The sequence below is a fragment of the Ambystoma mexicanum genome, chromosome 9 (genome assembly GCF_040938575.1).
Source record: "Ambystoma mexicanum isolate Mex_15411 chromosome 9, UKY_AmexF1_1, whole genome shotgun sequence".
NCBI classification, from domain to species: domain Eukaryota; kingdom Metazoa; phylum Chordata; class Amphibia; order Caudata; family Ambystomatidae; genus Ambystoma; species Ambystoma mexicanum.
In genome coordinates this window covers 223902705-224119106 of record NC_090931.1, presented here as the reverse complement: position 1 = coordinate 224119106, position 216402 = coordinate 223902705, and the positions used below count along the sequence as shown (strand labels likewise).

The window sequence follows — 216402 nt, the reverse complement described above, 5'->3', positions numbered from 1 at the left end:
ACTGTTCACCAGCGTCAGTCAAGCCTATAGGTAGTTCAGCACTACCTTGAGCCAAACACACAGAGGTAATGTCAGTTTTACCTTGAGTCCAAGACATGGATGTCATGTCAGTCTTTCTTACTCCCAGGTAGGCAGATAATACTTTAGGTATAGAGCATTCCCCATGGGAATGGGAGGCCTTGTGCCCTGAAGGGGATTCACTCCCAGTGAGGTTGCACTTTCCCAACCCCCTAGTCAGGGTTTTTCTGAGCGTGCTAACCTCCCAAGCCTTAAAGGAGGGAAGAAGATCTAGAGTCTCCAGATTCATCACAATATGTATGTGTATGTTTATGTTTGTCTGTGGTGGCAGTGTGTAGGGTATCGTTGGTGCTAGGGAAGGAAGGGGGTAGACCCTCCATCAAAAAACTTGCTTTTCAACCAACGGTAGTCGAAATAAAATGTAGTTAAAGTAAATGTGTTTGATGAAACCACATCAAATCTTTATGATGTAATACCATTGCTAGTCCAGATTCAGGATAGGAGGGAAGCATTCGTCCCCTAATGATCTAAGACAACATGTACCCATGTTTCAGACATAAAAAAGAACCAGAAGTGCGGGTAAAAATGAGAACTCCTTGATTTGGAATTTTGACCCACCCTTTTTCTTATTTTGATGCATGCGGATGAGTACCACAGTGCTGTTCAAGTCCCAGCAACAGAACAACCAATATACATCTATGTTTGTAAATCATAGCTCAGTGTGATAAGTATTTGACCCCCCCTAGGCACCTGTGTCAAGCCTGTTGTACATACAGCAGTCCCTGATGGTCCAACACAGCCATTCATTCATCTGAGCTTGATATATTGAGCACCATTGAGCACCATTGCGTTGGGTACTATTAACTCTTATTATTAAAGCAATGAGAAGTATGAGGAATGTATTAAAATGTGAAACTATTACCATGAGTTGTTATAGGTATTGATCCAACTGCTGTATCTATTTGTCATGCTTTGTCTCGTTGCCATTGATTTGCGGCTGCTTCAAAGGTGCATTTTGTGCTATTCATCAAGTTAAAACCAAACCTAGCAAAGTTACATGTTATTTTATCAGAATGAGCAATAACACAAGTATTCACTATTTAAATTCAATCTTTTGAGATCTCCTATTTTAGGGATTTTCATGCAGCTTCTACTTCCAGACCCAGCATGAGTGAGACTGAGCTTGAAGTACTTGAGATGTTCAACCGAATAGACGCGCAAGTGACCAAAGTCACTTTCAATCATTTCAACCACACAACGAGCCCTGGAAATTGCCTGGCCACCATTACAGACCCAAAGAATGAGTACTGCATGGGGGATCAAATCATCGTTCGACTCGACATGTTCGATCATCTGGGCAATCGGAAGAAACATGGAGGCGACTTCTTGAGGGCCAGAATCTACTCACCCGAACATAGAGCAGGGGCTTCGGGAAGAATTGAGGATTTCAACAATAGAACTTACAATGTCAATTTTACTCTTTTTTGGGAGGGAAGTGTTAAAGTATCCTTGATGTTGTTTCATTCTAGCGAGGGAGCTTCAGCCCTGTGGAGAGCAAGGAATGAAAACTATCAATACATACAATTCACTGGAAGATTTAAAAATCTGACAGAGTATGTTCACATTGAGTGTGGTTTTCACATCAATACAACAGAACATGTGTGTGAGTACCTCGACCAGCGGGATGGAGAGTTTTTCTACTGCATCAAGCCTGAAAATGTGCTGTGTGAGGCTTTCATCGACTTGGTGGCCGGCTTCCGACAAAATACACATCTGAGTGATTTGGAAAAGGAGCTCTTTCACAGGTAAACACATCTATTAATATCTTATACTACAGAATATAACTGTAAAAGTAATAAAGATCAAAAAGTATATTGCAGGAAAAAAGCTATGCGCCAATGGAATCCAATGGTAATTGGTGGTGGTAACTTCACATTCCTTGGTAATCGCCTGCCGGCTCCAATGTGAAAATCAATCTTGGGCCTGCCTCCAAACAGAGCAGCGGAACCTGAAATGTATCCCGTAGTTCAGCAGTCATTACATATTATTGCTGAGCTCCTCTAGGTTCACAGTGCACTCTGATTCCTTGTGTAAGGTTCTACTTAATCATTACATTAAAGGACCCATAACAGACAATTTTCTGGTTTTGTATAGTGTGACGAATCCTGAGATGTCGTCACTTCTCCCCGAGGGGGATCCCCTTCCCATGAGGCCAGGGAGGTGAGGCTGGTGCCCGATAGTCCCCCTGGGGGTGGTACCAAGCAGGAGGATCTCATGGGGAGAACATCTACCTCTGGGAATCAGCAAGGACATTTCAGTAGAACTTGGTATTCCAGACCTCCGCCCAACTCCTTTTCACCCCCTTGCCCAATGCTACACACCTCCTATCTGCAAGGTTCATGAGACATCAGTCACTGAGACAAGGAAGAATAGGGATGACTTGACTATGACTTCAGTAAGAGGTACTGAGACAAGGAGGAGGTGCAGAGCCATAAAGAATCTCTATTGGAACTTAATGAGTGTTCAAGACGCCATCGACCGTTCAAAACAAAGACTGAGAAAGGACTTACTTTGTCGTCATAGCCTCCCAGAAGGAACCGCAAGCTGGGAGGACATCCAGAGTGGAGAGAAGAAGAGGTTTTTGTCTGGGAAGCAAGAAGGAGAGGTTGCTGCCCGGGACGTAAGAAGGGGAACTGAGGCATCCCTACCTGGTCCGTCGTGCACAGGCCGACTGGAAAGCTAGGGAAATGGGGGTTCTGATGCTGCAAGCAGCCGAATGATGTGGTCGTGGAGAGACGCGCAGCCTGTCCAGACTGAAATGCTACAAAGCCGCCGGAGGTGCTGTGGAAACAGCAGGAAAGCATGAGAAGCTAATGAGGACATCAGAAGTGCCTGAGACCGCCCAATGAGGAACAACAGAGACCCAGAATGTACATGGGCTGTCGAGGTAGGAAGAGGAGACAAGAGAAACCTCAAACCAAGGGTCTCAAACCTATATATGACACAGAGGAATACTCTACACAGTAGTAGTTGGCAGGAGAGTAAACCAGGTCTACGAGGAATAAAATATAGAGATGAAAATAGGGTCTGGGATCCACAACTTGAGAAGGAGAGCACCAGTAGTCATTCTCTTCGTGGCAGCACCGGGTAGGTAGTGGACCAGGTCTGCCAAAGCAAATCACTAAATGAACTGAGATTTGGATCTGGGACCCACATCGACCAGAGAAAGCTAAGAAAGGCCAGGGGAAGGTAGCCATTCCCCCGTGTCTTGGGAACTGTGAAAATAAAGTCAAGAAGTGTCATGCCAAAAATGCCAAACTTTGAGGTGAATTGGCTCAATTAGGAAACAATGCAAAAAAATGTGTGTGATCATTAGAAAATATTTACATTCCATTTTCTCTTTTTAATACGAAAACAATGAACCAGCATATTTTAACCTGAGCAAACTGCCCGACAGGCGTTGGACTGCTCATGGTAAGTTCCTTGTACATCGTGATCAGGCTGTTCTCGAATAATACGTGAGATCCTGGCCAGCACGTCCCTCCCATACCGTGAGATATGCAGACACTCCCATGCCTGAATTCACACCTGGCACACAAGTTCAGGGTGGATGGGAAGTGTCTGTGAAGTTTTGCCAGGGTATGATAAACCTGGTGTAAGAAGTTACAATGGATCAAATTAAATTTGGAATTCAAGGACACCTTTTAGGTTTGTCTCAACACATATTGCCAGTCGTCACTTGTGATCTCCTTGCCAAGATCTTTCTCCAACCACAACTTAGGCTTGTCCCCTTCAGGGGATGTCGACCATCAAGCTGTTGTATAGTCATGAGACCAGACGCTCCTCCCCCTGCGACTGTATCAGCCCATGCAGCATTGCTCACGTAGGGGGCTGTTGATGAAAACGAAGGGAGCGCAGCCTTAAAGACATTCTGCACCCGAAAGTACAAGATGTCCAGCAAGTTGGACCTACCCCTATCCTTTGCCTGTTTAAGCAAGAGAAACGTACCATCCACAAAAACATCACTAACAGTTGTAATATGCAGTTTTTCCACCAACTGTAAATATGCCCACTCCCCTGTGATCGCCATGCCGACAACATATTTAATGGAAGCAGTAGTGAATATAAAGTGTCGATGCGCAGCTTGACTGCCACCTTCTACCATACCGCACAGGTAACTTTCACTATGTGCAGTGATCCGGTAGCCACCTCAGAAGCCCCAAGGATCACTGAGCGCAGGAGGTTAGGGGCGACCAGCGCCCTTTCCATCTGGACATGAGGCCAGATGAAGTGGTTGGAATACCAATGCGCCAGGTAATGTGTCTGTGCCGCCCAATAGTAGTGCTCCAAGTCCGGCAGGACATAGCACAGGCTACCCTGGCCTGTTTCCCAGCCCAGATTAAGTCTAGGATGATTCCCCGTGAATGGAGAAAGCCAGAGGAAAGAAGCAAGGGAATGTTAAGGAATAGATGGAGGAATTTTGGCAGGATAATCATTTTGACAATAAAGATGTGGCTCAACAAGGTAAAATGAAGAGCGCATCATCTCTCCACTAGGTCCTGGAGAGATCCCATAGCTCTTCCATAATTATCTCAGAACAGGTTGGACTGGTCCCGTAAGATCTCCACCCCCAAATGCTGAATCCCTGCTGTGTCCCATTTGAACCCAAAACCATCTTCAAATGCCAATGTCCCATCAGTGAGTGTGAAGACCACTGATTTGCTCTGATTAACCCGCAGCCGTCAAAACTCCCCAAACTTGACTACCTGGAGCATCACAGGGGACAAATTATGAGTGGGATCTTTAATAAATAAAGCCACATCATCAGCATATGAAGAAAATTCAGTCTGTGTGGACCCAACTATACACCCATCTGCATGTGCCTCTGCTGCAGGGTGACCACCAAGGGCTTCATTGCAAGAGCAAAAAGGACAGCGACAATGAACAACCCTGCCCCCTCCTGCGTCCCATATGGATGGTCTTAGACCGATCGCGCCCCACCACTATCGTTGCAGTCGGGCCGGCATACAGAAGTGACACAAGGGAAGCAAAACAAGCCCCCAAGCCGAGTTTCTGCAAGACGGCGAACAAATAAGGCCTTTCGACAGAGTCAAATGTATTTTTGGCACCCAATAGCACTGCAACCTCCTGTGACTCCGGTGCCAGTGCAGCTAATAGACCCAAAAGATGGCATAGGCCTTATGACGTGTTTCTGGCGGGTATAAACCCCCGACTGGTCTGCCAGTACCAACCCAGGCATCATAGGAAGGAGTGGGTTGGCCAGCACCTTAGCAAAGATCTTATTATTCACATTAATTAAGGATATTGGCTGGTAGGAGGCACACTCCTCGGGCGGCTTCCCCTTTTGATGCAATTAAATAATATTGGCCTCACGTAGCGAAGGAGGTAGAGGCCCCAGCATGAGGGACTCAGCGTACACCCACAACAGCATATGAGCATGATGGATTCAATTTAAATCCCTCTGCATCATCCTCAAGGCAGTCTGTGCCCGGGGACAACACTATCTTCAACTTTATCTCACTAAATACTCTCCCTCTAAACCACTTTGCTCCTCTCGCACCAACTCTCTGTGTGTAAAGCGTTTTGCTAAGCAGAGGGCAGGGGGTCGCTCACTTTTCTCTGCGGGTTCCCTCCATTGGAACAGCCTCTCCCTGCTCCTTGAGCAGGATCTTCGGAAATTCCAGAAGCTCCTTAAGACTTTCCTCTTTTCCTCCTCCTTCCCTACTTTCCTCCTCTGCTAATCTCACAGTTGCTGAATCGGGTCCTCCTCCTTCTTCCCCCTCTGCTCTTAAATATTGAGTTGTAATGTTGTTATGTTTTTCCCTCACTCCCTCCCTCCCTGCACTGTGGGTGCTTTGAAACAGTATATCTTATTGTATAAGTGCCTAACAAGCAAACTATAAATAAATAAATAAATAAATAAATAAATAAATAAATAAACCTTGTAGAACTCCCCAGAGAGTCCGTCAGGACCAGGGGACTTAGAACCGGGAGCGCTTTCATAGCCGCCAAAATCTCCTCTACTGATACCTCACGGTTCAGAGCCTCCCATAGTGGGAAGTCCACCCAATACAGTTCTATGTCATCCAAATAATGCTGCCAACTCTCCATGCCCTGTGTATAACAGGCGGTGTAAAGGTCACTATAACACTCACAGAATGTCGCTGCAATACATATTTCAACATAGAGAGGAGTCCTCTGGGGAAACCGGATTAACTCAATATGCAAAGGTCTCCTGTCCGCTGCCAGCAACCAGGCTAGGAGGGTGCAGGCTTTTGCTCTTTGCCATATTGCCATCCGGAGTAGTCCCTGACCAAGGATTTTTAGTTTCCTGGCAGCATTCGCCTGGAACCCATCCAGTTCCTGCTGCAACACAGACAACATTTTGGGATCTGCCAGAGACTCATATTCTCCATCCAGGCCCTTCAAACACACCTCGCTAGCTGCTAGTTCTCCCCTTATGAATCGGGGAATCCCATTTTCTTTGGCCATGCAAACACACCCAATATAACATTTAAAGCAGTCCCGGAGCACCCCCTGCGATGAGACGGAGCTGTCGTTGTGTGTAAAATATGACACAATGGGCCTCATTACAACTATTGCGGAATGGGTTAATGGGCGCTGCTAATGGTGGCGGCGCCGTTAAACCCATTCCGCAATATTACGAAGTTCCCTCGCAGGACCCGATGTGGACGTCTGGTTTTACCAGACGTCCCTCGCGGGTCCCGCGAGGGGACCAGGGAGCTAACAACGGGCCGGTCGTAATCGTTCCGTTGTTAGCTCCCGCACCCATTCGCATTGAGCCCTATAGGGGCTCAAATGGGAATGGGTAAGGTCCGGGCCTCCAAACTCGGAATGGCCCGGTAATTCCCCATTCAGGGAACCCGGACCCGATTTTGGAGGCAGCCATGGCACCAATAGTGCCATGGCTACCTCCAAAGTCGTAATGAGGCCCAATCTCATCATGAAGTTCCTGGTGGAAAACTGTATCCGTCAGTGCATCAGGCTTAAAGTGGTAGGTGCCCCCACCCCCACGTCCCTCAGCAATCAGGCACTCTAAAACGACCGGCGAGTGGCCAGAGAGAGTCAGGGGAAGGATCTATCACCCAGAGAAACCCCACCACCGCGGGACACCAACCGGTAGTAGAGCATTCAACTAGAGCCATGTACCCTGGAATGAAAGGTATAATCACGGACATCCCAGTGCTGCATCCTCCATACTTCCACGAGATTATAGGTAGCACAAATAGCCATTATTTTCCTACTCGACTTGGATTGGCGACCCTTGTTAATCCCAGATTTTTCACCATCCCGATGCAGCACCGTATTCAGGTCCCAGCCCCACAGGTATGCAGTGATTATATCGAATCCAAAACAACTAATTCCAAAATAAATAATTTTGAAAAATGGGGATGTGAGAGGAATAGTGGTTTTGGCGGCGGGGAAAAGTATTATTTTTAAAAAGGTGTGGGTTTCGGTGGGGAACCCCCTCACCCCCAAAAAACAACGAAAAAATGAATTCGTTATTTTGGAATTCGTTATTATTTCATTAGTTATAATTCCATGTAACCGTGAAATTCTGGCAAATCTCGGTGGCGAGGGATGACGAGGGAGGGCCTTGTTGGTCTGCGGGGTCCCGGAGGGGGTGAGAGTGTCGCTGGTTAACAACCATGGGCCTAACACGGATAGTGCCAATTCCTTTGATTGGGTGATGGTGCAGCTAGCTGGGTGTCAAGATATTACCATTGTGTGGGGCAGGTTACATGTAATTATCGTTAGGCCCATGGGTGTTAACCAGGACTCCGCAGGCCCTCCCCTCATCATCCCTCGCCACCGAGATTAGCTGGAATTTCACAGCCTTATTGATCAGAATCGCCACACCCCTCTCATAAAATGAGAACAAGGAATAATCCCTATGGCAACCCAAGTGAGAGGAAGCAGTAAGATGAGTCTTCTGGATGAACGTCACATCCACCTTGTGTCTATGCAGATACTGAACTATTGTCCTGACCTTAGAGGGCTGATTCCCCCTGCCCCCTAATGTCCCATGTGGCTACCTTAAAGGCCACCCACCCTAGGTATTGGAATCTGTAGACATCGCCCCACAGCCAGACATTTCAGAAAAATGCCAAAAACATTATGCCAGTGAATCACTGTATGAGAAAACTCAGAGTTCAAAAACAACACCCCAGCAGCACTCCCCCACTCCCCGGGAGCAACCCCAATCCACCCGAAATGCACCACCCCTTCCATCCCAACCAGCTAACATTGAACTAGTGCTGCACTCAAGGCGTTAGTGCCCAGGCTACTATGAGCTGGCCCAAACCACCACAGGATAGACAAGAGGCGCAGGCTGAACCCCAGGGCGGTCCAGGCTAATGGATAACAACCACCTCCGCCAAACAGTGACCAGTGTACAGCGACGCAGGCAGACCCATGTCAGTCATATCCGGATGTTATTTCTGCCTCCCGACCCTCCAGTTCTTCGTTCTTGGCGGCGACCGACTTAAACTGCACCTCTAGTGCAGATACCTTGGCTGGGAGCATCACAGAGCTGTCCTGGATCCCAGACACTCTGAACTACCTCATCCAGTCGATCACCATGCTTGTCCAGTCGGTGTTGTAGCATATCCACCTTTGATGAGAGCGAGTCCAACTTGGAGTGCAGCCCTCCAATACCGGCCTTGAGATCCAAGAGCATCGGTCTGATGTCCACTTCCGGCTCCTTGGCCGCTACCTCAGGAACAGCCTCCATTGGCCCCGGATCCCCTTGCTGAGATAAGGCACGGGGCGTCCTGGAGGATGAACCTCCTCAAATGTACGTTTCTTCGAGAGTTTGCTGGTCTCGTGCCTTGAAACACTTGTGTATAGGCGCGTTATAAATGCCATATCATATCATATCTTCACCATTGTGGGGCTCGGGGAACATGGGCATCAGACACCACAAGCACCACATGGAGAAGGGGAGCAAAGCCGGGGGAATATGAGGCAAGCAGAGGGAGGTGGACAGCTGCAGCCCCAGATGGACACCCCACAGTTTCCAAAAGCTCTGCACCACGACCACCACGTGCAAGGCGCAGAATCGGGCCGAACAGCCTCAAGCCCCGACTGGACAAAGACCACAAGAAGAAGATAGCTGGGAGTCCTGGCTGCACCACCCGCTAGGCTGACAACATCCAACAGCCACAGACGACGTAGGTCTTGTATTTTTTGTGGCCCAGGTGGGCTGCCACACTGATGGAGCAGGTTGCCAATGCGAGCAAGTATGTGACCACGAGACCCCGGTCCAGGCTCTGCCAATCACAGGATGTAGGAGTAGGCAGCCAGCAACCCGCCACCCACCAGCAGCGTGGCACTGCTATGCATCGGGGGACCTGCCAGTTGCACGCGATAGCCCAGGAGGGGCTGCCACACCAGGGGGAGGGGCAGTCACCAAGGCCAGCTATTAAGGAGGCTCCAGCCACGGATAATCCACTCACTGTCAGGTCAATTTATCAGCAGGCGGGCTCTGAACTGCCACTGCCTGCCACCAACAGGTCCTTGCTGCGCAGCTGGCCGCCACCCGGCAAGCAACTCAAGGGTCTCAAACCCACCCGACCCATGCTCCACCAGCCTGATGAACATGAGACCTGTCTCCACCAGGCTGCAGCCCTCCGCCGGCCCAGCGGAGTCCAGCAATCCTGGAGGCCGACCCCTCGCCGCCCGCCAAGCGTGTCGGACACACAATCCAGCTGCCACCCCCTCTAGTCCTGGTCACCCTGGCTCTTGGATCCTCCTCAATGGGCACCCCGCAGCACCCAGGCCGCACCTTGTGTATAGGCGCATTATAAATGCCATATCATATCATATCATACCTCCAAGCACTGAGCAGCCTGGCTGAGTTCCGGGCCGTCAGCGTCCACCCTCAGCCGGAAAACATGGCAGCCCAGGAGATCGCCACTCTCCCGGTGCCAGCAGTTGTGAGCCAGGTAGCCGCTGTAAATTTAGCCTCAGCCCACTCCAGCAGCCCGCTGAATGGGCCCAACCTGTGCCTGGGGGCGTCACTCCGCAGGCCGATGAGCGCCACTTGGCTCCCTGCACCCAGAGATCCCTGCAGGCACCTTCTGCAATGAACAATCCGCCTGAGAGCAACTGTAATTCAAGATTTATGTGAGCCGGCTCACGGAGCTCATGAGGTGTCCACCGTTCCTGGTGGGCCTCTCTAGCGCCACCCCAGAAATAATGTAAATGAAACATAAATGCATTTTCAGAATATATTTTACATTATAGGAACCCCATGTTTTTTACTTGAATTGAGTTTCCCTAATGGCAGTCATAGTTTATTCACATTTTAAAAAAAAATACAAAAACAGAGATAATAAAAAATATCATAAAATAACATACACATCTACATTGAACCTAAAAGCAACCACCAAAAGCATTAACACCATTTGATTTCCCCTAATGCTGAACAGAGTTTCATGATGCACTCTGTTTGATCTACACTACATTGCTCTCAATTGGACGAATGACAGGCAACTGTGGTCCATCCAGTTCTGATTTTTTCTTTGCATTCTGAGACTTCTGTGTCTTGCATTTTTAATGGAAAACGGTAAATTATACACAACGCAAGGAACAAAGCAGTATTGAAGATGGCTCTTATTGAGAGCCCTGACACTGATTAATCAAACACATTTTGAAAAGCTTGTCCTAATCCAAACATTAAAATAAATGGTGATCCCCGAGGCTGAACACAATTTGAATAATGTACACAATTTGAAAACCCCACTACCTTTTGAAACAAACATATAGGGAAACTCTATTAGGAAACTATTAGGCAGGCTGTCTGCTTTGCTTTTGTAAATGTTTGGAATTGTTCTGAATATAGGAGTAGTGTGCCCTCTGTTGCACCTGGTTTATTTAATCACTGCTCTGTCCTGGTTCTCTTCTTTCTGCTTGATGTCAGGAAGCGAATAGAGAAATCTTCTGGAGACCTTCAAAGATTATGCTGGGAAGGAATGTTAAGTATTAATCCAATCAGGTTGTTCCTGGTGCTGCCATTCCTATGTCAGGCAATGCTAGAACAGGAAAGAAATGACATGATATGATAGGTTATTTATAACGCACTTAATACCGAGAGGTTCCTAAGCGCGGACCCGGGGATCGAACCTGTGTTGCTCGGTGTCGCTTTGAGCACGTTGCCCCTGAGCTATCCTCCAGAGAAATGGCAGGCTAAAATGCTGCATCTTTACAGTTCCAGAGAGCTGAAACTGCAGGATTATTTTGGCAGCAGATGGCTTTACCATCTTCCAGCCAAAATGAAAAATTATCCATTTTGTACTAGAATCTGTGCTCATTGTTTTCCTCCTCCCCATGCCGTAAAGCACTTGGCTCTACTTTTACATTCCTGCGATAGAAATCTATTCCCTGAGCAGTCAACATTGGGACAAGTGTTTGCATTATTAGGGCTCCTGCAGCCCAAGGTATCCTCACCCCAGATCTCCTTAAAGACAGCCTATCTGAGGCTCCTACATTGAGGGGGAATACATGTTCTACGGTTTCCTGTGTTGCCCGCTCGTATTGGCAAACACAACTCCTTAAAGTTTCCTTTCCACTTTGTCAGCTAATGTGGGACCCCTACTGTAAAAGAAGTTTTTCTGCATAGTTTTGGGTCTTGGTTCCAGGGAATAAACTCATAATCCAGTTGCTCACCTAAATAGCACTTGGCCAGAATCCTGTATGCCAGAATATCAACATGAGAGTATGCATGTGGTTGACAAACCTCTCCTTCACCTTTTTGAAGCGCTCTTTCAGTATTTTACCAGGGCTCCACCAGAAAGGCATAAGGGCCACAGGAATATCTTTAACATTCTCCAGTGGTTCTCCCTTTAATTGCAGCATGCGGGCTTGACCAACGCCAAAACCATCCAACAATTGGCTTAGGTGCCACCTACAATATTATGGAGACAATATCACATAGTCTATTGGTTTATATTTGCTTTTCTTTTTTGTAATTATTGGTTGTCTCTTTACATTGAGTAAGCATTTACAGTTTTTCTCTTTTTGTTTGTTGTTTTGAAGGTCCTCCATTGGTGCAGAAATAAAAAAACAGTTTGAAATTATTCAAGTCTCTCAGTGTAACAGTAAGTTTTGTTTTGGATTGGTGTGGGTGTGGCTTAAAGCAGTACCTGGCAGAGCAGGAACAGCAATGCATTAAAAAAGAGCAACCTCTTCACCGCCCAAGGCCTGCGGATAAGGAAAAGCCCATTTTAAGTTTGTTGCACAACACACAGTTGCTACATGACCAAGCTCACATGGAAAAGGGAGCATCGCTCATATTGACAAATACCAAAAATGAGGACACACCGCCTCCTCCTGGTGCCTCCAAGTCCAGCCTTTGAAAGCCAAATGAATGTCATGTTTTTATAATATTACATAAAATACATTTGAAAACTTTTTTTACTGAATCTCTTCATTAAGATTTGTTTTTGAAACATGGAGCAAACAAGCCCAGTGTTGATCTGAGCAATGAAGTAACATAATGTAGTCAACAAAACATATAAGTCCCTGTTTCACTACTTTTCCTTTCTTTTAAGAACATCCCTCTTTTCACCTTTCCTCTCTTCCCACCACCTCCCTCCCCCATCTTCTTCCACACACACAAAAACACAGTGTAAGGTTGACGGTTACAGAACATTGCCATGAGTTCAAGGGCACAAGAGCCCAGCTGGAGCACAACCATGTATATCCAACGTCCCGGTTCCATTACTTTTCCATTCAGCCCACTTGTCCGCCCATGTGTCTCTTTTATCTCTTCCATTAAACACCTCCCCTCTCCCTCCAGTCCAAAAAGCACCCTGTCCCGCACTCAGGGGGGCTTCAGGTCTGCCTAGGAGTGCAATTCATTTAACAGTTGGCTCCAGTCCACCACCACCCCATCTTCCAACATCGGATCCCGGGTCCGTTGCAGGATATCTAGCTCTGCCATCCCCCACCTACGGATATCTTCCATCCACTGCATCAAAGACGGACCCTGGGGTTTCTTCCATGCCATGGCCACCCTTCTTTTGGCCAGCACTAACATGCATTGATTGGGCTGGTCGCTTCCGCATTTTATGGCGTTTCCCGCCTGGCAATAATCCCCATGAACATACTCTTGGGACGCATTCAAAATTAGAACACAGTAATCCATAAATGTTTGATACTACGATTTGCCAGAAGTCCACAATCACTGAGCATCCCCATGTCATGTGCCAGATCCCTGTCAGCCCAGTCCCACATCTCGGACAATCACAAGGGGTTACATATACCCTATGCAGGAGATTGAACTATATCAATTGAATTCTGGCATTTTTCTAAGTTTTTAGGGTCTGTTCCCACATTATCCCCCTATCTGCTTCCGAGATCTGCTCTCCTGCGTCTCTTTCCCACTTGGCCTTAACTGCAAGCTCCTCCATGGGAATCAGCTATTGTCTGATAGATTGGAGAAATCCTGGCACTCCCCTCCCCCTGCGTCAGCAGCACTTGCATTAATGGATTTGTACCGGGTTCCTCCGGGATGTCCGCCCATATTCTTGCCAAGCGATTAACCATTGCTCCATAGGCTAGGAACTGCCCTCCCAAGATCCCATGTCGCTGTCTCCATTACTAAAACGGTATCACCTTCCAGCACCCCTGCCGTATCCCCCTACATTTGAAAACTTAACTTAAAATGCAGTTATTTGCATAGCCAACAATTGCCCTGAAAAGCTGGTGTGAGTGTTGCTCTCGGGGAGTGAAGATGGAGACCCCAGGCTCAGACTGGCCTATAGGGCAATAGGGCAATGCTTAAATCAAAAATGCAAATGCTAGTGTGGGAGTTTTTTTGGTTCAAGTGGTCCACTTCTGTGGCGAATGTGGGCCAGTTTGATGAGTTACTTCACAATGTGGCTAGTAGTTTTGACCATCGATGCTGAGCAAATATTATTTAAATTGCAGAATTTGCATCACATTTGATCAAAAAACTCCCCCTTGGGTACTATTCAGTCTGTCACAAACGGAATCAATTGCCATTTGCAACGTAGGGCCACTTTTCCATTGGTGTCAGAGACAATTTTATGCCCCAGTCCGACCCTGCCCGGGCCTAGTGATTGCAGAGGAATGCTTGGTTGCATACAGGAACCCACTGAGGAGGGACACAATGGGACACTGCTTCCAAAAAGGATAGCCGCAGGCTTCCAAGTTGTTCACTCCTGCACAGCGTTATGAAGACTCGTTTTGACATGTAACTGTTGAATGCAATATGTTTTCAAAGTTAGGTACAGGCAGCTTTATGGTGGGAATTAGAAAGCAGCGTCACTATTGTGTTTTCCTCCCACAGAGTCTAAAAGTGGATTTTGTAATATCTATATAGTGTCAGGATATTGTACTGATTTCAATGCAGCAGCTTAGGTTTCTTGGCTGGTCTACCTTGTGACACTACAAAATGTGCTCTCAAAGAAGCCTTCTTGTTTCAGTTGTGGGGAAATATTGTTCCAGAGCCGAGAGCTCCAGAGAGATAACATCTTGGCCCCTCTTTCTGCATTTTAGCATTTGCTTGTCAGATCTTTTTTCTTCTTGTCAATCAGAGTATCTTTGAAGCGGTATATGGCTTCAGTTGGCCAGATAGATCAGTAATTAAGTCCTGTTTCACCAAGAGGCTTGGCATGACCTACACATAGTCTTAGGTCTAATTATTTGCTCATTGGGAGTCAGTGCAGAACTAGAAGTTATGTTATGATATGTTATACTTTGCAGCTTTTGTAAAGCAATCGTCTCTCATTGTCATGGTCTCATAGCACACTATGGGCCTCATTATACGTTTGCCAGTATCCCGCCATTATTACTCTGTAATACCGTTTCCGCCACTCAGTCTGCCAGAATTACTTTTTCCAAGTGGCGGAAACTCAGGTAAATCGCCATTCCATAGGACTCCAGGGGGGGATTTACTGATACGTTTTTTGCTGGTAGGATGGCAGATATACCTCCAGCTCCGAGCTATCGATCAGGCAAGTCGTTATAAGCATACGTTAATCGATAAAAAAAAAAATCCTATGCACGTTACCTTAGTTTTCCTCACTTTTACACATGCGAAATCAGGCAGCGGGCGCGGCCATCTTGTGCTAATCTTATCCGTTGCTGCATCGCCCTAAGGTGAACTGTCCTGGCAGCACTAAATAATATCCCACGCCTCCGAAGCTGACATCACTATTCCTAGCGATGTTCTCCACCTATTTTCATGGAGTTAGCGTGTAGCGTAGCCAAACACGCCCAGCCATCACCTAAATCTTTACGTTACTTTACGCAGAACCTGGAATATCAACACACACATCCTCTCACAGCACAGCGCGTCCCAAATCGGAACAGAAAACACTATTTTTAAAGGAAACACCAATACTGTGCAATTTATAATGTGCTTTTATTTCACATTTAATGCTCCAAGAACATCTGCCAATTTCCATTTTCAACCAAATGTTTTAGTTTGTTCTGTTCGAACATCAAATCTTTATCATGAGGCACACAGAGTTCCTTTAGGTTGAAGAAGCGCATTGGACGCACCTTGAATCGCAAGGCTTCTGCATCAGCTGCTTGCTAGACCACCATAAATGATGTCAGGTTGCACCTAGTTTCTGGTACCGCCAAAGTGCATATCGGTCCTGGGCGATCGTCCCACAAAAGAGTAATTGCGATCCAGCCATTTAGGTTTATCTGCCACTGCCTGTTGAAGAACCCATCACTGGGTATCTGGAAACGATAACATTGGCAGAAAGGGAGTATGTAGCTGTGTAGAAAACATAACAGAAATATATTTCAGTAGCCGTTCCTTATTCAAATGTATCCATGTACCCTTTAATACAGCACCAGGTGAAACGTAATAATGAACACTAACCAGAAACAATGGAAACACAGAGAAAACATCATGGAAAGTTGGAGTTTACGATGTGCTTGAGAGGTTAGTGCTGTGGAGTATGTTTATCTTGCAATGGGATGCGGATGCGGAAGCTGATGGAAGAATTCGAACAACACGTAGACGGCATTATAAAGGAATATTTACAATGAACTTGGCGATGGTGGAACCTGGGGGAACTCATACGCATACCTCTCAACTCACACACTTTTGGCGGGTGTCACCGCCACTTTGGCAGCTCTCTCACCCGCCAATCTCCCTACATGCCCATAGGAACCAATGGGCGTTCACCTGCCAAATACAAAATCGGGTGTTTCCACCCACCCAGGGGCCATGAAATGTTGAGAGCTATGCCATACCTTGAGTGCATTTCATTGCTGGACTGCCCATGTGCCCGGGACAAAGACAAATACTTACAGGTTGTGTTTGCGTGTCGTCACAATATGCCCCAACCAATATGCCCCAACTTCAGTAACACTTACATCATATTTGGTATTTCCATTCTCTTGGCGTAACGCAGAGTGTCCGCTCAGTTCAACGGTTTTCATGAAATGAAATTACATGTTCCTTTGTCCAGTTTTAAAATGCTGAACCTTATCATGTTTGCAGGTATTAGACACCTCCTGTCCCTCAATCCATAGTGAATCCTCCCTTTCTTCCAAAGACGAAAAACAATTGAGCCTTCTTAGGAGAGCTTATGCTAAGTTTCGTTTTTGTGAATGAAAGCTACAAATCAAAAACATACCGTATAGGAAGCCTCAGTGTGAACAGCCCACAAGCAACATCAAACGCAGTGAGTGACCTTCACTCCATGGGAGCGATTAGCCCTGCCGTCCAATGTGGCATTCAAAATCTGTCCTCAACTGGTTCTCCTCCTATCTTTCTAACCGCACCTTTGCAGTTTCCTGGGGTGGCTGCACCTCCCCCACCTTGCCTCTCAACCACAGAGTCCCCCAAGGTTCTGTCCTTGGCCCCTTTCTTTTCTCTCTCTACACTCCCTTCTTAGCCCCTATCATCTCCTCCTTTGGTGTCTCACACCATTTCTATGCAGACGATACCCAGCTTTTCCTCTCCTTCTCCTCCTTCACCCCTGACATCCATCTTAAGCTGTCCTCTTGCCTTTCCGCTATTAAATCTTGGATGCACTCTCACTTCCTTACCCTAAATATGGACAAGACTGAAGTCCTATTCTTCACTGCCAATACTCTTCCTCCTCCCTCTCCTCCTCCTTTCATTCTCTTTTCCCCTTCCTAACTCCCCCTTTGACCCCATGTCCGTAACCTTGGTCTTCACATCGACCCTAATCTCTCTCTCTCTCTCACCACATTTCTCTTACTGCCAGATCCTTACACTTTCACCTTTACAACATCCATAAAATTTGACCCTTCCTAACTTTCCATGCAACTAAGCTTTTAATCACCTCCCTCATCTTCGCCAGACTCTTCTATTGCTCCACTCTCTTCTTCAGACTCCCCTCCTCTCACTTTAACTCCCTAAAATCTGTCTACCACTCTTTCATCCACTCTATCTGCCTCCTCTCACCTCATGATTCCATCTCCTCTTCCCTCTCTTCACTAGACTGGCTCCCCTTTCATTCCCAGCTCAAATCCAATTTCCTCTGTCTTGTCTTTAAATCCCTCTATGGTCTTGCTCCACCTTACCTCTCCTCCCTCCTCACTTTCTATGCTCCTTCTAAACCCACTCCGCTCTGCTGATCTCTTCCTACTCATTCTTCCCCCTCCACCCTGTGCCCAATCCCGCTTCCGCTCCTTTCAACTCCAACTCCTTGCTCCCTTCCACTGGAACTGCCTCTCTCTCCCCATTTGCTCTATTTCTTCCTATTCTGCCTTCCGCACTTCTCTAAAATCCTATCTTTTCCATTCAGCTCCCTAACATATTTACTTCCTCCCTCACCTTGATCTTTTCCACACATCATACAGCTTCTCTGACTGTGGTTCTTCTCCTTTCATGCTTAACCACATCACATATGTAAATTGTTCCTTAAACTGTTCTCTGGTACTTGATTCAAATGTTGTTATGTATTGCTCGTTGTAATTCTTGTTGCCCTTTTGTAAAGCACTTGAGCGTAAAGCGCTATATGAAACCGAATAAATACAAATACAAATGTTTCATATAAGTGTATTAACGCTGTGCTAATTTGTATACTTTGAACTCCATTTTGTGTCCTTCCAAACACCAACTTTTTCTAGGCCCTCTGCCCATCTTGCGAAATATTCACCCTCCTTCTTCCAGCGCCGCGCACAGCCAGCCCCCACCATCTTTGTCCACTGTCAGTTCAGCGCGTCGCCTGTTCTCACGGAAATGCAGCTATTCCTTTTTGCAAGTAGCGAGTATCGAGCTCTGACAAAATGTGCTCATCCAAGAATGTGAGACCAAGGCCTGCCCCAGCGTTAGTGCCCCATCCATCTCTGTTGACCGACTCATGCCGTCTCCACCACCTCCCTGCCAGGCCGTGGCCCCCTGAACCCATGCCCCCTATTCCCTTTGGACACATCTGGCCACCAGACCCTACCACCGCACCAGCTCCAATTCACCTACCATATAGATGACAAAGAGGATACATTTGAAAAGACAATTTGGACGCTTAATACTTGTTAGTACCTTTAATAGCTTTGAAATTCAAGTTAAATAGATTTCCCTTGGTCATGCACAATGTACAGACATTGTGGAACATACACACTGCTGCTAATCCTTTATACCGGGAAGTCAAATGTTCAATCAGGTCCGCTTTTGGTGGACAGGGCTCGCTTGCAATGTTTTGTGGCAATGTATGTGCCCTAGGAACAAAATCAGGACCGATTCCATCAGTATGCATGGCCAACACAGTCAAAGTGAGATCTTTCACAAAATCGAATTCCATTTCCCGGTATATCGGCTTGGCCACCCTTTTTTTGCTTCGTTTGGAAAAGGTCATTGTGCAACAAAGCATTCCAAAGTTTCCTGCAGTTCTCGATTGTTCTCTGCCCACATTCTCATTATGCACTAATACGGCTAGTAATGTTCGATATTGCATACCGTCTATGCCGAAATGCATCCTCTTGGGCCTGTACTTTAGGCAAATGTTGTGGAACACCTCCAAATCTCTGGTGTGACAGAACTCTGTGAGTCCCTTCAGGTCTCTTGAAAGAGTTTTATCAAATACGATCTTCTCAAGAGCTTTGTGTGGAGGTGAATATGAAACCAACCACTTCTTCTTGCGTTCCTGTTCTTCTGATAAAGGTGCATGTGCACATTGGTGAAAATGTTGGTTTTCTGTCCATGTGTGGACGTTGGAACTGTGGTGCTTCAATGAGCGTCATTTGTCCAGTAGAATTTCCACAGACCCATCACAAGTTTTGGAGCTCAACCAAAGATGGTTGCTGAAAGACTGGGACCACTGTAAAATATTTTCAGAATCCTTTTTTTTAACCAGCAGCTGTGATTTTTTTATTGAATGATTTGGCAACATGCCATACGTCAAATTGCTGGCAAATTTTTGGAAACTGCTCTCGCATGACCTCTGCTATTGAAACATGTCTGTCAGTGGCTATGAGATCTATTTGCATTCCCATTGATTGAAGATGTTCGAGGGATTTTATGAAACCAAGTTTCTCCATGGCCACTGAGGATTGACTTTGGGACACCTGCACGACCTCCGAACTCACATTTTTTTAGTTTCCATGTCCTGAAAGTGGTATGTACAGTACTTTGCTGAAAATCTGGGGCTGCATCACTGTCCATCGCCAGCTAGCCAGAACCGTTTGCCAGAGAATGTCCTTTCAATTGTCATTTGTTCAATTTTCCAGGCTTGACTAATAGCAGGGAATAAGAATTCTCTTTGATATTTTTAGTACTGCGTTGTAGCAAGGAATTGAAGTCCCACAAATTGACAGAAACTGGGCAACATACTAAAAGTCAAACCACTGAAAAGTAAACCTGCTGAACACAGTAGATTTCCTGCTGGCACTTTGCCCAGCATCGGTCCATCGGACCATAAAAATGTATCATGGAGGCGGGCACAGGTGGCTTGTATTTTCAGGTTAGTGCCTTGTAATAGATGAGTCACAATTACCAATGGCTCCCCGTACATTTTCCCCCTCACTGGATGGACACATTTCAGCATCAGTATAATCTCTTCGAGGCAGCTGTCGAATATAATGTATTTATGCTCCTTTATTAGCCACTTGTCCTGCATGATTGTGGTTTGTGACTCAACTGTGGTGGAGAAATCGCTTGAAGTAGAACAACTGTAGTCGAGATCTTTGGCAAGTTCCTCGGTCAATTGGGTTGAGGCTTCAGTCTCTGTTAGTTCAGCTTGTGTTATTTGCAAACAAATTGGAGAAACCATCAACGTCGATTGTTTATTGGGTGACCTTTTTTTGCGGGTGTAGATTGTGTCAAGTGGTCAGGGAGTTATTCAAAATCACCTTCATTATATTCCATTTCATCTTCATCTTGTCGAGTTCTCACATTGTAGCAATGGTCCATCAACACTTTGCTTGCTTCGCCGGTCACATTCAATTCATTTTCTGGCCATTGGGCATAAGCATCTCGAGTCTGCTTATTGACCGGACCACGCTGCGGCTCAAATAGTAGTTGCTCCATGGTGAAATCTGTTTGGCAAGCAGCATCTTCGGTTTCATTTGTTGTCTGTGTCTTTATACTTTTTTTCCTTCTGGGCCTCTAGGAGATGGGTTGTAAAAACATGTTCAATGTAAATCAAACATACAGTAGATATCACTAAAGATAAAAAAAAACATGCTATGAAGGCAACACCAGCCCAAAACACTTTTAGTAAATGAAATTGTTTTCTTGATTTTCTGTGAAACCGTGGTCTTTTCTGTAACGACCGCACCAGCAAGCTGTAACACCACCTCTGATCCATGTGCCTCCACTTCTAATTCACGACCTTGTATACATTCTGTGAATATAATATTCATTAAAAAAAACAAAAGTCAAAGATATTTTAAATTAAGATCTTTCATCGCACACATTACTTACATACATACCCCTGTAAACAGTGTACGTCATTTAGTCAAAATATAAATATCTAATTTCACCAGATTGATGGCAAGTGTACTTGATGAGAGATCACTGTGCAAAACATACTGATTGTAATGTTGCCCTCAAACATTTTGCAATGTATTCTGCATTAGGGTACAAATGTTAACGTTAGAACTGTAATGATAAATGTTTGAAACACTGCCCGTTTATATGAATGCCACTATCTAATAGTATCCTATGTAGGATTTACTTTGTTTCAGTCAAGGGGACTGTCAGTACGCATACCTCATACTCTGGACCAGCTCCAAAGGATGATGTCATTGTAGTTGAAGTACCAGCATCTCCCTGTAACAGAGAACTTGTTTTAGTATGGATGAAAACAGCGAAATGGAACATAGACAATAGGATGCAGACAAGAACACATATAAAGAGAAACCCATGAATGACACATAGTGTAAACAACTGATAGGATACATAAACAATTTCATATCATTTTAAATTCCAAGCATAATACGTTCTCGTAATTTAAAAATGAAATAAAATTTCCTGGTAGGCGCTCGAAGTTGTTCTTTAAGCCGGAAAAAAAATGGATGCAGAATCTTGCTCCTTCATTTTCACTGCATTGTCACAAAGTGGTAAAAGGCAAAATTAGATTTGCATTCCATATGTGGGAAGATCCAACTCTCGATAATATGAACTTCCGCAAGTCTGTAGGGCCCACCATTGGTATACTGGACGTGTCAGTGGTGTAATCTCTTGCGAGGGTCTGTGCTTCCGTCAGTATGCTCTCCTAAAAAAATGGACATGTCAAGCAAGCGATTATGAAGACAGTATGGTTCTTTTGAAGGGCACTATGGCATTGTTTTCTATGGTCATAATTACTTTCTATCATGCTCCATAAACCAGGGACAGATGTGTAGTAAAATGTGGTATAGTTAAAAAGGTAATACAATCTGGTAAATATGTAAACTTTAGTACGACACATTTACAGCGAAAGCACCAATCCGTTCATGTAGTTACCTGTTCAGTACCCCACTGCCCACAGCTAATTCATCATCCGGGACTCACCTGAGGCAGCGTGTGCATTAATAGAGTTGGAATTGCATTTGGAAGCAATTTATATGACGTTCTGAGTCTATGCTTTTTTGTGTACTGAGATTGGTCGTACATATCCGGGGTAAAGTGCAGGCTGCAGATGCGGAATCGATTGGCCCTCAAGTGTCCCAAGACATCCTGTGCTCTAATTTCAATCTCGTCCACCGCAAATCCACAATGTCGAACCCATTCTCTTATTAAATCAATATCCCTCGGGATTGTATGCATTATTGTGCCCTTACTGTTGTCATGGCTCTTAGAACGGCAACCAAAAACCATACAAGCAGGCATTCTTGAAAAATATGTATTAAAAAAGTACACATAATTACAAAAGAAATTCTACTGAATGCGTGAGATTGATGTCATTATATCAATGTGTTTTACGCAATGTTTTTTTTGGTCAAAGAAGCAAAACCTGTGTAGCGTAGTCAAATATACACTGGAATAACTTTTATACAGAATTGATTGATGTGATGGAAATCGTAACGTGTTACAAGTCCGTTGAATGTAATTTCATGCATCAAAAGGAAACATGCTTATAGACATGGTCTGAGAAAGATGCAATTCTATCACAATTGACACTGATGAAATTTGCTATATATCTAGATCCGAACACCTTAAACAGTAGACAATGGTAAAGTCAATGAGATGAATGAACATTACACTACTGGGTACATTCGAAAAAGATAGAAATTTTGAAATCAGAAAGAGATGATTAGGTGACCTGCCCTTACCTTGACTAACAAACAATTACATTCAGCAAGCAAAGGTAGCTAGTAGCAGGAGAACAGGTAGCGCGATCAAGAGTTGACTTCCAGTGCTCACAGATGTTCACAGGTAGCACAATCACGAATTGACTGGCAGTGCTCACATATGTTCTCAGGATAAATATCAAGGGGTTTATAAAGAATTAGAAAAGTGGGTGTGTATGTGAATGAGTGACATGTTTCTGGCGTGGACTGCTTCAGGGGAGCCTGCCTGGAGACACAGGGTCTGAGGAGGCCATGTGTACAATGGCCCCTGCGCATAAGATGCCTTTGAAGTGTACATGGTGTTTGGCACCTTGGCCGTTCCCACCCTGCCAGCCCCCTTGGGAGGGCACAACCACAGGTGCGAACTGCCATTGATACTGGAGGGGGGATGGATGGACAAGAGGTGTGCAGAAAAGGCCAGGAACACGCCTGGATGGAGACACACTTATGTGGATTGCAGGGGCGCGGTCTGCTTCAGGGGAGCCTGCCAGGAGAGGGTCCACATTGTTTCCCCCTTCTCTCTTTTCTCCCCCCTCCTCCCGATAAGTACAGCAACCAGTCCTGTATCCTGCTACGCCCAGTCGGGAGAGCCTGCACGACCAAGAGAGTGGCCACTAGGCGTCTGTGGTGAGACATTTTTTTCTATACGCCCACCACAGCCAATTAAAGATAGGAGTTCATATGTTTACTCTATCTCCTATATCAGGTCCTTCCCACTTTCTCTTTTTAGCATTTAACAATAGGCAACTGTTTTTCCTTTAGGTTCTGATTTATTCACCCCGTTTGGTACTAATTTACCGTGAAAAGTCCAGCAGGCAAACACAACTACACCAAGAGAACAACTGACCCATGTTTTTCTCTTGGTCTATTCACTACAGGGGTCTCTCAATTGCCCTGAAGAAGGCGGCTCTCACGTCCCTCTAATTTGGTTACAAGATGGACGCCATGGCCGCCGAAACGTCATTTTTCCAAGCAAGGGGGACCTACGAATCAAATTATTGTGGTTAAGTGAGACAATACTGCATATTGATTGTTTCTCCTTGATGTGGAACTTCCACCAAGATACCCCCTGCGACGTTGGCACACAACAAATTGGGATCATCTTGTCCCAATATAACTTACCAGAATAGACATTCAAAAGTTGGGAATTAGATAGAACCCACTTCATTAGACAGTTCCAAGATTACTGGAACCACCGAGGAATTTTCTTCGACACCAATATTCCCAGGAACCCAAGTTGTTGTTTAATATAGACATGTGTTATATGACTTGCACATTCCAAACACTTCTTTGCTTTTTTCTTGTTCTATGTTCAAATTTTGAATTTCTTTTCACAACACCATGTTTAAGTTGTATTATTGTGTTTGTTGGATCTTTTTGAAAATACTATGATTCTTTTCTATTTGTAATAAATGACAAAATTGCTTTGTACATATCTGTAAGTATACGTTTTCAATACAAGGTAATTATTTTTACAGCCCCTCATGTGCATGTGGGTTTTCCTTCTGGACATTTTCTTTGGGTTAATTAATTGTTTAGGATATATTCCATTAGTAAAACCAGCTAAGGTTCCTTGACTTCACAAATCAGTCTTGCTTTATTCATTGACAAATTATCAAGTTGAACCTTTCGCAGTAGCAGTACTACCTTCTTTGTATCAGTTCATTTTGTGCCCGAGTCTGCTACTTCTCACCACTGGTACACCGAACATTTGGGTGCAGAGCCTGCCAGGAGACAGAGGGTCTGGGGAGGCCATGGGTGCAATGGCTGCTGCACGGAAGATACCTTTGAAGTGCACATGGTGTTTGGCACCTTGGCCCTTCCCACCCTGCCAGCCCTGCCAGGGCAAGTGAGCATGTCCTTGATTCACTAAAAAATTGAAACAACTATTCATAAAAGTTGATTTGTTTTTTATTTTGTTGCTCCATGTGTAAAATGGCCCCTGTGCGGTAGATACCTTTGAAGTGTACACAGTGTTTGGCACCTCGGCCGATCCCACCCTGCCAGCCCTGCCAAGACAAGTGAGCGTGTCCTTGATGCACTGAAAAATTGAAACAACTATTCATAAAAGTTGATTTGCTTTCTATTTTGTTGCTGGTATTGATGGCACATATGTACTACACATTGTATACTTCGGGTTGCAGCACAGTGTGGGAAAATCCCCTGTACTGAGTGCTCTCACTGGGGAATTTGGCTCAAATGGCACCAACAACACAGGCCGGTATTCGGGTATTACTCGTCGAACGCGGTATCCAAGCCTCCTATGAAGCAGCATGTAAACGCACGATAGGCCACCAGCCTGTACCACCTGTGGCAGAGAAACATACAACCTGTAATTAAATGAACATGATAAAGAGTATCAAACCTTAGTTGGAATTGCAATCTTGTATCCTATGGCATAGTTGCAAGTACAAATGTTACTTCATGAATCATTCAACTTGGGCTTTAAAGTGTAGACACATTACAAACTCGAACACCCATGCATTCCATAACGTTTGGGGCACAGAGAAATATTGTTTCTTGGTTGTGCGTGAAAGAAGCATAAGATGAACACTATGATTTCCCCAAATCACGAGAGATGTATTGAATTGCCAGACTACATTCATTTGGCAGTGATAGATCAAAGTTACAACAATATAGGATACATATATAATACATCTAGAGTACACTTACTCGTTACTTGGATTGCGAGAGCAAACTGTTGCGCGAAGTTTGTGCATAAGCACCATCATGATCTTCTAAATGGACCTTGTGAGGCAGGCTGCCCTGAAGTCATGCAGCTCGGTAACGCATAGCGGTGGTGTTTCTTCTTCCGATATGTAGGCCAAGCATCCAGAGTTTTCTCTGCAGCAGCAGTTCTCTTCCTCGCTTGGCATGACCTTGCACCGATTGCAGGTACACCAGGTGGAAACGTCTTCCATGCGACTAGGCTTAGGCTCATGATCCGGTGATTCGTCCTCCCAACTGTCATCTGATGTCCCATCGTTTCCGCATCTTTCTCTTTCAAATAATTCCACCTCGGAATACTTTGGCTCGTACTGGTAGGGCTGTATTGTTGTCATTATACGACAAAATTCAAATCGATATTAATGCTAGTACTAGTATCTGTTTGCAAGGGCTACGAGCAATGAAGATAGCAGAACACAGCAGAAACGAGTCACAGGAGCACAAAAAAAGACAGTGAAATGATTGAAAATGCAACTCTGATGTTGTCTGATGAGAAGCGGTCTGTTTATACTTATTGAGGAAAGAGGTGTCCTGCCATTTCCATGGAGACACGTCATTAGCTGGTGCACAGAGAACGTTGACACGAGACTTGCATTCGCATTGTGAAATGGGCCGTACGCGTCTAGTGATGTCAGCTTCAGGGGCAGGGGAAATGATTTAGTGCCGCGACGGCAGTTCACCTTAGGGCGATGCAGCAACAGATAAGATTAGCACAAGATGGCTGCGCCCGCTGCCAGATTTTGCATGTGTAAAAGTGAGGAAAACTAAGGTAACGTCCATAGGATTTTTTTTTAAATCATTCAACGTATGCTTTTAACGACTTACCTGATCGATAGGGACAATAACATTTTTGAGCGCACTATTCCTTTAAGAACCCTTGTGAGAGGAGGCATTGAAAACCCCTGTGAGAGCGCAGGAGAGAAGGTGCTGAGAACACTTGTGAGAGTATTAGAGAGAGAGATGGTGCTGAGAAAACCTGTGCGACGCTAGAGAGACGGCGCTGAAAACCCTTGTGAGAAGTGCCATTGAAAATCCTTTTAAGAATGCAAGAGAGAAAGTGCTGGAAATTCTTATAAACTGTGTTAGAGAAGAGATGGTGAAATGTTATTGATGTGCTTAATCAAAGTTGCTGTTAACCATTTTTTGCTTTTATGGAAAAAATCATGCCTCCACGGATGACAATAATTTGTCCATGATTTGGATTATTGTTAACTACTGAAAACTATAGATGGTAAATAGCTCAGGGACAGACCGTGGAAAATCCTGGTCTAAAAGTGTCAATGGTACCATAGGCATACATGGCTGTCCCTGATCCTGAAGAGTTTGGAAGAACATAAATAATCACAGATTAACATTTTGGCATATGTGTTCATCCCTTGATCATTTAATCTGTACATTGAAACCGTACATGACCATGGGTGACTTTGGTTATCAATAGTCACCACAGAAACACACTGTTCCAGGAACTATTTCTGTGGTAGGAAACAGGTGACTCTCAGCAGTATCGATTATCCCTTTGAGATCAGCAAACACTGAGAAAGCAGGCCTCATGCAAAATCACAAGAGCCAGACTATTTATGGTAAATCAGATTTCCTTATTGAGTAACAAATGCCTGCCGAGTGCACACACCTCCAAAGAACCCTAACAATATTGGGACAAATTTAATGAACTGTACAGTGAAAAACTCTCAGCAGTTTTAGATGAAAAAAAGACTTAGTTATATGCGCAATATTAACTATTATAGCAAAGTGTTTGTTCACTCATGTGAGAATGAAAACATAACTCATTGTAATTGTACAAAGTATTGTGGTTATGCAAATAGGCTCATCCCCCAAACAAAATATACCGTTCTCGGCCACCCATAGTAAACTTCCCTGCTCTGCCCTGCATTGCATAAAAATGATGCAACCTGCTCACATTTCACACTGATTGTATTAAAACATAATTTATATCAACTAGAACTTTAGGGAAAGTAAGGAAAACGGAATAATGTGGGTGGAGTTTCTTTGGGAGCAGAAGGGGCTGAAAATGTGTAATTAAAATGTTATTGTTAACAGAAATACACCTTTTCTTCCCAAACATTAGCATCCCGCCACATAATATTTAACAGAAATGCAAAAAAGTGATAAGCAAAATCAAAACTTCATGACCATGGATCATGAACAAACAATGGTGAACGTACATTTAATACAATCAAGGCTAATGTGTATGGGAACACGACAGCTGTGCTTGACTGTGCTTGTATTCCCCTGTTGAATGGCCAGTGAACTTGGGCATAATGAACGTGATTCATTGACAGGCCATCGACAAAAATACCATGAACAAAATTCGGAGACAGAACAAGGATGACCGTGTTTACACATTAACACTCTATTTATCCATGATACCATGAACAAAGGAAGAACGGTGGAAGACGTGTAAGTAATGTCCCTGCTCCTCTAAAACTATCAAGGACAACATTGCTTCCTTCGCTCCCTTCGTGGCTGAGTTCTGCCACCACTCCTTTACCACTGGCTCCTTCCCACTACTCCTAAAGCACTCCCTTGTGCACCCCCTTCTAAAAAAGCTGTCTGGGGACCCTTCCTGCCCGGCTAACTACCACCCTATCTCCACTACCCACTTCTTGGGCAAACGCTTGGAGAATTTGGTCATCTCCCAACTAATCCATCAAACTGAATCTGTTGGCTGTCTCCACAACCAGCAGTCTGGCTTCAGAGCCGCCTTAAGCACAGAAACTGCTTTCCCGAACACCCGTGAAGACTTGCTCTCAAACCTCGACTCCAACTCTCCATCTGTTCTCATCCTCCTCGACCTGTCCTCTGCCTTTGACACAGTCAATCATGCCACCCTCATAAATCAGCTCTGTGATACCCTGGACATCATGGACTAGGCACTGGATTTGTTGACCTCTTTCCATTTTGATCGGCCCTGCCTGGTTTAACTGGGCCTATTTCTTTCCTCCACTTCACTCTCTACTTGCGGCATCCTTCAGGTCAGGGCTTTATCCCCTCGCCGTGGCTTTTCAACATCTACCTCGCCCCTCTTGCCCCCCTGATCTCCACCTTCTCCCCTCATGTCCAGTGTTATGCTGATGACACACAGCTCTCCTTTGAACCTCCCTCCTCTACCCCCTCTCCTTCCTCTCTCATTCCCGATTGTCTGACTGCTATTCAGTCATGGCGTGCTGCTAACGATCTCTGCCTTAATGCCAGTAAGACCGAGATCCTCCTCATTGGGGCTCCTGCCCCCTCCTTCCCACCTACTCTCTGGCCGCCCTGCTTCGGCTCCCTCCCCTCACCCTTGTGTGAGGTAAAAAACATGGGTGTCATCTTCGACTCCTCTCTCTCCTTCACACCTCATATTGCTGACCTTGCCAAGAAGGCCCATTTTCCACTTCACCTCCTTGGAGGCATTCTGTCACGCTCACCTGATTCCCACGGAGGCGCAGGTCTGGCTTCGAGTGCTGATGCTTCTTCAATGGTGAAGCGCAGGACTCTGATGATGGACAGGAAGGGCCCCTCTACTCTGGCTTTTCTGGCTCGCAGGAATATTCCCCTGTGCGTGAAAAGGGAGAATTACCTACTGATGGAATAATGCTCAAGCCTCCCACTCCCTTCCAACCCTCCACGATACCCTTCCACGATTCCCCGTGAAGTCTCACCTTAGGGTCTGGAAGGATGAGTTCTCCATCCTGCTTCTGATGCAGGGGCGCGTTGAAACCCAGTTACTTCACTGGATTGAGGTTTGATGGAAGTTCAAAATAAGCTTGACTATTCAGGTGAGGCGCTGTAAGAGTTCTGTTGCAAGTTCAAAAGTTCAAGCTTAATAATATTATTCATTGTCCTATTGCAGCAAGCGCTAATGCTTATGTCTTTTTCCCCTTAGGGGCCGGGGTTCGGAATGCCGGAGATATGGCGCCGACCCGAAGTGTAAGTTCTGGATGAGCGTTCAGGTAATGTCTTTGCATTTGCTCATTCAATGTCTTTGTCTTTTTTCCCCATAGGGGCCGGGGTCCGGAATGCCAGGAAGCGGCAGGACCCGAAATGAAATGGGAATGACCCAACAGGTAAGTCTTAGAAGGAAACTGAGCTTTTCCTATTTCCCTTCCTTCTCTCCCCTTGTTTTCTTGTCTTTTCTCTCTAGGCTCTGGGAAGTGGGTGCGGATCCGGATGATCGCTGCTGAAGATGGAGGCGCCCAGGAAAGGTGAGTGAAATGCAGCGCTGCAGCGATCGAAGCGAAATGCTTTTAAAAGGATGTCTTCCCTTTCAGGATCGTCGGTGTGATGTCTCCATGATGCAGCTTTAGCAGGTAAGGTCTTCTTTCTCACCAATTCTCTCTTATCTCCCTTTGCAGGCGACCCAGGATGCTGACAGGCGTGGCTGAAGTCCAGATGCAGGAGCTGACACGGTGAGCGTCCAGCTGCAAGGAGCAGAACAACGTGAAGCGTGAGTTGCTGATCGGGCGTGGTTTAAATAGCTTTGGAAGAAGTTCCAGGCATGTATCCTTCCACCGATCAGGTATGTATCCTTCCCCGACCACACCCAGGTGGAAAGTAGTCCCACAGGTAAAGTAGTTCCATTCAGGCCTCAAGAGGGCCTGGATGTAGCAGCATGGTCTGCATCAGGTAAGTGCACATTAAAACACTTGAACACATGTCTAGCTTTATGAGCCTGGCGCCTAAGGCGCCAGGACAGGGGTCCAACATGAGGCTGGCGCCTAAGGCGCCAGGACTGTGTCCAAAGGGCCCCAGCTTGGGCCCGCTGGCACTTCCCTGGGGGGAATGATGCCTGCCTCTGGGGTTGCTGGGTCGGACCTGGCTCCTTGGAGGTAGGCATCATGACACATTCTCCCTTTCCTCATCTTCCCCCAGAAATGCAGTGTCTCCAGAGCTCTGGTCCTCTCCAGGCTGGACTACTGCAACAGCCTCTTCGTGAATCTGCCTCTTTCCTCCCTCTGCGCTCTTCATCTAATCCAGAATAGGACTGCAAGACTTATCCTTTGTCCTCAAGCCCAGGGACTGCATCTCTCCAGCCCTAAAATCTCTCCACTGGCTCCCGGTGGCTGCATGGATCAAATTCAAGACACTCTGCATCATCCACAAGGCTTCCTGGGGTCTGGGTCCTCGCTACATCCAACTTCCGGAAGCTTCTCAAGACTTTCCTTTTCTCCTCCTCCTTCCCTCTCCCCCTTCCTTGCTAATGTCCCCCCTGCGACTGGTTGCCTGGTCCCTTATGAGTCTTACTGGGGCCAGCACCCTTATAACCAGTACTTTCCCTCAGGCACCCTTCCCTGACTAGCCACAGAGGCTGGTCCACTCCCATCCTCGGACTAGTTGACCCTTACCCCTGATTCCCCAGGCACTTGCCTTCCTGGGCTCCATTTAGCACTTGCCCAGCTCCTGGGACCCCCTCCCTCTTGCACCTTGCCCTCCAACACCTTTCCCTATACCATCCCTTCCACCCTGACCTGCCTTCTCCCCCGAATGTCACAAGGCCTAGTAGGACCGCTATTGTTGTTTCTCCTCTGTCAGCATCAGCTTTGCCACTGTACAACCCCTTCCTTTACCTTCAGGTTAGGAGCCGCCATAGGTGGATCGAAGCAGAGGGTATCCCTTACCTGCTACTCATCTGTTGGCCCGGGGCTGCCTCCTCCGCACCACTCCTCATCTACTGTATGCGGTGCTCTGGCAGGGCACCCAACGCAGCTCAAGGCAGGGTCTTTACCACATTGTCCATAAGTCTGTTCTTTGGCTGGGGATTGGCCCCTGTGTGGTGCTGAGGCTCCACAGCAAATCACATTTGTAGGGTACTACATCTGGGGTGCAGGGCAGGGACTTCAACTAGGTGTCCTGGGCCTCGATTTCATCACAGCACAAACCTCCATCACTATTGACTTTGATGCCAACTCATGAGAAATGCCAAGTTCTCTCAAAATGAGTCTTCTCAGTTTCGCTGAAAAACAGCCCTGAATCAGTTGCACTTTGACTTCATCATCTGCAATGAGAAGTGTGCATGTGAATGGCAATAATCTCAGACAAGCATGAAAACCATCAAGGAACTCCTGCTTCATCTGTTTAGCATCCCGAAGAATGCATCGCTCACAGTCCTCATTGACTAATGGGCTAATATATGTGGCCCTTACCTCCATGCAATGCAGAGCCTGGAATACTTTGTGGCCTTCCGTACTGGCAGTGTATAGCCAAGTAGATTTTCTGACAGCATTGTAAAGTACATTTCCAGTCTTTCAACCCAAAGGGTCCATTGTGGACCTTGGCTTGATGGCGCTTCATGGGCGCTATGTGGAGGTTTGATCATGGAAGTACTATTCGCCCTCCTCAGACAGCTTCGTCATCACTTATAGTATCAAGAGTAGCTGACATATGCCATATGCCTTTGCTTGTTGGGAAATTATGGTGTGCAGCAGTCTATCTGCAAGCCAAGTGTGCAGTCCATCTTGGACGTCATGGTGTGTATGAGCACTCTCTAGAGCCTCTCCCTTTAAGGATGTCATGTACTCCCGACCCCCATACACTCTAGGTTTGGGTTGCGGTTTATCAGCTACCTCCACTTGTCAGGAAATGGATGCCTTGATGAATAGTACCATGACAAGCTCCACGGCGTCTTGAAAATGATATCCACAAACTGACACCATTGCCGTGAAAGGAACCCTTGCGCTCTCCTCAACCTTACCCACCAGCACCTTGTGAGCTGGATCTCTCGGGGCTGCTGCCAGTTGTTTTGGTGCGTGTTCAGTCTTTTTTATTTTATTTACATTTTTATTAGATTTACAATCATAACAGATAAGATAAAACATATATCAGGAAAATAACAGTTCAACAAAACAAAAATGATACAAACATATATCACAAGATTCATCACATTAGGTTAAACCTCACTAAGTAAAAAGTGTGGAGGATAAAAAGAAATTCTTAGGTTATCAGTTCTAGGAACCTACCCCAAATCTGGTCAAATAAGTTCATTTTTTTGTCTCTGAAAAGGATAATTCTCTCCATTCTGGCCACATGTCTTAGGTCTGAAATCCATTCTGCAAACGTAGGTTTTTCCACATCTTTCCACTTCCTTAGAATAACTTTATTGGCAGAGTTAGATGGCCTATAGAACCAACATCTTTTAGAATATGTGAGTTCAGCCTCCAATTCATCTTACCCCATAATCAAACTTACATAGTCAAATTCCACATCAAGTATGTTCAGTCTTGATGGCACTTGATAGCACAACTGCTCCGGCGGTCAGGATATTCAAACAAGGGTGTAACCCAGCACGCCAATAAACAGACCTGGCACTGTATTTGTAAACCTCCATCTGCGCATGCCTGAACATGTGCATATCGTATTTATTGTCTCTGATTGGGTGTAAAGATGTGATGATCAGTCATGCAGCATCACATCTTTACACCCACACGTTAGGACGCAATGGGACGGAGAGAGTGAGATGGAGACAAGATCGAAGAAAAGGAGAAGAGAGGGAGAAGGGGGTTATGGAAAAAGGGGTTGGCGAGATGAAGAAAGGGCACAATAAGAGGGAGGGGTATCCAGGTTGGAGCACACAGTGACAGGAATGAAAGTGAGACATACAAGGGTTAGTGATAATTGAGTTTTTCTTCACAGTGAAACATTGCTTCAGGTGTTGCTTCTGTTCAGCCTTGCAAATCATTTGTTTTTTGACGAGGGCGCCCACCACAGCTGTATAAAGAAGAAGGAACAGATTAGGAGCAAAACAAAGGAAATATATTGCATGTGCCTGCTAGCTGTTAGAGTTGATGGAACGTCGCTGCACAGTGGTTGGCTATCTAAGGCATTTGATTGAAACACAGCATGTTGTGCAGAGTTGTCTGTTAAAATGTGTACATCTTAGAGCGTGTAGAGCATGTCTTGACAGCAGGACCCTGAAGAATGGAGTGCTCTTTAAGGCCTCTGCTTAATGTATGTTCATAGTCTCCAGTTTCTTGTATTTGTTTTTTAGGAACCACATCCCATGCAGACCAGAAATGCAAGATTGGGATGACTTCTCCATTGCCTAGTGGCTACTTCTTGCAAAATGTCTGGAAGCCGTCCTTTTGTACCCTCCCATCAACACCAATCCTGGAGCAGATGAACACGTGCCTGCAGAAGAAAATGATCTACCTCATGGGAGATTCGACCGTACGCCAGTGGTTTGATTACTTTGCAAACACCATGAAAAGTAGGTTACTCTTAAACCATCTTCATAGTGTATGGACTTCAGCCACTCAAGTTGGCTACACCAGTTCTTATCCAGATTTGTTTGTTCTTACCTATCACAGTGATGGAATTAAGCTCAGGTTAGGTAGGCAGTCAGGGGGATGGATTTGCAGTCAGGTTAGGTAGGCAGTCAGGGTAATGGATTTGCAGTCAGGTTAGGTAGGCAGTCAGGGTGATGGATTTGCAGTAAGGTTAGATGGGTAATCAGGGTGATGGATTTGCGGTCAGGTTGGGTAGGTAGTCACAGTGATGGGTTTGGAGTAAGGTTAGGTGGGTAATCAGGGTGATGGATTTAAGCTCAGGTTAGGTAGCCAGTCAGTGGGATGGATTTGCAGTCAGGGTAGGGAGGCAGCCAGGGTGATGGATTTGCAGTAAGGTTAGATGGGTAATCAGGGTGATGGATTTGCGGTCAGGTTAGGAGCCAGTCAGGGTGATGGATTTGCAGTAAGGTTAGGTAGGCAGTCAGGGTGATGGATTTGCAGTCAGGTTAGGTAGGCAATCAGGGTGATGGATTTGCAGTAAGGTTAGATGGGTAATCAGGGTGATGGATTTGCGGTCAGGTTAGGTAGGTAGTCACAGTGATGGATTTGCAGTAAGGTTAGGTGGGTAATCAGGGTGATGGATTTAAGCTCAGGTTAGGTAGTCAGTCAGGGTGATGGATTTAAGTTCAGGTTAGGTAGGCAGTCAGGTGATGGATTTAAGCTCAGGTTAGTTAGGCAGTCAGTGGGATGGATTTGTAGTCAGGTTAGGTAGGCAGTCAGGGTGATGGATTTGCAGTCAGGTTAGGTAGGCAGTCAGGGTGATGGATTTGCAGTAAGGTTAGATGGGTAATCAGGGTGATGGATTTACGGTCAGGTTAGGTAAGTAGTCAGAGTGATGGATTTGCAGTAAGGTTAGGTGGGTAATCAGGGTGATGGATTTAAGCTCAGGTTAGGTAGCCAGTCAGGGTGATGGATTTAAGTTCAGGTTAGGTAGGCAGTCAGGTGATGGATTTAAGCTCAGGTTAGGTAGGCAGTCAGTGGGATGGATTTGCAGTCAGGTTTCGTAGGTAGTCAGGGTGATGGATTTGCAGTCAGGTTAGGTAGGCAGTCAGGGTGATGGATTTGCAGTAAGGTTAGATGGGTAATCAGGGTGATGGATTTGCGGTCAGGTTAGGTAGGTAGTCACAGTGATGGATTTGGAGTAAGGTTAGGTGGGTAATCAGGGTGATGGATTTAAGCTCAGGTTAGGTAGCCAGTCAGGGTGATGGATTTAAGTTCAGGTTAGGTAGGCAGTCAGGTAATAGCTTTAAACTCAGGTTAGGTAGGCAGTCAGCATGATGGATTTGCAGTCAGATTAGGTGGTTAATTAGGGTGATGAATTAGGTAAGGTAGCTATCATGAGATCATATTAAAGGGAAACATATTAAACTATATGGGCGAGTTATATCCTGATCATGAGTTGGGCACCTCGAATACCACCTGTTTTTACATTCCGCTGGCTTGTGACCCAGGCAGCATTTACTGCATTCGGAATTCTAATGAATATAGCATGCAGTAAATACTGCCTAAATATGTGGTGAATTTCCTGATTAAAAACCCTCCCATTGATCCATCCATCCCAGAGGGGGAGGTAAAAATGGTAACCCCCGCAGTCCTGGAATGGAAAAAGTGCTTTCACCCAAAATTCAATTAATACGTGAGCACTTTAATTGAACTTAATTCTATAAGGGGAAAGCCTTCAGGGGGTGAAAATAGTAATCTCACATTCTCACCTACTCACCACATGTATAGTGTAATTCAGGGAAGGGTCAATGTTGACCCTTCTCTGCGTTACTTTATGCAGAAGCGGTATTTTCTGTGGAAGTATCCAATCAATTTCAATCATCAAAAGAAGAATAGAACTGTTTTATGAAAAAATACTGCATGCACCTTTTCTAAAATACCTCATGAAGTATTTAATTCGACACTGTTGCTGCCATGGTGCCAGTATTCTTACAATGGGGCTGAAATCCTTAATTGGGGAATGCAGAAATGGAAATTACATAGCATTCACATTGTATCATGGATGTCATTTGGGGGTCTTGCTACCTCTGTAGTCTCCCTTGCTACCGGTAAAAAAAAAGAATTTTTTTTTTTTTTCTTTTTTTTTTTACATTGATTCTCCTGTGCTGTGGCCAGTGCCATGTGGCTCTTTGATTCTGGAGTGGCTGGAATTTTTGTTGAGGCCTCTTATAAAACAGAGGGTTCCACCAGTGTAAAGAATAGGAATAACAAATAATTTGTCTTTCTTGAATTCTATACAATAATTGCTAGACTCATTGAAGGGGTGAAAGGTCATGTTCTATTGCTTCCCAAGATGTCACCTCGTGGTTGGGTCAAATGACTTCACTTCCTGTGATGCCATATGATGTCACTTCCGCTGTCCCAGCATTTTGGTGAAATGACGTCCCTGCATTGTATGTGCCCATATTGCATCATCCTGCATTTAGTGTCCACAACAATAAAACAATACGTGTCCTGTGTGCCATAAAAGCCCATTAATAGAAGACATGCACTCCATTCAGAAGAATAAGAGGGACATAAACTGCCCTCCTCGCTCCTGTACTGCAGATCTCCACAATCCATGTATTTAAAAAAGGTGAACATGTAAATAATCAACAAGAGGTTCATGGGATCTCCTCCGAGTGTAAATTGTGTGGGACCAAATCTCTCCTAACAGCCATCCCAAGCAAATAAACTTTCATGCACTGACGTTACCCAACAAGCAAGTCATATGGGTATCTTCATTTTGTATGGCAGATAAAAGGCTAGATTTGGATAGGCCATCTCTCCTTTTTGCAGCTCATAAGCCAATGGCCTCTCTCTTGCGGTCTTCCCCGTGACCATCAAAATTAACTATTGCGTTTCCCCAGAATCGTCACACAACTGGGCAATTCCGGACAAGATGGAACAAGGAGGATTTCACACTGGGGCATCTAGATCAGTTTTTGGTTTAGCTATATTGAAACTTGTGTATACTATGCAGTGTAAGGTACGTGTGATGCAAGTAATGTAGCTGTTTTATTTGAAATTCAAATTTCTAGTGACATTTTTCAACATTTTACACACTACCTCATTTCTTGCCCGTTGATTTCACCCCATAGTCCCTAAACTACTTAACTGTCTACTTCATTATCATTGGGGATATAACAGCTCAATTAATTTCATTCTGAAGGTGTATGGCCTTGTTCCACACATCTAGCAAAATCTAAAGAACCAAATTGGTTTTGCGTGTTTCTGGAAGCTGTCATAGTGCCGAAACGGGTCCAGAAAGAGGCCGAACACAATCTCAGGTTAAAAAGGATTGTATTCAACATACAAAGGTTTCTCTCCTCGGTCAAACACAAAACATGACGTGTCAGGACCGTCTTTTCTCAACAGTTTGAATAATGCAAGAGTTTCCTTATACAATTGATAGGGGTTATTGCTCCTGGATACGCAAGTCTCTAAGATACTCTCTCTCTGGGGTTCCGCCTGCTTTTCTCTGTTTGGTGGTGGGATACAATCTCCTCCAGTCCTTCTTCCACCTCCTGTAGATGCCGCTGGGTCTATGCCATGAGTCGTGGATACAAGTGGAGCTTCTTTTCAACTTTGAGAGCCACCTGAGTTTGCCTTTCCCAGTTTCCACAGGTGAGTTTAAGAAGGCCCTATCACCTCCCTCTTTTAGGATCCCGATGTCTTCCCTCTCCACAACCTCTCTAGTGTTGCTCTGGTCCTCCTCAACAACATGGTTTAGTCCCTTTCCTCCTCCTGCTTTGCGTTTAACCCTTCCGATGGTGTCTAAGCCCTGCCCCTAGCTTTTGCCCAAGAGTGTCCTCTTGTTCCTTTCTGATCTTGATAGCTGCCACCTTGTTAGCCACCTGCCCTTCCTCCTGAGTCTTCACTCAAGTGCCTTCTGTTGTTAAACTCCAACATCCTAGTCAAATCCTGTCCCACTCTCCTCCTGTTGTTCTAAGCTAGCCCTCTACTGATGTTTGGTGGTGCATATTTATTTTTTAATGTCTTTTTTTTTTAATTGTATTAGTTGAAACAAGTCAACTTTACAATTTTTTTAATACAATTTCTATACTTTAAAAGGAAAAACATTTCAAGGCTTAATTACAGAGTAAAAAAACGCAAAATTAAATACATTAATTTCAATCTAAACAGAATAAAATATTTTTTCTTGCACCAACAATAATTCTAAAAAAAGGAAAGCAATTTAAAATGTTTGTACGTCAAGGTGCATTATTACAGTTCATTCCGATTGGGTATTTAACAGAGTAATACTTTTCAGAAAACGGATAGTACCGATTCTCAAGGGTAAAGATAGGCCAGACATGATCATTAGCCACAAGGTTTCTGCATTTACATCACTATGTTCTTTTAGTGGTGGTTTTAAATATAGGTGTATTTCCTTAGATACAGCATTACAGTCAACTAATATATGTCGTAAGGTGGTGCATATTTAGATATGTTCTCAAAGTTGCATTCTAGATTATACTACTGTGCGTCCATGAACTTAGAAAATGCATATTTGGGGCTACCCGCTGGCATAATCGGTGTAATAACTGATTTGGGTTTAAGTTTGCTCACAAGGCTCTGATCTGTAGGAACATACAAAGGGAAACGTACCCCATGTAAAATCCTGAAGGCAGGTAAAACTAGATAAAACAAGAGAGAGAGAATGCACAGGAATAAAATCACATAAAAGCAAGGCAAGATTGAAAACAGTGTGACCACAAAGGTACTAGCAATAGCAGTAGATGTAGCACTGATCACTAAGGCTATGTGAAAAAAAGGGTTTTCATTTTTTCTTAAAACCACCAACGGTGGTCTCAAGGTCCTACAGAAGAGGGAAGGCATTCCACAATTTAGGGGCGAAATAGTCAAAAGAGCATTTTCCTGCTCACTCCAGGTTGACACGCGGTATCAGTAGCTAGTTACAATTGTTTGATCTAAGTACTCGCCCATTCTGATACATGTTTCAGATATGCGGGAGACTTGCCAAATAGACAGTTATAAACAATAGAAAGTAGCCTAAGTTGTGTGCGTTCCTTAACCCGGAGCCAATGTGATGCTTGCTTTGCAGCAGTGACATGCATGATTTTTGATTGTTTGTAGCTTACAGAGGTAACATTGTGCAATACCTGCCAAAAGGCTGCCACGGTAATCTATTTCTGCCCCAATTATGGCCCTAGCCAGTGTGGCACAGTTTTCAGCAGAGATAAGTGGGCGCATCTTGCCAAAAAGTCTGAGATAGTAAGTGGTCGAGGAGACTAGATAATTGACATGATCTTTCATGGATAGAGTTGAGTCAAGATAAACCCCCTGGCCCTCATTACGAGTTTGGCGGTAACCATGGAGCTATTAGCTTCATGGCTGCCACCAAACCGGGCTCATTTACCTGGTTCCTGCAATGAGGAATAACCGGGTCATTCCAACATTGGAGGACCCAGTAATTCCTTCTTGAAGGAACCATTCCCCATGCTCATTTGAGCCCCCATAGGGCTCAATGGGAATGGGGATGGAGGTAACAACGGGCAGATTACAACTGGCCCGTTATTACCTCCTTCTTCCACTCGCGGGACCCGGAAAGCATGCCTGGTTTTACCAGGCCTGCGATCCGGGTCCCGCGATGGGAAGCTTGTAATCGGCCCTGACGGAATGAAGGGGGCCGGTCCCGTACCGTCCCCCTTCATTCCGTCAGCGCCGGCCTCATAATGAGGCCCCCAGGGTTTTGACTTCAGAGGCAACATTAAATCTCACAGCCAACGATATTAAATGTTTTGTATCTGTCAACAGATGTGGCTCTAATGTCATTAATTCTCATTGCTGATTGATCGTTCAGTTACAGTCCTGATTCAAACTCATAAGAAGATTATCATTCTTTAAATTATTAATAGTGTTCCCAGCATGAAGCCACCTATATTGGATGTTAGGCTGTCTTGATGAATTCATTGCAAAAATCCTTTTAAGTTTTAATTTTCATTCAAACATGAGAGTGGCAATCTCCTATTCTAAAAGTCAATGTTGGAAAATACCCTTATTGTATAATTGAATGTCAGTGGGATGATAGTTTGATATGTTGAGAGACAACGCTCTTGTGATGACTGTTTTTATGATTTCCCTTGTGATCTGGTTCTCATTTGATCTCTTGAACTGAGTGTGACTTGCTCGCTTGGCCTGCTGCGTTTTCCACCAGCTTTTTGTCCTCTTTGTTCTAATTTGTTGTTCAAAATCAAACTGCATGCTTCTCCTCAAAAGGTAACTTTTTTAGCAGCTGATGTGTATTCAGAGCATTACCATTGGCATCCATATCTCACGAATAGGGCGTATAGTTGGGAGATGTTGTGGTTGTGATTATCAGTTTACTTAAACCTCATCAATTTGTTTAGAAAAAATCTAGATCTTACCCAGCTAATAATCTTGCTTGTCTCTCCCAAAGTGGCCTGTTTTTCATTGTTTCAGTTGTCGTTGGTGCCGATTCAAAATGTCATCAAATTTTCTGCATTAACTAAATTGACAATATCAATCTCTTTTCATGCTACGTCAACTTCCTTCTGTACCTTGTGTTGCGGGGGGTGGCCCTTGGCATCAGACCGGGCCCCCTTTGGGTGTTATTGGATACCAGCACCACGGAGGCCCAGTGTCTCAGGGGGTTGCCGGGGAATACCATGTCTTGGTTGTGGGCAGGGCAGACCTTTCCCAGCACATGCAGACCCTGGCCACCTTGCTGGCAAAAGGGCCCCATGGCATGGCAACATGGCCTGTAGGCCCGTGCTCACACAGTGTGGGCCTGCAGGCCTAAATGTGAGACAGACTCTGGCATTCCTCTTTGGGAGTTTGCAGCTGTTCTGTTGCATGTTCCTGCAGGGGCTCCGTTTATTAGCTTGTCATGGCCACAGTCATGGCCCATCTTAAAAGGGCAATACACATGGGAGGGACACATAATGTTAAAAGGGCAACACACGTGGGAGGTTCACAGCACAACACCCCTCCTTCTTCATAACAAACAAACAAATGTTACTACAAGATAAATTAATCCCTCCCCCATTTCAGAACAACAAATAGGATATGCCACTGCTACACACATGGGAGGGAAACATCACATTAATGGGGTAATTCATAGAATTTCGCGCACGAGTGGCGCACGTGGCTGGCGCACAGTGTGCGCGTGCGAATGTCTGCGGCAGCCGCATGCGCTAAAATCGATTTCCGCGCATAGCGTATTCATGGATTTTAGCCTCCAAAACCAGCCGTGGTGTAGAGTGGCGCAGGGACCCTGCAGCAGCGCCAGTGACGCCCCCAAGAACGCCCTCGCGCAAGGAAAAGCCATCAAAATCCCCAATCCAGCGCAAAGGGCTGCGCTAACCCTGGACCAGTTCACAGGGCTGCCAACCAGCAAACGGCAAGCAGGGAATGTGTATTACTGGGGTTCGCGTGAAGTTTCACACGCGAAAGGGCCTGTGCGAGTGGGGTACGTGTATAACTGGAGTTTGCGGGAAGTTTCACACGCGATTGGAGCAGGGTACGTGTATTTCGGGGTTCACAGGAAGTTTCACACGCGAAAGGGCCTGTGTGAGTGGGGTACGTGTATAACTGGGGTTCGCAGGAAGTTTCACACGGGATTGGAGCAGGGTACGTGTATTACGGGGGTTCGCGGGAAGTCTCACACGCGATTGGATCCGGGTACATGTATTTCGGGGGTGCGCGGGAAGTTTCACACACGAAAGGGCCTGTGCGAGTGGGGTACGTGTATAACTGGGGTTCGCGGTAAGTTTCACACGCGATTGGAGCAGGGTACGTGTATTACGGGGGTTTGTGGGAAGTTTCACATGCGAAAGGGCCTGTGCGAGTGGGGTACGTGTATAACTGGGGTTCGCGGAAAGTTTCACACGCGATTGGCCCTGTGCGAGTGGGGTACGTGTATAACTGGGGTCCGCGGGAAGTTTCACACGTGAAAGGGCCTGTGCGAGTGGGGTATGTGTATTACTGGGGTTCGCGGGAAGTTTCACACGCGAAAGGGCCTGTGTGAGTGGGGTACGTGTATTACTGGGGTTCGCGGGAAGTTTCACACGCGAAAGGGCCTATGCGAGTGGGGTACGTGTATTACTGGGGTTCGCGGGAAGTTTAACACGCGAAAGGGCCTGTGCGAGTGGGGTACGTGTATTACTGGGGTTCGCGTGAAGTTTCACATGCGTAAGGGCCTGTGCGAGTGGGGTACATGTATTACTGGGGTTCGCGGGAAGTTTCACACGCGATTGGCCCTGTGCGAGCAGGGTACGTGTATAACTGGGGTGCGCGGGAAGTTTCACACGCGATTTGAGCAGGGTACGTGTATTCCTGGGGTGCGCGGGAAGTTTCACACGAGATTTTGCTGTCAGAGTGGTGTACTGAATTTCGGTGGTGCGCTGTGAGTCCTACATGTGACTTGGCAGTGTGGGTCCTCCCAGGTGTTCCCTCTACACCCTCCATGGCCCCTGCAGGGAGCCCACACCACAGGGGACTACCCTGCCCCCCAGCCAAGCCACATGTCAGCTTGCACTACTGATCACCCACTCATGTCCCCCTGCACCCCCACCCCTCACCAGTCAGGGGCACCAGCCAGCGGGCCCCCACTCATGTCCCTCTGCACCCCTACCCCCCAGCAGTGCAGGGCACCTGCCAGCAGGCCCCCACTCATGTCCCACTCATGTCCCCCTGCCCCCAGGTCATGACGATCCTCAATCATGCCCCTTATGGCCAGCCTCCCCAGCCCAAAGACCCAACCAAGTATTGCATCCACCCACATAGAAAGGACAATTACATGATACAACCCCAATGGCAAGTATGTAAATGAACACATGTCCGTCACACACACACAATGGGTGCAAGTGAATGTGAAAACCCATATCATGACATGCATGAAACCAATGAGATAATACCACACATTGAAGTATGAAGAAAAAAATGTATTAAACACAACATGAATGTAATTAAAATCCAACACACAACAATGGGAATAATAAAAGAAAAGCTGCATGTCCGTAAAAGAATAAAAAACAAGAAATCATAATCCAAAGAAATCCAAAAGAAATGGTGTCCAAAGTCACAGTCCAACAAAGCAAATCCAAGGGAAAAAAGAAAGTGAAAACCATTGCTCCATGGTGAAAATAAAAAAAGAGAGAATAATCCAATGGTGAATTATGTACAGATGAACAATCCAGGGTCCATGAGCCCAACTGATGAAATTAAACCTATCAAAAATACTACCTAATAAAAAACTATATACAAAAACGTGGTGCATTGTCCAAGCGCAACCAAAACAAAGAAAAAACGAAAGGAAACCTAACACTATCTAACTGTATACAATGGCGGCGGGCAAGTCCAGCGGCTCACTCTGTGGTGTCCGGGGCCAGGGCATCATCGAACTCTGTCCTGGCCCCGAGTTCTTGCAGGGAGGCACTCATGGCCTGTTCCAACTCCCTGAAAGTTGCCTCGAGGCACTCTGCCCGCCTCAAAGCCCGACGCATGGAGAACTCTGCCCTGACCATGGTGAGTCGCGCCTCTTCTGCCCGCCGCCGCTCCGCACCTATCTGCTGGCCCAACGGGTGCCACATGGAAGACACTCCCATTCCTGGGTCCTCCTGGCCTCTGGCCGATGCCTGCCCCTCAGATGTTGATGGCCCTGAGTCATCATTGCTCCCACCTAGAGCCTGCTCCTGCTGCTGCTGTCCATGTGCCGTGTCTGATGGTGCCTGCACATCCTCCATCAGCTGGTCTCCAGTTGTGGTGTCCGCCCCTGCTGGGCCGCCGACTCCCGACTGTGGCAGGGAAGTGAGCTCCACCAAGCTGGCTGTGTCGGTCGGGCCAGGTCCACAGGGGGCCCTGGTGGAATCTGGGCCGGAAGACGCTGTGGAGAACGACTGGCGCATAGTCTCCACAGAGGAGGAGAGGTCCGCCAGAGTGCGCGACACATGTAGGAACCCACCAACCAGGGCCCCTCCCAGCAGTGCCACGTCACAATGCTGCTCTCTGTGATGGCGTGCGTTCTCCGCCCAGGAAGAATGCACGTCATTACGAATGACACGCGTGCGCAACTTGACACCAACCAGGACGGAGCCCATACGTTCGTGGGACCCCTCGTCCGCAGGTAGTGGAGAGGCAGATGACATGGCACTCTCCCCTACCTGCGGACGGGCCTGGGACGGGGCCTCCATGCTGGTGCATGGTGGTGCAGTCACAGGGTCAAGGACAGCGACATGCACAGGCCCCTCCGCGGTGACCTGTGCTGGCTCCTGACCCTGGCCCTGGACTGCACCACTTGCACCAGTGGTACTACCCCCACCAGGCCCCATGTGCGGCTCAGTAGCGGGCTTCTCCTCCTCTGTGGAGACCACCAACCTGGATGTCTCCACACCGTCTTCCGCCATTGGAAGCCCCTGTGGGGGCTCACCCGGCCCTTCCGCCACAGCCATTGTGGCAGACGCAGCACCAGCCCCCTCGCTCCCGAATGATGGTAATTCCTGGGAGGGTGGCTGGGCCTTGCGTCGCCGCCCAGTGGAGGCATCCCCGCCGCTTGGCTCCACAGCGCCGTCTCCGCCCTCTTCTTCACTTGACGCTGCCTAGAGGGAGACATAGAACACAAGCATCAGGGTACAGTACAAAATACCCTAGACAGGAAGCAATAAAACATGAGTGGCAATGTCAAATTTCACTTCCATCCTGTCATTACACAACACATGGGTGAATGCACACAACACACATGCAGTAACAGTCCCGGCGCCTGCAATCAACATCAACATCCATGTAGAAGGGCCCCTGTAAACCAAGATGTTGCCTTCAAAGTCACATGCATCCATGGTGTTTCAAAGTCACACACACACTTCTCAGGCACACACACACATATGTGCACCATACATGTACATGACATCAGCACCCATTCCTCACCCCCCCTCCATGTCCAGGAACAGAGACAGCCATGCTTTCATGTGTGCATTCCGCATAGAGTTCCCCATGTTGCATTAAAACACATGCACCAACCATGTGGTTCACACATAACTGGTCTCACATGCATGACCATGATGTGCCTGCATACACACATCCATACATGGCCTATGTCACACATACAGGCAAGCATCAGACTACCAGCACACTGCAACATGCCCTGTCTCACACAGCAATGCTTGGCCACTTACCGCTCAACCCCAGACGGGTCTGCCTCCGAAGGATCTGGGCGTGGAGCGCTGGGCCTACGCATTCCAGGACCCTCATCTGGATGTTACTCATGCATGCCCGGCCCCCCTCCGTGAGGCGCCGGGCCTTGTGGAGGGTCCTGGACCTGAAGTCCTCCCAGCGCTTCTTGACGTGCTTGATGTCGCGGGTTGCCACCCCCTCCGTGTTGATGGCAACCATTACGTCATCCCAGATCCTCTCCTGCCCTTCCTTGTTGGCGCGTGATGTTCCGAAGAGGGCATCATAATGCCCCAGGACATGCTCCACCAGGACACCAACTTCGGTGGCAGTGAAGCAGGTGGCCCTCTGCCTCTCTGGCTGGGGGTTGCCAGTGGTGCCAGGTGGAGATGTGCCCGACATGGCAACCCCAGAGGCAGGAGTGGGTGGGCAACTGGGTCCTGGGGCTGGGCTGTGGAGCGATGGTATCCCAGTCGGGAGTCTTCTGTTCCAGCAGGGGTGGACACAGCAACTGGACCCCTGCAGATGGCTGATGTGCAGGCACCAAATAGCAGGGCACGTGGGCAGCAGTCAGTCAGGCAGCAGCAGATGGCAGGTGGGAGCGTGCTCGGGGCTCTGGGTGGCAGGAAAATGGCCTTCAGGGCAGGAGCGTGGTCTTCCGTGTGTGTACGCGTGGCCAGCTTGATATGGAGTGATTTGGCACGTGAAAAAATTGCACGTCAGCGTGTAATTCGAGGAAAGGCCCTTAGCGCGTAAGCGCGTCAGCACACGTACGCGATTTCATTGGACCAAAGGCCCTTAGTGCGTAAGCGCGTCTGTGACGTATCGCGCACGGGCGTTGCCCTTTCGCGTGTAAAACTTCACGCGAACCCCAGGAATACACGTACCCCACTCGCACAGGGCCCTTTAGCGTGTAAAACTTCACGCGAACCCCAGGAATACACGTACCCCACTCGCACAGGGCCCTTTTGCGTGTAAAACCTCACGCGAACCCCAGGAATACACGTACCCCACTCGCACAGGGCCCTTTCACATGTAAAACTTCACGCGAACCCCAGGAATATTGGCCCTGTGCGAGTGTGGTACGTGTATCCCTGGGGTGCGCGGGAAGTTTCACACGCGATTTTGCTGTCAGAGTGGTGTACTGAATTTCGGGGGTGCGCGGGGCGTCCTACACGTGAATTGGCAGTGTGGGTCCTCCCAGGTGTTCCCTCTACACCCCCCACGGCCCCTGCCGGCAGCCCACACCACAGGGGACTACCCTGCACCCCTGGTCATGTACCGCAGGCAGCCCATCTACCATGGGCATGCCCCCATCCAAGCCACATGTCAGCTTGCACTACTGATCACCCACTCATGTCCCTTTGCACCCCCACACCCCTACAGTCAGGGGCACCTGCCAGCAGGCCCCCACTCATGTCCCACTCATGTCCCCCTGCACCCCCACCCCCAGGCAGTCAGGGGCACCTGCCAGCAGGCCCCCACTCATGTCCCACTCATGTCCCCCCTACACAAAATAAAGATGCACAGTCATGGCCCACTTCTACACCAAACAATACCACATCACGCCACCCCATTCTTGAGACGCAATGATTTCCCAATCCACCCCACACTGACATGCCTATCTCAAGACACAAACCAAAACTCAACTATGTACATCAACACATGTCCATCACACACATACACTGGTTGGCATTGCTTGTGTAAACCCACAATTTCACATGCATCTACCCAATGAGCAAACCCCACACATGGAACTAAAATATGAAAATGTATTATGTACATAAATAAATAAATGAAATGAAAGCATACCAAAATATCAAACATGAAATGAAAAGCATGTGAAAAAGATGAGTGAATGAAAATGATAAGCAATGCCAAAAAATGTGAAAGATAAACAGTCCAAACTCTCCCTCCACCAATGCAAATCCAAAAAAAGGTAAAAAAAAGATATCCATTGTTTCATGTTCATAATGATAAATAAAAATGCGAAATCAATCCATACTCCAACTATTGACAATACATTGTCCTGAAAAAAAAAACATTACTCCATGTCCATAATGAAAATAAAAATCCAAATGAATCCATGATGTAACTATACAATCCATTGTCCAAAATAAAAATCCATTAATCCATGTGCAAAAATCCCAAAAATTAATCAATCCATTGTCCAACGATGTAAAGGGTCCATGAGCCCAACTAAATGAATGAAACCTACCTAAGAAACTACCTAAAAATATAACTATATACAAATGTGTTTGGCATTGTCTATTGACCACAAATAAAAGGAAACCAAAAAGGAAACCTAACTCTAAAAACTATTTACAATGGCAGCGGGCTAGTCCGACGGCTCACTTTTGGATGTCGCGGGCCAGGGCATCATCGAACGCCTGCTCAATGTCCTGGAGGCGGTCCTCTTCCATGGCCCCGAGGGTTCGCAGGGACGACGACATGTTCTCCTCAAACTCCCTGCGAATTGCCTCGAGGCACTCGGCCCGCCTCATGGCCCTCCGCATGGAGTTCTTCGCCCTGACCATCTTGAGCCGTGCCTCTTCTGCCCGCTGCCGCTCCACATCTATGGCATGGCCTAACCGCTGCCACACGGAAGACACTTCCAGTTCTGGGTCCTCCTGCCCCTCTGATGACGAAGGCCCCGAGCCATCATGGCTCCCACCTTGTTGCTGCTGCTGCTGTGCCTCTGCCTGTGTCCTGGCTCTTGCTGCCTGCACATCCTCCTCCGGCTGGGGTGCAGTTGTTGATGTGGCCACCCCTGCTGGTCGTCCGACTCCCAACTGTGGCAGGGATGTGTCCTCCACCAGCTTGGCCGCAGGGTCAGAGGCAGCTCCACAGGGTAGCCAGGTGATACATGGGTGAGAAGATGGCATGGAGTACGACTGGCGCATAGGGGGTTCAGTTGAGGAGGGGGTCGGAACAAGGTCCAGCAAACGGAGGAATCCGGCCCTGGTGAGCTGTCCCAGTAGGTCAACGCGGTCAACGAGCCATTCAAGATGACGTGCTGTCTCCTCATGAAAAGACTGCAGGTCACCTCGCATGGCCCGTTGACGCAACGCCACCACACCCAGGACAGGCTCAACCCGGTCCCGGATAGCCACGTCCGCAGGGAGAGGAAGGCCAGTTGTTGTAAGCGGATCCCCTCCCTGAAAACGGGTCTGGACGTAGGCATCCCTGCTGGTGCGGGATGATGCAGTCACAGGATCGGGGACAGGATTACACACAGGCACCTCCGCGGTGGCCTGTGCTGCCTCCTGCCCCTGCACTGCACCAATAGCACCAGTGGAATCCCCACCTCCAGACCCCGTGTCTGTCCCTTGCACGGCCTCCTCCTCCACCAAACCCCCCACCAACCTGGATGACTCCGTGCCATCTTCCTCCGTCGGACCCTGTGGGGTCTCAGCTGCCCCTTCTGCTGCCGAGGAGTCCAACTCCGACCTCCGCCTCTTGGACCTTCCCTCGGCAGCTGCGGCCTGGGACGCGGCACCGGACTCCTTACTCCCCGACAAGATGACAACCTGGGAGGGGAGCCGGGCCATGCGTCTCCGGCTGGCGGGATGATCCCTGCCGCTGTGCTCCACAGCACCCTCTCCGCCCTCTTCTTCAGTTGACGCTGCAGACAGAAAGAGATAAAACACAGGCATCAGGGTACTGTACAATGGACTGATACACACATGACAGTTGCACATGAGTGGCATTGTTTAACTATAGACACGGCATCACACTCCATGACACACATGTCATTTTAACTCACACACATGAACATTTCAACAGCAATATTGCACCAGGCAGCACCATCCACACACATACAACAGCATGAACAGCCAAAGGTGAGCCTGACATCACATGAAACACAAGGAGTGCACTAGACATACACACAGACCACCAAACTTACATGCATGTCTACATCTCCTCCAACTGTTGCAGTGATGAGATCGCCATACATGTCACATCTGCCATTCATCCTTCTACATATCAGTGTCACGTGCATCCATGTTGCATCACAGTTGCACAATTGTCAGATACACATACATGCACATGTACACAGTGCAGATACATGCATTATGAACCACCATCCATGCCACAACCATGCCAATGTACATACACAGAAATTCAAACATGTGTGCTCCCACACCTGCATTTGCCCAGCATGCTTACCAACACATACACCATCAATGTGTCTCACAACTGAGAGGACTCACATGTGGCAGCCTCACGCCCATGTTCATACACATCCCTACATGGCCCTACATAAACACATGTGCAACCTGCACACTACTGGCACACCATGGTACGCACAGCGTACTATCAACATGCATGTACACTTACCGCTCGACTCCAGACGTTTCTGCCTCTCAAGGATCTGGACGTAGAGCGCTGGGCATATGCGTTCCAGGACCCTCATTTGATGTTTCGCCAGCTGGCCCCGGCGCCCCTTGACATCCGCTGCCTTAGCGAGGCGCCAGGCCTTGTTGAGGGTCCTGGACCTGAAGTCCTCCCAGCGCTTCTTGACATGATGTAAGTCACGGACTGCCACCCCCTCCGCGTTGATGGCAGTCACGATGTCCATCCAGATCCTGGTCCGTCCTTCATTGTCGGCGTGCACACTTCCAAAGAGGGCATCATAGTGCCCCAGGACTTGCTCCACCAGGACACCAACTTCGGTGGCAGTGAAGCTGGTGGCCCTCTACCTCTCTGGCTGGGGGTTGCCAGTGCTGCCAGATGGTGTTGTGCTGGACTTGGCAACCCCAGAGGCAGGAGTGGGTGGGCAACTGGGTCCTGGGGCTGGGCTGTGGAGCGATGGAATCCCAGTCTGGAGTCTTCGGTTCCAGCAGGGGTGGTCACAGCAACTACACCCCTGGCTGATGTGCAGGCAGCAAATGGCAGGGCACGTGGGCAGCAGGCAGTCAGGCAGCAGCAGATGGCAGGTGGGAGCGTGCTCGGGGCTCTGGGGGGCATTAATTCGGCCTTCTGGGCAGGAGCGTGGTCTTCTGTGTGTTTTTGCGTGGCCAGCTTGATACGGAGTGATTTGGCACGTGAAAAAATTGCACATCAGTGTGTAATTCGAGGAAATGGCCTTAGCGCGTAAGCACGTCAGCACACGCAAGCGATTTCATTGGACCAAAGGCCCTTAGCGCGTAAGCGCGTAAGTTACATTACGCGCACTGCCGTTTCCCTCATAGCACGTGATGACAGAGCACACGTGGAAAAACTGCACATCCGAGTGTCATCGCGTATAATTGGAGGAAAGAGCCCGCGTACACGCGTATCTGACGTGTACATGTGGCCCGGTTTAAAAGCTACGTGTAGGACGCCATTTCCTTGTACGTGCTTTTCGTGGAGAGCGAGTGGGTGAAATCTGTACTTCTTGTCGGTTCACACGCGATTACTTCACTGCGTTTCTAGTTCGTACTCCCTGTTACCTCTGACAGCTCTTTTCTGATTTTTTGTTGGGCCTGTTTCCTCAAACAGAGTTCACTTCTCCTTTTGTCCTCTCTCCTCAGACAGCGTACAATTCTTCTTTTGGCGGGGGTGATGCCAACGCACACACGCGCGTATTTTTCACGTTCTTTTCCAGGCAGACGGTGAGTTCCGCATGTACTTAGCAACTGTGCTTGCCCTGTGTGTCACGTTCCCCTTCAGAGGTCATTGTAGGCTGCGTGTATTACACGTACGCCTATTTTTGTGTTTCTGGGTGCCACAGCGTAGTGCGGGTTCATTTTTTCACACACGTGGTCTACGAGGGGTTGCGTGCACGTTAATTTTTGATTTTGGGCTGCCTGTGCGTTGCGTGACCCGTCATCTTCCCTCAGGGGTCACAGACAGCCTTGTTAGAGCACTAGGGTACGAATTCCGTCTAGTATCCTACCCCTTTGACCCCCAATTGCCCGGGACAATAGTTTACTGCAACTCCCATACGCACAACAACATCAGTGCCATGGTTGGGAGGTGACCAAGCGGTAAGGGAGGCAAAGGTGGCCGACCTTCAAAAGGTGGGCGTGGTGGGCGCGGTAGGGGACGTGGCCGGGATTTGCAGGGTGCCCCTATACCCCCATGTGTGGAGGAACAATCAAGGACACCCATGCCCCCCCATGGTTGAGGGAAACGTGGCTGACGCCACCCCAGCTCAGCCCCTGTTGGACCAGCCCATTGTGGCACCTGACCTGGCACAGGATGACTCCCAGGCCGACTTCCAGGTCAGCAAGTCTAGGCCACGTGTGGCGGTGCAAGTTGTTGTCACCAAGCCACGTGGATCTGGGGCAGCTATGTCATCTGCTGCCCCAAGTATGCAGGGTGGGGAGGCTGCAGGGGCAGCTGCAGCTCCATCCGCCCCAGCTCTGACTCTCCCAGCCAGGACAGTGTCTGTCCAGGTCCATCAAACTGACGTTCCCCCTGCCAACATTACCCTGCAACCAATGCCTGCATCAAGACCTACGGTCATTGTGCATTCCCACACTCCTTCTACCCAGTCCACTGGTGATTCTGCCCCTACTGACCAGAGCGGCGTAAGCCACTCTGGCTCCGCTCCACCTTTAAAGAAGAGGAAGAAGGGTGCTCTGGCACGACAGGCTGAGACCCCAGACATGGCTATACACTCCGGCACGTCAAGGAAGCCTTGCTTTAATGACGCGGAACTGGATGCACTTGTGTCCTATGTGTCGGCACATAGCCGCGAAATGTTGGTGACTGCAGGGTGCAAGACTACACCTGGTCAACGTAGGGCATTGCCGACCGCATAAGTGCCCTTGGATTTGTGAGGCGCACAGCTGATGATTGCTACAAGCGGTGGAATGACCTGAAATGCAGAGCAAAGAACAAGCTAGCCTCAAATCATGCCGCTACTCTGGTGACTGGCGGTGGGTCTGCACAAGAGGACAACGAACTCACTGAACATGAGTCTGTTGCTGGGACCTTCGTCACAGAGGAACAGATCCAAGGTGTGGGAGAACTACCTGATTATGATGCATTGTCCGGTGAGTGCCCATGCATGTGTGTGAAATGCATGTGTATGTTGTTTGGGTGACGGGTTCTGATTGAGTGCCAGGTGAGGGTGTGTGTGCCTGAGTGGTATGGGTCACCCATGTGCTTCATCCAAAACATTCACCAGCCTTGGATTTGGGTGTGACAGTATCACTTCTGCCCACAGTAGTAATTTAGCGCAACATTACGGCAGTTGCCCTTGAAGTGGCATCTTGCAACAACTTTGTTTGTATTTTTCAGTGTTCGTTCAGGATGATTGTTTCAATTCTCCCACTTTTGCTACGCATTCCTCAGCCCTATTGTCACATTTGTGACATGCTTCTGTCATTGATGAACCCCACATTGGCCCACATGTGTTACCTTCTTAGGTGAATGATTTGACCATTCAGGCTGATTGAGTATTGGCCTGATCACATACATTTTTGGGGCCTGTTTGAATGTGGAACATGATACTTGTTTCCTGTCATGTTGAAGTGCACAACCATTGATGTGTACATCGGCCTGCAATCACTGTATTTTTGTACACTGGATGTGTTGCAGTGTGTGGCACATGCGTATTTTGTCACACTATGTAGCATTTTTCATCTCATCATGTCCATCTCACATGGATGGCTGACAGTACTCATTCACTGACATATGGATGTACTTGTGGAATGTACCAAGGCTATGGTACATGCCACCTGTGTGATGGCATGTGTCATGATGTGTATTGGACATGCCACTCACAGGTCAATGTGTGATGGCAGTGCTACGCAGCATGCAGCAAATGTGTTGCTCTTCCATCTTGGTGTCATCAGTGTCTGCCTTTTGCCTCCCCTTCCAACTCAGTGACAGTGCATGCATGGGAGGGTTATAGTCATGTGGGACATGTGTAAATCATGTACTGGTTCTGTAGCTTGTCAGGCCTATTTGTGTGCTATGGTGCTATAGCCTGTTTCCATTTTTTTTGGCTTTCATGTTTTTGCAGGGGATGACACACTTGATGCTGTTGAGGTTGAGGAGATGGTGCAGACCCAGGAGGAATCTCAGGCACGACCGGGCACCAGTGGGGGATGTGGTGTGGTGGTGGGTGAGAACCCAATCTTGCTGCAGACCATTCTGTCCAGGGGTGTCTCTGGGTGCACCTCCCCAGACCTCTATTCAGGTGCTGATTAGGATGATGACACCTATGTGCCGTCGCAGGTAAGTGTTTCTAGCAGGGATTCTGTTCTGTCCAACCCACCTGCACCAGGGGTAGAACCCTCTATGGGGATGTCAGTGTTGGTAAGTCTGCCTTTGGCGATTACGGATGCAGGGTCACACTCCACAACATCTGATCCTGTTCCTGGGCCAGCAGATCAGAGGGGGAATGCAGTCCTGCAGCCTCAGGCAGTGCCAGCACAGCAAGGCGCAGATCGCCTTGCCCCAAACAGGTGTGGTGCCCGCCGATGCGGTGGCCGTATGCCACCAGGCAATACCGTATGGGAACAATCCATGTACGGTATGGCAACCCAACAGGCAGCATCAGTTGAGATGATGGCTCAAGCAATGGAGAGGGTGGCCACTTCCATTGTCCCCCCTGAAAGGCAGATGGAGCAACTACAGCAGGCAACAGACTCCATTTGCCAATCACACAGGGAAGACATGTTGGCGTCCAACAGGGACCGACGGGCGGCACTGGAGACTCTACGCCAATCGATATCAATAGAGTCCCAGGGCCACAGGGAAGCCCTGAGGGTAGAACTCCATCACCTCAGGGAGACTCTTGTTGACCTTGAGGCTTCCACTAACTTGAGGACAGAACAGCAGCTGGAGCGGCTCACATGTTCGCTCTCAGCTGAGATGCAGGCAACTTGGGAGGAGATCCGGGCATCACGTCAGGTGCTGCATGGGGATCTCCGCACTATAATCCTCCAGAACGAGACCTTCCACACCCGCATGCTTGCTGCCATGGAGGACCATACCAGGGCTTTGCGTGGGCTGCCTCCCATAGCACCACCACCCCCTGATGCAGCAGCAGAGGGTGATGAGAGCGACAGCAGCAGTTCTCCCACATTGGCATAGCCGTGCAGGCCATGAGCCCATGGAGGTGTTTTTTTTCCCAACATCCACACAGGTGGCTGTTGGTGCGCACCCTGTCCTCGGACCTCCAAGGTGTCCTCCCCCCCCCAGCCCCCACATGGCCATTTTTGATTTTTGATTTTTTTTTACAGTGTGGTGCCTTGTGTGGCTCCCGTGGGCATCCACTGTATTCCGGCTGGGCACATGCAGGCTTGTCCTGAGTTTGGGTTCGATGCTTGGGTTTGTGAGACACACACCCCTCCTGCTTCCCGTTTCCATGGGCTTGCAAAGGGTGTGCCCAAGTGACAGTGAATTACACAGTGACGTTGGACTCCCATGAGCTGTGTGGGCAGTCTGTAGTCAATAATGTGTATACATTCCTAGTGGATATTGTTGTTGTATTGTACACTGCATGGTGTATTGATATGTGCTTGTACATCCATGTCTTCCTCCTAATTTGCAGGTTCATTCCTCATGTCTTTACAAGGCCGTCTACTTTGGAGATGGAGTTCATGTTGTAAGCAGTGCACTTACACATTTGCGTGGCAGCAACACTGTACAGTTGGAAGGGGTCGATGTGCTGGCATAATCAGGTGGTAAGACTACCACTACTTTAACTTAGTACTGTCATGTTTTTGCTATGTTGGAGGTTGTGTAGCTGCATTGTATTGTTGGTAAGTATTTGGTCATGTGTGTTGTTAGTTCTACATTGCTGGGAGCATATTGTGTGTGGTTTCCATTAGGGACACTGTACTTTGTGACACTTGTGTCATGTTTTGGGGATTGCTTTGTTTGCTCTCACATAGCATGACATGCCATGGTGTGTTGGGTGGCGGTGCTGGGGAGGGGTTGGGTGACATGGCACTGTTGTCATGTTGTATTTTGCAAGGGGGTAATGAATTTAGCAGCATAGAAGTGTGTCTTTTGATGACACAGCATTGGTGGTGTTTGTGTAGGTAGGGATGCACACAATGTAACACTTCCAGGTGACCAATCTCAGGCTGGTATGGTTGTGACAGTTGACTGTCCCTTATGTCATCATCATTGATTGTCAGCTGGTATGTGCCAGGGCTATGTGCACTCCACAGGGGTGTGATTTTAGGTGAAGTAATTAGCCACCAGCTGCGTACGGGCTGCCTCACCCTGTGCCCTTTCCCCTCCCATGCGCAGTGGCCGTGCATGTGGTTGGGGATGTAAGGGCACCACCATGTCCACGGGCAGGCCCCGGCGTGTTGCAACGTTGTGCAGGACACATGCTGCCACTCTGATCCTGCACACTACTGGGGGAGCGTATAACAGCTGCCCGCCAGAACGGTCAAGGGAGCAAAAGCGTGACTTGAGCACTCCGAATGTGCGCTCCACTATGCCCCGGGTTGCAATGTGGGCTGTGTTGTATCTTACCTCGGGTGGCGTGGTGGGGTTCCGAATTGGCATCATCATGTGGGTGCTCAGAGGGTAGGCACTGTCCCCTGGGGAGGTGGTGATGGGTATCATTAGTGGGGTTGTGACATTACTCAGTATCTGACATGCATGCATGTGCTGTGGCATTTATACTCACCGAGCAGCCATGTATCGCCATGCCGCCCAGCTTCTAAGTCCCGGTTTAGGGTTGACATTCTGTAAATAAAACTGTCGTGGGTGGACCCTGGATAGTTGGCATATAGTGAGGTGATGATTCCCTTGGCATCACATACTACCTGCACGTTGATGGAATGCCAGTGCTTGCAGTTTCTATAGATGTGCTCTGATGCCCTGGGGGGACGTAGAGCCACATGGGTGCAATCAATGGCACCTAGGACTTTGGGGAATTGTGCCACCCCGTAGAAATCCTGGACGGCCGCCTGCCTTTCTGCAGGTGTTCTGGGCAGGTATATGTGCCTGCGGACTGATGGGCGTGCAGTCATGATGGCCAAGACCTGGTGTAGGCAGCGTGACTGCGTAGCCTGTGACAGCCCCCCCCACTATAGCACTTGTACGCTGAAATGATCCAGTGGCCAAGAAGTGCAGTACATTGAGGACCTTCTCCAGGGGGCTGAGTGCTTGGGAGCACAGGGTGGGTGATGTTAGGTCATCCTCGCACTCACTCACCAGGTCGAGTATTATGTGAGGTGGAAACCTGTACCTCCCATACACCTGGTCATCAGGCATCCCAAAAAGGCTGGTTCTGGGTGTGAAAATCCAGGGCCTGACTATCCTCCTGCTCCTCCTGCGGTATCCCACGACCACTGCTGCTAGGAACGGTATATTCATCCTGGCGTCTGAGCTTGTTTGTTGTTTGCGCGCACTTTTATGCTGCGCGGGTCCACGTACCCCTGCTTCCTGCTGGCGTACGTGTTTCCGGATTAGCGTGTCTTTTTTGGCGCATGCGTTAGCCCCGGTCGAATCCAGGAATACGTGTTTTGAACGTGCGTGTGGGCGTTCCGCGCATTTGCCTCCTCTACTTCCCCCGTGATGCCCACTTTTTCACGCGTTGTTCCCCATTCCGCGTGTCACGCCCCCTGTTCCTCCTACTTTTGTTGTGTGCGCCACGCTATGTGTGATTTCGCTGTGCGCGTAGCACACGCTGTTTGGAGACGTGTTCGCCAGCGTGCGCCACGCAGAATTTTGCCACACATCTGGGATTTACACGTGCACGGACTTCCATGAATCGCTGTGCGCGGGTTTCGGTGTGATTTTCGCACTGGCACTGCGATTCGCACACTTTCGCACGCTTGCGCCGAAAATTTCAGCGCACATTAATTCCATGAATCGGCATGTATAAGGGGAACACACGTGGGAGGGTCACAACACAGCACCTTGTACAAGCAGAATTCTGCTTATTAAAGCAGCACATTCAAAATTACATTAGTGGCTGGGGTTAGATGTTGTTCCCACTACTCCAAAAGTTGTGGTTCCAAGTCATCAAAGGAGAGAAATGTAAGGATTCACAAACCTCTTGGAAATCATACTACATCAGTGTATTTTAAAATGGTATAATTTCCCATCACTTGGAAAGTTCTCATTTGGGGAGCTTAATACAGTTTTCTCTGGTTGTTTCAGTTTTTATTTCTGGTGCACTTATCCCTTATGGGGATGCCTCCACATCACTGGCAACGCTCACTTCCTTAAACGCTGCCACTGCCAAAATTTGAATGTTATCTCGATAGCAGGCCATAAGTATGCCATGCTGGCCTAAGCATCCAGGCAATTAAATTGAAATGGCCCCAGAAAATGACAAATGATTGCATATAGGTCCCCAGAATATCAGGTCTCTGCAAATACAGTGATCAGTGAAAACCTGGTGGTGAGAGATCAATAAACACCCTCCAGTTCATGGATAATAATAATAATAATATTTAAATACACAGATAATCAATTAAACCTGGGTCTAACCACCCAAAATAGTCAGCCTCCCAATGCCATCAGTGAAATAGATCTGAACAGCCGAAAACCGTCAAGGCAAGCCCCTGCACGCTCACACCAGGAAAAATACACCATGCTAGGGAAAAAGGCCCAAGACACTGTTTAAAAGGATAACACGTTTTCATTCCTACAAAACAGAGGTGCATCCGTATAGAACTCTGCTGCTATCGAACGTTCTGCCAAATTAGGGGTGTGTAATAAGCTAAAAGGTCTTGTCATCATCTATGTCGTCATTACATACAGCAAAAACCTGCAGGGCTGGTTTGCGAGACCCTATACATGTATACATGGGCGGCCAACTCCCTACCAGATGCGAGGCCATTGGTCCCAGCCTTCTTGTCCATCTCCGTCCACGTGGGTGCTGCTGTGCTTGTCATCCACAGTAGAACAGGGCCTCAAAGCAATTAGTTACTTTGAAAACAATGCTACTCTATCAATGTAACGGTGCACCTGGCAGACACAGATATAGGCCCAGGGGGAGAGCCGAGGTCATACTTACTCACATACCGCACTCATTCCCACATGTGCCAGCAACCTCCCATGGTCTTCCAATCTCATTTTGGGCTGTAATGTCATCCCTCCTCTGGACCTCGCAGCACAAATTATGGGACCCAAATGTGAAGGTGAGATAGCCTTACTTTCTGATCTTTTTTATCGATCGTGGGTCTTACAGCTTTATAGTCGGTGGTCTAGGCGTGGCTGGCACTGTGGTATGTGGGGGTCTTAGGATAATGATAATGATGTGTTATTTATTTAGTGCCTTAATCCAAAGTGCTGTACAGAGCACATATTTACATACAATATCACCCAACCGAAATTGGTACTCATTTATCGACCTCGGAAGGATGAAAGGCTGAGTTGGCCGTGCCGGGATTCGAACCTGCCACCTGCAGATCACGCTCAGATCACAGCAGCAAGTGCTCAACCTGCTGAGCTATCTTCCCAGATCAAAGCATAGGAGGGCTGTAGCTCTGACGCAGAAGGTGTTGGGGCTGAGGGGCCATGCTGTCTCTTTCGTGGGATGGTAACTGCTAAGAGGCGCTCTGCCCCATGCTCGTGGCCTTGCAGAGCACATTCTTCCCAGGGCGCGAAGGCCTATTGCCTCTGAAACAATGAAAGCCTTGTAACTCCCTGAAGCTCACTCGTGGTGTAGGTTATGTCTTTGCTAATAATGCATGCCTAATACAAACACGTTTGGTGCTTTTGCTGTGCTTGGGCCTATGTTCCAAAATGGCTGCCAATAACTAAGATAGCGTTTACACTTGCCTCTATTATGTAGCTCCTAATGCATGCACTACGCGATCGCGCACTCTCCTGCGTGCACACACCCCTGCTCTCTCGAAGTGCGGTATATAGCTTGTTTCTCATTCGGAATCACCTAGGGGTGAAAACTGGGTTGGACTGGTCCATAAAACTGACTCGGGCAGCAATGAAAAAGTGGCCCACAGTTGCAAATGGCTGGCTATTCATTCCTTTTGTGACACTGTTTGAATACTACGATACCCAAGGGGTGGTTTTTTAAATAAAATGTGATGTAAAATGTGCATTTTAAAGAATATATATTCAGCAACACTGGTCAAAACTACTGACCGCACAGTGAAGTTGCTCATCAAACTGGACCACATTGACCAAAGTGGCACACTTTAACAACAACAAAAAACGAGCCCACACCAGCATTTTGCATTTCTAGTTTGGCCACGAGCCTATTGACCTATAGGCCAGTGCGAGCCTGGGTGGGTAGACCCTCTCTCCTTCCCAACAACCGGCCTGGATCGGAGCCATGAAGAATCAAAAGGGAAATAACTGTGAATCAGGCCAGTGCAGCCCTGAATTCTACTGTTGGTCAGGACGAGTTTTCCGTTGTCGACTTAGTAAATGAAGGCCTGACATGCAATGTAAAGCACTGCATAAGGTTCAGCAGCAAATCACAATGCGAACAATTCACAAACCCTTTCTTTAGGAATTGAACTGAATTACTCCTGCAAAACGTACCAACTAACCCATAAGTAAGTTACTCCAAAGCCAACAAAAGAACGTATGAGTGATTCACAAAGGTATTTTGAACTTTTCCAATTTCCACCAAGAGCAGCAAATGTGGAGCTATACACACATGAAATTGTAACTTTAAGTGTTGTGACAACGTCAAATGCTTAGTGAAGGAAAAAAAGAGCTGGTGAACCTTGGGTGTGGAGGTGAATTGTCGACCAGAGATAGTGAAGAAAAGCCCCGCAGCTGTGCCCTCTTCTCCTAGGGGTCTTACCTATTTTGGCAGTGTAGCAGGAGCTGAGGATAGGTGCTCTCTCCATGGTGTGTCATGTGACCATGGTGAAAAGGGCCGGCCACCACAGGGCATGCATTCTGGCAGAAGGGCCTCTGGAGTCGGGACAGCATGGGACCAGTCAGAGTTTTGATGGTGAGAGGCGAGGCTGAAGTGCATCATGGACATGGTAGGGCCACAGGGCCAAACGTGGGTGTCCTTCAGGGGAAAAATCCAGCAGCAGCAATGGTGGGTGTCCAAGCTCCTTTAATTGGCTAGTTGTTGAAACTCGCCAGAAGAAGGATCAGCAAATGACTAATTAGCCAATCCTACAGCCCGGTCCAAACTCACTTCTAGGACCTTCCCGGTAGTGACCCTGGGAAGCAACCAGAGTGGTGCCATACCTTTAAGAAGAGAGTGCCTAACGCAGAACGCTTATGACAGCCAAAAGAGGATGAGAGTCAAGTAACTCATTAGTGAGTAGAGCCAGCCAGAGAAAGGTGGTGAAGACTCGAGAAAAGAGACATACATGGAGACGGTGAGAAGAAGCCAGACGAAAAGGAGAAAAGTTGTTTGAGGGCAGAGGACAACCAAAGTTAGAACAAGAGAAGGGAGAGAAGGTTGAAAAGAAAGCAATAAAAGACCGGAATGAGAAAGCAGGCATGAAGATGCAAAACAGAGGAGTGGAGAGGATCAGGAAAGAACATTAAAAGTCAATGTGGGAGACATACGCGTTGAGAGGTCAGTGAGATGTAGGAAGGTAAACGCTGAAAAAGAGTGTTGCAGGATCACGAGAAAGCAATGAACAATACCCTGATATGGAAAGTGGAAAAGCAAGAAGAAGAAAAAAAAGCAGCTCATTCGGACCCAGCTTGGGAGGGAAGGCAGGAAATCAGAAACTTGTCTGCGGGTGAGAAAGCTAAGGAAAGTGGTAAGGAAATGCATGAAGGCAGGTGGAAGACAGGACGAGATGGAGTGGAAGAAAATGACAGGAAGCAGCATGGCTCCACCACAGAAAGTAGAAGAACAAAGAATATGAGAATAGAGCAAAAGAAACTAAGCTGAGACTGCAGGAGACCCACAGAGGAGAAGACCATCGATGATGAGGTGGAAAAGTCCTGATGCACTAGCCAAAGAGAGGTAGGAGAAAAAGCACAGATAAGGCAGACATTCTGCCCGAGGACAGGAAGCAAGACAGACAGCTGAAACTCTTGCTAGATAGTAGATTGATTCCAAGGAAAAGGTGAAGGAAGATAAGGCCCAAACCCAATAGGGCCCAGGGAGAAGACAGGCCAGACTAAGGGCCTGGGCACCAACACAGGGAGAATGCAAGCTAGAAGAAGGACCAAGACACTAACCCCAGGGAGACTATTTCATCATCACGCAAAACAAATAAATCACATTTAGCTAACCATCCCTGTGTGTCATTTCCTTGTGTATGTTCGCAAATGTCAACTTTGAAACTTTTTGAGAATATGCTTAAATGAGACCTGGTGTGTACAGGTGTATGTTCTGGATGTGAGGTATGAGATTGTCTTGGGATATGTGCAATAATAAGCAATATGTGGTTGTAAAATGAGGTTTAGTAACTTCAAAAAAGTCAGATTGACTTTTTTGTTTTTCCTACCTGGCATGGAGTATGCTGCTCCAGAGCAAGTTGCCATACGTCATACACCAATGTATGGTACCATTTGCACTTTTGATTGATTTGTGCAATTTACGCAGATTTAAATGACAGAAGTACATTACACCTAATTTCTTTTTTGATACTGTTTTTAGGTTTAAGTTGTGCACGGCCTTGAGTTGAAACTCTGCCTTCTGGTGTCAATGCCTACAAAAATATAAGCCCAGAGGGAAGGACGAAGAGGGATAGCTGGAGAATAGCAAGTGTGTGAGTGAAATCTGGTGGGCTGGTCCTCATGGGGCTTTCCCAAGGCACTTCTCCAAAATTTTAGGGGATTTGGACCGGAATAAGAGGGACATAAAAAGGCAGAAATAAGGACAATGAAGCACGAGCATGACAGCTTCCCTAAGGCCCCAACTTAGCAAGCATACTCGTTTTCCTTCCCCAAACCTTTGAATCTATTGAATGCAATGGTATTTTATGAAGCACAGACTCCATTTAGATGTCAAATGTAGTACACTGGTAGAGGCACTCACTCAGGCTCCAAGAAGCCACCCAGGGACCGGCCCTTCAAGCAGGACCTAAGTAGTTACAGAGGACGTGAGGTGTAAGGCAAGATGAGGCAACAGCAGTTTATCAGTGCCTTGTACACAAGACTGTGTAGGCCCAGTTTCACATGGAACAGAGGACTAAGGACAAACGTGAGACAAAGTCACCAAAAATGAACCTGAGAGTGTACTAGCATTTGGAGTTATAACAAATGAAGAGTTCAGTCATGAATTGAACAAGCCAAAGACAGAGCAGATCATAACATACCTCATTTATAAAGTGTCGCCAAGCTCCATAGATGGCAAGTACGGCAAAGTTTTAAAATGAAAAGAGAGTCAGTTGGAGGTGTGTATGATCACACCAAAGACAATTCTCCTAAAACCCAGTAAAGGGAAAATTACGATTTTGTTTTGAGCGGCCTCACAGAGGACTTCAAATATAAAGCATTCCTCTGGATCTGAGAGACGCAACAAGCAGGCAGGGTAAGGAAATGACACACTTTGCTCTTCCTCTCCGGCAGTGGACAGAAAAGGACTTGCTGGACTGCCTTTTACTACTAATGACCCGCCAAGATGGTCAAGTAAAAAATTCAAACTGCAAAGGCCAATCTCCATAGGTCTTTTTTGGACATCAAACAGGAGACGTTTCAACTAGGAGACTGTGGAGGAAAATTAAACATCAGTGCAGACTCTCCTCCAGGATTTGTTCCATAGTCATGCGGATCGGTCCGACACAAGGTAGATGCTTGACGTGATGCCATAGAACCCAGAGGATTTGCAGAAGCCCCATCAGCTAGACAACCTGTGGTTAAAGGGCCTAGTTGAAGTAAGTGAGGGTCCAGATTTGATTTTAAAGGACGAATGCATCAAATGTTTCACACCAGCTTCCCCTTTTGCACCCAGAATGGGATCACACAGGGACATCACCATGAAATTTCATTCATATACTGTGATGGTGAACCTCCAGAGAGCACCATGGAAGATGGGCACCATTACCTACCAGGGATAAACACTGCTCGGTTTTTCAAGACATTGCAATTCTGACAGCAAAAAAGGCAAACCTTCCACCCAGTGATAGACAAACTCAAATTTCCCAATGTAATATATGGATGAACATTCTCTTTGGTTTGATCTTCACATGCAAGTCAAAACTGGGGCACTATACGACTTTGGAAGAAGGAGCAGTACTTCTAGGAGTTGACTGCCAGGCTTCGACTGAACCTTTTGTCAAGCATTCCCTAGTAAGCAAAGAAGAAGGCAAAGAGAAGGACCTAAAGATGACACAACCACACATTTTGAGTCAGCAACCAATTATTGGGTTGTTTTTCTTCAACACCGGCCATGTATACTTGAGCTCTGTTGTTCGGTATATTAAGTCGAATCACATTTAGGAGATCCACAGCAGTGACAGGAGATTTGGATGCAAAGTGAAAGGCAAATTCTCTGATTTCAGAGAATACTAATCCCACATGTACACCACTGATGCAGCTATCAGATCCAGCATAACAGAAGCTATAAAAGATTGTCCTTTACACACTATAAGTGAAGAGGATAAACTGTCTTGCGTAACCCGATTACAAAAGCAAGTAGTTTCAGTAGCACTGAAAACCATCGAAATCAACAATCCTTCACACATGGATGCCTTTCCGATTTCATTTTAATAAACATTTACAAAGAAATGATGTATCCCCCTACACTAACTATTTAATTCCAAATTACCCGTAGGGTGTCTATGTGGTAAAAGCTTGTGGACCTTGCTGAGTGTCCCATTATCTTCGCCTCATTTAGTGCTCCCATGGCCAGCATGGCTTTCCATTCACGAGAGGCACAAGGCAGGGCTGCCCATAGTGTCTGTTGTCTTTGGCTTGTTCAAGTCAAGACTGAACTCTTTGTCATTTGTATTAACCCATTATGTCTATGTGGCAGCCAATCCCCTTGTGGTTAAATTTAGGCAAGCAAAGCATATTGGTGGATATGAATACATTTAACTACAACAAATTCCCTTGCATCAATTCTGAATCTTCTAGGACCGTTAGATCACTTTCAACAAGTGTTCGGGATTGAAATGTATCTTGATAAGAATGAAGCCCTTAATGGTTGGGAGCGAAATTGAATACTCTAAGAGAATGGTCAACGTTGTTAATAATTCTATTAGGCCTTCAGATAATTACGTACAGTCTGAGTGGGGAGGAGGTGTCAAAGGGGGAGGTTTGTTGAAGGTTTAGGGAGATGAGCAAACTCATATAGCAATGTTCTATCTGATGAGTTTTGTAACATCTGTCAACCTCAAAAAGGTTCTCAATAAAACAAGGAGATAAATGTGACAAAATCCAATTACAAGACAGAGCAACTGATATGCGATTGAGCTCTCGTCTGCACCCTACCCCCCACACCAGTAGAGTACACAAAGCTATCTACAGGGGCACTGTCCCACTGAGTGTAGTTTGGTGTCCTGGTCAAAGGGTCCTTAACACAGGCAAGCTTCAGAGTTCTTCCAGCTCTTATCTCTTTGCTACTCAGAGACCACTAAGGGGCAGGCTTATCTCTCTCCTTCCTCTAATCAATATCTTCATCCCTATGTATGGAGACTTTCATCTGTCAATAACTCCAACACAAATCAATGGAGTAGCGAGAGACTATGCATTTGAAAGTGAAACCCTACCAGGGGATTTGTGCATTTTCAAGCTCTCTGCTATATGCTAATAAGCAAGACTTCTTAAGAAGTGTCCACCCTCTGTTACCATAGTCCTCATTTGCCATAGTTCACGGGCCGTCACTTTCTCTTAGAGTAGGTCATTCAGTGTAATTTCCAAAATGGGAGGGATGGGTCTTCCTTTTCTAATGTTCCCAGGCTACTTTAGCTCCACCAATGTCATGTTACTGGTAGATTACAAAGCCTTTCCCTGTCAAAGCCTTCACTTGCAAGACCATTCCACCAGTCCCTTGATAGGTAATTTCAATCATTTAGCAACCACCGTATTTACCTGGTGGGGTGTGATCAAAACGTATTTTCTGGGCACACAACCATGACCTGGAGGATATGCCTTTTATATTTGGATGTCTGTAACCTTCACTTTGTAGGAGAATATCACTATGCACCTGGTTTAAGAGGATTGGAAAATCTGATATAAGTTAACAGACTGTTTAAAGAAAATAAAGATAACATTGTAGCTTAAATTAATGCTTAGGCACACTTTTCTAATTAATATCACATTTTATCCAACTCTATCTTATAGCACATGCAGAATTAGAAATGCCAATACACACCTGTATGCTATAAGACCATCTCGCTGTTGTCTGTGGGCTTCTTAGCGGAGGTTAACATGGAAACCGGCTTCATGGTTTTCCTTTGAACATGTAAACAGGGAAATGCAAAATGTGCAATACCCTTCTTTCTGTACATAGCACCGCAGAATCCTTTGGAGTGAAGCTTCTGTGTGTGGACCCCAGTCCAGCATTGTATTATGACCCTGCCAGGACACTGTCACGAGGCATGGCAAGCAAAAGAATATGCTGTTGCCCGGGATCGGGCCTGAATAAGGACACGCAAACCGGAGGAAAGGATCAAACCTTCTTTTATTCGTGTAAAACAGTAACTGGCTCGAAGCGTGCCTTTCCCAAACCCCCCCTACTCGCGTGTCACCGGTCCAGCCCCTTAGTGGGCGGGGCCAACTCTTAAAGGTGCTGTGGCCGGTAACACCACCCCCGGAAAAATGTCCGAACGTCAGGTTAACATTCTTCTACCAGTCGTGCTGGCCACTTAATTACCCTCTGTGGTCTCTCGTGTCGGGCCTCTGCTTCCCCTTCCCTTGGGGCATCCTCGCTGTGTTCTAATTTTCTGCCATCTCCCCCAGGTGGCACCCACACATCGTCGTGTGCTTCTCGTGGGAGTGGGCTGCAGGCCCTCTGTGGAGACTCACTTTCTTCTTTCTTGAGGTAGTGTTTGAATTGTTGACAGTTCCTCGTGACGGCCTTGTCATGATCCTGGGCTGTCACCATTGTCCCTTTTACAGCTGTGACTCTCATGGGGCTCGGAGCAAACCGTGGGTCTGTCTTTCTGATCATGGGCTTCGTCCCCAACCTGAAAGTCCTTAGGCACTGCCTTGCGCCTTGCTTCGGTGTCTTGCTTCGCTTTTTCTTTCGTTTCGGCATCACGTTGTGTTATTTCCACATCCGTGTCCTCCGTGGCCGATGGATTTTGTAGGATGCGGATATGCACTTCATACCGGACCATGAGTTCCGCCGGGGTTTTGTTTGTGGCATCGTGGAGTGTGTTTTGGTAGTCTCTCAGAAGCCGGCATAGTGCTTGGTGTGGGTTAAATGCCTCGATGCGGGCTCTCTGGATTGCTTTCTTTATTGATGCCATACATTGTTCCGCCATTCCATTTGCCTGTGGGTGGCGAGGTGTGATTTTCATGCGCTTGAACCCTAGATGTCTTGCCAGCGCTGCAAACTCATGTCCACAGAAAGGTGGACCGTTGTCAGATTTGATGACTCTGGGAATGCCCCATTCGCTGAGCACCTCATCTAGTACCGCGGCTACTTGGGGGAAGGCTGTGGTAGACAATTTCTTGACGATGGGGAAACATGAGTATTCGTCGATCAGGAGAAGGAGATAGTCACCTGATTCCATAGGTCCGTAAAAGTCCACGGCCACTCTTTCCCACAGGTGGTCTGGTATTTGTGTGTGTTGTAGAGGAGCGGGAGGTTCAGCTGGCGCCGTGCACTGGCAGGCATGACAGTTCTTTATCCATTTGTCTACTGCCGCGTCCAGGAATGGGAACCAGATGTGACATCGCAGCTGTTTTTTTGTGTTTTCTGCCCCCCGTTGTCCTTCATGTGTGGTGCGGACAACCTCAGCTCTGAGGGCGGCTGGGATGATGATGTGGCAGCCTCTGAGTAGTGTGTTGTGGTCTTTGACTGCCAGCTCGTTGTGTATTCTGGCTGGTCTTCCAATTTCTTCTTTGCACACTCCCGGGTGAGCTAGCATCGCTCGTCGGTGGTCTTTCCACTTGTTGGTCAACGTAATGCTGATGGCGAGTGAGGTCGTGGGATCTGCTGCTGAGGCCGCGGCGACCATCTCCATCGATAGTGCGGGTGGTAGTGAGTTTGCTATTACGTAGTTGATGTAAGCGATGTCGCCTCTTCGGGTCAGTGGGGCCCCTACCGGGTGTCGTGACAGGTAGTCGGCAGGATTTAGGTCGCCTCCAGGTCGGTGTATAATGTCATAATCATATTCTTGAAGGTGAATGCCCCAGCACTCTATCCTCGGTGGCATTTTGGTACGTGGATTGCCGAATAGTGAGAGCAGTGCCTGGTGGTCCGAGATCAAAGTGAACTTTTTATCTATTAGAAAGTTGTGAAAGTGTTCACAGGCCTAGACTGCGGCTAGGCTTTCCTTCTCGGCCTGCAAGTAAGCTGCTTCTGGGGTGGACAGTGCCCTGCTTGCGTATGCAACAACGTGTCTGGGGTTGATGTCTGCGCTGCTCGTCTGTGCTAGGATCGCTCCGAGGCCAACTGGACTGCGGTCCACTATTACTTCCGTGTGCCAGGTCGGGTTGAAGTAGGCTAGATGGTGGGCTTCCATGAGGGCCTGTTTGATTGCATGAAATGCGCGTTGGCACGCCGGGGACCAGTCAAATGCCGCTTCTTTCTGTAGTAGTTTCGGAAGTGGTTCTGTGAGCGAGGCATAGTGTGGTATGTACCTGGTGCAGTATACTGCAATTCCTAGGAAGGAGTGGACGTCCGCCGCCTGTTGTGGTTCTTTCAGCTTTGTAATAGTGTCCACCTTCTCGGGATCAGGCATCATCCCTTCACTCGAGAAGATGTGGCCGAAAAATGTGAGCTTTGACTTGCTGAACCGCCATTTTTCAATGTTCGGCGTGAGGCCAGCGGCTTGTATCACTTCGCACGTGGCAAGGAGGGCGGCGTCATGTGCTTCCTTCGATGAGCCAAAGATGAGAATATCGTCTCTGTAATTTAGGGATCCCCGGATTGGTCTGATGATCTGTCGCACTGCCTCCTGAAAGATTTTGGCGGCGGATGAAATGCCAAAGTTTAGTCTCCGGTATTTGAACAATCGTCGTGTGTTGCAAAGGTTGTTATTCCTCTGGACTGGGGGTGTAGCTCCAGTTGGTAGTATCCCTGCATTAGATCAAGTTTTGAGAACATGCAAGCGTTGTTTAGTTGTACTATCATGTCATCGATGCATGAGCCTGGGTGTCTTTCGCGTTGGATGGTGGTGTTGGCCATTCTCATGTTGATGCATAGGCGCAGCCTGCCCCCGTCTTAGGGTACGATGACTAGGGGGGAGACCCATGGTGTTGGTCCTGTTGCAGGCTCGATGCCATCAGAGAATAGTTGTTCAAGTTCTCTGGAGACCGCCTCCTGGAGGTGGAATCCAACCCTCCTTGGGTGTTGTGGTACGGGTCTCACAGTGGGGTCTATGTGTAACTTGATTGGGGGACCTTTGAGTTTACCCAGGCCCGTACACAATTTGGGGAATTTTTTCACAATCTCTGCTTTGGTGATGAGGGTTTGGGATTTTCCATGGGATACCGTCCTAATCTGCTCCTTTGAGTCCTGTCGGATCGTGGTTGAAGTGATAGTGTCTCCTGCTCTTACATGGATATCGATCAAGCCCAGGCATGAGGCAGTGTAATAGCTGAGAAGGCACCCCCTTTGGTGAGGGATCATATCACGTGTATGGTGCTGTCTACTTGTCGTCCATTTAAGAGGAGGCGGTGTGTAAAATATCCTATGGACTGTAAGGGTGTGGCAGCCCCCCACTGGAAAATTCTGGATTGCGATGGTTCGAGTGTTGGTGGATTTGTAATCCTTGAGTATTCCTGCTCGCCCATGATGTTCACGGTCGGGCCCGAGTCCACCATGAAGTGAAATAAAGTGTTTCCCATTTTGATCGGTATTTTTGGGGCTTCTCTGGCTTCTTCACTGTCGAGGACAAGGTTGACATATTCGTCTTGGTTATGCGGGTCATAGTACATTGTGGTTGCAGTGGTTGTGGGTTCGTGGTAGTATGTGTCTTCTCCGTATCCCTCCGGTGGGTAGTCATAGTCATCCGAGGGGTATTGTGGTTGTTCCGTGTAAGCCTGTGTCTGTGGGTATTCGTAACTCTGGTGTTCGTCGACAGCTCTCACATATAGCTGTTGGTTCGGTTGATAGTACCTTTGTGGTCCATACTGTGGAAATGGCGGGCGGAAAGGCATCCTGACGGGTGCGTGGGGTCGTAATGTGGGGAACAGTTTTCCTTCTCGACACATTGATTGGAAATGTCCTTCCCTTCCGCAATTCGTGCATCTTTGCGATAGTGCTGGGCAGGACCCAGAGTGTGGGAATGCCATGCCGCACTGGTAGCATTGTCTCTGTTGATGTGGTATTTGTGGGGCTTGTGACTTGTATGGGTATGGTCTTTTGTCGCTCTGTCGGGGTGGCTGGATTGCTGCGATGAGGTCAGTGGTATCTTGTTTTGGATTGCTGGTACCGGTCATGGATGTGGCTTGGGCATCAACTCTTTCAAAAATGCGGGCAAGTTCGCTGACTTCGGGGATAGTGAGGTTTTTTTTTTTTTCAGCTGCTTCTTGAGCGCAGGTGATAGGTGGCCTTTGATGACTCTTAGGCGTATTGCTTCACTAACGAGAATGCGTCGAATTGACAGTGGACGCCTTTCACTCTTAAGAGGGTTATGTATTCATCCACTGTCTCCTGTGGTTTTTGTGAGCATTAGTTGAAAAGATACCTTTCATTATCGCAATTAGGTTCGATTATGAGTATTTTGTCCAGGGCTTTAATTGGAGCTGCAAAGTAATTTTGTTTAGCTGCTGGAATGGTTTTCACAATAGTCTTTATCTCTCCCCCCCTACCATGTTGAGGAAGATGTCTCTGATTTGTGGAGAATCGCCGTCTCCTGAGCCCCTTACAAAGTGTTGGAAGTCTTCCATCCACTCAGTCCATCTCAGACCTTTCGTGGCTTGGGGCGTCGTGGTGAATGGTGGGGGCATCCTCAACTGTACAGATTTGGCCGCACGGGCCGGCTGGGGGAATGAAGGGTTGCTAATCTTGCGGAGATGGTGTGCTTTCTTGGCACTGGTAGCAGGCGTTAGAATGCGGGTGCTGAAAGTTTTCAGGCGAGGGAATGCTAATAAATGTTTCTTTTCCACTTCTTCTCCTTTGTTTGTGTGGACACAATTGGTAGTGTTGCTAGGTGGGTGTCCTGGTGCACCTTATGTGTCAGTTGTGTTAGAACACGCAGACCGATGCGTCCCTGCCACGTGGTTTACCGTCCTGGGCCTTAGCTGCAGGGCTGTACGTTGTTATAGGGATGCGGGTGTTCCCTGGTGGTTGGGTTGGGGTGCGGCGTGTGCAGGGGACAAGAAAAGGGGGCCGCTCACCGTTGGTTTCACCCGTGTCCTTTCTTGTCAGGTGGAGGCTTCGGGCCTCGCGTGTCGTGGAGGGGCTGGCCCCCTTTCTTGTAGGTGGCGCGTATGTCAGCGTGGCCACGTGAGCGGTGTGGAGTGTTTGGGCTCCGGAGTATTGAGGAGCGGAGCACCGTCGTGCTGGAGGGCCCCAACTGGTTCTGGAGGAGGAGACCTGGCGGGCAGCCAGGGGCTGGAATGTGTATGCAGTGAGATCGCCGACTGTAGCAGGAGGAGGAGGAGGCCTGGCGGACTGCCAGGAAGCTGGAGTGGAGGCACGGCAGGATCGCCGGCTGTAGCAGGAGGGGGAGGCCTGGTGGAGTGCCAGGGGCTTAGATGCGCGGCGGACTGCTGGCAGGAGGACTCTGGCGCGTGAGGGGAAAACCGGAGGAAAGTATCAACCTTCTTTTATTCGTGTAACACAGTAACTGGCACAAAGCGCGCCTTTCCCAAACTCCCCCCACTCGTGCGTCACCAGTCCAGCCCCTTAGTGGGCGGGACCACCCCTTAAAGGTAATGTGACCGGTAACATATGCCACTGTATTATTTCGTTGTGCCCTTTCTGCTTAGAACAGTTTTAGGCTTTACAGGCAATTGAAGTAATGATGTACTTTCTCTGGGTAGAGGTGTTGGTACTGAAATCATCTGCGGCGCCAATAGGCAACTGACCATTATTATTTCACGTATCCTAAAGACAACAGGAATTTTAAATTATAGTACATGTGCGTTGCTTTCAGAATAGCATGCGCTCAGTGTATGTGCTGTGTGCACATCCCTCGTAGATATCTATGCAGCCTAACAGTTTCTGCAATGTCAAGTAAAGGGTGCTCAGCAGAAAGTATGGACAGGTGTCTATATATGAACGTTAATCATTCAGTTATGTGTGCTATGGAAGCAGGACCAGAGGGTTGACGTCACTAATTCAACTTTTCCAGGTACAGAGCACTTTATGAAAGGGAAGCGGATTAGCCGACCTGAATTTCATACAGAATCCATTCACTTGAGCTCCTCATACAGAAGATGGACATGTGTTACATTATAAAACTACTTAAAATAGTTGCTGTCCTAAAATGGTTTAGCAATCTTCTGAGATGTTTAAATGCTAGCTCACCGCTATAGGCCATGTAATAGTGCCCCTCATTTTAAAACACCTCCACATGAAAGAAACGGTGCATGGTTTCAGCACCATTCTGAAACCGAAGTTCTAGAGCTGTCTCAGCTCCATTTTAATAGAGTAAGGAGGGAGGATTATTTTTGCCTGTGGCAGTTTGCACTGAATGTGAGGGGGTTGAGGCCTCTTATAGACAGAAGGATAGACTTCTGGGAGAAATGACCCGAGATTCCAGCTCCTGCCCGATCACCTGACAAATGCCGTTTGCTGCCCAATGGACATTGCACTGATGGAAAAAAAGCCCAAGCAGACTCCACTGACAACAGTACCTGTGCATGTTAGAGTGAAGTCTGATGCAGAGATCAACCAGCCAATCTTGACTAAGGTAGATGAAATGAACTTGCAGTGTTTTCATTTCTGAAGTGTATTCAGTCTCCTCCTTGTTAGCCAACTGCTAGACATTTCAAGCTGATCACTAGTTGGCCTGTGCAAAATGTCCCCTACCTGCTTTATCCATCAGGTTGTCATTTACAGAGAGCGCTCTTATGACTGCATAGCTTGCTGGTCTATTTCGGGCCCTTACAGAGGCAAGTCAGTATCCATGACTAAGCCTGAAATAAGCAACCCAGATTGCAGATATAACATATATTTCAAAATCGTCCTCTTGGCCGTCAATAAGTTTTTCACTCGCAGGGCCTGCAGGCTACAGAACGCTTCCGCATTCTCCTTCCCTCCCCTGCTCCCTCCCTCAGCCCGCTCTCCTCCCACAGCAATTGGCGGCTTGTACAGGGCCAGCTGACCCTCCCCTACTTCCGCTTTACTGGATTCTCCAGGGCACCTCCATCACCTGTTTGCCCTGGGCGCTTAGTCCTGCCGGGCTCAAACCACTATCTGCTGCGACACACATTTAAGGGACAATTACATTTTGCACCCTTGGGACTGCAGTGGTCCTTATTTTCGAATTTACCCATACTTGATTCTAGCAGCTGTTCTCTAGGCCTGTGATATGAAAGTTACCTGTGTTTTTAATCTAGCTACTGTTTCGTGCCACTTCCCTGCATCCTTTCACACAGGTGTAGTGCTATAGGCCTGTGATTTGAAAGTTACCTGTATTTTGATTCTAGCTACAGTAGTCAGTGTTTAGGAATCTTAAGAATTCTCGAGCACGCGGACCAGACATAGTGACAAATAGGTTAATGGAAAATAATCCCAGCCTATGGGGGGAGATAGTCTGTAACCTTTTCGATCAAAAAGCTAAAACCGGTATTTACCCCGGGTCATGATATAATACAATCATAATCCCAATATTGCCACTCTGATACTGTGAGAATTACAAAATTGGGCAGAAGTGTCAAACCGTTTGCACATGCTTCAAACTGGGTTTAAGAGGGGCGTAGGTACAATACAGAGCGGCATGACACTTCATGCCTGCCTCTCCGAAGTTGATGGCAGAGAACCAAAAAACTTGTATGTTGCAGCCACCGATCTATCTGCAGAGTTCGACAATGCTGATCTACCTTGCTTTTGACCAAAGTTAGAGAGATGGGGCATTGATAAAGGCTTGCTTGGAATGATTTGAATGCTATACTCAGATAATAACATGAAAGTGAGGTTAAGTACCAGGGGAGAGCTGTCTAGGAACATTCCCGTAACTAGGGTTGTACGACAGGGTTGCGTAATTGCAGTCAATCTCTTTAATGTGTACCTATCTGACTTGTGGGAGGAGGCAAGTAAGTGGGAAGGGTATGCACCACGATGGATGGACTTGTGAGTAGGGTGCATAGCATATGCTGATGATTTTGTTATGGTAGATTACACCCCGGCAGGTTTGCAACATTGCCTAAATGGCATGACAGAGTATTTGGCTCGCAACCATTTGACAGTCAATCCAGCAAAATCTTATATAATGACCTGTAGCAAGTACTTGTTTCTGAAGAGTCATTAAAGGGAAAGATAACAACAATGGGACATCATTGCTGATTTGCAAGATCTAAACAGGCAAAAATTATACAGAGGGAGAGAATTTGGATATGTAGCAAGTAGTGAAGTCAAATTGTATGTACAAAATTTCCCTCAGCCAAATATAGAGATTGGTATTTGAAATTCAAAGTTAACTGCCTACCAACGCTTGATGTGATAGGCCCCAAATTAGAGATCCCTGAAGACTTACGAAATTGTAGATTGTGCGGAGAAGAGTTTGAATCACTAAAACATTTGGTACTGTGCTGTCCCGAGATGATGACCGAAAGGATTACCCATTTTAGTCCCTTTATAAACTCCCTTTCTGCAATGATACCCTCAGAGTTTCGGCATAGGCTAATGACGGCCTCCCACCTGTCACTTATGGTGGCTTTAGTTACATTTTTGATGACAACCTGTGTTAATATTGAAGGGATAATGGGCCAGGCACAACTAGAGGTGCTAAATGGTTTCTAACAAAACTATGTTATTTTCTTTCATTTTGTTGGCTTGTTGTGTAGTTGTGTTGGCCGATTATATCGAAATACTGTTGTGAGGTGTAAATGTAACAAGGGTGGTACGAGTTGTAAGGAAGCATTGAAATACTTTTCTATTTATGTGATTTGCATATGTGAAGATGTTACTATGAAATAATGTAAACGTACTGTGTGTACTAAACACATTTTTATATAAAAATTCTAGCTACTGATCTGTAGGCCGTGATTTGAAAGCTACCTGTATTTGGATTCTAGCTACTGTTCTGTAGGCCTGTGATTTTAAAGTTACCTGTATTTTGAATCTAACTACTGTTTTGTGTCTCTACCCAGCATCCTTTCCCACTAGGATTTAATTGTTTTATTCATTTGTATAGCACTTAAACCTATCGCGTCAACGCTCTGTGACCTGAGACAAATACAATACAAGAGGCATACATGAGGGAGCAATGCCATAATATAAGAAGTAGGGAGACAGCCATCAAAGGTTAAGCCATCATCTACGTGATAAATTCAGAAAAGAGGAAGGTCTTCAGTTTCTAACTGAAGGGAGAGAGGTTGAGTCAGATTGCATGCTAATGGGTAACTTGTTACACAGTATAGGTGCAAAATATTGAATAGATCTGATACTTGCACTTGTGTGCTTGATACGTTTGCTAAGTAATAGCTGCTGAGAACTTGAGCACAATGCGTGAGTCGCTATGCGCGAATTGGCATGTGCCATTTAAGGCGTTCTTTAAGAAAGCCAGGTGCCTCACCATGTAGGAATTTATGGGTAATAGTTAAAGTTTAAAATGTGAGCCTCTGTGCAACTGGTAGTGTGAGACAGGCATGTTGTCAAGAGAGACACAGACTTAAAAGTAACAGTTTGAAAACCTTTATTTAATATCTAACTGCCCCTAACTCCATTTTTTTCATTATTGTGTTCTAGTCAAATGACTTTTCACAAATACAATACAAAAAATATGAAACAAATACACACTGTGCAAAGAAAAACACAAGAAACTAATCAATGCTACAGCTTTGAGAGAAAGAAAAACATAAAATAAAATAGAAGGGGAAAGTAAAAGAAATAAAAGAAACAGAAAACAAAAAAGATAATAATCAACCAACACATCAATTTAATTATCTCAAATTTGACCATTTGACCTAATTCATTGATTAAAAATTAACAAACATTAAAAATAGTTTTCCCCCTTACAATTGAATAAAACCTACAACCTTAAGAAATCTCAGTACCTCCAATACCACACTCAATTCATGCCACGATGATAATCTTTCCCAAAAAGGGGCAGATGTCAGCCATTCCTCAGAATGTGCAAAGCGAAGAAAGTGTTTTGTACAGAGGCTTTGGACTGCATTACATTCTATTAGAATGTGTTTCATAGTTTGAACTTGTTGAGCATTACACAGACAACACCCTAAGGATTTTTGGTCCCCTCACTTTCTTGCTCGAATCCCCCTTATCTCCCTGGTAGGTATCAGATTTAACTTTAATCTCAGGAACTCTGATCTCCACCTGGAGTCCGGGAGTCGGGAGGGATAGGCCGGGCGACTCCCTCTGGGCTTATCCTTTATTGAGTAAGAAACAGCTATACACGATGAGCGCATTGTATCTACAGTGCATACCCAATCATAATGCAGTATAGCCTTCTTAATACCCAGAGGGTTTGCCTTAACATTGTCCAGTGGTCTATTAATATAGGTTATAAAAAATATTAATAATAATCCACAATATCCCTCATTCGGGACAACACAGAGGAGGTGCCCATCTGTGAATGGAGAGCTGGAAGTAAGATGTGCCTGTAGTATAGGTCTACTATCCAGGTGGGCCGCCAATGATGTTATACCCAATTCATATCTCAGACTAGCCATGGGAAGAGATAGTGAGAGGTTCAATGCTCTCTTCCAAATTCTCCCTTCTATCCTCACCCAATCAATAGACCAGGAACGTGGGTCAATCTCCATCCCATACAGAATTTTAGGGATGAATTTACTACTGTAAAATCTAATCAAAGAGAGTATGGAAAACCTGCGGTATTGTCCGTTTATTCTCTTCATCTGGGAGCAAAATTGGTCAGCCATCTGATTCAATCTGTCCAAAAATGGTGCCATACTTGTGGATGAGGTAAGCATACATCCCAAATATTTAACCTCAGGGACAACATGGATAGATGTTGCATTGAGCCACCAGTGAAATCTCGGGACGCGTTTCCCCCAAGATGGAATCGGACTATGTTTGATTTATTGGAATGTATAGTGAGTTCATTTACCTCTGCGTAGTGTACAAAGGCATCAATCTGCCTTGGAGACCTACCGGAGTGTAGTCCAATAGAACCACATCATCCACATATGCCAACCACAATATATTCCTTAGCCCAATCCTGGGACTAACCAGGGCATTTGATGACATGGTCTGCCTGACATCCGACAGGTACGGGTTAAAGAGGCAGGGGGCCAATCTGCGTCCTTGCCATACTCCCTGCCTGTTGGGATGGGCCATGAGAGAGCTCCCTTGCCATTCAGGCAAATCTTGATTATAGAGTTATTATGTAGATGGATCAGTATGGTTAGTAGACCCTGTGGGATGCCCCAATTATGTAACTTACTCCAAAGATGACCCCGATTTATTGCATCAAAGGCGAGAAAGAGGTCCAGCCATGCACCATAGAGAATTGACTCCCCCTTCAACCATGATCGCCCTATGGCCATGTTCGTAACCAAGCCATTCAGAGATGTAGAGCGGTCCCTCCTAAAGCCTATTTGTTGTCTATGGGGGATGCCCTCATCTACTTCCCAAGCCTCTAGATCCCTTAACACTGCGGCTGCAACGATTTTACTGTCCACGTATAGCAGTGCTATAGGACGACAGTTGAGGGGGGAATTTCTATCCCCCTTTTTAAATATCGAGATAACTATTGCTGTCTCCCACGAATCTGGTAACTCTCCGAACTCAATAATGTTCTTAAATGATTCCCACAGAATCCCTGACCATAACCCAGGGTCTGCCCTCATGATGGAATTAGTCAGCCCATTAGGCCCAAATGCTCTGGAGGTAGACATCTGCCTAATCAGGATTTTGCCTTCCCTCGACAGATTACCCTCCCAAGGAACCGAATTGTCCCATTTAAAGTTATCACTATCAGATTTCTTGTACAGTTTAAGGGAGTGTGACCTATAGGCCTCTTCGGGAATCGCATTTGCCTGCATGGAGGAATGTCAATTCCCCTCCCGATTTACCAACTCCCAGAAATTCCTCGACAATTGACCACCCAAATATCTAAGCATAGCTTCGCTATCCCTCTGGAGGCATAGAAAACTATGTGACCTTGACCATCCTTTATATACATTCATGATGTTTTTGTGCTGTTGTACGAAACTCGCAATGGAGGATGTGGTTGTCTTGAGTAGTCTAATCTCCCTCCTTATGTCCCTTTTATGTTTGTTTGTGGCCTCATCAAAATCATGTTTGTGTCAGCTCCTCCTAGCCGACACTTAACATGGTTCGTACAGTGACTGCAAGAACTCCCGGAAGAGTTTTGGATCATGGAGTGCTTCCAACTCCCCCTCCTCTTCATCTTTCAAGACAGCATGCAATTTGTTATTTAGAATGTTCCCATTTTTCTTGAGAATTTTGTTAGACGGGACCCAGCCTGGTTTACAACTAACCTGGGATATAACATTTTATCCAAATGACAACTGTCTGCCCTTGAAATAAGGACTAGGATTTCATGGTAACTAATCGGCGAGGGAAGTACTTCAAAATGGCTGCATTGCCCAAATAGCTCAACAGAGATAATCGACCCTTGCAGGCCTGCTCTCCTAGTAGGAGCCGGCGGAATATCACCCAAAATGGAGCCATCAACCATTTTCAGATTCCAACCCGGCATAAAATCAGACCAGATCCTTCCATTTGCCATAGACCTACTACTCGTAGGACTGCTGTAGTCATCCTGGCTTAGACAATGGGAATTTAAGTCCCCTGCAATAATAAGTCCAGCACATAGTTTGAGCTAAAAGGATGGATGACTGGCCACCTCTGGGCATGAATATTTGTGGACCATTTAACTGTCTGACAGGGCAGATGATCCTTGCATTCTCCTCACAAGGAACTGAATCTAGCTCACTGGCCCTTAAGGTATCCCGGTATACTCCACTTCGGAGATTATACATTCTGCAGTCAGTCAATCGCAGGACACTCAACCAAGAATCAATCTTGCTGTAATAGTCCAGAACTTTATGACCCACAAGTAGCTGGTTTTCAAGATGAGGAGACAGATAAAACCATCCGTTCAATCCTGCATTCAAAACACAAAGTTCCCCTGGCGGTTATGAGGGATTCCAATCCACCTCGGAATTGAAAGTATAAACCCTCACTCTCCAAACACCTTTGACTCTGAGCAGAAAAAAACGCTGTAAAGTTCATTTCCACAGGCGTCCGCCATTGCTTTAATTTGTTTTTTCTTTGCAGTCAGACAGATCTTTGAATAAATGTCACAGGTGTCTCAGTTGTTCTGAACGAAAACTAACATAAGCCACTGGTCTAGGCGGGAGGACTGGGAGGCTCGCACTCCAGACAGCATACCATGTAGTTGCTAGGCACCCACCCCTCCGTTTCGTCTCCACTCGCCGCTTCGAAGTGACTAGAGGAAAGGATGTATCAACGTTCAAGAAAACGTCTGTCAAGCCGCATTACAAGTAGCTGCTTCCGACAGACCTCAACATCCTAGCTCTAAAGGGATTGTTCCCTCAACTGATGTTTCTAAGGGCCGTCGATGTCTGCAAGTCCAAAACAAATATCCGTCTGTGTCTAAACCTATGCTTGCCCTCACACTTTGACAATATGTGGTAGGAAGTCTTCTTAAAAGAAAAATAGTGGTTCCAAAAAGAAATATAGACCAAGGCTGGTTTCAGGTGGTTTTCCCACCAGGTATAGTTCTGCAAATGTCATAAAAATTAGCACAATCAAAAAGGGTTGTTCGTGAAACCTTCTGCACAGGGTTCTTGAAATTCTTTAAACAACTTTCAAGGTCTCTGGTTTCTTGGGATTCCCTTCTCCAAGATTCAATTCTTCCAAGTTTCAAACAGAATATAACACACTTGTAGGCTTCTCAGGGCTCCCTTCCCTAAGCGTATGCCTCTCTGTTTCAAAATAAGTATTCAACTTTATTGGGCCTCTCAGAGTTCCCTTCCCCAAGCTTAGGTCCATGTGATGCACCACATAAATTTCAGCTTCCAGTAACTCTGTAGGCCTCTCAGGGCTCCGTTCCCCAAGCGTAGGCCCCTTTTATGTAACACAAAGTTTCTGCTCGTCAAGACGCGCCCTTCGTTAATCACAATTCTTTCAGGGGCAGTATCAGAGACTTTTGAGAATGCCAGGCTCTTTGCTCCTCCTTAGCACGACCACTCTGATGAATAAACCCTCTCATTTTCTTCTACTTTCACAAGTCTCTTAACTTTCCTGTGTTGGGAGTTTCCTGCACCTCTTTTCACACTTTCCATGCCTTTTATACTTTCTTCTGGCTTTACCATGCAACTGTGCATACTCACACCTGTTTCTTGCTCCTTTTCACTTTACTGTGCCTCTTGCACACTTCTTACTTTGTTGTGCATACTTGCACCTTCCCTTTTTGCTTTCAGGTGTCTTGCATCCCTTTCTTGTTTTTGAGTCCCTTGCACCCTCTCTTGCTTTTGGGTCGCTTCCACCCTCTCTTTGCTTTCGGGTCACTTGCACCCTTTCCTTGCTTTCGGGTTGCTTGGACCCTTTCCTTGCTTTCGGGTCGCTTGCACCCTTTCCTTTCTTTGCGGTTGCTTGCACCCTTTCCTTGCTTTCACGTTGCTTGCACCCTTTCCTTGCTTTCGCGTCGCTTGCACCTTTTCCTTGCTTTTGGGTTGCTTGCACCCTCTCTGTGTCTCTTTTGCTTTACAATTACCGTCTTTTCTTGTCGCCGCACCTCTAGCGCTTTTCACTTTTAAAGTTCATTGCTCCTTTTAACTCTGCTCCTCTAACACATTAAACATTGCTTCCTTTCTGTCTTCTTTCCTTTTGCAACACTTGCAACACGCTTTCCTTGAAAACTTTCTTTAGTTTCATGCCTCTTGCAACACCATTTCAATTCCGCTCCAGCAGCCCACACGCTACTGAGTTTCTCTCTTCCTTTTCTCATGAAACTCACCGGTAAGTGCTGCGTGGCAAGCAGTCTCCCTCTAGCCGCTTGGATTGAGGTCAGGGTCGCACCAACTGCTCCTCTGACACACTTGGGAACGGCACATGTTCCAACGGAACAAGCAGTTCCTCAAACATGTCCAGCAGTTTGTAATCAAGTTCCTCACTCCGGCTCCTTGGAGACACAGCTCCCTAACCACGCTGCACCCCCTCTAGCATACCGGGTCAGCATCTCGGCACTGTGTTCTTAACCTGGTTCTCCCGGTCTTCCTCACTGCTTCCTTCTGCTGCTTGGCTCCCATGCACCACACTGCATCTCCAGCTCACTCATTCACCTGTGCAGAACCACACCTTGTATAGTCCTCAGTAGAGTCAAGTGGAGTCATGTGTGCACAATTGGGGAAACGTGCTTGTCATTGCCTGACTCTATTAGTGTGACAATTCAAAGGTGTTACATGGTAGGACTCATTTTGTATCCCTATGTTATTTCTATGGGTAATCCTCATTGCTCCTGATAGCCTCTTCATTGTCCCGGTACTTATTGGAAATGGGGTGGGAGGGTGCGATTGGAAATACTGCATTAAGGTTGAGGGAGATTGGGTTGGTGTATAATTGGGAAAGGGGGAATACCATGTCTTGCACTTGGGTATTCTCATCCCAATCCCCTGTGACCGTCCACTCAGGTGGTCCTCCGTTGCTTGTCCACCCTTGGGGCGGGATCCAAAAGCACTAGCCCTTTCCTGGCCACCTAAATGGAAAATCCTGGGGGAGTATGTGGGAGAATACTGTAGGGTTTTTTAAAGAAGCCGGTGAAGTTTTGTAAAACAGAAGATGAATGGACCAGCACTACCTTAGCTGATCTCCCCGGTAAGAAGGAGTTGATCCAATTTAAGGACTGCAGGCTCAAATTAAGATCATTGAGCAGTTAATTCATCAGTATATTATGATCCAGAACATCAAAGGTGGCAGAGAGATCTAGAAACATCAATTAATTTCTAGTGTATTAGATTGGATTGCTAAAACAGTTGTTTCAGTACTGTGCATAGGGCGAAATCTAGATTGGTATGTTCCAAGTAGATTTTGTGAGATAAAGTGCTGAAGTTGAGAATAAGCAATTGTATCTAGGATTTTCAAAAGGAAGCTTACATTTGTAATGGGACGATAGTTCACAGGATTGTTCGTATTAAGTGTAGCCCTTTTAATAATAGGTGTAATACATGTATCCTTTAAAGAATCTGGAATGATACCAACATAGAAGGTCTCATTGACAATTGTGGTGATAGTTTCAACCAGACACGGGGAACATTTTTTAATGATCTTCGCATGAAAAATGTTAGTTGCGCAGTTTGTTCCTTTCAGCCCTTGAATAATTTCCTCTACCTCAGTAGTCGAGACAGGTCGAAATGAAAAACTAGGGGTCAAGATCTGATCTTTTTTCATAACAAATATAACCTCTTTCGGTGATTGACTTGACAGAAGTTTAGTTTCAATCTAATCTCTTGAATTTTGAGCATAAAATGGTCCATTAGTCTATTACACCAATACGGATATGAAGGGGGGCCAGCAGAGGCAACATGCCCCTTCTTTAGATTGTGCAATAAGTTGAATAGTTCCCTTGAGGAGTGTGCTGCCGCTGACATTCTGGTCTTATAATATTGGAGGCTATTAGGACTGCTTTATATTCAGCCTGAGCAGAGGCCGATCCTTGCTTTTGTTTATTAAGGCCCGATTTACACCATTTTTTCTCTGTCTGATGCTTATACCTGCAAAGAGTTTTACATTGGGAGCATCAACAAACAGATTTTTGTGTTATCGGATTGTCTTTTGATAACAGTTTTTTTTATATAACATGCTCAATACCGAAGAGATTTCTAATCCCGGACCCAGGATTTGAACCTGTTTTGCTCTGCGTCACTTTGCTTCCAAGACGTGCGCGTTGCCACTGAGCTACACTACCGCGCCCTTTTGCTTAATAGGTGAAATGAGGTCCAACTCATATTTCGAGGATGTGTGATAGCAAATTACTTTTTGTTCCAGTGTTTTTGCTAGAAGGAATCTTCGTGTCATTTCTGAAAGCAGCGGTAGCATGGTCTCACAGGAGAGTTTGTCCGACACACAATTTTGGTTACACTAGCTATTGAGATCTTTATTTTACCCTGCACTATTATATCGAAGTTGATTACAAAGTGGTCAGACCGCGGACAATTGGACTGGTTAATATGGGAGATGACATCACAGTTTGCAAGATTCCAGTCAAAACTTCCCCCTTTTATATGTGTAGTTCCCCTCACTAATTGAGAGAAATTAAGTTCTCCCACAGTGACCAGACGATCTGATCCTTCTTTATCACTGAAGTCCAAATATTTCAGATTGAATTCTCCCAGTATAATATTTTTTGATTTAGTGGTCAGAAATGGTTTGACCACTTCAACAAGGGGGTTTTTGAAGTCTGGCCTCTGTTCGGGTGGACAATACAAAAACGGGAAATTATAAGAGAGAGTAGAATTAACTAGAAGTTTAAGATGAAGTATATCACTACCTGGAATATCCTGAGTTTGTAGTGAGTGCATAGTAAGGTGTTTAGAATAAATGACAGCAACCCCTCACCCGACACGTTCAAAATGATCTTGCCGGAAGATAAGATGGAAGTCAGGTATAGCAATAGAAAGAGAGGGGCTAGCCGCTGAGTGGAGCCAGGTTTCAGATACAAATAGGATATCAACCCTGGATTCAGTGATGAAGTCAGCGACCTCTGTGGCACGCTTTACCAGTGAGAGAGTATTTAAAAGAGCACATTTGATATTGGAGATCTAGCTTGATTGATTACTATAAGCTCACAGGGTAAGCATGATGGTTAGTGCAGGGACAGATCACTTTTATGTCTGCGTGAGTAGCAACACGCCATGGAATACTCAATGGAATGCTTTTGGCATTCCATGTCTGGATATTTGTCCTGATTATAAGTCCCTTGTCTATATGTGTGTTATATTTTGTTTCAATAGAGATGCTAAAGGGATTAGAATAATTTAGGCTGTTGGCCGACACAATTAAATCTGAGGGAGTAGTAACAGCAGATGCATTGTCCATGATCGTAACATGCATACTATCTGCAATTTGAAGAGTTGCTGATATTTCTACAGAGGTGTGAGCAGGAGTCATATCACAACCACTCTACTGCGTTCTATGATAAGTATGCACCTCAGTGGACCTAATAGCTTTTTCCATGGGCAGAAAGTCCACGGTCATATACCGTTTTAGTATGGCAGCAGCCAAGAAGATTTCGGTGGGGCAGAGGTTAATAAGGTTTCCACTGGGGTTGTGTTAATGACATTACAGACACAGGGAGCTTGAACGAGTGGTACTGCTATTATAAGGGATAGTGCAACAGGTCTGTAATCTCAAATCTAGCATAGTGTTTGCTACATTAGGTCGGTAATATTGAATCACTTTACTCCTCGGTCCCACCACCTTGGATCTCTTTCCATAGGGTTAATGGGGTAGGCTTGCTCACCCTCCACAGGAATTAGGCACTGCTCCTCGCATCTCTCATTCCTGCCTTTCTCCTGCCCAAGCGAGCCTACACTACATCACCACAGATCCTCCTGCACTCTCACACAGTTAACTCATCTGTCACACTCAACTAAGGCTGCTCGTGGTCCCCCTGCCATCTCTGTACCCTCTCATCCACCATGTCAAGCAGCTCCAAAGCTAGAGAAGCACTATGGTGCTCCAGAAACCTGGCAACCCCCAACCCAGACCAACTCCTTACTCACCTCTACTTCCTCCTCATGCTCGCCCCTCATGCGAAAAGCATCCTTCTCCCCAACCTTTCCAGATGAACACAGCTGCCCCTCCTACTCAGGCCTCCAACAAGACCATCCAGGTCCACCTGCACCACACCTGCCCCCCCAACTTCCGCCTTTTGACCTACTCCCTCTGACTCCCCCTCTCTGCCCCTACTCAGCCATGTCCCTTACAGTTTGCTTCCCTAAACACTACACAAACACACACAAACACACACACTACCCAAGCACTTCCATCTTTACATGCTTCACCGTATCTCACCCACAGATCCATAGCATCAACCCTCACTTACATCCTCACGACATCCCTTATTCACTCAGCCCAGTGAAATCGCTCTTCAGCCCTGTAGAAGTCAGCAACCTGATCCCATTTCCGACCATGGAAGACACCCTCCCTGACCTCTCCTTTACAACATCAATCACCCCTGACCACCCCAGTCGCCACCCGGCAACCTTTCACTCCCCATCCTAGCTTCCACACCCCTTTCCAAACCTCAAAACAGGGACTCCACCTCACTACCCTCTCTCACCCACAACCTCCTTCCACTGCCACACCGCCATCTCCCTAAGAACCCACACCTCATGAGCCCTCTTCTCACACACTTCATGAAAGCTCCCAGCATCATTCACCACCTCACGAAACAGGGAAACTACACCCGCCCTTAGTAACTCCTCACCTCCCAATAACCACCATACTCTACTGCACCCTGTCCGTTCAAACCATCCTCTACTTCACACCGCTGTCACCCGCGGGGCACACCCCAGGGGATCTCAACTCTAGCCCTCAGTCACCTCCTCAGCCAACCTACCTCTGCTCCTCCTTCCTGTAGCCAGCAACCACCATCTACCCTAGTCCCCCACTTATCCCTCCTACCCTCACAGCAAACGCCCATTTTAGTAGCAGACTTTCATCCGTCCTATGTAACGCCAAATTGGTTGCCAAAAATTGCCACAACATATTCGACTTAATATCCTCTCAATGCCCTGACATCTTTTTTCATCACAGAAACAAGGTTCTCGCAGGATTCCTGGCCCATTGTGCATGAGGCCTTTCCCTTGGGCTACACCCTTTTTGTGCCCAACAGAACCAGCAGGCATGCATACTCTTCATATCCCACCTCACCATTCCACACTCTGATGAACAAGCCTGCAATTCAGACTGCAAATCTCTCCTAGTGAAATTAAATTTCCCATCACCCCCACTCTTACTCAAACCTCCATCACCATGCTAGGAGATCTCAACATATGGTTCAACCCAATCCTGGACAAACTGGAAGCCCTCCACATGACTCAACTGGTATCAGGTGTCACACACTTCGCAGGCCACAACCTAGATGCAATCTACAGCTCTTCCAAACTCCATGCTTCCCCCCGACCACTAATCTGGATGGATAACACTGCCACATTCTTCACCCTCTCGACAGCAGACCCTCCTCCTCGCTTGACTAACCCTGGACTGCCCCCACCTGCTTCACACTATGTAAAAAGGTCAAAGTAAATCTGGACTTGGTTAACTCCCTACTTGCCTCTCTACCTTCCCTCCCACTCCATGAAGGTCAGGTCTCCATCAGCCTTTTTGACCAATGTCTCTCCAATGCTCTCAGACCTCCATTCCTATCAGATCCTCCTCCAACAGGCAAGCCCCCTCCCCAGATGGTTCACCCCAACCCCCAAATACCTCAAAACACAAAATCCTTTCCTGGAACACAGATGGCAGGCTGACCCCCTCACATCAGAATAGAACTACATAAGCCCAAAAGATCAAAGATTACAAGGCAGAAATTCGGAAGGCCAAAAAACCCTTCTATTGGAACAGAATCTCCAACACCCACAACAGCAGGGAACACCAGATGATCATCTCAGAATTGAAGGTCCTGCCTTGCACTTCCTCCCAAATCCCACTCCCAAGCACTCTGTCATGCTCTCTCTGACCACTTCCACAACATAGTTGTGGAAAGAAACCGCACCATGAGCTCTAAATTAGCTGCGCTCCAGCCTCACTCCCTTGCACCCACGTCGTCTTAACAGACCCTACCACCACAAGCTCACTCTTCTCTACCTACTTTCCCATCTCACATCCAGAATTCCTCACGCTACTTGCCAGCAGCCGTCCCTTAGGAACTCTTGGAGATCCCTGCCCTCCAATAAAATATCCTTTCCTCAACCTGTGCTGGCAGCATCGCAAGATCTATCATTAACTCATCCCTTACCTCAGGCACATTCCCAGCAGTTTCCAAAGCATCCCACATCACACCTCTGCTCAAAAAATCCTCCCTTGAGCCCCTTCTACTGGCCAACTACAGACCTAACTCAAACAACTGTTTCATAGCCAAACTAATTGACCGAACAGACTACCCCAAGCTATGCATTTTCACTGAATCCAACCTTCTCCTCCACCCCGCCCAGTCCAGCTTCAGACCCCTACAAAGAACTGACTCCTCCCTAGTCTCCATCTTGGATGATCTCGAAATAGAGTCAGAGAGTTGTGCCGCTATTATCCTCCTTGACCTCTCATTGGCCTTTGGCACCATCAACCACCACACCCTCACAGACAGACTCCACTCACTTGGCAAAAGGGATGCAGCATTGAAGTGGATATCCACCTTCTGCACTAACAGATCGCAAATTACTCACATGACCCCCTTCTCCTCGACTTCATGCCAAGTCACTAACAGAGTACCACAGAGCACTGCCCTTTCACCCCTGCTCTTTAACCTCTACTGAGGCCCCTTCCAGCACTTACCCGTGCACCTGGCCCGACTTGCTAGAACTATGCAGATGACACCCAGATCATCTTCAAAATCCCCAAGGGAACTACCAACCCCTGCCCCTGACCTTGCTTCATGTCTCACAGAAATCAACCACTGGATGACAGCTAACCACCTCTTTCTCAACCCCAGAAAACTGAAATCATGATCTGAAGGAACACTATCCACTTCCCCCAATCTACCCCCTGGCCGTTGTCCCCAAACCCTCCACCACCTACCTCCAACTCAGTAAAGAACCTTGGCTGCACCATGGATGCAGATCTGACACTTTCACATCACATCAACTCTGTGTCTAAATCATGCTATCTACACTTATGAATTCTGCGAAGCATCTTCCCCTACCTCTCCTACCCTCACAGAGTCACCAGAATAATGACTGTTGTCCTCTCTTGTTTAGACTACGTCAACTCCCTATGCCTGGGCACCCCTGCATCTGAACTCAGAAAATTCCAACGGGTCCAAAACGCTTCCATCAAGCTCTTCCAAGCCCAAGGCCCTAAGCAGCACATCACACCCACCCTCCGTGTCCTCCGCTGGCACCCTGTGGGACGACGGTCCACCTTCAAATTATGTGCATCACCCACCATGCTCTGCACAAGACAGGCCCAAAACATCTACAACACAAGTTCACCTCTTACAGACCCAACAGAAACTTGAGATCAGGCACCGCTCTCCTCCTTGTCATCCCTTCCACCAAATTTAACAGAATAGGGGAATCCTCCTTTTCTATCCAAACACCTACAATATGGAACTCCATCCCATTTAGCATCTGCTTCTGGAAGGCACTTTCATTTTGATTTTGAAGAATTTATAACACACTTGAAACAAACTAAACCATATAATGGCGCAGGTGACATCCAAAGAAATAAGTTACCAGAATTGTATAGATAATCTGCATCCCGTCCCAGGGGCCAAGCAGTTCCCAACAGGCCCGGAGAAGGCTAAAACTTTATTTAAACAAGAACGTTTTTAGGGTTTTACGGAGCTTGAAGAGTGAGTCAAGGGTCCTAATTTCTCTAGGTATACTATTCCAGAGTCTAGGGCCAAACACCATAAATCTTCTGTCCCCTCTTGATACGGATGTGGATGGAGGAATAACCAGCAAAGCTTGGTCCCTTGAGCGTAGACATCTGCAAGGCTGATATTGCTTGATCTTATCCTTCACATAGTTAGGTGCTAGGTTATTCAAACACTTAAACACCATGCATGCTACCTTAAACTTAATGCGATCCTCAACCGCTAACCAGTGGAGTAATTGACATGAGGGAGAGACATGAGAAGTTTTATTCAGTCCACAGACCAGCCTGACTACTGCATTCTGGGCCTTTCGGAGCTTATTAAGTTGTTTCTTTTTGGAATGCCCATCAATTGGCTGTTGCAGTAATCTAAATGAGCATTTGTGAGTGGTCCCACCACCAAAGCATGATCCTCTTCCGGAATATAATTATAATGATGTGTTATTTATATAGCACCTTAATACAAAGCGCTTTACAGAGCACATATTTACATACAATATCACCCAACCGAAATTGGTACGGAAGAGTCTGCCGAAGAAGTCCCAGGGAGTAGAAGATTGCTTTCACCTTAGCTCCAACCTGGCTTTCACAGCCCAGATTATCCTGCCAGCTGCAACCAAGGGTTTTTACTTTAGCACTTAAGACCTGGCTCTTCTCCCCTGCATCTTGATGGATCTAATCCATCTCTAAAATGAATTTCACTGAAAGACATGCAGGCTGGGGAACTGATGAGTCACTCCAAGTAAGCACTGAGCACGCTGACTTGATGCATGCCTCCAGGCTTCAGGGCCAGACCAGCCTTCCCCAGTTGCAGGCTTCCATTGGGACCTTTAAGGCCACAAAACCTTTTCAGAGGCCTTCCTGGAGCCAGTCCCGGCGGCTTTGGCGCCGGGCTCATATTATTTCATCATGTGGATGAGGATTCAGTGAACATCGAGGCACACATAGCCCAGTCCTGAGGAACTGAGCTATGCAGTCTAGTTTCCAGGGAGTGGCTGGGCTTGGGACTACTTTAGCTGGGTCTATTTGACCAGGGCTATATAAACCACACCCAAGGAACAGAACACACTTCGCGTTATTCTGCACTCCTGCAGCGTAACGCTCATCATGCCTGCTCAGCTACTGCTTACCTGGACTTCAGCCACGCATCGGGAACCACGGACCATCCGCACCTGTCGGAGAAAGGAAAGAGAAAACAAGAAGAAGAACAGCGGTTGAGTTCTTACCTGAGAGAAGCAGTCTTCCAACTCCATCCGAACGGCTTCTCTTCCGCCGCTCTTGGGAACCAGCGCTCCTGCAGAAACGACACAAGAAGGGAGAACTAATACTTACCAGGAGGCAACAGTAATCTCAGGATTCCATCAAAGCACTTCACTCGATCACAGCTCCGGAGCCTCACCGCACCTGCAGAGGAAGGGAAAAGAGATACCAGGTTAGCCGCGCAATAGAAATATCCATTTTAAAATACATCTCGACGTTGCATTTTCATGCTAACACTCACCTGCATAAATACTGCTCAGCGTCGCAGTGACGAGTCCATTCCTTCATTTGGCATCTCCAAAACCGCTCGTGCAAAAGAATAAGCACAATAGTGAAACTTTGGCAAAAAAAGAACACATTAAACAAAAACTGTTACCAAGAACCAATTGGTACAAGGTCTTACCTACAGAGTCACAGCTGCTCTGGATTCCTCTACAGGCCGCAGGATCAGTGTCGGAACTAGATCCAGTGAAAGTGCCTAAGAGCATTAAAGCGCCCCTGCATTTAGACGCAGGACAAAGAGCCCATCGTTAAAATACCTAAGGTGAGACATAAGCACAGAGGGAAGCAGTTGGAGGTTTAAGGGAGGTGGGAGTCTTGCCCACCTTGCGCAGCAAGTTAACATCTCAGTTCATCATTCTAGGGGAACGCCCAAGTGTGAGAGAAGTAGTGAGACAGGAAGAGACGCGTGCAGACGTTCATCGCTCAGCTTCGTGCGACGCCCCCGTGGAGACCAGGTGAGCGTAACACACACACAGGACTCCTCTATACCCACAGGACCTGCGCTCCATCAACTAAACAAGAAATCATCCATGACTCATGGGTACGATTCACACTCCATCTCGATGGAAGATAGCAGTATCCTTCCGATGGCACGGCCACCAACTCGCATGCATCTGCAATCATCCGCTACTTGAAGACACATCGCACAAAACATCTGCTCATAGAATCCAGCTAATTTCTATGATAAAAATGTGGTCTAGTTGGACATTTAATCAGTCTCCTTGACTTGTATACTCTCCCAAAAGCCTTCACAGCACCCATCCACAAGCTGTGGATCTACATGGGTCGCTAACAGGGATTTAGCCACCCCTACCTACCTTTGTACTGGCTAAAATGCACAAACACATTCTAAATGTTTCTGACCAATCTCTCTTATCTCTGACTTTGGTCATCCAAGGGCGTTCACCTACAGCGCTTTGAGGCCATACCAATGGGAATAGGTACTATATAAATGCCATATTACATAACATTACATTACTTGTTCCAATTTATTTAAATGCTTTTATCCAAGCCCCATAGTTCTGTTCGGTATATCACTGTACTACCAATCTAGGCTCAGGATTCTCTTCTATTTTAAGATTAACCACATTGTTATCCCTACTGACAAGTTTGTTTAAAGGATTTTGGCTACTTCTGCTTTCTTTATTGCTAATGAAATTACAAGGATCCATGATATGATTGCTGATAGGGTTATATCATGATACAGAAAAGTCTCTACCTGCTCAAGTAGCACTCCCTCCAATTTAAAGTTTGTGGGGTTTCCTTGCTTTGGGATGCTTAACACAATACATTATTTTGAACTTTACTTTGTTGATGGCCAGATGGTTTGTGCCACAGTAGTCCACTATAGCTGCTAATTGGGGTTGAAAGCATTCAGAGTTCTTGCAAATAAAATATATTCGTCTGCATACAACTGCATAGGTAATGGTGAACCTCCAATGTATTGGACATCCTGTGCTGCCCTTAGAACTTCACTGGTCATGTCTTTTATATATAGACAAAACAACACCAGAGACAGGATGCAGCGTGACTTCACCCCTTGGGTCTTCTCAAATGTCTAGGTAAGCTTGCCCAAACTTCTCTACCAGACTTGCAAAGCGGTTTTCGTTTATTTTAGTTTATTTATTTCTATAGCACACTTAACCCTGAGGTATCTAGGCACTTTTTAGCTTGGTTACAGAGTTACAGATAATCATATAGTTCAAAAAGTACATACAAGAATTTACACAGAAAGTTTACACAATTGAATAAGTACATATACAAGACATCTCAGAGTATAGTAAGGAATCCATACAAAAAAAGAATCTACAGAATATACAATTCACCACAGGTAATCTAGCAATCAGGCTAGATTATACAATTTCATTGTTAATATTACTGGGTAAAGAGCCAGGTGTTTACTCTAGATCTGAAGATCCAGAAGGACGGTTCAACTCTGATGGCAGAGGGAAGGAAATTCCAGCTTTTGGCTGCTCACACTAGTAATCTTGAACCCCCAGTCGCTTTTAGATTGTACTTAGGTATGTTGAGGCAGTGTAGGTAAAATGTTCTAATGGGTCTCGTGGAGGTATATCTTGAGAATTTATCAGTTAAGTATTGGAGGGCTAAATTAGCCAGGCATTTGTGCGTAATGACGAGTGTTAGTAGTTTGATTCTATCCCGTACTGGTAGCCAAAGTGATTATCATCTGAACAGTGGCGTAACACAAAATGTGGGGGCCCCCTGCGAGCCATGCTGAGGGGGGCCCCCCATCTCGGCAACAAATCACGGGTCACACCACACTCTGGGACGGCCTAGATTGTCATGCTTGCACAGTATACACAAACGTGCTTCTGAAGGGGTATGCCGCACACTGCACTAGGAGAAAAATATAAATATGTATTTTAATGCAATATACAGCTCACTTTCTGAGAAAAATTGGCTATAAAGCCACAGTGTTTTCAATTGTTTTGTAGGGTAACACCAATCAAATACATGTACGTCACCAACAGTGCACAGGAACATTAATGCTTTGCTATTAAAAATGCCATGCCACAATGAAAACATGTCCAACTGACTGCACAATGTAGACCAGTGTAGACACGTAATAACATTACAGTAAAGCATGCCAGGCCACATTTAGACATACCTAGACTGGTTGCACCAAAATGCCAGTGAAAGAAATAACACTCATCAAGAAGAGAGCACACATTAAAGCCTGTGTCTCTGCGGCCTCTACCAACACGGCCAAACTCTTTAAGATCTGCAAGGAACTGGTCAATCCTGTTGCAGTCTCTACCTCTCCTGTTCCCTTCAAGGCCCTCTGAATGGCTTTGGCCTCTTACTTCTCTGCTAAATCTCAGGACATCCTGTCCTCTATCTCTTCTTCCTCTCCCTCTTTTTCTATCAGCCCCCTTTGGCCATCTCTACCTCTCCCACTCCTTTTTCCTCTTTCTCTCTGACAACACCTGACAAGGTTTCTAGACAAGTCTGATCTATGGAAGCGTCGTCCAAACAGATGCTCCCCTGCTCCTCCAGAACCATCAAGGACCATATTGACACCCTCGCTCCAGCCTTGGCCAATTTTTGTAATTACTCTTTAGCCACTGGAACGTTCCCCTCTACCCTTAAGCACTCCCACTCCTCAAGAAGCCATCTGCTCATCCTACCTGCCCGGCAAACTATTGCCCAATATCCATCAACCCTTTCTTGGGCAAACTCTTGGAAAAGCTTGCCATCTCCCAGCTTACTCTCCACACTGAATCTGTTGGTTGTCTCCATGACCACAAGTCTTGCTTCAGAGCTGCCAGATTCATGGAAACTGCTCTCCTGAACACCCATGAAGATATGTTCACTAACCTTGTTTCCTGCATTCCTTTTGTCCTCACCCTCCTCCTTTCCTCTGCTTTCGACACAGTAAACAACGCCATTCTGATCAATCGACCTGGGCATCACGGATCGGGCCCTGGAGTGACTGACCTCCTTCCTCGTGGACCACCCCCCCAGGTCCAACCTGATCCCAATCTCTCTGCCACCTATGCTTACCTGTGGTGTTCCCCAGGGCTCTATACTCTCACCCTGGTTTTTCAACCTCTACTTGGCCCCTTTAGCCCACCTGATCTCTACCTTCTCTTCTAACTTTCAGTGTAATGCGGATGAGTCAGCTCTCCTTCAGGCTCCCCTCAGCCTCCTCTCCTCTCTCGCTCATTCCTGACTGTCTATCCACAATTCAGGATTGGTGAGCCTCCAACAATCTCTGCCTTAATGCCAATAAAACGGAGATCCTTCTCATTGGGACCCTGGCACTAGCTTTCCCTCTGTTACTCTGGCTGTCTGCCTTGGGTCCTCGTCCTTCACCTTCCTGCGAGGCAAAAAACCTTGGTGTCATCTTCTGTGCCACTCTCTCTTTCTCTCCTTACATCTCGGATTTCACCAAGAAGTTCCACTACCAGCTGCTCCTCATCAAAGGGACTCTTCCCTTTCTCACTTTCCACCAGAAGCTCACTCTCTCCAGATCCCTGGTTCTCTTTAGGCTGGACTACTGCAACAGCCTCCTTCTCTTTTTGCCTTCCTCTACTCTCCGTCATCTGCCACTAATCCAGAACAGGGCTGCCAGACTTATCCTTGGCCTCAAGCCCAGGGATCATATCTCTCCAGCCCTGAAATCTCTCTGCTGGTTCCCAGTGGCTGCAAGGATCAAGTTCAAGACCATTTGCATTGTCCACAAGGCTTTCTGGGGCAGGGGCCCACACTACATCCAACACTCTCTTCCAAAATACCTTCCTTCTCGAGCCCTTCGCTCAGCGACTTCCAACTCCCTAAGGGTTAAACACTTCTCCAGGCAGAGAGTGAGGGGTAGATCTCTCTCTTCTGCTGCTGCCTCCCTCCGGAATGGCCTCCCTGCCCCTTCAAACTTGAGCCGGACCATCTGAGGTTTCTGATGCAGCTCAAAACTTTCCTTTTCTCCTCTGCTTTCTCTCTCTCCCTCTCCTGCTGACCTACCTGTCTGCTGTACCGACCGGTTGCTTGGATACCCTCAGAGTCTCTCTGAGTCCAGGCTCTTTCTTGATCGGTCCTCCTTGCACTGTCTCCGTGCCTACCGTGCACTTAGAGGCTGTAACTGTAACCCTGCAGTCCCTTGTTCGCCTTGCACTACCCATAGACGTGCTGCCCTGGCTGCACTAACTCAGAGCATTGCAGCCCTGTTTTCCCCTCCCCTCTCCCTTGAACTTCCCCCCTTTGTTTCCTCTTGCACCTCTCGTTCTCACAATGACACAAGGTCTAGTGAGAAAGTTTGTCTTGTCCTCCCTCTATCTTCCCTCCCGTGTATTGTCACACATAGAAACATTTGTGTACAGGCACATTATAAATGACTTTTATCATATAATGTTATCACAAATGCCCAGAAAAATATACAATGCCGCAGTAAGAAATGGCTAGATTGGCAGCACTCAAATGCCAATTTAGCCAGCTAATTACACTTAGCAGGACTGCTTTATCGGAAATTCCCAGTCAAAAGAAAGTCATACAAAACTGAGGAATGACTAGACTGGCTTCACCAAAATGCCTCTCTAGCCACTCATACCACATATCATGCCTGCTTAGCCTGGACATTGACAGTATTACGATTCATCACACAACCCCGCGCCCCCACACAACCCCTCTCCCTCTTGCCCCCTACCCCAACCTCCAAAATCAGCTCCTTGGCCAAGAATTACCTCCACATCCCTCTTCCTTGTCCCTGAGCTTACGTATGAGGCTCCTTGTCTCATAGGTAAGCACTGGGATGAGGAAGAGTGGGACTAGGAGTAATGACAATTACAGGTAGCTAAGTCAGGCATTACCTCCATGTACTTCTACCTCATCCCAGTACTTGTGCATAAACACCATTGAGTTGACTGGGCCTCAGCATTCCCCCCCTCACATTTTGGGCTATGTTGACACGACCTGGCTGACCTTTAGAGCAGTTGCCGGACAGAACAGGACACAGATGTTAAACGGCACCTGGGTTTTGCTGTTAATAAGGGCCCAGCAATTACCAATTTAAAGCATTTCACATTTTTTAGGCAATTGAAATTGCGATGTGGGTCTAGTACTTACATGCCAGGGGAGTGATTGGAAGGGTAGAGAGGGAATAGGAGACTTAAAGGAGAGATTAACTGCTTATAGCATTAAAGCTGCACTAGAATAGTCTCATTAAAACGCGTAAAGAAGTTAGATGCCCCCACACAAATAGGTTTGACCCTCCCCAGCACCTGTGAAGTTAGCGCCTCTCCCAACATTTGAAGGGTTAGTCCCCCGAAATGTAGGTTTTGTTCTGCCCCTGTACACAAGCACACACACACCATTCACCATATACACACCCAGCAATCCATACATTTAAGTGTGCACACTTTCACCATACAGGCACTCTTAGGCAGCCACCCGTACATTTAAGTGTGCACCCTTTCACCGTACACGCACACACCCACACCCAGCGGCCCATACATTTGTGTGCACCCTTTCACCATACACTTGCACAGGCAGCCACCAATACATTTAAGTGTGCACCCTTTCACCATATACTCACACATGCACATGTTATGGGGTTGAGGGGAGCCCTATTACTTCAAAAAGAAATTGGGGCTCATTACAGGTCCGGCAATAACCGTGCCAATGCTACCGGTGGGTTGCCGCCGGACACATAAAAAAAAATTACTGGCGCCTGACTTCCCAGTGCCCCCGCGTTCTCCCAAGTCCAGCGGCCTGGAAGTAATGCCCGGTAATTTCGGCAATCCTCATTTTTAACGGTGCCAGTGTTTCTGTGACGGGTCTGCCTTCCATGGCCACTGTGCCCGGCAGGGACAGACCTGTCGGATACAACGTCCCCAGCAGGGGGCCTGTAATATGCCGGTCCAGAAACAACAGTGCCGGTAAGATTACCAGAACCATTGTTTCCGGCCCGGCATGGTCAGAATGAGCCCCATGGTTTCTTTTTGAAGTCACTAACTTCATTAAGAAATTATTCAGTTAAGGACCGAACCATACTGGAAATAATTTCTTTATGAAGGCAGAGTGACTTCAAAAATAAACTATTTATTTTTGAAGTCATAGGGCTCCCCCCACCTCATCACATGGAGCCCTCCAGCCTAGGGTCTTCCATGTAATGGGTTGGGGGGAGCCCTCAACCTTCAAAAAGAAAGTTTCTTTTTGTAGTCACTCTGTCTTCATAAAGAAATTATTTCTGTTACAGAGATCATTTCTTTAATAATGCAGAGTGAATTCAAAACAAAACTTTTTTTTAGTTGAGAACATAATTTTTTAAAAATGTTTTTATTTTTTAAGTGGAGCCCCCTACCAGGACATGTGCTGGCAGAGCCCCCTGCACTGCGGGGACTGCGGGGCCCCCCGTTATGCTAGTGCGTCTGAAGGACGAGATGTGACTAGAGCGTGGAATGTTCAAGGAACAGCGAAGGGCGTTGTTCTGGAGAATATGTAATCTATTCAAGTTATGCTCAGTAGAGCCTAGGAATAGGGTATTATAGTAATCCAGTTTGGACAAGATCAGGGCTCTCGCTAATGTGAGACGGCTGTTGGTGGATAAAAAAGGTTTGCAGGCATTGATTAGCTTGTTAGTATATGATGTTATAGAAGCTGTGGAGTTTACTTGTTTTTTTAAAGTGAGGGAGGAGTCTAGATAGACGACAAGGGTTTTCACTTCATTGGCAACTTTGATTATGTTGCCGTCAATGTCGAAGGAATTTTACCTGGGGTCGAGTTTATTTAGCCGGACTTGAGTGTCGACTACCAGAGGTTCAGTCTTATCGTCATTCTGGCAGAGGCTGTCTGGTCCAGTTAGGCGCTGCCCACAGCGGTTTACTTTGCTCCCCTGAGCAACCCAATCTTCCACGCCGATCCACACAGCCGGCCTAATTTTCTTTTGCCTAAGCCTGCCTGCCTTAAGTCTCTGCCATTTATGGTCGATGTGTATCATTTCTCCTTTCTCTTATTCCTTCCACTCCCTCCCCCTTCCCTCCCCTTTCCCCTCCTTTTTTGTTTGTCCCCGTTTTCTTCCGTTCTTTGTTTGTCCTCTGATTTTTCTTTTTATCCTCCCCCTCCCCTTCCCCAAAACACCCCCCCACACCTTCCTTCTCCTCTGTTTGGGGTCATTTGTTTATGTTTTTAGCCACCATTTAAATGGCAATGCTCTAACCCAATAAGTGGGCACATCACCCTCTAGACAGCATTTAATAGCTATGCAACAGTATCTCGAGCTGGTTCCTGGAAGCACCAGTTTGCAACATTGCGATTAGAGGTTCACTTATGCCCTCTTTGCAATGTTTTCGTGTGTCTCCTACTCCAGGATCCCCATGCAGCCTGCCATCGCTGCCCTACTAAGAGGACAGACATTATTAACTATCCAATGAAGATTCAGTATGTCCTGAAGAAGATGGTCCATAAACACTGAAAAACCATCGAAATCGGTCGACCTGACCTGTTGTGGCTCCACCACAACATTTTACGATATCCCCAAGACCAATAGGGTGTATTCCACAAAATTGAACTCTAAACCCAGAGAGCATGGGTTTCCAGTACATCCCATAGCCAGTGGGACTGTGTGTTTTTAGAAGAAAAACTCTATAAAACTTGATCTACTTTTTGGGCAACCACTCATTTGCAAAGAGCTCTTGAGTCACCAGGGTGAATAAATCATAAAGTAAAAAATCCTGATGCCTCCAATTTGCATATGTTAACGAAAGTTCCCTGGTTTTTGACTACGAGATCTAATCCCCCTCCCGTACTCATCTACTACCCTGTTGGTCCCCCCCCTCATTTTTTTAGGCTGTTGGTGACAACACTACATGCGGTATAAAGATCACCGCAGGCACAAAGTTGAACCCAGTTCCTTTCTCTCTCCCTCCCAGACAGGCACTACACCTACTGCTGTCTGTGGTTAGACAACCCACCACAAAAAATAAAACCCTTTTTCTACCTCCGGCAGGGTTCGGGTTTCTCACCAGAGGGCCAGACTAGCTTTCTATCCTATGTCCAATGATTAGGACCACCTCCTAATTACCACAACCACTCCTCTCGCCTTGCCTTGACCTGCAAGCAGACACATTTTCCCCAGTGAACAGTTTTTTGTGTATCAGTATGCCCTTATGGTTTGGGAAGGCATTTGCAACCCCGGCTTTTTAAGCCCTAACAGACCCTGTTGTTATATTCTGATTTTCGCACAACTGATTGCAGTTGTTGGGTTTGATTCATTCAAGAAGCAGAAAGGCAGGACCAACCTCCAGCCTTTCGACAATTTCCTCTCACCCATTGGCTTTAGACAAACCAACCCCTTTTTTGTTTCCTCCCCCCCCTTTTCTTCCCCTCCTCCCTGATCACAGAATCCACCCTTAGCACACAATGTCAGAAGGCCACTATCTAGCCTTTGCCGAAGAACTAGTTGTCAGCATTTTGGCCAATCCATCCCTGCTAGGGATCGACATAGCACCAAACATCAATGGCAACACAGATGAATGGAACGAGATAGAAATTCTTAGAAAGAAGATTATCCGTTCAGAGCTCCATGGTGCCCTCATGACAGAATATGTGAGGGCCCACGCCGCCCAAAACGGATTAATCATCTGCATAGAACCACGAATTTTCTTAGACAACCTCCAGTTCAGAAAAGATTGGTCATTCATCGCGAACAAGTGCACTCGAGATTGGCTAATCTTAATCATCAACACGGCCAAGTCAATCACTGACAAACTGATAGCAGAACTCACGCAAAAAAGCGACACTCTCAAGACCAAAATTGCAATAGATATCTATACAGCCAAACTGGCTCTATTAGAGACATCTCTGGAAGAATTTAAAGACACCAACCTAAACAGGAAAATTCTGAAACTAAAAAAGGATTTACAGAACTTCACGCATGTAAAAGTCTACCCATATGTCGCAGATGAATACTTCACCGATGAGGCGAGACAAGCAAGGAGAGACGCAGCACGACTCTGTTTCCAGAATTCCCAGAGAGGCCAAAACAGAACATGGTCCAATTCCAGCTCCAACTCTAGTAACAGCTCTGGCAGCTACGGGCGCCAAGGCCAAAGAGTTCAATTCAACACCCGCGCACAATGCAACACCCCTGCAGTACCTTTTTCAGGCCAGCGAGGCAGAGGACAACGCAGACCCAGATGACAAACACCAAAACAATCCATGGTTGTAACACGCAGTAGAGGACAGGCAATGATAGCTTTACCTCCCTGATTGTGAATCAATCATCACACAAACTGACACGACTAGAGGAAGAGATCCTACAAAAGGGTCTCTCGTTCATACCAACAGCCAGGTACGATCCATTCCAAACCCGGATCGAATGCACCCAACTCCTTCGGAAGATACATCTGCAGCAATTTTTTGAAGACAAAACCAACCCACAAAAGGACATCACTGGTTTGAGTCCTCCTTCACAGTTTTGCGTACCCTCAAGTGCCTACACGGCGGAATCCATCACCTTTGAGCAAGCCCTCATGAAAAAACTTTCGGAAATTGAAGCAGGCATCCCTTTTGTTCAGAACAACTGTACCAAAATCCAACTTGAAGCCCTCTCCGCTCTGGCCGAAAATCCATCAATATCAAACCGGTGGACAAAGGAGGCGCTATCGTCATCCAGAACACTGCTGACTATACCAAGATGGTAGAATCCCTGGTCAGTGACACCACAAGCTACCACCTCCTTCGCAGCGACCCGACAGCCTCGTTGCAGGCTTTCGTAGTACCCATCATTAAGAAGCTGAAGCAGAAGGCTATGTGAGCTCAAAGGAAGCATCTTTTCTGACGCCCACGCATCCGAGGACTCCGGCCCTATATGCCCTGCCAAAAATACACAAAGGTACCCTGCCTACGCCTGGCCATCCCATTGTCTCAGGGATCCAATCAGTCTTGGAACCCCTTCCTCAGTATGTAGACTTCTTCATCAAGGACGAAATTCCGAAAATGAAATCCTATATTAAGGACTCCACAGCAATGTTAATTGTACTTCACTCCTTGCTATTCAATCCAGAACTTGACTGGCTAGTCACCATCGATATCGAGTCACTGTACACGAAGATCCCGCAACAGGAAACTCTTGCGATGCTCAAAGATCTTCTAGATTCAGGAATTGACCTGCAGGAGGTACCATCCACCTTCATATCCTCTTTGGCTGAGATAGCCCTCACGAAAAACTATTTCATGTTTAATGATCAGTTCTACCAACAGGATTCTGGCACCGCTATGGGCGCCACCTTCGCACCTAGCCTGGCTAAGCTTTATGTCAACTCGTTCGAGCTCCAGCACATATACCCACCAACCAACCCTTTTCGCAACAAATTGCTCATCTGGCGTCGCTACATAGATGACATCTTTGTCATCTTCTGAGGCAATGAAGAACTCTTGGCATTCCAAGTATGGATCAATGCACAAAACATTCACCTGCATTTTACCATGGAACAAGATAGAAGACAAACCCACTTCCTTGATCTAGCAATCATGGCATCAGAAGGCAGACTAATCTCCAAAGTTTACCGCAAAGACACTGACAAGAACTCACTACTTACATACTCAAGTTACCATCCACAATCCCTCAAAGACAACCTACCGTTTGGACAATTTTTGCGCTATCGACGCCTCCGCAGCAGGACAGACGACTACACTGCCCAGGCTAAAATCCTTAAAAACAACTTGTCCAGCGTGGCTACCCGCAGAGGATTGTCCACAACACCTACAGAAGGGCCAGACACATTCCACGCCCGTGCACACTCGAGCAACATCAGAAGGAAACAGAGGACAAAACCATCACGGCAGTACTAAGCTACTCTCCTCTACTCAACCAAATTAAGAAGGAGATTAAGTCTTTATGGCCCATCCTCAACACTGGCACATCTGTCATACCTCTACCGCGATTTGCACTCAAAGGAAGATGCAACTTGAGGGACGCACTGGTTAACACGGTGCACCCAGATGCAGACATTGCAGTTGACACAAAGAGCACTCTATGGAACCACAGCCACCATCTGGGACATAGTCCCTGTGGGCTCTGCTCCATGTGCACACAGATGGCTCGTAGAACCACCGTGGACATCGGCTGGACGTCTCCATGGGTCCAGAAACTCTTCACAAATTGCAACACTAAAGGAGTAGTGTATATGATCACCTGTCCGTGTAATCTGTGTTACATTGGGATGACTGCCCGAGAAGTGAAGAAACGGATGATTGAACACAGATCTTGCATTCGAACCAAAAAACTGTGAGCACCCATGGTTCCCCATTTCCTGGCAGAAGGCCATACAGCAGAGTCTTTCCAATGGACCATCCTAGAAAAGATCAAGCGCCCAAAACGAGGCGGAAACTACCACGCAATGCTCTTCACCCAAGAACAAAAGTGGATTTTTCACCTGGACACGTGCAAGCAAGGTTTGAATGAAGCAATGCAGTGGCAGGAGCTCGCTGTCCTACAACATTGAAACTCGACATCTTCCTAAACACTTCTCCAGCTCTATGGACCTGAAAAATACATCCAGCAGCACAAGATGTGCTTTGTTGTTGTTTTTGTTTACTTTTTCAGTTGTTTCTCATCTTTTTTTTTTCTATTGCGTATTTCCCAAACAATAGCTCTCTGTGTTCTGTGTTTTTTCTTGTTTTTTGTTTTTGTTTTTGTTGTTCTTTGTTTTTTCTTCCCCTTCTTTCCTTTTTCTCTTTCCTTTTTCTCCCCTCCAGCATTCACTCTGGGGCCCGCTCCCCTTGGCACACATCCAGCTCCCTGTCATGATGCCTACCCCCGGGCATCCGGATCAAGCCCATCAGCCCCGGGAGCAGGCATCCAGACATTTACAAAAACCCCAGCAGCCCCAGCTAGGGGCTGTCTGGGTTCAGTCCTGGTGCCGTAGGCACCAGGCTCATAATAAGAATCAGTCCTGGCGCCATAGGCGCCAGGCTCATAGACATTACTTACCTCATGCAGACCATGCTGCAAATAAATCCAAGCCAACGTGAGGCCTGGATGGGACTATTTTACTACAGGGACTATTTTTTACTCGGGTGTGGTCCTGGGGAACTTCTTTCCTGGGACTACTTTGGAGGCTATTCAAACCACGCCCGAACAGCAGCACATGCTTCGTGTTATTCTGCATCCAGCAGCGTGACTCTCACCGTGCCTGCAGCCAGCATCCAGTCTTCTGCCACGCCCGCGTGCCTGCAGCCAGCATCCAGTCTTCTGCCACGCCCGCCTCGAATCCGGAGCTCCTAGAATAAAGAGGAAGAAAAGGACAAGGTTAGAAAACAAACTTATTTCAAATTCCTCACCTGATTCCGGATCCATTACATCTCCCGACCTTGAAAGTACATCAGCCCTGCACGCGTCGCTTCGCCAGCTCCAGCACGGCGCCATACTCACCAGTTCTCACAGCATCTTTCGATCCGGCACTGTCTCCATCATTTCTTCGCCGTACTCCGCCACCTAGGGGCACAAGAATAACAAGGTGAGCCAAGGGAATCAATAAACACCTCTTACCACCATAGACTTACCTGATTTACCACCGGCGGTATTATGCTCCATATCTTCATATGCCACATCTGTAAAGAGGGAGAAAAACAACACGTTAACGCATGCAATAGTTACCGGACAGCGTTGGGTAACACAGACTCTTACCTGAACGCCAGCAGCAGCTACGAGACCTTCTTCTCACAAACTCAGTTGCAACTTAAGGAAGGAAGGGGACAAGAGAGAACATTGGGCACATTGAACTCTTTGAACTTGATACTTACCAATCCCGCCTGGGACTTCAGAGTCAATGCTTACCGGAACTATCCCAACGCCTTCAAACCAGTGAAGTAACTAGTATCTACGTGCCCCTGCAAGACACGCAGGATGGAGAGCTCATCTTTTACAAACATAAGGTGAGGTTACTAAGGGGATATCGGAGGTGATTAGTGGGGGAGAGCGAGAACAGTTGGGAGGCCATCACTAAAACCCACAGGTGGCTAATCCCTGTCTCCACTTGCAGGAAAATACTCCTTCGGGTCCAGCAGACAAGACTAGGCGGGCCAGTCCAGACAGTCATCTCTGCACTACGCATCACGTTGACGGAGACCGCAGCTGTCCGGGTCCGATCGACACCCCTGTGGGGTCCAGGTGAGCGTAACAGAACACGAAGCCTTTCTAAAAATACCCACCCGGGTGTTATGGAAACCTCGGAAACCGACCAACTGGCCCAATTATTGGGGGAACTTGGGGCGGAAGTACATGCCGCTCACCAAGAGACTAATGCCCTCAGGAGAGAACTGATTGTCTCAAAGGAGCGCACTGATGATCTGGCTAGGCAACTACTGCAAAACCAAGCTGGGCAAACACCCCTACCTGCATATGGGGGAAACCCAACCCCCGTTTCATCAAGCAAACCTGTGCAAGTGGTTTTACCAGGAAATATTTTGTTAGCTCCACCCGAACGCTTTGCTGGGGACCCCAAAAGGTTTGCCGTGTTTATGAACTAATGCCGCTTGCACTTTTTATGCAGACCGGGAGCCTTTCAAAATGACCAAGCCAAAGTAGCCTTTGTATTGTCATATCTTAGTGGCAGCGCAGCGGATTGGTCCATTCCGTTAGTCAACCAAGATGATCCTCTTCTCCGGGATTTTCAGGGTTTTCAAAGGATCATGGAAAAACTATTCGCCAGACACTCACAGGGTCAAGCCCTGGACAATGAACTTTTATCCTTACGACAGGGTAACCCGGATCTGCTAACCTTTATTGCAACCTTCAATAGGTTGGTGGTGGAAACCGGGTGGCCGGAGGAAAAACGAATTACATTGTTTCATCGTGGACTTCGGGGAGAACTCAAAGACGTCTTGGCTCAAGTTGTGAACCCACCTCATGATTGCACAGAATTTATAGACGTAGTGGTCCAGCTAGACCACCGACTTCAGAACCGAAAGACTGATCGAGCTAAGTTCGAGAATCACGTATTGGTTAAACCCAACGTTGCCCCCAAAGGAACAGATGCATCTGAACCTATGCAGATCGGGGGGGGTTAAAGGACCCTTAACTCAAAAGGAAAGAGAAAGAAGACGACCGATGCAGTTGTGTCTGTACTGTGGAACCTCAGGACATTTTCTACGGGATTGCCCTACAAAACCACCCAAGAAGGTGGTAGGAGTTGCTGATAAAAGCCACATAGAGCCTGATTCGGGAAACGACCATGCCCGACAAGCCTAGAGGTCTGCTTGCCGAGCTTAAAGAAGGACACTGAGACCTTGCATCTGATCATCCCAATGGTCCTACTTGATCCCAGGCAGCCATCACGTATGCACGCAGTAAGGGCATACATAGATAGCGGGGCCGTAGGAAACTATATGGACCACGAATTGGTGTCAAGGATGAATCTACCTCTTTGCAAAAAGACCACTTCGGATCTCATCACCACAGTTGATGGAACTGAGATTGCCTCGGGGCCTGTAACTCATTCCACTACAGAGATGACACTGTTGAATCAAGATGGGCATCGAGAGACTATTGTGTTTGATCTAATCAAAGCCCCACAGTTCCAGATAATACTGGGGATGCCATGGTTGGAAACACATAATCCTTGTATAGAATGGCGAGAGAAGAGAATAACCTTCCCGGATTGTGCACACACCTGTTACCCGGAGAAAACTTTGAACAAAGGCCTGGCTACAGTCGTTAACCCAATCGTGCAGTTACCTCAGGAATACCAAGAATTTCAGGATGTTTTTCAAAAAGAACAGGCCAATTCATTACCTCCTCACAGATCATACGATTGTCAAATCGACCTCCTACCCGGTGCACAACCCCCATGCAGTAGAATCTACGCCCTCACGGAACCTGAAAATCTTCACCTACGGCAAAACTTGGACCAATACCTTGCTAATGGCTTTATTCGTCCTTCCAAGTCTCCTGCATCCTCAGCTTTATTCTTCGTGCCGAAAAAGGAAGGTGACTTTAGAACTTGCATAGATTACCGCGCATTAAATCAGATTACGGTAAAAAAACGATACCCATTGCCTCTGATCCCCGAATTACTAGACCAAGTAAAGGATGCTTGTATCTACACTAAGTTAGATCTCCGAGGGGCATATCATCTGGTACGTGTCAAGAAAGGCGACGAATGGAAGACTGCCTTTCGCACCAAGTACGGATTATTCGAATATCAGGTGATGCCCTTCGGGTTGTGCAATGCACCAGCAGCCTTCCAGTATTTTATGAACGATGTCCTTCGTGAACTCATTGACGTCTGTGTCGTCGTATACATAGATGATATTCTAGTGTACTCCTCCTCAGAATCAGACCATGTTAAGCACATGCGTGCAGTCCTTGAGAAACTACGCCAGCACAAGTTATATGCAAAATTGGAAAAATGTGTTTTTCATGCTACGGAAGTTGAATTTCTTGGATTTATGCTGACTCAAAAGGGAGTCCGAATGGACTCTCGAAAGGTGGACGCAATTCTCAAGTGGCCATCACCCACTTCAGTCAAAGGGGTACAAAGCATGCTCGGATTTGCTAATTTCTACCGCAGATTCATCACGGACTTCTCCCATGTTGTACACCCCATCACAGCACTTTTGCGAAAAAACAAACGCTTCTTGTGGACCGAAGAGGCTGAAAAGGCCTTCCAAGAGCTGAAAGCGAAATTCACATCAGCGCCTGTCTTAAAGCATCCACGCCCTGAGCTTTCATACATAGTAGAAATTGATGCATCCAGCTTAGCCATGGGAGCTGTCCTGCCCCAGAAGGATCCTGAAACCGGTCAACTTCACCCAGTAGCGTTTTTGTCCAGAAAGTTCTCAGCACCTGAGTTAAACTATGCGATTACCGATAAAGAGCTATTAGCTATCAAATCCGCCTTTAAGGCTTGGCGGCACTACCTTCTTGGTGCCAGGCATACCATTACCGTAATCACTGATCACCGGAACCTGCAGTATTTAAAAACAGCCAAAGCCCAATCATCGCGACAACTTCGATGGGCATTGTTCTTTGCCGAATTCGATTTCATGATCACTTATCGACCAGGCCGCAAAAATGGCAAAGCAGATGCCTTATCCCGAATAGGGATCGGAGAAGCATATGCAAACCCAGAACCGGTGCCAATAATTCCAGAGCAAAGAATTCTTGGCATAACTACTCTACAGACACTAGAAGATATTCATTCAAAAATCCAACTTCTCTTCGATCCAGCAACCCTGCAGGACTGGGTAAAGAAAGGCCCGGATTACTCAGTCGTCAATGACCTACCTTACTATCAAGGACGACTATTTCTACCACACAAGGAAATACAAGAACTAGTCATCTCTAATTATCATGACACCCTGATGGAAGGGCACCCAGGTATCGCAAAAACTGAAGCGAAAATTAAGAGACAGTTCTGGTGGCCCACTTGGCGAAAAGACGTAAAGTCATTTGTGATGTCTTGTGGCATTTGCACCCAAAACAAAAGCCAGAAGAAAAAACCCGCTGGCCTTTTACAACCTTTGGATATTCCACCTACACCATGGCACACCTACTCTTAAGACTTTATTACAGATCTACCTCCATGTAATGGATTTAACACCATCCTAGTTATTGTGGATCTTTTTTCCAAGATGGCCCACTTTATTCCTTTAAAAGGATTACCTTCTGCTTCAATTTTGGCCAAGGAGTTCCTCAAAAACATTGTTCGAATACACGGATTTCCTTCCGTGTTGGTCACTGACCGAGGCAGTCAATTCATTTCACAATTTTGGAAGAAATGTTGTCAATTGGCGCAAATCGACGTGAGGTTATCAACCAGTCACCATCCCCAGACCGATGGTCAGACGGAGAGGACCAACCAGACCCTTGAACAGTACCTACGTTGCATGCTGCACCAGACCGAAAGCAATTGGAAGGATATTTTATGGATTTCCGAATATGCATACAATAACTCAGTACATTCTGGAACCGGACAAAGCCCCATCTATACCATATACGGACATCACCCTCGAACCTCAGAACTCGTTTCGCCTCAGCACTTAGAAATGCCTGCAGTTAGTCATTTACACTCTACTATTACACAAGCCTTTAAGGAGGCAACAGAACATTTGAAACAAGCGAAAGAGAAATATAAGAAAAATGCTGATCAACATAGAAGCGATGCTCTACGATATCAGATTGGGGATCAAGTTTGGCTGGCTACAAAACACATACCTCTAAAAGGAACTCAGACTTTTAATCCTAGGTATTTGGGACCTTACACTATTAAGGCCATTATCAACCCGGTGGCCGTCAAGTTGGAATTACCCTCTAATATGCGGATCCATCCTGTCTTTCACTTTTCACTTCTGAAACCAGTTCAACCTGGGACAAGACTTGCCAAACCACCTGACCCCATCCTAATAGATGGAGAACCTGAATTCGAGTTAAAGAATATCCTGGACTCTAAGTTGGTTGAATCCAGACTTTTTTATTTAATCGACTGGAAAGGTTACGGACCACAGGAAAGGTCATGGGAGCCTAGTGACCACGTTCATGCACCTCGGTTGTTGAAGAAATTCCATCGGAACTTCCCAGACAAACCAGGGCCAAGAGGAAGAACAACTTTAGGAGGGGCCTTGGGGGGGAGTGTTGTCATAATGCCTACCCCCGGGCATCCGGATCAAGCCCATCAACCCCGGGAGCAGGCATCCAGACATTTACAAAAACCCCAGCAGCCCCAGCTAGGGGCTGTCTGGGTTCAGTCCTGGCGCTGTAGGCACCAGGCTCATAATAAAAATCAGTCCTGGCGCCATAGGCGCCAGGCTCATAGACATTACTTACCTCATGCAGACCATGCTGCAAAGAAATCCAAGCCAACGTGAGGCCTGGATAGGACTATTTTACTACAGGGACTATTTTTTACTCGGGTGTGGTCCTGGGGAACTTCTTTCCTGGGACTACTTTGGAGGCTATTTAAACCACGCCCGAACAGCAGCACATGCTTCGTGTTATTCTGCATCCAGCAGCGTGACTCTCACCGTGCCTGCAGCCAGCATCCAGTCTTCTGCCACGCCCGCGTGCCTGCAGCCAGCATCCAGTCTTCTGCCACGCCCGCCTCGAATCCGGAGCTCCTAGAATAAAGAGGAAGAAAAGGACAAGGTTAGAAAACGAACTTATTTCAAATTCCTCACCTGATTCCGGATCCATTTCATCACCCGACCTGGAAAGTACATCAGTCCTGCACGCGTCACTTCGCCAGCTCCAGCACGGCGCCATACTTACCAGTTCTCACAGCATCTTTCGATCTGGCACTGTCTCCATCATTTCTTCGCCGTACTCCGGCACCCAGAGGCACAAGAATAACAAGGTGAGCCAAGGGAATCAATAAATACCTCTTACCACCATAGACTTACCTGATTTACTACTGGCGGTATTATTCTCCATATCTTCATATGCCGCATCTGTAAAGAGGGAGAAAAACAACACGTTAACGCATACAATACTTACCGGACAGCGTTGGCTAACACAGACTCTTACCTGAACGCCAGCAGCAGCTACGAGACCTTATTCTCACAAACTCATTTGCAACTTAAGGAAGGAAGGGGACAAGAGTGAACATCGGGCACATTGAACTCTTTGAACTTGATACTTACCAATCCCGCCTGGGACTTCAGAGTCAATGCTTACCGGAACTCTCCCAACGCCTTCAAACCAGTGAAGTAACTAGTATCTACGCGCCCCTGCAAGACACGCAGGATGGATAGCTCATCTTTTACAAACATAAGGTGAGGTTACTAAGGGGATATCAGAGATGATTAGTGGGGGAGAGCGAGAACAGTTGGGAGGCCATCACTAAAACCCACAGGTGGCTAATCCCTGTCTCCACTTGCAGGAAAATACTTCTTCGGGTCCAGCAGACAAGACTAGGCGGGCCAATCCAGACAGTCATCTCTGCACTACGCATCACGTTGATGGAGACCGCAGCTGTCCGGGTCCGATCGACACCCCTGTGGGGTCCAGGTGAGCGTAACACTCCCTGCATCCACCTGAATTCCCTTCATTCTCTCTAGAGCTCTTCTGCTTTGCTTTTCTCTGATGGGCTGGCGTCCACATGATCCACCTCTGACCAGCCCCTGTCCAGCCTGCAGCGTGACAGTTCCCCACCTACACACCACCTGGCTGCCCTTTTCTCAGTTGCACACTCGCACAAGGTTTCTGCACTCGCAGGGGACTTGCCCCTTTTCCCCATTCTGCCTGGCCCCATGCACAGCATTTAGGGCTTTGCGCAGTATTGACAACAGACACATCCCAAACACCCCCCCCCCTTCCTCCCTTTTTCTTTGGCTCCCGGGCATGGCTTTTCCCTGCAGAATTCACACACCCACGAATGTGCGTGCCCTGATTTGATCAGCGCCGGCCTCACTCCCCTGAGGTGGCTCCTCCTGATTGGCCCACGCGCCAGTGACAGGGCGCAGCCACGCCCTCTCCAGCGCATCACATGCGGAAGCATACAACCGCTGCGGTTGCTCACAATGCCATCAGCGTTTGGACCGAGCAGGCTGCAGCGGTTGTGTCCGCAATACCCATCAAGGTATGTGCTCCTTCCACACAGCCTTTCTCTTACTGAGCAGGCATAGCCAGCTTTGCATCACTCTGCCCCCCTTGTTTTCACCTACAGGCATGGAGTTGCAGAGTGCCTCTTTCACCGCCTCCCCGCGGCTCCCCTGGATTCACAGCATTTCCATTCAGGTAGGCGCTGCCCACAGTGGTTCACTTTGCTCCCCTGAGCACCTTCATCTTCCACGCCGATCCACATGGCCAGCCTCATTTTCTTTTGCCTAAGCCAGCCTGCCTTAAGGCTCTGCCATTTATGGCCTACGTGTATCATTTCTCTTTTCTCTTCTTCCTTCTTCCTCCTTCCCCTCCCTTCCCCTTCCCTCCCCTTTCCCCTTCTTTGTTGTTTGTCCCCGTTTTCTTCCGTTCTTTCTTTGTCCTCTGCTTTTTCTTTTTTTCTTCCCCCTACCTTTTCCCTCCCCCAAAACACACCCCCCCCACATCTTCCTTCTCCTCCGTTTGGGGTCATTTGTCTAAGTTTTTAGCCACCATTTAAGTGGCAATGCTCTAACCAAATAAGTGGGCACATCACTCTCTAGACAGCATTTAATAGCTATGCAACAGGATCCAGAGCTGGTTCCTGGAAGCATCAGTTTGCAACATTGCGATTAGAGGTTCACTTATGCCCTCTTTGCAATTTTTTCTTCTCTCTCCTACTCCAGGTTCCCCATGCAGCCTGCCATCGCTGCCCTACTAAGAGGACAGACATTATTAACTATCATATGAGAATTCAGTGTGTCCTGAAGAAGATGGTCCATAACCACTGGAAAACCATCCAAACCGGTCGACCTGACCCGTTGTGGCTCCACCATAACATCTTACAATATCCCCAAGACCAATAGGGGGTATTGCACAAAATTTAACTCTAAACCTAGATAGCATGGGTTTCCAGCACATCCCATAGCCAGTGGGAGTGTGTGTTTTTAGAAGAAAAACTCTATAAAACTTGATCTACTTTTTGGGCAACCACCCATTTGCAAAGAGCTCTTGAGTCACCAGGGTGAATAAATCATAAAGTACAAAATCCTGATACCTCCAATTTGCATATGTTAACGAAACTTCCCTGGTTTATGACTACGAGATCTAATCCACCTCCCGTACTCATCTACTACACTGTTGGTTGCCCCCCCCCTTCATTTTTTGTAGGCTGTTGGTGACAACACTACACGCGGTATAAAGATCACTGCAGGCACACAGTTGAGCCCAGTTCCTTTCTCTCTCCCTCCCATACAGGAACTACACCTACTGCTGTCTGTGGTTAGACAACTCACCACAAACCCCCCCCTTTTTCTACCTCCGGCAGGGTTCGGGTGTCTCACCAGAGGGCCAGACCAGCTTTCTATCTTGTGTCCAATGATTAGGACCACCTCCTAATTACCACAACCACTCCTCTCACCTTGCCTTGACCTGCAAGCAGACACATTTTTCCCCAGTGAAACGTTTTTTTGTGTATCAGAGGCTGTGAGTGGCCATCCATGCCTAAATTTCGAGATAGATTTCATTTATTTTTTCTGAGTCTTTATCATAGCAACCGGTGACTGTGGTGAGGACCTGGGTGTCATCTGCATAATTAGTGTAGGTGACATCCAGGTTATCAAGACGATCAAAGCAGAGCTTTGTAAATATGTTGTAAAGTGTAGGTGAAACACAGGATCCTTGAGGGACTCCAGAGTGGATAGGAACTGGCTCAGCCGCAGCTGTGGGGGTGAACACTCTAGTCATTCTATTAGTGAGGAAAGACTGTATCCAGCTGGTGGCATTAGGGGAAAAAGCAGCAGTGGTAAAGAGGTGTTTGGTCAGAATTTGGTGCTCTACAAGGTCGAATGCTGCTGATAAATCCAAAAGGAGCAGAATGGCCAGATTGCCCTTGTATCTTGCTTCATCCATTTGAATTTCTAAATCTAAAAATGCAGTTTCTGTTCCATGGCTAGGTCTGACTGACACAGGCCTAGGAGGTTATTGACTTCGAGGTGTTGTTTGATTTGTAGATAAGCTACTCTATCTAGTATGTTTTTAGAGAAATGGGACCGTCATTATGGGATGGTAATTTGTTGGTATGCTAGGGTCTACATTTTTTGAGGAGCGGCATGACCCATTGCCTCTTTGAGGTTGTTGGGTAGTAGGCAGTTTTTAAAGGAGGCGTTAATCAAGTGGGTAATGAAGGGTGTTAATTATTTAGCACCTTCCTTGATGATTGGAGCTGGGCAGGTATCACCCTGGCAATTAGAAGGTTTAAGAGCTGCTATTATGTTTAGCACTTCTTCAGTAGTTACTGGTGAGAAGTGAAAGGGTGGGCAAGAAGGGGGAGGAACGGTGGGCATGTTGCATGAGTGTGCATTAGGGGCAAGGGTCTTCTTTTTTATCTCAATTTTGTTTTGAAGTAGGGCTATTTTGGCTGAGAGAGCTTTCTGGATGTTGGCACACCATGCTTTGTCTTTAGTGCAATCATCAGAGGGTGGTACAGGTGACTCCAGTTTTTAAGATAGTGAATAGCTTTTTGGTTCCAGATTCGGAATTCTGTATCCGGGGATTGTAGATCTCTCTTTTAGTATTGGAAATTGCGGCTTTGTATGATGCTGCAGCAATAGAGAAGATTTGCTTGTTAGGGGTTGAAGGGGATTTTCTCCAATTAGCTTCAGCAGATCTTTTAGAATTGCAAAGTACTCTTAGATCAGAGGAGAACCATTTATTTAAATGGGCAACTGGTTTAGCCTTTCTTAATTTTAGAGGTGCAATTTGGTTTAGGGCTTCCTCAATAGTGTCGTTGTAAAGATCTACCAGAGGCAGTGATCCAGATCTGGGTAGTGGGGAGGATCAGTGATGGGGTGTAGAAGAGAGAGAAGGTTGTCAAGAGATATATTTTGTTTGTTCCTAGACAGTGACTGGGCGGTTAGGGCAGCCTGAGTGCTAGTGCAGGTGCCGGTCTCTATGAAAAAGGTGATACAGTGGTGATCCGACCAGGCACATGGGGCATTATTGAGTATTGTGGTACAGCAATTAAGGTCAGCCAGCCAATCCAGTGTTCTGCCTTTGGAATGGTTAGGTTCGTTAATACGCTGTTTAAATCTAAGTTGTGTGATGGTATTGTCAAGTAAAGTGGCGTTGTTATCCTTGGAATCATGTAGACGTAGGTTAAGATCCCCAAGAAGAATGATTTGTGAGCCTGGTTTGGTGTTTGGTTTTTTAGATTAGGAGATAGGTGATGTCTTCCTCAAAGGATGCGATGGCACCTGGGGGGCAATAGATGAGGTGGAGTAGGATGGTGTGAGTATTCAGCAGCGGGAGTTTCACTGAGAGAAGCTCTGCTGATGGAAAGCCGGTGTTTGGGAATTCCCTGAGGTTCAGGTGGGATTTGGCTATGAAGGCCACTCCACCAGAGTTTCTGTCAGAACGTATAATAATATAGTTGTCCGGGATGGCTAGTGATAGCGAGGGTCTTGCTGAGGGATTGAGCCAAGTTTCTGTTGCAGCGAGGAAATCCAGTTGGTTAGCTGTAATGAGGTCAGCTATGTCAAGAGCATGGGTGACCAGGGAGCGTGCATTGATTAGCGCTCCTTTGAGAGTAGGGTTGTTAGTGGCTGGGGCTCTTTGAGGTAAACTGGCATAGGCAGGGACTCTACCATCTTTGCCAGAGTGATTTGGCATGGCTGGGGGGGATTGTGGGTGGAGAATTATGGGTCTTATTGGAATGATGCAGGGCTTGCACCCTATAGGCAGCCTTACTATTGGAGCAGCGGGAGCCTAGTCTAGAGTTCCTTAAATTTAGCGGCAAGGTAGCTAAGGCATTGATAGTGATTTGGAGCGGGAGCCTAATCTTAAATTCCTCAGATTTAGAGGGCAAGGAGTCCAGGGTGTAGGTGGCGAGGCGAAGTGGGTGATCCAGTCAGCCGGTGAGATGGAGTCTGCACTGGATATGGTGGCTGTTTGTGGGTTGGTTGAAGGTTTGGTATGTGAGAGATGGAGGCTAGGGTAAGAATCGTGTAGGTACTATGGACTGTACTAGTGGTAAAAAAGTCACCATAGTAAGCGTTACTGTCCGAAGGGTCGCCATGTACACTGATGCCCAGGGGCAAGAGGCAATTTGCAGAGGAGGGCACAGTCCTGCTGGCTAACTCAAAGGGCAAGTGGCTGTTTGGTCTGCAGCAATGAGACACACCTAGAACAATTTCATAAGCAACAGTGGGCTGCACAAACCTATGGCTGATTCAGAGGTCGCAAAACAATATGATCTGTGTGGAGCAATGGGTAGCATAATACAGAATAATATGCATCGGGGCAAGGCGAACAGAGCAATCTGATAAACCACAGTGGGTGGCACAGTCCTATGGCTAGCTGAAAGGCAATGAACAATATACAATGGACAATGTGATGTGCAGCAATGGGTAGCATAATACAGAATAATATGCATCGGGGCGAGGCGAACAGAGCAATCTGATAAACCACAGTGGGTGGCACAGTCCTATGGCTAGCTGAAAGGCAATGAACAATATACAATGGACAATGTGATGTGCAGCAATGGGTAGCATAATACAGAATAATATGCAGCAGGGCGAGGCACACATAACTATTTGATAAACCACAGTGGGTGGCACAGTCCTATGGCTAGCTCAAAGGGCAATGACCAATATGCAATGGACAATGTGATGTGCAGCGAAGGGCAGCATATGCAGATTGAAATAAAGCAGGGCGAGGCACATAGAACAATTTGATAAAGCATAGTAAGCGGCACGATCCTATGGCTAAGTCAAAAGGCATGAAACAATATGATCTGCAACACTGGGGGCGCAAACCTGATGACAACTCAATGGGCAATGAACAAAATGAAATGCATCACTGGGCAGTATAATACAATTTGATATGTAGCAGGGCGATGCCCAAGAGCAATTTGGAGTGCAGCGACGGTCAGCACAGGCCTACTGAGTAAAGCAGTGGGTAAAATGCAATGCAATTTGCAAGAGTAGGCGGTACAAACCTGATTACTGAGACCATAGGCGAGATACAGTTTGGCAAGTCGCATTGCGCAGCTAGTTATTTTATGTTACTTGGCATTTATATAGCACTCTATATAACATTGGTATGACCTCATAGCGCTGGTAGGTTGAACGCACTCGTGAACCGCAGTTCAGGTCAGTAGAGAGAGGTGGTATCTAATTGTGCGTGGGTGCACCAGTTATGTGTGCAGCTAATGTAATAGCTGTATGGTAGCTGCATGCTAGCGTTAGGTTTGGTGTTGAAGATAATATTTTGAAATGTGTGCAGTCTGGTGGGTCCAGACTGGGATTGGCTGCGTTAGGCCTGAAGGACGCTTATGTGAGCAACTAGGCCGGAATGTCATCGGATAGCTGCGTTTTATTAGGGTGTTGAGGTTTTCATGGGGTAGTGTTCGTATATGAACAGCTAGGCCAAATTTGTCTGGGGTATAGCTGTGTTCTAGTTGAGTGATGGTGTACAGTAGAGAGTAGGCGTAATGATGTGTTATGATGGTATCCAGTCAAAATCTCGAAAAAAAGGGTAATGACAATAATCTCGAAAAATAAATCTCGAAAAAAAAAAGTCGAATTCCCTCTTTTTTAATTATATATTACCCCCCCATTTCAAATAAAAAACGTCATAAAAAAGAGATTTTTTTTGAGATTTTGACATTCGACTTTTTTTCATTCAACCTTTTCACTATAAACCGTGTTATGATATGATGGTTCGTCTTATTGACACACGGACACACAGTGACAACTTATGGTGAGAGGAGGGGCATGCAGATATATAGTAACAGCATGGGGATATGAAAGCAGGGTGCACAGTGATACACGGGCACGGTGGGCACACATGATGACGAGAGGGTTGTGTAATACATTGGGACACATAGCGACAATATGGGAATAGGATGGCAGGGAGCTCTGCGACACACGGGCATACAGTGACAGGGGGCTGGCTTACAGCGATTTGGGGGGGAATAGGTAATTACGATAACCGCATGGGGAGCTAGAAAGCGGGGTACACAGAGACATGAGTACGATGGGTACATACTATCCATTCTACCCATTCCATCCATTCTATCTATTCTATCTATTCCTTCCATTTCATCCATTCTTTCCATCCTATACATTGCGTCCATTCCATTTCAGTCATTCCATCCATTTCATGTATTCTATTGATTGCGTCCATTCCATCCATTCCATATTCCATCCCTTACGTCCAATTGCATCAATTGCGTCCAATTCCATTCCATCCATTCCATCCATTGCGTAAATTCCATTCCATTCATTCTATCCATTGCGTCCATTTAATTCCATCCATTCCATCCATTCTATCCATTGCGTCCATTTTCTTCCATCCATTCCGTCCATTGTGTCCATTGCGTCCATTCCGTTCATTCCATCCATTCCGTCCATTGCGTCCATTCTATTCATTGCGTCCATTCCATTCATTTCATCCATTCCATCCATTCCGTCCATTCATTCCATTGCATCCATTTCCTCCATTTCCTCACCATCCACACCATCCATTAATCCAGTATATATATATATATATATATATATATATATATATATATATATATATATATATATATATATATATATATATATATATATATATATATGTATATATATATTCCATCCATTCCATCCATCTATTGCATAAACATACCTTCCATTCATTCAACATACATCCATGCCGTCTATTTCATCTATTTGTTTCACATGCGTCTATCCATTCCATTCATTCCATCCTTTCCATTCATCAATTCAGTATGCATATATTCCGTCCATTCCATCCATCCATTGCATATACATGCCTTCCATTCCTTTGACATGCATCCATGGAATCTATTTCATCCATTTGTTCCACAAGCATCCATCCAATTCCATTCAATACATCCATCCATTCGGTCCATTCATATGTTTCATCTAGCCATACCTACCATCCATTCCTTCGATCCATTCCTTCCATCTACTCCATCAATCGATTCTGTCAATTCAATCCGTCCATTCCGTCAATCGATTCTATTGTCTGGGTAGGATCTAGTAGGGTCTAGAGATCATTGGTCCGTGTTCAGTGTTCATATGAGGCTGTCTATCATGCAGTCAGTGGGAGTATTCATTGAAGAAACGATTGGGAGTCACATTGTATATTTGTCATTGGTTGGGATGTCAAGGGTTCCGTTTGATCTTTAAGGTTGTTGTTAGCGTTATGGGAAGAGCCATGTTTTTAGTAACTTGCGATTAGTCATATAGTGTTGGGTGTGTCGGATGTGTGGTGGAAGTGAGTTCCACAGAGTCGTGGCTAATGCTGAGAAAGAGGAATCCTTCAATCCTGACAGAGTTAGTGGTTGGGATCACTAAAAGGAGTAAGGAGCAAATGGTTCAGTATAGACTATGTAAATGAACGTGGCTTAGTTCAGTATGGTTGCTGGCAACATGGATATGCTCTTTGGGAATGCAGTGAAGATTCAAGCAACTTCACACGGTACTTAGCAATGAGCGTAGCGCTGTTTACATGTGGCAGGTGTCGGTAAACAAGAGGATGTGGCTCATATTGGCTTTCAGTTAGGGTAAAAGGAAGTCATGCCTCGGATGTAGTGTCAGCTTGGAGGCAACGGTTGGAGTGTATTCGTAATGAAGTCAGCCTCAGTGAGGAAACAGCTGAGGGAGTCAGTCTGAAAACCGTGAGCAAGCCGGATTATAGAAGGTGAGAATAGTAGTAACGGCCTATCTTTCGTCTGATAAGGTGACGACTGAGCGCACCGGATTGCGAACAGGAAGCAAACAGGGCCTTTTCTGTGGCCTTCATCGAGGGCCAGCGTTCGCCAGCTGGCGAAGCCTGATTGGTGAAAAAAGAGGCCTTGTTGCCTGGCAACTAGTAAACAGCCTCGATCTGGGTCGATGTTGCAGATTATGCTTTGCAGAGATGATGGTTAATCAGCAGAAGTCAGGAATCATGGGTGCCTTCACGCACATATGGCTCACCATTCCAGTGACGGTCGGGTCGCAGGGACTCTCAGGGCTTCAGCTGTACCTTCCTGAAGAGATGGAAGGAAGGAGGGATGAGGTCTCCTGCCCACTCCTCAGCGTTGTGTAGATGCATAGAGCCATCCATATTCAGATTGATCAGTTTGGCCCACAACTTATCTTTTACCACAAGCGATAAGCTTACAATTCTCAAAGGGGAGAGGTGAATTTACTCCTGCTAATTCTCATTCTCCAAGGAACTTGTATGACCTCAATGTTATGATTCTACCTCCCATATCGTTTGGGAACTGTAGGGCTCTCAAATGATATGGGAGGGGAGCTGAAAACGGTTTGCCTTCCGGAGTGGTGCATGTGCTGTGCCTCGGGGTCTCTAGTTAATCAAGGTACCTGTGTCCTGCCATCATTGCCCGGATCTATGTCATTTCATCAAGAGATTATTTTTCGATGGGTTTTTAATTAATATTTTTCAATGAAAAAACAAATCAAATTTTTATTTTTTTATTTTGGGGGTTTCCCCCCTAAGCAGCCTATGCCCTACTGTTTTTTCTTTATTCCAGAGCCCCCGCGCCCAATATGCACTTTCCCACCCACCCATATTTTTCCAGGATGTTTTTGTTGAAAAATATTCATTAAAAAACCATCCGAAAAAAAGTCTGTCGATGAAAGGAGGTTGTACCCATTGTCCAAGCCTCCTGATTATAAAATGTCTGGTGACGAGGATAGGATGCACAGCAGTGGATAGAGACCCCCAGGCATTTGGAGGGCTGCAGGAGACATACCTGGCGGTGCGGGGCTGCGCAAACCCTGCGGCGGCCTCCCAGCTGGTCCTTGGCAGCTGCAGACTGGTGGCGAGTCTTCCCCCACACAAGGGGCACTGTGTTTGGGGTCCAGCTCACGCCACAAATATTTCCAGTTGCTTGTGCCCACGGCCCAGCTGCATGCTAGAGGAAACAACCCGGCAGTGTGTTGTGCGTGCGTCCATCTTTGTTTTGACTGTGCATGCGTCCATCTTTGTGGTGGCAGGAGGAGGCATTTAAGGATCATCTTCCTCGTTCCAGTAGAGCACTGTAAACTGCAACAGCCATCTTCCTCGTCCCAGTACATTTGCTGACAAGCACTGCGGGTAGCAAAAGGGCAAGAAAGGACAGCACCAAGCACACAAATACTACATGAAAGGTTTATCTTCCTTGTACCAGTAGAGCACTGTGAACCACAACAGCCATCTTCCTCGTCCCATCTTCCTCGTCCCAGTAATTTTGCTGGCAAGCACTGCAGAAAGCAAAGGGCAGGAGAGGAATGCATCGGACAGCATTCGCAACATCAAAAACTTATCTTCCTAGTCCCAGTGCCTTTTGTGAAAAGGACTACACCAGCTTCTTGTATTTAGGAAGAGAGAACCATGCAGAATGTACCTTCCCCCTGCCTTTCCTTGCCACACCAGGAGACCCTCCGATCCTGTGGGAACAATGGACAGATTCTTTCCAAGTCTACCTTAGGGCCATTGGAGGTCTGAAATTCAATAATGATTTGAGGGAAGTCTCCCTTCTGAACTGTATAGGAGCAGAGGCACTATGGATTTTGCCTGATAGTACTGCCTCGGATGGTGGTGGTGAATCTAGTGCGATCAGAAGAAATCAATTGCATCCCTGAGAGGCCTAATTTATGGGAGTTTCTGATGAAAACCTAAGAGATCAACTCATGCTTCATACCGCTGACCTCCACATCAAACAGAGATTATGGCAAGCAAAGCACCCTACACTGGAGCAGGCCATTGAAATAGCTAGGACAATGGAATTAGGAAGCAAGTGCAAGCAGGTGGTCCAGCGTTATTCCACTGGAAGTTAAAATGATAGAGAAAAAAGTGGACTGTTAGCTTCACACTCGTACAATGTTACGTTCACAATGCGTCAGATAATAAACAATAAGGACGCGAAGCAATAAATCAAGGAGAGTAATGAGGCACGTCTGAATCTTATTTAATCTATCTCAGAACTGCAGAGGTGCATGGGCAGGGATGTTGTCACTGTCACTATCGGCAGCGTCTCTGTCGTCTCCTCTGTACACCGAATCTATGTCGGAAGATTCATCTGCTGCATCTTTTGTATTGTTCACAGGTTCCTGATCTCCTTCAAGGGATCTGAAGAACAATGAATTTCGTGTGATTGTTCCTTGTGGACTGGCCGCCGTTATCATAGACCCATGTATGTGAGTTACAGTCATAGGCTCAGGCTTAAATGCGAGAGTGTCCTTGGCATTTTGCTTTTGTCTGACCAGTACTTTATCGCCTACTTGGATGAAGCTTGGCCTTGCTTGTCTCCGGTGGTCAGCGTATTTCTTCATTTTCATCTTGCTCATCTTGTCTTTTGCCCGTACGTCATCAATGAAGGTGGTGGGAAGTGTAGCGTCCGGGTTGTGAGGTAGCCTGGTCCATATGATCTGGCCGAACATTAGAGCCGATGGACATTTGCCTGTCGAGCTGTGGAGCGTATTTCTGTATTCCCGCAGCAGCGTGCAAATGGCTTGCATGAACGACCCATTGGTGATGGAACAGATTTGTAGGGCCTGTTTTAGATTACTCATGAACTTCTCTGCCATTCCATTGGCCTGCAGCCATAGTGGCATGATTTTCCTGTGTTGGAAACCTAGATGTTCTGCAAACATGGCAAAGTCATGGCCGCTAAAAGGTGGTGCATTGTCCGATTTCACTGTCGATGGAATCCCATAGTCTGCAAAAGTTTTGTCCAGTGCGGGTATTACTGCCTGAGCACTCGTGGAGTGGATGAGGTGGACTTCAGGGAAACGAAACATCTCAGCGACGATGACTAACGCATATTTGCAATTTGCCAGTGGTCCGAACATGTCGACCGTCACTTCATCCCATACTTGCAGGGGCATTTCGGAGGGTATTAGTGCCGCTTGGAATGTGCGTGGGGCAACAGCTTGACATGCAAGACATGTGCTCAAGAGTGCTTCTACCTTCTCGTCCATTTTGGGAAACCATACTTTGGTTCTAAGTTGTTATTTTGTTGACACCACCCCCGGTCCTGAATGAGCGATGGCTAGTATTTGTTCTTGCAGACCGGATGGTATGACAAGCCTGTTTTCCTTCAGTAGGAGTCCTTCCGGTGATGTGGATGATGTATGTCGGATGAGCTTGAAGATGTGTAGCTGTTCCTCTTCTTTCGATGATAGGTTGTGTTTGTAATTGGGTCTTCTGTGCCACAGGCCAGACTTCAAGCACTCCCAAACTGTCTGAAGCAGAAGGTCACTCTGTGTTGCTTCTGCCAGTTGGGCTGCTGTGATGGATTTTGGGAGCGCATTTCCTATGAAGTAGTTGATATATGGGTTTGCCTTGATTGAATGGCGTTCATCTTGGGCTGGAAGTGGGTATGTGGACAGGAAATCGGCTGTGTTACTGTCTTTGCCTGGTTGGTGAATGATCTTGAATGAATATTCTTGCAATCTTAGACCCCATCTGGCTATGCGTGGTGGCATCTTGGCAGTGGGTTTGCCGTAGATGGTGGTGAGGGCCTGATGGTCAGTGACAATCATGAACGGGCGCCTGTATAAGAACAAGTGATAATGTATGCAAGCCCATACGACCACTAGGCTTTCTTTTTCTGGTTGAGGCCAGGCGCATTCGGTTGCCGATAGGCTGCGACTCGCATATGCCACTATGCGTCTCGGCACGTTTGGTGGCGGTCCCGGTTTTGATTGCGTCAGAATTGCTCGTAACCTCACTGGGCTGGCATCTACTGTTAGTTCAGTGTCGTAGTCAGGGTCATGATAGGCCATGCAGGAGGCAGATGCGATGCGTCTTTTGATTTCCTGGAAGGCCTCTTCACATCCACTTGTCCATCGAAATTCTTGATGTTTCCCCGTGAGCAGTCTGAGAGGGGTGCTTAGTGACGCGAAATTCTGGATGTAGCGCATGCAGTAGCTTGCCATTCCCAGGAAAGACCGTACTGCCGACGTTGATGTAGGGGTGGGAGCTTCTACCAGTGCCTGTACCTTTTCTGGATCCGGTTGCAAGCCTTTGTTCAAAAATATTTGTCCAAAGAATTTTAGAGTCGTTTTGCTGATTTCGCACTTGTCTGGGTTAAGCGTAAGATGTGCATTTTCGAGCGCGATGCAAACCCTTCTGAGAGTCATCATGCCTTTCCTGAGTGGTGCCAAATATTAGGATGTCATCACTGTAATTTAGGCAATTTGGAATGTGTTTGATCACTTGATGGATCTAATTTTGGAAGATTTCAGCAGCAGCTGTCACCCCGAAGCTGAGTCTTTTGTATCTGAATAAACCCAGATGAGTTGAGAATGTGATGATATATCTTGATGATGGATGCAATTCAAGCTGATGGTAACCTTGTTTAGGTCTAATTTGGAGAATACTTTTGCACCATGCAGTAGGTGCATCATGTCTGTTATTCTGGGTGCAAGATGCCGCTCTCTTTCAATGGCTACATTCGGGGCCCTCATGTCTAAACAGATGCAGATGCTGGTTTTGTTGTCCTTTTTGGGTACAGGCACGAATGGGGATACCCATGGCATTGGTCCAGATGTTGGTTCGATAATGTCTTGTTGTAATAGAGGTTGAATTTCATTTTCTACCTGTCTCTGAATATTGAGTGGGATGACCCAGTAATGTTGAGCCGTTGGTGGTGCATTGGGATTAATGTGAAATTGAATTTCCCTGTCTTTCAGCTTGCCTAATCCCTTGAAGAGGGCTGGGAATTTTTTTTGTATCATGTCCTTCTGGTTGGTGGTGTAAGCGGACATGATTTGGTACATTATGTGAATGAGACCCATTTGTATGGCTGTCTTGAAATTTAATATGTTTCTGCCTGGGACTTCTACCTTGATGACCTACATTTTTACCTTTTGACACTGGTCCTTGTATTGGCACGTGGCGGTGACCATGCCTTGACAGTTGAGTGGTTTGTTGGAGCTGTATGGGTATATTAGGTGTCTACTTGTTTCAAGTCTTTCTTCATGGTGAGAGACCTGTAGATGTCGTTGTTTATGATGTTTACTGTTGCACCAGTATCAATTAGAAATTCTTGATTTTGTCCATTTAATTGGAGCAGTAACGTTGGGCTGTATTCAACAGCTGCGTTGTTGCCAATGGCATGAATGTAAGCTCTTTTGCGGTCCCCGCTGGATGATGATGAGTGGGAAAAATGTCTCCCTTGTGGTGATTCGTCTAGATATCTAATTCTCTGTCTTGGTTTTCTTTGTTGTGAATCATGTCTGCTCTAATGGTGGCTGGAGCTGTCTCTCCTCTCCTCCCATCTTGTGGAGGTGTGCGATTGTTCATGTGACGAGCTATGAGAGCATTGCCTGTTGGAGGTAACTTGTGCGAGGATGAAGGCTTTCCCGCCTGGAATTAAGGCCATCTTGTCTCCAGGATTCTTTGCCAGAGTCCGACGATTGAAAGAATTAAATGTTTCTGCAGACAGACTGGAAATGGTTTTCACCGCCGCATTTGTCGCAGTGGTGTCTTATCGCAGGACAGGGGCCAACATGAGGAAATTTGAATCTGCACCTGTAGCATTTTGAGGCAGTTGTTCCTGGCAGTTCTGCAGATTTCGCTGTTGCTGCACTTCAGTCATGGGGACAAAAAGGAGGACGTCGGGAGGTTCCTGCACTGCCCAGGGAAGTAACCACAAGTTTGGCTAAACGTCGGTTTAAGGTGTGAGTGCCTTAAAGACCACAAACTAGTATCCTTCTCACTGGCTATCCGGTTTGAAACAGCACTCTGAAGAAAATTCAACTAGTATAGAGACGGTGTCCAGGTGACTTGCGAGTTGATTGTTCCCATCAAACTCAGGGGAAGAAGTTAACCTTGAAGGGCTTCTCTGTCAATGGCGTTTCAGGCAATTTGGACCTGCAGCAGGGCTTCACTGGTGGGCCAGGAGTGGCAGCAGTTGTCTTCCTTCAGCTCGTCTTCGGTTCTTTCGTTCCAGTGGTCGACTCTGCCTTCCAAGTCCCAGAGGCCTGCTTTTAAACAGTTTCCCCCATTCAATCCAGGGTAGCTGTCACTCACACAGCAGGGTGACTGTTCTTGTCGGACAGCCAGCCAATCACGCCAGAGTGCCTTCAGGTCTCCTAGGAGACTAAGTACAGGGAGTTTCGGGCGCCTCCCTCACATCCTGTCCACCCCCGACACTAAGGCGCCAGAAGAGGGCTTCAGCGCCCGCCAAAGGACGACGAACAAAGGGACCAAACCTGGTTTGGCGTGCAGAGTGACACACAAGAAGGACCTTTCCAAAATGAAACGGCAAAAAAAGATGACCGCACTCTGTTTTGAAAAACATGGCTGACCCGATTTTTTGCTACCGATGTTCGCGGTCGGGAAAAATCATGGTAGTTTGTTTTAAACCACTGCCACCAGCCATTTCGAGAGGGAAAGGGTAACATTTGACTGTTACATTAGTGTTTAGACTCAGGGGATGCAAGGCAACCCCTCCAGCACTCTATAGGAAGTTAGTCTGTGCTGGGTCTGTAAATTTAAAAAGACTAGTAAAGTCAATTTAACTTTACATGCTCTGGGAGACAGTAGTCAGTCCCAGAGAAGCTATTAACACCTTGGAAAGTCTGAAAGACATCCCTGTGCCAATGCACTGAGGGTGCTGTGTGACACACAAGAAAAAGATGATGCCTATGGAGTTGTTTTAAAACTCCATATCCAAAGAACACAAAAGTAAAACATGCATCAAAATACATCAAAGAGTGGAAAAAAAGTTCACACTCTTTCCAGGTGAAAATTAAAATCCTAGAAATCCAGCAAAGTTGCTGGGGGTCTCAAATGGTAAGGGAAATTAGCACATTCTGGAGAATTCTCCCTAACACTCACAACAGTACCCACATTACTCCCTGGTCTACACATGGACAGTTCTGCAAAACTCACAAAGTAAAGGGAGGCTGGACCGTCCTCATGCGTAGCAGGTGCTGCCATGCTTTATGCACCTATTAACTGCAGTTACTCAAAAGACCTTCCAAGATGGCTGCCTTGTTTGCAGCTAGTCAGGCTTACAATATGACCACCGGGATACTGTGAAAAACTCATGATGACACAAGTAAGACAGACACAAGTGATCACAGTTCAAGGGTGTTTATTGAACAATCAAAAGAGTATGCAGGTTGGAAAAACATCTAATCTAAACCTAAATCTAAATCTAAGATGGGGACAAGTGTCGACCATCAAATGAAAAATAAGGCAGTCCCAGTGATGTTGCATCAAACAAAAAGGGCCTATACTAACAAACCTATTGACAAATCATACAGCTACTACCAAAAAGAGTGTGGGATAGTTTTCAAGAAAAGAAAGAAGTGTTCTCAAATAATAAATCAGGATGCAGTGGTTTGGGTCTCCCTTCCCCACCTTTTAGACACGGGGTAAGATGGGAGCTTGGAGCGCAGTACGGTCTCTGGCTTCTCCAGCATGTGACAATAGTTCCAATGGCAGCCCTCAGGACCGTCGATGGCCAAGTCTCGTTTCCTTAGAACATCTCTTGCCTTCGGGGCCGGATGGGTTTAAACAACAAAAACAAAAGTTCCTTTAACAAATTAAAGTTAGCTAGGGTGGTAACGATGCAAAGCTTGGGTCCTCCTCTTCTGGGATGACCCTTTTCGTATTATATTTCACAATGCTGATGGGTGATGGCATCAACCCCGAATCCCCCTCTTCTGGGCTGACGCTGCTCAATAGTATTTCTTGGCCTCTGTTATTCCTTTCACGTTAAACTTTGGGTGTTAGCTTAACTCCTTGGATCTCCCTCGTTTGGGCTCGGACCTTTCTTAACTTCTTAATGTCTTTGTCAAAACAGTTCAGTGGACCTCCGTTCTCTGGGTTCACTTTACCACTCTGTTTCTCGGGAACTTTACACTTCATCCCTCTCCTTCGGCATCCCTCCTACGGGTTCAATCTTGCCTTTTCTTCAGTACTTTTACTTTTCTCAATGTTGGGGTGACAACTTTTCGCCCTTAGATCCCCCTCTGCCGGGCTCCGACCCTTCTCAATTCTTAGCTTCCCTTTATCGAGTTTATTGTGGCTCTCGAGCAGAGCGATGGTATTTCACCCACTGGGTCCCCCTCTTCTGAGGCTGACCCCTCTTACCTTTCTTACACAGTTCAATATTTGTGGTATTCACGTCCCTTGCTTTCATTCACCAACTTGCGGATCAAAGTTTTTCAAATGTACAGCGCTTTTGCTCGACCCTCTCGTATGACCACTTTGCTTCCTTTGGTAACCTTCATAAGGCATTCTGGTTTCGGTAGTTTCTCATTATGGGGCTCTACCAGAGTCTCTTGAGTTGGCACCCACACAGTGTCGCTTTCTTTCTGCAACTGGTCTGCCCTTCACAATGCTAACAGTTCATCAAAGTTCATCTGCTTTGCGTCAACATTTTCCACTCTGCGATTCTCATTCAACACAGGCCGGTGCTCAGCGGTTCTCCACTTGAGTCACCGGCTGTGATGAACCACTTGGATTTTGGCTTCTCTGGATCCAAGGCCAGTACCACGGGCGTCGGAGCTTCCCTCGCTCCTGCTTATCGGCATAAATTTGCCCTGTGTGCTGCAGACATCTGCTGCAGGGCACTTGTGCTATTGTTTGCGGTCTTACACTTTCCTCCACAAAGGTTCTGCAGGTCTGGGACAAAAAGGGCAAAGTCACTTCTCTCCTTGCCTTGCTCTCCATTCCAGCTGTCTTTCTCCTTCGCTTGAACTGCTGCCTTGATTAAGTCGTCTTGTTGTGCAGTCTTTCGTGTTCGTCTTTCCCACCTTTCTAGTATTGCGCTCCTTTGGTCCACCTTTTATCCGTGTGGGGAAAACAAAGGACCGTTAGGTGTATGTGATTTGAGTCAATTGCCTGTCATTGCCTGATATGTCGGGTACATATTGTGATTACAGGTCAGTGGTTTTCTAGATTGGGGAAAAGTGTGGGTTATGGAAATTACAGAAAAGGGGAAAGGTTGAAGTGTTAGAGTATCCTACGGGATATAAAAGGGAAGGTTGGTGAAATGGACAGGAATAATCAGGATGGAGCACAGAACCTAGGGGATTGTGGGGACTGTAGTATTTTACTTGGGGGAAAAAATAATCAGAGGGACGGGAAGGATAATCATTAGGAGTAGTCAGATGGGAAACAGAAAAACATGGATCAGAAGAAGAATGGTTTCTGAAGGCAGCGGGGTGAGTAATGGATTTATCAGAGACAGAGGGAATGATGGATTCTTTAAAAGGACGTTTATAGAATGGAAAGGAGGTGGAGGTGGAACAACCCACAAAGGCTTTGGGGACCTCGTCTTCCTCATCCCTTTCTCTGGTGTCATACCGCATCTCACCTGGGACAATCTCCTGAGCATAACCCCGGGTTCCCCCATCCAGGTGTTCCTCCCTCGTTCGTCCACCCCGAGGGTTGGGATCTGAGAGCGCCAGCCCTCCCCTGGCCACCTGAATAAGGGTTTCCTTAGGTTTACCTGGGAGAATAAGCTCAGGTTTCTCACAAGAGCCATAGAAATTGAGCAGGAGCCTCACGCTAGTCTTGTGAGGGCATCTTCTACATATACCACGCACCAGGCTTGCCCTGCTGCTTTGCATTTTTTCTGTATAGCACATCAGAATGCTTAGCGCAAGCTCTGCGTTTTCCATGTGCCTTTGCCCTGGAAGAAAGGAAAGGAGATATCAGTTATCTGACCTCTGGCACCACATTCCCAAAGCAAGTAAGCCTCACCTGACAAGTCTCACCTGATTCCTGCATCTGGGAGCCACTAATTTCTCAATGATGCACGTCATAGAAACCACTTATACCTCACCACATCCGTCGCTCCGCGACACCTGCAAGGTAGAAGGAAAGGGACAGTGTTAAGTACAAGGCAAACGTGAAAACAGCTACAGTAAAAGAGGACATTGTAACACTGAGGAAACTGATGACAAGAGGAAGACAAGACAAGCAAAGAGACGGGAAAGACAGGAGGAGAACTACTAAGAGAATAAGAGACTATACACAGCATCTGACAAGTCACAGATGGCCTGGACAAGCACACCCCAGTGAAGTAACTGGCAACAGATGCTCCAGAGTCCACCACATGCCTCCTTCATACACCACAGGTATGAACATCCTTCCCTGGGGAGGGTAACTTGGCGGGGAAAAAAGGTTAGGGAGCAGAGTTCTGACACCAGTGTTTTGGTAGTAGGCACTCATCTCCAGCAGTTCTCATCTCAACTCCACGCAGCCTCGAGGGGTTACCCAACCAACATCCCCATCCCTTCCTCCTCAAGCCTGTGGGGGGGGTCACAGCACAATAGCACCGGCTTGAGGTGGTGAATGGTGTGGGTCACACAGCGGGGAGTCCGGGCACCTACGCAGAGCCCCCAGGTAAGCATTACAGAATGCAAAGCCCACAATAGCAACTCTGCCTGAGCGTCATGGAGTCCTCTGACCTGGACCAACTAGCCCAGATTCTGTGAGACCTCAGAGCCGAAGTACAGACTGCCCACTCGTACCGACAAGCTAGCCAGACAGGTTCTCCAGTCACAGGCAGGGCAAATCCTGTTACTCCTAGGCCCAATACCACCAGCAGCCCTGCAGTCCCCATCCAGGTCTTTGCCCCTGCCACATTGCCCTTGGCCCTGTCAGAATGGTTTTCGGAGAACCACATAAATTTGCTGCCTTCATGAATCAATGCAGACTCCATTTCCTCTGTAAACCAGGCGCCTTCCCAGGTGACCAAACTAAGGTGGCTTTCATCTTGTCATACTTAGGGGGTAATGTAGCCAATGAGTCAATTCCGCTGGTAAATCGTGATGGCCCTATCCTACGCAACATTCCTGGTTTTCAACAGGAGTTGGAGAAGCTTTTTGCTCGCAAGACCCAAGGACAGGCCCTCGACAACGAGCTATTGTTCCTGCGGCCAGGGTCACAAGAATTCTTGGCGTATGTCCCACCTTCAACAGATTAATGGCAGAGACGAAGTGGCCCGAGGACAAACGAACCACGCTCTTCTACAGAGGACTCAGGGGAGAACTAAAGGATGTGCTAACTCAATTAATGAACCCGCCTGCTGGTTGCTCAGAATACATAGACGCAGTCCTTCAAATGGATAATCATCTGCAGGACCAGAAGACCAAGTGTTCCCGCTCAGAAACACGCCCCCTTTATATCTTCCCGAAGGACAGTCCAGCTTGCCACATGCAGGCACGACACACGGAGGGAGCACCAGAGCCCATGTAGTTGGGTGGCATTCAAGGCCCTCTGACCAGGGAGGAGAGAGAAAGGCGTAGACAACAACAGTTATGTCTATATTGTGGCAAGTCCAGCCAATTCCTCTGGGACTGCCCAGTAAAACAGGCCAAGAAAACCATAGGGGCGGTGGATGCAATTCCTAATGAACCGTCATTGGAAAACTACTTGGCCTGTCAAGAATAGAGGCTCACTTGTTCAGCACAGAAAAGGTTACTGCGGCCTCGCATCTAGCTATCTGCGTCATCTTAATTTGCCCCCAGCAGTCCCAACGGATAAATGCTTTCGAAGCTTACATAGATAATGGAGCTGTAGGAAATTATATGGACTATGCAGTGGCCCGCCGGATTGGAGATCCGCTACGACAGAAGCCTATAACAGACAATGTGGTTGCCGTGGATGGAACACAATTGGCTTCAGGCCCTGCAACCCAGTGTACGGACGAAGTAGTGCTGCTCTGTCAGGACAGACATCGGGAGAACATCAGCTTTGACCTCATCAGTGCCTCGCAGTTTCAAATTATCCTAGGGATACCCTGGCTAGAGTCTCATAACCCTAGCATTGATTGGCGAGCAAGAACCTTAACCTTTTTCAGAACCTGTGGCGATATGTGTTACTACACAATGGGCCTCATTACCTTACATCATTTGCCGGTCCGGGAACTACGGTACCAGTAAGCTTGCCGGTACCGTAGTTCCCGGACCGGCAAACTACGACTTCTGCTCGTTGGAGCATTCTGAATGGTGGCGGTGCATCCGACCTCCCCATTCCCATTGAGCCCTATGGGACTCAATGGGAATGGGAAGCATTCCATTCCGGCGCGCGAGAATGGGCCGTAATGACCCAGTAATTGCCTATTCGCGGGCGCCAGAAAAAATTGCAAGTTTGGCGGCAGCCTGCTGGTTGTAATGAGGCCCAATGTCTTCTAAGGAGCAACCACTACCATCAATACCCACAAGTCCTAGCCTAGTGCTAGGCGTTATGGGGATCCTGCCACCTGAATATAATGACTACCAAGATATCTTCCACAAGAAACAGGCGAACACACTACCTCTGCACAGGCCTTACGACTGTCAGATTGACTTAATTCCAGGATCACAGACACCCTGCAGCCGTATCTATGCCCTAACAGAACAGGAGAATACACACCTTCGTACCTACCTTGATCGGTACCTGGCTAACGGCTTCATACGACCCTCTAAGTCCCCAGCGGCATTGCCACTCTTCTTCATGCCAAAGAAAGAAGGAGGCCTGTGTACCTGTATTGATTACAGGGCTCTGAACCAGATCACAATCATGAACAGGTAACCGCTCACCTTCATACCGGTGCTACTAGACAAAGTGAGGAATGCCAATATCTACACCAAACTGGACCTCAGAGGGGCGTACCATTTGGTGCGAGTTAAGAGCGGTGACAAGCGGAGATTGGCTTTCGCACCAAGTTATGGCTCTTTGAGTATCAAGTGATGCCGTTTGGTTTGTGCATCATGCTAGCAGCATTCCAGTTCTTCATGAACAAAGTGTTATGGGAGCTCCTGCACATTTGTGTAATAGTCTACATAGATGATATACTAATCTACTGAACAACACCTATGGAGCATGTCCGTCATGTACAAGCAGTGCTGGAAATGCTACCCCAGAACCACCTCTATGCATAAATGGAAAAATATTCTTTTCACGTTACAGAAGTAGAATTTTTGAGGTTTATCTTAAAACCTCAGGGGGTTTGCATGGACAACTGTACAGTTGAAGCAAACCTCCAATGGCCCTCACCAACATCAGTCATGACTGTCCAAAGTTACTTGGGTTTTGCTAACTTTTATCAGCAGTTCATACCAGATTTTTGTACACCTGGTGCACCCCATTACCTCGCTAACGCGCAAAAATAAGAAGTTTGCATGGACCCCAGAAGCAGAAAAAGCTTCTGTGCCTTAAACAGTGTTTTAGTACTGCACCAGTCTTACAACCTTCGATCCCTGATCTCCCTTATGTAATTGAAATTGACGCCTCCAATGTGGAAATGGGAGCAATGCCTTCGCAACGTAATCAGGACACTGAGCAACTCCATCTGGTTACATGTTGGTGAAGGAAATTCACTCCCACAGAAAGAAACAACTGTGATCACCGACCATCGGAACCAGCAATATCTCCAGACAGCCAAAGCTCAATCTTAACGACAATTACAGTGGGCCTGTTTCTCGCTGAGTATGACTTCGTCATTACATATCGACCAGGTGTGCGGAAGGGAAAGGCAGACGCATTATCCAGAATTGGGTGCAGCTGCTAAGAAGGGGACAAGGTCTATGCGCCTCTTGAGGCTGTAGCAATTATTCCAAGGAGCAAGGTGCTCTTTGCCACAAACAATTCATCCCCTGCATTGGAACATTTACAACAATCAGTCAAACAAAAGTTTACTGATTGTTGAAGCACTAGAAGTTCAATAAACCCACAAAGTGAAGATCGAGGATGACTCCTTTACTACTACAACCAGTTGTACCTGCCAGACGAGTCACAGCAAATGCTAGTTTTACATAACTACCACAATACGTTGATTGAATGCCACCAAGGAATCACCAAGACACTATCAAAAGTACAATATTATTGATGGCCCAAATGGTGTAAAGACACTATGCACTATATCCAAACATGCAACATATGTGCCCTGCACAAGTCACTGAAGAAAAAACTGCAAGGATTACTTAATCCGCTGTCAGAACCTCCTGCTCCCTAGCATACAGTGTCACTTGATTTTATCACTGACCTACCACCCTGTAATGGGTTTAATAGTGGTTGACCTTCTATCAAAAATGGCTCACTTTATTGCACTCAAGGACTCCCCACAGACAGCACCCTTGCCCATACGTTTTTTGAAACAGGTAGTCAAGTTACATGGATTCCCATCAGCAGTTGCCTCAGATCGAGGGAGTCAGTTTGTCTCACAGTTCTGGAGTTGGTGCTGCGCCATTGCTCAAATCGAGATACGCCTATCAACCAGCCATCATCCAGAAACAGACAGGCAAACCAAGAGAACCAACCAAGCTCTCGAATAGTATCTCCACTACATGCTTACACACGTTGATCAGAACTGCGTGGACCTGATATGTGTAGCTGAATACGCAGACAACAACACCCTGCACAGCTCAACAGGATTTACTCCGTTCTATTTGCTACACAGCAGACACCTTCAGACATCAGTGTACAACCCCTTGGAGGACTTGGAAATGACCGCAATCACAAAGAACAATGGTCTGGAGGGTTGCCCAGAGCAATACCAGATGTTAGGATTAATTCCAAACCTTCCAGCCATCACCTCTTTTGTTAGTGATAGTCATCCTGAGTGGGACGGGTATGCCCAGACGTGGGTCCCATGCCTGCAGGGCCTAGAGACCCATGCTACTCCTCACTGATGAGGAGCAACAATGCTGAAACATGTTTGAGGACGCTTGTGATCTCGTGCAGAAGGTATATGACCCAGCAGTTCAGGCTGGACTGCCCCTTTAGGGGTGGGACCAAGCCTGATTTGCATATGATCTTTCCCCTTTTGTAATGGCTTGGCAGGCGAAGAACGATGGTCTGGAGGGTTGCCCAGAGCAATGCCAGAGGTTAGGATTAATTCCAAACTTTCCAGCCATCACCTCTTTTGTTTTGTAATCATGACACTACACAGCACAATCAACCAGACCCTGAAACAAGCCTCGACGCACCTACAGAAAGCCAAGGATTCCTACAAAATGTTTGCAGACAGAAAGAGAGGGGAGGCCCTGTGTATCAGGCCGGGGATAAGGTATGGTTAGCCACCAAGCACATTCACCTGAAAGCCCCCCAAAAGTTTCATCCCAGGTACATAGATCCCTATCCCATCACTGCACTCATTAAACCAGTAGCTGGGAAATTGGTCCTGCCAGCCTCATTATGCACCAATCCGGTGTTCCATGTCTCCTTACTAAAACCAATGTAACCAGGAACCCGTAGCTCCACAAAACCACCACCTCCTGTGCAGTCCAAATGTAATGACCCTGAGTATGAAGTGCGCGACATTCTAGACACTAAGCAAGTGCGACAAACACTATATTACCTTATCGATTGGAAGGGGTGTGGAGGATCGGACAGGTCCTGGGAACCAGCTACAAATGTGCATGCACCTAGCCTAGTGGCCAGGTTCCATCAGGATCATCCAACTAATCCTGGGCCCCATCGTGGCCCCTTTAAGATGGACCATGGAGGGGAGTACTGTCATGATCACAGATCAGAGCCACAGTAGTACCCATAGCATTGTGCCTTCTCACAGCACTACCAGTACCCACATCACTACACCTGCTGATGGCAGTACCCGCATTACTTCCTGGTCTACACATGGACAGTTCCTCAAAACCCACAAAGTAAAGGGAGGCTGGATCATCATCATGCGTTGCTGGTGCTGCCATGCTTTATGCACCTATTAAATGCAGTTACTCAAAAGACCTTCCAAGATGGACTTGTTTGCAGCTGGTCAGGATACCCATAGAAATTGAGCAGGAGCCTCACGCTAGTCTTGCAAGGGCATCTGCTACATATACCACGCCCCAGGCATTCCCTGTTGCTTTGCGTTTTTACTGTCTACCACAGCGTAACGCTTACAGCAAGCTCTGCATTTTCCACTTGCCTTTGCCCTGGAAGAAAGGAAAGAAGATATCAGTTATCTGACCTCTGACGCCCATGCCCAAAGCAAGTAAGCTTCACCTAATAAGCCTCACGTGATCCCTGCATTCGGGAGCCACTATTTTCTCAACGCTGCACATCATAGAAACCACTCCCGCCTCACTGCCTCTGTCGCTCTGTGAGACCTGCAAGGTAGAGAGAGAGGGACAGTGCTAAGTACAGTGGAAAAGCGAAAACAACAACAGTAAAAGAAGTCATTATAACACTGAGAAAAACTAAGGACAAGAGGAAGAAAAGCAAAGAGACGAGAAAGACAGGAGGAAAACTACTAGGATAATAAGACACAATACGCAGCATCTGGCAAGTCACAGCTGACCTGGACAAGCACACACCAGTGCTGTAACTGGCAACAGATGCTCCAGAGTACACCATGTGCCTCCTTCATACACCAGCGGTACATCGAGCCTTCCCCGGGGAGGGGGTATCAGGAACTTGGGGGGAAATGGGTTAGGGAGCACTTCTGGACACCAGTTCTGACACCAGTGTTTTGTTGCAGGCACTCTTCTCCAGCAGTTCTCATCTCAACTCTGCGCAGCCTCCAGGGGTTACCCAACCAACATCCCCATCCCTTCCTCCTGAAGCCTGTGGGGGGTCACAGCACAACAGCACCGGCTTAAGGTGGTTAGTGGTTTGGCTCACATGGTGGGGAGTCCGGGGGTTTCCGCAGAGTACCCAGGTAAGCGTTATAAGATCAATAGAGACACCGTGGCAAAGAGAGGACCATAATATGCGTCATGACTTATGTTTTCTCATCCAAGGAGGGCCTAGTGAAGACATTTCCCCTTGTGTTTAACAACAAGATAGGAATGCTTAAAGGGTTCAAGCACCACGAGCAACCAGAGTGATTCATAAGGTCAGAACATACCCATCAGCACTAGAGATGCCTTAGAATAGGAGCTAGTAAAGTTGTGTAAACACAATATATCATTGTACCAATTGAGTCATCAGAATGATTATCCTCCATAGTGATTGTGAAAAAGAGTGATAAGCATTTGTGTAGACCTCCAGGATCTAAATTCCAATATCTGGGTCGATAAGCACCCACTTCCCAACATCAATGAAATGTTAACTACAAAGAAATCCGCCAAATATTTCACAACACTGGATCTGTCTTCCACCTACGATCAGCTTGTTCTTGACAATGAATCACGGCACCTGACATCATTTGTCGTGCCCTTAGGAGTCCTTCAGACACAAGCGCATGCCCTTTGGTTTAGTTTCTGCGGCTGCAGTCTTCCAGAGGCTCATGCAACAACTGTTTGGTGGCCTAACAGGGGTTTATTTTTTCCAGGATGACATTCTTGTAGCGTCCTTGACAGAGGAAGACCATGATGCGAAACTCCTGGGTGTCTTACAGGTTATTCAAGAAAGGGGACTCACCTTGAAGATTGAGAAGTGCAGATTTAAAGTGAGTGAAGTAACATATCTGGGGAACATGATAAATGGTGAATGGATAAAACCCAAAAAGGAACTGGTCAAGACGATATCAAATATGCCAGCTGCCAATAATAAGGATCTGTTAGGCTCTTTTTTGAAAATGGTGGAGTACTACTCAAAATTAATTCCACAATTCACAGATAGGACGCTGCACATGAGAGGTTTGATTAAGAAGTGTGCCAAGTTCAATTGGTCGGAACACTGTCAGAGAGAGCTGTTATTTGTCAAGAGGGCCATCAATATGGTGCCTACTCTTAGTATTACAGTGCCACTGTCACTAGTGTCATCACAGTGGACGCAAGCAATGTGGGCCTAGGAAGAGTACTGAAACAAGTCCAAGAAGGTGTAATAGTATCAATTGCTTTTGCCTCTTGTATGTTGAAGGATGCAGAGTTAATTTACTCGACCATTGAAAAAGAGGATTTAGGAGCGAGATGGATTCTAGAACAATTCAGGACACTCACCTGGGGTTACCCTGTTATTATGAAAACTGACCACAAACCTTTGATACACATTTTGAATTCCAAATGCCTGCATTTGGCCTCTCAGAGGATACAACGATGGATGATTGACATCATTCAGTATAATGCCAGCGTTGTGTGTATCCCAGGTGCAGGAAAAGTGATAGCAGACTCTTTCTCCAGACTTCCGTGGGCCAATGAGATGGAGCCGGGTGTGGTTGAGGACAAAGATCAATATACCATTGCACAGATCCAGCCAGGGTTTGCTAACACCGAGTGGATCAGGCCTCAGCTGAAGACCCGCTACAGGGATTACTATGCCCAGCCATCCAAGAGGGATGGAACAGCAATGCAGATGGCCTTGCAAAATATACCGAAGTACAAGATGAGATTGTTGAGCACTCATTGTGTGTGATGAGAGGTGATCACATCATTCTACGAACAGGTTTGAGGGAGAACATCCTGGGCATTGCTCATCAAGGACATCTGGGAAGATGTTTGAGAGAGATAAACTGGTGGCTGGAAATCTTGAGCGATGTGGAAGAACTTGTAAAAGGGTATCATGCCTGGGCCGTCAGTGACTAGTCTAAGAAACCTAACATAACATTGTTACAACCTGTACAGGTCCTGTATTGTGTTTGGAGAAGACTAGTGATTGGCATTGCAGGTCCTTTTGAAACTTTAGAGGCCTACAAGGATTACATTAAGGTACTGATGGATTATGCCTCAAAGGGAGTTTAATGGGGTGTTGTGCAGGGTTCTGTGAAGTCACAGAAAATTGTTAAATTCCTGGAGGTCATTTTTAGTAGAGAGGGGGATTCAGAAGCGATCATTATTGAACAAGGTGCACAGTTCATTGCTGAAGAAATGCAGATATTTCTGAAGGATAGAGGGAACCAACATAAGTGCACCTCGCTTTATCATCCCATGACAAATAGCTAATTAGAACATATTAATCGATTCGTAAAAGCTATGATACAGCTAGCTCTTGCAAACTCATTTCCATGGAGAGACACAGTCAAGGAATCATTGAATGCCTATCAGATGACTATGCATTCCACCACAGGGGTTGAGCCAATCGTTATGATGAGAGGGAGAACTACGTGCAGCCATTTGAGTCAGGCCTGGCTGTTAACTAAGGATATCAAAGTTGTGAATATGGAGGAGGTGCTGAAGAGAGTGAGAGAAAAGCAGAGTAAATAAAAGGAACATTAAACTCGCACCAGAGGCACCCATGGGATTGTGTTTGAGCAAGAGCTTTAGTCGGAGTAAAAAACCCTGGGAAGGTACTTAAAGGGTTGTCCAAATATGGGAGCCCAGGGAGAGTTGAAAGCGTGGGGAAGAAGAATGTGGTGTAAGATGATAGAAAGAAGTGGTTGTTTAATGATCTTGTTCACTGCTCCTCCAATGTGAGAGTTGTTCCTAGTGGAGATCTGTTACCTGTTCAGGACTTGTCGTCTGATGAGACTTTCCAGGTGGGCCTAGTGTTGGTGCCCATTTCATGTGACAGTCTTCCAGAGGAAAGACGATCCCCCGGAATTCGAGAGATGATTTTATTACTGAACTCAGCCATATCCTTTTCCCTGGTTCTGCTGATGTCTGTATCCCTTAACTCGACCACCATTTTCTCTCCCTCACTCTCTCCGCTCCCCACTGCCTGTCTTCGCCGCCCTTTCCTTGCGTCCCCAGCTGTTTCCTCCATTGTTTTATTTGTGTTATGGGGGGAAGGTGCGATGATTCTACCTCCCCTATCGTTCGGGAACACCAGGGCTCACGAACGATATGGGAAGGGAGTTGAAGACATTTTCTCTTCGGGAGCAGTGCATGTGCCGTGCCTGAGCGTCTCTAGTTAAAAATGCACCTGTGTCCTCCCATCATTGTCCAAGCCTCCTGATTATTACACTGAACCAATTCCTTCCCCTACACAAGTCAGGACATTGGTGTAGACTCAGGTGTTAGATTTGATTCAGTGAAGTAACTGGCTCTGTTAAGTGGACTCGCAGAATGCAAACCTATACTACAGCAAGACCAGAGACAGTAGTTCAGGTCTACAATGGGAGAGAAGCATCATTTATATACGATCCTCTCATTTTAGCATGAATACAGAGCCCCAGGACAGCCTCATTCGCATAATTCCCTTGTGCTTCAAAAAGTCCATTACTATCCATACTTGAATGGTTTTTCAGAAACAGACCAATAAGAGAAATTTCTAGCTCCTATCAGGTCTTCAGGACACTTTTCATTCTGGATTATCTGTAAACTCCCCTTACAAAACACCAAAAGGATCCAGTTAATTTGCTCCTATCTGGGCTCTTTCACAAGCTGTTCCTCGTCGCAAGAGAGTTGACCTGAATGAAAAACTGGTCAAACTTTAACTATTCCACCCACTGTCTGATAGTTCCAGTCACTGGCATAATGGGGGACCTGCACCCCCCCTTGGTGCTGGCCGGACCACCACCACCACCACATGTCCTGGGAGGGGCCCCCGTTCGACTAACATTTTTTTTTAAATTTGTTTTAGTCACTCTGCCTTCATAAAAGAAACTATTTCTTTTTGAAGTCCGAAGGCTCCCCGAACCCCATGACATTGATACCTCTAGTCTGGAGGCCTCCATGTCATGGGGTGGGCGAGCTCTATGACTTCAAAAAGAAATAGTTTGACTGCAGGCATTTAATTGCCTACTTGTGGGAGCTGAAGAGCGCTGAGATACATTCCTTTATTTGTTTTCCCTTTGAACTTGCTGCCGCTCCCCCTCCGAACAGCACTGCGAGCACAGGGCTCTTGCTGTCCAGAAGGAGGCGGGGCCGTCGAGGATCACGTGACTGGCACACGTGACTGCCTGCTGTGCTACTAATCTGCCGGGAAGCCGCCCGAGCGGCGTTGACTGCAGGCATTTAATTGCCTACTTGTGGGAGCTGAAGAGCGCTGAGATACGTTCCTTTATTTGTTTTCCCTTTGAACTTGCTGCCGCTCCCCCTCCGAACAGCACTGCGAGCACAGGGCTCTTGCTGTCCAGAAGGAGGCAGGGCCGTCGAGGATCACGTGACTGGCACACGTGACTGCCAGCTGTGCTACTAATCTGCCGGGAAGCCACCCTCGCGCCGAAGCCCTGGTGGTAGAAGGGCTGGTGCTGTTTGGCTGTTCGGCGTGGTCGGCTGGAAATATTGTCTTCACGATTCATCCAACTCTGAGTAAGAAAACTATAATTAACTATTATTTAAGCCGGTCTTTGGGGAGGAGAGACGGACTAAGGCTGCTCCTTAAGCCATCGGGCGTTCCCTAGACGGCATAGTTATATATGTATCCATTGACCAAGCTAACTATTTAGGTACTGCTCTTAGTCCCTTTCAAGATTCCTGCTCAACTCTCTACTTTTAAAGATTTTATCTTGTTATCGGATCATCTCTTTTAGCAGCACCTACTTACCCTGTTTTTACAACTACTTGTTTATTCAAAATTTTACCCTAACTGTATAGTACATTTGGTGACTGTACTAGTATAAGGTGATATGCGTACCTTAAGAAGTACAAAGATGAATGGCCCAATATTAGTCCAGGAAAATGTTGAAACCCAGAAACAACAATTAATGGGTAGTACGCCCCGAAGGCATCACCCTGTTAGTGCCTCTAACCTTAATAGGCATACATCTTCAGGTGATATAAAACGCTACTTCTTTGAGACAAAACCCCTATCCTGTGACTTCACTGGGAAATCAATTGATTCTTGCTTTAAGTTTACTACAAACGCCCAAGGCTCTAATGCAAAAAATTCTTTGGGAGTTTCTGATAACACCCTTATTAAAGAGGGTGACATCCCCCTTTTAAAAGAGCCTCATACAATGCCTATAATATGTGAAGCACCAGGATCCCCAGGCTCTATTATCGATCCCAATAGAAATCAAGAACCTCAAATTCCACGTCCGAACCTTTTAGGTCCCACCGGGGGGGTCCGAGGTGGGAGTATATTACCACACGATTGTCATGCTCCCCCGCCCCTCCCCCTGATTAAAAGCGGTGCTGGTTTAGCTGACTCTCAACCTGCAGTAATTGAACTGAGTTCAAACTCTTCTCTTTTGGCAGGAGATGATTGTCGGAACTCACTAGAGCTACCTGAAGTTTCTTTCATATACTCAGACGCAGCACATAGTTTAGTCGCTTCATTTGCTGCTCCCACTCCTAGACGTATTCCGGATGTTCCGGTCCTACCATCTGATGGCCCTATTTTGCCTCCAGCTATTTCCCCGTCTATTTTGATTGAGTCCACGTTGCATGCCATGAATTTGGCCATTTCCTCTCTTTTTAAGCTGTTTGAAACACTCGATCGAAAACTGCAGACACATGATAAACAGATTGAGAAATTATTACATTGGCAGGCAACGCTTAAATACAGTATTGAAATGAATACCCGAAAAAAACTAAAATTAAATTCTGAGCAATCACTGATCCTTGATAAATCCCCCACCGAGCCCATTACACAAACACTACCTATGAAGTTCACGCCCTTACCTGCCTTTTCAAATGTAATTCACGACGATTTCTCATTGCTCCAAAAAATTGAACCATCAAAAGATAAACCGCTCTTAGACCCGATAGTGCCCGAAGACAAACAAGTGTTTAAGATATTCACATCTAACGGACCTAAACCACCCGAAATTACATCTAAACCAAAAAAGAACCCGAGTAGTAAAAAAACAAAAAATGTTAAAGATATAACTAAAACGACAACCTCAGCAACTAAAGCCTTTATTAAAGCCCTATCCTTGCCTAGGAAACATACCATCATGGCTGCGGAAGCAGTACAAAAAAAATATAACACCTTGGCTAATGGTAAGAAAAATAGTACACAGCCAACAGCATGCCCGGCCCAGATAGTAGCCTATGGCCCATTAGACGCATTGGTCGAGGCTGCTGAACATGATAAGGTGGTAAACTCACAAGCTTCACTTCCCCTAGTACCCTTATGTCCTGCGGTACAAGTAAAAGAGTGTGATACCCTTGTAGCACCATCATCTTGTTCTCCTGAGCTGATTATAGATAAGGATGCTGAAGCCAGACGGAACGAAATTAGAAAGGAGATTGATCACTATATGACCAAACAACGACCCTCGAATGTCCAAGTAGAGATACTGAAAGACCCTAACATTCGAGAGAGATCCCATATGACAGATCATACAGAAAAGAACCATGTGGCACAACCACTTATTACGCCCTTGATCTCTGGGTCACCTTCTTCAAAAAAAATGTCTGCTCCCCTCATAATTACTACTAACTCGGCTGATACAGCTTCTTCCAAACAACCCATAATTGATGTATCCGAAATATCCATACAACAAGTAATTAAAACCGCAGTACAAGATTACATGACTAACCTAAACAAAAATGCTACATTACTTACAAAGTCAGAGGTTGTCCAGCATACCTTACATTCACAATCAAAAGATCTGAGTCGTTATCCAGCTGGCCCTGTTGCAAAGATTAATATACATCCTCAACAACAAAATCACTCATTGGGTACAAGCTGGCCGTACTCTGACAAGTTTTCGTCTGTACCATCAAAAAATTTGAAAATACCATCCAAACAACCGCTATATCCATTGATCATTCGGTGCAGAGATTTACCTTATGCGAAGTATGACTTAAATCGCTCTAGTATACTTGCAATTTTAGCTGAAATCCCTGCGTTAGATGATCTGCAATCCTCCGATATTGATTTGGTGGAATTTATCTGCGATAATGATCTTTCTGTTGCACGGTTTTGGGTGTCCTCACGAGTGGTGTTAAACACATTGTGGCTTGCTAAACACGAAATATATGAACTAGGTTTTGAGCTTCTCACCGATGTGTCAAACCAAGTTCCTTTTCCTGCGGTGCAACATCTTGCAATGCAGCCCTATATTTCTAACCAGAGACAGGGCTTATGTGCTCAGTCGAGTAATCAAAATTATTACCCAATGCTACAATCTATATCTAAGCAGTCATAACTAACCTTGCAACACCTCCCACCATTTTTATCTATGATAAGTTGGAATACTCGAGGACATGGGCATTTACTGAGGAATAGTTCTAATGAGATATCGAAGCATGATATTATCTTATTTCAAGAAACTTGGCTCACGGAGCGACCAGTGTGGGATAACTTTGAAATAGTCTTTAATCCAGCAATAAGATCTACGAAAGGTCGGCCCATGTCCGGTCTCCTTGTGGCCCTAAACAAGTCCTCCGAAGTTGTTCTAGAACACCAGTCTGCTCCAAATCGATACATTCAACTGGTAATCATCACAATAAGAGAACAAAAATATGCGATTGTAAATATATATTGGAATCCAGTTGCAATATCCACTAAAACATTTTTTAAAGATCTGGAAGAGTTATGGTCAGAGATTATTAAACTCCCTATATACCCGCATATTATTTTGGCAGGCGACTTAAATTTACACTGCCTGGATGTTCTCCATAATCGCAGAGATAGCAGACTGGTCTTATGGAACACCTTTAGCGAGTCAAAAAACTTGGTTATGTTAAATGGTTCATGCTCGGCCGATAGTCCACCACATTATACGTGGAAAAGAGGTCATTCCGGTGCAATTATTGATTACGTTAATCGTGAACTATTCTTTGATATTAAGTTGTTTTGTGTGATCTCTACTGAGGACAGTGATCACAACATATTGAATGCGAAATGGCACTGTACGGCTCCACAGCGAAAAGAGGAGATATACAATACATACCATCCTCTACTAGTGAATAGAGGTATGAATAGACTTCACTGGACTGGACCCAACCTGACAAAATTTGCCAGAGTCTTCGAACAATCAATTGTGTATGAAAAGACACTAGGAACCAACAAGTCACTAGAGTATAGTGACTTATTGCATACATTTGCTACAACAAATAAGGTGAAGACAAAGTACTTCCCTTTGCATTCTTTTAACAAGGAAGTACAGCAACAAAAGTCCTGGTTTAGAAGAGAAAAAAAAGTAGTTTTAGCTTTGCCCTCCCAAATTAAATGGCAAGCCCTTAAATCATTGAAAACAAAACATAAAAACTGGATGAAGGCCCATCGAGCTACTCTTTATCAAATTGATGGAGAATGCATGCTCCAAAAGATGGGCTCAAAAAACTCTGCGCAAATATGGGCTCTAATTAATAAGACTAACCCTAATACGCAGATTTCACTACAAATCAATGATGTGGCAGAGGCTCAATGGGTTGAAGATTATGCAAATTTGTATGCCTGTCCTGAGACTACAAACTCATTACTTAGTCAGTGTGATCCAGGAGCTTTTACCTTGCAATTCTCAGTAGCAGACATCTTATTTTACATTACCAAATCTAGTAGCTCACGTGCTCCCGGTCCAGATGGGATATCTAATTATATGATGAAACAAGATCCGAACCTATGGGCAAGGATTTTGTATCAACTTTATACTACAATCATACGCACTCAACAATTGCCTAGATCATGGTCTCTCTCAATTATTGTCCCGGTGTTCAAGAAGGGTAATAGACAAGATCCGTCAAATTATAGACCGATTGCCCTTCTTGATACACCGGGCAAGATCTTCGCCCGGTTGATTCTTAGAGACTTGCGAGCATGGATTGAAACTGCTGGTAAAGCTGATGTATTTCAAACCGGATTTGTTGCGGGAAAAGGCACGGCAATAAACATTACAGCAATTAATGCGATTAAAGCTAAATGTGAATATCTCAACCAGCCCTTGTTTATAGCTTTCATAGATTTTAAAGAGGCTTTTGATTCAATCGATAGACACCTGCTAATTAACAAATTGATCAAAATGGGCTGCCCTAGTTCAGTGGTTAAATTGATTGCGCTTCTTTATACAAACACCGCAATTCAGATAAGAACCACTTTAGCTGGGCATCTAACTACTAAAATTGCGACAGCAAGAGGTCTGAAACAGGGCTGTATTCTGGCAGCTACTATTTTTAACCTATTTATATTGGACATGGGTAAGAATTTTATTGATATCAACTCAGATGCCCCAAAACTTGGGCCGCATCAAATTGCATGGCTATTATATGCGGATGATCTTATTTTAATCTCTAAAACGCCGGCCGGTCTACAGCGGCTACTACAAGGGCTTTCATTGTATGTTCAAAGAAACCATATGGCTATTAACTTAAGCAAAACACAGATCATGCAATGTTATAATAATAAAAAAAAATGTCGCCCCCTAAAATCGTCCGTCTGGACTTTTCAGGAAGAGATTATCTCTATCACCCCGCAATACAAATACTTAGGAGTGATTATTAATAATCTGAAGTGTGACACCCCCTATGTGCAGGATATAAAACAAAAATTGCAAACATTAACAAGTCAAGCTAAAGTCCTTTTGCAAAAATTTGGTAAATTCACATGTTCGCAGATATTGTTATATTATACGCAAAAAGTTTTACCAATAATAACATACGGCTCAGAATGTAAATTACCAAGAGACCGTATGTTTTGGGATCGACTGGAGGCAAAATTCTGGCGGTCAGTGCTTAAGTTACCGAATTCAACACCAGGGCCTTTGATACGATATGAGTTGGGTGCTCTTTCAATGTTTGTATTTTATGCATGGAAACTGTGTTCGCTAATGAAGAAATTTCTGCTGTGCACTAATTGTTCGGATTTATCTTATATATTGGCCACATATATGTTGAAATCCACACACTTTTTTCCCAATAAGTGGAGAAATTCTGTTACCAATCTGTTAGTAGAGGCCGATATAACCATTGAACTGCTTCTAACTAATCCCAATCGTGCCCAGAGAAAATTATATCAGCATGACTGGATCTGCACTTTAGAGCTTTGCTCACAGTACAAAGATTATTGCAGCCTGCCTTTTGGTACGAAAAGAATGAGAGTTGCAGCCTCCTATTTACTTAAATTTCCCTCGCACCATTTTAGAAACAACTATCTTCGATTTAGATTTAATTTGTGGCCCACTAGAGAAATTTTAGCTCGAAGAGGTCAAATAACAAAACAAGAAAATAAATGTCGGTTTTGTCAATTACCAGAGTGCGAGGAAACTTTAAAACATTTGATAGTAGGTTGCCCCTCACTAAAGGATTTACGTTGTAAATATTTTAAAAAACTGTACGAAAACTATACCTGTTTAACTAAAGATGTACTGTGGTCTAGAATATTCTCCTCACCTCTCCAAGCTGTTCGTATAGCCACAGTCCAATTTCTGCTAGCCCTAAATCTTGAGACGAGCCCCTAAATAGATGACATGTGTTTTCCAACTAATACCTCCTTGCTGGTGGATCACTAGTGGTTCCAATGATGTGGAATTTGAATCTATTTGGATTGATTTTAGATGAAAACTCAGATGATGTATACATATGAATTGTGATTTTATTATTTTTTTTTGCTGTTAATGAGAAACAATTGAAGGTTGAAGTGGTGAGTTTGTAGGGTTTTGTTGAATGCAGATTTTGAGCTTGATTCTATCCTGTTTTAATTTGTGATCAATTATGTTATATATTAAATTGAAAGGTTGATTTTCAACCAACCAATAAAATAAAAAAAAAAAAAAAAAAAAGAAATAGTTTCTTTTTGAAGTCACTCTGCCTTCATAAAGAAATCATTTCTATTATGGTTCAGTCCCTGACGGAATAATTTCTTTATGTAGTCTGAGTGACTTAAAAAAAAAACTTTTATTTTTGAAGTAATATGGCTCCCCTTAACCCCATGACGCATGCATGTGTGAGTGTATGGTGAAAGTGTGCACAAGGGTGCAAAATTAAATGTATGGGTGTGTGTGTTGAGTGTATGGTGAAAGACTGCACATTTAAATGTATGGGTGGCTGCCTGGGTGTGCCTGTATGGTGAAAGGGTGCACACATAAATGTATAGGTGGCTGCCTGTGTGAGAGTATGGTGAAAGGATGCACACTTAAATGTATAGGTGGCTGCCTGTGTGACTGTATGGTGAAAGGGTGCACAATTAAATATATCGGTGGCTGGGTGTGCGTGTCGAGTGTATGGTGAAAGGGTGCACACTTAAATGTATGGGTAGCTGCCTGCGTGTGCCTGAATGATGAAAAGGCGCACACTTAAATGTAAAGGTGGCTTCCTGTGTGAGTGTATGGTGAAAGGGTGCACACTTAAATGTATGGGTGGCTGCCTGGGTGTGTGTGCCAGTATGGAGAAAGGGTGCACACTTAAATGTATAGATGGCTGCCTGTGTGAGTTTATGGGGAAAGGGTGCACAGTGACATGTATGGTTGGCCGGGTGTGCGTGTCGAGTGTATGGTGAAAGGGTACACACTTAAATCACACTTAAATGTATGTGTAGCTGGGTGTGCATGCGTGTGTATGTTGAATGGTGTGTGTGCTTGTGTTCAGGGGCGCAACCAAACCTGATTTTCAGGGGGGGTGCTAACCCTTCAAATGTTGGGAGAGGTGCTAACTTCACGGGAGGAGGGGGAGGGGCAAACTTATTTGTGTGGAGCATCTAACTTCTTGATGCATTCTGATTAGACTATTCTAGGGCAGCGTCAATGTTACAAGCAGTTTACTCTCTCATTAAAGTCTGAAGGCACCCTCTTATAGACTGCTGTGAGAATAAGTGGTCTCCTGTCCCATCTCTACCCTTCCAAACACTTCCCTGGCATGCAAGAACTAAACCCACATCAAGATTTCAATTGCCTAAAGAATTGTGCATTTGAATGCATGCACTAACAGTGAAATGCTTTACATTAGTAATTGCTGGGCCTTTGTTAACAGCGAAACCCAGGTGCCATTTAACATCTGTGTCCTGTTCTGTCCAGCAACGGCTCTGTAGGTCAGCCAGGTGGAGTCAACATAGCCCTAAATTTCAAGGGGGTTGGGGTTGAGTGCTGAAGCCCAGTCAGCTCAATGGTGTTGTGCCACTTCTTGTGTTTAAGCCCTTTGTTACTTATTGGTAATCTTCATTACTCATAGCCCTATTCTTCCTTGTTCCAGTACTTGTGTATGAGGCAAGTAACCTCATACGTAAGTACTGGGTCAAGGAAAAGGGATGTGGAGGTAATTATGGGCTGAGAAGCTGATTTGGGAGTTGGGGCAGGAGATGGGAGAGAGAGGGCATGTGTGGGGGGTGTGGGGGTGGGACACCGATTGTGCGACAAATCGTAATGGTCATCCATGTCCAGGCTACTCAGGCATGATATGTGGTATTAGTGGCTAGAGAGGCATTTTGGTGCAGCCAGTCTAGTCATTTCTTAGTTTGGCTTGAATTTTTTTTAACTGGGCATCTTTGATAAAGCAGTCCTTCTAAGTGTAATTACCTGGCTAGACTGGCATTCGGGTGCTGCCAGTCTGGCCATTTCTTACTGCAACATTGCTTATTTTTCTGGGCATCTGTGATAAAATATCCATGATAGCTGTTATTGCTTCGACTGGCATTTTGGTGCAACCAGTGTAGGTATGTCTAAATGTGACTTGGCATGCTTTACTGTAATATGTTATTACGTGTCTAGACTGGTCGACATTGTGCAGCCAGTTGGACATGTTTTCATTATGGCATGGCATTTTTAATAGCAAAGCATATATTCATTAAAGTATTAATGTTCCTGTACACTCTTGGTGACTTGCATGTATTGGATTTTTGGATTGATGTTACCCTACAAAACAATTGCAAATGCTCTGGTCTTTTAGCCAATTTTTCTCAGAAAATGTGCTGTATAATGGATTAAAACACATATTTATATTTTTCTCCTAGTGCAGTATGTGGTGTACCCCTGCACCACCACGTTTGTGCATATTAGGCAAGCGCAGTAATCTAGGCCGGCCCAGAGTGTGGCGCGGCCCGTGATGTGTTGCCAAGTTGGGGGGGAGGGGCCCCTCAGCATGGTTCTCAGGGGTGCCCAAATGTTGTGCTATCCCACTGATTCCAGTGATGCCTGAGCCTCAAAATAGCAACCTGAGAAGTAGTTATATATTCTAAAGTACAATTATAGGGTCTTCCAACATCATCTGGCACAGGATTGGGTCGGATCCTGGGTTGTCAATCGAACCTAATTCAAGTGCATCAACATCTTGTCCCACTTCTTAGCCAGTGGATTCAGAGCAGCAAAGACTACTTAGAAATCGTTCCTTAGATCCTCCCACACTTCTCAAATCTCCATCACCACTGAGTATTCCGATTTTGGGTAAGTGAACACTGTAGAAAAGTATCAATAAATGATTTTTGAGACAGGCTTTATTCATAGCTGCGCAATAATCAGAATTCTACATCCCGCAAAGGCTCCCAGTTAAGAAACCTGGCTATTACTGGAAAATAATCATTATACAATACAAATAAACAAGCATATACACTACTGACAAGGCTAGCATATTGTTATAGAAACCACTAATAACCTCAAATGATATCAAACTAGCTCTATTTCTTCACATTTGTTTGACTAAATAGATCCAATTCCTAAAACAACATTCATATACCAACAAACTAGTATAAACAAATCTACAAATTACAAAGTGAAAATATGTCATGCCATATTATTTCCTATCATGTTACAACACATAAATACATTTATCAAAAGACTTTTTTCAAAGTGGAAATAGTTAACAGTATTTTATACTATGAACGAAGATAGTATAGAATACTGTGCCTCACAATGAGTAAAATATCGAAATTACTAAAGGGATAAGACTGAAATCACTTCTCTAGTAACTTTTTTAGTGGTTGGTATTAGAATCATATTTGCATATAGAGCTCAACCGACTTTTAGCATCTGCTATTTTCACTTAGAAAAAAATCATTTGATGAATGTATGTATATACACTACATCTTCTTATATGTAGTATATATACTTTTTTTGCTATTACGCCCAATAATCTCATACATAAACTTTCTGGCCCTAAACATCTCCCTGTGAGTGATTTATTAGGAGGCAAAGAGACAATACTACGAAAACAGCCGGCATAAGAAAGTATAGTGCAACTGACTCCACCTCTATGTGACCTGGGAAAGGATAATTGACATGTGCCCCATTGCTTGAGGCATAGCCTTCCCATTATCTCACATTGGACATGCACTGACTACCCAAGCAGGTGCTCTAACCAGATAGTTATCAACTTATCATGAGAGGCAGATCAACTGTTTGGGTCTCAATGACAGCCTCTGGGAATACAGTCCTCAGTGTACTGATGAGTTTGCCCCCACCTCTACAAGTCATGGCCAGGGCTTTCCCGCTGGATGGAGTTGGAGTAAAACTCCCTGGGAGATTTTCTGATGGGAAGAATAGTCAAAAGCGTTTATCTAGGGATTCCCTTGGACTTCTCTAATTCCAATCATGCGACATATTTGCAAAGTCAGCCCAGAATGCACATTCATCGCTTTGAGCATTGGTGCTGTTTTCAGTGCTGCTTCATAACTGCATGTTATAGATACTTCTGTTGATCACTCAAGACCCGCTATTCAAGTAGCGAGGGACGTCTCTCCCTCCCTTTAATCGATCAAGATAGGTATTCAGTTCCCCATGTGTTGACCTTCTTTCACATGCCAGTTTCAAATCAGAAAAGACTGACATCTTGACAGCTGCCAGTAAATCAACACAAGAGACAAGACTCTGCTTTTATTCTTCTTCCCACTTTAAGGCAAACCTAATCCTTCGGTTCTCAAGTTTATAATGTCTTAACAATTATTTTTTTTAAAAACACCTGTGAATAAGCTGTGCAAAGGGATACTTAAAGAATCTATTTGGTGGCCCTGGGGCCTATGGAACTAGGCCTCAGCATGTGTTGCCACATCTAAAAAGGTCTTTAAACATCTTTCCTTCCTTCATCATCTCTCACCTTCTATCAAATGGACTGCAGTTAACTGGAAACATATCAATCAATACATACTGTATTTTAGCACTACACCACAAAAGCAACAGTATCAAAAAAACACGCAAGCAATGAAAAACGACATAAAAATGCAACATAGTACAACATTTGAACCGCAAGACGGCGTAGTTAAAACAACCCCGAGTTGCAGTGGGACCCTGTCCTAGACCATTCTTTTCAGGACCGTGAGATTACCGATCTTCTTGGCTTTCGCAAAGCCCTTAAAACATCTTCTTATTGCCTTGCTTTGCCGTTTCTTTGGCTGCACTCTGGGTGGCTTATCGTTTTGTCTTTCAGCGCCAAGATGCCCTTGGGCCGTAGTAAGCGCTTTATAAGTTCAATTCAATTACATTACATTACATTCTTAATAGTGTTACTGTATTTGTACAAAGTGCAAGGTGCATAGTGGAACATGATTAGCTATGGATGCTCTCTTCAACTTCAAAATATCTCTTTCTCCATGCCTTAGCTATGTAATCGGAGGCAGCAGATAATAGCACATCAATGTTAGAGGAGGTTTGACATAGTCCTTCAGCAATGATCAAAGTTCTAGCCCAATGATGCATATAGGCAGTTTGCCAGGTTGTGTTTATAGGGCAGGGAAATGAATGAGATGTGTTGCAGGGTTTCTTTCAAGCTGTGATAAAATGGGCAGTACTCTGTCCCTGTTTCATACCATCGGTTTTGTCAGTGGCGCCAGGGGAAGTATATTTAGCCTCGTTTTCATATATAATGAACGTGTATATGGTGATTAAATATAGGCTACGTAACTTTCAGATTTGAAATCTGTTTCTAAGGGCAAATAAGACCAGTCGTAACTCAGAGAGGCATGTATTCATGCTCTCAGCATGGGACCGATCATAAAATGAATCCTTTATTATACGATTGCCATTGGTTTGCATAGTCCTCGGATGCACCCCAAAATGTTTCCAGTTTTAGGGATCATACATGGATCTTTGGCTTCTCTGATACTGAAGCCATTCTAACCATTCCTAGTTCTGCTGAAGACAATTCATACTCCAAAGCCTTTTCAGCCAGCTGTACTACTCTATGGTAGGTCGCTATGCCCTGGGCCTCTGTGTGAGTGCCCTTGTTTTCTGGTCCTCTTACACTCTCTTTGATTCGCTTTCCATTTCTTCCAACTCTCCTCATCCCCCACATCATTTTGAAGATGAGACTGTTGCAGGTGAAGTAGCAGGGAAGGACCTTAAGGACAAAGACAGGAAGGGGACGGCACAGCAAGAGGCGGAAGGGCTAGTAGAGCCCGAGAAACGGAAGTAAGATGTAGAAGGAAATAAAGAATGGTTATGCCCTTCGACGACTCCGTTTTTGACGTTTGTGGCCTCAGGGCTGAGCCGCCCACTACATGCAATGCCGCCCAGTGAGAGAGAGGGTGGTAACAGAGACCTTGCTGTAGAGCTTCTAATATGTTATTCCTCACTCTTAACAAATGGCATATATAATTTATTGTTATGGTAAACTGCTTTTTAATCCGTATAAAAGATCAAATGTCCTTTAAATTTCAGTATTTGGACACATTGGGCCTCATTACCAGTGTGCCGGTCCGGTAACAACAGTGCCTGTAAGTCTACTTGCACCATTGTTACCGAACCGGCACACTCCAAGTCTGCGGGCGGCTGCCGTCCCGCCTGCTAGGTCGGATCTGGCGGGCAGGATGGCAGCCGTTCGCAGACTTTCACGCAAGCACTGGCACCGTTACTAGCGGTGCCGGTGCTTCAGTCATCCCCATTCCCATTGAGTCTTTTGAGACTCAATGGGAATGGGGATTATTGGTTTTCTGGCGTCTGAATTCCAGGAACACTGGGGTCATAATACCCCGGTGTTTCCGTGAAGCCAGGTGCCGGAAAAATCCACAAGTTCGGCGGCAGCCTGACGGTTTGACCGGCACAGCTACCGCCAGACTTGTAAGGAGGCCCATTGTTCTCAAGTTTTCTTCAGTGAGAACCTGCCAAATCTTACTCAGAGGGTGTTGTGTTTTCTCGAGGTATAATATGGGGCCACTTTAATTCAACATTTCCAGGGCCACTTTTAGATCAGAGTCCACCCCAAGAGATTGTGTTTACGTTAGAGACACATAGCCTGTGGCAGCATAAGTGCTTAAAACATCACTGGTTCCACTTGTGCTCAACAGTGTGCTGAAGCATATGTATCAGTTTAAGCATATTTTCTTTAAATGATGCTCTCTTTTCTTTTATTAGCGCTCAAGTTTTTTGATCTTCATGAAGGAAGACCACATGGTACCCGACTTGCTTTGGACATGGACAAGAACCTCGGAATCCAGTGGAAGAAACATGGCCACCCATTTGTGACTACTAATTGGTACACTGTTAAGAACCATCAATACATGCCTCGTGAAATTGACCTGGTGCCTGGCGATGAACACACTGCACTGGTTATAACCTTCGGACTGCATTTCAGATTCTTTCCAATCACCCTTTTTCTCAGGCGGGCCATCAATATCCGCAAGGCCGTGCAACGGCTCCTAGTTCGAAGTCCTGATACCAAGGTCATTTTGAAATTGGAAAACACCAGAGAGAAGTACCCAGATGTGGAACGTTTCAGTGACTTTCATGGCTACCTCCACAACAAAGCATTGTCTCTAATCTTCCAGGATATGAATGTGGGCATCATTGATGCATGGGACATGACTACTGCATATGCTTCATATGATGTCCATCCACCAATTGATGTTGTAGCAAATCAAGTCAAAATGTTTCTAACATACATTTGTTAGCAGAGGTAACAGAGTTGGGTAATTCTGTTCTCTCTCTCTGCGCCAATCAATTGGTCAAGAGTAAGTCTAGGATGAATCTGAATCTGATGTCTGGGCCGTGATCATAAGCAGCCCCAGGTACAATGAAGGCATACCCAAAGCCTTACCACCGTACAACTGAATTGAGTTAGGTACACTGGATGGCGCTGGTCATGTCGCAAAAGTGATGAGGCTAATTACCTGAGATCTGTTATGAACACAAACAACTCACATTGTATGTACAGAGAGTTGCTGTATATTCGTCCATGCGCCCTAAGTGTGACACTTGTTTCGACCCAAACACAGGTGCTGCTTTAAAAACAAATCCCACAACACTAAACAAAATGTAAATGCCCATGAAGTCAGACAATGTATAGCCCCATAAACACATTCCATTGCAAGATGGCCACCACTGTTCTGCAAATTATTTAAGTAATTTCTTTTGGTTTTGTTTGGTCGAGCAACATTGAAGGGAACAAAGAGAGTGAGTGTGCTGTGAGAGATATGCAGCTATTCATATTGGATGCTAAACCACGTCACCTGTTGGGCGAGATTACAAATGCTGGTGTCACGTACTGTAGTTCAGATACCAGTTATGGTTCCATGTGTTTATAACGAACACATTAATAACGCAAACTTTTTTAGTGACATAAAAATAATGAAATAATTTCTTTTTTTTCTCTTTGTTAATTTGGGGGGTCCTCCCAATCCCCCTGTTTCCCTAGCTTTATTACCCCACCCAACCTCCCCCCACCATTTGTTATCCCTTAGCCCAACCCCATATACCTTTAACCCAAACTTTGAAATGTTTTTGTTATTTATTTTTCGTTATTAAAGTGTTTTGTCATTTATATTTGGTTATAATCACTGTATTCCACCGGTTATATACAACTAGGCCACATATTTCTTAAGGGATTCCCTCCCCCACTGTATGAGAGGAATATCCTCAGAATATCATCACACATGATGCACTCTCCTATACTCTGTGTGGATACCCCAACCCCACACCACAGTCCTAAATGTCAAAAAGTGCATATATCTCACTCAGTACATAAGCCATTATAGGACTACTTGCAGCAGAATTCCATCTTATTGACACAGACCAGAAGTAGAAGTATACCTTGTCAGGCAAAAGGACAATAGGAGAATATTTCCCAGAATTCACTCAGACATTTGACCCTGAATGACATATCCCTAAAATGACTACACAGTCCATAATGCATAATTAATTATGCAGTTGCAAGTATTTAAATTATTGCTGATGGTGTTAGCTTTGCATCCCTCCAAATTCTGCCCCTAAGCGGTTGGTTCATCAAGAGAAGGCAGGTTGAAGCAGCCAGCCACTGTGAGGGCTGAAGGCTCTCTTGATCCGGTGTATGGTCATTTGTTCGAATTAAAAGATTCGAATAGTCAAAGTTTCGAAACAAAAGTTTCAAAATCAAAAGGTACGACATGCTATATTTAACATGGAAACTGCATTTCTTTCGAAACCAATCCATCGACAATAGTCATGGATTGGTTTCAACTGAAATGCACTTTTACATGTTAAAAGTAGCATTTCACTGCCTTTTTGTTTGTCAGGTTGAAACCTTACATGGAGCTGACCAGTGCTGAAATTACAGGTTGGACAGCTCCATATAACGTTTCAAAATGTTTTGTGTATTTTGTCATTTAAATTCCTTTTTTAACTTTGAAACGTTACATGGAGCTGTCCAGTCCTGTAATTTCAGCACTGGACAGCTCCATGCAACGTTGCAAGGTTTTAGTGTATATTGGGGGTCCCCCCAAAGACCCTACGCCAACCCCCACGCCACCCTCCCACCCCCCAAACCTAAACCACGTCCCAACCCTAACCCTAACCCAGTTTCCAAAGGCAAACTTTCGAATTTGTTTCTATCAAATTGTCATTCGAAACTTTTGTATTTCGAAAAAAAAGATTCTAAAGTTTGCCTTTCGAAACTTTTGTAATCGAACAAATGACTGGACACCCTTCATCCTACTTCCAGACAATGTCCAATATCTCTTGGAGCTGAGTCTATCCATTGTTTAACATCAGCGAAATCTGAGCAGTTCTTTCTATATCAGCTTTAAAAATCCTGGTTTCTACTCTTGTTTTTTCTCATCTCTCTTACCACTCTTCCCTTCTGCTCGGTCTTCCACCATGTCACCTGACTCCTCTCTGCTCGATTTACAAGCACTCAGTTCATATATTTCTGTCCTTTTCCTCCCATTCTTGGATCTCCTCTGTACAGCACTCTATGGGCCTCATTACACGGACGGCGGTAAGGGTTAACGGTCGACGTTAATGGCAACGGTGACCGTTAACCCTTACCGCCGTACTACGAGGTCCCTTTGCGGGTTGGAGGATTTAACGCCTGCTTCTTGCAGGCGTTAAAATCCAACCCGCTACGGGACCTCGGAGCTAATTACAGCACCGCAAAATTGCGGTGCCGTAATTAGCGCCTTCCCCATTTCCATAGAGCCCTATGGGGCAGAAATGGGAATGGGGAAGGGCAATGGCGGAAAGGGGATTTACCGCCCCTCCAACCTTGGAATGGGGCGGTAAATCCCCTTTCCGCCAAGGCGGTGCCAGTATTTTACCGGCATGAGCCATGGCGCTAATAGCGCCATTGCTCACCGCCTACCGTGTAATGAGGCCCTATATCCTGGTTTTTCTTCGAATCCAGTCTAAGTCTACTTTCTCTGCTTAACATTCAAATCTTTACATGATCCAGCTCCACCTTTTCTATCCTCACCTGTCTCCTTTTACTCCCTCCTCTCTCTCTCTTTGATCTCAATCTCTCTTTTTCCTGATTGTACCCAAGCCAACCTGTGCTCAATCCTGTTCCCCTCTGTCACATTCCTTGCTCCCAAACACTAGAACGCCCTCCCTCTCTATATTCGTTCTTCATCCTGCTTACCCGTTTTCCACTCCTGTCTTAAATCCTATCTCATTTCTTCTCCAACCTAATATAACCAAACAGAGATTTGGGGGTAGATCCTTATCCTCTGCAGATGCCTCACTTTGGAAAAGCCTACCTGCATCTCTCCGTCTTCAGCGGGCCTCTTTAAGTTCCGGAAACTCCTCAAGACCTTCTGCTTCTCTTCCTCTTTCTCTCTCTCCTTTGCTAACCTCCCTTCTCTTCTCTCCTGCTTTCTCTTCTCTCCTGCTTTCCTCCTTCATTCTCTTCCCCAACCTGCTCAGATCGCTGACTGGTTGCCTGGTGCACCTCCAGAGCCCCACAGGTACCAGGCTCCCCCGCCAGTCCTGCACTTGCCTCCGGGCCTCCGCACTCTGCCTTGCACTACTGCACTCGGAATACGTTTCATGAGAGTGGCAACCACTCTGCACTTAACCCTTGCCCCTGCTAAACTGGGCGCAGCTGTCCCCTCCCCTTGCTCCTCCCTCGCACTTCCTGTCTGTGCACTTGCACAACCTTGAATCTACTAGGCTCAGCATGTTTGTCTGTCCTGTCCTCCTCTGTCTCCCCTTCCTAGCTTGGTTGGGCCTGAAATACTCATGCATAGGCGCATTGATGACCAACGTTTTGTTTTGTCTTTGGATGTTCTCCCTATACCAGTAGAAATGCCTCTGGCCTAGTAAGCTAGTTATTGTTGTTAGATCATTCAGAATCTTCATGGCCTAAGAATGACAATGATATCCCCTTGTTCCCTTCCTGCCTTGAAGCACTTTGAAGCACTTCACTTGTGTGTAAGCGCTTTACAAATAAACAATTACAATACAAAATGAACATCACTTGGCAAAGCTCCATCTTAAGCAACGTGAAAATCAATATCAAGGGCTTCTGAAACACAACAATAAACAGCAGCACGACTTGCCGACCAGATGACAAGAGCAACTTTCTCCAGGGCAAATGAGATGACAGAACAAACTGAAGCAAGACTTGCTGACATGGAAGAGCAACATCCTACAGGGCGCGTGAGACACCAGAGCAAACCGAAGAAAGACTTGTGGACAAGAGGACAAAAGCAACATCCTCCAGGGCACATGAGACACCACTCGATCAGGACACGGGCAATGCCTGGTACCCCAGCTAGTGCTTTATAAATGAATATAAATACAACCATGAGGGTTAGTGAAATGTGCGGCCACTGAAATCTGGTGCTCCTAATTTTGTGATCACGTTAATCGCTTTAGGCATGCTAGAGCCTTGCCTGATGTGATTTTGTTTTGGATGTGTTGGATTTGGTGGAAGGCACAATTTCTATTCGGCCAGACATCGAAATGTTAAGCTTTGCCGATATCTCTAGGACACCATGTGTGGCATTTGCTAATTCACCTCAGGGCCAGAAGTGCGAAATCTCACTTCTTTAACCTGAACACATGAGAAATGTTGCCTTCATTCTGCCCAGCTCCCATTCTTATATTGGCGGGGGTGAGGAGGTGAAAAGTTGGGATTCACAGGGCATAGGCCTGGGGATGGAGAGGTTGGAGGGGATCTATTCATCACTAGGGGGACACAAAATTACTTATCCCGCAAACTTCTCGTGATGGGGAAGGATGATGTCCTGTTTCGACAGGGTGGGTGACAAATCAGAGATGTTCTGCTCAAACTGTCTTTGAAATAAATACTATCCATCTGCTGTCCTGGCAAGTACAATCCATGTATCTATTTGAAGGGCCCATCAAGGTGTATCTGTGGAGTAAAAGAAAGTTTGTCGAATGTGTTGTACACCACTAGGATTTGAATTGCTGTCTACACATCTAACAAGGTGAAATTCACTCTCCTATCACCATATGATGTCATTTACTGAATGCATGATAATGGAGTGGATTGGGCCTCCTCTTAAATGGGGTGGTGCGTTAAATGGTGGCGTAAAACTGATTCACAATGCTTTTACACCTCCATTTAATACACTGCTCCATTTTGAAGCAGTGACAAGACGGATGAGGGGCACAGAGCGGAGCTCTGTGCTTCTCCCTTAGTCCTTCTACTGCGTTTCTTTTTCTTTTTTTATGCCTGAAGGAGATTTTCATGCAGGCGTAAAAAAAATGGATTCCTATGCAATCTACCATGGTTTTGCTCAAGACCACACAAATTCCAGAGGAATTCATTAGCAAACATCTGGAAAGTATAATTTGCATTCAGCATTCTTTTTCTCAGAGAGTTTACCTTGCTGTTTTCTTTCCTTCTCCCCTCTGCTCTATGAAGGTTTGAAATTGCATGCATTGGACCCAACAGCATATACAAGCTAATGTTGGTGGTCACCCAGAGGGATCACTATACCTATGCACGTCTACAAGATGCCACTCAGACCCCATTCGGAATATCCCTGAAGACACACCCGTTGAAGTTAACTTGCCAACAAAATAATTACAAGGGAAAGCAATCCCACTACTATATCAAGCAATAAATAATGTTACCTCCCCGCCCCTGACAAAACTGAAGTCAAGCTGGAAAATTGGCCTGGGATCGCTGGAAGAAAAAGAATGGGTTGAAGCACAAACGGCTGTAAGAGAGGTCAATATGTCTACTAGGCTGAGACTGGTACAAAAATAAAATTATACATAGAATGTATGACTCCAGGGAGAGGCTTTGCAGGAGGGGTAGGATCGCCGACACTGATTGTCTGAAATGCAGAGGGGCTGTAGGAACAGAGTTCTTTCATCTACTCTTGGACTGCCCAAGGATTAAAACATGCTGCGAGAGGATTTTAATTATGCTTTCTTGTTGATGGAATATCCAATCCCAAGGTGCCCCAAACTGGCTCTTCTTCACATTTGGAGGAATTACGAGGGAACAGCGGGATAAAACGGATCTCCATTGCACTGGTGATAGATTAAATGATGTAGTCTCTTGCATACAATCTTCATTCCTTATAAAAAATAAGGCTCAATACGACAAAATGCAGGGATGGGGAGGAGGTACTTTTGTGCAGTTTTTAGTAGTTTCAGTCAAATGCAATTTTAGTATTATATCACTTGGTTTCCCGAGCGCTCCCTCTTTTACAAGATAAAATATACATTTTTAATTACACACAAATTCACAATCAAATAATAAGCCTCATTAAGTTGCTTTTACACATTTGATATTTGAGTTGGATCAATGCATTCATTGGTTCCATTTATCTCTAGTGCATTTTTCATAAGCATTACTGTTGAAACAGGTTTTGCATTGAAAGAAGGTTTTTCAAGGAATACATCTTATTTGGAGTGTTTAATGTAGCCCATGGCCCAAAAAAAGGTGTGTGTGTGTGTTTTTTCAAGTTGGAAAGAAGAAAATACAAGATAAAGTGAGGAGAGGGAAAGCAGAGGGCCAAGAGTGAGAAAAAAACAGAAGAACGTGTGAGGGGCCGCTGCCTCTAGCAACCCTCAGACATCTGGACGCCAGTCATGTGTGTGGTAGCCCCCACATAGTTAACCATGAGGCCAAGCTGCTTCGCAAGGGCAGCTAAGCCACCCAGAGGGCGGCTGTGACAGGTGTCAACCCTCCCAGGGGCCACACCATACATGTCCACTATTCAAGGGCCAGGGGAGCATGCATGAGGCTGCCCAGGCGGACGAAAAGAATAGCCCATTCTTGGCATCGTGAGGGGTGGCCCGAACAAGGCTCCCCTGCTGTGGCCCCAGTTGGCCCACCTCATGGCTAGCAAACTGGGCCCTTCTGAAAGTCCTTACGTGCAGCGTGAGCTAGGTGGCAGCTTGAGAGCTAAAGAGCGTTGAGTCTGCTCTACCCAGGAGCTAGTCATGAGAGAAAGGAATCCTAAGGCAGGAGGGCAGGGCAGTGAAGCAAAAGTCCCGGGCTAGCTCACCGGCCAGCACAGGTGAATAGCGGCAGGTAGTAAGTCCTGGGCTGCTCTGTCGGGCAACCCAGGTGAAGAAAAGTCCTGGGCTGCCACGCAGCAGTCCGGGTGAAGCCGCTGCAGCCCGACCCCTGTGTCTCTGACGCATTGCAGAAAGGGCAGGCCAAGAAGAGCAGCAGGTTGAGGGCTGGCAGTTGTGAACATTGGTAGCCTCCCTGTTGCCATGGGGACGCTGCCTGAAGCTAAACAGACGTTGGGGCAATGCGGTGAGAGTGGCAGCAGACCCAAGTCAATGTGATGCTCGCTGAAGTCAAGATGGCAGCTGCAATGCCATTGGGGTCGCTCAGAAGATTTGAAGGTGACTGCGGGTGAGGCTGCGAGTGTGGGTTGGACCCCCAGTTTGTGGGGTCCACCCTGAAGATTGAAAGAGCCGTGGGGTCATGTTGGTGAACAGGGTGAGCCCCCACTCAGGCAGAGAACCACCCAAAGACATTTATTGGTGAGCATGGGTGGCCTCACGCGGTGGAATGGGCCACCCAGAAGGAAGAAGTGGGGCCAGGACCCATAGTCACCAAGGGCCAGGACCCCATCAGCCAGCCAGACACAAAAGGGGGCAGAATCGCCACAAGAGACAACTCTAAAGGTACTGAAATATATGTAGCTTGACATTGTTAGTATCTATGTTTACATAGTGCTTAATATATTAAATGCTATGTAGTGTAGGGTAGAGTGTTATATAGTGTAAATGTAAAGTGGGGGAAAGTAGATTTGGAAGGTTTTCGGGGGAATGTTATGTAGGTGTTAGGATATTGAATAGATATAGGAGCTACAGGGGACATACCCTGGTATGAGGTAGTGCAACGATCCAGCAGCCTCCCCGAGGCTGCTTAGGGAGATGGGACCACCCACAGAGGCCATCCCTTGGCCTCAACCTCTATGCAGGTGGTACCTGGAGTTAGGAACGCGATCTGTTGCATCGGACTCCCACTATGGGTCCCAGAGATGCCTCCAAGGAAGAGTGGGCTAAAGTAGCAGATCCCCATTAGTTGGTACTCACCTCAGGTTGATCATAGAAAGGGGGTTGGACATTTTTTTTTAGAATTGTTTTTAAAAATAAAGAGGGGAAGCCCTTGGGGAATCTTATAAAATGCACTCTGCTGTCTGTGTCCATTAGTAACGTAAGAACTCAGGGGGTAGCCCATTACCTGTTCAGAGCAATTTTATTGAAGGGGCAGTGCCCCTCACTATCTCGGTGGTAGGGGCGTGGGTTCCCATGGGACCTGTCTCTGCTCTGGGGAAGGGAAGAGTAAACCCATCCATGGACCAGGGCTAGAAAACTGGGGCCACCTTCATATATTACATATATAAAAATATATATATATATATATATATATATATATATATATATATATATATATATATATATATATATATATATATATTACACAGCCACAGTAGTTATGGTTAGGTTGCGGTTTCCATAGGAAGAGCCATTTTTGGGCGGCTTATAACTCCGCTCTCCCTGGACGAATCCTCACCAAACTTTGCAAAAAAAGTATATGGGTCACTCTGAATATTTTAGCAAAGTTTGGTGAGGTTTGGTCCAGGGGGGGCAAAGTTATAGGGGGTCCCAAAACTTTTTTCCCCATTGACTGAATGGGGAAAAAAATTTGCTCATGCATACAGCCCAAACCGCTGGATGGCTTTTCACCAAATTTGGACCAGGAGCAGCGGCTTGGTCCCGAAAGCGTGCTTTTGCAAATTTGGTGAAAATCCGTCCAGTAGTTTTTAAACAAAATGACCAAAAAGTAGGTCACAAAAAATTAGTGATATCTATGTTCGGTCCGCGGACACACTTCCCTGTTCGCTCCGCGGACAGTGCCCTGATTGGCCAATCGGCTTGCGTCATGTCCGCGGACATGCAACGTGTTCACTGATTGGACGGTGACGAGCGTGAAGTGCGTCAGATTTTTGGAAACGCCCGCCATCTTGGTGGAAAAATACTATTTAGTAAAGTGTTTTGGTGTGTAAGACTGTTTGAGGAGGGTTAGGGAGTAAAAGATGGGTTAAATGTTGTATTTATTTAGGTGGCAGGCACCCCTGTTGTATTTGTTCTGACCGCGGACAATACGGGTGTCCTGAAATGTTCGTAAATAAATGAAATGGGGGTGTCCTGAGGACGCTACGCTTGTCCGTATGGTTCGTAGGCAAGTTGAAACTGTTCTAAGAACACATCAAGTGTTCTGGCATGTTCGTCAATAAACAAAATGGGGTGTCCTGAGGACGCTATGCCTGTCCGTACTGTTCGCAGGCAAGTTGAAATTGTTCTAAGAACACATCAAGTGTCCTGGGATGTTCGTAAATAAACAAAATGGGGGTGTTCTGAGGACGCTAGAACTGTCCGAATTGTTCGCAAGCTAGCTGAAACTGTCCTAAGAACACACGTGGTGTCCTGAAATGTTCGTAAATAAATAAAATGGGTGTGTCCTGAGGATGCTATGACTGTCTGTATTGTTCGCAGGCAAGTTGAAACTGTTCTAAGAATACAGACGATGTCCTGAAATGTTCGTAAATAAACAAAATGGTGGTGTCCTGAGGATGCTGTCCGTATTGTTCGGAGGCAAGTTGAAATTGATCTAAGAACATGTGCCCTGGGATGTTCGTAAATAAACAAAATGGGGGTGTCCTGAGTACGCTATACCTGTCCGTACTGTTCGTAGGCAAGTTGAAATTGTTCTAAGAACACATCAAGTGTTCTGGCATGTTCGTCAATAAACAAAATGGGGGTGTCCTGAGGACGCTATGCCTGTCCGTACTGTTCGCAGGCAAGTTGAAATTGTTCTAAGAACACATCAAGTGTCCTGGGATGTTCGTAAATAAACAAAATGGGGGTGTTCTGAGGACGCTAGAACTGTCTGAATTGTTCGCAAGCTAGCTGAAACTGTCCTAAGAACACACGTGGTGTCCTGAAATGTTCGTAAATAAATAAAATGGGTGTGTCCTGAGGATGCTATGACTGTCTGTATTGTTCGCAGGCAAGTTGAAACTGTTCTAAGAATACAGACGATGTCCTGAAATGTTCGTAAATAAACAAAATGGTGGTGTCCTGAGGATGCTGTCCGTATTGTTCGGAGGCAAGTTGAAATTGTTCTAAGAACATGTGTCCTGGGATGTTCGTAAATAAACAAAATGGGGGTGTCCTGAGTACGCTATACCTGTCCGTGCTGTTCGTAGGCAAGTTCAAATTGTTCTAAGAACACATCAAGTGTACTGGGATGTTCGTAAATAAACAAAATGGGGGTGTTCTGAGGATGCTAGACCTGTCCGAATTGTTCGCAAGCAAGCTGAAACTGTCCTAAGAACACACGCGGTGTCCTGAAATGTTCGTAAATAAACGAAATGGGTGTGTCCTGAGGATGGTATGGCTGTCTGTTTTGTTCGCAGGCAAGTTGAAACTGTTCTAAGAACACACCAAGTGTCCTGGGATGTTCATAAATAAATTAAATAGGTGTGTCCTGAGGACGCTATGCCTGTCCGTACTGTTCGCAGGCAAGTTGAAACTGTTCTAAGAACACTCGTCATGTTCGCGGACATTAAAAGTATCCATATGGCATAGTTAAAATGTTTTATTCTATGGGTGTGATATGCTGTGGTGGTTGTGGCCATGCACCCAAGACTCTATGCCCTGGCCACAACCACCGCAGCATATCACAAAGATCATGTTAGTATTGGTATTTTGTAACGACTTATAACACTGAATAATCAACATTTTTTTTGTTTACCCTCATATTTAGTAGATTACAAACCAGTGTACTGTGCAATTTGCCCGGTTTCTGTGTTTGTTGCTAAAATCATTGGGTCTGGGGGAGAAAAAAAAATCCATGTTGGATTAAAAAAAAAAACTTTTTTTGTTATGCTATAGTCTATTTGTTTGTTTGTTTTCAGTGTTCACTTGTTGTTTCTGGCTAATGTTCTATATGTTGGCTTGTTGCAGATTTTTGGAGCAGTTAGATAACTGTTGACATATTGTAACTGTCTATTTATTTGTTATAATGAAGTGGTATTGATTAATCTGTTTGAATATTGTAAATATTGTAAAATGTTGGGGCAGTTAGATACCAGTTGGCGTATTCTAACTGTCTATTTTTTGTTATAATATAGTGGTATTGATTTATCTGTTTGGTTATTGAAGATCTTGGGGCAGTTAGATACCAGTTGGCATATTCTAACTGTTTATATTTTGAAATGATTTAGTGGTATTCATTTATCTGTTTAGTTGTTGTAGAATCCTGGGGAAGTTAGATACCAGTTGGCGTATTCTAACTGTCTATTTTTTGTTATAATGAAGTGGTATTGATTTATCTGTTTGGTTATTGTAAAATCTTGGGGAAGTAAGATACCAGTTGGCGTATTCTAACTGTCTATTTCTTTTATATAATTTAGTGGTATTCATTTATCTGTTTAGCTGTTGTAGAATCTTGAGGTTGGTAGATAGCTGTTGGCATATTCTAACAGTTTATAGTTTTTTAATAGAAGTTTTGTTAATGTTTAAGTACAGTTTAGTTAATAAATTTTGGTTTTAAGAAGATTAAATAAGCGTTTGTAAGATTTGATGGTAATCTTTGCTTTAGAGTAATGGTACTATCATTACAGTCGAATCATCCACATTTTTTTTATATATATGCAGTATAGTGACCTGCATTGGTTGTGGCTCCTGTATGGTAGATTATACCTATTGTTGTGAAGGTTTTCTTACCAAGTGATACTTGACCATGTGTGAATCCAGTCAGCTTGCATTTGTTTTTGGTACCATCTGAATTGTAACGTAGAAGCATTAGTATTACGTATTTATTATGTGTTTGTATTAGTAAGGTGGAGCGATTATCCGAATTGCAGGTAGTACATAATCTACCATGGTTTGCATTTTGCACAAGTTGCTGAAATGGAATGGATTTACAATTAGGTATTGATACATACACGAAGCGCTCATTGGGGATTTGTTCTTGTGTCACATTGTTGCAGAGAGTGCATGTATGTTTCCACATGTATGAAATCTGGAAGATTTCATTCATAGGTATGTTTTTGTTTTCCAGTACTTGTACTAAGTACATTAGAAATTCTTGTGGATCTACCTGTGAGTTTATAGTAAATTTCACCATTCCAGCACAGTAGTCCAATTGTTGTCTTATTCCATAAACACTATACTTGTTGTCAGGATTGTTTGTTACTTTTCTATGAAGTACTAACTTTTGCAAACACAATTGGTCCGTACTGTGTAAGTAAATGTTGTCAACAATTGGTGGTAATTGAAATAGAATATTCATTGATACATTTGCGTAGCAACTTACATCAATTATATTTGAAAGTTTCAATGGACCAGGTAGTTCTGTATCTGAGTGCTTTTTTTGGAGTTTGTCTTCCTTCTTTGAAGAAGTACCTGGTTTACTTTCCCTAATAGTTTCTTTTTTGTTTGTGGTACTTGATGAAGTATTAGTTTTTTTTGTACTCTCTTTGGAGGATTTGCAGTGACATCCTGTTGCATTTCTGTTTGATTTAGGTTTCTTTTACAACATTTTAATTTTTGTGGAACAGGATATTTTTTTAGATGGGGGTGTATAGTGAACAGAGTCTATTGTATTCTAAAATGCAAGGAATATCAGCATTTACTTTACTTGCATCAAAATTGACAAGAAATAGACCGTCAAGTGTATGTAAGCGTGATAGTGCTGCGTAGCTCATGCCTTCTTTAAAGACTGTGTTAGAAATGTCTATCAATGCTTTGTCTAGGGTAAGACCTTGTGATTTATGAATGGTGACTGCGTATGCAAGAGTTAGAGAAAATTGTTCTCTGCGTACATACATGTCTTTGAAGAGAAGGAATCGAGCTGTTGAGCGTCCTATCCTTTTCACTTCTGAAAGTTTGTCAAAGAGAATATTGGCAAACTGAATGTTGTTGTCACATGGGTATGTTTGAAAGCCAACAACTGTACCCAGTGCTCCATTAACTAGTCCTTGATCCACGTCAAGGTTACGTTTAAGCATTACTCTGCAATTTAAGGATAATTTTAATATTTTTTCGAATCCAGCTGTGTTGGAGATTGAATTTTCTAAACTATTTAGTCTTGTTGTGGCTTGTTCACACATGGGTAGTGTCATACCATGTATGTCTAGTTTGTCTGTGGCGCCAATTTCAATTATTGGTTGCATTTCCTTTTTTAACATTGTTTCATTGAATTTGAAACAGCTTGCAAGACTTGGCATTAAGGCCATACAATTGACATTTTTGTGGGCTAATTGTTCCATAACATCCGTAGCACATGCATTATCGCCATAAAGTGCATGAATGTGCCAGGTTTTCAATATTGCCTGTGCTTCTTGAGATGGTATATCAACTCTAATACTTTTTAAGATGTTGGCATAAGTGAGATCTGCAGATTGCTGCATGTTTTCTGTTAATTCTCTGTATTGGAAATGTTGCCAAAGGTTGATATTTCTTATGCTGCCAACAGTTTTACGGCAGAGTTTGTGTCCTTAGGTTTTAAAAATATGTCCATCTTTCACTGGTGTCAATTGAAGAAGATCTGCGAAAACAATAATGTGTTTTCCTCCAAAGAGCTCTTCGTAGTTTGTTTTGAGTACTTCTTGTAATCTGAGGTGAATCAAAGTCAACATTAGGTTGGAGACCATGCTCACTTCATCTATTAGTAGCATTTTCATTTGTTTTAATACTCTGCGTAGTTCCATTGCAGCTTCTGTAGAAAGTTTGTAATAGTCTAATTTGTTTTGGTGTTCTACTTGCAGGAGTAGTAATTGGTGTAAAGTGACACTGCCAATGTTGTAGGCAGCTAAACCTGTGGGGGCAGTGACAACAGCTGACAGTTTGTTGTTTGTCAATTGTTGAAGGAATTTGCTGATGATTTTGATCAAGAATGTTTTGCCAGAACCAGCTTCACCACTTGAAAGGGGCCCCTAGGGGTCCCTAACGTCTATGGAAACAAGGCGAGTCATCACACACGATAGATACGCTAGACACGAGGTTGTATTCCCAAAGCTAGGGTTTATTGCAAAGCAAAAGTCTCAGTTGGCCAACTCGGTCTCACGCCCCGCGACGTGTATTTCTAGACCTCGAGGGACGCAAGAGAGTGAATTACGTACATCAGTTACATATATACAAAATGCATATCAAACAATCAGCTATGACATGTTTAACACCCCCCTTTTATTGGGTTTCTTTGAACTTGGTGTGATGATGGACATCTCCGACAACTATGACACGTTCAAACATCTATTCTAGTAACAATTTGCAATTTGTGAGTGCGGAGGCATCTTTCAGTTGCTGAATAGAACACAGCGCTTCTGTTCTTGGAAGCGAGCTACATACGGGGGGGAAGAGTTGCATTCCAAACCTTGCTATCTATTAGGTGCTATTCGTGTCCTGGGAGCCGACACGCTCTAGCGGGCTCAGCAAAGGGGGCCGTAAGAAAAGCATAATTCAAGCCTTAGCTATATTATTCTAACATATTCTACCATATAACGAGACTAGCTGGCAGCTGCAAAATGATTAAATGCCCTACAGCTCTGCTTCAAGGCTACATTCGGGAGGGAGCCGGGCATTCTTCCTGGCGCTGCCTACGTTTGTGTTTCAACGAATTCTTGTTATCCTCACGGCCCTGCGGCCTTGTTCTTTTTACGTACAGACAACAATGTTTTACAGTCGAGCAGTGTAAGTGGAAAATATACTGCGAAGCAATAGGAACAGAAAGCAATGAGCAATGGTTAGAAAACAAAATGGCGATTCTTGTTACATCAAAATGGCCGTTCATTGGCAAACTCGAAAACCTATATTCTGTCATATTGTGCATGAGATGGTTGGCCCACGGCCACCAAAATACGTTGGCGGTCACAAAGTAGAGGTATCCATTTTTCTAGACTGACAAACCCTCCTTTGGCCGTATGCCAAACGTCTCATCTATTTATTGAAACCTCCTCCAGTGATGATGAGTCTGAAGTACCTATGTCTGAATTTTGCATGCTATTGTAAACATCATCGTCTTCATCAATATCTATTGCCATCAACTCTTTTACTGCTCTCATCTCATTTGGGTCTTGGTCAGTTCGACCATGAGGTTGTTTTTTCTTTGTCATCATATGCATACATCCTTCCATACATCACTCAGTTACCTCAGCGCAAACTATGGGTAGACAATGTATGCAACAACAGCACGTTAGGAATATTCCAAACACCACTACTAATATTGAGATCAACTTCCATCCCCAAGAACGTAGTATTCCCCAAAACCAAGATCCTATTCCCCAGCTTCCTTCTCCAGTAGGGAGTTCAGAGCTTAGGACATGCATTTTCTTTATTGCTTCAAAGATCGTATGGGAATAGTCATCGACATAAACGCAACACGCTGATCCCACTATTTCGCAAATTCCCCCACGATCAACCAGGATCACATCGAGAGCCATTCTATTTTGCAGCGTCATTAACCTGATTCCTCTTTCTTCCAACGTCATGTTAAATAGTATATCTGTTGTTGTGTTTATGGTATTTTTTAGGATTCTGGACAGCTGCCTTATATAATAGGAGTTCACTATATGCCCTAAGAATGGAATGAATGATTTTGACTCTAGTTCTGGATAGTCTGGCCATGTCTGCTGTTTCTAAGAGGAATACTCCTGGGAACAGTGGACCTAGGTAACATGTACCTCCCCAGTTTCTGGGCAACCAAGGATATGCTTTCTCTCCACATATGAAATAAACTGGATCACCTACATATACTGGTTCTATTTCCCATTTTAATACCACTGTATTCATGCATCCAGTATATGTTACGACTCATGTCCCACTCATGCCCCCCTGCACCCCCACCCCCCAGCAATGAGGGTCACCTGCCAGCAGGCCCCCACTCATGTCCCTTGCACCCTCACCCCCCAGCAGTGAGGGTCACCTGCCAGCAGGCCCCCACTCATGTCCCACTCATGTCCCCCCACCCACTCACCCACCCAGCAGTGACATGCCCATCTCATGACACAAACCAAAAGTCAACAATGTACATCAACACATGTCCGTCACACACACACACACACACACACACACACAGGTTGCCATTGATTGAGTAAACCCACATGTCAACATGCATGAACCCAATGAGTGAATCCCACACATTGAAGTAAAAGATCAAAATGTATTAACAAGAAAACCAATTGAAAGTACTTAAAGCATAAAATAATGGCAAAAATGAAATGAAATCCATGTCCAAATAAAAAAATATATAATTCCTCAAAAAAAACCAAGTAATCCAAAAGAAAAATGGCCAAAACTCTCTGTTCACCAAACCAAATCCAAATGAAACGCAAAAAGGTAAATCCATTGATCCATGGTGAAATGAAATTAAAATGTCCAAATAAATCCAACGTCCAACAATGTACAATCCAACTTGCAAGGGTCCATGAGCCCAACGAAACAAATGAAACCTGTCTATTAACCTACCTAACAAAAAAACTGTATACAAAAGTGTGGGGCATAGTCCAAAAGCCCCCCCCCAAAAAAAGGAAACCTAACACTATAAACTATTTACAATGGCGACGGGCAAGTCCTGCGGCTCACTCAGTGATGTTTTCGGCCAGCGCATCATCGAACTCCATGTCTATTTGCTGGAGGCGGGACTCTGTCCTGGCCCTGAGGTCTCGCAGGGAGGCACTCATGGCCTGTTCCAACTCCCTGCGAGTCGCCTCGAGGCACTCTGCCCGCCTCAACGCCCGACACATGGAGAACTCCGCCCTGACCATGGTGAGCCGCGCTTCTTCCGTCCGCTGCCGCTCCGCACCTATACCCAACCGCAGCCACACGAAAGACACACCCATTCCAGGGTCCTCCTGCCCTCCTGATGTCGATGGCTCCGAGCCATTATTGCTCCCACCTAGAGCCTGCTCCTGCTGCTGCTGCTGTCCATGTGCCCTGTCCGATGATGCCTGCACATCCTCCATCAGCTGGTCTCCAGTTGTGGTGTCCACCCCTGCTGGACCGCCGACTCCCGACTGTGGCAGGGATGGGATCTGTGTTGGTCAGGCCAGGTCCACAGGGGGCCATGGTGGAATCTGGGCCGGAAGACGGCAGGGAGAACGACTGGCGCATAGTCTCCACAGAGGAGGAGAGGTCCGCGAGAGTGCGCGTCACATGTAGGAACCCACCGACCAGGGCCCCTCCCAACAGTGCCACATCGCAAAGCTGCTGTTTGTGATGGCGTGCATTCTCCGCCCAGGAAGAACGCATGTCATCACGAATGTCACGCGTGCGCAACGCGACACCAATCAGGACGGAGCCCATATGTTCATGGGACCCCTCGTCCGCAGGTAGTGGAGAGGCAGATGACATGGCACTCTCCCCTACCTGCGGACGGGCCTGGGACGGGGCATCCCTGCTGGTGCATGGTGGTGCAGTCACAGGGTCAAGGACAGCGACATGCACAGGCCCCTCCGCGGTGACCTGTGCTGCCTCCTAACCCTGGCCCTGGACTGCACCACTTGCACCAGTGGTACTACCCCCAGCAGGCCCCATGTGCGGCTCAGTAGCAGGCTCCTCCTCCTCTGTGGAGACCACCAACTTGGATGTCTCCACACCGTCTTCCGCCATTGCAAGCCCCTGTGCGGGCTCACCCGGCCCTTCCGCCACAGCTGTAGTGGCAGACGCAGCACCAGCCCCCTCGCTCCTGTATGATGGCAGGTCCTGGGAGGGTGGCTGTGCCTTGCATCGCCGCCCGGTGGAGGCATCCCCGCCGCTTGGCTCCACAGCACCGTCTCCGCCCTCTTCTTCACTTGACGCTGCATAGAGGGAGACATAGAACACAAGCATCAGGGTACAGTACAATATTCCCCTAGACAGGAAGAAATAACACATGAGTGGCACTGTCAAATGTAACTTCCATCCTGTCCCTCCACGACACATGGGTGAATGCATGCAACACACATGCAGAAACAGGCATGGCACCTGGAATCAACATCAGCATCCATGTACAAGGGCCTCTATTAACCAGAATGTTACCTTCAAACTCACATGCATCATGGCTCACACTGATCCCATGCACACATATCACCAAGGGTCATGCATCATGGCTTGTACACCACAGACACAGTGGATAGACACAGTGCATACAACGGTGACCACACTACATGAGTGAATGTACACATCATCACGGACATGTGTCATGCATCTATGGCGTTTCAAAGTCACACACACACTTCTCAGACACACACACATGTGCACCATACATGTACATGACAGCAGCACCCATCCCTCACACCCCCTCAACGTCCAATAACAGAGACTGGCATACTTTCATGTGTGCATTTGGCATACAGCTCCCCATGTTGCATTGTAACACGCACCAACCATGGGGTTCACACATTACTGGTCTCACATGCATGACCATGATGTCCCTGCACACACACATCCATACATGGCCCATGCCACACATACAGGCAAGTATCAGACCACCAATACACTGCAACATGCCCTGTCTCACACACCAATGCTTGGCCACTTACCGCTCAACTCCAGACGGGTCTTCCTCCGAAGGATCTGGGCGTGGAGCGCTGGGCATACGTGTTCTTGGACCTTCATCTGGATGTCACTCATGCTGACCCGGCCCCCCTCCACGAGGCGCTGGGCCTTGTAGAGGGTCCTGGACCTGAAGTCCTCCCAGCGCTTCTTGACATGCTTGATGCCACCCCCTCCGCTTTGATGGCAACCACTACGTCGTCCCAGATCCTCTCCCGTCCTTCCTTGTTGGCACGTGATGTTCCGAAGAGGGCATCAAAATGCCCCAGGACACGCTCCACCAGGACACCAACTTCCATGACACTGAAGCTGGTGGCCCTCTGCTGGGGGTCGCCAGTGGTCTCAGATGGTGTTTGCCCCGACATGGCGACCCCAGAGGCGTGGGTGGGCAACTGGGTCCTGGGGCTGGGCTGTGGAGCGATGGTATCCCAGTCGGGAGTCTTCTGTTCCAGCAGGGGTGGACACAGCAACTGGAACCCTGGCTGACGTGCAGGCACCAAATAGCAGGCACGTGGGCAGCAGGCAGGCAGCAGCCGATGGCAGGTGGGAACGTGCTCGGGGATCTGGGGGACAGTAATTCGGCCTTCTGGGCAGGAGAGTGGTCTTCTGTGTGTTGTTGCGTGGCCAGCTTGATACGGTGTGATTTGGCACGTGAAAATCTTGCACATCTGCGTGTAATTCGAGGAAAGGCCCTTAGCGCGTAAGCGCGTCTGTAACGTTACGCGTGGGCCTTTGCCTCGTGACGTGGGCATAGTGGTTCAGGGCGCATGAAAAAACTGCACGTCCATGTGGGAATGCGTGTAATCCGAGGAAAGGGCCTACACGTCTGTGACGTGACAGGCAACGGCGTTTCCCTCAACACGGGTGCATGTTCATCGTACACGTGCAAAAAATGCACGTCCGAGTGTCAGCTCGTGTAATTGGAGGAAAGGGCCTTAGCGCGTACACACATAAGTGACGTTGTACGTGTGGGCCGGTTTAAAAGGTACATGTAGGACGCCATTTCCTTGTACATGCTTTTCGTGCAGTTCGAGTGGGTGAATTCTGTACTTCTTGTCGGTTCACACGCGATTACTTCACAGCGTTTCAAGTTCATACTCCCTGTTATCTCTGACAGCGTTCATTTTTTTTGTTGGGCCTGTTTCCTCAAACTGCGTTCACTTCTTCTTTTGTCCTGTCTCCTCAGACAGCGTACAATTCTTCTTTTGGCGGGGGTGTTGCCAACGCGCACACGCCTGTCTTTTTCATGTTTTTTTTCCAGGCAGACGGTGAGTCGCGCACGTATTTACCAACTGTGCTTGCCCCGTGTGTCGCGTACCCCTTCAGAGGTCATTGTAGGCTGCGTGTTTCTGGGTGCCACAGCGTAGTGCGGGTTCATTTTTCCATGCACGCGGTCTACGAGGGGTTGCGTGCACGTTATTTTTTGGTTTTGGGGTACCTGTGCGTTGCGTGACCTGTCATCTTCCCCCAGGGGTCACAGACAGCCTTGCTAGAGCACTAGGGTACGAATTCCATCTAGTACCCTACCCCTTTCACCCCCAATTGCCCAGGACAATCGTTTACTGCTACTCCCATACGCACAACATCAGTGCCATGGTTGGGAGGCGACCAAGCGGTAAGGGAGGCAAAGGTGGCCGACCTCCAAAAGGTGGGCATGGTGGGCATGGTGGGCACGGTAGGGGACATGGCCAGGATTTGCAGGATGCCCCTAGACCCCCATGAGTGGAGGAGCAATCCGGCACAGGATGACTCCCAAGCTGACTTCGAGGTCAGCAAGTCTACGCCACGTGTGGCGGTGCAAGTTGGTGTCACCAGGCCACGTGGATCTGGGGCAGCTATGTCATCTGCTGCCCCAAGTAGGCAGGTGGGGAGGCTGCAGGGGCAGCTGCAGCTCTATCCACCCCAGATCTGAGTCTCCCAGCTGGGACAGTGTCGATCCCGGTCCATCAAACAGACGTTGCCCCTGCCAACATCACCCTGCAGCCAATGCCTGCACCAAGACCTATGGTCACTGTGCATTCGCACACTCCTAGTACCCAGTCCACCGGTGCTTCTGCCCCTACTGACCAGAGCAGCGTAAGCCACTCAGGGTCCGCACCACCTTTGAAAAAGAGGAAGAAGAGTGCTCTGGCACTACAGGCTGAGCTCCCAGACACGGCTACACACTCCGGCACGTCAAGGAAGCCTAGCTTTAATGACGCCGAACTTGATGCACTAGTGGGCTATGTGTCGGCATATAGCCACGAAATGGTGGTGACTGCAGGGTGCAAGACCACACCTGGTCAACGTAACGCACACTGGCAGACCATCGCGGACATCATTAGTGCCCTTGGATTTGTGAGGCGCTCAGCTGATGATTGCTACAAGCGGTGGAATGACCTGAAACGCAGAGCAAAGAACAAGCTGGCCTCAAATCATGCTTCTACTCTGGTGACTGGCGGTGGGTCTCCACAAGAGGACATCCAACTCACTGAACATGAGTCTGTTGCTGGAACCTTCGTCACAGAGGAACAGATCCAAGGCGTGGGAGACCTACCAGATTACGACACATTGTCCGGTGAGTGCCCATGCATGTGTGTGTAATCCATGTGTATGGTGTGTGGGTGAGGGGTTCTGATTGAGTGCCAGGTGAGGGTGTGTGCACCTGGTATGGGTCTCCCATGTGCTTCCTCCAAAACGTTCACTGGCCGTGGATTTGGGTATGACAGTATCCCTTCTGCCCACAGTAGCCATTTAGTGCCACATTACTGCAGTTGCCCTTGAACTGTCATCTTGCAACAACATTGTTCAGAATTTTTCAGTGTTCATTCAGGCTGATTGTTTTAATTCTCCCACTTTTGCAACACATTTTTCAGCCCTACTGTCACAAATGTGACATGCTTCTGTCATTGATTACACCCCACATTGGCCCACATTTGTTACCTTGTTATGTGAATGATTAGACCATTCAGGCTGATTGAGTATTGGCCTTCTCACATTGATTTTTGGTGCCTGTTTGTATGTGGTACATGATAGTTGTTTCCTGTGAAGTTTAAGTGACCAACCATTGATGTGTACATCTGCCTGCAATCACTGTATTCTTGTACACTGGATGTGTTGCAGTGAGTGGCACATGCGTATTTTGTCAGACTATGTAGCATTTTTCAGCTCATCATGTCCATCTCACATGGATGGCTGACAGTACACATTCACTGACATATGGCTGTACTTGTGAAATGTACCATGGCTATGCTACATGCCATCTGTGTGCTGGCATGTGTCATGTATGTGTATTGGACATGCCACTCACAGGCTAATGTGTGATGCCAGTGCTACCCAGCATGCAGCAAATGTGTTGCTTTTCCATCTTGGTGTCATCAGTGTCTGCTTTTTGCCTCCCCTTCCAACCCAGTGACAGTGCATGCATGCCAGGGTTATAGTCACGTGGGACATGTGTAAATCATGTACTGGATTTCTGGCTTGTCAGGCCTATGTGTGTGCTATGGTGCTAATGCCTTTTTCCATTTTTTGTCTTTCATGTTTTTTCAGGTGATGACGCACTTAATGCTGTTGAGGTTGAGGAGATGGTGCAGACCCAGGAGGAATCTCAGGCATGACCGGGCACCAGTGGGGGATGTAGTGTGGTGGTGGGTGAAAACCCAATCTTACTGCAGACCATACTGTCCAGGGGTGCCTCTGGGTGCACCTCTCCAGACCTCTATTCAGGTGCTGAATCAGATGATGAGACTTATGTGCCGTCGCAGGTGAGTGTTTCTGGCAGGGATTCTGTTCTGTCCATCCCACCTGCACCAGGGGTAGAACCCTCTATGGGGTTGTCAGTGTTGGTAAGTCCGCCTTTGGCAATTACGGATGCAGGGTCACACTCCACAACATCTGATCCTATTCCTGGGCCAGCAGATCAGAGGGGGAATGCAGTCCTGCAGCCTCAGGCAGTGCCAGCACAGCAAGGTGTAGATCGCCTTGCCCCGAACAGGTGTGGTGCCCGCCGACGCGGTGGCTGTACGCCACCAGGCAATACTGTATGGGAAAACTCCATGTAGGGTATGGCAACCCAATAGGCAGCATCAGTTGAAATGATGGCTCAGGCAATGGAGAGGGTGGCCATTTCCATTATCCCCCCTGAAAGGCAGATGGAGCAACAACAGCAAGCAACAGACTCCATTTGTCAATCACACAGGGAAGACATGTTGGCGTCCAACAGGGACTGACGGGCGGCACTGGAGACTCTGTGGGAAGCCATTTCTATAGAGTCACAGGGCCACAGGGAAGCCCTGAGGGTAGAACTCCATAACCTCAGGGAGACTCTTGTTGAACTTGAGGCTTCCACAAATTTGAGGACAGAACAACAGCTGGAGCGGCTCACACGTTCACTCTCAGTTGAGCTGCAGGCAACTCGGGAGGATATCCGGGCATCACGGGAGGCCATGCGTGCAGAAATGCAGGCAACCCGTCAGGTGCTGCATGGGGATCTCCGTACTATCATCCTCCAGAACGAGACCTTCCACACCTGCATGCTTGCTGCCATGGAGGACCATACCAGGGATTTGCGTGGGCTGCCTCCCATAGCACCACCACCTGCTGATGCAGCAGCAGAGGGTGATGAGAGCGACAGCATCACTTCTCCCACAGTAGCGTAGCCATGCAGGCCATGAGCCCATGGAGGTGTTTTTTTTCCCGCAACATCCACACAGGTGGGTGTTGGTGTGCACCCTATCCTCAGACCTCCTGGGTGCCCCCCCCTGTACCCCACATGGGCATTTTTGATTTTTCTTTTTCTTTTTTTACAGTGTGTTGCCTTGTGTGGCTCCCATGGGCATCCACTGTATATTCTGGCTGGGCACATGCAGGCTTGTCCTGTGTTTGGGTTAGATGCTTGGGTTCCTGACACACACACCCCTCCTGCTTCCCATTTCCATGGGCTCGCAAATGGTGTGACCAAGTGACAGTGACTTACACAGTGACATTGGGCTCCCATGAGCTGTGTGGGCAGTCTGTAGTCATAGCTGTGTGGACATACCTAGTGGGTTTTGTTTTTGTATTGAACACTGCATGGTGTATTGATATGTGCTTGTGCATCCATGTCTTCTTCCTTATCCACAGGTACCTTCTTCATGTCTTCACCAGGCCGTCTCCTTTGCAGATGCAGTTGATGCTGTATGCAGTACACTGACACATTTGCCTGGAAGGGGTCGACCCCTTCCAGCATTTGCCTGGAAGGGGTCAATGTGCTGGCTTATTGAGGTTGTATGACTTACATTACTTTGAGTTTGTACTGTCATATTTGTGTTGCTGTATTGTGTTGCTGGTAAGTATTTGGTCATGTGTGCTGTTTGTTATTGATTACTGGGAGCATATTGTCTGTGGCCTGTTTCCATTTGGGACAGTGCACTTTGTGACACTTGTGTCATGTGTTGTGCATTCCTTTGTTTGCTTTCACATTGCAGGACATGCCATGGTGTGTTGGGTGGCGGAGATGAGGAGGGGTTGGGTGACATGGTGCTATTTTAATGTTGTATTTTGCAAGGGGGTAGTCATTCATGCAGCATAAATGTGTGTCTTTTTGTGACACAGCATTGGTTGTCTTTGGGTAGGTAGGGATGCACACAATGTAACACTTCCAGGTGACCAATCTCAGGCTGGTATGGTTGTGACAGTTGACTGTCCCTTATGTCATCATCATTGATTGTCAGCTGGTATGTGCCAGGGCTGTGTGCACTCCACAGGGGTGTGATTTTAGGTGAAGTAATTAGCCTCCAGCTGCGTACGGGCTGCCTCACCATGTGCCCTTTTCCCTCCCATGCGCAGCGGCTGTGCTTGAGATTGGGGATGTGGGGGCACCACCATGTCCACCGGCAGGCCCCGGCGTGTTGCAACGTTGTGCAGGACACATGCTGCCACTATGATCCTGCACACTACTGGGGGCGCGTATATAGCAGCTGCCCACCAGAGTGGTCAAGGGAGCGAAAGCGTGGACCTGAGCACTCCGAATGTGCGCTCCACTATGCCCCGGGTTGCAATATGGGCTGTGTTGTATCTAAACTCGGGTGGTGTGGTGGGGTTCCGAATTGGTGTCATCATGTGGGTGCTCAGAGGGTAGGCACTGTCCCCTGGGGAGGTGATGATGGGTATCATTAGTGGGGTTGTGACATTACTCAGTATCTGACATGCATGCATGTGCAGGGGCATTTATACTCACCAAGCAGCCATGTATCGCCATGCCGCCCAGCTTCTAGGTCCCGGTTTAGGGTTGACATTCTGTAAATGAAACTGTCATGGGTGGACCCTGGATAGTTGGCATATACTGAGTTTATTATGATTCCCTTGGCATCACATACTACCTGCACATTGATGGAATGCCAGTGCTTGCGGTTTCTGTAAATGTGCTCAGTTGCCCTGGGAGGACGTAGAGCCACATGGGTACAGTCAATGGCACCAAGCACTTTGGGGAAGTGTGCCACCCCGTAAAAATCCTGGACGACAGCCCGCCTTTCTGCAGGTATTCTGGGCAGGTATATGTGCCTGCGGACTGATGGGCGTGCAGTCATGATGGCCAACACCTGGTGCAGGCAGCGTGACCTGTCACACCCCCCCCCCACTATGGCACTTGTCCGCTGAAATGAACCAGTGGCCAAGAAGTGCAGTACATTGAGCACCTTTTCCAAGGGGCTCAGTGCTTGGGAGCACAGGGTGGGTGATGTGAGGTCATCCTCCCACTCACTCACCAGGTCGAGTATTATGTGAGGTGGAAACCTGTACCTCCCATCTCTCTCATCAGGCATCCCAAAAAGGTTGGTTCTGGGTGTAAAAATTCTGGCCCTGACTATCCTCCTCCTCCTCCTGCGGTATCCCACGACCATTCCTGCAAGGAACGGTATATTCATCTTAGCGTCTGAGCTTGTTTGTTGTTTGCGCGCACTTTTATGCTGCGCGGGTCCACGTACGCCTGCTTCCTGCTGGCGTACGTGTTTCCGGATTAGCGCGTCTTTTTTGGTGCACGCGTTAGCCCCGTTCGATTCCATGAATACGTATTGTAGGCGCGCGTGTGGGCGTTCCACGCATTTGCCTCTTGTACGTCCCCTGTGACGCCCACATTTTCACGTGTTGTTCCCCATTCCGCATGTTACGCCCTGTGTTACGCCTACTTTTGTTGTGTGCGCTGTGCTATGTGCGCTTTCGCTGTGCGCGTAGCGCACGCTGTTTGAAGACGTGTGCGCCAGCGTGCGCCAAGCAGGATTTTAGCGCACATCCATGGATTTATCGACTTCCATAAATCGCTGTGCGCGGGTTTCCCTGCGATTTTCGCACTTGAGCTGCGATTCGCACGCTTTCGCACGCTTGCATGGAAATTTTCAGCGCACATTAATTCCATGAATCGGCCTGTAAATATGTTAGTTCAACATGCGGAGCAAACACCATGTGTGTAAAAAGAAATTAAATAGCAGATAGGTTTGGAAGTGACAGTTGATTATAGCAGATGGGAAAAATGACAGTAAGTTCATTTTATAGGTTATACAAGCTAAAAGTCAGTTAATCTGTTTATATGACTGTATAAGAATTGTACATGCACTATACAGAAAATATGCATACCTGTAGTTTGTGTTCATACATATGGATATACATGCAGCTGCAAGAAGAAATCTTGGAGACTTGTACAGTATTTCTTGTAGAAGGTGCTTTCCAATGATATGACAGTTGTACTCCGAGTGATTAACAGTACATTTGAAGTGGTGATCTATGATGATGGAGTTAGATGTAGAGGTCCTGGATGTGATTGGTGGATGGTCGTGTGACTGTATAGCTATATCCAATGAGGGAATGGCCCAGAGAGTGAAATGGAAATGGTAGAAGGATTGTCCATGTTACAATATATCCGCGGATATGGCGGTAGTCCGCAGACATTGCGTGTTACATCCGGGGATTTTGGGGTGGGGAGGCATGCAAATGAGAATGAGCAGAGCAAGGGATTGGTCAGTAAAGTTTAGTGGGTGTGTTGTGCCAGGAGAGAGTTTGTTAGATACTCTTTTTCCTGAGAGAAGAATAGATAGCTATGGCTGTGTGTTTCAGAAAACAGATTGTTTGGATTTTGTGAGACTCGTGGATACATTGGTTGAAGGTGCATGCAGAAAGCTGTGGAGTAGCTGTAGATCTTGGGTTCCCAAATGTGGAAGTGCACTGGCATGGAGTACGTGGAATGAAGTGGTTGGACTTGCTACCTCTCTGTGCTACTTTGTAGACAGAGCATCATCCAGACATAATTGTAATTCATTGTGGAGGGAACAGTTTAGGACATGCGTCTGGAATTTCTTTGCAATTTGCAATGAAAGAAGGACTTGGGAAGGTCATGGACATGTTTCCAAATTCTCAAGTTTTTTTTTCTCGGATTGCGCAGAGACAAATGTGGCTGCGTTCTTCTTCATTTGGTCCACAAATGTAGAAAGCAAGGCGCAATGTCAATAAGGCTGTTTGTGCCTTTCTAAGAGATGTTGGCATGTCATCTTTTCACAATGAAAATATTATGTTTCGTAGCACATACATTTTTCGCAGAGATGGAGTCCATTTTACTTATGCTGGCAATCAGATTTTTCTGAGAAATGTATAAAATGCATTGCAACCTTTTTTGGAATTACAGCATCCATTTTGTAGTAGGTGTTGACCATTTCAAGTTTTTCAAACACAAACAAACACCACCAAAATGCTCTTTTCAGAGCCACCACTTCCTCCCAGACAAAACTGAAATGGTTATGGTAGGGCAGCACCCCAAAATTTTAGATGTTCGCTGACTGTCCGCAGACTTCTAAAAAATACACAAGGCCCTGCTCCATTTATTTTCCACTTCTATTTTTAAACTGTGAAAGGCGGCTCTGAAAAGAGCCTTTTTTTAAGTTTTGTTTTTTTATATTTTTTTGGGTTTTTTACACACAACACACTAGGAGAGAAGGGAAAAGGAGGGTAAGGGGGGACACCAACCACAGGGATAAGAAAGGGCGGGTGGAGAGAGGAAGATGTAGGGTGGGCCTTACTTAGGTAGTGAGCAGGTCTTCTCGTGCTCTGAGACCAGAGTCTCAAAAGCACTTAAAAGCCTCTCCCCCCTGCAGAGTACTGCGTCACAGTACATACACACAACTGTGACCCTTGAAAGGTAAGGGTCATCAGCATTGTGAATGGCCTGTGTGGCAGCTCGAGGAATACGCTGTCCTACAGGAGTGTTCTTTGTGGTGACAGGATCGGAAACGGAGGATGTAGTAGAGGAAGTCAACCTACTATGCTTGTGGAATGACCTTAGGTGTTGCTTCATAGTAGTCGTACCAAAGCTGTACGAACCAAGCCTCCCTCGACTGAGCACCATTTAGCACTCTTTGCAGGTGACTTGGTTCGCACGCGCCTTAGGTCCGTTACCACGAATGGTAAATAACCGCCACACCCAAGACTCACGGCGAGTGCTGGTAGTAGGGACTTCTACTACCTCGTTCTCGTCATCCTCCTCTGCATCCTCACTCCTGTTCCCCTCTTCAGGCCCTTGGGGAGGTGGTGGTGGTGGAGGGGGTGGGGGTGGTCCTGAGGCAGATGTAGCACCAGGTGGCAGTAGTGCAGCCATGGATGCCAACAGGTTTCAGAAATAAATCTGAAAAATTAGCAGCAGAAATGCACTGTGTTCTGTAAGATTTACAGAAACACAATGAGGATGAGCTCTGGGGTCTGGCCTTTTATAGGGGTGCTTGTGCGCGGTTCGTGGACACCCGCGCTGTCTGCGGACAGATCGAACACCAAAAAAAGGTTCAAAAAGTCCCAAAAGTATGTATAAAGTCAGGATTACTGTCTGGGACTTGTGCTATGGTGATTTATTATTGAAAAATATTGTGGATTGCCTGAAAAGGTAGTTTTAATTTGTTTGGGGACACGAACAGTGTACGCAGTCAGAACACACGCTCAGTGTGGGCGCGGTCAAATGATAGCTTCGCGAACATGTTCGCGAAGGGAACCGGTGTCCACAGGACACCAAATGCACGGGAACTGATTTGCGCATGCGCCTTGGTGTTCTATGGACACTGTTCGGGACCTGAAACTAATTAAAAGTGCGACACAAGCGAAACGAACAGTTACAAACAGTTCTTAGAACAGTATCAATCCGCTTGCGAACAATACGGACAGGCATAGCGTCCTCAGGACACCCCCATTTTGTTTATTTACAAACATGTCAGGACACCGCGTAGTTTCAACTCGCTTGTGAACAATACGGACAGCGTCCTCAGGACACCCCCATTTTGATTATTTACGAGCATTTCAGGATATTGTCTGTGTTCTTAGAACAGTTTCAACTCGCCTGCAAACAATACGGACAGACATAGGGCCTCATTACACGGAAGGCGGTAATCCAGGGTGCTATTAGCACCCTGGACCATGCCGGTAAATTACCGGCAACGCCTTGGCGGAAAGGGGATTTACCGCCCCATTCCAAGGTTGGAGGGGCGGTAAATCCCCCTTCCGCCATTGCCCTTCCCCATTCCCATTTCTGCCCCATAGGGCTCTATGGGAATGGGGAAGGCGCTAATTACGGCACCGCAATTTTGCGGTGCCGTAATTAGCTCCGAGGTCCCTTAGCGGGTTGGTTTTTAACGCCTGCAAGAAGCAGGCGTTAATTCCTCCAACCCGCAAAGGGACCTCGTAGTACGGCGGTAAGGGTTAACGGTCACCGTTGCCATTAACGGTGACCGTTAACCCTTACCGCCGTCTGTGTAATGAGGCCCATAGTGTCCTGAGGACACCCTCAGTTTGTTTATTTACGAACATCCCGGAAAACACTTGATGTGTTCTTAGAACAGTTCCAACCTGCCTATGAACAGCACGGACAGGTCTAGTGTCCGTAGGACACCCCCATTTTGTTTATTTACAAACTTTTCAGGACACTGCGTGTGTTAGTTTGATTATGGACATCCCGGACACCGAATGTGTTCTTAGAACAGTTTGGACTTGTTTGTGAACATTACAGACAGCCATAATGTTCTTAGAACATCTTCATTTTGGTTAATTGCGGATATCCCGGACATCTCATGGGTTCTTAGAACAGTTTCAATTTGCTAGCGAACAGTACGGACAGGTATAGTGTTCTTAGGACACCTCCATTTTCGTTTCTTCACGGACGTTCCAGACACCCGTGGACACAATACAATAATTTTACTTCATTATATATGGATGTTAAATTTATGACAGAGAAGGTGAAGCAGAAACTGAGACAAACACAGGAGAATTGGGGGTTTCAAGAGGATTCATATGAGGTGAAGAAGGGGTGGAAGTCTCATCAAAACGTTTTTGTTCATGGAGAGGGTTTGGGGATAATTGGGATATGGTGAGGGGGGACAGGTACATGTGGGACAATGGTATCTAGTTGTTTGTTTCAAGTGATCCTCCACAAAGTTTTTTAAATTGTTGACATTTTTCATGAGTAGGTCCATTTTTTCTTCCATGTGCTGGAGAGTCGTATCCAATATTTCTTTTTTATTTACTATTTTCAATGTTTGTATGGTCTGTACAAAAAAAAAATGTATATGTTAAATGTATATAAAATAATATTTATTAATTGGTTTATATAGAAAAGTGTCTACCATTAGTTTCACTATCTTCAGACATTTCCTCACGTGGGAAATGCTCCTCTGGCCACTCCAGAGTACTAGACATTTCTGTGAGAAAAAAAAATCACTTTTTTTGTATCTAATACAGACATTTTTGAAATATATGAGTAAAATGAAGTAGACTTACTAGCTTCTGGTAAGGTGTGTTCTTACTGGTCTGTAGATCTGCTGTTGCTCTTAGTTGTGGAGTTTCTGTGAGGTAATCATGTTGGAAGCCTATCTTTCTTCTTTTGGTATATTCCATTTTTTGAACATATTGTATTTAAATGAATGGTTGATGTGTTATATATATATATGGGTTACACTTCTTATTTATTACTACATAAAGGGCCCGATTCATGGAACAAACGTGTGCCGAAAATCTTTGCGCAAGCAGGCGCAAGCGCAAAAAAACAGTGCGCGTGCGATTCATGGAAGTCCCTGGCCGTGTTTACCTCGGGATGTGCGCCAAACCCGTGCATGGCGCACACATCACTGCAACATCCCGAAAGGCGTGCGCGACGCGCACAGTGAAAGCGCACAACCTCGGTGCATACACCAGAAAGTGGGCGGAACACAGGGCGTAACGCGCGGAATGGGGAACAACGCGTGAAAATAAGGGCGTAACTGGGGATGTACTGCAGGGAAGCAGACGGAACGCCCACATGCACTCGAACCACACGTATTCATTGAATCAAATAGGGCAAAGCCACGCACAGCCAAAGACACGCACAAGCCGAAACACATCCGCCACACGAAGGCAGGCGGTAGCGTCCCTGCGCATTACAAAAGTGGCAACATACAGCAATTGGGCATGTGCGAGCGAGGCACGTGTATTTCGGGGGTGCGCGGGAAGTTACACACGCGATTGAGTGGGGTACGTGTATTTCGGGGGTGCGCGGGAAGTTACACACGCGATTGAGCGGGGTACATGTATTTCGGGGGTGCGCGGGAAGTTACACACGCGATTGAGCGGGGTACGTGTATTTCGGGGGTGCGCGGGAAGTTACACATGCGATTGAGCGGGGTACGTGCATTTCAGGGGTGGGCGGAAAGTATCACACGCGATTCCATCAGGGTACGTGTATTACAGGGGTGCGCGGGAAGTTCCACACGCGAATGTCCAGGCTACGTGTATTTCGGAGTGCGCGGGAAGTCTCACACGCGATTCCATCAGGGTACGTGTATTACAGGGGTGCGGGGGAAGTGTCACACGCAACATCAGCAGGGTACGTGTATTCCAGGGGTGCGCGGGAAGTTCCACACTCAATTCCATCAGGGTACGTGTATTACAGGGGTGCGCGGGGAGCACCACACGTGAATTGCACGTGTGGGTCCTTCCAGGTGTTCCCTCTACACCCTCCACGGCCCCTGCAGGTGGCTCACACCACAGGGGCCTACCCAGCACATGTCCTGCAGGCACCCCATCCACCATGGCCATGCCCCCCAGCCAACCCACATGTCAACTTGCACTACTGCCCACCAACGCATGTCCCCCTGCACCCCCAGCCACCAGAGGCACCCTCCACCAGGCCCCCACCCATGTCTCCCACCACCCCCACCCCCCAGCAGTGCAGGGTCACCCTCCACCAGGCCCCCACCCATGTCTCCCACCCCCCCAGCCCCCAGCAGTGCAGGGGCACCCACCACCAGGCCCCCACCCATGTCCAACTCATGTTCCCCACCCCCCCCACCCCCCAGCACTGTGGGGCACCTGCCAGCAGGCCCCCACCCATGTCTCCCACCCCCCTCACCCCCCAGCAGTGCAGGGTCACCCTCCACCAGGCCCCCACCCATGTCTCCCACCCCCCACCCCCCAGCAGTGCAGGGTCACCCTCCACCAGGCCCCCACCCATGTCTCCCACCACCCCCACCCCCCAGCACTGTGGGGCACCTGCCAGCAGGCCCCCACCCATGTCTCCTACCACCCCCACCCCCCAGCAGTGCAGGGTCACCCTCCACCAGGCCCCCACCCATGTCTCCCACCCCCCACCCCCCAGCAGTGCAGGGTCACCCTCCACCAGGCCCCCACCCATGTCTCCCACCACCCCCACCCCCCAGCACTGTGGGGCACCTGCCAGCAGGCCCCCACCCATGTCTCCCACCACCCCACCCCCCAGCAGTGCAGGGTCACCCTCCACCAGGCCCCCACCCATGTCTCCCACCACCCCCACCCCCCAGCACTGTGGGGCACCTGCCAGCAGGCCCCCACTCACGTCCAACTCATGTACCCTTGCACCCCCACCCCCCAGCACTGTGGGGCACCTGCCAGCAGGCCCCCACCCATGTCTCCCACCCCCCACCTCCCAGCACTGTGGGGCACCTGCCAGCAGGCCCCCACTCATGTCCAACTCATGTACCCCTGCACCCCCACCCCCCAGCACTGTGGAGCACCTGCCAGTAGGCCCCCACCCATGTCTCCCACCACCCCCACCCCCCAGCAGTGCAGGGTCACCCTCCACCAGGCCCCCACCCATGTCTCCCACCACCCCCACCCCCCAGCACTGTGGGGCACCTGCCGGCAGGCCCCCACCCATGTTTCCCACCCCCCACCCCCCAGCAGTGCAGGGTCACCCTCCACCAGGCCCCCACCCATGTCTCCCACCCCCCCACCCCCCAGCAGTGCAGGGTCACCCTCCACCAGGCCCCCACCCATGTCTCCCACCCCCCCACCCCCCAGCACTGTGGGGCACCTGCCAGCAGTCCCCCACCCATGTCTTCCACCCCCCCTCCAACCCCCCAGCACTGTGGTGCACCTGCCAGCAGGCCCCCACTCATGTCCAACTCATGTACCCCTGCACCCCCACCCCCCAGCACTGTGGGGCACCTGTCTGCAGGCCCCCACCCATGTCCCCCACCACCCCCATCCCCCAGCAGTGCAGGGTCACCCTCCACCAGGCCCCCACCCATGTCTCCCACCCCCCAGCAGTGCAGGGTCACCCTCCACCAGGCCCCCACCCATGTCTCCCACCCCCCCACCCCCCAGCACTGTGGGGCACCTGCCAGCAGGCTCCAACTCATGTCCAGCTCATGTACCCCTGCACCCCCACCCCCCAGCACTGTGGGGCACCTGCCAGCAGGCCCCCAACCATGTCTCCCACCCCCCCACCAACCAGCAATGTGGGGCACCTGCCAGCAGGCTCCCACTCATGTCCAACTCATGTACCCCTGCACCCCCACCCCCCAGCACTGTGGGGCACCTGCCAGCAGGCCCCTACCCATGTCTCCCACCACCCCCACCCCCCAGCAGTGCAGGGTCACCCTCCACCAGGCCCCCACCCATGTCTCCCACCCCCCACCCCCCAGCACTGTGGGGCACCCTTTCAGCAGGTCCCCACCCATGTCTCCCACCACCCCCACCCCCCAGCAGTGCAGGGTCACCCTACACCAGGCCCCCACCCATGTCTCCCACCCTCCCCACCCCCCAGCAGTGCAGGGTCACCCTCCACCAGGCCCCCACCCATGTCTCCCACCACCCCTACCCCCCAGCACTGTGGGGCACCTGCCAGCAGGCCCCCACCCATGTCTCCCACCACCCCCACCCCCCAGCAGTGCAGGGTCACCCTCCACCAGGCCCCCACCTATGTCTCCCACCACCCCCACTCCCCAGCACTGTGGGGCACCTGCCAGCAGGCCCCCACTCATGTCCAACTCATGTACCCCTGCACCCCCACCCCCAGCACTGTGGGGCACCTGCCAGCAGGCCCCCACCCATGTCTCCTACCCCCCCTCACCCACCAGCACTGTGGGGCACCTGCCAGCAGGCCCTCACTCATGTCCAACTCATGTACCCCTGCACCCCCACCCCCCAGCACTGTGGGGCACCTGCCAGCAGGCCCCCACCCATGTCTCCCACCACCCCACCCCCCCAGCAGTGCAGGGTCACCCTCCACCAGGCCCCCACCCATGTCTCCCACCCCCCACCCCCCAGCAGTGCAGGGTCACCCTCCACCAGGCCCCCACCCATGTCTCCCACCCCCCCGCCCCCCAGCACTGTGGGGCACCTGCCAGCAGGCCCCCACCCATGTCTCCCACCACCCCCACCCCCCAGCAGTGCAGGGTCACCCTCCACCAGGCCCCCACCCATGTCTCCCACCCCCCCCCCCCAGCAGTGCTGGGTCACCCTCCACCAGGCCCCCACCCATGTCTCCCACCCCCCCACCCCCCAGCACTGTGGGGCACCTGCCAGCAGGCCCCCACCCATGTCTCCCACCACCCCCACCCCCCAGCAGTGCAGGGTCACCCTCCACCAGGCCCCCACCCATGACTCCCACCCCCCCACCCCCCAGCACTGTGGGGCACCTGCCAGCAGGCCCCCACCCATGTCTCCCACCACCCGTACCCCCCAACAGTGCAGGGTCACCCTCCACCAGGCCCCCACCCATGTCTCCCACCCCCCACCCCCCCAGCAGTGCAGGGTCACCCTCCACCAGGCCCCCACCCATGTCTCCCACCCCCCACCCCCCAGCAGTGCAGGGTCACCCTCCACCAGGCCCCCACCCATGTCTCCCACCCCCCCACCGCCAGCACTGTGGGGCACCTGCCAGCAGGCCCTCACCCATGTCTCCCACCCCCCCACCCCCCAGCACTGTGGGGCACCTGCCAGCAGGCCCCCACTCATGTCCAACTCATGTACCCCTGCACCCCCACCCCCCAGCACTGTGGGGCACCTGCCAGCAGGCCCCCACCCATGTCTCCCACCCCCCACCCCCAGCACTGTGGGGCACCTGCCAGCAGGCCCCCACTCATGTCCAACTCATGTACCCCTGCACCCCCAACCCCCAAGCACTGTGGGGCACCTGCCAGCAGGCCCCCACCCATGTCTCCCACCACCCCCACCCCCCAGTAGTGCAGGGTCACCCTCCACCAGGCCCCCACCCATGTCTCCCACCACCCCCACCCCCCAGCACTGTGGGGCACCTGCCAGCAGGCCCCCACTCATGTCCAACTCATGTACCCCTGCACCCCCACCCCCCAGCACTGTGGGGCACCTGCCAGCAGGCCCCCACCCATGTCTCCTACCCCCCCACCCCCCAAAACTGTGGGGCACCTGCCAGCAGGCCCTTACTCATGTCCAACTCATGTACCCCTGCACCCCCACCCCCCAGCACTGTGGGGCACCTGCCAGCAGGCCCCACCCATGTCTCCCACCACCCTCACCCCCCAGCAGTGCAGGGTCACCCTCCACCAGGCCCCCACCCATGTCTCCCACCCCCCACCCCCCAGCAGTGCAGGGTCACCCTCCACCAGGCCCCCACCCATGTCTCCCACCCCGCCACCCCCCAGCACTATGGGGCACCTGCCAGCAGGCCCCCACCCATGTCTCCCACCACCCCCACCCCCCAGCAGTGCAGGGTCACCCTCCACCAGGCCCCCACCCATGTCTCCCACTCCCCCCACCCCCCAGCAGTGCAGGGTCACCCTCCACCAGGCCCCCACCCATGTCTCCCACCCCTCCACCCCCCAGCACTGTGGGGCACCTGCCAGCAGGCCCCCACCCATGTCTCCCACCACCCCCACCCCCCAGCAGTGCAGGGTCACCCTCCACCAGGCCCCCACCCATGTCTCCCACCACCCCCACCCCCCAGCACTGTGGGGCACCTGCCAGCAGGCCCCCACCCATGTCTCCCACCACCCCCACCCCCCAGCAGTGCAGGGTCACCCTCCACCAGGCCCCCACCCATGTCTCCCATCCCCCCACCCCCCAGCACTGCGGGGCACCTGCCAGCAGGCCCCCACCCATGTCTCCCACAACCCCCACCCCCCAGCAGTGCAGGGTCACCCTCCACCAGGCCCCCACCCATGTCTCCCACCCCCCACCCCTCAGCACTGTGGGGCACCTGCCAGCAGGCCCCCATCCATGTCTCCCACCACCCCCACCCCCAGCAGTGCAGGGTCACCCGCCACCAGGCCCCCAACCATGTCTCCCACCACCCCCACCCCCCAGCAGTGCAGGGTCACCCTCCACCAGGCCCCCACCCATGTCTCCCACCCCCCCACCCCCCAGCACTGTGGGGCACCTGCCAGCAGGCCCCCACCCATGTCCCCCACCACCCCCACCCCCCAGCAGTGCAGGGTCACCCTCCACCAGGCCCCCACCCATGTCTCCCACCACCCCCACCCCCCAGCACTTTGGGGCACCTGCCAGCAGGCCCCCACCCATGTCTCCCACCACCCCCACCCCCCAGCAGTGCAGGGTCACCCTCCACCAGGCCCCCAGCCATGTCTCCCACCCCCCCCACCCCCCAGCACTGTGGGGCACCTGCCAGCAGGCCCCCCACCCATGTCTCCCACCACCCCCACCCCCCAGCAGTGCAGGGTCACCCTCCACCAGGCCCCCACCCATGTCTCCCACCCCCCACCCCCCAGCAGTGCAGGGTCACCCTCCACCAGGCCCCCACCCATGTCTCCCACCCCACCACCCCCCAGCACTGTGGGGCACCTGCCAGCAGGCCCCCACTCATGTCCAACTCATGTACCCCTGCACCCCCACCCCCCAGCACTGTGGGGCACCTGCCAGCAGGCCCCCACCCATGTCTCCCACCCCCCACCCCCAGCACTGTGGGGCACCTGCCAGCAGGCCCCCACTCATGTCCAACTCACCCCCAGCACTGTGGGGCACCTGCCAGCAGGCCCCCACCCATGTCTCCCACCCCCCCACCCCCCAGCACTGTGGGGCACCTGCCAGCAGGCCCCCACTCATGTCCAACTCATGTACCCCTGCACCCCCACCCCCAGCACTGTGGGGCACCTGCCAGCAGGCCCCCACCCATGTCTCCCACCACCCCCACCCCCCAGCAGTGCAGGGTCACCCTCCACCAGGCCCCCACCCATGTCTCCCACCACCCCCACCCCCAGCACTGTGGGGCACCTGCCAGGAGGCCCCCACCCATGTCTCCCACCACCCCCACCCCCCAGCACTGTGGGGCACCTGCCAGCAGGCCCCCACCCATGTCTCCCACCACCCCCACCCCCCAGCACTGTGGGGCACCTGCCAGCAGGCCCCCACTCATGTCCAACTCATGTACCCCTGCACCCCCACCCCCCAGCACTGTGGGACACCTGCCAGCAGGCCCCCACCCATGTCCAACTCATGTTCCCCAGCCAACATGTCATCACAATCTAGATCCCTGGTCCCTATGGTCAGCCTCCAAATGCAAAACACCCACCCGAGTATTGCATCCACCCACTCATAATTGGCAATTACATGACAGAACACCAATTGCAAGTTCCGAAACAAACACATTTCCCTCACATACACCCAATGGGTGTCAGTGAATCTCAAAACCCATATCATGATATGCATGAAACCAATGAGATACCACACATTGAAGTTCACTAAAAAAATATGTATTAAAGGAAACAAATAGAATCAAAAATAAAGAAACAGAAATGTGAATGTACAAAAATGAAAAGAAGCATGTCCGTGAAAAAAAGCAAAACCAAAAATCAAATTCCAAAGTAATGGTGTCCAAAGTCACTCTCCACAAAACAAAATCCAATGGGAAATAAAAAAGAAAGCCATTGCTCCATGGTTAAAATGTGAAAGAAAAATACAATCCAACAGTGAACTATGTACATACGAAAAAGCCAGGATCCATTATCCTAACAAAAGAAAGCAAACCTATCTAACTACACTAACTAATAAAATAAACTATATACAAAAATGTGGCCAATGTCCGAAAGGTCCAAAATAAATCCAAAAAAAAATGAAACCTAACACTACCTACATAACTATGTACAAGGGCAGCGGGCCAGTTTGACGGCTCACTTGTGGATGTCCCGGGCCAGGCATCATCGAAATCCTGCTTAATGTCCCGGAGGCGGTCCTCCTCCATGGCCCTGAGGGTCGGCAGGGCCGTCGACGTGTCCACCTCCAAACCCCTGCGGATTGCCTCGAGGCACTCGGCCCGCCTCAGGGCCCTCCGCATGGAGTTCTCCGCCCTGACCATTGTGAGCTGTGCCTCTTCCGCCCGCTGACGCTCCGCATCTATGGCGTGGCCCAACCGCTGTCACACGGAAGACACTCTCTGTCCTGGGTCCTCCTGCCCTCCGGCCAATACCTGCCCCTCCGATGTTGAAGGCCCCGAGTCTTCATGGCTCCCACCACGTTGCTGCTGCTGCTGTGCCTCTGCCCGTGCACTGCCTCCTGCTGCCTGCACATCCTCCGCCGGCTGGGGTGCAGTCGTTGATGTGGCCACCCCTGCTGGACGTCCGACTCCCGACTGTGGCAGGGATGCCTCCTCCACCAGTCTGGCCGCACCGTCAGAGGCAGCTCCACAGGGCACCCAGGTGACTGATGGGTGGGAAGATGGCACGGAGGACGACTGGCGCGTAGGGGGTTCAGTTGAGGAGGGGGTCGTAGCAAGCCCCATCATACGGAGGAATCCGGCCTGGGTGACCTGTCCCAGCAGGCTGACGTGGTCAACGAGCCATTCGAGATGACGTGCAGTCTCCTCATGAAAAGACTGCAGGTCACCTCGCATGGCCCGTTGACGCAACGCCACACCACTCAGAACAGGCTCAACCCGGACCCGGACAGCCACGTCCGCAGGCAGAGGAAGGCCAGTTGTCATGAGCCCATTCCCTGCCTGAAAACGGGTCTGGACGGAGGCATCCCTGCTGGTGCAAGATGATGCAGGGACAGGATCAGGGACAGGATTGCACACAGGCACCTCTGCGGCGGCCTGTGCTGCCTCCTGTCCATGGTCCTGCACTGCACCACTAGCACCAGTGGGATCCCCACCTCCAGACCCCGTCTCTGTTGCTTGCACGGCCTCCTCCTCCACCAAACCCCCCACCAACCTGGATGACTCCGTGCCATCTTCCCCTGTTGGGCCCTGTGGGGTCCCAGCTGCCCCTTCTGCTGCCGAGGAGTCCAACTCCAACCTCCGCCTCTTGGACCTCCCCCCGGCAGCTGCGGCCTGGGACGCGGCACCGGACTCCTCACTCCCCGACGAGATGACAACATGGGAGGGGAGCCGGGCCTTGCGTCTCCGGCTGGCGGTGGGATCCCCGCCGCTGTGCTCCACAGCACCTTCTCCGCCCTCTTCATCAGTTGACGCTGCAGACAGGGAGGAATAAAACACAGGCATCAGGGCACTGTACAATGGACACATACACACATGACAGTTGTACATGAGTGGCATTGGCAAACCTCAGACATGGCATCACAATCCCCAACACACATGTCATTTCAACTCGCACACATGAGCCATACCACAGCCATATCGTAACTGCCAGCACCATCCATACACATACAACAGCATGAGCAGGCAAAGGTGAGCCAGACATCACATGCAACACAGGAAGTGCACCACACATGTACACACACCACCACACTTGCATGTATATGTACACCTCTGCCAAGTGTTGCAGTGTTCAGATGGGCATCCATGTCACATCTGCCGATCAGGCTTCCACATACCGCTGTCACATGCATCCATGCTGCATCACTGTTGCACCCTTGTCAAATACACACACATGCACATGTACACAGTGCTGATACATGCAGATGAAAACAACATACATGCGTGACATCACGGACATGTCTACTTACATACACATTCATCCAAACATGTGTGCCCACACAACTGCTTTTGGCATGCAAGCCTACACACACAAGCACCATCCATGTCACACACATTCCAGCCCTTGCATGTGTTAGCCCCACGGCCCTGTACACCCCCACCCATACTCGACCCCATACAAACAGATGTGCAACCTGCACACTACTGAAAAATCACCACACGCACATCTCACAATCAGGATGCATGTACACTTACCGCTCGACTCCAGACGGGTCTGCCTCTCAAGGACCTGGACGTGGAGCGCTGGGGATATACGTTCCAGGACCCTCATCTGTTCTTCCGACAAGTGGCCCCGGCGCCCCTTGGCATCCGCTGCCTTCAAGAGGCGCCGGGCCTTGTTCAGGGTCCTGGACCTGAAGTCCTCCCAGCGCTTCTTGACATGTTGCAAGTCGAGGACTGCCACCCCCTCCGCGTTGATGGCAGTCACGATGTCAGTCCAGATCCGAGTCCGTCCTTCCTTGTCGGCGCGGGAACTTCCGAAGAGGGCATCATACTGCCCCAGGACTTGCTCCACCAGGACAACAACTTCGGTGGCACTGAAGCTGGTGCCCCTCTGCCTCTCTGGCCGGGGGTTGTCAGTGGTCTCAGATGGTGTTTGCCCCAACATGACAACCCCAGAGGCAGGAGTGGGTGGGCAACTGGGTCCTGGGGCTGGGGTGTGGAGTGATGGAATCCCAGTCGGGAGTCTTCGGTTCCAGCAGGGGTGGTCACAGCAACAGCACCCCTGGCTGATGTGCAGGCAGCAAATGGCAGGGCATGTGGGCAGCAGGCAGTCAGGCAGCAGCAGATGGCAGGTGGGAGCGTGCTCGGGGCACTGGGGGGCAGTAGTTCGGCCTTCTGGGCAGGAGCGTGGTCTTCCGTTTGCTTACGCGTGGCCAGCTTGATATGGAGTGAATTGGCACGTGAAAATCCTGCACGTCTGCGTGTAAATCGAGGAAAGGCCCTTAGCGCGTATGCACGTCAGCACGCATATGAGATTTCATTGGACCAAAGGCCCTTAGCGCGTGAGCACGTCTGTGACGTGACGCGCGTGGGTGTTTCCCTCATTACACGTGATGACAGAGCACACGTGGATTTCCACCAATCGCGTGTGAAAGTTCCCACGCACTCCGAAACACACGTACCCAGGCCAATTGCGTGTACGCTCACTTCCCTCCGATTACACGCGATGACACTCGGACGTACAGTTTTACCACGTATCCGAATACGGGAAACCGGCGCACGGCAAAAGACGTGCACAGGCGTCAACGCGTCCGCCACATGAAGGCAGGCGGAAGCGTCCCCACGCACAGCATAAAAGTGCGCGCAAACAACAAACGCGTATATACAGCTACGATGAATGCCCCATTTGTCGCAGCACTGATCGTGGGACACCGCAGGAGGAGGAGAATAGCCAGGGCACGCATTTTCGCACCACGGACAAGCCTTTTTGGGATGCATGACGACCAGGTCTATGGCAGGTATAGGTTTCCACCCCATATCATCCTAGACCTGGTCAGGGAGTGGGAAGATGACCTTACATCCCCCACCCTTTGCTCCCAAGCATTGAGCCTCTTGGAGAAGCTGCTCAATGTCCTGCATTTTTTGGCCACTGGGTCATTTCAGCGGACCACTGCCATAGTGGGGGGGGTCTCACAGGCCACGCAGTCACGCTGTAACGCTCACCTGATTCCCGTAGAGGCGCCGGTCTTGACTGGGCGTATACCGTATCTTCAAAGGTGATGTGTAACACACGGCTGGCTCTTTGGGCTGGACCTCTGTGCACTGTATGTTTGACTCGAAGGGTAAGATGTCTGCAGATAGAAAATATGGGATTAATGAACTGGGTTATTGAATGTCTCTCTCTTCTTCCCTTTCTCTTCTCCTGTAGATCCCCGAAGGTTAACGCTCTCACCTTAGGTAAGTGAACGCCGTGCTCTCCATCTGCCTCGGGGCAGGGTGCTGTAACCAGTTTCTTCACTGGATAAGGGGAGCAGGCCTCTTCACTTCAGAGGACTGCTGTCCGTCGTTTACTGCACGAACGGTAAGTTTCGAGTAATTCTAATGTCTTTAAAGTCTTTAGTAATGATGTCTCTTGTTTTGCAGGGTTCCGGCGATGGTGGATGACGGGCTGAAGTGAGTTGAAGATGGAGCCCGTGTGATGAATAGAAGCGCCTGGAAGCACGTAAGTAAGCGCTTGTTGCCTGCTTCACGATGCGCTCTAACTGTCTTTTTATTTTGCAGGTACAAGTTCGGAGCGGCTGCAGGGTGCCGGAATACCCACTGGGTTAGATGTGGAAAGGAGTAATGGCACGTGAGTATTAAAGTTCCCCAATGTCTTTAAACGCACCTTGTTTTGTCTTTCAGATGCGGGATGCAGCGCCGAAGGCCTCCGGAGCGTGCGAAGAGTTGGTAAGCTTTTGTCTTTCAGATGCCGGAATGCAGTGTGAAGACCTCCGGAGCGCACGAAGAGTAGGTAAGCCTTTGTCTTTGAGAATGCAGCGCGAGGCGTTGGTGACAGCCGATGGCCCAGGTAAGTGAAGAGCTGTCACTGAAGACCGTAATGCTAACCTGTTCTTTCTTGTCTTTATAGGTGTTGCTGAAGACTGGATTCAAGATGGTAAGCCTTTTTCCTTAGGCCCAGGATCAGATGCAGAAGACACGATGATCGTTCTGCTGCAGAGGATGCAGAATAACGCAAAGCAAGATTCATCCATCGGGTGTGGTTTAAATAGCCTCCTGTAGTGCTTAGGTGCCTCCTTCCACAGCCACGCCTAGGTAAGAAAAGAGTTCCTGCTTTCCAGAAGAGTTCCAGTGTTCTGAACCTAGGGAGTGGCTCCTGCCCTACCCGACAGGAAAAGTAGTTCCAAACAGAAGAGGATCAGAGGCTCAACTGGCAGGCAAGTAAGCAGCATGGTCTGCTGCAGGTAAGTCCACCCAAGCATTATGAGCCCGGCGCTTCCAGCGCTGGGACTGGGCATATTTATGAGCCTGGTGCCACTGGCGCCAGGACTGGGTCCAAAAGGTCCCAATTGGGACTGGTTGGCACTCGGAACCTGGGTTATGAATCTGCTTCCAAGGGAGTTGGGAAAACCCTGACCTTTTGGAAGCAGAGATCATGACAGTACCCCCCCTCAAGGCCCCTCCCAAACCGGGCTTCTCTGGGGGTTTTGGCTTGTCAGGAAATGTTCGGTGAAATCTTTTGATTAGGCGAGGAGCGTGGACATATTCAGCAGGTTCCCAGGATCTCTCTTGGGGGCCGTAGCCTTTCCAGTCAATTAGGTAAAATAGTTTAGATTTGGAGATCTTGGAGTCCAGAATGCTTTTGACTTCAAACTCGAGTTCTCCATCAACTAGGATGGGTTTTGGAGATTTAGTTAGTCGGGTTTGAGGTTGCACGGGTTTTAATAGAGAGACGTGGAAGACGGGATGTATCTTCATGTGCGGGGGCAAGTCCAACTTGACCGCTACTGGGTTTACTATGGTAGTGATGGAATAGGGACCAAGGTATCTTGGGTTGAATGTGCGTGGCCCTTTTAGAGGTAGATATTTGGTGGATAACCAGACTTGATCCCCTACTTGATATTGAGGGGCTTCCTTCCGATGTTGATCTGCTCCTTTCTTGTATTGTTCTTTAGCCCTTTGAAGGTGAGAAACAGCTTCCTTAAAGGCTTGGGTGATTGTAGAATGCAGGTAGTCTACTGCTGGTGTTTCAAGATCTTGGAGGGGATCCAACTCCGAGGTTCGAGGGTGACTGCCGTACAAAAGAAAAAACGGGGTTTTCCCAGTTCCCGAATGGACAGAGTTATTGTAGGCATATTCGGCTATCCAAAGGATGTCTTTCCAAGTTTTTTCAGTTTGTTGCAGCATGCAGCGTAAATACTGTTCCAGAGTTTGATTGGTCCTCTCGGTTTGTCCGTCGGTCTGAGGGTGGTGACTGGTCGATAGTCTCACATCAATTTGAGCCGACCGACAGCAACTTCGCCAAAAATGAGAAATAAATTGACTACCTCGATCCGAAATTAGAACCGAAGGAAAACCGTGCAGTCGGACGATGTTTTTGAGAAATTCTCGGGCCAGAGTTGCTGCTGTTGGCAAGCCTTTGAGCGGAATGAAATGCGCCATCTTGGAGAATAAGTCCACGATTACTAGAATCGTATTGTATCCGGAGCATGGAGGTAGATCGGTGATGAAGTCCATAGAAAGCGTATGCCAAGGGCGAGGTGGGATGTCAATAGGGCGTAAGAGGCCTGCTGGTCTTTCCTTTTGACTCTTGTTTTGGGCGCATACTCCACAGGACATTATAAAGTCTCTGATATCTTTTTTCCAAGACGGCCACCAGAAGTAGCGCTTGATCTTTTCTGAGGTCTTGGCTATACCGGGATGTCCTTCCATTAAAGAATCGTGATAACAAGAGATTACTTCTTTCTGTAAATCTGTGCTGGGTAGGTATAATCGTTCTTGGAAATACAATAAGTTGTCCTTTACTGCAAAGTCCTTTCCTTGCAGATGCCAATTCTGTATGTCTGCTGGAGTTACAAGTTGCCTGGCTTTATCCTTAACTTCCTCTATGGATTGTGTGGCGATTACACCCAGAATTCTTTGTTCGGGAATGATTGGTACAGGTTTAGGGTTGATGAAGTGTTCTTCCACTCCCATCCGAGAAAGGGCATCAGCTTTACCGTTTTTTGTACCAGGTCGATAGGTAATTATGAAGTCAAACTCGGCAAAGAATAATGCCCAACGGAGTTGTCTAGAGGATTGGGCTTTTGCGGTTTTCATGTATTGCAGGTTTCGGTGATCCGTAATCACAGTAACGGTGTGTCGGGCCCCCAGCAGATAATGCCGCCAAGCCTTAAAGGCAGACTTGATAGCCAGAAGTTTCTTGTCAGTAATCGTGTAATTGATTTCAGGAGGCGAGAATTTGCGGGACCAAAATGCCACGGGATGCAACTGATTGGTTACCGGGTCCTTTTGTGATAGAACTGCCCCCATGGCAAGGCTTGAAGCATCAGTTTCCACGATGTAGGGGAGTTCGGGGCGAGGGTGTTTTAAGATTGGTGCAGAGATAAATTTAGTCTTCAAATCCTGGAAAGCTTGTTCCGCCTCGGTAGACCATTCAAAACGTTTGTTTTTCTTTAACAAGGCAGTGATGGGCTGGACTATTCGAGAGAATTCGGGGATAAACCTGCGGTAAAAGTTAGCGAAGCCTTACATGCTTTGCACACCTTTTACGGAGGATGGTGATGGCCATTTGAGAACTGCATCGACCTTCTTTGAATCCATACGCACTCCGCCAGGTGATAATATGAATCCCAAGAATTCAACTTCAGTCACGTTGAAAACACATTTTTCCAACTTAGCGAAAAGTTTGTGTTGACGCAATATTTCGAGGACCATTTTCACATGTTTCCGATGTTCAGATTCCGATGAAGAATAAACGAGGATGTCGTCAATGTAAACAACAACACACACATCTATGAGCTCTCTGAGGACATCGTTCATAAAATATTGAAAGGCGGCTGGGGCATTGCAAAGTCCGAAGGGCATGACCTGATATTCAAATAGCCCATACTTGGTGCGGAAGGCCGTCTTCCATTCATCGCCCTCTTTTACTCGTACCAAGTGGTAAGCTCCTCTAAGATCCAGCTTTGTATATATGCATGCTTTTCTGACTTGGTCCAGGAGTTCAGGGATCAAAGGTAACGGATATCTATTCTTAACGGTGATCTGGTTCAGGGAGCGATAATCTATACAAGTTCTAAGGTCTCCTTCCTTTTTTGGAACGAAGATCAAAGCTGAAGAAGCAGGGGACTTGGAAGGACGAATAAACCCATTTGCCAGGTATTGATCCAGGTATTGTCGAAGGTGAAGGTTCTCAGGCTCGGTGAGGGCATACATTCTACTACAAGGAGGAGTAGATCCAGGTATCAGGTCTATCTGGCAGTCATAAGACCTATGAGGAGGTAGAGAGTTAGCCTGATCCTTCCGGAAAACATCTTGGTATTCTAGGTATTCGGGAGGTAACTGGGGAGTCTCTGAAGAAATTGCTGCCAGTGCAACACCAGGTGGAGGGTGACAAGTAGAGACACATTCTGGAAACTGGACCGTTCCTGCTCGCCAATCGATCAGAGGATTGTGTTTCTCTAACCAAGGTATTCCTAGAATAATCTGAAACTGAGGGGCCTTGATCACATCGAACACGATCTTCTCATGGTGTCCATCTTGACTTATTAGCGTCACTTCTTGAGTGGTATGCGTTACTGGCCCGCAGGCTATCTCCGTACCATCCACCGTAGTAATGACGTCCTTTACAGCCTTGGGACAAAGAGTTAGATTCATCCTCAAAACCATTTCATGATCCACATAATTGCCGATAGCACCGCTGTCGACGTAAGCTTCAATTGCATGTAATCGATCCGGATTATCAGGGCTAATGAGGACCATAGGTATCACGAAATGCGAGGTCACGGAACTGGTTTTCACGCTCGGCAAGAGGACCTCTATTCTTGTCGGGCGAGGTCGTTTCCCTGCTCAGAGTTTGTAACTTTGGTAACTGCAGCTCCTACTGCCTTCTTAGCAGGTTTCACCGGACAGTCTCGAAGAAAGTGCCAAGAGTTTCCGCAAAAGAGGCATAATTGCAACTGTTTTCTCCTTTCCCGCTCCTTTTGTGTTAGAGGACCTTTCAGACCCCCTATTTGCATGGGTTCCCCGGAGTCTACTCCTTTGGAAGGAGTTGGCGGTTTGGAAAATACTCGAGCATCAAACTTGGAACGATCGGCCTTCCTGTTCTGCAGTCTGTGATCTATTTGAACGACTAAGTCTATATAGTCCGAACAATCTTGTGGGGGATTCACTACTTGGGCTAACACATCTTTGAGCTCTCCACGTAGACCTCTATAAAACAGCGTAATCCTTTTGTCCTCAGGCCATTGAGTTTCCACTATCAGTCTGTTGAAAGACGCAATATAAGCCAAAAGGTCTTGATTACCTTGTCGCAACGAAAGAAGCTCATTGTCCAAGGCCTGCCCCTGTGAATGTCTTGCAAACAGTTTTTCCATACTGAGCTGAAAAGCTTGAAAATCATGGAGGACCGGATCATCTTGATTTACTAGAGGGATCGACCAGTCTGCCGCATTGCCACTAAGGTACGAAAGCACAAAAGCTACTTTAGCTTGATCAGTTGGAAAGGCTGCTGGCCGGCATAAGAAATGCAACCGGCACTGATTGATAAATACTGCAAACCTCTTTGGGTCACCAGAAAATCGTTCGGGCCGAGCCAGAGGTACATTCCCAGGTAGGTTGATCTGCACTGGATTCATAGAGGATGTAGAAGGAAGATTTCCCCCAGATGCGGGTAACGGGGTCTGTCCGGCTTGTGACTGTAGCAATTGTCTAGCGAGATTATCTGTTCGCTCCTTGGAAATAATCAGTTCCCTTCTTAGAGCGTTTGTTTCCTGACGGGCTGCATGCACTTCTGCCCTTAGTTCGCCAAGTGACTGGGCTAGTTGGTCGGTATCCGAGGTTTCCATAGCGCCTGGACGGGAGTTTTGTGGTAGGCTTTGCGTTCTGTAACGCTCACCTGATTCCCGTAGAGGCGCCGGTCTTGACTGGGCGTATACCGCATCTTCAAAGGTGATGTGTAACACACGGCTGGCTCTTTGGGCTGGACCTCTGTGCACTGTATGTTTGACTCGAAGGGTAAGATGTCTGCAGATAGAAAATATGGGATTAAGGAACTGGGTTATTGAATGTCTCTCTCTTCTTCCCTTTCTCTTCTCCTGTAGATCCCCGAAGGTTAACGCTCTCACCTTAGGTAAGTGAACGCCGTGCTCTCCATCTGCCTCGGGGCAGGGTGCTGTAACCAGTTTCTTCACTGGATAAGGGGAGCAGGCCTCTTGACTTCAGAGGACTGCTGTCCGTCGTTTACTGCACGAACGGTAAGTTTCGAGTAATTCTAATGTCTTTAAAGTCTTTAGTAATGATGTCTCTTGTTTTGCAGGGTTCCGGCGATGGTGGATGACGGGCTGAAGTGAGTTGAAGATGGAGCCCGTGTGATGAATAGAAGCGCCTGGAAGCACGTAAGTAAGCGTTTGTTGCCTGCTTCACGATGCGCTCTAACTGTCTTTTTATTTTGCAGGTACAAGTTCGGAGCGGCTGCAGGGTGCCGGAATACCCACTGGGTTAGATGTGGAAAGGAGTAATGGCACGTGAGTATTAAAGTTCCCCAATGTCTTTAAACGCACCTTGTTTTGTCTTTCAGATGCGGGATGCAGCGGCGAAGGCCTCCGGAGCGTGCAAAGAGTTGGTAAGCTTTTGTCTTTCAGATGCCGGAATGCAGTGTGAAGACCTCCGGAGCGCACGAAGAGTAGGTAAGCCTTTGTCTTTCAGAATGCAGCGCGAGGCGTTGGTGACAGCCGATGGCCCAGGTAAGTGAAGAGCTGTCACTGAAGACCGTAATGCTAACCTGTTCTTTCTTGTCTTTATAGGTGTTGCTGAAGACTGGATTCAGGATGGTAAGCCTTTTTCCTTAGGCCCAGGATCAGATGCAGAAGACACGATGAGCGTTCTGCTGCAGAGGATACAGAATAACGCAAAGCAAGATTCATCCATAGGGTGTGGTTTAAATAGCCTCCTGTAGTGCTTAGGTGCCTCCTTCCACAGCCACGCCTAGGTAAGAAAAGAGTTCCTGCTTTCCAGAAGAGTTCCAGTGTTCTGAACCTAGGGAGTGGCTCCTGCCCTACCCGACAGGAAAAGTAGTTCCAAACAGAAGAGGATCAGAGGCTCAACTGGCAGGCAAGTAAGCAGCATGGTCTGCTGCAGGTAAGTCCACCCAAGCATTATGAGCCCGGCGCTTCCAGCGCTGGGACTGGGCATATTTATGAGCCTGGTGCCACTGGCGCCAGGACTGGGTCCAAAAGGTCCCAATTGGGACTGGTTGGCACTCGGAACCTGGGTTATGAATCTGCTTCCAAGGGAGTTGGGAAAACCCTGACCTTTTGGAAGCAGAGATCATGACACACGCTGCCTACACCAGGTACTGGCAATCATGACAGCGCGCCCCTCAGTCCACAGGCACATATACATGCCCAGAACACCTGCAGAAAGGCAGGCCGTTGTCCTGGATTTTTTCAGGGTGGCACACTTCCCCAAAGTGCTTGGTGCCATAGATTGCACCCATGTGGCCCTACGTCCACCTAGGGCCTCTGAGCACATCTACCGAAACCGCAAGCACTGGCATTCCATCAATGTACAGGTGGTATGCGATGCAAAGGGAATCATCACCTCTGTCTATGCAAACTACCCTGGCTCCACCCATGACAGTTTCATATACAGAATGTCCGCCCTGAGCCGGGCCCTGGAAGCTGGGCAGCATGGCGACACATGGCTCCTAGGTCAGTACAAATGCCCTTGCACATGCATGCAAGTCACACACAGACAAATATCCAAACCCTAATAATCTCAACTATTATCACCTCCCCAGGGGACAGTGCCTACCCTCTGAGCAACCACATGATGACGCCAATCCGGAACCCCACCACACCACCCCAGGTAAGATACAACGCCGCCCATATTGCAACCAGGGGCATAGTGGAGCGCACATTCGGAGTGCTCAAGTCACGTTTCCGCTCCCTTGACCGCTCTGGTGGGCAACTACTCTATGCACCACCAGTAGTGTGCAGGATCATTGTGGCAGCATGTGTCCTGCACAATGTTGCAACACGGCAGGGCGTCCCGGTGGACATGGTGGTGCCCCCACATCCCCAACCACAGGCACAGGCGCTGCCCATGGGAGGGGACAGGGCACGTGGCGAGGAAGCCCGGACCCAGCTTGTGGCCACATTTTTCACCTAAACTCCCACCCCTGCGGAGTGCACACAGGCCTGGCACATACCAGGTGACAATCGATGATGACAAAGAGACAGTCAACTGTCACAACCCTACCACCCTGAGATAGTTGCCATGGAAGTGCCACATCGTCTGCATCCCTATCTACTTAAACACAAGCTATCCTGTGTGACCAAAAGGCACACATATGACATATGACATGATATGGCCTATATACAAGTATTTCAAGGTGCGATGAGGCAGGGAGGGGGGAACAAGGGAAGACAGACAACGGTACTACTAGGCCAGGTGTCATTGAGATTGTGCAAGTGCAGGGGTAGGGGGAAGGGAAAAGTGCAAGGGGAAGGGGGGGAGTGCAGTACAGGGGAAGTAGGCCAAAAAAATAAAATACATAGGTCGGCTGGTGGCAACTACAAAGGTAAGTGCAGACAAGTGCTGGGAAGGGTGGGCTGTAGGGATAGAGAGACAGTACCGCAGTGCAGGGGTTGCCAGGGAGGCAGTGCAAGTGGAGAGTGGCTGGGCCAGGGACCGAGGTCGGTGAGAGTGGCCCAGTTGCAGCTCCAGTGCAGTTCCAGTGAAGAATTCTGCAAGGGAAAGGCAGAGAGAAAGCAGTAGCAAAGAGGAAGGTCTTGAGGTGCTTCCAGAACTGGAGATGGTTCCCCTCAAGTTCAAGTCAGGCAGGAAGGCTGTTCCAGAGGGAGGGCCCTGCCGTGGAGAGAGATCTACCCCCAGCTAGTTGCTCTGAGAAGCGGATGACCCTGACATGCAAGGTGTGCATTACACACACCTGCAAAACAGGCCATGGCCATCACTGTCATGTCACTCAAACCCTCCCAAACCACAACATGACATGGCAAGCAATACCCATACACCAACACAGTAACGATAAGGAACACATTGCCATGTTCTAAATGTACAGTCGCATCAGACAATGATGCCTGACCCGGAATCAGATGAAATGACAGACCAACAAAATCTCCCACCCAAAATAAGTCATTTCCAAATGCATTACAAGAGTCGTAGACATAACATAACCATGAATGCCTGTCTACATGCACATTGTGCATTGCAAAATTAACACTGCAGCTCATGTGTGCAGTGTCCTACTCCTGCAACACACTGCTCAGCGCACAGCACAGTGAACAGCCATTGTGTGTGATGCACACCCTGAGCATCACATCTAAGTGACAGACCACATCAAACAGAAAATTAGGCATGTACAGGATCCATAATCGGTCACAGAACATGTGCTGCAGGGACACAGTGGGCACCAGAAGGCAAACAGTGTACACGTGGATATGCAAGGGTGGGAGTACATGTAGTGCATCAGAGTGCAAGTGTGTGGTTCTGCAAGGACATGCACTCCACATATGCATGTGCACTCAAGTGACCATTAGTGTTCTCTACACATCACATGTGAACATTCACCATGTGTACACCCCAGCATGTCAAACCACAACTATCCCCTCGCACCTGAAAGGAAAACAAAACACATGAACAGGCATTGATCAGCAGAACACAACATGTACATAGGATACCACCATTACAATGTCAGAATTCCCATCACACTGCAGGGCAAGGCAACTATCAACAACAACCCCCCCGTCCCTCACAAATGACCATGACCCACTGAACAACTGCACCTGGGTCATGGAGCCTTCAAACCTCAATTCCACCTGGCCACAGGATCACCTTTACACTTCGTCACCATCTCCCACCTTGTGTGTAAAAAGGTGCCTGCACCCTCATAATCAATGTCCAAAATCACAAAATCCAATCCAGAAAAACAAACCAGAACACCCTCCAGTAGATGACTTGACGTAGCAGTACCTCACAAAGGCCAAGTACTACCACAATGATGCAACAACCAAGGTAGCACAGCAAAACAATGTCACGACAGGATGTGAAACATGTGTGGTACATAACATAGGATGATGCACCATGAACGGATGTGTACTGTCACAGGTCCCCTGTACAGGCGAGGGAGTGTCACGAAACAACCACCCCCACCATGTCCCGGGTGCCTGCAAGGTCAAACTCACACAGGCCCCTGAGACCCTGGTGGGGAAGGAGGTTGAGGGATATGCAGTCGGGACAGGTGTTGACACACTGGATGACTGGAATGAGTGGCAGGAGAGGGGAGGAGGAATGACACATGAAACTAGGGAATGCACGAAAATGTACTACCTGCATGAACACATACACAATCCAAACAAACTTGGACATCATTGTCATGGCCTTCTGTAGTCCAGGCTCAGGAGTGGTACGAACCAACCACCCCCTCTAGGGTTTTGGCGCCTGCAAGTTCGGGGCTTACACAGGCATCCGCAACCCCAGCGGGGAAAGAGGGTCAGGGAACGATGCTTGGATAGGTACGGGAAGCAGGAACACCGGGTAGAGGGTACAGGGTTCAAAATTGCATAGGATCACGGGTGATTAGGGAGAAAAAACATACCAAATTGAACCACACATACATCCATGCATTAGTACACTCCCCAGCAAGCCTATGCAGAGCAGTTCGAAAGAAAAACAACAAGACACTTAGCTCTGGTTTTGAGTGCTGGCCTCCTGCCTGCGCACTCTCAGGTCCGGTTACAGGAGCACTGCAATGCTGCAAAGAGAGCCACAGTCAACAACCTGTACGTGCCAATTACACAAAAACACAACACCAAACATGCCCCATAGCAACAAACTACTCTACAAACAGACAATCTGGTGTCGATGCTTCGTACCCATATATAACATCACCCCTGTGACGGGTCATACACAGTCAATGCAGTAAGTCAGCCGCTGGTGGGTGCGTGGCAAATGGAACACCAATGTGTCACAATTCACACAACATGCAATGTTCCCTGGGTAAGCAGACAGACCCATATAGCAAGCCTTGACTTCAGAGAAAGTTGCGTACCACCATGACCGAAACAAAGTTGGCAGTGCATTTATCATAAAGTACATGGAAAAGACATGCACTGCACCCGAGTATGTCCCTTGCTGTATGTCCCTGTGAGCTGCCCCTTTCCATGTCTCGGAGCTACATGTTTGATACAAGTGCCTCAATGGACCTTGGTGTACCGGAGGGTATGTGTCACTGCCCCTGCATGTGTCCCAGACAACCCTACTATCAGCAGCCATCAGTCCACCAACACATCTGAGCTGCATTGTGTACTTCAACACCAATATTCGTCTAAGCTCACCCTCAGTGCTGTGACTAAGCCTGCATGTGCAACTCGCCTGGTGCAAGCTTTGCTGTGTCGTGGCCCCCCTGTGATGCTCACCTTGCCTGGAGTTCCTTGGAACATGTCAGCAGTTCTAGGATGTGGGACTGCAATCCCTGTGCCTCTGCTTGTGCACACATGTGCATGTGGGCACCAACAAACGGGTCCAGAATTCCGTTGTCCAATGGGCCATATCTGCTGGCAAAGGTGCTCTGGAGGCTCATCCCCCTGCAGAAAGGGCATGAAACACATGATTAATGCTTCAAAGTCATCTGTGTGTGTCTCATCAGGCATCTCATTACTTGACCATGTCAGAGAGTCACATCACAAATCACACCATCAGTCCGTCTTTCACATCCAAAGTCTGGAACACTATCTACAGCATGAATTGCAACACGCATGTGTACAGGAAAGATATGAAACATACTACACAATGCATAGCAATTAATGTACACATTAATCATGACACACCCCATCTAGCAAAAGCTGAACAGTGGACAATAACACCAAAATCATCCCCACTAGGGGTGTCAACACAAGTCACACAGCACCAGACATGCCACAGATATGACAGTCCAAAGCCCTTGTGTAATATTCTGTAACACCGAACCATCCTTGCGAGCCCATGGATAAGGGAGGCAGGAGTGGCATATGTGAGTCAAGGACCCCAAGCAGCAAACACATACACAAGACAAGCCTGAAGGGCCCAGCTGGAACAGACAGTGGATGCCTTCAAAAGCCACAAAGCACCGCACCGTCACATGAAAGCACAATAGACTAGCAATTTTAAACTAAATCAACTATTAACTAATTACACTAACAATGGAAAACCTACATTACCTAATTAAACTAACTATCAAACAGAAACTTAACTAACTAAATTAAAATAAAAATAAAAAATGGCCACATACGACCCGGGGGGGAGGGGAGGCACCCAGGAGGGGGGAGGTACAGGGTGCTGCTCAACATCCACATGCGATGATGCTGAGCCAAAAAAAAACCTCCATGGGCTCAACGCCTGCACAGCCCGACCTATGTGGGAGATAGATGGTCGTCCGAGTCTGGCTCATCCTGTAAAGGAGGACGTGGCACAGTAGCCTGGCCACGCCTAGCCGCAGGTTGCCCCTCGTCGGCAGCAAGTCTGGTTCTCTATAGCGATGTGACATAGGTCTGCATGCAGAACCTCACGTGATACACGTGCTTCCTCTTGCAAGGCAGCACGTGTAACACAGAGTTCCTCCTGCAAGGCCTGGCTGGACAACCGCTGCGCCTTCCGGCAAGCCTGTAGCTCAGCCGAGATGGTACGCTCAAGCTGTGCAAACCTCTCCTCTGCCTGCTGCCTCTGGGACATCATAAGGACACCCAGAGTGGATCTGAGGGAAGCATACTCCTCCCTCAGGGCATCCATGTGCGCCTCTGCGTGAGCAGCAATTGCTTGACGCAGAGACGACATTTCAGCCTGGCGTGCCCTGTCTGAGGCCGCCATGCCCAGCCTGAGCGAGCGGGCCGTGGACCGTGCTGCCTGCTGCTGGAGAAGCACCTGCCTAGCAGGGGGGAGCACAGATCGGGCCACACGCTCCATGCTCTCAGCGATGTTCTCCATTGCTGCCCCCTGCCGTTCGGAATTGGCAGTCATGTCTTGCTCCCACTCAGTATACAGCGGTTGCGCGCGGCGACCGCGTTGCCGGTCTTGACCCCTGCGGGACCCAAGGACCAGGGGTCCTCGCTGTGTTGGCACCGCCCGCGGCTGCACGACTACATGCCCCCAGCGATGTGATGTCCCAGGCACATCAGTGACTGGTGTGGAGGGTGACCCTGCGTCCCGATCCACCACGGGCGGAGGAACCAAGACTGTCTGATCCCTCAGTGCAGGTGTTGCAGACAGAGGAGTGTCCACATCAGAATCACTCACCCCTGACACATGGACTTGATGCTCATCCAACTCAACATGGACGTCAGAGTCGTCATCAAGGCTGGACTCATAGGCAGCCAGAGACAAGATGACTGCAGCACTTGGGGGTTTTCATGGCCTACCACCCCACGACCCTCACTAGTGCCGGGTTGATGTGGTGTTACCAACCCAGTGTCTGGCATGACAACACCATCCTCCGCCTCCATTGCGTCATCACCTGAAACATAGAGAGAAAAAAGGTCACTACACATGTCAGAAGCACATGACACACACACACACCGACAGCAAATGCATCCGGCAGACATGTGACACACAACATATAACCTGGCATGCATGCTGGGTCTACTTTGAATAGCTTCTGTGATCAGACCTGTTGAAAGGTGGCAGTTTCCATGGAAGTGGGTCTATGCAGTGCAGAAAATGTGTACGCCACTCACTACCTACATGTACAAGCACTCCATGGTGTGTGCCAGGAAATGTGAAGGCAGTGCAATGTCAAATTCACACATCACGTGCATTGTGCATTCAATGTGTACCATATCTAGAAGCCAAGCACCCCTCCACCCCAGTACCAAAGCAGGGATGCCTAGCATGGTATCAAAAGGCTGACCATACACCTGTGTATTGACAGGCAGTGTTGACTGGCATCAACAGTTTAATGTGATTCAAATGACAACACTGCAAATGATGCTGGGACAGTAGGCAGGACACATGATGAAAACTCCGGAGGCCGCCCACGTGTGAAGAAGACACAACAAGAGTTGGACAGAGTCATTGGCCATTGAACAGGCTGAGGCCTGTGAGCCACACAGATTGTCAGAGCCTAAACATGTGTGCAAAGCAGGACTGAGCCACAGTTGACATGGGAAGGCTGATGGGATGGCAGGCAATGTATGTAACCAAGGACTTATATTACAGTGATCATCCAGTCAAGGACACATAGGGGCATGCGTGCAATGCACATGGAGCATGAATGGGCACTCATGTCCCTGCGGGACATCTGACCCATGCACAATACAAGTGAGATACCCTGCATCGAGTACTAAGGCTGTACCACACGGCATATGTCTGGCAGATTCTACGCTGGAAGTTAGCATCTACACAGGACACATGAACAAGAAACTACACATTGGCAAGATTGAAGCAGACCAGTGCAAAGGTGGAACTGGGGTGCAGAGTGGCGGAGGAGGGGCAAGGGAGCATGCCTACATGGAGTCCCGCATGCAGGCAGAGGAGACATGCATGACGGAAGCATTGCATTACTTACACATCAGAACCATGTACACGTCACATGTAGCAGCAATCATGCACAACACATCCCACAAGTGAAACACACACGTCCTCAACAAACACGCATCAACTCTCACTGGATTGCGCATCAAAGTCCAGCATCTCTCCCACTCCTTCGACCAATTCAGGTGGTATGGACTCCGCAACGAGAGCCTCATGCCGAGTGAGCTCTTCCTCCTCTTGTGCAGGCCCACCGCCAGTCACCAGAGTCAAGTTGTAATTAGAGGCACGCTTAGGCTTAGTGCTGCGCTTGATGTCATTCCAACGCTTTTTGCACTCTTGCGCCGTGCGCACCTCATGGCCGAATGAACTGACATGTTCCGCAACATGCTTCCAGTGGGTGTGGGTAGCCGTAGTCTGACTATTGGCGCCCACTAGCATGTCACGGCTGTGGCCCCGCACGTCGTCCACGAGGAAGTCCAGTTCCTGCTTACAGAAAGGCTTCTTCCTCGACGTGCAGGAGGTCGTGGCTGTGTGTGGGGTCCCAGCCTGTGCTGCAGGTGCAACCGTCCTCCTCTTGGACTGTGGTGCAGACCCAGGCTGGCTTATGCCACCCTGACCAGTATGGCCAGTGGGTTCGGTGGATTGAGCCAAGGGAGTGGCAGGTGGAGGGATGACCAAAGGCCTGACTCGTGTCAGTGGCAGCTGGGTGCCCACTAATGGACCTTGCGCAGCAACATCAGCTGTGGCAGGGTCATTGACCGCAACGGTCCTGGTTGGCAGACTCACAACCGGGGTGCTGTTGGGTGCATCTGCCCCAGCACTTGCAACACCCGGCTGTTCGGGGCAGCAGATGACATGACTGCCCCAGGGACACGTGTCTTGGTCTGAGCAGCCTGGCCTGCCCCTATGGTTTCCCCCGTGGCCTGTTGGAGATCTACCGAGGGCTCTTCAAGTGCCAACGCAGCCTGCGCTGGCAGACCCTGAGCCTGGGTGGCGGTGTCCACAGCTGCACCTGCAGCTACCACTACCCTTGGGCCCGTGGCAGTCAATGGAACGGACTGCCGGGTCGAACGGGTGCCAGTGCCAGATGCAGGAGCTGCATCCCCCGGAACCACAGGGGGTGGTGGCATGACTGCACGGACACATGGCACAACATTGTGCTCAAGTGGCGCACCCCTGCCTCTTCCCCCTCTGTGGCCGCCCTGGACACCCTGGAGTCCCCCTACTCCCTGGTCACCACGGCCACGTCCCCGACCATGCCCGCCACGAGGAGGACGCCCAGCTGAGGCGCCCCTCACCTTTGGTGGCCTCCCAACCATGGCACTGATGTAGAAGTGCTGGCACAGATGGAGTGGTGCCAATGGGAGGTGTACACCACAATTGACCTGGGCAATTGGGGTGAAGGGGGTGGGAAGCAAGATGTTAACAGCCCCCCTGCATCTGCAAGGCTGTATGTGACCCAGGTGATGTGGTGACAGGTCACACAACGCTCAGGCACCCCAAAACTGCAGTAAAACCGTGCACGCAACCCTGCAGCCTACGTGCGTGGATTCAACCTCCCGCAGTACGCGGTGGCACCCAGTAACACGAATAACGCGTACGTGTGGGACACGCAGGCTACTATGACATCGAAAATGGGTGCGATACACAGGGGCACCCGCAGTGGGAAAAAGAGCGTGTGCGACTTACCGTATGACTAGCGCAATGCAGAAAAACAAACGTAGCCAATACCCCCGCCAAAAGAAGAGATACGTCCTTGATAGCTGTGAAGTTGTGATGGCGCGCGAAACAACAGGAAGCAGCAACACACGTCAGTCTCCACGAAAGGCACGTACAGCGAACTGCTGGGCCCGCTCACCTTTAACCCGTGCTGAGGGAAACGCACGCGCGCGTCACGTCACTCACGCGCATGGGCCCTTTCCTCGTATTACACGCGGACGTGCAGTTTTTCACGCGTGCTGAAATGCCCATGCACGCCTGTACGCGTCACGTCACAGGGGCGCTTGCGCTTGAGGCGCCTTCTGTCCAATGAAAATGCGTATGCGTGCAGACACGCTTACGCGCTGAGGGCCTTTCCTCGAATTACACGCTGACGTGCCGAATTTTCACGTGCCAAATCACTCCGTATCAAGCTGGCCACGCGTAAGCACACGGAAGACCACGCTCCTGCCCAGAAGGCCGAACTACTGCCCCCCAGAGCCCCGAGCACGCTCCCACCTGCCATCTGCTGCTGCTTGACTGCCTGCTGCCCACGTGCCCTGCCATTTGCTGCCTGCACATCAGCCAGGGGTGCTGTTACTGTGACCACCCGAAGACTCCCGACTGGGATTCCATCGCTCCACAGCCCAGCCCCAGGACCCAGTTGGCCACCCACTCCTGCCTCTGGGGTTGTCATGTTGGGGCAAACACCATCTGAGACCACTGACAACCCCCGGCCAGAGAGGCAGAGGGGCACCAGCTTCAGTGCCACCGAAGTTGGTGTCCTGGTGGAGCAAGTCCTGGGGCAGTATGATGCCCTCTTCGGAAGTTCCCGCGCCGACAAGGAAGGACGGACTCGGATCTGGACTGACATTGTGACTGCCATCAACGCGGAGGGGGTGGCAGTCCGCGACTTACAACATGTCAAGAAGCGCTGGGAGGACTTCAGGTCCAGGACCCTGAACAAGGCCTGGCGCCTCTTGAAGGCAGCGGATGCTAAGGGGCGCCGGGGCCACTTGTCGGAAGAACAGATGAGGGTCCTGGAACGCATATCCCCAGCGCTCCAAGTCCAGGTCCTTGAGAGGCAGACCCGTCTGGAGTCGAGCGGTAAGTGTACATGCATCCTGATTGTGAGATGTGCGTGTGGTGATTTTTCAGTAGTGTGCAGGTTGCACATCTGTTTGTATGGGGTCGAGTATGGGTGGGGGTGTACAGGGCCGTGGGGCTAACACATGCGAGGGCTGGAATGTGTGAGACATGGATGGTGCTTGTGTGTGTAGGCCTGCATGCCAAATGCAGTTGTGTGGGCACACATGTTTGGATGAATGTGTATGTAAGTAGACATGTCCGTGATGTCACGCATGTATGTTGTTTTCAGCTGCATGTATCAGCACTGTGTACATGTGCATCTGTGTGTATTTGACAAGGGTGCAACAGTGATGCAACATGGATGCATGTGACAGCGGTATGTGGAAGCCTGATCGGCAGATGTGACATGGATGCCCATCTGAACACTGCGACACTTGTCAGAGGTGTAAACATGCATGCAAGTGTGGTGGTGTGTGTACATGTGTGGTGCACTTCCTGTGTTGCATGTGATGTCTGGCTCACCTTTGCCTGCTCATGCTGTTGTATGTGTATGGATGGTGCTGGCAGTTGCGATATGGCTGTGGTATGGCTCATGTGTGCGAGTTGAAATGACATGTGTGTTGGGGATTGTGATGACATGTCTGAGGTTTGCCAATGCCACTCATGTACAACTGTCATGTGTGTATGTGTCCATTGTACAGTGCCCTGATGCCTGTGTTTTATTTCTCCCTGTCTGCAGCGTCAACTGATGAAGAGGGCGGAGAAGGTGCTGTGGAGCACAGCGGCGGGGATCCCACCGCCAGCCGGAGACGCAAGGCCCGGCTCCCTTCCCATGTTGTCATCTCGTCGGGGAGTGAGGAGTCCGGTGCCGCGTCCCAGGCCGCAGCTGCCGGGGGGCGGTCCAAGAGGCGGAGGTTGGAGTTGGACTCCTCGGCAGCAGAAGGGGCAGCTGGGACCCCACAGGGCCCAACAGGGGAAGATGGCACGGAGTCATCCAGGTTGGTGGGGGGTTTGGTGGAGGAGGAGGCCGTGCAAGCAACAGAGACGGGGTCTGGAGGTGGGGATCCCACTGGTGCTAGTAGTGCAGTGCAGGACCAGGGACAGGAGGCAGCAGAGGCCGCCGCGGAGGTGCCTGTGTGCAAACCTGTCCCTGATCCTGTCCCTGCATCATCTTGCACCAGCAGGGATGCCTACGTCCAGACCCGTTTTCAGGCAGGGGATGAGCTCACGTCAACTGGCCTTCCTCTGCCTGCGGACGTGGCTATCCGGGTCCGGGTTGAGCCTGTTCTGAGTGGTGTGGCGTTGCGTCAACGGGCCATGCGAGGTGACCTGCAGTCTTTTCATGAGGAGACTGCACGTCATCTCGAATGGCTCGTTGACCACGTCAGCCTGCTGGGACAGGTCACCCAGGCCGGATTCCTCCGTATGATGGGGCTTGCTACGACCCCCTCCTCAACTGAACCCTCTACGCGTCAGTCGTCCTCCGTGCCATCTTCCCACCCATCAGTCACCTGGGTGCCCTGTGGAGCTGCCTCTGACGGTGCGGCCAGGCTGGTGGAGGAGGCATCCCTGCCACAGTCGGGAGTCGGACGTCCAGCAGGGGTGGCCACATAAACGACTGCACCCCAGCCGGTGGAGGATGTGCAGGCAGCAGGAGGCAGTGCACAGCAGAGGCACAGCTGCAGCAGCAACGTGGTGGGAGCCATGAAGGCTCGGGGCCTTTAACATCGGAGGGGCAGGCATCGGCCGGAGGGCAGGAGGACCCAGGACAGAGAGTGTCTTCCGTGTGGCAGCGGTTGGGCCACGCCATAGATGCGGAGCGGCAGCGGGCGGAAGAGGCACGGCTCACAATGGTCAGGGCGGAGAACTCCATGCGGAGGGCCCTGAGGCAGGCCGAGTGCCTCGAGGCAATCCGCAGGGGTTTGGAGGTGGACACGTCGACGGCCCTGCGGACCCTCGGGGCCATGGAGGAGGACTGCCTCTGGGACATTGAGCAGGAGTTCGATGATGCCCTGGCCCGGGACATCCAAAAGTGAGCCGTCAAACTAGCCCGCTGCCCTTGTACATAGTTATGTAGGTAGTGTTAGGTTTCATTTTTTTGGGGATTTATTTTGGACCTTTTGGACATTGGCCACATTTTTGTACATAGTTTATTTTATTAGTTAGTGTAGTTAGATAGGTTTCCTTTGTTTTGTTGGGATAATTGACCCTGCCTTGTTTGTATGTACATATTTCACTGTTGGATTGTATTTTTCTTTCACATTTTTTTTTTTGAATCATTTTTATTGTTTTTCTTTTTTCAACGAGTACCAAATATTACATTACATTTTTCACTCTCACTTGTCTCTTAGAATGCTTGTGAAATCCACGAGCTAGAACAAGAAAATAATCAGACAGTATGGAGATTGCAAGTAAATGAATCAACAATTGCTACCCGTACCCCTCCCCCCACCCCCACCCCTCCCCCCCCCGCCCACCCCTGGGGAAGCGCTCCAATAGTCAATTATATAAGTCCTGACAAACAGATAACGAGGTACTTTTTCCCACTTTTATAGAGAATTTTGCGTGCTAGGCTTAAAGCCCTGGGTCATATTTGCTAGCTTTCTTACGAGGGGCACGCTAGCTGGCGAGGGTAGTCTTCTGCATGTGATTTGTTGGTCACAATGGCGTGTATCTATTACTTCGTTTCCCAGTGTCCCAGTACGTTGAATAAAATTCTAGGAAGGGCAGCCATATCGCGTTTACATTTTTCTTGGATTCCTGTACGGCTGCTGTGAGGCTTTCCATTTCATAAATGGCATGTGCCATGGTTACCCATTCGTTCTTTGTTGGCAGGGAGGGGGATTTCCACTTAATCGTCAAACAGACCCTAGCTGCCAACAATAGGTTACGGGGCATGTGTGTAAGAATTACATTGGAGCCATCTTCGTCTAATTCCACACCAAAGAGGACCAAGGTCGGGGTTTGATTTCTGGATATTCCCTCTATGACTTGTATCCAGCTTAAGACCTCCTTCCAGTATGCCTGCACCTCCCGGCAGCCCCACCATTGGTGCCAGTAGTCGCTGTTTTCTCCACAGCCTCTCCAGCAGAGGGGAGACGTACCCGGGAACATCTTAGACAATCTTTGGGGAGTGTAGTGCCACCTCACTAATAGGCGGGCGTTATGCATTTTATATTGCATTGAGGTGGATGATGACCAGACCGCTCTATGGATAGTATCCCAGGCTTTTGGTTGATCTGTGAGGCCTAACTCTAGTTCCCATTTGGTTTCAGATTGGGGGCGTTTCAAGTGGCCTCTTGCGAGAAGAGCTCTATACATTCGTGAGATCAAGCCCTTCATTGTTTGGGGAACGCTTAATATTTGCTCAAATGGGGTGAGGGAGCGCTTTAACTTTGTGCCCCACCTTGCGTCGTTCAGGGCGCTTCGTAGCTGCAGATATAGCATGGGGGTCACCTCATTACCTCGCATCGGGTCTCGTGCTTCTTCATATGAGATAAAGTTGCCTTCCTTCCACATTTGGCCCGCTCTTGCTAATCCTGCCTCAAGCCATGGTTGAAAGTGATGCACCTCTGCTATGAGGTCGCGAATGGGGGGGGCCCAAATATAACTAAGGGGAGATGGCCAAGTAGTGACTCCTTTCATTTTTTGGGAAGGGCGCCATAGGGACCATAAGACTTTAAGTACTGGGTGTTCTTTTATTCTGCGGGTCATCGCTTTTGGAGGGACCCACATCCATTCACTCAACGTGACCGGAGTGAAGATATCGTTCTCTATGGCTACCCATTGCTTTTCTGGGTTTTCCCAGAGGTGGTCCGACAAAACTCGGAGCTGAGATGCTTTATAATATTCCTCCAAGTCTGGGTACCCCATTCCGCCTGACTCTTTGGGTTGAATCAGAGTGGAGTATGGGATTCTGGGTTTCCCATTTGCCCATAGATATCTTAAGAGTGTCCGTTTGACTTCGACCATGAATGGTTTAGGGACGATTACAGGGAGGGATTGGAACAGGAACAATAGACGGGGTAGTACATTCATTTTTATGGAGGTAAAACGGGCAGCCCAGGACAGTGGTAGCTTTGTCCATCTCCGTACATCCGCCTGGATGGTTTTCCACAGAGGGACGTAGTTGGCTTCAAATAGGTTAGTCATGGGGACTGTTATATTGACGCCCAGATATCTGACAGAGTGGGGTTGTACCAGGAATCCCCACTCTTCCTTTAAGAGCTCTAGTGATTTGATATTAGGTTTGAGGGGGACTGCTATGGTTTTCAGTAAGTTGGCTCGGAACCCCGAGAGGGCACCATATCTAAATAATTCTTGAAAAAGGGCGGGAATAGATTCTGTGGGTCTGGTGAGGTATAATAGAATGTCGTCTGCAAACATAGCTAATTTATATTCCTCTCCTCCGCGCGGAATTCCGTGTATTATGGGGTTTAATCTTAAGGACTGGGCGAGTGGTTCGATAACTAAGGCGTATATCAGAGGGGACAGCGGGCAGCCCTGTCTTGTGCCTCGTGTGAGCGTAAATAATGTTGAGGTGGTACCGTTAACGGATACTCTAGCTTGGGCAGAATGGTAAAGTGCTTTGGCCCCCTGGATCCATGTGCTTCCTAAACCGGCCCACCGCAGTACTGCCCTCAAGAAGGGCCACTCCACGCGATCAAATGCCTTTTCGGCATCGATGGATAGAAGGAGTGGGCCCTCTCCTGCCTCCCTGAGCGTTGCCATGAGATCCAGGGTTTTCCTAATGTTGTCAGCCCCCTGTCTTCCTCTTATGTACCCGACCTGGTCGGTGTGGATCTGCTGGGGCAGGACAATCGCAAGCCGTGCCGCTAGTATGCTTGCGTAAATTTTAGCGTCTACATTTATAAGTGAAATGGGGCGGTATGATGAACATTCTAGGGGGTCTCGACCTTCCTTGGGGATGACAATGATTATGGATTCAGTAAATGATTGAGGGGCTTGGCCCGTTTCCAAGATTGAGTTGAACAATTTAGTGAGGAAGGGAGTCAGAGAGGTACTATTGATTTTATAGAAGGCCGGAGTGTAGCCGTCCTGCCCCGGGGCAGATCCTGCTTTTAAGTTGGAGATTGCACTACTAACTTCAAAGGTGGTGATTGGGCCGTTTAGTGCTCCTAGGTGTTCTTCCGATATTGGTGGTCGGGGGAGCGTGTGTAGGTATGGGTCTATGGCCGAGGAGTGCTCGTTTCCTTCTGTTGTGTAGAGGTCCGAGTAAAACCTGGCAAATCGGCCGACTATATCTTGCGGTTGAGTGAGGGGGGAGCCTGATTCGTCATTAATCTTATTGATAGCCCTGTCCGCTTTTTGTTTTCTCAGTCGATTCGCTAGCATTTTCTTTCACATTTTAACCATGGAGCAATGGCTTTCTTTTTTATTTCCCATTGGATTTTGTTTTGTGGACAGTGACTTTGGACACCATTACTTTGGATTTTGATTTTTAGTTTTGCATTTTTTCACGGATATGCTTCTTTTCATTTTTGTACATTCACATTTCTGTTTCTTTATTTTTGATTCTATTTATGTTTCCTTTAATACATATTTTTTATCAAACTTCAATGTGTAGTGTCATCTCATTGGTTTCATGCATATCATGATATGGGTTTTGAGATTCACTGACACCCATTGGGTGTATGTGAGGGAAATGTGTTTGTTTCGGAACTTGCAATTGGTGTTCTGTCATGTAATTGCCAATTATGAGTGGGTGGATGCAATACTCGGGTGGGTGTTTTGCATTTGGAGGCTGACCATAGGGACCAGGGATCTAGATTGTGATGACATGTTGGCTGGGGAACATGAGTTGGACATGGGTGGGGGCCTGGTGGTGGGTGCCCCTGCACTGCTGGGGGGTGGGGGGGTGGGAGACATGGGTGGGGGCCTGGTGGAGGGTACCCCTGCACTGCTGGGGGGTGGGGGGGTGGGAGACATGGGTGGGGGCCTGGTGGAGGGTGACCCTGCACTGCTGGGGGGTGGGGGGGTGGGAGACATGGGTGGGGGCCTGGTGGAGGGTGCCCCTGCACTGCTGGGGGGCGGGAGGGGGTGGGAGACATGGGTGGGGGCCTGGTGGAGGGTGCCCCTGCACTGCTGGGGGGTGGGGGGTGGGAGACATGGGTGGGGGCCTGATGGAGGGTGCCCCTGCACTGCTGGGGGGTGGGGGGGTGGGAGACATGGGTGGGGGCCTGGTGGAGGGTGCCCCTGCACTGCTGGGGGGTGGGGGTGGGAGACATGTGTGGGGGCCTGGTGGAGGGTGCCCCTGCACTGCTGGGGGGTGGGGGGTGGGAGACATGGGTGGGGGCCTGGTGGAGGGTGCCCCTGCACTGCTGGGGGGTGGGG

The 216402-nt window shown here is 47.8% G+C and overlaps 1 protein-coding gene across 1 annotated transcript; it reads left to right on the top strand.

Moving 5' to 3' along the window:
* Positions 1 to 1185: 1185 nt before the first annotated feature.
* Positions 1186 to 151550, top strand: LOC138487302 (NXPE family member 1-like). Its single transcript, XM_069613911.1, has 4 exons — positions 1186 to 1823; positions 12100 to 12161; positions 33506 to 33724; positions 150996 to 151550. The coding sequence occupies exons 1-4, from the start codon at positions 1186 to 1188 to the stop codon at positions 151529 to 151531; spliced, it is 1455 nt and encodes a 484-aa protein (XP_069470012.1). The 3' UTR covers positions 151532 to 151550.
* Positions 151551 to 216402: the final 64852 nt, after the last annotated feature.

Excerpts from the sequence above, each read along its gene's own strand:
- LOC138487302 (XM_069613911.1), top strand. The coding sequence starts at position 1,186 with ATGAGTGAGACTGAGCTTGAAGTACTTGAGATGTTCAACCGAATAGAC. Across the intron at positions 1,824-12,099 it reads GAAAAGGAGCTCTTTCACAG|GTCCTCCATTGGTGCAGAAA; the intron begins GTAAACACATCT and ends GTTGTTTTGAAG. Across the intron at positions 12,162-33,505 it reads TCAAGTCTCTCAGTGTAACA|GAACCACATCCCATGCAGAC; the intron begins GTAAGTTTTGTT and ends TTTGTTTTTTAG.